Source organism: Tympanuchus pallidicinctus, unplaced genomic scaffold (assembly GCF_026119805.1).
Source record: "Tympanuchus pallidicinctus isolate F22 unplaced genomic scaffold, pur_lepc_1.0 scaffold2, whole genome shotgun sequence".
NCBI classification, from domain to species: Eukaryota; Metazoa; Chordata; class Aves; order Galliformes; family Phasianidae; genus Tympanuchus; species Tympanuchus pallidicinctus.
Window position 1 is genome coordinate 51,324,624 of NW_026294721.1, and position 232,712 is coordinate 51,557,335.

Below are 232,712 nucleotides of genomic sequence, written 5' to 3' on the forward strand. Positions count from 1 at the left end.
ACTGCAGAACTGACTGCAGAAGCAGCAGCATATCAGAGCAAGGACAGAAAATCAAGTCCTTACAACGTACAAAAGTCATGCAGAACATACATGACTGCTATCCTATTAAAAAGCAGGAAAGAGAAATCAGACACTGGAGCACACTGCCAAATTTCCTCCTACAGCTCAGACTTCAAGTTTCTAGAAAAAAAAAAACCACAAACAATGTTATTTACTACCAGCTTCAGAGTCTCATCTCCTAGTGATCCTATAGGGGCAGACTGGATTCAAACAGTCTTTTCTTACAAATTTTTAATTACCATGAATACTAGTAAAAGCCACAAGGAATGAGATATAACCTGAAAAATCCCAAAGGCAGTAAGGGAAACAGCAGAATATGAAAGCTGGATAAAAAGAAAACCCTAGGCCTGATAAAATCACAAAATGCTGCCATTTGCAATACACATAGTAAATAGTAATATCTAATGGTTGCAAAAATGGAGACAAAGAATCTGAAAGGAAGAATCTGCTACATTACAACAAATAAATTGCTTATTTCTCAGAAGATGCACATGTGGAGTGTGCTACAGTACCATTGTCACATAAAACAACTGTCCAGACAGGCATAAGTATGTATGTGATAGTCTTTTCTTTTGTAGGAAATGTACTACATGGCATACTTTGAATGGTTTCTGAGAATTTAGGCTGTTGGCTCACTGAAGGAAAAGTGTACCTCACTCACGCATGGCTGTGCCCAAGATTTCACAAAGAGGCCAGATCTACCAGTAGGTCACCGCAAAGCAAACATCAGCTTCAGTAAAGGCAGTAAACACATGAATACCTCTTAAACAAATAATTACACTACGCCAATACTGGGAGAATGGATGCATTCCAGACTTACATTCAGTTGAGAGTTTCTGGTAACAAATTTGTTCAGCAACACTTGAAGTCAATCCCTTTGTTCTTGGTACATCATAAGCTGCTTCTCCAACCCTACTGATATCTCAAGAAGCCCACAGGGAGCACCGGATCTTTTGGAGTACACTACAGTAAACTACTCTTCTTAATTAAGCATAATTTTGTATAATGAATCTGCAAAGAAAGCATTAATTTACCTTGCTATCTCAGATTTCCCCTGAGAAAAGACTTACTGTTCAGATCATGCCCAAGTCTATCAGTATGAATTATCATACCATAATAATGCAGCCTGCAAGTACAGTTTCCCAAACACTCACTCTAATCAAAACAGAAATGCTGCGATACACAACATACACATGAATCCCAATCTTAAGCAAAAGCAAACCCTGACAGAAGACAGGTTGGCTCCAGAGAATATCATCATCACTGAGACTCTTTAGACATCTCCAGAAAGACGTCTTCCTCCAAAAACAGATATTAACTTTGGTCTCTGCTGCAATGCCTCTTTGTTCTTGAGTCTTGACTTAGCAGACATGAGTTCTGGATAACTGTATACCATTCTCCAACAAAGAAATTTGGCTTATTTTTATAAAGCACAGTGGCATAATGAGCCAACTCAGTAATTAACTGTGATTCCAAAAAGCACAGGAATTTACCGCTGATCTGGCCAGCATTCAGTCTTAATAGCTGCCATTTATACAGGTGAGAGCATCTTCTGACAGGACTGTCGGTGTAAGGCTAGTTGCTTTTAGAATAGACTGTCACCTACAACCATCCTACTTCAAAGCAGGGGTTGCTGCGCTTGGAAATGTACAGAAATAGAGAATCTTACAAACTACTGTCTGGTTTGGCAAGGACACCAGTATATCAGAGAAGAGCAGGTTCACACTCTTCAGTTTGTTCAAGACACGGATTTCCAGTTTTGAGGAGATAATCCTGAAGAAATGCGGGAAATATGAAGTTCAGATTCTCCTTCCTTCCTTCTCCTGCATGAGAGTTTTAAATTTGGTTTCAGACAGTCTGCCATTTATGGTTAATTGTTATGTCATTATGTTTGGAAGTACATACGTGTCAGAAAAATAAATCAGTTCCCGCTTGGAGTAACAGATAACATGATGTATTGCACACACTTTCTAACAGTATCATTTCTGCTTTCAGGACCACACACGCACCTGGGAAGACAGGCATAGGAGGCCCGTAAAGAGAGATCTGTAATACATGAAAACTGGGTTCTTAGAGGACAGGCCTGAGAAGGAGCCACAGCTGAGAGCTCTGAATCATAATTCCTTTCTAAATCTCACAATTTTGACTCACCCACTGACAAATCTGGATATAACATCTGTTCTACTTTATTATCTCTCTTCTGCATGCTCATTTGTTTTCAGCGCTATCAGCTTTCCAAGCTTTTAATCATCTTGGTGAAAATAAAATAACTTCAACTCCCTTAATACTTCTCCTTTTTAAAGGTAAAACGAAAAATAGCTTTTGCTCCAAGTACATTTTTCTTTTAAATATTTCAAAGTGTGCTTGGATAGCTGTTACTAACAGATTACAAGCACACCACTACATTGGATGTACCTACCTAGGTAGCCAGGTAGGTACCTGTACTTTACCTAGGTATAAGAAATCCCTCCATCTATCAAGTTCCATGGTTATAGCATTGAAAAGAAAAACACAAACCAAACCAAAACGCACACAGAAGGAAAGAAAGGCCATTAAAAAAAGTTGCCAAAAAAAAAAAAAAAAAAAAAAAGAGAGAGGAGAAATGAGATGCATTAAGTATGTATGCACTCATACACAGAATTTCACTACAGAATGATCCCTCAGCTACTTAATTTATATTTTTGGAAAGCTATATATGACCAAAGGTTACGAACCTCTCCTGCAGTGAGACTTTACAGTCTCTTCGATAGAGCTTGTGCTAAACTAGACTGGCGATGAGGGAGGATGATAACTTACTGTTTTGCACTCTAACTGGGGATTGACAGGCAGGTTTTCAACATCAGCCAAAAAGCAATCAGCAATTACAAATGGCATAGTATGACAAAGACCATGCTGTGCACATATGGACTGCTCTGGCTGCACACCATTTCCTCGCCAAGAGCTAATGAGATAATTTTTTTCCTTGGAGGCTATGCAACTGCTAAAGCCAAGAGCAAAGACAGCCTCTGCTCAAGCAGTACCTCCCACAGAGCAGGCCCCTGAAACAAAACATTATCTAGCTGTAGACTGCAGCTCAGCAACTACAGCCAAGACAGGCTCCTCCTCTCTCTGACAGTAACTGCTCACAAGTGGGACGTGTTATGTGAATGAGAGCAGTTCCAGGGCTTGTGTTAATACTACTGAGGCTGTTTACATCCCTTCAACACATCACTGGTGGGTGGCCTTTCTCTATTTCCTTTTTGATTGTTTCTGCTCCCTCATCTTTCTGTTGAAGTACCACTATCATTATTATCTGGTATTTCTTAACCTGATTAAGACTTCCCAGCAACAGGATGTATTTTTAATTTTGATTTAATAAAATAAAATACCAACACGACAGAGAGCCTTCAGGTCTTTGACTGGATTCAGGCAAAGCCTGATGTTTTGATCATACCTGATAATTTTTTCAAGCCAGATCTGAATAAAGTATTTAAGGTATTTAAGGCATATGCCTAGCTTAAGCTAGGAGTCATGACATTATCTTCAACCCGATGGAGCCTCTGATCATCTGCATAAGTACCTTGCTGAATCAGTAAAAGAGTGCAGAGAAAGCTTCATGCCTGCTAATATATGAACTTGTTAAGATTTCCCTTGAAAATGAAATCTGAAACAGGCAGCAGAGACTTTAAAAGGATTTTGTAGCCTGCCTAAGATTTCAGAATGAAAACAGATGCGAGAGACAACTTTTTTTTCTCACCCTTTCAGCTAAGAAGAATCAGTAATGATAATCTGGGCAATGAATGACCCGTTCCATTTAAGTTTGTTCTATTGCACCAGCAGAATGAGTGGCTTGCAAAACAGGTTAACAATTAACACTAAAGAGATGGCTCTGCCAGCATTTCCCACTGAAACCATTTACAAACAAGCTCTATGTAAATCCTGATCTTTATGAGGATGAATTTTCCAAGCTCCAGTCCAATTTTTTAGGTATTTAGAATTGAGTGTGAAGACTGTATTTTCAAGAATCTGGGTCTCATGTAACATCAGGTTCAGGTTTTCACAAGACTTATATATAAATAACTGAAGATTTCTAAAAATCGGCGATGTTACAACAAGCAGCTGATGTTGCACAAAGAAAACTTTACTTAACCTTGCTCACAGAAAGCTAGCAAGGTTTTGCACAAAATAGCAATAAATCATCACTATAACAATATATAAGGATATTACACATCCAACAAGTGAGGCTTTTCAACATGACAAAAAGAACATTACAGCAACTGAACAGATGTATAATGGCCCTGGCTTCTCACAACAGGCAAAGGGATGTGGCCTGTTTGCCTGGACTATCAATTCTCCTTCTGCTTTTAGATATATACCTTTTTCCTCCTTGGATGCACGCACATAATATACAAGAATGCAAAACATACTATTAATGCACATTTATGCACATATTTATGTTTGCACCCAGACCCAAAGGCAAAGGAGTTTGAGGACTCAGCAGCGGGAAAATTATCATTTGCCAAAACAGTAAAGTTCCTTTCTGTAAGGCTGCATCATGGTGAACAGCCAGTCCTCACCAGAACCCAATATTTATTCAGCTGTAAGTACTCTGAACTCAGCAAGTTCGATGAGCACATGAAGTCTGTTCTACTGCAAGCTTAACAGAATTCATTCATATGGAAGGGTATCACATAGATGAAACAGAATAGGAAGAAGCATCAATTAAGTGAGAAAATATGGAAGAAGGTTTGTTGTTTTTTCTTCTTTTTTTGGCACTTACCATATAACCACCAGAAACGATGGAAATCTTCAAGTTCAGTACATTAGGTTACTAACATCCATATGCTTAGATTACTAGCTCCTGTGACTGCTCATCGTGCAGCTTTTATGTGTAGCACATACAGCAGGGCAGCCTGACTTCTTTCACTGTGCTCATTTTTTCCCTTACTTCACAAAAAAAACCCAACCCAGCCATCTTGTCATTGCTACAATGGAAGGTGACAGTTAAAGCCACTGTCTTAGGGTGTGATATCTCAAGAGTAGCTCCAGCCCATGAGGGATGCTGGTGCTTCTGTAATGAGCAGAGTGCAAGAAGCAGCAGTTTGATGTACAGCCCTATGTGTCTGTTATTCTATCTTGTCAGGAAAGAATAATTAGAGAATAACTCCCTGTTGCCTTCAACTCTTTCCTGCCACCCCCACTGGTCCTAATCCATCATCATGAAGACTTCTCTTGGTGATTCATTATGAGAAGGCTGCCTTTCCAGGGGAGGCACTGAGAGGAATTTTCCATTTCTCTCTCCTTTCCCTTTGCATGGCAGCAATCTCCCTTCATTACAAGGGATGCTAATGTCAGTGACTTTGGGCATCTGCTAATCAGGAGCAAGCAATTTCCAGGAGTAGGTCACACAATGAGAGCATTAAAAACTCTTTGAGAAAGAAAATCTCTGACATGAATCCAACAGGGAAGGTGAGCAAAAACTAAGAGCAAAAAAAGAGCATGCTGGCCTCAGTGCTATATTTCCTCACTGAGAAGCTGTGAGAAAATAAAAGCAAAAAGAAACTGGTGTTTCAGTACTGCTGATGCAATAGTTTTTATTCCTTAATAACGATAGAAGGACATGAAAGAGTTATGCAAACTGATCTGCTTTCCCTCTTCTACACGTAACTTCCCTGCACAAAACAAACTTGCTTGAATTGCTAAAAGAGAACTGAAGTTAGTAATAGAAATATTCTTATTATGCTTCTGATTCTGCTTTATAAAGGAAGCTATGATTTTACTGTTGATACTCTAGGGCTGTAAATCTTGTCGTGAGGTAGTTTTACAAAAGGCTCCAATTTAGAGTAACACTGAAGAAAAATATCAGTCATTGACAATTGATCAGATTGTATTATTCCCTAATTGCACAAGAATATTTTGTATACACTAGCTGGATGTAACTAATCAAGTACAGTAAGCTTTGCAATACAAAGGCTCCTTCATAAATACTGCTACCTACCAATAATATTAATGACTACGTGAATAGTTACTACAGTGTTGACACATATTCATTAGTAACACTTACTAGGAAAAGGATAGTTTACAAAATTAATCATGAAGAATTCATTTTTATCATCTATCTTTGTTCTTCCCATGAAACAGCTTAGTTCCCAGGAAAGTTACTCTTAAGTTTCTGCATTGTCCTGGTCCCTAGCATTCTAATTGGTCATGGTACTCACTGTATTTCTTTGTCCCAACCAAGTAACATTAGAAAGTGTTATTAGTCCGTTTTAGTAAGGGGAATGAGTTCCTCAGATTACCTAAGACATCAACAGTTTGTATCAAGGCACACATTAATAGCCCAACAACTCAAACTACTGCCGTGTTCACCCAATCTCTCTCTAAAACAGAAAATAAATTGTTCAGTATACTTGTTCTGTACTCACAGGTTTATTTCCTTGGCTAGCTCAGCTGGAAGAGCTGATATCACCAGATGCAACGACTCTTTAAAGTGATATGATGTCAAAGATAAGCTCAGATTAAGAAAGAAGAGAAAAATTTAATACTGCTTTAGTTAGGAAATACTGAACAATACAGTTGTATACAACATTTCTCTTGGTTATTCCCATTAAACACAATGACTAACGCCTTGATCTCTGGGATGCTCAACTGTGTCTGTTATTTCACACAGATTACTGAGTCTGGAAACTCAGTATCTATACACTATGGGATACAGCTCCTGGAGCACCAGGACTAATGCTTTTGTCCTAGAGGACAAAAAACATATATTCTAACAGTGCACACATTTGTGTCACTCTATCAACAGACGCAAGACTATTACCAGAGCTTAACTTGAATATCCACTTACATCACAATTAAATGCATTAGAGTATTAGAGAAAGCTTTACAAGAGCTAATTACAAGTTGATCTAATGGCAATAATACTCAATTTTTTTTTCTTCCCAACCAGTTTCTCTTTAAACACTGTGTAACACTGGTCCATTTAACCTTGGTAAAAAAAAGTCAGCCCTAGTGCAATACTGAGATATGTTCAACATGATGATGGTAGTACGAGATGTTTTTTTGAACCTAACTTCACAGAATACAGATGCTGTTGTCTCAGAATGCAGACTGCTGTCCAACAGGTATTCAGTGGGACTGCTTAAAAAGCACTACCATTAGCAATCTTTAGATCACATGGTGGATGAAAGGAGGATGAAACACTATTTCCAAAACAGAACATGTTTTCTGGCATGACATCCTTACCAAGACTGCAAATTTAAAAGAATGACAATACTAACACTGTAGCTTGAGATTCAAACAAAAAGGAAAGTCTACAGTTTAACTAGTTGAATACACAAATCTGGTGCTTGCTTAAGTTAAGTATTACAAAGTAATAAACAAAAATTAAATCTCCAAAATGGATATTCTGGACATCAATGCCCCGCAAACAGGAACAGCAAGTATGTCTCAGGCCACAAAACTACCACACTATCTTTGTGAAACATTATTTGAGCTGTGTGTCATGCATTCCATCTAAGAGATACTCCAATATTCATCTTCCTTAGCTGAATCGAGCAGCAAGAGTAGCCTCACTGACTGTAACATACAACTATTTCATAAGAACCCAATCACAGGCACTCTTACAGCAGGTTCTTAGGAAGACAACAAAGGTGGGAGAAGACAAGCCTTCCTATGGAAGGTAATACTCATAAAGAAGAGATGGCAGATCTAAAAATTTGGTAAGTATTCAACTATATCTAGAAGGTCACAGAAAAAACATTGCACCACTGTATTATGCCTGCACAATGCAATGATAGCTTAAAGCCTTGAAAAAGACACAAGGAAAGGACGTTGATCACAATTAAACCTTTGTCCATTCCAACAAATCAGTCAGTCCATCACACTTGTATAAAAAAAATTAGGAGATCAGAAAAAGAAATCACTTAAGTACAAGAATACAAACCTGCATGTGCCTAGATGCTGTGGTTATAATTTTTATGTCAGAAATATTAGAAAGACTGTCTACTAAATACTCTATATTGGCAACAGGGAGAATAGAAATCTAAAATAGGAAACATGCTAAAATTTAAAAATAACAGTTACCTGCTTTAGAAAGAATGAAAACCAAATGGTGCAGAAACAAAGTCTAATAACATTCTCAAAAGACACCCTAGTTAAACAGCAATTATTTAATTGTTTGCAATGATCAACAGATGCAAGACTGAGAAAGGAGGGTTTAATCTCCTTTGCCCTGTTGTCCCTAGACGCGCACCTGAACACTCCATGGGTTCCTGACTGCCCAGGCAGGAAGCTATGGGCTAAAGGGCTGGAGCAATTTCAGAATGTTTTTAAAACTGTAGGAGAGAAAAAAAGAGTTTGAGAAAGGCTGCATTTTCCAGTCCAAAAGGTGGGAAATATTTAGCTGGGATATTTTTCTTCTAGCAGTAGAAAACATCAGCTCAGAAGACTGGTAGTTGCTTGCCCCTACTAGATCTCCCTGGTATATAGCTGTAGTCTAAAGCAAAGAATGAGCACAGCGTTGCTGGCCAAGCAATGGTAACAAATATACATGATAAAATAACCTGGCCTCCAGAAATCTCTCAAGAGCTCTATGAAACCTGACAACTGCTTGTTCCACCAGAAAACTGCCAAAATTGGCAGAATAACTGAGTAAAAGTGTTTTGACACTCATTTCTTAAACTGCATAACCACCACAAAACCAAGATAAATGATCTAATGAGAAATTACCACAAAACACAAGCATTTTCTAGGGATAAGGAGTTTAAAATTAATTTTGTGACTGTGCATCTGTCTAATCTAACTGAATCCAGACATAGTGTGCCTATTTACAGGCACAGTTTCAAAAACACTGACTAAAGTGGTAAGTACAGGTATACCAGCAACTGGCAGATCTGTAACTGTTAGCTACAGAACTTTCCAGGTAGTTCTATTAATGTGGGAAAAGTCAGCATTGTTCAGCAGTTCTTGACATACCCTGCTTTTTCACACATTCTCTCACAACTTCTCATGAAAAATACATATAAACATCACTTTGTAACATAAGCTCTTACTTAATGGCAGCTTTGAAGTTCTATGTCAAAAATATATCCACACAAAAATGGAATATATAAGACTCAAACCTTACTTAGCTAAATTCAAAGCCAGAACTGAGCATGTGGATGAAATCTATAATGTCAAATATTTAAATAATAAAAACATATGCATTAGTCAAAAAGGAAGTGCTGAATCTGTTTCACTCAAAAGATAATTTGTCTTCTCGCTCTAAATACTAGCTGCAGGTGATACTGAACACCTCCTACCTTTCCTACTAAAGGAACGAGGAACTGGGGACACAAAATATCCTGTTTTCTTAAAGACATTCTATTCTTGGGGCTTACAGTCCTTTTCTGAATACCTGTAACAAAGGAGATGGAAAAGACAAGGTGGGCTTAAATATGTATTTTTTATAATTATACATATATTATACCATAATATATAACATAAAACATTGTTTTATATCTTCATAATGCAATCTATTTAATAAATATAACATCACCTGAACTGCTGTATTAGGTATATCCCAAAATTTCTTAAAGGCAGATATGTGAAAAAGGAATTCAAGAAACAGTGTGAAATCTTATTCTGGTATATTCTTTCAGTCTCGATTAATCAACAGATCAAAAATTCCTTGAGTTGAAGACTATTTATAAAACATTGTGTTTAACAGGCCAAGACTCAGCTCTCCCACAAATCTCTGATCCTTCTTTATGAGTATTTTTACACTTCTGGTCTCTTCTGGCAACAAATTCCACAATTTAAGGATGTACTTTTGGGAGAATATTCTGTATAGGTTGCCTCTTTTTAGGAGACAATGATCTTATGAAGATGATTGTTTTGTATTGTGCAGGTTCTTTTATTGTTGGTTTTTTTTTTGTTGTTGGTTCTGTTTTGTTTTGTTTTTAAATTATAACGCCACTGCGTTTATTTAAAACATACCATGAAGTTTATTTCTGTGATGGAGTAACTTGTTCTGTTCATTCCCTTCACTACAGTCACTGACACTCTGGGTGAGCTTTCCAGTTGCTGTTAAGCATCTGAGATGATATCTATCAACGAATTCACCACAGACTAGGGCTAGAACTGGTTCTTCAGGGCACTGCAAAGTTTTTTTTCTTTCTCCAAGTAGCCAAACAAAAGTTTGATCAATACGATGGGTTTGTCCTATTAGCAAGCATGTTGTCTGCCCAGTTCTCCCACTTTTGCATCATTTTTAAAGTTAACCAAGCTCAAAAGACCTTGCCAGACATTCTTGCAGAAAGCTTTTGCTGATGTAGAAATGTGATCAACTGCCTCCTACTTTTGTCTTCTGATCTCCTTACCCAGTCACTCTACCAAAGATCTTAGGGTTTTAAAGAGTAAAAACTTCTTGAAAGCTTCAGGATATGATGCTGACCCTAGTCCATATACACATTAGCATACTGTAATGCTGTACTGTTGGGGTTTTCTTGTTTGTTCGTTTTTAAGACAAATCACAGCTAAGATAAGGAGAGGTGTATTATGTTTTTTTTTTTCCCCCCACTCTGTATTCTTTTCACTCATCATACTTTTCCTCTATGGTTTGCAAAGTAACAGCTGCAGTAAGAATGAACCTCCCTGGAAACAGTACCAACTCCAGAGAGACTAGCTTCTGAAGGTTCAGATGAAAATCTTCTGGTCACCCACAGAAGAAAACAAGTCTTCTTTCAACGCCTTCCACAATGCCTGGTATTCCATGGTATCAGTTACACAAAATAACAGAAAATGTTACAAGTAATCATCTTGCCCCTGATCTACAGAGAATGTTCATGAGCTGAGTTCACAACCTTCTCCCTGACCTCTTCTCCCCTTTCACAACTGTTTTGTCTTGGAAATCTCTTGTGACAAACTAAAAGGAAATGAAGTTAGTTAACGCAATGTTCTTATTTGCCAATCTATAAACCAATCACGATAGAAAATCCCCAACTAAGGTGTGTGATAAGTAGCAATATCTCTCGAGGCAGATCCTTGTTATCCTAACAGTGAAGTTGTATGAAGTCAAGTATTGTCTCACAGCTTTTGTTTTAACAAAGAGCATGGTGTTAAGCTCACAATGGAAACTAATGTGCAACTGTAACCAGGCTTTTTACAAATCATATTTTCTACTCCAAGTTTCAGTGCTTATTAAGCTTTATACTAGTATTTTCTAAACTTGAAAAATGTAGAAACAAATGGAAGAGCTTCTTCTTAGTGCCTATCTAAAGCAAGTGAGAATTGGGAAAAAATTAAGTTCAAAGACATACTGTCTATCATTTTAACATACATTTTTACAACCTTGTTTTCCTGTATTAAAGATTTCTCTAAGCTGTTTCCATATGAAAATTAAAAGTGTATTGTTTCTTGTTAAGGTGTGAGCTTCTAACACAGATAAACTCTATTATTTGTGGAGTACCCAATCTATTGTCACAGATAAAGCATTGTCAATAATCTGTTGTTGTTGCAATAATTGTCTAAGAAATAGTCGTATTTGCCATGTTTCAGGAAACTGAATGTCAAATTCTCCACTTAACAGCAACTCTTCTCCACTTCTGCAGTACATGATACAGCTTGGATTGACTTAGCAGCAGCTCTTACAGCAATCTCCAATCTAGGACATATCTTTATTTCCAATCCAGATGAAAAATGCTTTCAAAAAAAAAAAAAAAAAAAGAAAAAAATAGGTCACAAGATACAGCAATTATTCTTTAAAATGAGAGGACACATCTTTTCCTTCTTTGATACACATGACAATTTCAGCTCATTACTTTCAATATTCACAGTAAAATACTTTTGAAAAACAATCTATTTCAGTACAGCGTAGGGCTATCCAGTATATGCCATTCTGCAGAAAAACTTCTAAGATACCCAACACTAACTGAGCTCAGGTGAGCTCTGCTAGTTTTGCACTACATCACCCCTGAAAGAAGTTACTCAGAAAACAGGAAGATTCACATTTTTCATCTGTGGCAGATGAAGCTCTATATCAAAGAACAATCATAAAACTTTGCTCTTGATGTGCAAGGTGAGATACTGATCACCCAAAGACTGTATAACAAGAGTCACTGAATATTGATGCTGTACTGCAAGACTTGCCTATTCAGACAAATCATCCTGAACATTTACAGTCATTTATATTTGTGGAGAAGGAACAGTGAGGAGACCAGTTGGTTTGATCTTGTTGATTCCTCCATCTAGGATGCAGACCCGTGGGTACTTGCTCTTCACCAGATGAGCTGCAAACTGAAGTAGGCATATCATTAGCATGACATATATGACTTATGACATATATATATATGACTTAATTCAAAATGACACTATACTAAGACAAGTTAAACAAAAGGAGAGTTCATCAGATTCTTTAAGTTCTTTCATTTAAACCAAGGAGTCCTACATAGGAACTCTAGGCTTGTCTGTTGCAGCACCTGAAGTGAATTTAGAGGTCAGGAAAGTATCACATCTGAACATTACTTATCTTTGCTTAGGTAGGATTTTTCTCATTTTATCAGTTTTTTTTTTCCCCCCCTCCAAAATAATCACTAGAACTTTTCTGAAATTGTAAATTAACATGTATTTTCTTCTGGAATAATCTTACTCCCAGGTGTTCTCTACAGGTTCCCAAACATACAAGCATCAAAGTTTGATGGACAGCCGTTTGCTTACCTGTCAAACTAGTCTAACATTACTTCATTTCAGAGACATCAGTAATTTGGAGCCCAGTATTTGTATTCTCTTTCCCTCCTTTCCTTCCCTCCTCCCCTAGTCTACCCATGGACAGGCTACAGAGAGCAAGCACAGACACAAACTATTCCTTGAAAACCTCCATTAATCTATTCTGTAAACCAAATACTGGAGTTGTTGTCTGTTTCCATGTAGCAACAATGAAAAATTGCTACACTTCTGAAGCCTAGAAAGGAACCAATTTCTGCGTAATATGTCAAACTTGCCTTTTGAATAGCGATTACAGTACATTAAAAAGCAATTAATCATTAAAAATTGATTAATTGGAAGAAAACAACAACAATTTTACTTTATTTCCAATAGCTGAAAGAAAGACTGGCCATGCTGTTCTAGTCTTCCAAATTGTTGCTTTATATCTGGTTGACAAATTAGTACTATCCAGAAAACGGCAAGTGTTTCTAAACGGGCTAACATAACATACTCAGATTTACCATTTTGACTGTTTAAAAATGATTTCTGACATTATTCCACAACAAAGAGCAAGCCTGATGTCCAAATAACTGCAGAAACAAATGAATTACCAACTATAGAACAGCACCAGGTGCCATGGCCAACATACGTTGGTACATTGGATCATCTTACATTTCTACTCTCACACTAATTAGAATGAACATAACAGATACTAAGGCAAAACAAGATGTACTGTGTGATTTCCTGATGAAGTGCAAGAACTGAAATAACTTTATTAAATAAAGATTTCACAGTGATTTTAAACCTCTTCCACAGCCGGAAATTTTGCTTCACACTGAAGGTATTTTATATATGCAGAGAATCCATTTTGTACATCTACATGTCAAACAGCTACTGCATTCCTTTCTCTCGTTTCAGGATGAATTGAATCAGGCAGTAAGTAGCCAGTATGTGATCTGCAATCACTGAGGACTTGTGAGGCAGACTAAGAAGCCCTACTGGATCCACTGGAGAAATTCTGGCTTTCATGTCTGTTTGAGGTACTTGCCTAAGATAAAAAGTAAATTTGATAATCTCTTCATGTTAGTTTGGGAGGATTTAAAGCATCAAATGGAAAAAAAAAAAACAAACCACAACAAAACCCCAAAAAACCAAACCAATAACCAAACACCACAATAAAGCAATAAAAAAAACTAATAGAAAAGTTAAATCATATGCAGATGCCAGTTGGCATGAGGAAAGTAAATGCCATGCTGTTATAAAGGCTTTCTGGTGCAGAAGTAGTGTACTGTGCACAGTCAAAACACTAAGAGTCCAACTACCTCTCACTTCACTGTGGAGAATCGGTAGAGCTCTATCTTGGACTCCATTCAACACCACACATTTTCTGATGACAGAAATAAAAACTGACAACCAGCATTTGGACTGACAGAAAGCAGTCATGCTGTTGACTCAGCACAACATCCCATGTGTCAGCAGAGAGATTCCGTTTCTGAGAGTAAGCCATAAACTCTCCAAGATGTACGTAGACATATGTAATTATGCTGTAGGCATAATGTAATTACCATTCTACCTAACCTAAATAAATAAATAAATAAATAAAAATCAAACAGCTGCTTTGTATTTCAGATTTGAGCACTATGGTTTATGTCCCACCATATTTTAGAACAGTTTTAGTAACCAAGGTATGGACAGAAATAACTTATTTACTGCATATGACAATATTTCTTTACAACTTTATAGTGTGGAATATGTCAGTGCCTCACACAGACTCTGAGAAATCAGCACTGCGGATTCTGTGGCTGTTGGTGAATGGTAGGTAGAAAGCACAAGAGCACAAAACAGTTACTTCTCCCCTACATTCCCTTAAGGAACTGTCTGTAGTTGTCTACTACGCAAATACAGCTCAAAATATTGTGTCTGAACATTCAGACAGGGAACGTCCAGCAAGCACAGGTTGCACTACAATTGGTACCTCACTACTGTAGGAATTAGCTGCAAGTCAGAGGTCCAGAAGACTATACACCACCAAAAGCTGAGAGCTGCTATCAAACTCCAAATATCAGCATCCAAGAACTTTGCAAATACACCTGCCACTGCAAAAAAGAAAGGAGTCAAGGTTTTACTCATAAGTTGATTCAAACCAACCTATTAAAGACATTCTCTCTTTATCTTCCACATTCCTATACTGAGCCACTCAAAAATAGAAACAGTAATTTTTGGCAAAGTTCAGACCTATAAATCATCTAAATAACATCATAGTCTTCACTCTAAAGTTTTGACTTTCTACAGTTTTGTTCAAGTACATTTTTGGGTCTTCTCTCCCAGTTCACTGGCCACAGATGAGAACAGGAACTTGTTCTCCATGTTCCTGAAACATTCCAGCACCACCTGGCATTCCCTGCCTGCCAAAATACCCTGTTGAAGTCTGAAAATACCAAAGCTAATACTTTCAGAAAATACAAAAGTGTTATTTTTGGCTTGTATGCTGACATAGAGGCATGAGAGGAAGGACTATCTAAAACAGCTTCAACAACATTCTCTTCCAACATAACCCACGTTTATGTAGAAACTTGGAGCTAAGAAATTAAGAGAGATGAGGGAAAAAAGCTCATTGTGCCCTTTAGAGTTAATATCATAGCTGATTCTGAAGCAGAAGTGTCATCTTGGACTTCACACATGAACTTGTTTCCCTCAAAAATGGTATCTTGAAGTGTCAAACTAGAAACTTAACAGCCACTCAAATATGCAGATTTATTTCAGTAAATAACCTGATTTACAGAGGTACTCTTAAGACAGAAGATAACACAACGAGGAGACAAGCACGTTACAGTATTCTGGTAACCTGTAAGCTATCTGCATTTCAAGTAGAGATTTACTTAAACATACAGAAGTAGTTCACAATTTGATTTTCATTATACTGATTGATTAAAAGAGAAAAAAGAACCTCAGTCATTTAGATGGTGATTACACTTGCTCAACTTTATCAAATTCTTCTACTGACACACTGACTTCTGAAACATATCTGTTTCTCCATACCACCAGTAGATCACAGACCCCTATAATGCTTCTGTTTTCATTAAGATTACAATGCTATGAGGTGTTGTTGCCTTTACTTGGGGAAATGGTGTTACTGCTTATCTGAGGGAGAGGATAAAAAACATGCCAGAAGACTAAGCTTTCTGAAATGTGCCTCAGGTGGCCTTTCCTCAAAATATAGTTCCCAAGAAAGTTAGGTTACTGTGTTTTTACTGGCTACATCTAGAGATTAAATTGGACTTCCTTTCCCTGGTTACATAGAAAATATGAAATAGGGAAAGATGAATATGTAGGTGACATGTTTAACAACTCAAATGGCATGGCTTTGGTAACATCATTCCTCAATTAATGTGTCAGTCATAGACATCATTCCTAGTGAATGAAAATGAGCAGTAAAAATGTAATTTGCCTCCAAAAGCAGTAAGCTAAGACTTCTTCACTCACAATGTCAAGCTTTCAAAAAACACAGACATCAAAGCAAATTTATATTAAAATTCGGGCATATTTAAAACATTTTACCCTGCATGGATATTGCTCTTGAAACAGCTGGTCAGGGCTGCTCCTTTTAGTACCATTAAGTATCAGGAACCTCAATAATTTAAGGTGGTAAATTGATATTCACCAATGGAGCATTTATCAAAGTATTTCTACTACCGTGTTCCAAAGCAGCAAAATCACAGCTTTCAAATTTGCTGAATGTATTACACTAGGCACATCACACTTTCAGACTGAGTATAGAATAGAGCCTAATAACACCACACAGCTTGAGCAGCACCATTCCCAGCTCCCTTCAGGCCAGCCATAATGGTTGCTAAGTATACGTTATTCACTTTTGCAGACATTCCTGTGACAGCTAGTAATTAAAGGGCAAGTTGGGAGGGAAAGAGTAACTTACTGTGCTAGAATACCAAAAAGGACTGCTGTGATCAATGTCATCAGGGTACAAAAGTAACGTTTGCCAAAAGAGACAAAAGAGGTACAGTAGAAGCTGAAAAGGGAGCCTTTATCAACACTCACCCATAGCCACAAGATTATCATCATTTTTCCATTTGTAAGCACATACTGCACCAACCTCTCAGGAACCACAATCTATTTTGCCATATGATTTCAGGCAAGAGCTCACCATTCTGAAAGCAAGGTATTCAATTCAGGGCTTTTCCATATGTCACAAAGCAGATCCAAAACACGATTATTCTTAGTCAGGTACTCCTTCAATTAAAATGTTCCAGATAAATGAAATGGCACTTTAACATCAAGGTGGTAGACTGAAAAGTTTCCCAAAGCAACAAAAACGTGCCTAATTAGTTATGGTAAAAAGCTATGGTATTCACATAAACTGAAGTGCAAAACACAAGGTGCACAACTTGGTGCAAGCATATATTACATATATTATATTAAAAAAAAAAAAAGCAGCAGCAGCTACTTACTTTTCTAACAAGATCAAAGAAAAACAAGGAAAAATTCTTCCTGCTGACATGGCCAAAAAGCAACACTTTCCATCCCATTATACAAAAGCACAGCAGAAACTTTAAGCACTTAACATGCAAAGATTTGAAAGTAAGCCTAGATAAACAGATATTTAATAGCATGAAAGTAAGAGTGAACACTCATATTTCTTTGAGTAGTAACTTTTTAGCACCTGCCTTTTAAATTTTTCCACTTCGAAATGTAATATTGCACTCACACACATACCACGCAGCAGAAAGTGAGAACTTGAAAATGAAAAAATTGCAGAAATTTGGCTGTTAGCACAGTTTATACTAACCAAAATACATGAAATGCATCCCGTACAGCTGAATAGACTGTAAAATCATAATGCAGAAAGCAAATCTATTCTATTTTTGATTCAACAGAAAATAAAAGAAGCTGTTAATGAACAGAAATATGCATTTTTTAAGAGATGCATAGAACAGTCGGTCTGAATACAGAAAAGAGTATGAATCTCTCTGAAAGATTCTCTTTCACTCCTAAGTGTCAAAAGCAACTGCTCACTTCAACTTCTTTTTTAGGATGGCTTTGGCTCTTTTATAAAATCTTCTCAAATCTGTCCTAGATGCTGCAAAACATTCAAATAAGTCCTTGGTAATACAAAATCTTTTCTTATGCTTTGCATTACTTTCTACTAATGCTGCTCAAATTCAAATCTCTTTCAAATGAAAATTAGGCCAATGAAGCAGACTATAACAAATCCATACACGAACTACCAACACTTAAATGATTCTGAGGGCATGCCTACACTGCCAGTTTCGGCCTTAAACTGGCCTTCACACCAAGACACAAATCCTTGGACCTTCCTCCTGTAGCAAGCGGTCAGTTCTCTTCAAAAACTGACTAAAAGTTTCAGGAAGAGTAAAACAACATCTGCCCCAGAGAGGTCATATAGATACTGGAAGTGTCAAATTCACCCATACTGTTCTAGCTGGCAGCATCCTTATTTGTGTCCCTATAACACACACCTACTAGTACATTTTCATCTATATTTCAGTTACCGCCATTTCACATTATTTCAGATTGTCTGAACCCAAATACCAAGCAGTTTCTGAAGCTGTTCTGTAGTTCTAATAATTCACTTTTGTTATGCAATAGCCCTGAATACTATGGATATGACCTAATTCACGCAAGCTCATGCAAGGACAAGGGTGCTCTTTCAGAGATGCAGCCTACAAAGACAGTAGAATTATGGCCAAGACTGACACACCTGAAGATAGTACTGAAGTCTAACAGCACTACTCCAGGATTCAGGTTCACCATCTCCAGCCTTTCCAATCCATACAGATCTCCCAGATGGTTGAGAAAAGTTGAGATCTTGTTTATCAGCATCTCCAAGAGGTCAGACATTTTTTTGATAGGAAAAGCTATTCCACAATTGCTCATCTCAGAAACATTCACACAGATGGACTAAACTTCTGAACTTCTGCACCAACAAAACAATTTCCCATAACTGTAACTGTCAGTCTCAACGTGGATTAAAGAACAGAATCTATGTGGAGTTTTAGAAATAGGCTGCTTTCCTTGGCACCTACTTCAGAAATGGAAGGGAACGTTACAGTTCTGCTCCCGAGTCTCCTTTCATTTTCCCCTCTTCCTCTTGTGAGAAAGGAGAATACTAAGGTTATCTCTGCAATACTTTAGGCATGCAAACTAACCACACACACAGATGGGGGCAGAATTACAACAGCAGCACAACTGCTGGCTCAGAGCCCAGGCTTCTTTCTTGGGCTGTACAAAAAACAATGTCCTGGCAGCAGCTGGGCTATCTTTCTGCCAACTGGAGAAAATCTGCACGCACAATAACTAAAACAAACTGAACAAAATAATACAGACTTCACAGAATAATTTAAAGACGACACTACAGCTTGTCTCAGGCAGAGACGCAACCAGGATCGCTGCTGATTAATGCAACTATCTCTTCAAAACACAAACTTAATCTCCTCTTTAAAGGTGGAAAAGAGACACCTGATGATGCCAGTAGGCTCCGAGTTTAAATTCAGAGTGTAGGGTGGTGCCTTAATAAATCAACAGGACAGAGGGGAACCATTCCAAGAACCAAAGGAACCCACCTTTCTCTACAATCACTTTTCTGCAAAGTAACGTTTACAAGGAAATGAAGAATACAGAAGACATATGGTGAAAACATCTCAAAAAGTTAATTGACTGATTTCTACTTCCTTTCACTCTGGAAGTTTCATTAGGTACTCTGTCCTTTTAAGCACCTATGTGTCTCCACTTGACTATTCTACGCAATACCTAATCTTCAGGCCAACCAATGAAATTTTGTGGCTTTTTTTTTTTAAAAAAAACAAGACAGGTTTGCAACAAGAAATCAGCTTGAGCATGCAAGAACTTGCTTTTCACATAAAAAAACCTAAACACGAATGTGTGAAGACTTCTTAGTTTTACATTCTCTAGACTTTTTTTTTTTTCTTAAAACATCATATCCAGTTTACAACCACTGTTAAATTTTACATAAAAGAAAAAAGCAACAAATTCATTTTCTGCCTCAGTCTCCCCATACCACAAAACAAACGCTTTCTATTATAATCTCAGATATATAAGCAAGAGAAAAGATTTTATGTTCATAGATCAACACCCACATTTAGAGAAATTCCAACACAGAAAAAAACAGTTGGTGTTTTTCAGGCTAGGACTGTGTCATACAAAAGAATCTTCAACTTGACCCTCTCTATTGCCTTGAAAAGGGTCAGAAAGATCTCACAGAAAACCAAAACTGCTTATCTTTGCTTCAGAGTTAATTTATATATTTTAACTATTAGCTACTCTGTGACACAGTGAGAACTACAATTCTGCTTCAGTTACTTGCAGAAATTGTCTAGACAATCTTTTTATAGCAACATAACTAAGCCAGATTAAAAAAAATAACAGGAATGAAAACATCCCAATTTAGGGTTTTTTTTTTTTTTTTTTTTTTTTTTTTTTAAGTTTTGACTCACAGGTTCTCTGTGTTTTCTGACGGCACAAAATAAGTGAGTTTCTACTTATTCAAAATATTGGAGTCCTATGTCTTTTACTGTTACAGCATTTGAATCAAAAAACAAATGTATACTAATCATAATTAATATATATGTTAATATTAATGACAGCATTAATATTAATCATAGCACACATGATACAGCTAGTCAATGTTAAAACTGAGCTGCTGGAACGTGACCTAATGCTAGATAAATTGTTTCCCCTATTCCAGTTTCAGTCAACTTGCAATAGCATGGACAAAGAGTTGGAAATGGAAGCAGGTAAAATAACACCTCAAAGTTTCTATAAGGATGGGAAATGAAGAACTAATGTCACCTTTTCCAAAAAAACCAAACTAATTCCTACATATCTTTTCACATGTTATCATAGATTTCAAAAATTACAAAAATCAGGAGACATGGATTAATGAGCACCAAAATACTATTTACAACGCATGGGAAAAACAAAAAAACCCAACAACAACCAAAAAACAAACCTGCTCTTGGGCACTTAGATCATTTTACTCCCAGTTGTGACGATCCTTTGCCTGAACTGGAAATTTCAAGGTAATTATATTTCTGTGGATGTGTGAATGGAGAATTTAATGCACTTTAGAGATGCTGCCACTTCATATATGTAAGTTAAAAATCAAAACAGAATCAGGCTGGTTAATTCCAGCATAACACCTGTATGGCTCAGTAAGGCACCCGTATGGCTCAGTAAGTAATCAACCAATCCATTAACTTAGCTTTTAGACCTTTGAATGGCTGAACAAGGGAGGATTTACTCTGTTTTTAATTTTTCAAGGAAGTGTTCAACTAAAGCCAGAGCTAGATGATGTCTGTAGCGCTGCGAGCTTCAGTGTCTCCTCCTGGAACTGAGCCATTATGGAGTTTTTGTTTTTCCCCTATTGCCTATTGAGTTCTAGAAAGCCTTTTCTTTCAAATTTAAGTGTTTTATCATCTGGCACCAAATCAAACACACAAGGCAGAAATAGAAAAAAAAAGGTGTAAAAAGGGCAAAAATGAATTTTCTGTATGCCCATTCAAGACAGTCAATTTTTATTTGATTACTGAAATGATGCCAGGTTACCAACGCAAACGCAATTGAAAGATTTTATCTCCTAATTACAAATAGCCTCATAAATTATCAACATTTATTTCCTACATTCACCCCTACAGAACTTAGTGCTGCATGAATCTGAGTAACACAACTAACAGAGCCAGTTTCTCTATTTTTAATGGTTTAAATCTCAGTCAACGCTTCATACAAAAAAAAAAAAAAAAACCCACAACAAACTCCTTTATGGTGGAGGACATGATCTGTGGCAAATTCCAGTTTGAGATACATAACTGTTTAGAAAATAAATGTTTGAGGTCAAACATCTCACAACATTTCTTTGGAAACATTGTTTCTGTTTCCACACATTCACTTCTGCAATTTTTCATACTGTTAGATTACTTAATACGATTTCAAAAAATTTATTACTTCCCTTATAAAAAGCTGTAATATTCATAGCTGCATGTAAACATACGTACTTCTTCTACTGTCCCAAGTCTAGCAAGTTGCATTTAAGAATAATGCAACATCCTTTTACATGGCTGAAGTGCTTGGACTCACTAAAGCACACTAGGTTTTCTACAGCAGCATAAGCAAAGGAAACGTTTAACTTTCCATCTACTGAAACATTTAAAAGCTGCAAAAAATACAAGTTGGCATGAAAAGTGTACGTTATAAGAGAAATTTAGCTCTTCTGAGGCATGGTGCAACCCACAACCATACTGTAAAGCCTCTGTCTTTCCTTTCCTACAGCTACTCATTTCAGGTTATTTCTTCCTTCTGTTTTAGACAGGTCAGTCCTGGAAAACAACTCTGTGCAAATGACTTGCTAGTAAATGGGCTATCTCCCATAAAGACACTCATTACTGAATACCAAAGCAGTTTGTCTTTCCTGTTCCTACTCCTCAGGAGGTTAGAGAATGCTAAGACTGTTACTGAGATAAATTAATATGTTCAGTAACTTAAAATGTAATTACTGAAAGCTACTGCGTAACCCACCATCAAATGCGTCAAGCATCCATTAAATCATCTCCATTTGGCACATGGCATTTTACACATTTTGTATTTATTCCTCTAAGGGGGAATATGTGCATTCAACATTTTGTAGAGCAATAGTAATTATTCAAATTGATCGATTGCATGTGAAATATGTATCATGGATTCACCCAGATCCAGTGAACAAACCTAGACTCACTGGCTGAAGCAATTCAGTGTGCTTTGTGGTCTGTTTTCCACTACCTCTACCGCTACAGTGTAAGATATGACAAACACCAGTCAATTTTTTTAACTCATGAAACATAGGTTAATGAAAAGAGACTCAGCTGAACTAAATGTATACCATACCTAAAGCGTACCTTTGAATTAAAAAAATATATTCTTTTCCTGTGATGAAGATTAGCAGTAGTAATTCTACTAACTATTCTGCTGGTTCACAACACCATTAAACATTTATAGAAATGAGTAAGCATGTCTGATTATTCTCCCCATCTACCCAAACTATCATATAGAAGTTACATGTACGAATCATTCTTCCCCTTAACTGAGCAGATTTACTTTATAATAAAATACACATAACCAACACATTGTTTCTTTCTTACTTGGAGTAATATGAACTATGTCCTATTTCCCTTGGACTTCATATCACACATGTTGTTCCCTACTTACCTTGTATATCCTTAACACGATGGCAAAAAACAACTGTTAAACTCAAATGATTTTTGAAAATCTTACTGACAAACTTCAGGAGTTCTGATGTTGCTTTCATAACCCATCAACAGAAAGATTTTAAAGGTGAAAAAAATGTTAAATGATTCATCTCAAAATGTTGGCTTCCTCTGATGCTGACTACTTCAAATGTTTTTGCCTAGAAACAGAAATGAACAAAAAATTCCCCCAGATCCTATAGTGATACCCACCCCCAAGTTATTAATATATAAATTACTCAGAATGTAGCATTTATTACCACTGTATGCATTCATTTTGTGATATCTTTCTACATATAAACATACACATATCCACTGTATCTACAGACTTACAGCAGCTGTGTTCTTCACTGCATTTCCTACAATCACCACAACTCTTCCTTTAAAGCTCTGGAGTGTGGCAGTTGCTGGGCACTGGATGAGATCTCCTTCTGCAGTAAATGCTGATGCAAATGGGATGTTGATGCTGCCAGAGATGTGGCCACGGTTAAAGCTTAGGAAAAACAGTTAAGGACATGTGCAAGGCAAAGAAATCGCTCTATGCACACAGCTGTAGAATGAACATGCCCTTCATCCTGGCAGATGAGATACACCAATGCTGGTTTTTTGTGTTAGAATATGTTGATAAACTTCAGTTACCACATACATGGAGAAAAAATCATGTCTGAAACTACACAGAAAAATGGACAGAATTAAGAATTTGTTCCATAGGCACTGCAAAAAAAGAGTTTATGAATGAAACCATGCTCCAGACCTAACATCCAGAATATGCACATTTCAGGGAATTTTACTTCAAACCAGTTCTATTCTGACCACAGGAATCAAATACCAGTGAGCAGCTGGGGCATCTCTTATTAAGGAATGTTATGCAATAGTACTTACAATGAAAACCAAAGCTAAATAGGGATTATCAGGAAATTTTCTTAAAATCTCCTGACAACTTCTCCCAAGTCCCCTAAGTTCTGACCCTGAAATTCTAATAAATAGGCACTCAGATCCCCAAACAAAGATCACTGTTTACATTTACCTGCAGTCCCACTGTTATCAAGCTATTAGGAAAGCTACAGAAACACTTAAGCAAGTGCCTTGCCTTTGATCTTGGTTGTAATACAAATAAATCCATCTCTGTACACAGATGATAGTACAATTATTATAGTCTAGGCATTCTGTGTTACTTGCTCCCTACCTGCTTTGTCTTTGATAATTTCTAGTAAGTGGCTTACTTAAAAACACAATGATGCATGCAGTAATAAAAACATTATTTAAACCATAGCATCAAAGCTTTTTCATACAGTGGTAATGAATTTGTAGATCATTTAATTCCAGGACCTTCTCCTTTTAACTGGAATTTAATAATTATCATCTCTTGATGGAGAAATCATCTTTTAGAACAGAGCCTCAAAAAAAGCAGATCACATTTTCAGTCTAATTCCAGGAGATAAGTAAAACAGGACTCTAGAAAACAAATTCAACCTAGTCAGGTAAATGAATCTCTAGTTAATTGGAAATCTTTAGTGAGGTAGGAAATAAAGGGATGCAAGGAAAAAAAAAACATTGTTTTGTATTTCTTTGACCAATTGGTGTAGAAGAACACGAAACAAGTTTAAGTATGGCAAACAATAAAATTACAAAAACTTATTTTCAGGTAGTTATTTAATTAATGTATACTATTACTGTACTATGTATGTAATGAATTTATTTCTATTTATATATTAAAAATATTTGTTTCTCTACTTCACCATACTTTGTCACAAATATTGCTAAAATATTTGAGAAATTACATTTCTGGATATAAAATTGTACTTCAACAACCTCCTCAGTGCTGAAAAATCAAGTATAATGGAGTTATTTACATATTTACTATCCATTTTACCTCAAATGTTTGGCATCAATCCACCTTTAAAGGGAAATAAAGCAATCAAGTGAAGTGCCTTAACACTAATCATGCTTCTTAAGAACTATGGAAGCAAATAACTCTTGGTTATATATTACCTTGATTAGAATTCACTCTTTTCTCATAAATGTGAGGTAATTAGAATTAGACCAGATAGAGAAACATTTTTTTCAATGTTACTGAGAGCCTGTTGAATCTCTGTAATTGGAGATCTTTTAGAACAAGCCAGACATAAATAACAGGAATGGTCCAGCTTTTTTTGGAAGCAGAAGATGGACTCAATTCCTGATTTTTTTTTTTTAATTGAATATTTCTTGCTCGTTACAAACTGTCACATAGAAAGCTGGGCTGCAAAAGTAAATGACACTCCGCAGGCAAAGACTATGTATTAAAAAAAAGAGTAACGTATAGACAGAGTAGCAACTCTGATACAAACAGAGCTTCTAGATACCTTTAAGTCTTTTCTGATTATAAGCAGATAAGCAAGATACCTTATTATTTGGGCTGCACTACCTGCAGTATGAGAAGGCACTCATAGGAATTGATTTTTCCACTGAGGGACTGGCAAAGCATGCGAGCCGTTGACAGTTCTCCATTTCCCTTCCACTTACCTGGGAAGTCTCCCACATTTTCAAAATACTGGTCTGCTAAAACATTCCAAAATATTGGGGAAGGTGTACTAACAATATCTATCATGAAAAAGCAAGCTGCATTAAAGTACTTGTGCTGTTACTACAATGTGGTTTCATTACAATCACAGCTTCAAGTGTGAAAGCAAGAATACACGAACACATTTGTGATTTCCTTTACAAACCATGACTACCTATGATTAAAAAAAAACAACAACAAAGAACACCTTCAGTTCTTTCACTATACTGGACACAATTTTTTTTTTTTTTTTTTTTAAAAAAAACAAACTGTTCTGTTACCATTTTCCTGCAGACAAAAAGAAGGTAATTGATACAAGCATGATTTGTCAAGCTTAGCACTTGGATTTGAAGGATACTCTTCACTGTTACGGATGTCCACCACCAGCAACTTTGGCTTGCTAGACTTTGTTTTTTTTATAGGTGTTTTGGAATGACTTGGTCCTGTCAGTTCACAAAGATCAATCAGATCTTCTGCTGAAATCCTTGGTGACACCTCTGCCTTCAGGTCATCCAACTTGATAGAATCTCTAGACTTCAAAAAAAAAAAAAAAAAAAGGTAATAATAAAGATGATTAAAGAGTTAAAGACACAACATTCTTTGCAACATCTATTTATTTGACAACCTCAAAGTATGACAATTTGGTTAAATGGAAATCAAACTTGTCCTTCCTGAGTCATTACAACTAACTGCCAATTAATTAACTGCTCAAAGTGCCTATTTTTGAAAGCTTTCATACACTGTGTAATTAAATATACATCAGCATGCACAATGGTGTTAAATAGTTAATAAACACCGATTTATAACTTTCCGCAGCAACATCTTATTTTCTGTTAGCACTGTTGTCTCAATATGAAAAATCGCAGGTAAATTTTAGAGCATTTTAGAAATTATGCTTTAATTCAGCAGAGTTAGCAGGTTGGTTATACATACAAAAAACCATTATGGAACTTCACATACGCAAGTTATATGCATCGAAGATACACTTACAAAGCTTAGTCATCTTACAACAAGACTGGTTTGTCTTGTGCAACCATTAAAAGCTCCTATTGTACAGGAGGTCAAACAGAGGCAAAAGTTGTTTATGACTAAGTCTTCAGCTGTTTCTAGTGAACTCTGTCTTAAGAGGAACAAACAGAATAGCTAGGAATAGTTACAGGGATCCTCTTCTGAAAGACCTTCAGACTATGTTAACATCTTATTCTTGTGGAAGACAATGTTAATAAAAAGGACAGCCGTTTCATCATGAATCATAGAATGAATGGCTTGGATTGAAAAAGACCACAGTGAACATCTAGTTTCAACCCTCCCTGCCATGGGAAGGGTCACCAGCCATCAGACCAGGCTGCCCAGAGCCACATCCAGCCTGGCCTCGAATGCCTCCAGGAATGGGGCATCCACAACCTCCTTGGGCAGCCTGTTCCAGTGTGTCACCCTCTGTGTGAAAAAATTGCACCTAATATCTAACCTAAAACTCCCATCTCAGTTTAAAACCATTCTCCCTTGTCCTATCACTATCCACCCCTGTAAACAGCCATTCCCTGTTATACTAGTTCACTGCTCTGAATGGCTACAGAATTCACATAAGCATCATGAACCACACCTATCAGTGAACTACAATGGGGATACTCACAAAATCTGAGTTAAAGGAATAGAAAGAGCTGGAAATGCCAGGGCAACACAGATGTGACTTTCCTTGAGGTACTTGATAACAAATATATTTCACGAGATATTTTCTCACAGGATTTCTCTGATGGCTTATCAGTTGGCTCAAGCTAAACAAGGCTAACACCCATACATCAATCCTTCTACCAGATCCTCCTCACGCTTCATTTTCCTACCACCATCCTGGTAAACAGACCAGCAATTTTGCACTGGACTTGAGTTCAGACTTCAGGCTATCGCAGCCACTAACAACCCAAATCTCACGAATTATTCTATACCTCTAACACCTACCCTGTTCTTCACCTGTTTGAGCTGCTGTTTTCCACACCTCAGCAATTACTCTCTTCACTTTAGGCCAGCCAATCATTTAAGAGGAGCTGACACACAGAAACACATTTATTTTAGCATTTACTAACTTCAGTGGTGAAAATTAATTTAGACTAATCAGATATAAGAAGCTGTTCATCAGAGAAGACTGCTCAATCACTACCATCCCATAGCAAAAAAAAACCAAAAAACTTATACTGAAGCTTAAGGTCTAGTTACCTCCCAGAAGTTCCCCTGACAATATCTTAAGAACTTTAAGACTGAAGAAATTATTCTGCTCACCCCATTTTTAAATACGTCTGGGAACTGCTAAGCCATATCCATTTACTGCTCTTAATAACAAGAAACAGTCATTAACAATTTTGACTTTTTTTTTTCTGATTAATATTAGAATCAAAGCCGCTTAAGCATCCTCAAGTTAGAAGTCAAGCTTCAGAAAGATTAAAGCATTTCAGAACACGTGGCTAGTGCAATCATAACTCTGATCTACTTTTCCATTAGCAGTAATCTCTTACAGGCATTTCATCCATGCTATTAAATGAAGATATACACTACTGAGAAAATAAGCAAGTATCTATAGTTCTGCTAAACCTGAACTTAACAGTCCCATCTGATAAACACAGGAGCTATAAAGTAACTTTTTATCCGCATAAATGACAGTTTTATCTAAGTAGGAGCAGGGCTCCCCAGCTTTTGTCTTTGAAGTTGGCATAGTTCACTGCAACAAATTTAATAGAGAAGGAACTTCAGCCTGAAAGTCAATATAATTAAAAGCTACGGTTCAAGTAAAATACTCATTTCTTAGAGTCCTACATGAAAAAGCATTCTTCATAGACAATGTCATTCCCTTCCTTTGGAATATGTTTTGTTTCTGAAATCAATGCATTAATGTACATCCACAAATAAGACAGAAATAACATTTTAAAACTAGACTAGAAGAAAAGAGTTTTGGAAGATATCTGAAGAATTGATCAAACAAAACCAGAAGAAAGCAGATTCACACAGCAACCACAAAAAGATGCAACTCTGAATCAAGGGTCACATTGTTTCTAGCAAATACATTGCTTTTTGTGCTTAGTTTTAGTTGAAGCTCCAGTAATGGAAGAAAGCTTATGTACAGCTATTCCATCTAAATACAGTATTCAAGGTCATGTTCCTGAAGAAGCTTTGGGGTAAATATATTCATACAGAGTAGCACTGTTTTATACAAACTAAAACATAGCAGTCAGATGAAAAAAGGTAGAAAGAAGAGGAAGAAAAAGCAAGAAATGACATTTCATGCAGATTTGTAGCTGCCTTACCAAGTAGGTGAAGTCATCATTACCATGTTTTAAATCAGAAGTAATTTTCCTGACAGACAATGCCAATTTTCAGGAACTATCTGAAAAGACGATCAAGATCAAGCAAGAACACTCTGGATTTTAGTCATCTAACCATCATCTAAAACAATTCCATGACTGAAAACACTCATATCCACCGTTTCCACTTATATTTCCCATGCAATTGTTTTTCTTTTTATCCTTGATAAATGAGTAGATGAAGGCAATACTTAATCCCTAAAATCACTGTCCTTTTACATATATTTTTGCTAGATTTTTTTTGGTTTGCTTTTAAACAAACAGAATGACAGCTCTGAAAAGTATTTTACTCCTGTACCCCCACAGAAAGAATAATGCATAAATCCACTGCTACTGACACAAAGCCACCTACAGAGGCAAAAGAGTAGTCTAATATTAGGAAATAAACAAGGTACATGTATGCTGTCTCAAGCTCTCACTGCCACAACTTTATGACCACTATTAACACAGACTCAAAGAACAAGGCCTCAATGTCATTCTTTTACATTTTTCTATGCAACCTCACTAACAGACTTACTGTTATGCCTCAGACTCTGTCCTCCCTTGCCATCATACTCAGATCTGCAGATTTCCAAGTGAAGACACTGGTATCCCACCTTCTCTATGTTCCCCGTCTCCCCACACTCTCTATTTGCTGTGTCTGCCCTGTTCCTATACTCGTCCTCTCCCTCTCACAGAGCTCCCAGCTCCAGATCCTTCGCCTTTTTATCAGGGACTAAAAAAAAACAAAAAACAAAACCAAAACAAAAAAAAAAAAACCAAACCAAACACTCAGTCTCATGCTTTCAGCACTGTTGCTCAGCAGCCGATCCAGTCTGTAGAATTCTGCACCACAAGAACATTTTATAGGCAGACCCAGCCCACCTTGCAGCCTGGCCATCTCCTATCCCCCTCTGTATGAGCTGATGCTGCAGAGAGAGATGAGAACAGTGGCTAGGAAGGATTAGGGAGGGAACAAACAGCAATGCTTGGCTTGTCATCATTCACAAACATCTTCCAAATCTTATTACACAATTGTAAGCAATCTATGAAATCATAAGTGGGCTCTGCTTGCCTAAGTAGCTTATTACCAATGAAGCCTCACTCTATATCCCTGGAATAATATAATTGAGTGAATCAACTGAGTCAGCAGAGCAGAAAGACAAAGTTATTCCCTGCACGCAGCCAGGCAGACATGCTGCAAGGTTTCTTTTGTTATTGTCTGTGATGTGATAAAACACGTAAATACTTCTCACCACTGCAGGGAACCACTTTAAATTATAGCTGTAATCCAGTTGTGCCTGAGAACACCCACAAGGAACTTTAACGTGACATAAAACTAGAAAGCAACAAGAACAGTCTTGCATGCCTTCCTCAATTTCTATCAGTGCGTGCAATTTTCTCTTGATAGATACTGTCTCTTTGACAAGAAATTGTAATATTTTATGGAAAACCAAGTTACTGACTCTAAAAGTACACCAGCTGCCAGAGATACCCCTGTCCTCTTTAAAAACAAAAACAACAGGAACTTAGTATCACATCTCAGTGCAAACTGCAACCAGAAGAGGAGTTTATTTTCCCTCACAGTGTGATCACGTCTGTCACTTCAGGGTCTGGAAATTTGTATTAAAAAAAATAATAATAATTAAAAAAAAAAAACAATAATTTTGGTTGCTATTATTTTCTAAAAGAGTATTATCAAAGGCAGCAAGCGCTAGGATAGTTGGAGAAGAAAAAGATAAGGTATGACAGAATCCCAGTATTTGGACTAAGAACAAATCAAAACCCAAAGCTTAGGCTTTTGATCAACAGAAATACTTTTGTCTCCCACATTCTACACCCCATCCCCATACCCTGAAAACTCCTTTTTATTACACTTTTTTGGTATCACTGTTTACACAGCAGCACGCTCTAAGACAAAACCTTCATAGCAGTAATATAAGGTATATACAGAATTTAGTGTAAGAAGAAATTAGTGCTGCAGGGGCTGGCAGAATGCAGCTGTGCCTTGCATTTCATAACATTTGTGTGCAAAAAAAACCCCAGCATCCTTGAATTTACTTTTCTTTCAAAACCCAGCTTCAAATATTTCTGCCCAACTCCGTTGCCTCCAAATGCTACAAGCACACAAACAGAAAAAAGCCATAGTAAGTGAATATTTCTCTCTGCAATATCTAATTATACCAATTGGAAGCAGAGTGAAGTATAAAGCTTTGAAGAACCAAGCTGGTACTAAAGTATGGACTTAGTACATTTGGTGGGTTCATTCTGAGAGTTGCTTCTCTCCTAAAATAAATTCACAAGCACGTTACACTGCAAAAATCATATACAGCTCTTAAAAAACACGGATTATTTTCAAGAAACATGAAATAAAACTGTTACACAGGAAATGCCCCAACTATTTATGCTGGCTGCCAGAAAGACACTTCCAGTGTATTCGTGCAGTCTTCCCACTCAGAGAAAACAAGGACTGGGGCTAAAATGTGTAACAAAAAAAAAAAAAAAAAAAAAAAAAGGATAACTGCATCTTCAGACAGCTTGGAATTCAGGACATCTGTGGTCTGAAATTTCTCTTTCCTTAAGAGCTCACAAACTGACTCTTTACTTATTTCTCAGAGGAAAATCTAAATGATGTCTTACATCACGTAGTTAAGAGAACTGATAAATAATTACCAGTACAATTATTAAAACACTGAGGTAACTGCTTCCAGTTATTCTCCATGCATGGAATTTAAAAAAAAAAAAAAAAGAGCAAAAGTTTGGAAAATACTATTATTGAATTTCAGTAAGACAAAGCAAGCAATTCATTCTTGTTAAAACTTAGTCCTAGGACCAGGATTTGCTCTTGCACTACTTGTGGAAAGAAACATTCATGCAAGACCAAACTCAAGAATGGAGCCATATCAGACCTCACAGCTCACGGATCACTCATCAGTAATCAATACAGAAAATTGGCATCTGTCAGTGCTGGACAAAGAAGCACAGATAAAAACTACAGTGACACTATAGGAACTGTCAGCAGCAGCTGAGTGGTGAGCACAGATGGGAAGGCCTAACACCAAAGAAACTTTGCAAACTCTGCTTTTCCTGTGCATTGCTTTTCAATATCCTATTAACTTACTCCAGTAATGACTGAGTAGAGGCTACTTTATCAGTGTATCACATGCATCTCCAACAATGTGTTTTCACAAGAAACACTCCTCTTACAATCAAGTTACAATCAAGCACAGGAGTGTTTAAAAAAGTAAAAATGACACTCCCAATACTTAATTAAAATGATTATCAAACCTCAAATCTGATTTTAAAACAATTTTCAAACCAGAAATGATTTTAAAAACATCGTATGAGAATGATGTTAAATATGAAGAACTTGCCTGAAGATTCAAACAAAGGATTGCCTACTTGATTTATTTCATACTTAAAAAAAAAAAACAAAAAAAAACAAAAAAAGCCGCATATTTGTTAATCAGTCACAGAATCCCAATTGTGAGAGGTCGAAAAGGTCAAAGACAATCAGCTTTCAACATCAAAGTGTGTATAATCACAAAGATTTGTGAGGAGGAATGGGATGGGAAATCAGTGAATCCAGAACCTGAGGCTAAGGCTTGCAGAGAGCTCTCTAGCTGCTCCAAATGTCCCATCTGTATTCACAGCTGATAAACACGTCCCAAGGAGACTCCTAAAATGAAAACTCCTGTACAAAATATTTACAATATCTGAAAATGATCTAAATGAGCATTCAACAAACTATTATAATCTCATCTAAATAATATTTACACTCTAACATATTCATTTAATTCCATCTCAGCTACAAAAATAGAGCACATTTGTTACAATCAGCTTACATTCAATTAAAATAATTACTATTTATATTAGAACTCAAACAACCACAACATTCATTAGAGACTCCAAAATTAACATTTATCATCAGTTATTTCCTAAGTCAATTTATTTCTTGCTTTATCTACTCCCGTAATTGAAGCAATGTCTTATTTTCTATTGAAAAAAGTCCTAAAATGTAATAAAATACATTGATATTTTTCAAATCAAGCTGAGTGAAAGAAGTGCTACAAGACTTCCTGCAGTAAATTTTATCTGCAAAAGCAGCATGCTGGAAGCAGAGGTTTCCTTACACTTATGCTCCTTGCACTGGCTGATGGCTGTCTGGCTTATAAATTTTCTTGTCACAAACAAGAAACCACTCCTTTGAAAAGCTACAAAATATACAGGAAGTTTTGAAGCTTTTAAAAATTCCTAAGACTACTTTCCAGAATGTGATGAGTTAATTAGCACGTGTCTAGTTAAAAATTTCTTGCAGAAGATATTTTAACCAAGCCATTTTGAAAATCAAAAGTAAACCCAAATCTTTACATCAGCTATTAGCAGGAAATCAAAACAGAAGCAGAGGCATATTCAAATTTGTATTTTATATACATATAACAAGAAACTCATTTGTATCTTGATCAGCTAACGCTTTACATAACCTGTATTAACAACAAATTCAAAGTGCAATCTTCTGCTGAGTTGGAGAGCAACAAAAGAAGCCCAAATATAAACATGGAACTGGTTGTGGCAGACAGAAGACCCTTGAGCCTGAATGCATTTAATAGCAAACAGCACAGACCTTGCACTTGGATATTTGCTGGTCTGCATACAGAAACTGAAGTGCTGGTATACACACTACTTACCGTGCTTCTCTGATGGAGATGGACTGCACACAACGATTATTACACACAAAGGACTTATAATATAAACATAGCCAACAGATTCTATAGGACAACTATATCCTATGTGAATACTGGAGGAAATGATAGGCAATGGAGCTTTAGCAAAATACAGCAAATGGCAATAGCACATAAGCTTAAAATGTCATCTGTGAGAAGTCAGGCATACAACCTATCCAGTTACCTTAAGAAAGTGTGCTTATACTATTTTGGATACAAACCATAGCTTTCCTGTTTGTACTATTTCAGCAAAACATTAAGTTGCCTTTCCACAAAGTTTTTTCTCCTTCTGCTTCATCAAAAAGGAAAAACTGAACTGATGACACCTGAAGATCAATAATCATGCAGTAGCTTTTTCCCAGCTGACTGCTTTCATTCCTCAATATTTTACCAAGAACTCACATCCCTGAAAAAAGGATGGGCAGTAGAAAGAAGACAAAGGCACAGTGGTAACAGCCAGGAGACTTCTGGGAATTCATGTGTCACACTTCAGCACAGAAATAGAGAGATAAAGGAACTGTATCCTGCGCAAGTATGCAGGTAGCTGGAGAGTGTGTGAACATCTACCATGTCAATAAGAAGAGAAATGGAGGCACAGCAGAAAATTTTTACACGACAAATGGTATTTGTCTCTGATTCCTTGATGTTTAAGAACAACATGTTGGGGTTTCCTAAGGCATGAAGGCAAGTTTCATGCAACAGGGTAAGAAAGAAAAAAGTCATGTACTGGTCAAGAAGTTAAAGACAAATTTAAGTAGCCTGTTATTAAAATTCAGGAATAAATTTAAAAGATTTTAATTCTTATTTTTGACATCCTATCTTTCTCAAAATACACATGCTAACCCACTTAAGATGTACATTCATTCTCTCTGAAACTATTTCCTCCTTGAGATTTTATCTCAGTAAAAATACACTTACTGGCTGAAAGAGCAAAAGATTAAGCAACACAAAGTTGGGGAGGGAGGAGAACACCCGAGCCTATTTACAAAGCTGCAAATAAATGTCACTAAAATGAAAACTAAGTAGGGCTACTAATAATAAAAAAAAAAGTCAAAACAGTTTGCTTTACTGGCTGCTGATTCAGGGAGAAGAGTGCTCAGCCAGGGGCAAATTCTTCTCATGTTATTATTAACCAAATAACTGTAACATGCAGATATACACAAATATTTGAGTAGCCAATAAAAAGCATTTAAGAAAAAAACTGAAGCAGCTTAAAAAGAAAATACAAGTACATGAGTAGGAGAAAGATCGCATTTAGAATTAACTAAACACTGTTTTCAGAGGAATTATTTCTTGCTCTTCCCATCCTTAAATTCAGAGGTGGCCCAAGAATATAAAACTGGGGATGTAAGTGTAGCACAAACTGCTTGTTCCACACGAAGCTAAACAGATGAGAAAACAACACAGTACTTTTTTAAGAGTGAGAGTGACCAGCAAGGACACAGCGAGGAGTTTTAGAGAACTCCTTTAGGCTATGTGTACTGAAGATTAAAATCAGATTCCACCACTTTCAAGTAGAAAAAAGTTTTCCCAAGGCAACAAACACTAGTAGAGGACATGACTGTAATAAACACACAGTTCCAGGATTAACAGACACACAAAAACACAACCAAAATACCCACAACCTTTGGGCATAAACAGTATTTCAGTAACAAGAACATTAATATAAACATGCATGTCTCCAAATCTGACATACAAATAAAAGAAATGAGAGCAAAAGTTCTTAGCCCAGAACATCATATAGAACCTGCTTCCTTCCTGTCCGTGAGATTAGTTCCTCTCGTCTACAGAAAAAAAGCTAAAATGTTCACACATTAATGTATAAATAATAGAGCACTCCTCCTAGCAATGAGCTTAAAAAAATCCAACAATTCCAAACTACAGTAGATCTCTAAACTTCAAGAGGTTAAACCATTGGTTATGCTGCAGTGAATCACAAATGTTCCTCTGCTAAGCAAAAAGCAGAACCAAATTTGAAGGCAATAAAAGTTGCTGTACTTATTTTTCTTCTGCATGACACAGTGAAAACATCAGCTTGATTTCTTGGAAATCATGGGATGGAAGAGCCTAGTTACCAGCCTTATAAACAAAAATCACTTCTGGTATGAAAATAAAATTACTATCGGGAAAAAGAAAAAAAGACCCCAACACATCTTTCAGGAAACAGAAGCAGCTTTGCTTGACCCAAACCAATGGATGTTTTTCTTTGCTACAAATACAAATCTTGCTCTATTTACCAATTCAGAACATCATTGCTGCTTTCTCCCTTTCACCTCCGTGCTGCTTCCAAGTCTCTTCACTTTTGCCTAGACACAGAAAGGAACAAGCACATACCAGACTGTGGAAACTAGTCTATTTACTATCTTGTCATACATTAAGAAAAGCTAGCACATAGATGAAAACACCTTCATATTTAAGACTGTCAGGGATTGGATCAGGCTATAAAAAAAGACTGCATAATCGCTTTCCTTGGAAGTTTTTGTGATATGACAGCACAAAGCCCTTGGCAAGTGCATCTAAATTCAGTGTTTTGTCTGCTTTCTGCTGGAATTTGTACCAGATGATTCCTACCTGAATTATTCTATGAATTTCAAGCCCTTAGCTCCTTCTGAAATCCCCTTCATGCATCACCAGAACAACATAGCAGCAGTTGTGCTGACTGAAGTTTCTGTATGACAATCACCTGTACTTGTGGCATTTCATTTTTCTTCTATCTCACCTACTAATTTTTTCTTAAATCTCCTAAGTTCTTTGGAGTTTCTTTTTACTCTGCATTTGCAGGTCTAGTTCTTGGAGTCCGGATTTGAGGCTAAGACTTCCAGAAAATACAGTAATAGAAATAAGAACAAAACTGCAGTATAGGAAAAAAGATGATAGAATATCATACTCAAGTTTAAGAACTATTTAAGTATTCAGATACAGGGAAGTGACAACACAAAGCTTATATTTGTAGAAGTTGGGAAAAACTGACAGAAAGACAAACCTAATGCAATTGGCAGAACAGACAGGGCAAGTTTATAGTATGGATATTGTCCTCCTACTTTTGTTGCATACCCATGAATGAATTTGGATTGGAGAACACAGAAGATAAAGAACACCCAAACATTTAATTCATTTAAAAGACCAACAAGATTTATAGTGTTGAGAGGAAGGAAAGAAATAATTTCAAATCAGCAGCACCCAACAGATAATGTATTTGACAAAAGAAAAGAACATCAGATCTCAGTAGAAAAAAAAGGAATAATATTTTTGTTGAAATTAATAGCTATACAGATATAATCTTATACACGAGTTTTTCCTTGCCAACACATAACTCACCTACTATCTTTCAAAACAACTTGAGCCATACCTTTAAACTGGCATGCCAAGATAGAAAAAACAGTCAGTGCAGCCTGCATCACTTTACAACTACCTAGTTCTCAGTGGGAAAATGTTCTTTTTATTATTTTTCTCCTGAGACAAAAGACTGTTTGTAGTTCTACAGGTAGACTGGGACAGTGGTCTGTTGTGGTAAGAACACCATGGAGCTGGAGGAGGAGCTGGGAGAGGCAGAGATCTGGCGCAAAAATAAATGATTTCATTGGCAGGTACATCAAAGAAGTTTAAGTTCAAAGCAGTGAAGTTTAACAAAACTAACAAAATACCTTGTGTGACCAAAAAACCTTTTTACTTCCTGTTCAGAAAAACAAAACAGAATAAAGAACTACATTTCAGAGCAGATGAATTCACTGCACTGGATTTTTCATCACAATTAATAACCAGGAACAGACTCTAAGCCCATCACTAGCTGATAAATAAATCAGAGTATGCGATGAAGGCATCCAATCCTTGTGCTTGGTAGTGGGAATCTAAATACCTGTGACTGAGGTTTAGTAGGTATTTCCTTACTGCTTTATTAAAAGAGTAGAAAATCAGTGAAGAAAGTCCTAGAAGAAAGTCCAGTGAAGAACTAAGCAATTAAAAAAAGAAGTCAGTCCATGGCTGCAAGAAACCCCTTCACAATGCAAGCAAAAAAGCCAGCTCTAGAGCAGTTGCAATGTCCAGATCAAAAACATATTAGTAGATGGCAAGGTCCTTTTACTATACAACTTGCAAAGCAAAGTTGTTCTATTATTAAAGAAAGGACAAAAAACAAAGGATGAAGTGTCACAAAAAAATTCATAAAAACACACACAGACATCAGTACTAACAAGACTCCTAAAACTTGTACTGAGTTGGACTACCTTAACGGAATGACAACAGCAGTTTTCCCCCCATAAATGTATGAACTACCAATTGCCATTCTTACATGAGTACTATAGATTGAGGAAAAAACGAACAGAAAAGGACTATAGGAAAGAAACAAGCATACCTAACATATGAAGTTTTGCACTAAAACAAGGTAAGGATAAACACTTATGCATTTGATAATGGGGGAGTGGAAAGTTGTTTTCTCATGTCAGGCTGCATCACTCTTCTTCCCCCTCTCCGTTTGTTAGGGCACTTACCAGGTCACCTCGAGGTGCTTCCTGATAATCTACAGAAAAGCAAGACATTGAACTTCTTGTGCTGCTGCTCTCACTGGCTTGCCGAGGAGGCTGTGCATATTGCCTGTACGTAGCACTCTTTGGGGTCCAGCGAAACAGGTTGATTGACTCACGAACACAACGCTCAATGTCAATCTCTGGTCATGAAAAAAAAGAAGTGATAAAAAAAATATTGGTAAAACCAAGTAACCCAGCTATGATATTGCTAGGGAAATACATAGGTATCCATCTATTGTGCTGTCTCTCTCCTTTAAAAATTTTCAAAAACACCTCACCATTCAAATACTCAGCAACTTTCATGAAAAACTAGCAAAGACATTTTAAGCTTTAGTTTTATGCCCAAGTTATGCATGATAACATTGCAAGCTGTTTAAGAGAAGTGTAACACAACTATTAACAATACAGTGGAAGAATATAATTGAAACACAGCCATTGTAATGCATCTTCACTAAATTCCTTTGCAAAGCAGGCTAATGATTCAAATATAAATGCATGCAGCACATCCAAGGTATATTTCATGCAGCATATTGAAATTAGGATTTTTGGATCAACATTGTGCCATTTATCAGATATACCTGTTACAAGGCTGACAACTTTGCTATGAAAGCATTCAGTGTTGCTGAACCTTGTGTAGCCTGCCATTTTGACAAAGTCATATGCTATCAGTTGGGTGGAAAAAAAGGAATCATAACATTACTTTGTACTTGATGTGTACAGTGCTGAACACAGTGTATTTCCTTAGAGCTGTGCAGTTGAAAACCCAACTGCAACTTAGAGTGGAATACTCTGAGCCAAAGGAGCAAAGTGTAATACATGACAAAATATTACTCAACTTGGGAGGAAAGCAGATAATCATTAAAGGTGAAGCATCCTAAAAATCAGCTGCAGTCAAAGAAAAATTAACGAAACATATTGAAAAAAAAAAAGAAAAAAAAAGGAGAATCTACAATAAACACAACCTTTGCAGCAACAAACAAAACAAAGATCCTTCATAAATCTTCTAACAAAGAGTAAAGAAAACCATTTACTTTTCTATCACTTTAAGAAGACCAGTTAGCTCATCCATATTCAGGCAGGATACTGACCTTTAGTGTATGCTTTACTCCTAGTGAAGGCAATACATTTGTGTTAAAAAAAAAAAAAAAAAAAATAAGTACAACAAAATTTTTCTTAAAAATATCAGGTTTCCTACCTACTTGGATAATGCCAGAGAGAATAGCGTGCATCTCCAGAGTAATGAACAACTTTTTCATTTTGTGGTGAAATCCTACTACATTTTTCATTTTCAACACACTGTAATAGAACTTTGATATTTAGTGTTTTTCCCCAAAGAAAATCCTGACAACTGGAAAACTACCAAGTGATTTCGACATTCAGTAAGAACAGCAGGGACCTTTCACTGGTTATTTCTTCCAGAGTTCAGAATACTAATTACAGTCACACTTTCTCTACGTTACTCCGAAAATGACTTGTAAAAACATGATCATTTTAAGACTGTTCTTGCTTATCTGTTTTACTCTGGAGCGAGTTACAGCAGTGTCTCTATTTTTGCAATAAGTGAGCTGAATGCAGAATTCAGATATTTAAAAAAAAAAGTATGAACAATAATTACTAGCATGAGCAGCTTTCAGCTGTGAAAAGACATAATGGCCCACAAATACCTGAAATTGAAAGCAAAGAACTGGAGGAATGGAATAGGAAATTCACATGCAGTAGAAAGTTACGAAAAAGATAAAAGCAGGAATTGAGATTGACGGAGTTCAGCACTGGCACAGACTACCACAATACTTTTCCTAGAAACAAGTTCTAGAATTCCAGAAGGAATCCATGATGATAAATGAAAAACTCAGCAACAGATTCTCATTATTTAAAAAAATAAATAAATAGAAAATATCTGCCCAACTTCAAGGTGTGAATCAAAAAATTCCTGAGTCTGCTGTTCCATGATTCCTGGCTGCTTGACTTCTAATTTCTTCCAAGCAGCAATTCAGGTGGTCAGTGGCTACGCCTAAAAATAAAACCCCATGGAACAACAAGGAATTTTAAATGGTTTGTGAGGTGATCCAAAACCTAACAGCAATTTGAAGTCTGCCAGCAAATTAATAGCTTTCCAAGTAACAACAACAAGAAAAACCAACCAGCAAACAAACAAAAAAAACAAGGAGACTGCAGTTTCCACAGAGAACAAAATATTTGTGTACGCATACAGATATAAGTGTGCATGCAAATATAGGAAGATCAACATCTAGCACTCAACAAGGCAAAAAAGACCATCAGTAGCAAAAGCATTTACTCATTTTTCTTTTTTAAAAACTGATTACTTTCAGGACAATGGAACTTAGGAAAATTTTAAAGTGGTGTAAATAATTTACAGAATATTTAATTAGTCCCAGCACATGAACTAACTTCACACTTGAATAACCTCCAAGACTTCAACCTTTCTTTGAAATTTTGGTTTAAGAAAGATCACTTCCCATCAAGATAGAAAATAAAGTGCAGTCTCCTACAGCCTTACTGAATAAGGTCTTTTCCCTTATCTTTTGCTAATAAAGGTCTACAGCATTACTTCAATTTTGATTTCTTCCCATGCCCTTACAAACATTTGGAAAATGATTCAGTCCATTAAATGTCCTTTCTTATTATTTCTATTTTCACACCAAGGATTTGCATCTGCATAGCATTAATCTTTCTTGCACTTTTCCTGTTCTCAAGCATTACTCTGTTACCAGCGAGAAGCTTACAAATTATTAAACACGCTGCCGGTAAGTCAGATGTGTAAATATATGAAGTCAATACATAGACTCTTGATCAGGACTGTGAACAAATGAACAGAGAGTACTTCACCAGGATGCCAGACTACTTGTCATACGCAAACAATTTAGAAGAACATCCTTTTGAGAGAAGGCTCTGAATAAATCTCAAAGTGGCAGAACAAAGTGAGCAAAAATATCTAGAAAGAATGGGGAGGGCCTCCTCACTTACAAAGTTAAACACACAGCAGCTCTGTGCTCTCTTAAGGTCCAAGCAGTGGTTTGTTTTGTAGCTTAAGCAGCATGTGCCTTCCATTTCTACTCTGCAAGTTACTCTGCTGGCAAATCTATAATCAAAATGTGCTGACATAACATTAAGCCATTAACCGTGAAATACGCACTGAAAAAAAATTTAAGTACAAGCTTAAAAACATAATCTAAATACTATAAAAATAAGTTCTCATCTCAACTTTATGTACATCTCAAAGCAGCCTGTTTTACACAAAGTACAAAGCACCTGCACTTCAAAAAGTCAAAACTGATACCCAAGTATTTAGAAACTAAAACCGGTAAGTTTCATTTCAAAACACCAGTCCTGGATGTCCTAGATCAACTGAGCAGTCAAGCAGCAATCAATCTTAGAGGAAACAATTCCGTGGTACCAGCCAGCTACTCTACTGCTTGGCATCAAAAGCCTTTTCCTTCCTTATTTTTTAAATGTGCAAAGCCCATGGGAATTGGAAGAGGTGTGTGGGTAGGGGGAAATAATCTAACATTAATATCCTAGGTTTGTTACTCTTAAGCGATTGAAATGCCTTAGTTTGCTGAGCTAAACTTTATTGCTGCCTTAAGATATTACCCATTTTAGTCTGTTCATTCTAAAATACTGCACTATATAAGAAGTCTGTCTTCCTCAACAACCTCAACTGAAATGGCTGGCTCACCTCATTTAGTTCTATTTAGTATTTGTTATTATAGATTGAGCAGAGAAGTAGACAGCTCTTGAAATACATATTTTAAAGCATCAGTTAAAAAGCACCTGTGATAGCAGCACACACAGAACTTTATTTTTACAGCAGAACGGTGTGCAAATTTTCAACCCACCAAGTGAAAGTAATGAATGGGAAAAAATGATATATGAAAGGCTTGCTCTTAAGAAAAATGTATACAGACCAAATTTTTGTGTGTAATTAATGAATTCCAGAGGCCTTTCCTTGGGTAACAAGACATGAGTTTAGAAGTTTGGCCAAATTAAACTGCTCCTGGATGCAGCCCAGAAGTATGGGCTTGGTCTGACCTCCCATCACAGATACTTTATTACTACTCTGCCAAGCAACATCAGCTTTCCACACATAGCCACATAAATAAATAGGAAAGTAGACTCTATGCAGTATAAGCAGGGAAGCCGAACAGGGCAGTCAGTTTCATCTCATGATTCCTGTGCTCAGAAGAAAGGGGTGGAAAGGCCATAAACCTGTTGTTTTCCCCCCCCCCCCCCCCCCCAAACACATAAAAAGATACACTAAGCCTAGATAATTAAAAGGAAACATCTAGTAAAAGAATTGACATTTCCATCCAATATCTATCCATTACTGCTAAAAGGTCAATAAATTGAAAGGTCAAAGCAGAATTATTCTTTTCATAAAATCTATTTCATACACCACAGGATAATTGTGCTGTTTCACTGTTTTGTGGCCTGTCATTTACTCTTACATCAGCATGCTTTTCAATGCATCCTGAGAAAGGAATTTCAAAGGCAACATAAACATCACTCATTTATTTTAAAAAATTGTCAGCTAATGAATTAGAATGCTCTGCTTTTCTTTATACACGTATGCAAGGTGTCCATATTTCAGAGAAGTGCTGTCAATCAAGGGACCACCACATTTCTTTACGTAGCAGAGCAGGTTTACAGAGGTTGCACTCAGCTAGAGAAATGGTTGGATGCAGAAGCTAAGGCAAAAACCATAGCACTTTTTCTTCAGATTATATTTTGCAGGGCTGTAATTAGGCTCAATCATTTCAATGCTGCATTGACAGGCTACCTTGCCTGGGAATACATTACTCTGTAATTTCTTTCTGTACCTTGAAATAAAAAAAAAAAAAAAAAGATCTCAAAATGCTACATCCTACTCCATACTGGAAAGGAAGAATGAAACAGAATACATAAAGTCTGTAATACAGCTTGGACTGGTTTGATTCATTGTTATGCTCCAACAGAAAATTGTTTTAAAGAATTATATGAAGCGTGCCAGAGCACGTGGCAAAAGTTTCTACAATCCAACAAGATGTACAAAACATCTGAACCAGCCATAACATAACTTTAGGATACTGGCTAGTGACAGAAATGGCTAAAATCAACACTGTAAAATGGAAATAGTCAGATGCATGCTGCTGTGCAAAAAGTAAGATACACTGTAAGAGTAAGGATGAATATAGCCAAATAGTAAGGAAGAACATCACTGCTCAGAAAATGTACAAAAGGACATGCTTGCAAGATATCAAGGATCAGCTTAGAGGAAGAACTTGTTAGAAACACATGGAGATGAAGAACTTCTGCATTCTCATGCAGATGTGAGCTCAAATATGCATGTGGACATAGTGAAGATTAACAAAGATTTAGTCAACGTGTTTTCGTTCACAGAAGACATATGCTACAGCTTCATGTTAATTACATTTTAGTTCAGTTAAAGTAAGAAAACCAAAGCTATAGCTTTTCCATGATGTTAGCAATTATTCCTTCAGATTTTACCAAAAACACTTGCCTAGCTCAGAAGTCAAATCGAATGTGACTAGCCTATGCCCTACAGATACTCGTCTAGACTTCTCAAAAGCTTCACATGATGCACCCTGTGTACTTAGCCCATTTATCACAATTTAGAAAGTAAGACAGCATTCTTCACTTACAATGTGAGCTTTTCACAGTTGGGATATTCGTTCTTCCTGAACAACCTGCTAGCAATCTAATCCTGAAATGTGTTCTGAGCTTGCAATACCAACAAAGTGTTAGCTTTATGTACGAATCTTGTATTAGTTGTCCATGATTAGCTTTGTTCCTTCTGTTGATTCTACTAGAATATAGCTCTTACTAGAGGAAAGAAATAAAAGAAAAAAGAAATTTAGATAGAAACAAAAGTCAGATGCAAATTAAAAAGAGTTTAAATTCTTTGAACTCTGGAAAATAAAGGAACCCATCAGGTATTCACAACAACAAGAGAGCTGAGGACTCCCTTAAAGTCACCTTATTCCTCACTCTTACAAAAAGATTTTGCTGGTTCTCAGACTACGCCATCATTCCAATCTTGTATTTAAGTAGTTGTGTGTGTAACTATTAACAAAGCTGGATTTAAAAACACCGTAAAAGTATCTATGAAAACATAGATATGTGCTGCTAATGCACATTTTAATTTTAACTCTGCAGTACTTTCCAGAGCTCACCTCTCAGCTCTGCCTAAGCACAGCAACAGCTCAACAAACCCACCCCAGTGAATTCTACTCTGCTTCCACACTGAAAAACGGTACTGAGTTTTGCTACTCCCAACATCCTGGAAAGTCACCTTGACAAGATTGGTTAATTCTATTTGTGCAGCTCAATATAAAATACTCCTTAATTAAGAAGAAGTAAAGATCATAGGGAATAACTGTACAGGCAAACATTCAGGTCAGCAAAAATATTAGCAAATACCCTATCAGCACCTTGCTCTGCCAGCAGCATTTCCCACAATTGAGGAAAGAAAAAAAATAATCTACAGCATTCTTGCTTTCTAAGCACTGATCCTGAGGCAGTTGGCATACAATCCTAATGAAATTAAATAAGAGGGAAAGATTTTCCCAAAGCACGTCCATTTTATATATATATATATTATATTTATATATATATATATATATTTTTTTTTCCCCCCCCCACTACCTCTAGGAGAAAATCTCCAAGAAAAGTGGCTTAAATTTAGTCTCTCTGTGCCCACAAATCTTTGATAGTCTAACTATATGTGCTTGCATTTTATTCCAGAGTAAAAAGTGCATGAAATCCCGTATGACTAACAAGTGTATTATTCAAGTCCCCTTTTGCTACGATGAATACATACAGCTTTTATCAAGAAAATGGCATAAGCTGTGCATCACACTGATTAAGACATCAGGATAAAGTTCTACTGATGAACTCATTTTTTCCTCTTCTTTGATAAAATGCAGCATTAGACAGTTCTTTGCTGAAGGATACATATTCTGTTTTCTTCTATTACTGCCAACTAGAGTAGCAAGAACACTAATATGAACAAAATAAAGAATTTTTTCTTTAGTATTTCACCCATCCCAGCATTTCACAACACAGTGGAATCTATAAATAGAACCACATGCTTTTCATGTAGCTACAAGTGGTATGAAATGAATAATCAAAGGTGAAATGATATCAATAGTACAGTTTGACACAACTGAACAGCCTTGGTGAGCAGGTGTGCCCTACCAAATTACTCTGCTTCTGTACCAAAGCCAGCTCCCAACCCATCCTTGGCTGTCAGCCATTAGAAAAACAAAAACAGCAAAAAAAAAAAACACAAAAAAAAACCCAACAACCCAACCACCCACACTTACTAGCAGCTATGCAGCTAGTTTTCTACGTTTCTGCTTCATCTATTCATCTGTGTCATTATTTAGTGCCAATATGCATCTTTGCAGACTGCAGTGTAAAATCTGACAGCCACATCTTAAAAAGCCATCTTACACGACAAGGATGAATACACTGAAAAGATATTTCCTTAAATATTAATCTGATCTGCACCTTTAAAGCAAACAAAAAAAAAAACAAACTGAAAAGCAATTTTTTAAACTTTTTTTTTTTTTAAATTTTGATAGTTTTTGATGTTTTTAATTTTTTTTTTTTTTTTTTGGTTATTGTTACAGCACCACTATAATGCATCTCATGTGACAGAAACCAAATGGTTTCTCTTCAGATACAAACTAATTTGAAAAAGCAGATCAGCTTCACTAATGCCATGATAAATCAACTTCCAACATCCCCTTCCATAAGGGACAACAGTTTTGAAGTTAGGCTAGCTAAAACAAAGCCACACATCAATATTTTGACATTTAGTTGGATTTATGAAAAATGATCTCTTTTCCCCAGAGCCTTAATCTGAGCCATACAATGTTGTCAAAACTGCACGACAAAAAGCCAAAACTTATTCAAAGCAGTTTACTGCCTTGGTTTTTCTATTTCTCAAAGATGGAAGACATTTTTGTGCATCTCTTCCCATCTATTCAGAGTTAGTTTTTAACCTCAAAGTTCACATTGTTAGTCAACAAGTGGTGAAACAAGTGAAAATAGGCACCATGCAACCACAAGCTGAATGTGGGCTAGGTGGACAAATGAAGTTTCTTTTGTCTGCCAACTCTTAAGTAAACAAACACTGAACCACCAGAAATTTTGGCAAGATAAAGGTGTATGAATTGCAGGTGTGGGTAGAAAATGTATTTTCGTAACAAAAACAATGAAAAGTAAAACAGTAGCTACCCAGTGGTCAGATATGTATCTAAAGACATCACTCAAAAACGATATAAAATACAATGCCAGTGTAGAATTCCCACTGTTCTTCCGTGTTCAGTCCATATCTGAACTGGATATAATCATTCTAAGCATTTATACAATTTTCACCTTCACAGAGTTACCATTTTGGCACATTGCTACAATGGAAAGATATAACTGAAACTCTTCCTTGGAGAATCATTTATTTTTGTGGTGTTCCCATAGTTATATATTTGATCATATGCAGCAGCTTAAACCCGCATGCCTGTAACTCACAGAGACAATTCTCTACATTTCCAATTCAGCAGTTTTACTGTAGCTTCTAGTTGTACCAGATTTCTTTCCTACAGTTAGCTCTCCTGGGCTCTAAGGCTGAGTTCTTCCCCTAAAAGCACTGCTAGCCTGAAGACAGCAAAAAGACACTGTCCTGAGGTGTGTAGAAATAACACAAATAATCCTCATTCCTTAAAGATGAACTAACCTGCAATATCTACTTGTATGACAGCATGTTTAGACTCATGCCTGGGCTTTGCGTTTACTTACTCTCTGTAGCATATGTCACCATCATCTACATCGGTGCATCCTTTCTCAAATCTGAAGCAAATCTCCATGTTTCAGTTAACTCTATATTCCATGGACATTTGGAAGAGTGTCTGCTTGCTTGCCAGACCCTACACTGCACCACATCAGTGAATTTGTCTACACGATCCTCCAACCATTTGCAAATGCCAGTATATATCTGAATGCTTCATACTTTGGTCTGTTTTCTCCGAAGATGCTAGTGACTTTGTCACTTATGCTAGCTGCTAGTGACTGGTAAAGTGGGTGAGAAACTCAGTAATCAAACAAAGCTAGAATAATCATAATGTACATCATGCAATTCAATAGCACAGACTAACATTGAGATTTTAACAATTATATATAAGAAAAATTGCACATTTTGGAGTAAAGTTACTCATGCAGCCAGTCCTCAATGCATGGCATGGCCATCTAGGATGTAGAATTTATACAGCAGATGCAGCCACAACCAAACAGTAGAAGTCAGCACTGGTCTGAAAGCAGAGTCCTGCTTCTCACGTTGGCACCATATCAGCATTGCCATTCCTATTTCCCCTGCCATATTCTCCTGCACGTCAAATAGGTAACAATGTTCTAAAGAATTTTAAGTGTTTGCAGTTGCTTTGTACACCCTCAACAGGGTTTAAGACATTTTTAACAGGTTTTAAGACATTATTACAATAGAGGGATTTTATCATGATCCTAATTAGCCAATTATTTTGACAAATATTAGGAAATCTATATGAACAACACTACAATATTGTTAGAAATAAATACTACTAAAGCACATCAAAATTATGAATGATGCTATTGCTCCTAAAATCTGGAACCATGATTGACTTAGGAAGAAAATTAAGTTTCTCCTCTTTGCACAGTGATACATGTAGTTTCTGTCCCCCTTACAAGTGTGGGTATAGACAATGGCTTACAGCACAAACCCTAGAAGAGTGCCTGTTTATCTTAAAGAAATGAAATTACAGCAAAATTCAAAGTTTATGTTCTAGGAGACTAAGGCTAATTCCCAATTTTACACTTGAATGGGCCAGGAGTAAGAGTCAGACTTGACGGTTAACTGCAATTTTTTTTTTTTTTTAATAGCAGATGGAACACTTGTTTGTACTTGTATTTAATAAGTCAGCAACAGTGCTCATGTAGCCTTCCATCTGGCTTTTTAGGGTTATTTTGAGAGCCATACATTTCAAACGCAAACTGATTTAAAGCACCAACATCACCTACACTGATTTTCATAATATATTAATTTTATATTAACTGTTCTCATAGCAGAATTTTGTTTTTTAAAGGAAAACATGCTTGTATCAGCATCAAAGTGGTAAGGTACAGTTAAGAACTCCAATACTTTTTTTCACTAAGTGATCCTGCTATCTGCATTTTGTCTCGATGTAGTACGTCTACAAACAGTAGCTCGTGAATTATTTAAGATCGCTCTAAATTTCACAAGGAACTGTTGCAACTTTCCCCAGGCAATGACAGGGATCTTACCCAATTCTTGGTGATGACAGCAAGAGGACTTCTGCTAACTTGGTCAAGTTGCAGGTAGGCACTACACACAGGGAGAGGGAGTTCACCTAAATCTAACAGTATTTCAACACATGAAAGATTTGTAGTACACATTCAGATGAAAGCACAAAGAGAAAAGAAAAATAGTTTCTTCTATACCTGGTAAGTCTGAGAAAAGGAGAATGCATTCGTTGAATCCATTTGCGAGAAGACGATCCCTCAGTTGTTGAAGTATAGCCACCCCTATGCAGAATGGGAAGGAGGAATTTCCAAGCAATAATGTATCCCACAAGTGAAAAATTTTATGCAAAGGAAAGACATCTGCATAACAAACAGACACATACATACACAAAAAAAGCAAAATTAATATAAACGCTCTTAGGCAGTCATACACATTTTCCGCTCCTATCTAAGGTAATTTCTTTTTTATTTGAGAGCAGGTAAGAAAAACTTTTTAAGTACAGGTTTATTTTCATACATAGACAGACTATTCCAGAAACAATCAGTATTTTCTTTCTTTATTAAATGCTTTGAAGTATATAGGTTTTCACATTTCAAACACACATGAAATTAGGCAATTTCTTTTCCTTCTGGTATAGTATAACTATGCATGAAGAAGTACGTATCAGTTACTTCCAGCAGCATGAAGACATTAATGAGCGAACCAATAAGCTCAGGTACTTAAAACTAAATGAGGAAGTGGGCAGAATAGAGCAAAAACTGACAGAATGAGACAGACAGACAGGCATCAAGGCCTAACAAAAACAGCACCACTTGAAATATAACGTCAAAAGGTAGCTCTCCTGAAACACACTACCCTTCAACTACAAAGTTCTAACATTTTGTTTTAATTCATTGCCAAGATAACCACCTCCTCAGTTTTTCAGAGGTAGCAATTCTCATTACAGGTTTTTCAAAGAATGGGCAACTGCATCAGCCAGTGCTTCACAGTCAAGAACTCTGTCAAATGCAATTGAGAACCTCACATCACATCCTCTGATATTTCAGAGAAGTAATCTGCTAATGTTGACATGAAAAGAAGAAACATTAGGTATTTGAGGAAAGAAAATCACAAATTGCTTTACTAACTCCCATGTCTTTTGTTGACAGCTCACCAAATCAGAAAGCTCTTTTTGCTCCGAATATTCATGAACAAATACCACAGCGTGGTAAAGAGCAACAACATAAAGCATGTTCTGCTGGCCTTAAAAAATAAAGAAATTCCACATTCCACATTTCTGAACTTAGCAGAGTGAGGGAAGGTGTATCTTAATATTATTGTAATTTTACCCAGTAGATAAATTCTTACATTTCACCTTTCTTAAGTACCACATGCATAACATAATCCAGTTCAAATTTAATATAGTTCTTTTTCAGAAATAAGAAAGCTGAAATTATCTGCTCAAGGAAGAGCAGAAAGTACAACGTGACATGGACTGTTGAGTCTCAAGTCGTAAGTTCACCCTGCAAATTACAAAGGACCTTTTAAATGACACATATCACATCAATTAAGAAGGGTTCATCCGACAAAGTGAGAAAAATTATCCTTAAGAAATTTAACATTTAATTGGAAAAAAAAGTATACTCACGTGTAAACATTGTAAGAAACCACGGAATAGCATAGAGCTGCAAAAGGTGGGGCATGGCAGGAGGGGAGAGAAAAAAAAAAAACATGTTTTTTTTTTTTAAGATCTAAGTTTTTTGCTTAGGTCAATTGTTAATTGCAATAAAAATTGCAATGCTTTACATTAACACATTTAAAACAAGAAATAACTGGAGTGGCAAAACTACTACAATAGAATCATAGAATCACTCAGTTTGGAAAAGTCCAACCACGACCTAACCAAACTACTCTAACAACCCTCTGCTAAATCACGTCCCTGAGCATCAAAAGAAGTGTTTTTCACACCAAGTCACCATTCTCATCCCTTCCACATTATTGTTTTGTGATCCTCTAGTGAAAACAAAGACCATTAGCATCATGGCCAGCTGCTCCTTTAAACTGCCACAGTTCTCCCCTTACTCTATGCTGCTAAATAAAAATTAGTGAAGAGTGCCTGAATAAAGCATAAAACAACTTGATTCAAGGTACCTTTTTGACTCAGGAAAAAATATTTTTTATTATGAATAAATAAAAGTGCAAATCACAACTTCCAAAAGAAAAAGGAATGGTATCTACATCTTTTGCATATGCTGGCATGTATTCAACTGTATACTTCTTATTGAAAGGAAGTAACAAGTTAAATTCTCCAAAGTCACTCAAGCATACAATGCCTGTTACCAACAAATTAAAACCACGTAAGTGCATAACATGACCTTTAAGGATATGTGCCATCTGAAGAATTTGAGGTGCCACTTATATTACTCTGAGACTGTCTAACTTCTGCTGCTGTAATGGCTACAGAAAATAAAGTTTCTGCAAGCTTTCCGTCAGAATACCTACTACACCACATACAAAACATTCAGAATGTGTTAGAACAGATAGTCATTTGTGACTCCTTTAGAGTTTCTTAATCTTTAATGAAGCATTTAGTGGGTTGAAAGCAATAAAATCTATTTTCAAACATCACCCTACAGAAAGTCCCAACACATTACGAATGCAAGAATAAGTCTATCTCTGTTAAATTTTATTCAGCTGCACAGCTCATGTGCTTTGTTTTCCATTTCTGAAGATTTATAGTTAGACATAAAGCTTAATATATTACATTTTAGCTCATAAAAAGTGCAAATTAGTACTCCTATTAAGCTTGCCCTGAAAGTAAGCAAATGAGCAGCAGAAAATATAATCGATACTATGTTAATAAATGACTTCTTATTCCATCAACTCCTAACTGGACTCCGGCACTGATGAAATGATGCACACACACATGCAGAAAGGTTCCCCAGCACAGCTCTCTAACTTTGAGTTCCACACTTTCATTTGAGTATCTAATAGCATCTAAACTGTACTACACATAAAACTACAAGCTATGATGAACAGACTTTGCATAGCCTACAATCTTCCAAATCATTTTAAAGGTTCAAAAAAAAAAAATCACTATATGCCATTATTTCAGGTTCATTATACACTCCTGTTACCCTGGGTACATCTCCGCAACACTTTCAGTATATGTCTATCTGTGGAATAACATTTGTGATCAACAAATTCCCATTTACCTGCTTACCCGTATGCATTATACAGCTTGCCATATAGCAGAAAATAAGCCTAATGTTCCTCTTCTCATACATCTGACTACAACGTTTTACCCTAAGCAGCTCCATGCTTGCTCCTAATTTCACATACAGACATCTGTATCTTGAATGCATATAGAATAGATACAAGAGCCACCAAAACTGAAATAGTGAAGATATTATTAAAAGGTAACTACAAGGCAAAGCACTTCTTCGCTCTAAATCATCCTTACTAAACCTATCAATAGTAATATGAAAAGTCAAACTATTTAAGTTAGAAGGTATCAGGTAAACATTTTTTGAGATTTTCTTGTCTTATTTTCAAAAATGTAATATTCTATGATAAGAAGGTCTAGGCAAACCCAAAGAGGTTATGATTAACATTACTGAGAAAGCAAAGCAGAGACAACATTAGTATTATTTCACCATGCAAGTCAAACTGAAAAACAAAGATGAGAAAAACAACTGCAAAGACATGAAGTCCTCAAATAAACAGGATACAAAATATTTTTAGAGAAATGACTGCATTTTTAATATAGTATTAGTACATACTGCCCTCTAGCGATCATTAGCTAGAACAGCATTTTGCCATACTTCTGTAGTTAAAAAAAAAAAAAAAAAAAAAGGTTTCCAACCTTTACTACAGAACCCTGACACATAATAAGGTTGTGGCTTTCATTCACACTTAACATCACATATTTCCTGACCACACTGAGTTTTTTAAAGCAGCATTTGAACTACTAGAACAGACTGGGAAAAAGTCAGATTAAACTGAAAGCCTTTAAAGTCAATACTTCATTTTTTTTAGAGCGACCTTAAGATCAGCAGTGCTGTAATCACCATTTTGCTTTGCTAGTAACATATGAGTTCTTTGGTACTTTCAATTAAGTACCAGGACATCTCTTACATACGAAGAACAATTTGAATAAAAGCCATCACAATGTTTTTAGTTAAAAGTGAAATCTCTTCTCCTCCCACTTTGTTTCATTCTCAGTTTTTTCCATTAACCCTAGCTGAAGCTCCAGTAGCGTGCTGCTATGACAAACTGCTTAAAATCAGAGCTTGAAGACTCAGTTCAGAGCTTTTCAACAGAGTGAAGTTAGATCATAACTGTAGGTAAACAATCTATTTCTGAACTAGAAACTCAAACCTCCTCAAATCCCAATGAAAGCCTTTTCCATGATAAATTACTGTTATTTCTCTCTGCATTATTTCATTCTTTGACTCCTCCTCTGGAAGATGAGCTTTACATGTCTTTATCTATAGAAGATGAGATTTTTGCTGTAAAGGCAATAGTTTCAAAGACTTCAGGTTGAGAGGCTTTTGTTTCTAAAGACAATTCAGAAGAGCAAGCAAGGCAAAAACGCACACTAGTATTTGTTGGAGGAGATCCTAGAGAGTGTTCAGAAATAACCACAAGTCTCTTACTGTTTTGAAAGTCTGTAACAATAACGTGGCCTACTTGTAGGCCACAATCCAGGAGATGTTATGAACATGGTAAGAAAGCTATTGTGAAACTATGCATGTAGTTCCAAGACCAAGAAAAGAAATTTAATACTGAAGATCTGAATTTCCAAAGCTGAAGATGCCAACATACTTCATGTTTACTATGTGAGTACATAACATTTATTTTACTATATGCTTATAAGGAATAAAACGCTCTTCATTTCATTGAAGGGTTCTGCCTTCACAATGCATGCAACATACCTCAAGCCTATTAGATAATTCTATGTTCAACTGCTACAGAAAGGCACATAAATGTTTTGACGTATAGGGATGCCAAAGTAATGCAATTTGAGACCAATTTCTAAATTTAGATTCTGCCTACCTACACACACCTATGCAGAATTTGAAGAACGATCACTTTCCTTGTAAGATCAAAATACAAGCAAAAAAATCTCTCCCCTACATTCACCACTAGCTAACAGTAACAGAAGAGACAAATGGAGATGAAGTACTTCAAGCACGGGATTTTCAGTTCCGCTACGTGAAGCCATACTAACAGCAGCTCCTGCACATCACCAAAGGAAAACTAAGCCTGAGACAGCAGCTTATTAAGCAACTGCAACCAGATTTTGTCATCTCCTTCACTGGCCTGCTAACAACTGCACCTAGCAGCCATAATTGGCAGGTGAAAGCTATTTACAATAATTTATGCCTACAGCTACCCTTTTAGTAAAGTAGCATTTTTTTCTTGCTTAAAATAGTCTGCTTTGTATGTCAGAATTATTCAGTAGAATATAGAACAGAGGCTATAAAATATTATACAGAGCGGTGGAGATTATCAGCTGCAGGAGAGCGAGCAAAGAACTAAAAGATTCACCATACCTCGCTCTCTATTTACACATAAATCACACAAGCCACTGCAATGTACTTAATCCAGGCACCACATCAGCTAACAATATTCACAATTATTGGAGTTTCAGTACTGTTCAATATTCTGAGAGCTACATGACCCAAAGCAAATGGGAAGGGTGCCAGGAAACACAATCTTTCCTGCAGCAGGAGCCTGCATTTTGATGATGAAAGATTAATCAGAGTTTACTTTGATAGGATTAGTACTCAAGCACAAAACTCAGGTTCAGATCTCATTACCAAAGTGCATATCCTTCACCTTGACAGATCCTGTGCAGTAAGAGGTACAAAAACCCTCTCCCAATAATCTGGAAGGCAAAACAACTTTTCTTTTTCAATGACAGGATTTAGAAAGGACAACTTCTCTTCAGAGGTTAGTGTTAATTTTAGAATTAGCATTGGTATTCAAATGTAGAATTCTTCATTTTAATTTTTAATCATACTCCTGTTTTGCAATTATTTGTTGCATTACCCACTCATACCCTCTTCTAAGCTATAACACTTAGGATACAAGGCTCACATTTGACTACATGCTGTCTAACAGCCACCCTGATACAAAATACAAAATATACCCAAAAAGGTGATTTTTAACTACTCCATCTGACTTGCATTTTGAAAATTTATTACAGCAAATAAACATCAGGTGCATTTACATTTGCAGGTGATGCTGCAAACTTGATTCTCCCCCAGTAACTTACCCACCACGTCCTTTATTCTGCCCTCAAATTCACATGCTTTCAAGATGTGAATATCCTCCCAACTCCCCACCATTCTCTCATCTTCAGCCTTTTCCTCCTCAGATGTGGATTATTAGCAGTACATGCAGCTTCTAAACACCTCAGATTATATCGCAATACATTGGGTTTTGCTTTTGCTTCTTTAAATGCCACAGTAACTTTTACATTCATATTATAAACATTATTACATCACAAAGGCCTTTAGAATTGAAAGGTATATACGTTTTCTTCCCATTACAATCTTTGCAAACAGTACTAATGAGCATCAGCCCATTCTGAAGCAAGTTTACCCAGAAATTGCATGCAAGAAATTATTTTCATAGGCTTGGCCTTCCCTCCTGAGAGCATTATGCTGGCTTTCTAGACTATACATGGCTCTAAATGAAGGATAAAAAAGTTTCCCTGTTTACTGCAATAGATAAAAGCGGGGCCCTATAAAGAAGGCCTTGTTTTATTTTTTTCATTATAGCCCTCTCTACTACATTTTGGATATGGCCACAGTTTCCATTTTTCTCCACCTTAAATGAAGGGATAAAACTTGCATACAAGCTATAATCTTTCCAATGTTTTTGACAGATTCCAACAAGTGATTGCTAAGCATTTTCCAGAATCTAACATACCTACAGATTAACCATCACTTGCACATGCTTTTCGTACTATTGGCAAATCAATGTGTCTGTTGAGTTAAACAACTGCATTTAATTAGATGGTAGAAAAATTTCTATTAGCCATTCTCAGCCACGTTCTTCTTTGTATACTAGTCCAAATTTTTTAAAACAAATTACATATATATTTTGAGGTCAATCTAAGTTAAAACTACTTATTAGTGATATTTGTGTTGTACCATGTTAACAAAAGGGCAAGGACTGAGGTACCTAAAACAATAATCAATACTTAACCATTTTAACAGCATATCCAGAAAATCTCATTAATAAGCAAATCTCCAGGTAAACTGCTGCCAAGACAGTTTTGCAAAGCATCTCATCCTAACTGTGCTAATTTTTCCTTCTTTTACTTTGAGCAATATTTATAAGAATGCTCAGCACTTACATCAGGAATGAAACCAATTTCATTAAGGTGGTTGCTCAGCTCTGGATCATGGAATGCAATCATCTGAGAAAACACCGTTAGATACTCTGAAATAACAAACAAATTCAAGATCACTGTCAAAAACACAAGCCAGAACGTCCTGTTGTTCTGTATAGTAGCTGTAGGAAAGAAAGGGCACATTCTTAAAAAAAAAAATTTAGACTTTTTGTGTGAATACAAGCCACAAGATATTGATGGAAGTTAGAACAAGAATATTTCAAGAATTTTAAGACCCAAACTGAGTGAAATACTCCTTAATTGCAACAATTGTATTTATTTTCAATAGTTAAATTTTGTCATCCAGAAGTCAATGAGGTTTTAAGGTAGCACCTGCATCATCAGTAACCTCTTAATTTGTCTTCTCTGGAATAAAGGGGAAAATACTTACTGTAAAGATAAAATGTAATAAGATTGTCAGCACAGCACATCATGCTGAAGGGTACAATTTAATTAAGTTGTCTAATTAACGCTTGCTTTTAATTGGAACAGAAACAGACAACAGAACAGAGACACCGACAGACTTCTCTATTTATTCTAACCTCTCAGTTTTGCTCCTATTGTGATGTGCCTTGTTAGAAGGAAGATGAAGAGTCAGTAACACTGCAATTTCAAAACAAATGGCAATTGCTTTTTCTCTATGCTCTCAAGCACAGAGTAATTAGGGCTCAGACATCAAGCTGAGTGAAGGAGGACAGACAGGGAATGTTACTCTGCTTCCAGTTTTGAGCATACAAAGTTAAGAACAATAATTCTGTAGAATAATTATATTAGGTTTAGAAATGTTAAAAGCTGTGATGCTATCTCAAGAGAACTGAGAAACAATATTCGCATTGTAAGAACACAAAGGGAACAAGTCACAGACCTACTGCAAATAATACTTGAAGGAAAAAGATGCCCAAGTCCTCAAGGTAAGTTGCAATAAACATTAGGAACCTCCAGAGTTTAACATCCACTTAATTTGCTTTAAGTTGGAAAGATAAAGCCACAGCTTTTCAAACAGATTCTTTCTGTTCTTAACAATTGTTTACAAGACTAATTATCTAATCAACAAAGACAGTAGCAAGGTGAGTTAACAGTTCCAGAAAACTCCTTCACTGTATCTTCTCGATATTTACAATTAATTTTTAGGTAGAACAGACATTTATCTCCCAGGAATTGTTTGGACTTCTCTGAGATGCCTGCAGAGCTGTTGAAGACCCAATTATGCAACATTTTTCCTCATGGATACCAAATCCTGTCCTGTATTCTCTTCAATAAGAAATTCCTCTCTAGTCTCCAAGTAACTGAACACCAATTTCTGGGGATTTTTAAACTTGTACTGTTCCTGCTCTTTACTGTCCCTCACTGTAAAGACAGCTCCTGTAACATTCATATGATTAAAATCATGCTGTTCAGTTTTTAATCATATAGCATTGCAAGGACCTTCTCCTCACCTTATAACTTCGCAAAAATCAATTGATGCTCAACTTGGAAACAAATGGAGCTTTTTTTTTTTTTCAACCTCCCTGCGCAAACAACATTGTTCTAAGCCTGTTTATCTGTTTACCTGTTTATCTTGTTCCTACTTCCCTTGCACAGTTGGTGGTGTTTTTTGCTTTTTGTTTTTCTTTTTAATCTCACATAAGCCTTCTGAAATGCATAGATGAATATTTCGACAGCACGTTCCTCATTTATAACCACTTGAAAAAGTGTATTTATAAATGCAGATTTAATTCAAGCCCCCTTAGAACAAATAAAAAAATTAAAGGCACTTACCTTGGATAACATGAGAATTATCCTTCAGAAAGAAGTTATACAAATACTTGGGTATAAAAGCAGACATGCAAGCATAGGCCAGAGCTGAAAAAAATTAGAAAAAACAAATGCAGAGATAGAAATACAAGTGCTTATTATTAAGCAGATAAAAGACATATATTAAAATCAAACCATAAAGAAAATTGATTGTAAAGGAACATAGGAAGTGCACAACGCTCTCTAATGAATTTTAAAAGCTTCTATTATCACTTAAGTAAACAAGACAAATCTGGTTGGACGCTCTTTGTTCCCAATTTCTTTCCATAATTCTTAGTGACTGTATAATCAAAGAATATTAGGATGTTATAATCACAAAATAAACAAGACAGTTAGGCAAAGCAGACTATGATAACAAGAAAGAATAAACAGAAGGCTTACCCCTATCCTGGGCTCACTCACAAAACTCCAGCAGAGCAGATCGCCAGGAGAGATCCTCCCCCACTGGCAGCCAGCTCTTAAATGGGTCTAGGAGGGGTGCAGCCAGGCTCCACCCCTTCCTGCAGCACAGGTGAATCGCCTTCACTGTGCTCCTCTGGCTGACTCATGGCTCACCTCAGGTGATCCATCAGAGGTTCAGGCTGTGGCTCAGCACTTCCCATACAGTGACAAAGCCATAGTGATGTTTGTATTGAAAAGGGAAGCTCCCTGATGGAACAAAGCTTTCGAAGATACAGTTTCAGACAACTGCATTGTTGCATTCTTCTGTTTTCTCCCATAGAATTTAGGCCCAGTCTACATCCCCACGAGACTCTTATCTGGTCCCCTTCTTCAGCTCAGAGTCTGAAGACAGAATTCACAGGAAACCAACAGTGGAATACTATTAAAACATTTCTCAGCAGCTCTTCACAAACATACCATGTAGAGATTAGAGGATAAGAACATAATGTTTAGCCCTTCATTAATTTCTAAGAATTTGGCTGAGAGATAGTCTACCTATTTTAATACAACTCTTAGCCATGTTGTTAAACCACTGATTTGATAAGTCGTCTTAGTAAGAGATAGAATGGAAACTGTAATAAATTGTTCATCATTTTGGAAATGATAAGCAAAGCATCATATTTATAGCATTCTTTAGAAATGAATTCAAGTTCGCAAATTTTCTGGCATTGAAACCACCATTTAATTATCTGTATTCAATTAAATTCATAAACCAGGTCACAAGGAATTGCAGTTTTCACTACCATACTTTGCTTCAATTAAAAAAAAAAAACAAAAACGGTGACAGAATCAAACCATATGGATGTGTTCGGGACCTGTTGATAGAAATATGTAAAGGTGCACAGTAGGCCCACTGTAAGAGTTACTGTCCTGAAAAACTATCTTTCACCCAAACATGTTATGAAAAAGTTGTGTACAAGAACATAGAAAGTTGGACTAGGCCTGTTCTGAAGAAATCACAGTCCAAAGCTGATCTCTGATTACCTTTTCGACACTTAAGACCAACACCAAGTTTCTGAATACTGCTCATCTGTACGGTTAATGGTTATGATAGGTTAACAAAAAATACATTCACATTACCAAAGGCTAATCCAGAGCTGCACTGAGAAGCAGAAGTAGTAAATATGCATATCTTTTACATATGCATGTTTTTATATAGCTATTTGTGATCACTTCTTTTGAGTCATAGCAAAAATAGCTTCAAAATTCCCTTTCAGTTACAGAATTCTTTCATAAATATGTGGTGCACAAATATCCGCAGACAACTAAGATGAACAGGTTGTGCTTCCCCTCACTCCCAGCAGAAAAAAGTGCTCACCTTCATTGTTAAAGTTCAAGTATAGGAATGGTGCACAAAGAGAATCGAGGCCTAAAGAGGGAAGAGCCATGAAGAAATGTCATAAAGATCTCATTTAATGAATTTGTCTTATTCAACACAATAACTTAACCGTGACATTTTGCATACTTTTGTAACACCTGCAATGCCAGGCTGCACACAATGCAGAGAACAAGTATGCAATCAACACATGCAAACGGTTTTCAAGAAATCCAATTCACAGTCCTATGAAATTGCCCAATAACTTCTGCAGCACTATCTTTGAACTGATCAGCAGAAAGAAACAGACTCCTCTTTTTCTTTTTTTTTTTTGAAATGATCAAAATTTCTGAAGAGCATATAGAAGAGGCAGTCAATTTGGCATTACAAATTAAATCACTAGGAACTAAATTTTCAGTAATTCACCTATTCATTCTTCAAAAGAGAGGAAAAGGAAGTCCTCCAAGTAAGATTTTTGTTCGGTTGTTCTTTTAGACATAGCTTTCCCATTAATGTCTTGCTAATTACTCAAACCCACCTTGCCAGTACACCAAATCAGGATGGGAAACAACCCAGGCCTTCAATACACGTCTAAACTTTGCATGACCCTCAGGTGATGACAGCAATTCGTCATACTGATGGCAACGAGGAATATCAACTTCAATCTGTATCACAGTCAAATACACAATGTAGAGAGAAACCAGGGTAAATGAAATAGTACTACAGCAGTTGTGTAATAATACAGATGGCAGTGGTGGAAGTTAGCCAGACAACTGAAGTCAGATCATCATCATCAAAATCAGTCTGTTTCACCCACTGCTCTCAGATCAGTAACTGAATGGGGACAGGGCTCTAACAGCTGCTTTTAAAAGAAGGCTTTTAAATAAATAAAAGCAGACTCAACTTCTGTGCTAGTTTCAGGTGCTGGCACCCCTTTTTTTCTACAGGATAATATAATCAGAGACCTCAGAAAACTTGATGGAATCTATTTAATTCAGCCATCTGATGGAACAGCTGTTCCTTGTGAAGATTATTTACATTTGGTAGTACTTCTTGGAGAATTTAATGGCTCAAGAACCCATTTCTGTACAGTTCATCTTACTGTTCAGAATGTCAGCGTACTTGATGCTATCTGGCATCAGGTCCAAGGGGCCCAAAAAAAGAATTGATAAAGACAGAACATGTAACAACACACCAGTAATACTGCTTATTATACTGCTTGCTGTTGCAACAGAAACATGATTCTGAAATAAGATTTTTGCTCATCAGAGGTTATAACCTAATTTGAGTTAAACTAATGGTCCCAAACTGTTTTGCAAGATTCTTGCAACAGCATGAGAAAGCTTAGAGGGCAGGGGAAACCTTCTACTATTATCAACCACATCTGCTGTAATAGACAAAATGACACCCACAGGTTGAAAAGATCTTTGATTTACTTCAGGCAACAGTATTCAGTAAAAACTGGAGGTCTTACTTGTCTGTCTGTAGGAATCGGTGTGTCTTTATCAATGGCATCATATTTTGCTTGAATGGCACCCTAAATGTGGAAGAATATTTCAAAACAGAAAGCCCTTACTAATGTAACAGCATATTGTAATGTACATACCTATATACAAAAGCTGTTTTTATCAAATGTTCCAGCTATTAACTTTTTTTCTGAATACATATTTTAGTGCATTTTCCAAACAGAGAATTTCTCAATGCTGAATTTTCACAAAATCTTCTTCATTCGAGTGTAACTCAGGATACACAGAACTTTCAATGGTATTCCCACTATCTTCAGTCACTTTCTCTGGCTTATAAAGCAAGGAATATATTTCATCCAGTTTTCCATTTTTAAGTTAACTGAAACTACCAATTTAAATTCAAAGTATATCTCTGCTGCTGTCAAGTTTCAGCATCATCTGTGAAAAGGCTGCCTATTAATTAAATACTGATACTACCAACATACACTACTCTTAAACAGCCAGTTCTTGTCTAAATACCAAGGGAAGTACTCTAACAAGTGCATCTTAATGTTATGGGACTGCCCTCAATGTACAGATACTAAGTTGATGAAGTAAGTGAACTCACTCACTTCCCAAGACACACTCAACCACCAGTTACTCTTTTCCTTACGGGTTTTTTTGTCATATGAAGATACTCAGAAGTTCACATCCTAAGCTACATCCTAAAACTCAGAACATGTAACCTGTAAAAACCTCTTTGCTGCATGACTGAGGATTACAACAGATGCAAAAGTTGGGTTGTCATCACGTAATTCATATCAAGTAAGAGGGGTCCCCATTTCAAGGACAATTTCTAGGACAGTCCTTTCTAGCCCTTTGTCCAGAAGGATTTCATGTCATTTATTTTTTCTCCAATCTTTGGAAGACATGTACTGGATAATAGTGAAATAAAATACATTTGCTACATTTTACACTGTTACCCAGCTTTTGCTTGTTGAGGCAGAAGACTGTAACTGCATTTATCAAAAATAACTTTAAAAATCAAAAAAAAGTTAAGCAGCAGTTGCATTTACACACCATAGCAAAATTTTAGTGGATGTGCACTATTTTTTTATTCCCTAATCAAATTAAATATAAAGTCAATCAAAGCCAATGTTCTCTGACACCAAATATCAGAATCAGGAATGAGTCTGAATACTGTTTTAGTTCATACGATTTCATGCAACCCTTTGTTTCAATCTGCACTAATTCTAATGCCAAACTTCACTTTCTTTCCAGCTTCCCTGCCCATTCTATTCCTATCCAATTCCTTCCTCAGTCAATAATGGAATTTCTGCAAATGGCCTCCAATCACCCTTACCTCAACACCCAACAGAGCAGCCCAGGTCATGCCTCTCAGAAGAGGAGGGATGTCAACTCTGGCTTCTTTCCAGATTTGGTTTTTCTTATAAGGGTAGGCCTTCAAAAAGAAGAGATTAATAGCAAAAACATTACCTTTTAACTGAAACAACTCTAATCCCAACTCTGGAAAGGTGGTTTCTCCAGAGGAAAAAAAACTATCAGTTAGACAGTGATTGCAAGTTTTGTTTCAAGCAAGTTTCATTCATTCCTAACTGGAAAACCTAGATGGGAGACGACTGTTAGATACTGAAATACCCACTGCTCCACACGAATGCATTCATATACTTTGGTATATATTGAACATATAAATGTAGCAATCCAAATCATTAAAAATGGTGTGGGTTTTTTCACTATATGTTTCTTATCATAATAATTATCCAACTTTCTTTAGTTTGACATTTATAGCTTATGCTTCCTTAAGTACTGCACCTATTAACACATCAGCCCTCTTTCATTCCTCACCAAGAATTCATCTTTTTCCATACGTGTAAATTAGGGTTTGGTATTTTATCTCCCTTAAAGTAAAACCCACATTTCTATCATGGTATCATTACAGTAAATAGCCATACTGTTTTCAAGAATCTTACTGCTTGGAAGTGCAAAGATGATGCTGGTATATTTAAACCTATAATAGATTAGTAATGAGTAAAGGATACAGAATTAGTTTCTTGAGTAGACAGTTCTTAGCAGCAGCTCTCATATTTTTAATCTCTTAGACTTTTGTAAGAGTTTTCTCTCCCCTCTCCACTGCTGTTGCTTTCATCTCTGCTTCTTTTTCAACTACTCTGTCCTTCAAATACCCTCTAATTAGCAAACCAAATCCAATTAACCAACAGAGAGATTTCATACCTTCAACAGTCTGTCAAACAGAACAATTCTGTTTAGCTGATACTCTGTGTCCCTCTCCCGGATGATCAGAGGTAGATTGGCAGCTGCAGACAGCTCACTGCTACTATTTGAATGAGGTAAAGTTGACTGGCTGGGAAAAGAATTAGGATTGTAGTAGTAAAAGAGCAAAATATACAATTCAAAGTGCAAAATAAATATTCAGCAATGCATTTTTGAGTTAGAAGTATAAATGGATCATTTTAAATATTCAGCACAAACAGCTGACTCACAGCATGTCGAAAGAGGTTAGAAATGTATGTTTGGATTCAGGGCCCTAAGTTCACCAGTACAGAGCACCTATCAGCTCTCACTGATTTTAAGGGCCAAACAAGGACATGTAAGGTTTGCTCTTGGAAGACAGCTGTCTTGCTGTGCACTGTGCTACTCAAAACTACATTTGGTCACTTAGATGGGAACAAATTTATACACACTTACTCATCTTCAAGTAACGGATAAAATGCTTCCCCACCAACATCCTTCAGTCTCTGAAATGGACAATAAAGACAATTCATTATCAGAATGCTGTTCAAAAACCATGTGAAAAATTTAGTGGAATATGAGAACAATTAATTTGCAATTCACTTCTAAGTTCAATGGTTCACCCTGATACCTAAGCATTAGCTCAGTTCTCAATCAATAAGGAAACATACAACCTTTAAGACTAGGAAAAGTTCCTAGTACAGACTATCTTATTTTCTTCAGACATCATGAAATGTGTTCTATCTTAAGAGAACTCTCTTGTCTCCTGCACAAAGCCTGTTTTCTGCACACACAGAAAAAGCTTTTATGGGCCATGAATTAATTGATCAACAGTATTACCATTGCTTCCTTCTTTTCCTCGTTTTTCCATATGGACTTCCTATCTAAGTAGCTGCAAAGCAACTACAGAACTTGGTTTTCACTTTTTTTAATCAGCTCAAGAGTTATTCAAATTTGAGTTTCTTCTTGTATCAGCATCTGAAAGCTGCGCAGAATTACAGACGCTCTCTGAGAAGGTGACAGACAAGAATACCTGGACTCTCGTCTGAAATTTTCAGATATCTTTGCTGCATTGTGATTAATGTTTAATATTATCCTCTCTGCAGTATTCTGCTTTGCAGTTCTGTTTCTAACTTAAAGGCATACAGCACACAGGCTGCTCCTCCTGGGAGTGACAGAACAGTTCATTCTCTGTTCATTCAGACCTGATCCTCTTTTGATTTCAAGCATCATGCTCTGCTCCATGAAAGCTGTTTGAAGAAGTGCTTAACTTCAAAAATTTATTTCATCTAACATCGCAAGATTCTCACTTGTATCCTCCCCAAAATAAAAACTCAGTACACATTTATTTGCTGCTGCATTTATACACGAAGGCACCAGTATAAAAAACTACAGATTAAAAAGTCTAAAAGAAAGCTGTAAAAGCTTCCCTTCTATAGGAACAGAATTAGAAGCTGTGGTGTATGCTACCTTTAAAATAGGCATTGCATAATGTAAAACACAAATATATAGCTATATATTCCAAAGCTTAGCAGTAAACTACTGAAAGTTTGGCATTCAGCTCCAAGGATACAGATATTAAGGAGCTGCAACTGAATTGAGCTGTTCTTTCTTCTGAATACCGCGAGCCACCTACAGGAATAAAAGAACTCACTGTGCCAGGCAGTTCAGCAATCATGCAGGTACTGCCAAAGTATTGCAGCTTCACCAGAAAAAAGCAGGTAGTAAAAATATGGGGATGGAGGATGGGAACATTAATCAAATTTAGTAAGCTTTTATGGGAAATGCAATTTGATAGCGTAAATCAGAATTGAGCTCAAACACCAGGGAGTTTTCTGAGAATCAGTAACACTGTCCCTTTGTAGGAGCAGAAGTAGGAGCTGCTGTTCCATATTCCCTTTAAACAAATGTTTCCACAGCAAGGACATATGCACCTGCACACAGAGTTTCACTTACATTTCGGAGCTGGCACAGAGACAAAGTCACAGTTGTGTCATCTAGAAGGGAACTTCTATCTCGTCCTTGCCCAAAGCTTTCACCGTCTTCCAACACAAAGCTTCAAAACGAAAGGAAAAACAATAAAATTCAGGTCATTTTATAAGATTTGAGTTAGGAAAAATAAATAAATATCTAACATCAATCAGTTTCTTCTTTAAAACAGAACACTAGCTCTTAGAAGTATAACACATTGATTCTGCAAGGCATGAAACCTGCTCTCAATGGAATACACAATCACCTTAAATTATTTAAACAGCTTCTGTCTAAAACTGCACATTTCAGGTTTTCCACAACTCTAGCTTGCACACAAAGGAAGACTAATGAGATACGGGATTAATACTCCTTTTATTTCTTGAACTGGCAGAGACTATGACTGCCAATTAATGTGAGACCCAAAAAAATAAAATAGCACTGTCATTTAAAAGCCACTTCCCAGAAATTAAAAAAAAAAAAATCCCAGATCTTAAGGGAACTAACAAATGCAACCAAGAAAGAGTATATACAGGTTGCCTGTTTGGTGTTATTTTAAAGCAGATAGCAAATTCATCTCTTCAAGTTATGCTAACATGCTGAGGATGACTTAAAAGATAGAGTAAGATTACATTTTTAAATGGACATTTCATCTTCTTAATACTTACATAATTAAAACTGTTATCCCCACAGAACTCAGAAACCCAAGCTTTCACCTAAGTGGACAGAACAGGCAGTACCTCAAAATGTCAAACTACATTTGCTATCATGTGATCACTGAAGATCAAGCTCTTAATTTTTTCTACCCCCAGATACTGCACTCTGGCTATTTTTATGTGATTTTAAATCCCAGACCCAGCAAATTTATCTTTATGAACACATAACTCTGTTTGTTAAAAATCAGACTGGAGGATTAAGGTATCAAAATATTTAAAAGTATTGCATCAAATTGCAACATGTGCAGCAGGAAGATAAAAGTAGTAATTTTGTAACAGCACTACAATTTTTAAAACTGTGCATTTAAAAGAAAAACACAAACATAAACCAGCTGATCTGCTGAAGAAATGAATGACCATTCAGCACTGATGCTCTGTGAAATGGAACTCCAAGGGTGAGAATTTGCTACAGAATGAATTACTATGAGTACATAGTGCGACTTTTTTATTTTAAATCAAAGTTCAACGATGATGGCAAAGATGCTAAATTTTGGATCTTCCTGTTCATTGTTCAGAACTTAACCTTTTTTTTTTTTTGATTTCAGAAAGCAATGTGAAAAGCACATAAGTAACAAACACGAAGTGTTCAAACAATGCCTTAAATTGATTAAGAAGAGATGTAAAGTGATTTCCTGCTGTTTAAGAATGTTGTTTTAAATGTTTTTAAAAATGTACACAGGTGTCGAAACCAAAAACTAAATCAAAACATTCTTTCACATTCACTTCTCCATACATCCTCCTTCCCTTAAATGCTTCTCTTTTCTTACTTGGGAAGTGTGCAGATAGGTGGCTTTGATCGAATGATTTCCTTGTTGACAAGTTCTTTCTCTAAGTCTCCTCCAGCCAGACACCAGAGATAATAAACCTCTTCAATTGATCTTTCTGCTAAGTAATCATTATCTTCATCTACAAGGAAAAAAAAAACCAAAATATAAATTACAGCTTTTTAGGCAGCTTGTATTTCTTCTTATCGCTCTGAACAAATCTTGCTGAAGAGAAGTTACTACACTGGAGAGGTTCTAGACCATAATGCAAAGTTAGAGGGAAAGGTGATCCTCTCTTTGCAGGGAGTTTTACAGAATGCATCAGAAAAAAAAAAAAAAAAAAAAAAGGAACAGTTTGCAGTTTCCTTTATGCCCAAAAATAGAAATAATCAGATAAATAAGTTGAAGGATGGACTTCTGCTTTCCGCATGTTTGAGTTTTTCTCCCCCTCAAACAGAAAGCCCACATTATTTTGTTCACAACAGTGCTAAGAGCGCAAGGAAACCGATGACTCGCACAGAGTAGTTACAATGTCTTTCCTTCATGGACCAAGTACTTTCTAAGATACAAAGTTTCAGTCCCCGAAAACTTTACAACAAGATTTGCTAAATATGTATCTATCTCAGAGTTCAAAATGAGGAGTTAAAACTTTCAGCATACTCCAGTTTTAAACTCAAAAAATTCTAAATACGTTCTATACTAGAATACAACCTCTCTTCCATAAGAATTTAGTTTGCCAGTACTTTCAAAAATAATCTCTTCCTATTACTTAACAGAATTCAGCTTCTAATTGACAATACATCACGGAGGGGGGGAAAAATCAGTACCTTGTACACATCCAAATTACAAAGGCAGATGATGATACAGGTATCTCAACATAAACTCAAATACTAACAATAACTTTTCATTCCTTGAGACAAAAGCATAAAAATCCAGATAGCATCCTTGATCTGAACACACCCCTTCTAAACATGTTTGCCTCTATCTTCGCCCATTAAACAATCTACTACTAGAATGGAATATTAAACTATATAATAGCTTATAATGCATTCAAAAAAAAGCAAGGATGTTGTATATTCCTTCCCCATCCAATGACATTTATCCCACTATCTGCTTTTACCTTTGCATAACTGACTTATGTCTTCAGGCAGCGTTAAGTCAGCACACCTTGGAGAGGACGAGAACAGTCCAGCAGATTTGTGAAATGGAGGGTATGCCAAAGATACTTCACTGAACAAACAGTCACGCATCAATTCCTCTGGAGTTGGCCTTTAGAGAAGATAATACAACATTAAGAGTAAAGCACTTACAAGAAGAGCTTGCTGTCAGTAACAAACAGTTGTAAATACTAGTAAGTTATGTCAAACTTCAGAATTTGTTTTTTTAAGCAAAGAAACCTGGTAATTTTGTTCCACTTGTAACTTGTAACGTGCTGCAGTCTGTTTACGCCCTAACTTGATATTTCATGTAAAATGAATATTATTTTCTTTATTTCTCTAAGCAAATATGGAAAAAAGTGCAAAGCTTCGATTGAAGAACGGAAGCCTACTACAGATTTCAGATGAAAACCGCGGTGGATTGCCATAACAAAAAAGTACTTTGGAAGAAGAGATTTGAAGGAAGTCGCAGGTCTCATGAACATCCAGAAATGGAAGCATTAAAGCTGAGAAATCTAAAACTGAATGTGACTGAAGAGCTTTCCCACAAAAGTACTCTGCAACAATCTCAAAGATTTGTGCATTTGATGTTTTTTTCCAAAACCACTTCTTTCAAATACTGCGAAGTACTAAAACCAACTAGCTAGCTATTACGGACAATAGAAGCCATTGGTATTTCTAATAACATTCAGCAACTGGTCTTCTTACTCTACTAGAGTTCATTAAGCATTCGGATTCAATATTTACCTCATAGAAGGTTGGAATGTAAGGCATTTTTTCAGCAGAGTTAAGACATTTTCAGAAAGATCCTGGAACATAAGAAAAAATATGGAGGAGGTCCATTCATTTCTGCCCTAATTCAGCAAGCCACTTAACTCATACTTAGCTTTCAATATACAGGCTTGTCTTAGAAAGCAATAAAACTTCATGCCCACACATGGTTAGCTGTGCAAGACCAAAATGGTGTGGGGAACCAATTCCGCCCCCTATATTGGCTAGAGGGGAAAAAGCCTGGAGAATTAGCAATGTATCCAGACACTTATTTTTATTTTTTAATCCAGACATCCTGTACTCGGCTTGAAATAAGGCAATTCTTGGAAACTCCCTTCTAGTAACAGTCAATCCTTTTTGCACAGTGTTTTAAAACATTCAAAACAGACACCAGAATTCAGTGATTAAATTTATGGATGGGGAGGACCTGAGCTGTATAGAAAGAAAATTAACCTGCAGCATTTTAAAGAAAATTAACAACTTTGTGAATAATCAGCAAGTATTAAAACTTCGACTGATGATAAGTTTAGGAGAAAATGAGCATTACTGGCACTGGGTGCTTGAAAGGATCTTACATATGCATTGCAGTCCATTGCAACTGCATTCAAGTGATTAACCCAGTTTGGTTTAGTAAAATACATGCGTCTGTATGTATATAATTACAATACTGCAATTATTTTTTTACTTTACTATTTATACTTCACTCTTCTTACTGATAACAATATTTTAATATACTTGTACAAATTACTATAAAAACAGATTATTTATTTCTTGTTGGAAATAAAAGCTTATTTAGGTATGAGCAAGTGTAAACAAAAATTTCTTACACAGTATATTTTTTGCATACGTGAAATAGAGAGAGATATATGTACATATTATATGTTTCATATCACACGAAATCCAACAATAATAATGAGTTTTGGATAAGATAGCACAGAAGAGTAAACCAGTTTCACAAACCTTAATAATATCAAGGCAACCGTGTTCTTCAGCTAATACAGTCACAATATCATCTACATAGCCTTTGAAAAATAAACACAGCAGTAAAAAAAAGTTAAAGAACGTGAAAAATCAGAGAGTCTTAGGATATTATAATCACAAAATAAACAAGACAGTTAGGCAAAGCAGACTATGATAACAAAAGAGAATAAATAGAAAGCTTACCCCTATCCTGGGCTCACTCACAAAACACCAGCAGAGCAGATCTCCAGAAGAGATCCATCCCCACTGGCAGCCAGCTCTTAAATGGGTCTAGGAGGGGTGCAGCCAGGCTCCACCCCTTCCTGCAGCACAGGTGAATTGCCTTCACTGTGCTCCATGACTGACTCATGGCTCACCTCAGGTGATCCATCAGAGGTTCAGGCCATGATTCAGCAGTTCCCGTACAACAATTAAGCAGGATTATCAGATAAAACCCCACCTTAAAACAGAACATTTTAGTTTTTTGTTGTTGTTGGCTTTTTTTTTTTTTTTTTTTTTTTTTTTTAAATCGACACTGCTACATCAACTGAAGGTGAACTCTCGAAATCAGAAATGAAAATCACATTCTCCCTTGTGCAGAAATAAAACAGAAGTTTAAGAAAGCTAGGTAGTGAATCTGATTTAACAGCAAAAGTCTTCTTGGCAGGCTTATTAATTCAGAGTGCCAAATAAGTTCAGTCCTTGTACTTACTAAAAAAAAAAAAAAAATAAAAAATTAAGAATACCTGCACAGAGAAACTCAAAGTACTTATTTTTATTTGCTATTTCTAGTATTTTTTATTTGCAACTAGAAGCAGTATTTTACAACTTATTTTCAACATATTACTGAGATAATAATACTCCGGTCAGGATATAAACATTTTTCAGTGATGAAGGTTCATAATGACTTGCTTTCAACTCGAAGGAAATTCAACCCCTTCAGAAAGCCTTGCTAATAAATTGCACAGCAAAACAGTGAGAATTTCAACACCGAAGTACTCACTGCTCAAAGAAAAAGACATTTGTACTGGCAGTAACTAACTTTAATGGTATTGCTCTTTGTTCTGAATAAATTCAATAACTCACGCATAAAGCTTCAAATATTGAACATTCCTTCCACATGGCTTATACATAACATCCACATCCGAATCCAATTTAAAATGCCACAGAATAGTCCCAATTCTAGATTCATTAACATCACTACAGACTTTAAATTTTGACTTAATGCTTTTCCAGTGTAGATGAAGTAAAAAAACTAAACTCTATATCTTAGTAATATGCTTCTCAGCTCTTTTTTAGTTTCCTATCTTCCTGCTTGAGTCCTGATTTTCCCTGCTTGCTACTGCAGCGACAGTTTTCTTTAGTGCTACACAATTCCTAAGTCATTTCAGAGATGCCTACAACATAGAACAACAATTAACTGACAAAATTACCTGAGCACGCTTTTCCTTATCTTACCCATACTCAAAGATACACACGGCTCTTCTCCAGTTATTACAACTGGCACCCATCTCTGTCCCTTCCCTAGGCAAGTCACTATTCTTCAAATGTATTCTCAACTCCAGAGATGAAAGCAGACAAGAGGTAAAGTGCCTTAGGTCTGAGCACCACAAGCTGATTAGTTTGCATAGCTCCAGTTACAGCACTGCCCAAAAACTAAAAAATAAAAAAATTGGTTTGTCTACTTACCTAGTGCAATTACAAATTTTAACCTTTCTGCTATCTCCAGAGTCTGGAACAATTTTCTCCCCTAAATGAATAATATGACCCAATCAAATAAATATATCAATACTACTACATCAAAATATTTAGATAGCATACACAGACAGCGTCCACCTCTCTACAAAGACAGTGAAATAAGCTTGCAAAATTAATTTTGGAAGAATTGGAGAAACTATTTATAAGAACACAAAACATCAAATATACCAGACACTGTTTCACGCCACCACAAAGAAAAACACAAAATTTATAATGTCTCTTACCTGGAACAGAGGGAAACCAAACAAGAAACGTGCAAGACAAAGTCAAAGTCCCAAGTTGCCTTAGAAAACCTACAAATGTACTATGAATTCTGCAACTCAATTCAAAAACTATTTTTTCCAACATGATCATAATCAAAGGTGATATTCATGATCATTCCACGTTTAAGAGTCACAGCCTGTATTGCATTGTACTTAAGAAGAATAATCTATACTTTGTTTTAAAATGTTTCCAAAATGTCCTGATCAGATTTTAAGAAAACGTACGTTTTAAAGGAGTAACAACAAATGATCTATGAACTTTCTGAGAATTTACAGAAGCACAGAATATGCACGAGTCCAATTCCCACATCCTGATGTACTCACTACATACAACGTGCTCTTGATTATGCAATTGTCAGATGATTTAGTTGTGTAATGAGACTAGACATCAGTACTAATGGATTTGCTAGATCTTGTTCCTGTGTAGAATGTTGTCTTTGAAAGAAAAAACTGTAATTTCACATTTAGAAGTAGTAAAGATGACGTGGGCTTAATTTATCCCATCTTCTAAAGCCAAATAACCATTTTCAAAATAAGCCTTTTATTCCTTACTGAAGCTCTTTAGACTCTGGTAATAGGGTAGATGTACTGCTCTCATAGTAAAGAAACTTGATTGGCTTTTCATTGCATTTCATCATCATGGCTTAACAGGCAGCTGCCCTGCACAGTAACACCTGTACTCATAACAAGCCAACATGCATGCAGTAACTTCAACCACCACCACCAATGCTGATCAGGTAGAAAGGTTAATGTAGTGTGATTTTTGGAGTCCGACGACAGGCAAAGTGCAATCATGCTAACGTAACCATTCCCCAAGAGTCACAATGAAGAAAAATACCCTCTTACATACCACACAAAGCTCAAATAGTATTGTGCCAAGAGACCAGAGATCCGATTTAGGGCCAGAAGGCAGAGGCTTCTCACACTGAGTATGATCACGTGGTTTGACTATTCCCTGCGCAATTACCTCAGGTGCCAGATAAGATGGGTATCTAGAAAAATGCAGTAACATTAAGCAATGATCTGTTTGCCCAAAAAGCTACCATTCAGATACGCTAATCAAAATCGTTTTGCATTATGAGAAATCAGAATTTATACCAAAATGCAAATTGTTCTATTTAGCCAAAACAAGCATTGAAGCACTTTCACTTCTAAGTGCACAAGCATCTACCATGTGAAAGATCACATTTTAATTACTAGGTCTTTTAAGAGGAAGTACCATCAATTCTCAATGTAGTATATATATCTACATATCTCAAAGTAAGCCTATTTTGAATTTTAGCACTAGTACATTAAATAAATGTAAATAGTACAATAAATGTACTAGTACAATAAATAAATATCCTAGATCCATTGTTCCCTTCCATTATCATCATTCCCATCAAATATTATTGACTTAGCCAAAAAAAACCCAACAAACAAACAACCCAAGAACTAAGCGTTACACATTCTGCCTACTGCTAAATCAATCTAAAATATCATTATCATTTATCCCTTCAACTATTCATGAGAATACATTAAAAAATAAAATCTGAAAACAAGATTCAAAGGGAAGCATCACTACTATTTTTGTGTACCTAAATGAATACATCCCTAATATGTTTATGCCAAGCAGCTACATTCTTACCCTATAGGAAAATCAACATCAACACCTTGAGCAGTCATATGGTAAAGTCCAAATTTAGCCAACTTAACGTGTCCCTGGAAAGGAGAATAATAATTCAAGACAAAAAACAACAAAAATCAAGAGCATCAGTATCAGACATAATAAAAACATGTATTTAAGTTTTATTAAAGAATCACTTTCATGCAAACTGCATTAGCTGTTGAGACAGACACTCATAAGAAGTCAGCTCTTTCTGTTTTTGTTTCCTATCCTAAGCAGATCTCCACTGCAAGTTAGTAAGGTGCTTATTTCCAATGCTTTTACTTTCTATGAGCCTGAAGTAATGACTCGGAGCACATAAGCAAGTCAGAACTTTGAAAGTTACAATATATTCAGAGTAAATTTAAAAAGCTTAAATATTCTAATGAACATAATTCCTGTTTCAAATCTCTTTGCAATCCCATTTGAATCTCAGAACTCCTTAAGCAGCCCCACTGTTCTCTCACTTCTTCTATTTAGCTAGTCTGGCTCCTTCACCAGTCTTGACCATCAACTCGTTACCTTGCTCTCTTTAATACTCCATACCTATCTCAACCAAACATGCTTTGCAGGTGTTGGGATTTTATTCTGTGAAGGCAGAAATGCAACACCAAAATCAAAATATTAAAAATGGCACAGAATTTAATGTTTCTGCTGTATTTTGAACTGTGTTCAGCCAGCCTGCAGATGGTGCAACAGTAAAGGCTACACCAGCAAGCAATCTGGCAGGGAAAAAGCTTAGAATTCTATGGCCTCATGACCCATTTTGTTCTTCAACTGATTTTAGGACTACCTTCAAACTGTAAGTATTTTGCTTGTTAGTGCATTATTATGATTTTCACTTGTTTACAAGTAATTTATACAAGACCATATCAGTAAGTGTTCCTCACCTCCTTTCTCTTCTTTTCTTTCTGCCTTCCAAGGAAAGAACTAGCTATTGTGTTTAAAGCAAGTAAGAAGGGGAAGGAGAGAGGGGCTGTTCATATAGGCTAAGCATTTTAGCCATCAGTTCAGATAGGGTGATGGCCCTGAATAAAACAGTAGCTACTGGTTTTCTTATCTTTTATGAGGGGAACCTTTATTCCACACTGCCAACCCAGCAGTCTGTGACAGAATAGAATTGACAGATTGCAATTTTAATAATTTAACATGACAAAGAAATATGTTGATATTTGAAAGTCACATTTCAGATCAACATGACACATAGGGAACTAACAGAACTGCAAACTAGCTTGGAAAAAAATACATACCTATTAAAAAATTAGTAAGACCCTGTAACTATAATGCTGACAATCAAGGAGACTTCCATCTCTACTTTAAGAAGGATAAAAAACATAGTTTGTGATTAAAAAAAAGGTGGGAACAGAAACAAATCTGAACTACGCTTGAGATCTACAAAAAAGGGGAAAACTAGTAACAACCCCTACACTTTCCCCACATATACAATTGCCCCACTCACCCTAATCAGAAGGGCTGCCACAGTCGAGTCTCCAAATACAACACAGCATGCTACTCGTCAGGAGGAAGAAAAAACAAAACACAGACTCATTCATGTAGCTGTACCTTTCGATCCAAAAGAATATTGCGAGGGGAGAGCGCTCGGTGGACCATTCCATGTTTGTTCATATATTGCAAACCTTGCAAAACTTCATACGCAATACATAAAATCCTCGAGGAACTGAAAACAAAAGAGAAGAACATAAGAAACATGCACAGCAGCAAAACGAAGGGGTACATTACAGAGTGGAGGGAGTGGGAACCTAACTCAGTTTACCTAAGATCAAAATGAATGTAAGTTCCATTATCAGCTATTCACTGCTATCAAAAAGCCAGAATTTTGTCATTAGAGCAAATATCTGCATTTTGACAAAAGCTTCAAGTTCAAGAAATGCTCACAGGCTAATGCAACAGAAAAAGACTGAGAAGACCTACGTTAAAAATAGACTATTAAGATCCCTCAGTTAGCTTGCATGGAGTTATTCTCTGGTCTTTACTCTTTCCTAGAAGGAACTCTGTACTGCATCTCACTAGCTGTGAACACAGACTTTTCAATTAAATTTTAATCACAAGAGAAATCTATCCTAACATATATCCACACTATTGTTACTCAGATCGTAGCATTTGGAAGTGATTCTCAAAGCCTTAGCAGTTCAAAGCCATGCTGCTAATGATCACAAAAACAAAACAAAACCCCACAATCACCTCACGCCTTCCTCACTGGCACTTTTTCTTCCCCCTCCCTCCTATCCTCAATTTACACCACACATAACAGCACTAGAAGCTGTTAGCTATGTAGCGTGGATCACAGTAATTTTTAGGCAAACATATAACCATGGTAAAAATCTACATTGCAGGCCTTCAGTTTTTCTGTCATTTTGTTTGTACCACTTATATTACCAATAACGATTGCAAATCAAATCCTCTTTCATACTTTCGCACAACTTTGCAAATTCTTTGCAGATACACAAAAAAAAATGCAGCTGTGCGCCCGAAAGCTGCAGTACCCGCTGTTGGCACTAGGCGGCCTCAGCTACCTATTCATTCTCTGCATTCCCTCGCATTTCATAAAACAGAAACTGTGCAATGCAAGGACATGAAAATACTGCTTTTGGATTCTTCATTATTTACGATACATCCTCTATGGCAATGCACTGACAACCAACACATGAATGATAAGCATTTGTTGTTATGTAGGTTTCTCAGTCTTACACTCTTAATGTTATCCTCATAGGGAGAAATGCTCAGTCCAGTATATCACGTCAAGTTGAAGCAAGTGCACCTCCCCAGAAGAAAAAGAATTCTGTATAACAAGCCATTTTATAATGCTGTTTCCCATTAACTAGTTCTAGTTATATTTATTAAGCAGAACACGTTGTTTGTGCCCGTTACCTAGGACATTTGCATTTAATTGCAAAGGGCCTGAAACTGAAAAACCAAATCGCAATTTCTGAGCACAAGATCCATCTCTCTGCTGCAAACTCTCCTCTTGAGAACAACTAAGCTCAAGTGAGCTCCCATGCCTCACAGGAGGCTAGACTACCATCTAGTAGTCTAGTTTCACAGTTTCTAAGGCCACCATGAGCACTGAAGCAAGTTTCTAGAAGTGCAGAAGGTACAGTCTTGAAGTTGCCTTTAGGCATCAGGTACATCCATCTTTTAAGGAAAGAATAAAAACCAACAGAACCAAAAATAAAACGAAAAAATAAAAAATGTAATCCTAAACAAGGAGGACATTCAGATCACCAAATGCGGGGAGTGAAGTCTGCGCTGATTCTTAAGTTTTTACTCATTACCCAGAAGCCTATTATTCAATAGACCAAGCAGTATCTCATCCTTTAACAGGAGGCAGGAAGAGAAGAAAGAAGAAATAATATGATTTGTAAAATAGCAAACAAAAAAAAAACCCACAAAAAACAGGCATATTAGGTTTGATACCAACAGCTGCTACACCACTGACCTAACAAGGGCCTGCATCCAAGTTATGTGGTACGAAAAACCTTGTTCATCTCATCAAGGTCATGATGGCAACTTTAAACTGTGGTGAAGCAAATTATTCCATTGTTCAAGGCAGGTAAGGTAGGAAGGATTCAGTAAAAGCAAAAAGTCTAACATTCTCTTCAAAAACTGACCTGAAGATCTGAAGGGATATCAATCATCTTCAGCTTCTACTTTTCCTAAAAATGTTTTAAGCTTCTTCTCTCCACTAACAGGAAAAACAGAGAGAAGCAGCAGGAATTTACCTGCAAAAGAAACACTACACAGACAAGGGGAAAAAAAAAAATAAAGGATATATCTTTATCTATGAGTACTTTTCCAAGGAATAGGCTTCATTTTTAATTCTCCTTTTTTTCTTAGCTTGCACACCAACAAACCTACTCAGTTACAATCTACTCACTTTTAAGAAAGGATTATCTTCATGTGAGAGGACTGCATACTAATATAAAAATCAAATCATTGCCTTTTTACTCCTGTTTCAAAGAAAATAAGTAGTCACGAAAGGGGGGTAACCTGTATTCCTCCACTTTAGAAATGAAGAATTGAAAGATTCTATAAGGATTAATCCAATATTGGGTTTAGATTTGGAACTTGAAGGTATAGAAGCACAGGAAAGGAAGAAACAATGATAACTCAATTCCTTCCTCAGATATCCCTTTGGTAAACAGAGAAAAAAATACTCTAGAAATCGATACAAGCCAATTTAGCCAATAGTACAAAACCAGCATGGTTAAGAGAGGCATGTGCATGGCATTTGTGGGGGAAGACAGAAGAGAAGACTTAAAAACCCACAAAAATGAGGATTGTTTTATTACCTCCAGGAATTTGTCAGACCAAAAGCTATACCAGACAAATGACTAATTTCCACTCACTAATAGTACACAGGTGGCTTTACAAAAAGAAATAAACTTTTCCATTTAGCAGGCAGCCTGATCTCCAGTCTGTTAAATTCTTACTGCTAGAGAGATGTAGCTGTTTTCTCAAAGTTTGCTTCAATCAACCTCATGTGTCACAGGAAACAGATGTTCTAGCAAAGCTTCAAATTCTTGTGGTGCTGCAGACTCACTGATGTGATTATCTGATTTCTTAGGACACTTTTGTCACTTTCTGGATTCAGACAGAGGAAAGCAAACAAACGAAAAAAAAAAAAAGGATCCTTTTTTGCAAATTTTCTTGCACCCACTGCAATCTTCCTTATGACTGAGAAAAGCACCTGGGCCAAGATGAAAGTGAAAATATGTACTAGTAGAAAGTGGCACACTTACACCCTTGTCTTTCTTCAAAGGATAAGTTATCAACGATCAGAGTGGGGAAGAGAGATCTATCAGTGACTAAATAAAGACAACACGCTCCTAAAATAACCGAGAGCTGAGTGAGCACACTCCTTCAGCAGTGAATGAGCACTACTGTGAACAAATTATATGGAGAGCTGCCCAAGCCATAAGACAACAGCCTAAGTACAGGAGTGAACTAAAAAAGATGTAAACATTTACATCATAAGGGAAATCAGAAACTTTAAGACAGAAGGATTCTGAATTCTTGAAAAAACAAACAAAAACCCACCAAACTGCAAGAAACATGTAAGAAACTGAGCCAGAATCTCCAAGATATGATGGTCTGGTAAAAACTTACTGCAATGGATTATTACCATTTTAGGCCAAAAATCAATGGTCTTTCAAACTTTAAAGGGTCAGAACCCGAACTTATTTGAGTCCAGTATCCTTTTTCCTAAAAAGATAGGCAGATGCCTAGGAAAGGATTGAGGGGAGGGTACAGAACAAGTGTATATGAAGTGTTCCCTGATACTTCCTGGCTGCCAAACAGAACACAAAAAGCAAACAAAGAACACAACCAACCAACCAACCACTGAGAAAAAGCACACAAAAAAAACAACAAATAAGTTTCCTCAAGTATGGTATCCGATAATGTCTGACTATAAAGTAATCCCTGCAAGCCTCAACAGATTTCGTAACAGAGTATCTAATATTCCAAGTCCTTCATCCACATTCACAGGAAAGGACCTGTCAGTTGCTGTGAAAATCCACAGCCACCAAGTATTCTGTAAGAATTCCTTGCTATGTTATCAAAGGGCTCTCTACAGAGTGCCCTATTACTCTAAATTCCAGATGAGTAATTTGAAATTTCAGCTTGAAGCAAATAAAATGATTGCCAAACTGCAGAGTAGGGAAGGAGGTTTTGGAAAAATCCATCTGACAGCCAGCAGCAGTAGTCCCTCTGCATACCACAGACTGCTGAGGGGAAAATAAAATAAAAACCACTTTACTGCCTTGAATACTTAAAAAAAAGGACTGTAGATCATACAGCTGGAAATCAGAGGTGGGTAAAGTTGGGAGACTTGACCTATTAAACTGTGGAATAAGAGAATTCCAAAGAGAGAAAAAGGAAGAATGAAAAGAAGAGGTAAAAGGTCAGCATTCGTTTCAATATCATGGAATTTAGATTCACTCAGGTTTCCTTTCCTTCAGTTGAATGGCAAATCAATGCCCATCTGCGCAAGAACTCACTGTATTCATCTTTAGCAAAAGTGCATTCAGATCATTAATTGGAAAGATGCCTTCTCCATACTTCTTTACTGCTACACCAAAACAATTTAAAATGAAAGAGTAACCAAGTAGCACACAAGATCTTTTTGCCTGCTTACTGATTACAGTTACACTTTCTGCTGAAGAAAGCAATCTCTTTTTTGGCGACTTCAACACAGGCAACTGTAGCTATTTCAGGGTGGTTAACCAGAACACGCAGTTACACCTGAACATCAATTGAGGGAACAAAGATATCCGGGGCTCAATGCAAAAATGGAGGCAGCAGCGTAACTCTGGAGCAGGAGAAATCCTTCTGGTTGTCATGAATGCATTTGTGGTATTTTTAATTGGTGACGGCAGCTTTTGGGTTTTTAAATCTACCAAAAAGCTTTGTGCGCTATTCTGAAAAAGTGTTTCATACTGTGAAATTAATGGAGGTCCACCTAGAATTTGACAAAAGACTGGCATCACAAAAAAGCCTTCCTATCTAGATAACAGTAGAGAGCCCTGTAATTTTTGTACCTACTGGACATCAATATGTCAGTTAGTGTTAGAAGTAATGCTTCTTCATTGTAGTGGCAATTCAAGGCAAGAGGGAATTTATAATAGCTGGAACTAGAATTATTTGACTGTCCTCCAGAAGGAACAACAAAACCAAGAGGAGCAAGGTATGTTGATTATACCACGTTCAAGCATATCTGTTTCTTCAGACTTCAAACATATGGGGACATACATAGAGATGCATGCTTAAGAAGCCCTTTATCCAATCTGTGCGTCTTTCTCTAACGCTAAATTTTTGCTGAAAAAGTAAAAACTGAAGGAAGAACATCTCAGCAATCAGGAGTGTTACGAGACTTATGACACTGGTATACAGGAGCAAAAAGACAGATTCCTTTTCCATACAGGAAGGTCAGACAGGGTCTGCCCTGAGGAAGTACACCAGTGTGACATGAACCAGCAAAGCCATCAATCACTACTCCAGACCTTGTGAGACAAACAAGAACTTGGAATTCAGGAAGGAGACTCATCCCAACAAAGCGTGTCTGTTCAAAGTGGAACAGAATCAGGTTGTGAACAGATGTAATGTTTCCGAACTCATAAAAATTACAATACTTTAACACAATCAAAACTACAAACCAAAGAAAATAACATTTGGAGTTCACTACTGTGAATGATGCAGACACATTGGTTAGAAGCGGTGCAGCCAAGCGGTTACAGCAAAGAATGAAGTTTGGGTATAATCCCAGCTGAGACAACCACTACACTGACCTCAAGAAAGCCATCTGACCTCCTCATGCCTCAAAAGACCAGCTGGAAAACTGGATAAAAAACAGGACTGGTTGAAAAACAGATGTGCAGATGAATTGGGTCTTCCTGGGTAAATAAATTACAAAATACCTTATATAGAACATAAAAGTTTGATGCAGGTGGGAATGGTTTATTTAGCACTTTATTACATGTTTGATTAAAAAATGGCACTAGGGATTGAGACTGTAAACACTGCCAATGTACTTGGAAATGCACTCACATTATCAGAACGAAATGAACTGGAAGGGAATGCAACAAGCTGAGAGTACAAGACAGAAAAAATTAATTTTATGACAAAGACCTCAGGAAATCTCTAACTCACACACAGAGGTATTTCACACAGGATATCTTCAACAAGTTTGCATTGCTCATCTGAGGAAACTCAGAAAGCCCTTTCATTCCTCTTCTAGAGTTTTAAGCTGGAAGCATGATTTTAAAAGCAACACAAATGATGTTACATTTTTATGAAGGTCTCAACTTGTAATGTCCAATAAAAAAATCCATAAAGCAGTGGATGAAAGCATAGATAAAAAGGAAGAACTTCGTATATACAGCATATTGCACACAAAAATGTTTAGACATCATTTTTCAGATTGTTACCACTTTGAATGATTTCAATGCATCTCCTCCTCTTAAAGCACAAATTTTAAGCCACAGCACTTGAATTCCTTTAAGATATTCAGCACTCATCCTATATGCCAGGGGAGCAAATGAACAAAAGACCTTCTAAAACAATAAGCACACCTGATAAAGCACTGTCCTAATGAAACCAGTAGCACCGTCTGCTTTAATGTACAGAAAGAGAAAGATGCATTCAAACTCCCAGATTTTGATCTTGCCACTGATTAGCTTGTGAGAAATAATTTTTTGTCACTCAGGCCTCAAGTTGGCTCAGGTGTAAAAGATAGAACAACACTTCTACTTTGACCAAAAAGCACTATGAGAAAGTTTTGGTCACCACCTGGTAAGATAAGGCCAAACAGTCCTCATCTGAAACCTGATCATAGACTACACATTAGTAGATAAACAGCACAGTAGAACTAGATGCACAATGACAATAAAAAAAAAACAAAACCAAGCAAAAGCAAGTGGAATGAGCTCACTTTCCTATTCTGCACAAAACCAAACAACAACGAAAGTTAACAGAACAACAACAACCACCAACTTCTGTGTAATTCAGAATTTAGCTGAGATTATACACATGTTGCCAACATTTCATTTAATGTAGTGACACCTCACGCTTTCTTCTCCAAAAAGCTGACAAACTGTAAGAGTAGAATTAAGATCAACTTCAGTCAGATAATAAAAATCTTCTTTGCATCCTCTGAACAAATACACACGCCCCTGAAAGGTCACAAACTTTGTGATCAATAATCCTGGCAAAATCTATCACAATCACAGGTATAGAAAACGAGTCTGACAACATACAGGCAATAAAAGAATTAACTGCAGTCAGGATATTTTCCTTTAATAAATTAAAAGATATTAAAATTAAATAAATTAAATTAAATTCGACCTTCAGCTGCTCAAAAACCCATTTCCATGACAGTTGCAAATTTGAAATCAAACTCTATATTCTAGGCAAGGATAATCACTCATTTGTACCTGAGGGCACCAGTATCTAAACTTCTAGGCACAGAGTATGTTAAATTTCAACTCTTCAAAGTACACAGAACTTGACATTTGTCTATTAAATGTCTACTGTGCAGTAAAAGGTAGAATTAGCAGCACCACCAGACCCTTAAGGCACACAGTCATTAAAGGAAAAATAACTCCCAAAGGATGCAGAATGAATAGTCACACTGCTGGCACCTGTTATTTCCCCACCTTAGTCTATGCTAAAGTGAAGGACATATCTGAAAATCAATTGCTAATTGCACCCTGAACTGTCAAATGTTAGCAGATCAGAGTTGAGTTCATACCTCTACACTTGTGAAGACAGCTGTAACAGCTGCAGATCAAACTTTACCTGATTCACAAATCTGTCACGATCACCCCATCGCATCACAATACTAACAATCTTTTGAGACTTAAATACATAAAATTGTATGTTTCAATAGAGAACAGATGACTGCAAAAGTAAAAGAGCTAGCAAAGGCGACACAAATGCTTTCAGCTTTGAGAGCTGAAGGTGAAACAATCATGGTTTGCAATCCCTTCTGAAATCAACAATCAAAAGAGCAAGTTCTCTTACGTCTGTGAAGATACTCTTGTCGATAGCTGAAGCTAGCATGTTAGCCTATCAAATCCAGGCATCAATCAATGTGCTCCCCAAGCAAAAACCTTATTTTGAGCTGCTGATTTCAACCCACATTAGTAGTGCATTCACCTAAAAGACAAAAATTTGGTCTACTACCATTTTCTACTACCAGAGAAGTTTCAAGACTCTTCTAATAGAAAATGATGTATTCACGAAGATGAAATTTCAAGAAAAAACGTTCTTCCAATTTTCTCTGTCTCCCAAATATATTCATGATTTAAGAAAGTCAACAGTTTATGTGACTACATAATGACAACTACAACAATGCTGGGTTGTACATTTAAAATGCTCCTATGAAAGGAAGAACATTAAATTATTTTTATAGTCACCACACTCACACTCTGTAAGCATTTTAAGAATATAAGAAATTCCACTATGCCTACATTTCCAGTCAAATGATAGCCTTAACGATTGCTTAATCAGTGCTAAGAAACAAAAATAAAGACTAACCAATTTCCAGGAATCAATTTCTAGCTGAATCACCAGAGCTGTCGGAAACCAGAGTAATCAACAAGAACTGCCCATCCTGTGCTGTTAGTCCACTCAATTAACATCCAAAAAGTTACTCAAAGGTTCCAGTGTTGTTCTTAGAATGTAAACTACTATGTTACTTGTTCAACTGCAATTCTGTAAAGTCACTAAGTGTCCATAACATTTACATCAGTCACTTAAAATCAGTGCTTTTCAAAGGCTTGCTGACAGGATACAGCAGATTAATTCAATCCCTGCTTCTTCCTTTCCTCCAATAACAGAAAACATTGCACAGAATTAGCTAACATTGTCTTTGCCAGGAAGAAAGGGAAGCAGGGTGGATGGCAGAATATAACCAGATCTGTCATTCCACTCTACAGTTAACTGAGTGCAGCTTCCTTCTGTAGACCAAAGACAGAAGGAAAACATCCTCTTAATGAAAAGACACAGCCACATATATGTGAAAGAACTGTATCAGCAGGTGACTTTAGATGCTATGCTTGAAGCCCTGTTTTAATAAAACAAGAGATTATGTCTTAAAGGTAAGCTACTTTCAGACACCAAAGCAGCCTTTTTTCACCCTGCTCCTCTATAGCTCAAAAACATGACAGAAGAGTCTTCTGTCACCCCTGCCTCTATCCAGGCAGAAGCCAACTCTCATAAACCAGAATCCATAAGCCTATATCAATCTTATAAGGATAACTGTGATTTTATTAGGGCTGTGAAGATTATCTCTCATAAAGATTAATGTCACAGTGGGATTTCCGCAGAAGTTTTTATTCCAAAAAGGAGTGGGTCATCATCTCCATTTGCCAGTAGGAAAAACTCTGCAATCACGTTATTAAAAGACTGTAGGTCTTGTCAGACTTTCAGCTGTGAGCAGAGGGATTATTTTGAGATATAATCACTAAGAGGGAGCTTTCTTCACAAAAATAATTTAAAACTATGGTACTTTTGGTTGAGTCTTTGACCAGGGGCTTTCATTTCTATGTTACATATACAGTCTCTGGGTTATAGCAAATGCATGGGCTGAATTAAGTGCGGAAGAGACACACAATTTCAAGTCTACCTGAAGCATTTCATATTTTAAAAGTAAAGCAAAACAAACCAACCAACCAAAAAAAAAAACCACCAAAAAACAAAAAACAGCAACACAAAAGCCTTTCCCTTCAGCAAACTTACTTGCAAGTCAGCTTCTCTGCTCATAAGAGCATACGTATGCACAACATACACTGTGGACTGTAACACTTATTTTCCAGTGCTAAATGTTCTTTTCAATTTTAGTAAGGCAGCTGAGGAATATTTAAGGAAGCTTTTAGGTGTTTGAAGAAATAAACCTGGTAATTTCTGCCAGTTCACAAATAATTTGTTGAATAAAACAGAAGTTTAGAGCCAAAAAATAAGAAATTTTGTTGACTGAATTGTGTTTAATGCAAGATTGTAATGCTTTTTCTCCATAAAGAAAAGCAAAACCAAGTATTTTACTACTTTAAACATGTCCTAAGTAAAACAGTAGAAGCTGACTCGTATGTATTATCATGTTTGATCAAATTTTAAGGGTAGAAAAACTCACTAGAAAATAAAATGATTGTCTGCTCAGGATTTGCTGGAAATTTTGCACCAGCAGGAAGCAAATAGCTAACCATACCCTAAATAAAGATATATGTCTCCAGTGCTTATCTTATTTTTTCACTGTCATCATACGTAGGTCTCTGAAGATTTCCTTTCACACAGTTTAAATCTGAATGATTTCTTTTGCAGACTGCAAATATTTCTGATAGTAGTCAGGAAAGAATTCACGTCCGCCTTTATATTTTCATCATAAAATTGCACAAGTTTCAGTCACTCCTGGCAGCCACAGATGAATTAATCACAGAACAAGCAGGTACTGCATAATCCAGCATTTTCCTTATCTTTGAACCTTTCCCAGCTCGGACAGATGCTGCATTCTTCACTGCTGGAAGAGAGCAGAACAGATGAGCTCCTGGAAATAGAGCTTTTGCTCCCAGGCATCCAAAGCAGGGCACCATTAAAATATTACTTGAATTCAGAGATCATATATAATAAAGTAAAGTGGCTTTGACCGTACTAAACAGTAAGAGAAAATGTTAGTAACATTGGGATTCCCAATACAATCTTCTTTGTTCCTAAAAAAAATCCATCTATGTTCTCCTTTGTTTTGAGATTAAACTCGTCCCATATCACTGCACAGTGCATGACAAGCCAAAAGAGCAATCTCAAAATGCTCAAGACACAAAAAAGCAAGCATTCCTCCTCTTCAAAAACATAACAATTAAAGAACTGACTTCTCTTAAAGAATTCAGCTTCTATGAACAAAATAGTCCTCTTGAACATAACCTCATTCAAGAAGCTCTAGTAATTTCAAATGACACTTTGTATACAACCACTTATTCCAGTAAGTATCAACACTATACAACAATAACCAAACATGCTTTCTTTGTAAGAGTTACTGGATAGCAGGAAAAGCACACAAATCCTTATAAAACTGCATCAAAGCAATCTCTTAACAAATCTCTCTGCCTGCACTTTAGCTTTCTTTGCATGATGACATCAAGCATCAGCAACAAGCCACATTCCTAATTTAAATAAACAAGAATACAGAGATAAACATAACGGTGCAATAGAATTTTCAAACCTATGAACCAAAATGGCAGCAGTGCATAGGTTTCCTCTTTAAGCCAGACATTTCCTGAAAACCAGTAGATCTTGCAAGTGCTTTTCTAACAGTTCAGTTTTCTTGTTTTTGTTTTTTTAATCTAAATAACTTAAGGTTAGAAGTCAGATACATTTTAGTAGTTAGCTCAAAAGAGTCTGGATCCTTACATCAACGGTACAGATGCTATACAAAAGTGAAACAGAACAGAAAGTTCCAAGTGAAGAACAGTCTCCAAATGCAGGTGATCAAAGGGACTTCACAACTAGGCCAATAAGCAACAGTGCTGTTAGAAATTTCGTAGCTAGCAACTAATATTCCTCAAGGCATTAGAAGTGCATCACTTTGATCTATAGTCCAGTCTGCATCACTGCAACAGGCAGGAAACACCTATCGAGAGGTAACACTAAACTCGCACGTAGCCAAACCAGATGCCTGTGACTAAAGGCTATAAATGTACTAATTAGCATACAACTTGTATCAAACTGCCTTTTAACTAACATTAAAAACGTCATCAAAAGGACAGATAGAGATTGATGCAGCTGAATGTAGAAGACATTCATTTAACAGAAGCAGTCAGACAGAAGGACTGGGCTGTCTGTAGTCATGCTGAAAGAGTAGTTTCTCAGCTACAAAATACTATTTTACAACATAGGCACCACAGTTAGCTGTGCATTTTTGCACATGTGACAAAAAGAGCGTGCATGTTGCATTCACAAAACATGCATGGCCATCCAGAAGGTGGCTTACCTTTCACATTGCTGTTGCCACAACTGATATTAACCACCCATGCCATTGCTGGGCTCACATCCACTGTTTCATCTCCGTAAGTGTTCAGCAAGTATCGATGAATGTCAGTGGGTGCAATTTTTTCCATATACAGGAATTCAGTCTCACACCTTTGCTCCATACACACTTCCACATCAGCTGCCATTCTGTAAGACTGCCCCCTTTGCTGCCATCTATCGCACAGCAACAAGAAGTAATGGATCATTGGTGGGAAGGCTCAATCTCTACTGCTGTCATCCACCTTTAATGTCGTAGGGCATCATAAACTGGAAGGCATTACTTTCAGAGCAACCCTCATACTTACAGAAATCAAAATGTTGTTATGTTGAGAAAAGCAGCATTGAATAACACACAAACGAGTCAGGACTAACATCTAATCTTTCAGTATAGTTTTGGAAAGAACCCATTGCAAGAAACGAAAGACAAACAACAGCCACTAAACACCCCAAATCAGATTCTCACACATGCTTTGGAAAAAAACTAATTTTAAGAAGTTTCTTTATTAATGCCACTCCATTTTACTGCTTGACCGTTTATCCTTTCTAAATGCAACCTCATTACGACATATGGATTTCTCATGTGAAATTCCAGCACAGACTTGATTCAAAGCAGAATGCACTCTGCCCTTGAAGTTCTGCTCATACGCAGCTCTTCAAGTCAAATCATGTAAAACCATCAGCCTTTTGATGATTTGCACCTGACTTACAAAATTTTTGAGGAATCCCTGGCTACTCAAGAACTGCTTTCCTCATGCTCTGCATTTACCACTACCTTCTATTACACAGCTTCACTTCAAGTTTGCCAAAAGTACATTAATGGCAAAGACAGCATAACAAAATTTAATCAATGTGCAGACAATACAGTCAAATAAAATGTAATCATCTGCATCACTCAGCTCATGTTTTCTCCCAACTAGTAAACAGCTGTGGACACAGCCTGCATCCAATCAAAAGCTGCATGCATAACACACCATACCTTGCATCTCTGATGGTTCACTAGTAATTTCTGAAAATCCTAACTTGCAAAACATAAGACTATATTTTACTGAAGAAAGGAATAAGCATAGGCTGCCCAAGCCACAAATTGAAAACCAATTCAGAAACTCAGCTGTAGGTGCCAAGTCTGCCGAATGTCACTATTTGCTGGCATTTTTATTATTATGAGTACAAGTGCAGACCAGCTTCCTGAAAGAATGAACACACTTCAAGTGTGACTGAAAAGGCAAAACTCCCAAGTCTTCTAACAGCACAGAAGCAGAGAAAATAATTCCTTTAACACTGTCTGGCAAAGGTATCCCATGGGAATAGTTTTAAATGTGTTTAAAAGACAGAGAATCTTAAAAATAAATTCACATGCTACATTCTGGTTTGTGGTATCACCAGGGCTAAAAGAACTAGTAACTGAGCAAATCTAGTAAAGTTTTGGCTTCCACAAACTTGAAAACTACCCTTAGTGAAACTTCTGAAGTACAACAGTTTAATTCTTCATGATTTTTTGTGACTTATGTTCAATTCATTTACAATAAATCCTTGCATGCACAAGGAGACACAGAGGAAGTCAGCCAGACTTTAAGACACATTTTCAAATCTCCAAACAGCACTAAACTACTACATGTTTAAATTAGATATTTACTATTGTGCTTTGCTATGTACATGAGTTCCTAGCTCCTTAAGAAAATAAGACTCCTCAACATATTTCTGAGAGCTAGTTTTTGAATAATGACTGTTACTAGCTAAAATTAAGTACTTACTTTCTCTGATTCACAATAAAAACAAACAGAATATTAAATTAGGAATAAACAAGAAGGGAACAATGTCCATGTGGCCACCCTCAGAAAAACAAAGAAACATGGAAGACACTGAAGAACTGCTAAATTCCTCTTCTGCATCTGGTTACATACAAGAACAATCACAAGAACTCTACTCATTTCATCCACTGGAGAGTTATTGAAATTTGGATGATGGATGCAACCACAGCACGTGCTACTTTTAGGATCCCATCACTCAGAAAAGAAAGTTATCCAGCTATCAGTTATCAAACACTTACTAGCACTACATTTTGCAAGTGAAGTCGAGCACATTAATTTTAAGGACAATTGCAAATCATTACTGCAACTTCTGGAGTGTGCTGCCACAGGATTAAGACTGAATTCCTGAGTATATCACAAATCCATATTCCAGAAACTTTTGGTGGTATGCTCAGCAATAAAACTTACTGCCCAGCAACAGAGCAAGTTATGTTGATGGTGATGTTAGAGTATACTGATTTCCAGTATTTGGCCCCTATGTGCACATGACTCACTAGAACTGGAAAAGCTGATAAAACTCTGAGGTTAATTACTCAGCTGTTTTTTTTTTTAAAACTATAATTCATATATTAGGGAATGTGTGCTACACTTGATGCATGACTTCAGACAAGATTAGCTGCAAATAACTACCAGACAGCTGTATGGCCTGTTTTCCAAGATGGACAGTCCATAACATCACATCTTAAATTTCTGCAATAGCATAATAGAAGATTTCCTGCTGATTTTACATCAGCTTGTGGTACAGGTGCAAAGGACTTAAGTTACTGGCAAGCATAAGGAGAATTAATCTGGAGAGCAGAAGAGCAGCTTTTCACATTCCATAAACAACTTATAAAATTAATTGCAATAGCATACCTATCAAGTCCGGATGTGTAACCAGCTTGGCCATCACTGACAAATGCAATCAAAACACATAGAAGAAGTCAAATACTTCCCTCCAAAGGTAATTAATACTGACAGTTCAGATAACCAGTAACTGGGAATTAGTCTATCCAAGTTGTTTCCAGAAATTTATAGGTCTCACAAAAGAAACAAAAAAGGTCTGTTTTAATTTAAGGAAAAAAAAGAAAAAAGATAGAGGGAAAACCACAGAATCACAGAACAGTTTAGGTTGGAATGGACCCTTAAGTTCCAACCCCCCTGCTGCAGGCAAGGACACTTCCCACTGGACCAGGTTGCTCAAAGCCCCCTCCAGCCTGGCCTTGAGTGCTTTCAGGAAGGGGGCAAATGTCAGCCTTGCAAGAAACTTCATTTTTTAGTGAACATAATTTATCTCTTATGTACTATCACAAAGGCTATTATCTACAGTAGATAAATCACTGATGTCTGAAAGTTAGGAACATACATAAAGGCTATATGTTAACCCAATGCCTCAAGTGTCACAACTTCCTGAAAAAATCCTAGCTGACTCATAGAAACAAAGATCAGAGAGTCTATACTGATGTATAGACTATATCTTCTACTATATCAAGTCTAAAGGAAAAGGTAATGCCAGGCTTTATGCATCTTCTCAACAGAACAACAGCCAAAATAGCTAAGATAACTATAACAGACTAAATACGTTATCTTGGCATGCCAAAACAACAACCTGCGTACCTCAACAACCCACCTACTCTCAAAGACCTTTCAGGATGCCACAAAACACAGCTGATACAGAGGGGCATGACAGATACGCATACAGAACACAACCACTGTGTGATGAAGATTCATTTATAGAATTTTGAGAGAGAACTTTTCCCTTCCATAGCAACAAAACATACGTATGAATTGTATCAAGCAATTCAAAGAAAACTGAAATAGCTACAAAAACAGTCAAGAGACAGCAGACAGACTGGGCTGCTTCTCACACGACACCAAGACACACATGTTCAAAAGCCAGTGTGAGAACTGGGAAGAAAAGAGCTTCTGATGCTTTCACTATTTCTGGAACTTTGCACAATAAGAACCTGATGCAAAACCATGTGAAGGGCTGCAATTTATATCACACATGAAAAGCCCTTTACACATCATCTTTAAATACCTCTCTATCTGAAAAAAGAAAATAGAAGCCATATTTGCCTAACATTCCTCTGCAACATAGAATGCCATTCAAGCTGTTGTTCACCAAAAGCTAACATACTGGCAACAGAGCATTTTGTATTCAGATTTACCTCTGCCTAAAAACATTGTTAGCATTCTGTTTAGCAGCCTACTCCTTATTTCAAATTTATCTTGGGATTAATCACGGGAATTGTACCTGGATGCTATTTCATCAAGCATAGCTCAATTCAGATGCCTAATGCTAACTGCAGTTAATTGGGAAGACACTCACACACACACACACACACACACACACACACACACACACACACACACAGAATCAGACATTTTTTCTAAGCAAGCATATTCACTAAACTTACGTGAATGCCAAGAGTGTGAGATGTAATGTGTGGTATAAACCTTTGAGAAACTGAACAGACTGGATTTCTCCAAACATGTTAAGTTCATATTTCTTGCGTTCTAGAAATAACCAGCCAACACACTTGGGATAGCAAGACATCATGTTTCTTTTCCTCTACTCTTCATGATCCCTGTGTTACTCTTACTTACTCTTCAGGAGCAGGGTTGTCTTTCCTCCAAAGGCAATATGGATAGGCTCTTTACATTTAAAATCCCAGTTAAAACTCCCAGCAACAAGCCAAAAACAAATTATGTTTGCTTCTTTAAAGATAAAGCTCAACTATTCTACACACTCTAGCATGAAAGCTAGTGCTCTTAACTTTGGACCAAAGTCTTGGTGGAGTGGCTATATCAGCCCAAATTAAAACTGCTTATTAACAGCCTGGCATAGGTATCTTACATCCTGTCCAGTCTCTAGTTAATAAGTTAACAGATGTCTGCATGCATCAAATTCTCTCCCTTCTAGTGAAAGCAGAATTTCATCATCAGGGACACAAAAAAAATTCAAAATCGTTATTAGGAAGATACTGACCCCAAAGAGGTCTGACTGTGTTCTAAAAAAGAAAATCCAAAACTACTATTACAAGTAGATTGAGTTACAAAGTATTTCCATTGCAATACAACCCCCCATAACTCCTCTAGCTTCTTGAACTGTACAGAAATGTGCACTCCAGGCATGCGTTTATCTGATAAACAATGTTTATATGCTGAGCTCTACGAGAATACAATTTATGCAAACCAGCAAAAGTTTAAATTAAAAAAAAAAAAAAAAAAAAAAGGCCAGGAATTTGCCATACATATGTCAAACTTTGAGAAGTTTAACTTGACACCTTACCTGACTGGCTTTCCCTCTCGTAGCAAATCTTCCAGACTATTTTCACAGTGTTCAGCAGCCACAACCAGTCTCTCTAATAGGAAAAAAGAAAAAGTATGTAAGAATCCGAGTTCAGACCTCTCAGTACCCACCTGGCAGATGTTACACTATTTTGACATACACTGTGCATAAAATTACACATATTGAGCTGCTATGTACTAGTTGTGTACATCACAACCATTTTCATTTATGAAATACAGCAGACAACCTCACCAAAACACTTTTTTTTTTTTTTTTTTTTTTTTTTTTTTTTTTTTTACGCAAAAGTATAGAATTTTATAAAACCTTTCAGCCAGTGACAGTCAGATTTGGCTAACAGAGGTTTCAAAGATTAGCATCCACATGTTTGCAGAAATCTCCAGTCAGGGTGACAAGAGAGAGATTTAAAGTAACATCAACTTTGAGGAAAAGGATTCAGAAGGAGCACAGGAATCTCATCTAATCGAATACAGAGCAAAAGAAAGCTATTGTTACACTGAAGCTAGCAAATATAAAAGGAAGATGATGGTACAGGACAGTGCACAGGGGAGGAAGGTTTTGCTTTTGCTACTCACAGAACAGCTAGAAGTGAACTTTCAAATTCAAAACCAAACCAAAGTAACTATCCCAAACATAAGTAGTCTTACCAGACTTACAGTAACAAAGACAGAAAGTACTTCATGGCATGCAAGTCATAACTGACATTTTGAAGAAAAATAACATCAAATCACTACACATAGGATAACAAGAATTCTGTCAGTATCAGAAGAATAAGATTTCCCATCAATGTTAGTATGTTTGCAAGAAAAGCTGTATCTTTGATAAATTACTTGTTATTCTAATCACTACAGCAGCTTCACTGTTAAACATTTTACTTGCTTTTCTGCAAACTACTTTATCGAGTTATCGAGTATTTTCCTTTATATTTCCATGCACTCAAACCTTCATGTGTCTTCACTGTCAAACCAGTCAAGTTTGCCTATATATCTCTTGTATCTAATGCTTATGGTGGCTAATGTTTCTTAATCTCTCACCTTGAACACTACAATAAGTAAATCCCATTTTCTGCTTTGAGAGGTACTAGCAAAATTAAGATAAAATAAACAATCTTGCTAGATTTCCTGGCTACAGAAATCTAAAAATTTGTGAGTTTGAGAGCAAATGAAAACATACTCAAAGAACTTCTGCATGCTCCCCTCCTCACAGCCCCTTGGAACACTTCACAACACGTTTACTTGGCATTATCACAATTCTCTAAAAATCTGAAACATCCTATCATTTTGCACTCTAAATGAAAATACATTACCTGTTCTACTTTGTTTGATCAGTTAAACTGTCTCATAAGTTCACACAGTGCACTTTTATATTGGACCACTGTTGGTTTAACAGCTGAGGCTGGCAACTATAGAAATTCGGTCACAAGTGTTGCAGACTTTTTGTGGAAATTAAGTGCTGTTGTCCCACTGAGCTTGCAACAGAATGAGATCATGTGGAACAGGAAAAACAACCGAAGCCTTATTTCAGCTAAAAATACATATGACAAGTTTTTAAAAAGAAATCCTCCATATTAGAATAAAGTAATTTTTAGTAGGAGAGATCTTAAGACAGCTAGAAATCAAAAGAAAAAAAAAAAGAAAGGAAACTGAGACACTAAGGAAAAGGAAGCTGAGACTGAGACTGTAGAACAGCTGCAAACGTACAAGAGATCGAACCATCATATGAAACTGATCACACAAACACAGCACAGGAGCTTGGCATAAAAAAAAAAAAAGATGTATTTCAAAGTCATGGTGCAACAACCGAGTACCAGAATTTTTAGCTTTTATCAGTTACCATGATGCATAACAAAAGAAAACACGATGAGCCTCTGCCTTGACTCTGCAAGAAGAAACAAAGGCACCAAGATCACCAGTTACAGAACAGTGTGCAGTTATTTTGAATCTGCAAACCAGCAACCTTCTTAACAGGTGCTATAAAGGCAATATTCTGCTCGGTCATCTTCAGATATTTTTTCACAAGATTATAACAATAAGCAAACATTAGATATCCTTATTAAACAGATGCTCACCATGTTTACCTCTGGTAATATCAACGTACTGGCAAAGCCTAGGATGGGTGATTGTTTTAAGGATTTGAAACCTCCCTAAAATTTTGATGGAGTTGGGTGTCAGAGGAAGGCCATTACTTCCACAAACATCATGCGGAAGAGCTGAGGCAAAGAAGGTGGAAGCACCCATCTCAGTATCTCTTAAAGGAAACATTTCTCTGCACAATCTTTAGCTCTTCCAAGCAGGCCGTGTTCCTTAAAAAGAAAGCATAGATAAAAAGTTTACACACAAACAATACACATTCTTGTAATCATGAGTTGCTTATTAAATAATTCACTTCCATTTTTTTCTTCCTCAGTAAGGGGAAACTGGATATTTTTGCATAATTACCATCATATTAATAACACAGTGCTGGTGCATCATAAACATTACACTTAAACATGAAAACAGAATGACAGTTTTAAAGACTTAACAGTCAAAACTGGGTTTAGCAGCAGACAAACGCTTTAACACAGACAATCTTCAGAGCAATACTGCAATATAAAGGTTCTGTACTTAAAAACCAGTAACCACACTGAAGAGAAAACATTCCTCTAAAGTACCACCTTGTACCAGCAGGCCACAAATCGAGATTGCCATTGCTTGTGTGAAAATCCAGCATCTACATACTATAGCATTTCTAATAGTCTAAGCTGCAAAGTAACAGTCTTCTGTCCTACCAATACCTCTTTCCTACCCACAGGTACTACTCGCTCCCACACTGACTAACAAATTAAGGAAGCAATTTACAGAATGTCGGAGTGCAACATACTTGTGTATAAGAGCACACCCACAATCAGAGATGAAAAAGCCAAGCTCACTTTTCAGTGAGCTCTGGTCTGCAAGCTGTGACAGAGAAGCATGCCCACATAACACGAGACCACAGAACAGAAAAAGCTTATGCAGAAGGCTACCATTCAGCTAGCTTCAACTCCAGAGGCCTCTGTGCATGTAATCAACAGCAAGAGCCCACCATCTAATGCAGAAAGCACATCCAACTCGCTCATCAGTTAGAAAAAGGTCTTTATAAGCTCCTAAACAGAGAAACACGTAAAGAGTTGCACCAGGAAAATTGGAGAAGAGGAGGAACCTGCAGGATTCAAAGCCCATAAAAAAAAAAAAATAGCAGGGAAAAGTTGTAGCATAAAAGCAACATAATTATTTCAAACCAGACATGATAAATCTTTTACCAGCACAGGAGCTTCAAGAAATAATAAGAAAAGATTGAAAAATTAGACTGATCAGTAATGAAGCTAAATACTGCTGTTATATCAGCCTTTTGATCAACATCACAACCTTGTTCCCTGCACAAAACTCCCAGTAAAACTCACTTTCTTTTAAGAATCTTAGCTGAGATTCTGTTCCCATAATGGGTTGCACAGAGATCTTTATACAACAGACGTATTTACTGAGTCTATACAACTGGAAATTACAAAGTGTACCTTCTGTTTTTAATTATACAGTTTGATTTAAGATACAAAACAAATACAAGACAGCTTTCATCTGTGTGCATGTGGCATTTCTCCTTTAGAAACAAAGATGTGAGAAACAGTCCTTTAGCTTCTAACAGATACTGACATAAATAATATGAATGAATGCATGAAGGCATCAGACTTCAAAACAAACAACGACAAAAAAAAAATACAAAAATGGCACAGATTTTGTATAGTAGTATTTTTGTGATCAAAAATCTTTGTAAAGATATAATGTCTTCATATCTTATGAATGTTTAGTGTTTTAGGGAAGTGATTTATTTTATGATTCTCAAAAAGCAACTAACAGGTAGAATACACCACTGGAAAGACATAGACTGGACTGAATGGAAGCACAAAGATTTATGGGTGTGCAGCAAGTTCCAGTGGAGAAGCTTTCACTGCGTCTTTACAATAACCCAAGGTTCAGATTCCTGCAAAAACATTGTGTTTGCCAGAAAGAACTACCTGGCTTCAGAAAGAAAATACTTATTAACCAAGAAGAAAAAAATTGGATTTGGAAAGTGAATTATAACCTTCTTTGGCACGAGTCCTCCAATAACTGTTTTAAAATAAAGAAACATTAACATAACTACAGTCTGGGCAGAGGGGTGCATGGAAGGAGTAAACTTGTGCCAAACATTGTGATGGATTATATGTGTAAATATTTAATATGTTTACTCAGATGAGAGATGTTTTCATTTTCACTGTGGAGAAAGTAATACATTACACCTGCTTCCAGCTGACATTTGGAAAGAAATTTTAACGAAAAAAATTGCTAAATATCAAAAACCCAATAACCTTTTAAAGAGATTAAGCTTTTCTTGTGTTCTAGATGCACTGTGCGTACAAAGATGAATTAGATCATACACAATGTTTTCAACTAGACAGCTGCACACCTACTGCTCACTTTGTTCGGGTGGGAACCAACGAACAGACCAGAAGAAATGAGAAAAACAGACAGTGTCCCTGACAGCTACTAAAAGGAATCATCAATTTTAGAGGTATGCATTAAAACAAGTCCTCCTGTTACAGAGTTAATTCTGTTGACTCCCCTAAATGTATGAAAGAAATTATCTCTGATGCTGGAAAAGAGCTAGTTCTGTCAACATATAACTTTATTACAGTTAAGGTCAGATCTCTGTCCTTAACTCTCCATTTCCATAGACTCCAAGGACTGAGTAACTAAATCAAGTAACTCCAAAACTAAAGCTCAGTCCTTCCACCAACTTTAAGAATGGCCACCAGTTACAGCTCAAGTTAAAAGCTCTTTTCAACTAAAGTATTCTAATGCCTTCACAGACATTTCTAAACTCAAACATAAATGTTAAGCACATCTTAAAAATTCACCTGAGTTTTTAAAAAAATTTTCACTAAAAAAATCTGGTAGAAAAATACAGAGCACTACACATTCCCCTTGTGTTCAGGGTATAACAGTTCACAGAAGTTCATCTCTCCTCCACAGAAAAGACATGCATTGCATTAATTTTATACATTATAAGAATGAATTATATTCTGCAGAGCCTTCTTATTACTGCAAAGTAACAAGAGAAAAGGAAAAAAATGTTTATTATTTTAAATTGACAATAGGCACAGTTAAGGCAAACTCAATTCTAGGACTGAATTCTGGAAATTCAATTCTGATAATCCAAAACAGTGAGGATGGAGGAGGAAGTGATGACTTGTCTTATTAGCGTCATGTAGAATTACCGAGTCCTTTCCAAAGCACCATTTACTGAGTGTATGAGAGACAGTGTGCCGCATCTGCGAAAGAGGTCTGGCATAAAGATTAGAAGTACAGAAGCGGCCTGTTTTGCATCATACTTCTGAATAACCCTCCTCAGCTCACTCCTCACATCCAAATCTCCCTCAGAAAGCTTTAAGATGGACAGAAACACTAACGTTCCCAGCAAAACCCACCGCAAGTAAATCTCTGCAAGTATGTAGTCCACATTCAGATTAGAACTATTTCACTAATCATTTATTTAACCATCTTCCCATACCAAACATTAAGAAATAAAATATGAAAGGTAGCCGTTCATCCAACAAGCTCCTTTGTTGTCTCTCTAAGCACAAACTGCTCTAAGAAAACATTTCTATTCAGAGTTTAACACTAGCCATCATTTTTCCACTCAAACAGAAGGCAATCGAGTCAGCCACACACAGCCATTTGATGCTCAGAAGGAGGCACTGCATGTACAGTCACACCAACCTGAACGAATTCATCCTGTGAATCGTATTTATGATGCAGCAGTAACTCAGGTTAATAACTCTTTGCAATTTGGAATGTCAAGTTATCTAAATGCCTCCCCAGAACATGGGTATTCACAATCCTTGCCTTATTAACGTAGTTTTTCGGAATTAAAATGTAATTAAAATCAGTACTGTTACTGAAATATTTTTAAAACAATCAAGATAATTTCAAGAAAGCAGGTGAACGTGCTACACTTATACTGCTTTTTCACTAAACACCAGTATTTGCAATGAAATAGGCCATTTTATAAAAAGAAAATACCTTTTGTGGTAACTCTTAATACCTAAGCAAGAGTTTGTTAGGATAACAACAACAACCAGAGACCCAGTTTGCTTCATAGCACACAAAGTCTTAAATAAACAAAAATATTCACTTATCGGCTTTATTTTTAAATTTTAAATTTAGTTCACCACAAATTTTTTTTTTCATTTGCATAACAAACATTCACTGCAAACAGCATGGTTGTACAGAAAGACATTCTGAAAGACTGCCTATGATTCTAAATGTAAGCAACACTGCGTGTTATTGGACATATTCTCCAGTGGTATAACAACGTGCTTTTGTTTACAAAATTTCCTAACTACTGTGACACTTTTTAAAGAGGTATTCCACCTACAAATAAGAAATAACAGAGTCAAGGGCAAAAAGCTACTCAGCAGTTAGCATGCTTAGATCTTTCTTGTCCCCTAAAATAGATATTTTGGGCTGACTAATGAAGTCTGTACATAAAAGGTAGTTACAGAATCACAGAATCATTAAGGTTGGAAAAGATTACTAAGATCACCTGTTGCAACCATCAACTCATCACCACCATGCCCACTAAACCATGCCATTTCCAGGATCACCACCCTAAGCGTGGGCACAACTAGCCTCAAAACTTTGATTCAGATTCCATCTACAGCAATTCAGTGGACCTATTTATATAATTATAAATAGTATAAATACTCAGAATTTTCATTATTATACTGTTACTCAATTTGAGACCAACAGCTAACGCGCAAAAAAAAAAAAAAATCTGGCAAGGCTTCAACCTTACCTGCAGCAAATACGCAAATTTTGAGGGGAAAAAAGTAAGTGGCCTGGTGATTCTGACGCAAGTGACTGATAAACATTTGGAAAGTTGTTTCACAACAATTTTAAGTAGTAAAACCCAATCAGTGATATTCAAGCATCAGAGACAAGAGAAACAGAGACATCAGTAAACATTAAAAAGATGTTCTATATGAGCAACATTTGAGAAATCTGTTTCTTCTAATCCTGACCTGTTCATCTGTTTACCAGCATAATTCGCTTTACCATCCTCTCTTCACAAAGATGGGGCTTGCTACAATTTCGATTACACACTATCATTAAGGTCAGAAAAGGCCTCTAAGATGTCCAGCCACTCAGCTAATACCAATACTGCCCACAAAACCATGTCCCTAAGTACCAACACCTCTAAGGCCAGTGACTCCACCGCTCCCGTGGGCAGCCTGCTCAAATGCCTGACCACTCTATCTGAGAAGCTTTTCCTAATATTCAATGTGAATCTCTCCCGGCACAGCTTGAGGCCCTTTCCTCTCTTCCTATCACTGGTTACATGGGAGAAGAAGCAGACACCCACCTTACCACAGCCTCCCCTCAGGAAGATGTGGAGAGCTGTAAGGCCTCCCCTGAGCCTCCCCTTTTCCAGACTAAACAATCTCAGCTCCCTCAGCCACTCCCTGTAAGACTCACACTCCACACCCCTCGCAACTTTTTTTTGGACACGCTCCAGGTCCTCGATGTCTTTTTTGCGCTGAGCAGCACTATTGAGAAGTATACACGGGCGTTTAGGAATTAACCCGAATAAAAGCGATATTGATTTCAATAAGCTTGCTACAGGAGGGCTAGAAACACCGGTAACGCCAGGCATGCTTCAGGCATCACTGGGCCCCATAGACGAGAGCGCTGCCAGCAGTGCAGCCCCGAGGCGATGCACGCGGACGGCCCCAGCACCCCCTGATCGGGCCGCTGCTCACACACCTGGCGGGCACCTGACGGCCCTCTCTCAGCTCCGCCCGTCACTAGCGGCCACCGAAGAACGTCCCCCAGCCCCACACCCTGAGCCGTTCCCTCAAGAGAGCCCGGCATGCAGCTGCCTGCTCGGGCAGAACCGTGTGGGCAGGGTCGGGGCTCGCGCAGGGCGGGTACCTCAGCACGCAGCACGGGTACCTCAGCGGGCGGCGCCCTCCCTGACGTAATTCCCGCCCGCCGGCCCCGCCGGCCCCCGCCCAGAGGCTCCCTGAGAGGTGCCTGAGTTTTCCTCTTATTTAGGCCTGAAAAAAAAAAAAACCGAACAACACAAAGAACCAATTTTTCTTTTTTCCTTCACCGTGTTGAGTTATGGGGAGGGCTTCCAAAGCAATGCTCGGTTGGGGTGGGGCGCGAGGCTTCTGCCGGGCGGCTTCAGGCTCTCGCTGAGGCAGTCCCAGCGGGCTTCCTCCCTGCGCGAGGCGAGGAGCGCGGCGGCGGCGGCGGCCCGGTTGATGTGAGTGGCTGCTTGGCGGGGCTGGGAGAGGCCATCTCGGGCGGTGTGCTGCGGAGAGGGACGAGGGTTCGAGGCAGGGAGATGGTGTCGGGGCTTCACGTGCGCGGGAGCGTGGCCTTGCGGGTCCGGATGCCGTGGTCCGTAGGGAGGGAGCACGCAGGTGAAGCGGTTCGTCCGCAGCGTGAGGTGTCCCCCCGTCAGCCCGCCCACTGGAGTGGCAGCGTGGCGGGAGGCTGCTGAAGGAAGGGCTGTGAGGGCCTGGAGGCCAGAAAGCGCCTGCTAAGCTTTGCAGAGGAGCTGGTAGCCAAATGAGGTTCACGGTGTTTGTGTAGAGATTTCAGCGAATGAAAAGTAGTATAGCAGCAAACTGTCCTCAGTAAAGATAGTTGCAGGATTTAACCGGCGGCTCCTGACTCTGCATGAGGTAGCATAGAGCGGGTAAGAAGGATAAGCTTATGATTTATTGCTTGTTACGTTACAAACAGCAGCACACCACTAGTGTTACATGGCAGAATTACTGAAATACCATACACCTTGAGCTAGCTCGCCAGTAACCATGTTTCTGCTAAATTTGTTGATTTGCAGTGGTATTTTCTTCATTTTGCAAAATAGCTGCAGAGTTGTCCTTGCATATCCTGCTCTTTCTATTCCTTTAACTCAGATTTTTTTAATGCTCCTGTTGTGGTTCACTAATATGTGTGATTCAGGGTACTTTATGTGAACTCTGTAGTAGTTCGAAGCAGTGATCAAATACAGCATCTCAGCAGGGTAACAGCTGTTTACAAGGGCACATAGTGATAGGACAAGGGGGAGTGGTTTTAAACTGAGACAGGGGAGATTTAGGTTAGATATTAGGAGAAAATTCTTCACATAAAGGGTAGTGACACACTGGAACAGGTTGCCCAAGGAGGTTGTGGATGCCCCATCCCTGCAGGCATTCAAGGCCAGGCTGGACAACCTGGTCTGGTGGTTGATGACCCTGCACATAGCAGGGGGTTGAAACTTGATGATCACTGTGGTCTTTTTCAATCCATTCCATGATTTTTTCATGTCTTCTTCATTCATTTGTTCTGGTTACATTCAAGTGATATACCTTATTTCAAAGATCTGTTGGAAAATAAACCACAAATCTGTATAAACAAAGCCAAAATCCTAAAACTGCTTTTTAATGTCAAATATTATTGAAAGGGATATGGTGTTATAATAATCTGTGGGTCTTAGTAACAAATTCCCCTTAGATCTTATCAATTGGTAGAGTGTTTTCTTACATATTCAGCCTAAAGGATCTTTGTCATATTATGTTCCTCTCTCATCCCATCCCAAATTAACACTATGTTCTTGTTATGGTAATCATGACTTGAAATGATTCTGAGAAGTACGTTGTTGAATTGCTTCGATGTTTTGTCAGCATTGAATCCTAAAGGTGCAAGATGTTGAAGACAGAGTGAATTAAGTCAAAATTATTCTTACAACTAACTTGAGCAAGTTTAGTTTGTGGAGTTTTTTGGTTTTGTTTCTTTTGTCATATTAATGCAGTCCTTTCTGGGGAAAAAAAAGCCCTTATAAAGTCATAAAATTATCTTGTATATTCTGGAGGACGAGAACTCAGTAATGGTATCAGAGTGAGGAATAGATCTTAAATTTTTAAGAAAACAGCATAATACATTGCAAAATAGGAGATGAGTTTTATCCTAGATGTACACGGACAAAATGTCTCCTAGGTAAAAAGTAATTGTCGTAAGGATACTAGCCCTAAGCATGGGTCTTCCAACAGATTTCCTTTGAGTTTCTTGGCCATTAGCAGTTCTTACTTCATCATGCATTTGAACTTCACACAAGGAAGAACTTTATTTTCATTCTGGCTTTTGTTTCATCCTGTTTTAGAGCTCACTAGTTTTTTGGGGGGGGGGTCAACCACTATGTTGTGTTGCTAGTGGAAGATGTTATATTCTCAGTACACTGTAGAAATTGTATTGACTTTGGAGAGTTAAATACTCGATGACACTGAGCAGTTGATGTATAGTAAATTCTCTATTAATTGGAGGACTTAGTCTAACTTCAGAGAATGGAAAGAGCATTATCAATGCCTAAAAGCACAGTGAAAAATATATAGTAGAAGCGAGCGTAAAGCTCACTCAGAAGAAGGAATTATCAAGTGTGGAGCAACAAGAATCTGATGCATCGTGTTTTGAGCTTTTCTAATCAGGAGTTTTTGGTTTCATATAACTACTATCATATACAGATTTCATTCACATTTGTCTCTTCTGTAGAAGTGTTTTCTGAAACCTAAAGAATTTCAAATGCTAGGCAACACAGATAAAATGAATGGCCAGCATAGGAGACAGCTGCTATGAACATCAGACATGAGCAAAGTAAATAGCATCTCTAGTTTCTTCAGCTGATATGAGTTCTGTGACTGCAGTCCTGCAGAGAAACCCTGGTAACCTGTTTAGTTTTCCTTCAAAACAGTTACCTGTATGGTTCTTATTACCACCACAAAGATACATTTTCCTTGTTAGATTTCCTGTCATACTCGCCCTTTGGGCTTGGGGAAATGAATGTTTAGATTCCATCTCCACGGTTACCTTAGTATTAAATAGTAGCAGAATGTTCCTTTGATAGCACTTTTTTTTTTTTTAAGCTTTTCTTTTTCTCCCTCCAGTGCAGTAAAAGCCATCTTTACTCATTACTGAATACAGTCTCAGAAGGGTTTGGATGTTTCTCAAAGCAGCTTTCTGAACTTTTTTTTTTTTAATGGATGTAAAGCTGCTTTTCTTTTAAGGAAAAAAAAATTAAACACAAGAATTACTGGGTAGGCTTGGTGGCTATAGATCAGTAATTCATCAGTTGTCCCACTTTTCTTTTGAAAAACAAATTGGCTGCTGCATTAGGACTTGAGATGTGCATTGACAATTATGCATTTACTTAGAATCAGTATGAGCACTGTAACTTACCTGCTGCTATTTTAGACTTACAAAACTCATACAAAAGAACCCAAATTAGGAGCTTGATGTGTCATCCATCAACAGCATATATTTTGCTAATACAAAGTAAATACTATGTAGTCTCATTAGTATTGTAAGGCAAAAAGGTAGCAAGGAAGATTACAGTGATGTGTGACATTTTACTTATACCCTTCCCTTTGAATGCTGCCCTTTTAAAGAAATCCTGTTAAAATTCTGGGAAGAAAGCAAAGATGGTAGAACTGTACCTAAAAGCTGTGCTCTGTGATAGAAGTGGTAACAGAACTGGCTACACACACTAGCTCCTGCTCATGTATTGGGAAAATGTGATAGAAGAAAGAAAAGATCACATTAAGCTGTAAAGCTGACACAGCTCTAATATGAACTTCCTAACAAGTTTCTCTTTTTTAAGAAGAATTAAGAAGCTTAATTATAAGAAAAGGACTTTCTGGAATGAAATACCTGTCGAATAAGCATGTCTCTTTGGTGCTTTAAGGAGTTTAGTCTATTTTAAGCTGCATCCATCATTAGACTTCTGTGTGTGGTGCTGACCTTGCACTGGAACATGTGCCTTCTCATTGTGCATGTCAGGCAAATAACAGAAGCCCTATAAGGAGTGTTTAGGCTAGTCTTCTTTTTGCTCTCAGTGGCTGCAGGATACTTCAGGCTCAGCCCTGGGTGTATGGGATGGTGGCCTCCCACAGCAGGGCCTGTCCTGTCCTACTTGAAAGGATGTTGTAGTCTGCTCACCAACATCATGCATTTGCAAATTAATTTATATACCAATTTCTTCAGAATATGAAAGTAATATGTTGATGTTGTATTTCACAGGTGATTTTTTTTCCCCTGTTTTTCACAGTTAGAAAACCTTTGCTGTGTTTTAACCTTCTAAGTTACTATACCTGAATACAGGAAGATACCACAATTACAAAGGTAGATTTTGCTGCATATTTTTAGAAGTTAAAACACTGGGATATAAAATGAGGAAAATATTTTTTTTCTAATGCTAGATGTAATGAAAAGACCTTAGCAGAAGAGGAGCAGAAGATGCCAAACTCATTCTCATCTACAAGTTATACTTACATGCCTAACCTGTTTTTAGAACTCTCTGATGATGGAAATTCCACAACTTACATAGGCAATCTGTTCAGTCCCTTGCTCTTACTTGAAAGTTTTCCAAATGTCTAACTTAAGTCTCCTTTGCTTTTTCCTGTCTGCAGTAGACCTGGTGAGCAGTTTAGTCCTGTTCTCATACCAACTTCCTTTGTGTTTGAAGAATGAGAGCAAGCCTCCCATCTATCTTCTGTAGACTAAACAACTTCACTTCTTCCAAGCTTTTTGATCTCCTTTGAAGTATCTTTAAGAAGTTAAAGTAAAGGAGAATCTGAGCAAAAGCACATCTGTGGCAATTGTGGGGAGTCTCAGGTATGCATGAGTACAATGTGCATGTCACTTGGGAAGCCTCTTAGCAGCTGGGACATTTTGACTGTGATAAGACACAGCTAGAAAGCTTTTCTGCTTGTCTTGCCTTTACTTCCTCCCATCTCCTACCTTCTTTTTTTTAGAGAACTTACAAGCTTGAGCAGATTTTTGTTTTTTAAACTGATGGAAAGGAGCACATTAAGGGAATAAATTTCCAGAGAAGAGCTTGTACTCCTCTAATATGTTTGTGGTGTGGTATTATATTAACTAACCAGCTGGTGACTGAGCCTTAAATACGTTTAATGGTGGAGTATGTAAGAGGTACAAAGCATTTTTCAAGCACATATTTCCCCCTTAAAAAATGTTTCCTTTCCAATTCCAGTCAATGAACTACATCTGATAAACAGAATGAGAGAAAGCCCTTCATCATTATAATTCGTGTGATAGTTTGCATGAATAGCTTGATAGCTCCCAGTATTTGAGATTGTTTCTGTGTTCTTTTGAATATAAGTATACACATTTAAACTTATATCAGAAAAATCCAGGCACACTCTGCTTCTGACAAATACTTATAAAACAACAGGGTTAGAAGTTTATGATCAGTTATCAGTGTAGTTTTAGGTATGTCAATTGCTGGCAGTCCTGATAGCAGAATTCAGAATCTTAAAAGTAGCATACTTATCAAGGCCAACACACAATGGCTATTCCAGATTTTAGCATCCTCTTAGTTTTGTATCACTAGTTTGTACACACAATTTCAGTTCCTCAATATGTTTAAATGAACAGGCTAGATCAAGTGATTCAAATGAAAAGCTAAAAAGAGCAATTCAATTTGCTTCTTTATAACTAATTATAACTTTCTGTGGTAGCCAATAGGCTAATATTAAGATTATTAGTGGTGATACCGTACCATTAAAGAATTTGTTGCTGGATTATGCGTATTTCTCTTGAATATCCTTGACTCTATTCTTCTTCTGTAACTCAACAAATCCCACCCACTGTAAGGATAGATGGTAGGAAATGTAGTTGGTTTAAACCTAATAAAGATAGCAACTAATATTTAGCAATAAAGAAGGAGCTACTTACCCCCTTTCTAAGAACCAGGGCTCACCAAACACTCTAAAGAAGGCAATCTCCAAGTTAAAAAAAAAAAGCTTCCCCTGTGGCTGCCAGCCCTTAAATGAGGTTAGGTGGGGTGAGCCAGGGTCTGCCCCTTCCGGTAGCACAGGTGAATTGTTTACACCTGTGCTCCCAGGGCTGGTTATATATGGCCCTTCACCAGCTGCTTAATCATGTTTTTTTTTCATTTGATTTTTTTTTAGGTCGTGACCTAATGATTTCTGTGTGCTCCTTAATATGGGATGAGGACAGGTGTAGGGAGATGAAGTTAGTTGGGATGATAGGTCACTTTCTTGATTAAGTAATTCTTTGAAATGTGGAACAGGAGTACTTTCCCATGTTTTACTTTATTGCTTGGGGGTTGCTTTTTCTTTGTTTTATTTTTTTTTATTGATGTGTTGTTAGTTGTATCCTCTGAAAAGTAGTTTTTGTGTTTTTTTTTTTAATTTTGTCTAGTGAAACTGAGAAAATCTTTAATGTCTGTACTTAACTTGAACATTATTGATTGAGGTAATGAAAAAGTGAATTAACAAGGGCGTTGTCTCTGCCTATGGAGTTGAAGGATAAGATTTCTTTTAAAAAATGTTTGTGATTTGAGCCTTCCGATAGTCTGAAGCTTTTTCTGTTTTAATGTTTCAACTCGTTGGTGAAGGTTTGTAACAGCAGCTGTAATTGCTTGTTGGTGTTTGCGATTTTTGAAGAGAATAATTGTTGGTGCTCTAATGAAATTTCATGCTAATTTTAGGGAACTTCTATCTGAAAAAGATACTGAGCAAAGAAAAATTCTAGGAAAGAACAACTTTCTGTTAACTTAGTTCTTGCATTTTGTTACACTCCACATCTTTGTATAAAATTCTCAAGTTCTTATGCCATCTCCATATGGCTAGACAGACTAGAAACTGGCCTTTGGCTCTAAAAAAGCAGCAGGGAAGCTTGAACTAGGATTGATGCTGAAAGCCATCCATATTGTATTTACTGATTGTTAGTAAAATGCACTTCACGTATAAAAACCTATTTTTCTTCCCACAGAATGCTGGGGAATAAAGCCTACTAGAGATTCTGTGTTGGATTAGAGGGAAATTGAATTCCTCTCATAACTGCTTCCCTGGTGTGTTGTCTCATATCCTAATTATCTGAAGGCAGACAGATTCTGAGATGCTTTTTACATTTGAAAGCAGTTGGCAATGCATAAAACATCTCTAGAAACTGCCTTGTGTTCACAAATCTCTTCTTGAGATCATTTGGTGCGATTTTTTGGCATAAGATTTTCCATTACAGAAGACTTTTATTTCCATTTCCTTCTCATCAGGAGCTTTCCCAACGTAGAATTGACCGTGTATGGATTGATAGTTTAAAGATTAGGCTCTTACTTCGGGACCCTCTCGGAAACCATCCATGGCTATTGGATCTAGTTTGTGTCCCAGAGTGTTTCTCAATTACGCTTTAATATACAGCTTTGTAGTGGCATCGTATTTCAGACTCAGAAGATAAGTGAGCAAATAATCTCAGCAGCTCAGTGGGCTGGGGCAGCTAGGGACTGTTGTTCCCTCAGGAGTGTGCATGTTTGCTCATGGCATGTGAAAGGGGCTACGTTTGGCTGAGTAGCAGCTGCTCTGGAGTTAAGGCTGTAAGTTTGTGTTCTTGCTCGTTCTCCTGTAAGCTTTGAAACCTTCTGTGTGAAGTGGTCTGGTAATTGGTAACAGTCACATATTGAGGAAGTCACCACTGCCAACTAGGATATGACACTGAATTGTGCATCAGGGAAATTAATCTGTTCTTAGGGGTTGAATTACCCTGCTACATCACAGTGGGTAAGTAATTTCACATCCATACGACCATCTATAAAATAACACTAATGATAAGAACTTAGGAAGAGTTTTTTTCCTTTGCACGAATAACCTTTACTTTCTCCAGAATGGTATTTTACTGAGAACTTTCTTGCCAATTTACATCTTTTGAAATTCTTATAACAGAATTTGATTTTAAAATAATTATTTGAAATGTTGTTTTTTCAGTAGATTAATTTGGGTTACAACGAAAGCATAATTAGTTCAATAGTAAACTATGGAAATAAGAAGTGTCAACTCCATAGGCGAAAAGCTGCCAGTCCCCAATAGCTACTTCAAGGATTTTACTCTTGTATGCTTCCAGTCTTAGTAGCTGGTGTAGTTGCTTTTTGTGTCCAAGATGAATACAAAATGTTTTTTTTTGTTCTTGCTCTGCACAGGTCTATGTTTACTGCAGAAAAAATAACTTGCATTCCCTAAGTTTTAAGAGCTCTGATCCTCTTAGAAGGCAGTCTTTTCAAGCCAGCTTACTTGGTACTGTGAAAAGATGCAATTTTTGCTGTGCTTTTTCTTAAATGGTGCTTAAATATTTATAGATAACATGATTTGGAAGTCGACCTTGATTGCCATACTATGGACTGAGTAGTGACTGTGTTGGTCTGAACTGTGCCTGGAGGAATATAGTTGCTTGAGCATGGTTCAAGATGGCCCTCTTGGTGACATAGGAAGGCCAGCTAGAACGACTAGCAAGTCAAATAGAATCACAGAATTGCTCAGGTTGGAAAAGACCTTCAAGATAATCAAGTCCAACCAGAACCTAACCGTACTACCCTAAATCTAACAACCACTGCTAAATCATGTCCCTGAGCACCGCATCCAAATGCTTTACATTATTTTTACATATAAAAATACCTTTTGTTTTCATGGTGTTTACATTTAATTTATCAGTTTTGGCAGCTGATGTGGTTTAGAAAATAAGCATATAAGATTTGAACAGTGGCTCTCTGTTGATAGCAATTAAATGATTCTCATTTTAAAAATAAAAAACTTAAATGTAAGTATTTGATGAACAAGAGAAAGTGTTGGTTACTTTTTTGGATACAGGCATCTTTCTGTAACATCTTATTTGAAAGCAGTAGTAGATGTAATGTAGCTGTGTAGTAAGACAATGCTGTCCCACTGTTTTTTGTACCTCAGTGGCAGCAAAGCTGCATTTCTGATTTCAAGTATCTTTTCTATTGTTATTTCATGGCCTTCATTTGCAAATTATTGATAGTTGTTGTACATCTTTACTTCAAAAGTTTGGTTTTTTTTGTGTTAAGAGTAGAAAAGGCTTCATTTGCACAGATGGAAATCTTCTGAAAACCTTTTTCTTTCAGCTTCTTTTTTTATTCCTGTAGGGGAAAAAGTTCTATAGATTTCTACCACCCCAAAGTTAAAACTGTTGATCCAAAAGGGAGCATAGTTACGTAGCTACGAGACCTGGTAGTTTGTTGGAGGTAATTGCTAGCAATTGTAACTCACTCTGTATGTGATTAAAGGGAGAGACCTGTGTTTTGGCTCTGATGTCATGAATATGAGGTTGTATATACTATTGCAACATGCTTTTCAAGTGACATGTAACTGCTTCTGGCTGTTGAGGATTAGTGGCTGTCAACCCACTTTAGATTTGAAAGTTAATTTAGGCTTTTCACTCCACAGCTGAATAATTATTTTTTCTCTGCACTGGTTAAGTTAGTATCTTTATGAAAGATTTTCATTAAAATACTGTTCTGCTGTAGTAAGTGATGAAATTCAACTCTGGAAAGTGCAGTTATTTGTGTGATGAATGAAATGGGGAAGTCACATGCGTGGGAAGTTTTAGCTTAGGTAAATACGATTCTGTGACTAAGTTCAAAGATCTGTGAGGACTGACTGCTTTTCTCTTTCAAGGCAGCTTTGTTGCTCCCTGTTAAATGATGCTTGCCATCATTCTTGCATTGATTACACAGACATACACACACATGCACACTTTCAAGTTTAATTTCCTTCAGCTTTTATTTGGCTCAGATAAAAGAATAGCTGGAGTTTCTGCTTCAGTAAATACAAGCAATTGTTGATGCAGTTGTAGTTTGAGAGTTCTGATCCTCTTGCTGTACATCTGTGTGTGTGCTGAATGCTTTTGTGAGTGAATAAAGATTATTTTTAACCTCCGTGCTTCCATTTGTGGAATGGTTAAATCCTGCTTTGTCTTAGCACTGCTATGAGATACTAATTCTACACAGTGAAAAGCTAATACTGAAGTAGAAGTAAAGACTTTAAAGGTTCCCTGTCATTGCAGTTGAACTTTGTAAGGTAACTAGCAGGCGGCTTTCTGACATTCGGAGACTTGAGAATTGACATTTCATGACTCTGAATTGAAAAGAGTCAGTCATCCTGTTTATTATTCAATCAATACAATGGCTTTGCACCCCTTGCAAACAGTGAATACATTGCTGCTTTTTCCAAACCCTCCAGACTTGGTAGGAAAGGCTGTCTTTAAATTGACTTTTTGGCGGCCAAGGTTTTTGCCATGTATTGCCCAGGCAGATCCAAAAGAAAGAGTGGATTTTGAGAGGTGTTTCAAAAATGTATGTTTTCAAACAAACGTGGGAGAGGGGTAAATATTTCTTTGTTACCTTATTATGATTGCTGTGCATGTTCTTAGGCGAGCAGTGTGAACAATCACTTTTTTAGTATAAAGTTACTGAAAACAATAAAAATATCCAAGATCAACAGGTGGCAAAAGATCCAGAAATACAGTGCAGTCTGTCTGATTTATGGGTAGTTTACTCTCTAGTTATGACAGTAATCTAAAGCTTTCACTCCCCCATAAAACCCCTGAGGATGAGCAACAGTACAGATTCTTGGAGTTCTTCTGTGGCATATGCTGACCCTGCAGACTTGCTCAGATGCAGCTGAGTCCACTTATATTTCTGAATGTATAAGCATATGTGAGTGTAATTATGAAGTCCATCACCCGTCAAGGAAGTTTTATGGGGATATTTTGAGACATATGTAGCAGCTACTTTTTATTTAGTACAGTGGTATCCATTGGATACACAGTGCTTTGGAAAACTAAGCTTTTATAAATAAATAAAAGTAAAAGAAATGTGAAAGAGCTGGATGGAAGCTTTTTGTTCCAAGGAGTTGGATGCATTTGGGGTTTGGAGTTCAGTGCTTATAGCCCAAGAAACAAGGTATCAAGTTGTATGTGTTGTATCTTTTCCATTGCAGGAGTTATGTAAGAATTCCTTCTGCACGTGGTGATCGTTTACTGTATGATTCTTATAGTGCTATTAAAGCATTAATGCAGCAAGATCCAAAAGAGAGACTGCTGAAAAAATACATGAGGTTGTCCAGCTGTTCTGGCATAGAAGCTGCTCCTTAAATTTCAGACTGTGCTGTAAAGCACAGCCAGATGAATCTCTGGTGAACTTCCAGGGGGCCTGGCAGATGTAGTGGACGCGTAATTTGTTGGAGCTTAATTCAAGCAGTGCAGATAAGTTGCTTTTCTTGAGCAACCCAAGAATTACTGGCCATTCTGCTTAGGAAATTAATCTGCATTTAACTTTGTATGCAGTCTTTATTGTTACTGAAAAGTTTTTGGTAACTGTGAAGAATTTTGTTGCAAATGATGTCCATATCTCATGACTTTTGTCCTAACTTGGACAGTCAAACCTGCTCCTGGTAATTATGTCTCTGCTTTGTTTAATCCTTGGGGTGCCTGCTCAAACATATGAGTGCTCACAAAGATCACTTGGAGCTGGAACATGACAGTAGTGTTTTGCGCAGGATATAAATGAAATTGCAGCTACTCTTCACTTTCCTTAAGCCTTTGAGTGCTCCAGCTGTGGAGTATTAAGATGTGATGCAGTTAATTAATATGTTGTAGCATCTACTTTATGTCGAAATGAGAACTTGAGTGAAATACTGGAATGTCTTTTATTTCTAACGATCTGTACTATACAGATCTGAAAGACTCACTTGAATTCAAATTAAGCTTGGTGTCATGCACTTGAAGGAAGGATTTCATCCTTCTGCTTTTGTCTGTAATAACAAATAATTGACAGATTGTTATGCATTCCTTCTGATAGTTTAGGTTCTGTTTGTCTCACTGATGCTGTGACTCACCCACGTCTTTGGTACATTCTTCTCTTTCAAGAGTAACTTGTCTTTGTATTTAAAAATAATCTTGAATAACTTGCCTCAAAATTGATACCAGTGGTTGAGCTTCGTGTACTATGTTCCATCCCATTAAATACATATATATTTTTCATACTGTGTTTTTCAGTATGCAAAGGTTTGGATCTGTGTGTTTTTACTCTTTCCAGCCCTTTAAAAAAGGGAGGAGTAAGCTCTTAGGACTGCTCGAGGACCTGTCTGCAGCTGAGATTGAGCCTGATTTATCTGGCAGCCATCAGAGTTGATCTGTGTTCTCCAGAGCTGGCAAATATTTTGGTAGGGCTGGCACTGCTTCGTGGATGGATGGTGTTAGACATGTTAGTTGTTTGGAAATCTGCAAAGTAATTATTCTGAGTCTCAGTGCAAAAATGTGAGTTGAAATAACATATGGCAGAAATCTACGACTATGTCTTACAATTTGCTGCTTGGCAATTTGCTTTCAGTATGGGCTACACATTTGTTTATAGTTTATGAATACTGTAAAAAGTGTACTTAAGTGCTCCAAAAATAACAACAGCAATAATAACAATGGTTGGACTATTCAAGTGTTTAAAGCTCCAGTTGAACCAATTGCTTGTCGGCTGGAACAAAGAAAATAGAATTCTTAAGTCTGTTTGCACTAAGTCTGCAGGACTTTTTATTTCCTTGCTTTACAGCATTTTTTTTTTATGACTAAGGCTGTAATTCCATGTTTATCATATCAAAAGCAGCATTTTTCTTTTAGCAAAATGTAAGACAATAATTAAAGTTTCATTTGATGTTTTATGCTTCTTTCTAGTACCTGGTGGGTGATCGCTGATCTATTACAGTGAGCCAAAAATGAGCTTCTGTTGTGATTTAGTAATCGTGCCCTGATTTTTGAAGTGTTATGCTGAAATGATGAATAATGCTCAAAATGTTGGCATCGTAAACAGTCCAGCTTTATTTTAAATGTAGTCGTTGTTAGTTGTTGCTATTCAAGAGCTTGCCATCATTCTTCCAGAAATACTTTCTGTATGTTTCCTTTGCTGTATATGAAGAAAAGCATGGGTGCAGATGTACTTTTTGGTCGTTTGCATGTTTAGTTTGGGATTTCAAAGCATGTTTTTAGTCTTGCAAAATTTGACAATGTGAGACTCAGAAAGCCTGTGTTCTTTCCTTGCAGAGCTAACAGTTCGGAAAGATGGGTGGATTAAACCTTAATATGAACTTGTCTTTTCAATGTAGGTGAAATTATGTTCAAGTGTAATAGGGTGTGTTATTAGAACTGTTGTAACTGTTGTAAAAAACAACTGTTCTATTGTATTAGAACTAAGAAATGAGTTTTGATCATTTTGATCATTCAGTAATTGCAAGCAATACAAAAATTGTATTTAATTTGCATAGAGACTTGAAAAGCAGATTTTTTTAAACCTTTTGGTTTGAAAGCTCTGTGAATGGCTTTTTGTTCCGCTTTAGTTTGCGACTGAGGAATTGTATTTTTCTATGGATGAAAGTGTGTGTGATCATAGTGGTTTCAGATAATTAATTCTGATTCCTCTCTGCCTCTCGACACCTAAAAATCTTTCTCCTTTACAGCTGCCTTTCCTGAGAAGGAATGCTTGGGTGTGAAAGGCATTGCTGCATTTCTCAGTGTGTAACAAAAATAAGAATCTCATTCAAGATCCAACTTCTTGAGAAGAGAATTGAATGGTAGCAATAGTCATATGCTTGAAACTTACTGAATATAGTTTCCAAAATGTCCAAGCAATAGAAGTGTATCGCTACATATGTGCAACTAAATGCAACAGCATATTGCCTCCTCAGTGACAAGTTGGACTGCTGCACATACTCTGTACTTCTGTGACTGAGGTATGGAGGTGTTCAAGTGAAAATGAAGACTTGATGTCAGAAGTAATCAGCCATAGCCTACTTGTGTTGTTGAAGAACTTAAATTTGTCCTGAAAATGAAACTCTTGTTTTCCTCTCAGGAACATCTTTATTGCGGTGATCTTTCAATTGAGCAGAAGATAGCATACCTTCACTCTCCTGTTTTGATCTGATCACTACTGTTCCTCGGTTTGCAGAATGAAAAGGTGTGATGTGAGGCTCTTAAATCTGCTTAGCTGTGTGTCCTGACAGTTCATGGAAGTGCAAAGCACAGGAAAGCAGAATCTGGCAAACAGCTGGCATGTTCTGTTACATTTATGGGTTTTTGTAAGATTGTCTGCCAGAAATGACCATTTCAGAAAAAGATGCTCGGAGACAAGTCTTTGAACCCACTTTTTGTAGAAACAAAAAGGTTGTTGATACTTGTCTTTTACAGAAAGTAGAATATGTTGCAATATGAGCTGGAACCCTTGGTGCATCTTGAGACATCTCATGAAAGAAACAAAGCAATTTCATTTGAGAACTACTTGAAACTCAAGATCAAAAGCTGAAGAAGAAAAATTGCCCTAAGCATATTTTGCTTTGGAGAAATTTTGTTACCTTTGTGTTGTTGGTAACTCTTAGAATAACGTTGATCCTACAGGTTCTGCTTTGCAATGACAAACTGTAATATGAATAGAGCATTTCAACCAAAAAGCAACTTGTTTCCATCAACAGTTGTTTTTTGTTTGTCACGGTTTCACACCAATGACCAGCTGAACTTCTCTCCCAGCTGCTGTTACACAGCAGTTTCTCATTTCTTGCGTCCCTCTTACCCAGTGGCACAACAGCATTGCTCAAGGCTCAGCTCTGGCAGGAATGCTTTAGAGCCCGGCTCAGTGAGCTCTGCAAGTTCAGCCTCTGATTGCCTGCGGGTGAGTGTAGGTATGGGAGAGGAAGAGATGAGAAGCAGGCAGTTAGGATGATTTTGTTTTCACGTTATTTGTGGCAGAATTTGACATTTGTCTCAAACATATCCCAAGTGTCAATGGAATGCGTTTGGTTGTGTTGCACCAAGGCCTGTAGGAAAGAGTGAGAAATAAAATGCCTGTTAAGATATATGAAGCTTACTGACTTCAAAATGGTAAAATAAAAGCTATTTTGCCATTACAGATATGCTTGGTGCATGCACAGGGAGCAGCAGCCTGTAGTTCAGATCTCATATAGTTAGTAATCTTTGTGTGCTGACATTAAAAACCATTGCAAGATAAGCTGAGAGCTTTAAAATACTGGCTTTAAAAAAAAAAAAAAAAACACAACTTGCAGCTGGAAAATGGAATGCTTGGAGCTAATTATTGTAGGTTTTGGGAGTCCGTTGGCTTCCAATTCCTGTTTTTTGGTTAAATGATTGCTTTTCCAATAGCAAAAAGTAATTGGTTCCATGTTTGGACCATGGATAGATTCCAAAAACAATTTTTAGTTTGTTCTAAATCTTGTCATTAATTTTATGGGGGGTTTGGCTTTTTGTTTCTTTAGGAAACAGATAATACTGAAGAGTAAGAAAGTTTAGATTTTTAGTCCCCTATTGGTCTCTTCATCTTTTAATCTGAATGTAGTCTGATGTCTAAACCAATTCTGATAAACTAGCATAAAACATTGACATTTGGGAGTAGTTTGTGCTGTATGGGTAATATTGATTTATGGTAGACAGCCTTCCACTTTTGGGAACCTTCTGCATTGGGTGTTTTTGGAAAACAGATACCTGTTTTATTATACTAGGGGACTGCAAATACTTCGGAGACCACAAAGAGCAGTGCTTTATGTTGAAGTAGAAAGATAGACAGCGCTTTAAAGTCAGGAAATAGAATGATGAGAAATTGAACAGTCATTTCATACTGATACAATCCTTACACTTGTGAAGTTACATATTTCATTTGATCGATGAGTTCCATTACTGGGAAACTGTTGGTTTGGAGGCAGCACTGAATATCTTGCTGGTAAAAAAAAAAAAAAAAGTAGGAATCAGAGCTTTGAGGTTAAGCAGTTTCTCTTAGCTCAGTAAACGCAGGTAATTCTAGGCAGCTACACTTGTCAGAAGGTTTGTCCCACTGCTATAGCTACTCAGGACTTGTTTTTCTCAACTATTTTACCCTAGCTCAGGGTAAGGAAAGTAGCTCGTAAGAAGTGACTTTACTTTCAGTTGGCTCTGGAATGTTTCTGTAACACAAACATCAAATAATCAAATGAAAATCTATCTGTAAGAAGTTAAGATTCTTTTCTTTGTGCTGTATTGTTCAATTTTCTTATAGTTTGTACATCACCAATCATTTTTCTTCTGGGACAGACAGAGTAACAGAGGGCGAAGGAAATAAGGGATGGGGAAAGAACAGACTGCAGAGTGTAAACTTGGATTGTTCCAATAGTAACAATTTTCATGTGCTTTGTTTTATAGCAAGGGTGGATCTTAAAGAAACCGAACTGTGCCCTTTTTGGATACAGTTTTATCACACTGCTTTATGGGTTCACGTGCCTGCACAGCACTTCATTTCGGCCCGTTGGCTCTTTATGTTAGTATCGGAAATACCTATTGCTTGTGTTATTGCAATATAGATCTACAGAAATTTATTTGACAAGTGGGAAAATGTCTACCCATTGTAATCAGGTAACTTTATTTCCAGATCTTCAGTTCATTAGCCAACTTGGCTAAAGCCTGTAAAATGTACCAATTCCATTCACTTTGAAGTTTTAGTAGCATCTCTGTTGTTGTTGGCTGAGTTTCCCCTGTTAGTATTGTGTTCCCTTGAGAGAGCGTGTAGCTTGCGAGAGAGCTTATTGGTATGCTGACAGTAATACCCCAGGCTTTGTACTGTGCTGTGTTGTGCTATAATATTTTTATGTTTATTTCCAGTTGACATCTAAATCAGTAACTTATTGGAGTCACTTTTAAGTGCCTGGTTTTCTGTTAGACCTCAGAAATAATGGATCCTGTATGTTGCATATGGAAAAAATATTTTCTCAATGCCGAGATGAGTTTGAATATTAAAATTACTTCAGTTGTCCTGAGGAGATGGTCCTTACCACTTCTTTCTCCATAAGTTTTTCTTGCTTTTAAAAAAGAAATCTCTTGTGGACTGGCAGAGAGTGGAATGACAATAATACTTCTGTCTTATGAGATAGGTTTGTGTAAAACAAGCTTGCATTGCATAAGATTACAAAGAAGGAAATTCATTCATCACTTGCAGGAAGACTAAAACCCATGTACCATCTGCTTAGACTGCAGTCTCTTTGTCTTTGTGAATTTTACATTGAGAAACTTTAATTTCACTACTGGCTACCAATTCAGTGTCACCTTTGGTAGTTTGCTCAAAAAAAAAAAAAGGGGGAAGAGTGCTGTATAGCTGCTATATAGCTCTGGGTTGTTATGTAGTTGTAGATAGGGCATGAAATGTTAAGCTGCCAGTGAGAATACAGCTAAAGTGCTGCATTAATGTTAGGAAAGTGTTTGTGCCTGTTTACCTTTGAGTTATTTTTAAGTTGTTCTGTCAGCCCTGTGGCTTCTGTTGCAAATCCCAGCAGGGAGTATTCATATGTTAAAAACAGTCTTAAGTCGCAGTGTCAGAGCAATCTCACAATAAAATGGGATCCTTTCTTGCCAATTTGATATGACAAAAAGCTTTTAGGGGCTTTGGTAAAGGTTTGGGAGCCAATGCAGTGATATGGGTCACTGTTTTCTTACTAGGTCTTCCCTCTTTGCATTTGATGGGCAAATTCACAGGAATTATATTACTGTTACTTGTCAAAATCGACAAGGCATCTTTTTCTTCCACTTAGAGTGTTTTCTTGGTTGATTTGTAGATAATTGTTGTCAATACAGAATATTTTATCCTGCAGGTACTGGACAGGGGGTAAAAGCACAATCTGCTGCAGATATGAGCGTCTGTGTTTCATCATGCTGTTTATCATATTTGAGCCTTTATATTTAGATGCAAATGGCACAAGGAAAGAAGTGGACCATACTTGGTAGAGTTCAACAAATTAGGATTTCACACAAGGCATTGCTTGTTTCTGGAGCAGTAGTGAAAGCCAATAAAAAAAGTTGTGTGTCCTAAAGGAAAATTAGGCAGCATTTATTTGTTTTTACACTTAACTGTTTTGTATTTCCTGTTCCTTGAATTTGTTACCTGGGTGCCTGGCCTTCCTTTTCAGTGGAAACAAAATGAGGCTAACAAAATCAGTGCTAAAATAAAAACTGAAGCTAGAAACCTGCAGTAGAAGTTGCATTAATCAGAGATGAGTATAAATGCTGATGAATTCTGCTTAAAAATAAGTAATTCCTTAATGTATGTGTATCCACAGTGTATAAAGAATTCAGTACATTCTGAATCAGTTTATTGGAGAGTTTTGTAATTTTTATGAGAATTTTACCTGCTTTATGAGGCAAGAAAATGTTTTCTGCAGTAGGAAGAAAAGTTGCTTTTCTTCTGTAATACTTAACAGCAGCTGTCAAACATTAATTTTGCTTTTTGTTTGAGCTTTGCTTCAGGTGATAGAAGCCTGTTTTGTATAAATTGCAGATTTCTTTACTTAGCAACGGATTTTAGAAGTGCTTCTTGTGGTAAGAGATGGGACATTAATTATCAATTAAGAAGTAATTAATTTTAAACTCTTATTTGTCTAGGTTTTTAGCCTGTTTCTTGATGAAGATGGCAGCTAACAATACAGTGCTGAACAGACTGGAGCAGAAGGGTGCAGAGGCTGATCAAGTTATTGAATATCTCAAACAGCAAATTGCCCTGCTCAAGGAGAAAGCTAGTAAGGAATTCTGTCTTAATAAGCTTGTTAATTAGATGGTTAAAATGAAATGCTCATAGGAAAAAATTACAGAACATGAACAACTTCATTAATGCCGTCAGCCCTTTAAGTTCTCAGAGATAAAGCTTATAATCATAGCACCTCTTCTCACTGCCTTGTGGTTTGTGAGTTTTTTGAAGCTGCTTATTCTGAAATACAAAAGCATGGATGAAAGAGGAATGACACAAACAGATTATGGTAATTTGATAGGACACTTTTCATTTTTGGGGGGTGAGAGGCATTTGGGAATGATGTGAGACTCATACACTGGCGTGCTTCTATTGCTGCTTTTCACCGCTATGGGATTCTCTTGAGTGTGTCATAGTGCCAAATTTGATAGTTCATACAAATCAGCATCAGTGAGTGAAGATGTTCCATATTACAAACATGTTCAAACTTCTTTTAGTAGATTTCTTGCAATTTCCTCTTAGGAATCAATTTAGGGGACTGAAAATGTTGAAAGGCAACTCAAGTATGTAAGTGTTGTGGATTTTTTTTTTTTTTTAAACCAATGAAAAAGCAGATTCCTAAATACAGCCAGTAAATACAGCCAGTAATATATTCTTTTAAGGTTTTTTGATGCTTGGCACATCAAGTTTCTTTTTTTTTTTTTTTTTTTTTTTTTTTTTTTTTTTTTAACAAAACCTCTGTTTGTCAAGTGGTAAATGCTAATTATTCAAACTTACTGTTTTTAACATTGTGTGAACTTCTAGTCTTGCAGGCATCTCTCCGAGAAGAGAAAAAGCTCCGTGTGGAAAATGCAAAACTGAAGAAAGAAATTGAAGGGCTGAAACAGGAGCTGATTCAGGCTGAAATTCGAAATGGAGGTGGGGACAGAAGTCCTGTCTTTGGGGAACAAAGTTCTAGTTAATTCTTAGATTTGTAGTTAGTTCCTGAAGGGGATAAACTCTTTAGGGTGTGTTGTGATAGGATGAGGGGAAATGGTTTCCTATTAAAAGGTAAGATTTTTTTTTTTGGATGTAAGAAAAGCTTTTCTTATGTTAAGGGTGATGAAACGCTGGAGCAGGTTGTCCAGAGAGATAATGGTGGGTGCCCTGTTCTCGGAGACAGCCCAGGTCAGGCTGGAGAGGCTCTGAGCAACCTGATGGAGCTGTAGGTGTCACTGTTCATTGCAGGGGAGTCGGCCAAATGGGCTTGATAGGTTCCTTTCAATTCAGATGATTCCATGTCTTGTGCTGTCTTTTTCTTTTGGTATGTGTGTCTATGGCATCTCTTACAGACTCTGAATTTTCCAAGGTTCAGTGTCTATTGTGAGGTACCCACTTGCACAGCTTTAGTAAGCTGCAAGCATAATAGGTGCGTGTGCCAAATCTCTATCAGATGTGGAACTGCCTCCTTGCATGGTCTTTTCTAACATCACCTTTTATGAGTCCCAATCTTGAATGATGTCAGTAAGTACTTATAATACTTTGAAAACTGATGAATGCTTAACTCTTCTTTATAGTCTCATATTTGATCTAGCCTGTCTGAAATCCCTATAGAAAATTATGTAATTGTTCAACAAACAGGTGGACAGTGACTTACTAGAAATCTGTGACAATATAAAATTAGAAACTGTCTTGAATTTTTATCTAATGCTCTGGTAAAACCAGCCTTTCATAGCACTGTTTTTCTTTCTTTGCATTCTTCTGTTCAACTCAATTCGGCTCACACCATAATTCTGTATTAAAAAAGGAAGAAGTGAAAATGAAGCATTACATATGTGACATATTTGATTCAAAATTATTGTGAAATAGAGCCTCTCTATTAAACCTTAAACAAGTATTGGTATTTTTACCCAAACTGTCAGTGGGTAAGGTGGGCCAGTGTGGATAGATGCTAGCATTCAACCAGAGTCTTTTTCTGCAAAACAATGCATTGAGTTTTGAGCATTGAGTTTTCAAGAAGTCTTGAGTTTTATAAATTCATGGTATTCTTTTTCTCCTTTTGAAAATAAAGCCTTCACGTGTACTAAACCAAATAATTAGTTCATTTTTCTGTGATCTGTCATTCTGCATGTTACTCCATAAGTGGGTATGGTTTATTTGGCAAAATTTGTTTTACTCTGCAGAGTGAAGTCCTGAGATGCATAGTTCTTGTTTTTCAAGATGGTGTTACACTAAAGTAAAAAATAAGGAAATATTTTGCTTCACATACATCTTTTTTTAAGTCTAGTTTTCCTAAAAGCTAGTAGGAATAAATTCAGATACTCTATTTTGAATTAAATTTGTATGTTTTAGCTGTGCAAGTCTGAAGCATTTGAACAGAAAAAAAAAAAAAAAAACAACAAACAAAACTAGACAAATATAGAATGTTTAAAAAAAATTCCCTTAATACTTTTAATTTATCAGATTTTTGAGATACTGTCTTTCCACAAGAAGTAATTGGATGGCAAGTAGCTGTGCAACAAAATCTCAAATTCAGATATTTTTTAAAAAATAATTGGTGCAAATTGTTTGTGTTGAAGAGGGCACAATTCTTCAGAAAAGTTCTGAAATATTTAAGAAGTGTGTATGCAGGATGCAGAACTACAGTGACACAGCATCTTTGTCAGTCAGTCATTAATATGAGTGCACAGTGCAATCGTATGTTAAATGAGATCTTTGAAGAGTGTGAGGTAGAAGAAATGGGCTTCTAATGTTTTATCTGATGAGATAAATAGGAAGGTGGGTAGCATTTTTCCCAATCTAAAAAAATATGTAATCAGAGGCTTCATTCTTGTCATCAGAATCATGTGTACAGTGAGTTCTGTTGTTGGATTTGTAATGCACTTGACTGCTCAGTAGTTTTGAATTTTTAGGTGCTTAAAGCAAAATTTTCACTTCTCTACTTCATTTACACTGGAAACTTCATGTCGTGTTGCTCCAAATTTTAGCAGCCCTTCTAATTTATATATTCTTGATTCTTAGTAAAACAGGTTGCAGTTCCTTCTGGTACAACTGTGTCTACAGCTTCATTTTCAGAAGATGTTCCACAACCCACAGCAGTTGCATCATCTGGTTCCAAAGATCACATTAAAGGTGAAGATGAAGAAAAGAAAAAGAAGGAAAAAGTAGAAAAAAAAGGTATTCTGCTTTTTCTTAATTGCGATGGACATGAAAATTGTTGATTTGTGCTTTTACATCGTTCTGGGTAGTGGCAAAAATAATATACAGCTCATGGTCACATGAAGAAGAGTCATGTGCTAACTCTTAAAGTACCAGAAGAACTTATAGCTAACAAAGGCTGTTAAGGTGCAAGTTCTTACTGAAGTGAGATACACCAAATTTCTTTTAATATAACTGAACTCCCTTATTTAAGAACTTACAACTATATTCACATAAACAGAGAAACAAGCCCCGCTCCCCAAAACCAAACATAATTTGTCTTTAATTACATATACCTGTAGTAACACATAATTATATTTTGCTGTAAATACTAGCCCTTTTGATCATACAAATTGAAATAGTTTTGAAGAGGTATTACTTAATTAAAAGTAAAACAAAAAAAAATGAAGAAAAATTTTTTTTTTCCCCCAAATCTTTGAGCACGTGATACAATTTCATCCTTGTACTGGATTCATGATAATGTAATTTACTTCTCTGGCCCCACTCATAGGAAGGAGAGTTTAGTTCACATCAGAGAAGGGAATTTAGCTTATGATGATAGCTAAGTTTTCTTGAATGTAAGAATAACAGGCTTATTTCAACTTTTTTAAGTGTTTTTTTTTTTTTATACCGTATGTTTCATTGTTCTTTGTAATCATGAATGTCATTCAAACAAGACAGTCTACGTAAACTGGATATAACTTCCTTGTCACAAAAAAAATTCTAAGAAGTTGTGTGTAATGCTGCTTCACTTCTGTTTTATGGTATACAGTGTATGTATAGGTGATAACAAACATCTGTGTTGTGACTGAATAAATGCTGTTATCAGTGAAAGCTTTACAGTTGAAACAATGTATTTGTATTGTGAAACAAATAATGTCAGTTAAGGTCATCTGGAAGGGTTGATTTGCAACTGTAATACTGCAGTTGCAGTGACTTAGAGCCAGCCCACCCTCAGGAGCAGTTGTTAAGTGCTCGTAACCTTATTACTTGTGTTTGTCTAGCTTTGAGTTTTTTGTGAAACACCAAGGCAAAACTTAATGGTAATTACAAATTATTAAAACTACCCTTGGTCTTATCACTGTGGCCTTTGGCAGAGGATACTTTACACACTAGACATGTTTTAAGTCAGAACGACTTCATTAAGGAAACAACTCTGCCTTAGGGTGGAACTCGTAGTAACAATCTAAATGGGAAGGTGTAAGATGATTCTTTTCTGGAAACTAGTAACAGAGGTGCTAAATTTTACTGCTTATTTGCATTTTGCACTGAATTTATGCTTGATTCTGAGATGGTAGCTCACTTTTCCCTTGTAATTAGTAACAGACATGACTTTATGCTATTTTCTTTAATGTTTCTTGAACTAAATTTCAATAGGTGATAAGAAGGAGAAGAAACAGCAGCCAGCTGCTGGAAGTAGTGATTCAAAACCTGTAGATGTGTCTCGTCTGGATCTTCGTGTCGGCTGCATTATTAGTGCTGAAAAGCACCCAGATGCAGACACGTTGTATGTTGAAAAGGTGGATGTTGGAGAAGCCAGCCCAAGGACCGTTGTCAGTGGTTTAGTGAAATATGTTCCCCTGGATCAGGTACTAACAATATTTGTCTGTAAGCCATCCTTTCCTGAAGTATCTGTGACTGTTTATTGTTGTTTGTTAATAAGGGTGTGTTTTTATTCTGCTAAAAGATTTGTACAGTTAAAAACAAGAAGAGGTGAGACTAGTCTTTAACATAAGCAAAAAAAAAAAAAAAAAAGTAGAATCATAGAATCACCAAGGTTGAAAAAGACCTAAAAGATCACCCAGTCCAACTGTTCACCTATTCCCAATAGCTCCCACTAAACCATGTCCCTCAACACAACATCCAGCCTTTCCTTGAACACCCCCAGGGTCGGTGACTCCACCACCTCCCTGGGCAGTCCATTCCAGTGCCTGACCACCCTTTCTGAAAAGTAATACTTCCTAATGTCCAGCCTGAATCTCCCCTGCTGGAGCTTGAAACCATTCCTCACAAACTAACCCTTGAGCAGTTTAGATGTTCTTTCTGGTGTGCAGGCATTAAAATTGTGCATTTGTTGTTTTGTACTTGTGTAAGTTGAAGTATTTTCATTGTAATTCTTCTTGTTAGAATGAAATTAGTCATTTCCTCCCTCTCCCCACCATCCCAAAATGCCACAGCATGTGGCATTTAAATATTCACATCCTTCTGTTTTCCTTCCCCAAGATGCAGAATCGGATGGCAGTACTGCTCTGTAACTTGAAGCCTGCGAAGATGAGAGGAGTAGTATCTCAAGCAATGGTGATGTGTGCCAGCTCCCCAGAAAAAGTGGAAATTCTGGCTCCCCCACCCGGAGCGGTAGCTGGAGACAGAATCACTTTTGAAGGTTTTCCAGGTAAGCAGTGGGTACTTGGGAAAGAAGGAAATTAAAGGAAATAGGAGGCAGTTCACCTTTGCAAAGGTGACATCGCTTCTAAAGTAGAGAGAACAGTATTTTAAAGCTGGTTGCATTTTGGTTGAAACTATCAGAACGTGTCATATTAAAACTCTTTATTAGCATGCTAGAATTGTGTAAATAAAGGACTGAAAATATTCAACCAGAAGTTTGAGAATTCAGGGAAATACTCTTAAAAGTGACGCTGTGCTGTAGTATTAAAATTATTCAGTTTATTAAAAGTTAGTCTTAACAAGTGTTTCTGTTTTGCATGTGTTTGAGCAAACACATTTGCTTGTTGCAATTAGCAAATGTAAAGCATAGAGATATAAAGTAACTTACCCAGTGTCTCAAGTTTCTGACTCCAGGCCCTACCTCTAGAAAAAGTGTCATAACTTTGTTGCTCAAAAATATACTTTTTCTTTTACATGTGAAGGATTGAACATTTCTGTTTTCAACATAGAAACATATCCTCATTACTAAAACTGATGCTTGTTTAAAAATAAGTATTTTGGTTGACATATGATGATGAGGAAAGCAATATTCTATCCAACTTCTTAGGAAGTGGGAGGGAAGCTCAGTTTTCTTTGATTTAATGCTATGTCTGAAAATAGCTGAAGTATGCTTTGTTTACTAAGAGTAGCAATCTTGAAAATGAAAAATGCTGCCTGTTTAAGAAAGACATGGAACTTGCTAGTTCAGATGCAGAACTGGTTAAACTGGGTTCATGTAATGCGCACTAAATTTTGAGGGGCTACAGTAGTTGCTAAATAGTAGGAACTCCCATTCAAAGCTGTAGAGTAAACCCTGCTACTGGATAAACCCTACTATGTCAGATGTCATTTAATATCACTGCTCAATTGCAATTGTTTATATTCTGATACAGATTGTAACTCTGCTGAAATTGCAATAATTTATGTTCTGATGTAATTTTTAAGAGTGGTTTTGAAGTGTAAACACTGAGTCATTGAAATGAAAATAGTAAGGATATCTGATTCTGGTTTGAAGTGTGAAAGCTTATGAAGCAACTGGAGCAGCAGCAACGGTAATGCAGCTAAAACACGGCTGTCTATCAAGCACATTGCAATCAATGTGTTTTTTAAACCTTCACCATACAAAGTATTAATGAGAAGCTAATTTTCCTGTTGATTTTTTTGTTAAAGGAAGTGTCTTGTTCCTTTAAAGAAACTAACAATTAGTTTGAAGCTTGAGAATTTTCTTAAAATCATTTTCTGTGTTTCAGGGGAGGAAAGATGTATAAAATTATAAAATGATGCTGTGGTCTGGAGAAGTACTCTTGGCTTACTTAATGTCATTGTCCTCAAGGGAACTTTAACACCATTTTGTACTCTAATACATGAATCTTCAAGATCTGTTGGGTCTTTCTTGTATTAAGAACTTTACCAAATTTATACCAAACAGGAGTGGAAAAGATCTGACTCACATTAGCCTGAGAAAAAATATTCATTCACTTGTCTGTAAACTATGCACTCCCACACAGGAATTGCTGTGTGAAAGCAGTTACAGGAGCTTTCAAAGCTAATGAAGGAATCTTGCTGGTACCAGTATACCAGTATAATTGATGCTTTGGCAAAATTCTTAAATGCAAAAATGCCACAGGAACCTCAAGTTATTATGTAAGTTATTTGATGTTAGTTCTGATCTAAGAATCTAACATTTTGATCAATATCTAGCTCTTAGAAATAAAAAGTAAGGTGCTAAAGCTGGAATGCAGTGCATAGTCAGTAGGTTTATTTAACTATGCTGTCTCTATATGGATACAGTTGTGTGATTATATTCCATAGCAGGGTGAGCAGTATTAATATTTCATAAGGCCATTTCATAGGTGAGGTGTTACAGTGTGAAGAGGTTTCTTGCTTATTATGGTAATTTCTTCTGTAGTATTTGAACTGCTAGACCAAATGACACATTCAGCAAGAACTGAGCTCTTTTATTTGGTTCTTTTTATTTTATAGTGTGAAGCTCATTAAGCCATTGCAAAATGAAATTTAAGTTTTAGAAACCATTCTAATGAATATTTTTGGAAGGGAAGAAAATGCAGTGAGAAAAAAGCTTAGGAAAATGCACATCTTAAAACTCGAGTAGTATTGACAATTGGTGCCTATACTGATCTAATGTGAGCTCATCACACATTCCAAGAGTTGATATGAAATTACAAATGAACTTATTAACATTCAAAATGTTTTTTATAGTAAAGGTCAGATTTTGTTCTTAATGGAAAAAAAAACTTTCTATACTTGACAAAGGAAGGAAATGCCCAGTGGGTTGTTTAATATTAAACTTAATGATTGTTATTAGTTTGTATGCATTCACTGTGGTCTAAGTCCTTTTTTGTGAACTTAAATATTGAACAGAATTTTAATTTTTGTGGAAATGCGCATTTAGCTCCAAGCACTTAAGTTATTTATTCTGTTTTTCTCTCTAATGTTATATGCACTGCAGTTGAGACGTAACTGGAATACAATTAGCAAACTCTACTTAGGCAACAATAGTCTGCTCAATACAGAAGTCAGTTTGATGTGCTTTTCTTGCACAGTTGCAGTTTATAGAAGCTACAGAAGTTAGAGCTGTCTACATGCTGAGGTAACTTAGTATTACAGGACTTGAGCACAGGAGTAGATTGTATCAGAAGAAAATAAGAGAAGTTGGAATTAATGTGATTTGTTTACTTGTGTTGATCAGAAGCCACTGAAGAATACTAGAAACTAACCACATACACCTTGTACTAGGCAATGGCATTTTTCTCTTCCAGGGGACACTGATTAGTGGAAGAAGGAAGTATTTGACATTATGCTTACACAGAGAGCTTGTCATTGGCCATAGGAACTTCTGGCTCCCCTGAGATAATCTCAGAGAGGATATATTATCTAGGACTGGTTGTTTGATTCTTGTTTTTTTTTTAAAATGTATTTCTCATCTATGAGGGCACCTACCAAATTCCTTTGATATAAGGTCTAAAAATAATTATTTCCTAAAATTAAGGTATAGATAAAGCTGTGTCTTATTAAGCAATATATTGTTCTACATGCTCTTATGGTCTGCATCTGCTTAATTCTTAGAAATCCTTTTGCTTTTAGGTAAATTTTATAAATCAACAGCCAGCAACAGTTTGATTTCTTTAGACAGGAGTTAAGGTCTGCTACTTACAGTACATTTTCTTCTGAAAAACCATCATTTTGAGAGATGATCTGGAGACAGATTCTAAGCGGTCCCTAATTAAAATTAAAGCTTTTGTTTTGAGACTCACAGGTAATATTTCTTTCCCTTAAAAATTTTACAGAGATTCTATGTGAGCTCTCACTAATGTGTGCTCACATAGAGCTCCTTGCTGTTTCTTATGTGTTGTGTGCTATTAGGTTATTCTTTGTTTTGAAACAGGAGATCCTGAGAAAGAACTTAATCCCAAGAAGAAGATTTGGGAGCAAATCCAACCCGATCTTCATACCAATGACCAGTGTGTGGCTACATACAAAGGAGTTCCATTTGAAGTGAAAGGAAAAGGAGTCTGCAGGGCAGCGACCATGGCAAACAGCGGAATTAAATAAATGGTTGTTAGCTGCTTATTCAGATGTTGAAATGGAAAGTAATGCGAGCACAATAAAAAACATGAATATATAACCCTCTGAAATGCATGTCTAATACTTTTTTTTTTTTTTTTGTTCGATTCCTTTCCCAGAGATGCGTAATGTTATACTTGAAACACTAACAATTCACTCATCTCCATATTGACTCTCTTTGAGGTTGTGTTCTGTGCAGTCATTAACCACTCAGTGGTTAATTACCGAGGCTCATTCATGGAAGGACTAAAGGCTGATGATTGTGTTTTCTAGATAACTGAAAAGTTAAGAAGATCCATGAAGCAAGAGCATCTCAATAAGGAAAACTTTCTGCCCTATTCCTTGTGTGCTACACTCAGTGCTAACAGTTGGTTGGAAGCCTGCAGCTGTTTTCATTCTTATCTTTCAACAGTTTCAGTCCTCTTAAGCATTTTTCAGATATATTATGAACTTCTGCAACTTTGTTTTGGCCGTGTTTTCTGAGTAGTCTGCATTGTGTATTAAAAAATGCAGACTTAAATGCCAGTAGTCTTCTGTATGCATTACTGATAGACCATCCCTAATATGTGGAGGATTATTGTGAGATCTCCTTATTGCTAAAAGCATAGTCTCGTGGTAGTTTCTTCTTGGAATGGCATAGTGAAGCACAACCACTATTGTTCATAATCCCAGCGCTCAGGCAACTGTCCTTCCCCATTTGTTTCTGGCTGATGAAATCATAGCATGACAGCCTTTTTAAAAGATAGTACCTTAAACAAGTTATAATTAAGAAACAAGGAAGTGTTTTCTTACTGTTTTGGTTTTAATGTGTTTTATTTAATTTCAGTGGGGATTTTTAAAGCTCCATTAAAGGAGAAGGGTACAGGGGCATCTCCTAGGCTTTTAACAGCCATGTGGCATTGATCCAAAACAATCTCAAGATGATTTTTCATTGGCTTAAAGTAAAAATTCTAGATGAAAGTGGTGATTCCTCTTAAATAATATGAAGTTAAGAGAAATGGAAAAGTAGAAATGTATAAGGAAGGGTAACAATGAGAAAAAATATATACAGATTCCACTGAAAGCAAAGATGTTCATTTTCAGTGTCACCTCCTCCCATAAATCTTACCTAATTCCAAAAATTCTCTTCCACGTAGATTCAAAATATTTGCTTCAAGTGAGTATTGCTAGAAGATTTCCTTTGCCAGAATAAATCTGTTAACTTCCTAATTTTTTTTTTTCCCCTTGAATAGATAACAGCATTAGTTATAGTGATTTTCTGTATGATTTTTGGACCTATTATTCTCTGCTTTGGCTGTGCTCTGTCCTATGCAGACCACAGGAGAGTGAAGCAACCAAATTTTTACTTCAAATAGCACGTCTCTCCAACAACCTAGAAGTGTCATAGTAAACCTTTGACTAATTTCTGTGAGAGAAGCTTGCTTTGCTAGGTGAATTTGATTCCAGAAGTCTCTAGTGTTGAATCCAACGACAGCATAGCAGTTCTTGCTTTTCTTTTCTCGGTTCAACATGGTATGTGTGATGATGGTGTACAGTGTTAGATCTATGAATGTAATTATGTATTTCAGCTGGTGGACTGGAGGGTGTTCCAGTTTTTAGCTGCACTTCTCTAATTCATATCTGCAGTCAGTGCCTCCATAGTTACTTTGAACCAGAGACAAAAGGAGTTGCCATTACAGTAGAAACTTCTATTTATTTCTTACCTGGATGAACTGAATTGTTTGATCATTTTCATCTGGACACAGAGGCAAGTCAGCCCTCAGGACTAGAAGAGCAAGATGCAGACCTTCCTCCCTGAAGTGGTGAGCCAGGCCGGATCTTACTGTGTGTTTCACCTGCTCTTTGCTCAGGCTGCTGTGAGGGTAGCTTGGAGTGTCAAGTACCCGAACGCGGAGAGCCAGCTCACAGCCATTTCTTCGTGTAATCCCCGAAATACGGCAGCTGTGCCCAAGACTGCAACAGGTGGTCACTGAGCTTGGGGAGAGATGACTTTCGAAGTCCAAGCTGCCTAGCAGGCTGTTCCCAGCAGCACTTTTGCCAGTTTGAGTTCTTCCAAGGACGACAAGGTTGATTGTCATCTCATTGCTGTCTGCCATTGTCTTTGGTTTTTATCTGCAAGCCTGCCATTAAATGAAGATGGAATAACATGTGCTGTTTTAGACTTAAACAATCCACCAACAATGTAAGAATTCAGTCTCTTGAGTGCCTGTCCTTCCCTGAAATCTTTAAGGACTGTATGCTCTAGACATTCAATGCACCTCATGCATATCTCTGATTCAAGATCTTTGCTGTCCTCCAGTCTCCCACTCAGAAGAGGCAAAACCCCCTGGCAGTTCTCACAACACGGAAAGCAGCCTGATAGGCTGTGCTTCTACACTGATGGAAGCTGAAGAGCTGGGAAAGAGCTGTCAGATTTCAGAAGAGATTTAGGAACGTTGTGAGGCAGATAAAGCTAAGGATGGGCAAAAAGAACAGAGCAGAAAGGAGCTGAAAAACAGCTGTGGAAAATGCAGAAGAATGTGATAAAGGAGAAAAACTAGGGGAGGATGAAGTTAGAATAGTGATAACTGCTTGCTGTTGTTACTACATGACTTCATATCTTTACCTGTTTTTTTGAGGGGCCAGGCTGAGATGTGAAGTAGCTTTTAGAGGAGTGCTTCTGCAGCAGAGAACAGTTTAGAAGCTGTTAGCTTTTGTCAACTTCCATTAAAACTGCAATAGATAATGATAATGATCCAAAAGGGCATTCTGATACAGGCAAATATAGGAAGTATGTCTTAGTTAAAAAAGAAACAGCAACAATGGTGAAGCTAGTTAATGCTGCAGATTCAGTCTCCTAATTTAGACTCTAGGCATTGGAAATATACGCTATCATATAGACTTCTGTAGCACAGTGGGGAAGAAGAGCATAGGCTAGTGGTTGGAGAAGGGAAATGACTTCACAAATAAGCATCTTATTTTCTTCTTTTCTGTATATATCTAGTGGATTTCGGTGCACAGTAATTGTCTCAGAGGAATATTGATTGATGAAATACATTCTGGTGTTTCAGATGAAAAAGCGATTGGTGAATAAGCAGCTTTCTTACATGATCTTGGAGCATTTGGCATTTTTTATGAAACTTTCCATTATCACTTCCCTCTTAATTTTAAGAATACCTGCTTATTCTCTTTAAAAAAGACTTTATGAAGTTACTGTTATCAGTTTATTCATTCATCTAAATGTAAATTGTATTCATCTTCTGTAACATAATGATATTAGATGGAGGACATGAATTAGTGCGTTCCTTCCTTCTACCTCTTTCTTCCCACTGTCATAACCAAGGATTTTTCTTTTTTTTCCCTATATGCAGTCTACTCTTAAATGCTTAGGTTAATTTCATAGTTTGTCGCTTACCTTATATTTTCTGAAAGTCTTTTTTTTAATTTAAGCTTCATTCATAGACCGTGTGTGCTGAGCAAGAAGTTCGTACATGAACTTTGAAACTTACAGCAGCAGCGTACCACACTGAGACTGTTACGTACACATTAATCTGGTTAATCTGTTACTGATAGATCCTCATTCAGTTTGCTGTTGGGTTAGTACTTAGCACTGTCTGATGCAAATACGGTTTTGTATATACAGTGGGTATTTCTGAAAGTTGCTTAATTTCTACCAGCAGTTTAATGTGAGAGAGATAATAGAGGTATTAGGTTATTTTGTGTTTCATGTTCTTGAATGTGTACATAGATGTGTCTGAAGAGTGTGTGCACTTTCTTTTATTCTTATAATGCATTAATAGTTGCAGTATTTTCAAAATACAGTACCAACCTACAGTTCCTACTGAGAAAAGCCCAGTGTGAAGGTTAACAATGCAGATGCATACAACTCATATATAGAGAACCTGTGTAGGACTTGAAGTGTATAGTGAGGTTCCTTTCTCTGCTGCTGAAAGCAGGATTGAAGAAGAGTGCTTATAGGGTGACACTTGAAAACCAAGAGTAGGTCGGTCTCATAGCACTATGGATACTCCAAATAAAAATCTGGATGCTTCACTTGATTTGACTAGAAGTCTCGAATTTGGTTACATTGTCACGATCTAGTTCAGCACATTTGTTAGGCTGTTCTTGTGCGTAGTAATGCCTCTCATTAGAGCTAAGACAGTGTACGTCATCCAAGCAGCCGTAGTAGCCTGCCAGGGAGACAGTTTAAGCTGTGCATGAACAAGGAAGGATTGATTCAAAATATCAGGAAAGCTAGAATTGCAGGAGAAATGGAGTCTTGTATGTGAAATACAGTTTGTTCAGCTTTAGGTAGATTAGGGCTCTTACACTGGCAAAACTGCGATAAAATTAAGAACACGGTAAGCAAGGCAGTGTTTAAATGTTAGCTAAAAGTTACCTGACTGTTCTTCCCCACCAAAAAATGCAGTTGCTTTCCATTAATATTTTTAGTGTAGTATAACTCAAGACATTCCAGATGCATCCTGTCATACGTCAGCATGGACAATGGATTTTAAGAAGTCATCTTCCAAGCAAGGCATGATGGAAAAAATCAAATTGTTTTATATGACGTTTGCTTAGTCTCCTTGAAGTACATGAAAAGAATCCTCCCCAAGGTGGCAGTAGCAGCTTACTCCACAGGTACTGTAAAACTCAGCTGGGGGTCCCCTTGCTCTAGAATCCAATGCTGAAATAAAATACTAGGCCAGAAATAAGCTGAAGTGTTAGAAGTACAGAGCAATTACAGGAGTCTTGAAACATCTGCTGAAATAACAAAGACGTGGAAGATATTTTTCATTGTCATAAGGGATTGTTTATTTATATTTATATATTTTACATAAAATATTTATAAAATATGTATGTATATATTTTATTTATATATGAAACATGTTTTCTTTCTCTGATATGTAGCACAGCATCTCAATGAGTTTGAACAGCAGTAATTCAAAGGTAACACTGAAGAAACTGGAAGTTTTATTTGTTCTTCTTTACATGGTTCTTCTAAAAGAGGTCTTTTTTTCTCTAGCTTTTGATTGAGTTGCTGACATTTACTGTGGGGCCTTGGTCTGAGATCTTAAGGTCTACTGGCATTGAATTTGCAAAGAGCAAGTACAGAATGTAACAAAATTCTATTTGATGCTTTTTAGCACTACTCACTGTCTGTGGGTAAGCTATTGTTTGGTTTTCTTTGTGTTTGTTTAACTTTATTTCCAAAATGACAAAGAGAAAACTGAAACTGAGGTCTATTATGGATTGGCAGGCAAGAAAGCTTCCGGGAACTTAAAAATGAGTCTTTTACTGCTCCTGTGGAAATACCATGCAAGTCTCATAAGGAATTGTTAAGAATCTAAGGAAGTGAGGCTCCTAATCAAATTGAAAATAACTGGTGCTTGGGCATGCTGCTTCTTCAGAGTTTGAAACAGTGCTAAAAGCATTTCCAACTTTCTGCTGGATTTGTATGTATGCACAGCATTAAGTAAAGTTGCAGCGCATTTTTGTAACATTACCCTGTCAGCTGTTGTTCTGTTGTATTCCTGTGATCACCCAGTTGGTCTGAAAGCACCCTGAGCAAGCTCTCCACCCTCCTTGTTAGAGTGTGCTCCAAACAGGCTACTCTTATAAACTGAAATGACATAGGTTCTTTTGAGACACTACTTCTTTTACCATGTGTCTCCTTTCAGTTCCCACGCCTTCCCATCCCTTGCAGCTTCTTTCCCTATGTGGGCTCTCATTTGAGCCAAAGATGATGCTGTGGTAAGTAATTTAAGATGTGCTTTGATGAAGTTCTCGTACTTAGAGAAAACTCAGTGAGGCCATTTGGTGGATTGCCACACACAGAGGCAGGCTTTAAGCCTTCCCATTCAACATGAGAAGTCCAGAAAGGTATGCAGGCCATGTAGTTGGTGTGGATTCAGTTCTGTTAGGCATGTAATTTCAAAGAAAAGCCAGACATGTCACTGCAAAGAGAAGGACGGTCTGCCGATGCTTTATTGCTTTTAGTCTGCATTCACAGTGAAATCTCTCTTGATCCTAAAGGAACGCACTCATAATATTCCCTAATGTTTTCTTAAAACAGACTTTTTTGCTTGCTTATTCTTATCTTTACTGCTCTTGGTATTTTTGAAATAATCAATTAGCTATCTTCAAGATGCTTCTTTATGCAGTATGGATGGCTGTGTGAGTAGATTGATTTTGCCAAGAAGAGAGAAAGAGAAGCATAGCTACAAAATAATGCAATTGCACCTGCTTTGGGACACTGTACGACTGCAGAACTAGCTCCTTAGGTTCCCACTGTACTTCGTACAGCAGAATATTGGTTCAGGGCAAATGCTCTTGGTAAAACAAGAACCTCGTGTTTTAAAGGAGATAGAGCAGAACTGTCAGCACGATTATAGCATCTGCCAGAAGTTGTTTCTGTATTCTCCCACTGAATCACCAGAATTCACAAGATATCCTTTTCCTTTTTCCTCTGCAAAAACTTGAAATTAGAAACCATTATCTTTGACTCTCTGCTGTGGAAGTACTGTCTTTGCTTAGTTGGCAGGAGGATGCTCTTCCAAAGCCTTTGCTTTTCAGTGCTTCTCTGTGAGAAGCTACTTACTTTTTTCCTGTTAGTATGGTTTGGTGTGACGTGGCTCTGCAAAATGCTCAGGGATGCATTGTTCAATGGCACGTATCGCACTCACTGTCACAAGCTGCCAATTTCTAATTTTCTTACTAATCCCCACCTTCTTTGGTTTTACTAGCGCTTTCCTCTGTTGCACCATATATTTTTTAATATAGAAGGAATATTTTTGATATATTTTACTGTACTATGCTGTCTTTTGAGGAGATTCCCTGGAGATACTTAAACTTGTTTGGGTCTTGTTTCCATCCACGGTGCCAGGATTCATTTTCTCTAGTATAAAGATTGGACATATGTTGCTAGTGCCCAGGATTGGCTGTAGGGCTATACAGTAAGGCGGATATTTGTCTCTGTGTTAACTGATTCAAGTGAAATAGGCAAAAAGACAAAGCCAAAAAAACTCAAAAAACTCAAAAAATCAGTTAAGACTATACATATATAAATAGTAGTAAAGAAAACTAATGAAATTGTAAGCTTTTGACTTCAAAGGCACATGCTTGGGTAATACGCAATATCCGGAGAGCATGAAAATACAGACTTAAAGTGACCTATTTCCCTTACACATTCTTATCTGGATAAACTTTGTGACCGGCCACGTATATCTGTATTGACAACATGAGTCAGACTACCATGGTTGTTCACTTTCTTCTGATTAATCTTGAGTTCAGCCTCATAAATAAAAGCATTTTGTCTCCGGGGCATATGTCCTATGAATTGAGAGCATAACTAGAAGCTCAGGAAGCCTGGATCTGGCTACCGTTCTTGTAAGTCTCATTCCACTATTTAAAGAAGCTGCACAATTTCTCTGATTCCTCATCTAAATAGCGGAGGGAGTCTTCACCTCTTTTGGCAACATGGAGTAGGGGTTATTTAGCTGAAGGCCACAGATTTTTGCCAGGCAATAGCAATATTATTACTTTTTAATGTTATCATTATTGCAAAGTGCTCAATAGGAACCCAGATAACTTGAGGCTTACTTTCCAAAAGTTTCCCGTGATGCCTGGAAAGGTTATAGTCACAGAAGTTGCACTTCTACACAGGGATGTTTGTTTGCAGTGCTACTCATATGTACTCTAATCCTTAAGTAGTTTTTCATAGAATGTGGGGAATACAAACCATAAAGCTTCTACTTAAGAATGTAAAGATGATATCTTTCTACTCAATAGTTATCCATAGGTTTTCAAGACAGCTTTAGTTGTTTCATTTCTTATTTTCCAGGTTATTTAGGGAGAAAGAATACAACACATGTTGAGGAATTCTCTTAAAATACCCAATAACTAACAGTTTGCTATATTTGTATTCTGATTGTAGCTCTTTCTTTACTTCTCTCTGCATACGTACATTTCAGAGGCAATCTGCTCGGTTGCTATCAACTTTTGTAAAAAGTACAAGTTTAAGAAACTGGAATACTAACTAGAAATACACCCACTCTTTCTTGTTTCTGATAATCATGATAGCTTGTGAATGTCAAGCCTTGAACAGATCCTTTTTTTGTATTTTATTTTAAAACATTCCAAGCAAATTGAATTTGAGGATATCTTCCAGGATGTTTCACTATGTCAAGCCACTGAATATGCAGTGTCATTATTATGGTGTAAAAGTCATTTTACAAGCCAGTGTGGCTTGCTCTGGCAATATTTAGAAAAGTGGAATTGCTGTGTCTGGTATATTAAAACTTTGAATAGTGTGTGGGAGGGTGCAAAGTATATGGTTATAAAGTTGGTGTGTGAATTAGGACCATGAGCCCCAGACTCTGCAATTAATCCACTTTCATGACTTGAAGTGTGATAGGCTGTCTTCTTATTTGGTAGCTGGAAATCTGCCTGTTAATGTAAAATACAGAGCTGCATCACCACTTGTTTCCCTGAAGGTAATGTTTTCTAGCTATAGACAAGAAAAATGAAAGTACGGAAACATTACTGAAACATTACCTAGTTTTGATGAGTGCTGGCATAACCGTGAGCAGAGGAAGTATGCTTGAGCTTTAGGTACAGCAGAAAAGGAACAGCAGAGGGGTGAGAAATTGCAGGCTATTTGTTGTTTTTTGTGTTGCTGATTGTTTTTTTCTGGATTCCCCCACTGCTCTTCTATCGCTGCTCTTGGCAAACTTCATTTGCACACAGCTGAAGCCTTTTGCAAAGCATCTTTGGATGCAGAAGGTTGATACTCGCACACAGAAAACTGTTTCCTTCAACCATGACTGTCTTTACACACAGGAGGAACTGGTTGCATCTTCTGTCTGTTTAGTTCTTTAGTTGACAGCAGCCTCTATGCCTTGGAGAATGTTTTTTTCCCCTCCTGTGTGAGATATCTGTGTTTTTTTGCCAGTACTTTCTGAATCTGATGCAATCCTGAGCTCTCTCTATTGAGGATAACTGGGGGCAAGAGAAGGCTTATTATGAATACTGTGTCAGGTTCTGTGCTCTGATAATATAAGTTGGAATAAAAGTATTGTCTCTTGGTTTTTATCCAAATGCAAAGTCCCCAATGTATTTTACAGTACAGAACAGTAAGACATGGGAGGAGTTTAAAGTGTGGTGTCATGCTGTGACCAACTTCTGTGGGAGAGATGAGAGTGTTCCATTTTTAGTACAGTGAAAATGAAGCATGGCTGGTGAAAGCTGAGCAAAAATGTATCGTCATGTGATTTTGAATAGGCCTTTTATCACCAAAATGAAGATGTATAGAACATAGCAGCTCATAGAGAGCAGCCATATAGCAGAGACTAAATGAAGGTAGCAGAGGTTTCTGCCTAGCAGTTAAGTGAGCAGTGGAAAGAAATTGGGGCTTCCAAGTGCAGCTAAGTTCACTTTTTTTCCAATTAAAAACGAATGTAGTGAGTTGATGTTGTCACATTGGCTTCCTTGTAGCTAGAACCATGCTTGCCCAATATCATCGGCTAGTATTTTACAAAATCTTTTTTGGCCAGCACAAAATAATTAATGGCTATGAAGAACAAAACTTCTTTCAGTCTACACCCACAATTCTTTTTTTAGAAAACATATTTGTCTCAAGTGAGAGAACAGATTCATTTTTCAGAAACAGAACTGTAAAGCGGGAAGAAAATTCACAGCTGTCAGCATTTCCATAACCTCACAAGACCCAATTTGTTGTCTTAATTTATGGGGAAAACATTGTTTTTCTGCTTCAGATTTGCGTAACTGGATGATTATATATGCTCAGCATTTGTGCAGAAGATGTGCTGCTTTTAACATCTGTCAGAGAACTACTCCTTCCTGTTACTGTCTTTTGAATGCTTGGGACTTTAAACTGTTTTTGAGGGTTCTTACTCTAGCAAAAAGATAAACTCATCCTGATTTTAGAAAGTACTTCTTTAGGGCGCATAAAATTAGGCTAAATTATCGGTTTCTTTAGAAAAGCTACTGACAGACCTAAGCAGTTCAATCTGCTGCTTCTGAGGGCAAATCTTCACTGTAAGTATGAGAACTCTCAACTCTCAGTGATTTCATATATCCTTGATATCACTTAAACTGCCCAGATATGAAATACGTTGTCTTCTGGTAGTGTGTGACAGTGTTCACCAAATGCTGGAGGAGTTTTGTAAAGGCTTCAGTCATGCAGTAAGGGCTTTAAGCATAGCGATATTCCAGTATTTTCTCTATCCTTCAAAAACATAACTTCACTGTAGGAATTAAAAAAAAAAAAAAAAAAAAAAAAAAAAAAAAAAAAAAAAAAAAGGAAGGAAATAGCTTTGTAAAGCTGCAGTTCTTAATTTGCCATGAACAGAGTACCACTGACACAACATGGAGCTGCCAGACTTCGTGTATGAATCTGTTGGAAAAAGCAGACATGAAGCACTGCATGTCAAGAAAGCAGGAGAAAAAAATATAGAAGATATTGGTTTTTTGGTGGTTTTGTTTACTAATTTTTTTAAAAGTCTGTTCAGAAGATGTGAATTGCAATGGCTGCATGAAATGTGAACTATATGTCAGTGCTGTCTTATTTTTATTTAGTCCACAAACTCTGGCATGCTATCTTATTCTGCATGATAATCACTGTTATGGGAGGCTCAGCTTGTGGACCCTGGCAGCTGAAAAGAGGAGTTGCACAGATGACTTCACACTGTTTAGAGTTTTTGCATTTGGGGAGTATTATGAAATTGCTAACAAATTAGTTCTTTTTAATTGTAGTGGCATGTATGCATTTCCTGTCCCAACAGTCCATGCTTATTCATAGCACACCAAAAGAATTACATGATTTTTTTCCTTTTGAATGCAAACAGCAGGAAGAAAAATTGTTTTCTAGACATCAAAGAGACTGAAGTCAAAATGACCAGTTCAGATAGCAGGCAACAGAAATCTGAATATTGACCTGTTTTATACCTTTAACAATAATGAGATCAGCTATTAAAGCAGAGGAAAAAGGGCAGAGGGAACTTGCCCACAGTTTGTCTTGATAAAAGAAAACAAGTGGGCTGAAAAATTGTAGTTGGGGTGACAAGGTAATGAAATCAGCCTTTTTAATCCTCAGTATAAGGATGATGAGTACATTTAGATTGTAATTTGGGTAAGACATTGGATACTTCAGTCTGTCCGTGCTCAGAGTGACTTATGTAGTGTTTCACCTTTCAGATCTCTGTATTTAACCATACTGAAAGACAGACTTGGAGTCATTTCTAACCTGCAGCCATGTCTACAGTGAAACATGGCAAACACAGTTTAGAGCAGGAAGCTAAATATTTCAGAAGAAGCAGTGAGGGATTGTAAAGATGGAGTAATGTCTGCATGGGATGTTGCCAGGGAGCACCAGCTATCTGTTGGCAAAAATGTCACGGGAGCTTTCTTTTGCTAATCCCTCTTGCCCATATGAGGTTTAAACCTAATGTTAGTTATTATTATTATTTAAATCAGATTTAAAAATAAAAAAAAAAAAGGCTACAAGCCCTTGTGCAGGCCTAGGAGAAAGGAAGAAAACGTTGTGGCTTCTGTTCTAGACTAACATAAAGTAAGGCAGAAGCTGCAAACTAAGTTGTTGGCTGAGTGATGAAGGAGAGTGACTGGTTTGTACACCGGTTGGTTTACTGTTTGGAGGGGTCTAGCCTGAGTCTGAAGAACTTAGAAGAGTGATGAAAGAGATGTAGTGAAACAAATGGACAGCTTTGCTCAGGTTATCTGCAAGTTAAAATTAACAGACTTCTTTTGTTTTCTGTTTTGTTTTTTTTTTTTTGGTTTTTTTGGAAGCCTTAGAAAACCCATGTGTCTATGTGCATCTGATACCAAGCATTGGTATCTAAATTCAAACTATCTTCAAGATTAGGAAGAGGTGGTGTCTCCAAAAGTGGACGTTGGTGCGGCTGCTGATAGGGCTCTCTGAAAGTGAACATTGGTCCTGGAGCACAAAGCAGCAGGAACTTCTGTGCCTTAGGACAAGATGAGGCTTAGGTCAAGAGCATCACAGTGGAATTGTTCAAGTAGGCTGTGTCTTCCTTGTCTTGACCTCTAGATGACAGTTCTAACTTCTAGAAGTGTTTGATGTCCAAGAGTGTTTACTGGCATAGGTGGGAATTTCAGCAGTTAATATTTTGGCTTCTCCAAGTCATGCAGTTTTCATTCTTTACTTGTTCATTCAGTTTTTCTTTTCTTTGACAAGGTCTGGGAAATAAGCAGCATCCTATGGCTGCCAAACTGTTCTTTTTGACCTTTTTTCTGCATCTGTCTGTCTCTTTTCTGTTCACCTTGAACCTGGTAGACTGTAGTCTGCAGCATTTTAGATTCACTGATGGCAAAGAGTGTAGAAAGAGTTTAAAGCATGAAACTGTCGTTGTGAAAGTAGCTTAAGAATACAGATCAGGATTTGTGAAGGTGCTGTTAAACTTAACCTAAAAAAAAAAAAAGAAAGAAAAAAGACAGAAAAAGGAAGTATGTTGCTCTCGCATTGAGCCTCTAGAATGTGACAATGGTAAAATGTCATTAAAGTGAGATTTACGTGAATCACAGTAAGTCGTGATTCCTGCAAATGCAGCAAATCAAATTCCTTTCTGCTGTACCCAGAACAACTCAGTTGGGTTCATTCATTCTAACTACAACAGTGCTCTTTTAGTTGGGTGTACTTATAAATCATTTGAGTTATGCTGGTTAAAACTGAAATAACATTGATGTAAGCGAGACCTTTCACTTCAAATTGAGATGGCAAAATATGTTCAGCCTCTTGAGAGGAAATGACAATGAGAGCTATGGCATACTATGGAAAAGCTGAGCATTATAATCTTGGGGTCACATTGAGAAGCTCTTTGTAAGGCCACAGCCTCTCACTTCATATTTTCCAGTGTCCAAACTGACTTTAATTCTGTTTAAAAGAAGGACACTCAGACTTTTATTTTTCCTGAAAGTTTGCATTCTCATTTCACTCACTTTCACAAAGAATGTTACCTCAGAAACAGTAAATGGAAAACATGTGCTTCTGGGCTAATGGTATTGCTGCTTTGTATGGTCAGCTCCAAATTCTCAACATAAAGGCTTTGTTAATCTAAAGTGAAATAAAAGCAGCTGTCATAAAGCATGTGATATATAAACTCTCATATAAAGTTGTATTATATTTCTCTTATTATTTTTAATAGTCTGAATTGAGAGAGAGAAAAATGTTTATTGAAATGATAAAAAGCAGCACTTCTCTAAACATTCCCTCTCAAGAAAGGAAAGACAAGCATTTTGTCACTGATAGAAAGTTGCAGTGTTAAATGTCTCTTTTCTCCTGGTACTGATTACTCTTGGGTGTTGTGCATTTTGCGTACAAAAGAACAAGGAATAAGTGAGCACTGCAGATAAGATAATTCCACAGCTTTCTAAAGGAGGAGCATTTTTCTACTCTCATTAAGTTCTTGTTCTGTCACTCTCAGCCATGGATTTAATTGGGTTGGTAGTGCCAAGGAAAGGAGTTCTCCCATGTCCCTACTTTGATGGCGTTTGAGTGCAAATGTAAGTTGTCTTCTGCAGAGTCCTTTTTTGCCTACCTTGCAACTCACTAATGCAATCGATGAGGTTGAATCCCTCTGCTAAAAATGATCAGTCTCTGGTAGAACAATATTAGATGTTATACACTGAGGCTCAAAGGATGTGGTTCACATAACACAGGTTTCATGTTGGATAGGCAATGGGGGAAAGTCACTGGCCTTACTGAATTGTTTGACAGACAGCTGCAGTTATGAAATCCAGAGATTCTTACCTGCTAGGATGTAGGTGCTACATCTGAGCAGTAATCCCAATGCTTTCATTTTGGGATTGTACAGCTTTTAAGATACACAATGTTTCCGTTATGCTTAGGTATGATGGGAAAACTTGCTTCTTCTTTAGGATTATGGATCACTGCGTATGTGTCTGATTTTTCTCTCTGAAAAATCTTTTTGGAAAGGTGTGTATTAAAAACAGGACCCTCAGGTGTAACTTGAAGGCTAAGCTATTTCAACAGGAAACTAAAGCTTCTTGACAAAGGTAAACTGTGAAGCTGAAAACCAGAATTGCATGAAAGTGTTTCGTAAATGTTTTTTCTGAGATGCTGATGATCATTTGACCATATTAAATGTTTATGGAACAGTGTGCAAGAGTGTTTTTAAGATCTTTATTTGGAAATGTGCCTTTCAGTGTGTCTCAAACTATGGTTTCTTCACTTCCTTACTGGTCCTCATCAAGGCCATTACCTTAGAAGTTTGAAAATAATGTTGATAAAATATGTATCATGCATATTTATTCATTACATCTTAGCTGTTTTCTTCTTAAGACACAATGGGTGAGTTAATTGTCATAAAGTGATATGGCCTTTGGGTAAGTTAGTCATCAATTTAAAACTAATGATTTTGGCACTCTGCAGAGAAAATAAGAACGAAAAGGATATTATTGGAAAATGAAACTAACAATTCTGTGACCTGTAAGCAACACGGTGCTTTTCCCTCCAGTTTCAGCTGTCTTTCCTTTTCCCTAACTTGAAAATTAATTCCTGACTTGATTCTATTTAATGTATTTTGTATTTTCCTTTGGCACCCCTAGAAAAAAAAACTTTCAGCATTCACAGCAGATTCCTTTAGCCAGCCAAGTGTAATTTTAGGACAGTATTTTTAAAAAACCTCTCATTTTCAGTATTTAGTTATGGCTGCTCTTTGTAGAGCCTGTGTCCATTTCATAACATGTATCTTACAATACTTGTTTTAGAGGACTTTAACTGGGATATCCTCCAATATATTGATCCTCCTCTCCACTTCTCCTCATCTCCTCCTCTTGAAAATCACAGCTTCTCTTTTTACAGTTGTTCAAGAAATCAGAAACGTTATTAAAAACTGTAAAAATGGAAAAAATGTTTTTTGTGAAGCCAGAATATCTGTCTTAGTAGTTTTTATGGTCCATTTTTCCTTTTGCACAAGATCAAAGCATCAAGGGACAAGAAAATAGGGTGAGAAAAGTCAATTCAAGCTTGCAGAAATGATGCTCAGGCCAAATATTTATCCTGTGATTCATCAAAAATGTTGCAAAATACAGTGCTGTTTTTTTTTTTATGATCTAAGGTTTCACTGCCAGTTCTTGTAGGACATCCTGTTCTGGTGCAATTCTTAAAGAAAAAGAAAAAAAAAGAAAAAAAAGAAAAATGAAAGAAGTAAAGAAAAAAGAAGAAAATGCATTAGGTTGCAAGGTTGAACCTTGGGGAGATCTGAAAGCCACTTACAGATGGGCATTTTTCATCATGAAGTGGTGTTTTAAAGAACGTAAATATGTTGCTGATGGTTTGGACACAATTTTAAAATTGATAGAAGAAAAATTTCTTGTAATCAGACAAGTTACTGTTTCTGCTCTGAAAGTAAAGGGAAATCTACAAGAGTGAGTCCTGAAAGTGATAAAAGATGACAAGAGTAGCATCTTACCCATCTTACCACTTGAATTCTGCTGATTTCAGAACTTAAAATGTCAAGCAAACAATTCCTCATTAAAGGACACTGATTCAGTCCTTTAGCACTTGCTAAAGGAGCCTTAATGTGTGGGATAAAAGGTGTCCAGGAGAAGCAAACAGATACAGAACTTTGTTAGGCACTGGTTGAGTGAGATGATGTGATTAAAAAACCAAAAAATCAAAAAAACTAGAAAGCTAAGGCTGAAGTGAGTAAGTCAATATATCAAAGAATTTGAGCAGACTTGTTTCCTTTAATATAAGGAACATCACTGAAAGAAGAGCTCAATCTGGAGAATAAAAAGGGATCTGAAAGGCTTTAGCTCTTTAGGCGCTTTCCTGAGGTGCAGTCTTCTGAATAAAAATGCTGGAGCCTGCCTATACTCCACTGTTTATCAGCCTCACACAAGTACAGTACTTCCATCATCTTTCCTACTATAAAAACTTAATTTAAAAAAGAAAAAAAGGAAGTAGTGCGTATGTAAACCATATCACCTACATAGAAGTGAGATAAACATATATTCCTGATGGATATGGTCAGTGGGTGTCAGTGAGATGCATCTCAATGTCCTGAGGGAATTGACTGATGCAGTCGCCAAGCCATTCTCAACGTTTGAAGAGTTACAGTGGTCAGGGGAAGGAGGATGGAGCACAGCTTTGCTGAAAAGGACCTGGGGGTATTGATGGATGGCAAGCTGGATGCGAGCCGTCACTGTGCCCTTGCAGCCCTGGAAGTCAACTGTATCTTGGGCTGCATCAAAAGAAGCATAGTTAAGGAAGGTGATTCTTCCTTTCAGCTCTACACTTTGAGTCCTCACATGGAGTACTTGCCCAAATGGGGAGTCCTCAGTACAAGAGAGATGCAGTCTTGTTGGAATGCATCCAAATGAGGGCCACAAAAATGACCCAAGAGGTGGAGCATCTCTATGAGGACAGGCTGAGAAAGCTGGGGCTGTGCAGCCTGGAGAAGAGAAGAGTATGGGGAGACCTGAGAGTGGTCTTTCAGTATCTACGGGTCTGGAGGGGTTGAAGAAGGGAAGGGAACAGTCTCTTTAACAAGATCTGTTGTGACAGAACAAGGGGAAACAGTGTCAAACTAAAATATGGTAAATTTAAAGTGGATATAAGGAAGAAGTTTTTTACAGTAATAGTGGTGAGGCACTGGAAAGGGTTGCCCAGAGAGGTCGTGGGTGTCCTGTCCTTGGTGACACTCAAGGTCAGGCTGGAGGGGCTCTGGGCACTTAATGGAGCTGCAGGTGTCTCTGCTCATTTGTTCATTAAGGGAGTTGGACCAGATGGTGTTTCAGGGGCCCTTCCAACTCAAAGGATTCTGTGATTTTATGATAGTGAGAGAAGAGAATGCTAAGAGCTAAATTCAGGAAATCATTCGTGACTTTGAAGTAACACAACTTCTAGTGAAGATAAATTTTGCTAAGAAAGCATAGGGTGCCTCTTATTTTAATTTTGTATCATGTTTCTGTATCCACAGCTCACTGTACAATTAATTTAAAAATATCCATGAACTTTTTTCCTTGGGCTAGTGTTAAATGTGAGAATACACAGTTGGCTGTAATGGGCTGCATGGTAGAGTGACATCTAACCACAAAGGTTATGTACTAATGAAGGTATAAAATACAGAACAAACTTGGAATGAAATGCATGGGAACAGTTTGGCTCTCACAGTACACAGAAAAGGGCAAGCATACTTGTCTCTTGTGAAACATGAAGGAAATTATGTAACTGAAATTTTAAACATAAAAGTTTTTTGGCTTCTTCTCCTTCCAGGATTACTGAGGTAATGAAGATGGGATTCTACTCATGCTTTTCAAAATGCTATTAATGTCATTCCTGATCTCCAATTGAAATAAATCTACTGACTCCTGATAGACTGTATTCATTCCTTTTGGAGCTGTAAAACACTGACTGTTTGCAATCATCTTAAAGATTTCCCTTCTAACCCACTCCAGACAATTTTCAGCAAAAAGCTCATCAAGCTCAACACAGTGTATGTACTTACGACAGCTAAGCAAGGAGAAATTCTAACCTCTGAAATGAGACTAGCACTGCAGGGAAAAAAAGGGGGAAATTCTGCTTTATGGCGTTCATCCTCTTCAGTGTTGCTTTTGCACTATTTTTTTATTTACCATAATGCTCAATTCAAAGCATGAATGCCAACAAAACGTGTGCTCTAAGAAAATCTGAACTTAGTTTACCAGTTTTCCACATCAGAAATCACAGAAACATGTAAGTTAAGTGGCTAGACTGAGTAAGCTGGAAAAGGATTTTCCAGCTTCTGAGCAGGGAGGAGATGAATGGTTAGCTCATTTCTTGGGATAAACATGAAGACCAAACAGAGGGAAGATGAATGATTTAAAAAAAAAAAAAGCATTTGAAAGAGAAGGGTACCTGATTTTCACATGGAAAACTATAATCTTTGGATCATTCATCCAAAGGTTACACTTAAAGATTTGAGAATTTTAGGGCTCTGAGGAGAAAAGCCCTTTCTCTTTGCTTTTTAAAGAAGCTGCTTTTTTAATGCTCCTGCAAATAAAAAGTAGAAATGAAATGTTTTGAGATATAAAGAGACTTAACAACTGTACAGGGCTGTTGATATAATGCTGTTATCATTTTAAACCAGCAAAAACCTGTTGGTGAGTGGTGATTTAGGCTTTGATTTGTAGCACCTGTGCTACACAGGTGATGCATTCAAACAGGGGGAACACCTGTGAGTTGCATGCCATGTGGAGGCTTTGTTCCCTTATATGAGGATTTGTAGCACTACGTGTATGTGTGCTCAGAGTGAGTTTTCTTCTTTTCTTCAAAGAAGTGTAACAGTTGTTGATTTATAGATAGTTATTTTAATTTTTTCTACGCTGCACAACTAAAAGAGAAGCTGACCTCTGATGAGCAGCTACCAATGGCTTCCTCTGCTACATAATGGAGATTTGCAACTGGCCGTTGAAGGGAAGCAAGAGGTGAGGTGCATGATTTAATTATTTAAGGAATGATAAGAAGGTGATTCTTAAATGTTAAATGAGGAAAAATGAGGGGGTGGACAGAGGAAGTGGAGAAGTGCTTAGGTTGGTCTGTAGGTAGATGAAATTCTGTTTTTTGGTGCACAGTTGCATTAGAAGTATTTGGGCAGCTCAGCGTCGCTGTGTGGCAGTTTCATTGTTTCTAGATTCCTGTTGTTTGTGGAAGATGTATTTGTACCTGTTTATGATAATATGCTTGTGTTCTTTTGCTTTTTGGTTGGATGTGTTAGGATTGAGAGGGTTTACTGCCTTTATCAGAAGGGTCTGAATCTCAGTCTAGTTCTCTTTCAGGTTTGGGAGCATTTCAGTGAAGTATTTATGGAAAGTTACTTTTGTTTGTTTGTTTTGTTTTGTTTTGTTTTATTTTTGCATGCTTAAGAAATTCAGCTATTGCTTGATTGCTGCCAAATAGCTTTGGTCTTTAGAGGTTTGCCCTAACCTGAGATACAGTACTTGTGAGTTTCTCTGGGGAAACAATTCAGTTTTCAGTTAAGTTGCTGTGGAAAGGTACAAGCTACTCTTTGTAGAAAGGCGCGAGAGTGTTTTTGATGCTTTCTGAAAAAGTTTGTTGCTGTCTGAGAGCCTGATTCACATAAACTTGAACATTTTTAAGTGCTTTTTTTTCTCAACTCTTATATTCTGTTTACTTTGAATTTATCCAAATGTATCAACTGCACAAGAGGCTTTAAGTTTTGCTCCTTTTCAAGGGGAAGAAAAAACTCAAAAAAACAAAAACAAAAACAAAAAACCAAAAAACACCAACTTTTAGGTTGAAGTAAATCAGTTTAATGGTCAAAAGTGGTCTTTATTCAGGATATAATTGCACCCACTTGAAGACCAGTGGGTGCATACTGGTGTAAGGCAAGTTTGCTGGTGATTTGGGCAGGAAAGTGAATACTGGCTTGTTGCATCAGAGGAGCCCAGGAGGCAGAGATCCAGCTGGACTCAGTTAGGTGCTGGGCTGTGTGCCTCCAGCTGGCTTGCTGCCTGGCACACGCCTGTGCTGTAACCAGAGCCAGGCAGGACTTATGAGTACATTAGGAGACAATTTGACACAGAACCATGCAGGCAGTGCAGAAGATGAAACAGGGAGTTTTAGAGGTAGGCGTAGAGTAAATTACCAAGGCATATCTCTTTTCCATGTGTTTAATTTGAAGTCTGAGTTCATAATAAGTGATACCATGTGGTGCTTCCTTAAAGCAATGCTTACCTATTGTAATCCTTTAAATACACAGAGATGCCCAAAGCATGAAGTCATTTTAATCTGTTACCTGGAATGTACTAATAACACTCAACAAATTTTTGAGCTGCTATTAAACATTTGAGTGTTGTTCTCTCTCCCCATTCAAGCCAGCACAGGGGGTGGAGATGATGCTGTTTCTGCATAAATATACTTGCATCATTTATGAGCAAGGTGAATGGTGGGTCATTGTTTTAGGCATGTGTATGTTTGGGTAATATAAATCAATAACCTTCATAGCTGATGCACGGAATGGCTTTCTCCTCAGTTCAGGTAGTTTTCAAAGAAGGCATTTCTATGGGGGGGGGGGGGGGGGGGGGGAAGGAGGAAGGAGAGAGTAGCAATTTTTTTCTTCCATAACATATAGATAAATAAAGTGACTTTTGCTTTTTTGCCAGGCAACTTGTTTGGCCTTAGCTTGACTCAGTAAATGTCTTAAAGATCTCACTGAGGTGTCTGCACTTATATTGGTAATGTGAAGCAAAAGAAATAATCTCACATGCAACTTAGTCTCTTTGCAAGAAATAACACTGAGAATCTACGGAATGTGAGAGTTTACCAGTAAGAGCATTACAGTAATTGAATTAAATGTGTGAATCATACATATCATCTTTTAAATATGCTAGCATGGATTTTGTTAAGACCAACTGACTTGGCTAGTGGGCTAGACATGTTAGAATGGTGCCTCATGATAATACAGAAATCTTGTCTGATCTCAAAGCTAGGTAAGGCTGAGTGAAGCTAGATCTTAAATGTGTAAACCTCCTGGGACACAACAGTTTGTAGAAGCAGATGCTTTTTATTTTGGGAGATGCTGCAGTGGTAGAAGTGGTCTCTGTAGAAATGTTTTCACCATGATCCTGACAGCCTGGTGACAGCTGGGGTTGGAAGGGACCTTCAGGAGGTTGTCCAACGTGAAATTCAGAACCAGTCTAAAATTTTTCAATTAAGGGAGCATAATTGCTTCCCTAGAAAGCTATTGATGCTCCAGGTGGTACAGCCTCATGTGCTGTTAGACTTAATTGCTGCTGGGTTGTGTGGTTCACTCATATTTAGGCTCCTGTCCACCAGGATCACAGGGTTTTGCAGTGGAGATGCTAGCTGCTCCCTCAGTTTCCAGCCTTATTACAGATCCTGTAGCTCTCTTTCCTTGTAATAACAGGAGTAGGTTGTTTGAGGAACAAAATTTCTGTGCTTGTTCCTTTAGAGACTGCAAACTCTGTGATTTGTATTAATAGTCTATCATCTTTTCATACTTTAATTGGCTGTATAGGCTTGATGCTGCATAGTGTTAAAAAGTTGCCATGTTTCATCATGAGAAGGATTACTTTTTATGTCAGAAGCAATGGTTATGCAGTCTAGAGGAAATGGTACGAAAATTGAAATACTCTTAGGGAATGCTTTGAGGCTTTCTAAATGAAAGCTACTTGAGAAGTGTAGCATAGGAATGGAAGAGCCAATTTGTAATTATCCAGTGCTACTTTCAGCAGTGATAAGAGTTTTCTTCAAAGTTTTGCTTGTACAACTCTTGATCACAAGTAACCCCGCTTAAATAATATCACAATGCAAGATGTTTGGGCTCTTTATCGTTCGATTTTATGCCTCTGTTTTATTGTAATTTTCCAAAGACTCATCATTATGGGATTCTTCGTATTTTAACTGAGTTCCAGTTTTCAACTGAATGGAGTGTGACTCACCAAGATTGGTCAAAAACAGAGATATGTTTGTTCTAGTGGTAAATAATTAAGAGACTGATTAATCTGAACATAGATTAATAGTGAAATACTCATTGTAAGGAACTTTGTACTGCTACAGTCTATAGTACCTGAACCCCACGTGGCGAAGCTGAAATGTCCTTAAACCAAATAAGTTCTTCATTTGCTGTGTGCCTCTGGTGATGTTGTAATGGAGGGAACGGAGTTGTTTTTGTTTCTCTTTCTTCTGCATAATCTTTGAATTGCATAAAAGCTCTACTATTTTCTGTTCCTGTCTCTTTCAGGGATATTTTTCCTACAAACTGTATACACTACTTGATGAGCTCTTGATGCTGAGGAGACAGGCTTAAGCTAATTGATTAGTGCAAGTAATTTAATGATATATGGGAATTAATTTTTGAAAACACAACAGGAAAAGATCTTTAATTTCGTCTTCATCTATTTTGTTCAAGCAACAAATGAAAAGCAATAATAAACAAGCCAGTGCTGATCTAGGGAAAAAATGTGAAGAATGAGAAAATACAGACCTCACCAATCAAAAAGTCATTTTATGTTTGAATTCTGCAGATCAGAATCAAAACAAACTTTCTGTATTTCAATATACTTTAATATATATTTCTATTCCTAGCCTAGCGTTATTTATCTGTTAAGATCCCTATCAATAGTAATGTATGTGTGGCAGGAAATACGCCCTCAAGAACTAGAAGACTTCTTGGCTTTTACTTTTTTTGAGTGTCTGAAGAGAGAAATCTATAGAACGCTTCCAGTTACTTCTTGAAGCTATACTGCAAATGAACAAGCATGTTTGTTGGGCTCAACCTTCTTGGGTGCTTTTCCTTCTGGACATCTTGTTCATCCGCATGGAAACTCTTTTGGAAGTGTTTGAAGGATTATTATTTTTTAAATTTTTTAAGTAGGAGTTATACTTCAGTGTCTTTCTGTTGCTTTGTCTAATTATTATGGTAGGTATTAATGCAACTGTTGGATCTCTGCCCTTTATCCCTTTGTCTACTAGATACCATCTAAATTCAGACCTGAAGAGTTTGCTGCGTCCCACATGTGCTGGAGATGCAAGTGGTTTCAATTCCTTCTTCTCCATCAGCGTGCCTTGCAGGTAGCAGCCTTTCTTGTGTATTGCGCCCCCCGGTGCTTTATGCAGCTGTTAGGAACCTCTGGTCAGAACCTGTGCATGGAGACTGCAGTTTCTCTCTGCATATGGATCTGGTACCAAATTCTGAAAGTTCCTTCTCCATTTTGCACTACAGGCTTTTAACTTAGCAAGGTAGATGTGGAAGAGGGGACAGTTTAGCTCAATAATTAAATGCAGATCAGTAAAACAGCATGTGGTAGTTTTACTTTTCTTGGAGTCTCCTTCATAATAGAACCAAAACTGTGTTCTGATTCTTTATGGAGGAGACATACACCAATACTGGATGACTGGGACACAAGCCAAAGCATACTGTTACCAGCATAGAACATACTCCTGAATCTCTGTGAAGAAAATGCTGCTAGTTTATAGCTTTGGCTGCTTTTGTCTCTTACAAAGTAAAGGTTTGCACACACTGCAGCACATCAAACTTCAGCAGTTTTGTTTATTCTCATTATTTATAAATAGAAAGTAAGGATGACTTAAGGACTTCTGAAATCATTGAGAATGTGTTTCTTTGTGTACCTCTTGAGTGTTAAGTGCTCAGTGTGTCAGGGGGTTGCTGGAAATGGCTGCTGCTCTTACTAGCTTGGGTATGCAGTGAAAGAGGAGCTCATAAAATGGCAGCTGCCTGTGAGCTGCCTACTAACACTTGGTTCATGCAATTGCTTACTTGTACTTGGTTGATTTGTGTGGTGCTCTGCTCCATGGATACGTGAGAGAACTTCAGTGGCTCTGTTAATTGTTTTAGAATCATAGAATCCTTAGAGTTGGAAGGGATTTTTTTTTTCAGTTTTAAAGAATTCTAGTAAAATATGTCAAAATATGATGTTGGCTTAGTTGGTTATGTACTCTTTAATATTGCTGTATATTTTATAGCTATGCAACATCTTATAAACAGACTGAAAAGAAATAACAGGAAAAATTAGCATGGCTTCCGTATTTTAATATAAATATAAATATACATAGAGTTTAAACGTTTGTCCCGATTGTGCAAAGACTCTTCTGGTATTCCAGTAGATTATACAACAGCGCTTTCCTTAAGTTCCTCTGCCCTTTAAAGTAACAAATTTTATTAGATTTTTTTTTCATTTCTAAATGCATGCAAAAGAATGCGTAAGGAATCTGCTTGGCTATCTTAGTTTAAAAAAAGGAGGATAGTTAAACCTAAAAACAAAACCAAACCGTGGGATTCTCATTCTGAAATGCCCTTGCCTTTGTTTGTTTTTCATAATTAAAAGAAGGTGTTGGATTTTTGAAGAAAATTAGGAAAGCAGTCGGCACACAATGGAATACATTGCTTTAGGACATGTTGAGAAATGCCCTAAATACGGGTAAGGTACAATGTTGCTCTTGGAAAGCAGATTGAATGTCTGCTCTTGTTACCACAGAGAAACAGTGCAGTCATTGCAGAACAATAGAGGCTTTAGATCCTCCTGTTGGTTCCATAGATTGCCAAAGACCAGGGCCCTGCGAAGCTGTAGGTGGGCTAGGGCTTCCATAGCCTCCTGTGCTGAGATGGGTGCAGTGAACTGGCTGCAGAGCACTGAGTTTTTCATATGTGTTATCCTGATATTTTTGAAGAGGATCTTGTGTAGTCATGTTGACAATCCTGATGGATGGTGGTGAGGATCCTTAGATTAAGTGGGTTTGTGGAGGCAAACTTGGGGGAGAACTTGGTGTTGGCAGTATTACAAGCAGGTATATTGTGTGCAGAGCTTCAGAAACTCTTCAGACCATCTGGTTCCTTACAGAACCAAAAATGCACTGGATGCTGTGGTCAGAGAAAGGATAATCTTGAGGAAAAAATGAAATACGAACTGAACTTGGACTTTGCCACAGAGATTTCTTGGAAAGTCCTGCCAGACAAAAATGCATCAGTAGAGCGGGTGTAGCATGTCTGAATGGGAGTGTGAGTAATGGTTCTACCAACTTATTCTGCCTATTAAGACCACAAATTGCATTTGTTTAATAATAATTTAGAAAAGAATAATTCCTAAACCCATAAACACTTCATTCTTTTTGACTTGAGGGATTTTATTTGTGGAATCTTGAAACCAACCAAACCCCACCTCTAATAATTTAAATTTACCCAGCTCCTGAAAGCTGTGTTTTTGAAAAACTGAATCCAATTGCAAGAAAAAGAGCCTTGTCATTCTTAAATTTGACAAGTAATTAGCTCAGCAGAAGTCTAACCATTCTTGGAGTTTCTTTTAGGTCACTGAATATTGAATACAAAGTGAGCGTATAAGCTATGTCAGATACTGTATAAAATCCTTATCAATATGGCAGCTGAAAACTGCATGCATGTTTTTGGGTCCTTTTTTTTTTTTTTTTTGAGCTGTTTGAGATAATTATAAGAGGATGTTCTCAGCACTGACACATTGATTCCCTCCCAGTGCCTTCTGGGAGAAGCCGCTCTGTAAGCTTTTGCTGGTAGCTCGTGCTCTATGTCAGCTTCCTAATGAACACAATAGGATTTTTATTTAAAAAAAAAAAATGCTCTTCAGTTTTATTTAAATTATTCTGTTGCACTGTTAAGCAAATGAGGTAGCTTTACCTTGTGTTTGTTGGTTCAGTGTTGAGTGAAAGCAGCATCAACTGAAGAACCAATCAAACTGATCAGAGGAGAAGTTGTAGGTAATAGAAAGAAGCATTGTGCACAGCTACTGAGTGTTTAGTATACTTTTACAGTTAGTCTGAAAAAGCATCTGCTCATTAGCCTACAGTGTAAACACAGGTATGCCTTGGTGTTTTGATGTCTTATTCGTAAAGAAACCTTGAAAGAGCACTCCCAGTGTGTTTGAGATGCGGTTGAATATTGAGTTACTGCTGGATCTATCTAAAAGCCTGAGGAGAGCTGTGTTGTTATATGACGGAAGTCATTCCTAAACTTTCTCTAAATCTGTGGTTGTTGCTACTAGCTAACTCTTCATGTCTTCATGTCATTGCAGCATGTGAGCTAGACCAAACTCCTGATAATGAGATTAAAGTCAGAACTTCTGCATACTATGTCCTAAGGTGCTCTCTTGGTGTTGTTTTTAGTCAGGTTCTGCCATTGATGTACACAGCAACAACAGTGCTTACGTTGAGAAGTGTACTTATGCATGGAAATTGACATGCTGAACTAAAGGGAGAGGTTGGGGGGAAAATTTTGCAGTATCCAAGCTGCTACTGAGCAGAAGAAAGGATAGCAGCCTGTGCAGGAGAGGGTGTTTTGAGTTGCTGTAGAAGTACAGACCATGAACAGTGCTATTTCAGCAACTTAAATTCAAATTCCTCTGATGCTAAGAGAAGCTGATGTGTTAGGAAAATAAATTCAACACAATTTTTAATGAATTTGAAAACTATTTGACATAGATCTGAATGTTGACTACTAAAAAGAAAGTGACTGAGATTGGGAACAATGTTTTTTTCCTTTATGTTGATAACAAGACAGTTCTAAAAGTTGATACGAATCTTCGAAGTGGTGGACAGGGTTAACGACAACTCTTGTGTGGGTTGTTCAGTAGTATGACCTAAAGATCTTAGTTTAGCAGCATATGATCTGCAAGTGGGAAAAGGTTGGTGTAGCAACCTAAAAGCTGAGTTGTTAAAAATTTTGAGAATTACTCTTAACCATGTTGGCATTGAGTTTCACAGGCAGAGCAGATGTAGCTACTTGAAGCTATATCTGAGTTTAAAACAAAAAGGAAACAGCTCTAAAACTAAGTTTTGATTTCCAAAAGCATGAAATGTTTCATATTACGTGGGAGAAGAAAAGGCAAGATAGCATCTGATTCCTAAAAGACTGTCACACAAAGACTTGAGGGTTAGCAAATATACGGAGTGTTTTCAGCAATGCCTTTGAGGTTCACCCACTAAGAATACTTCTGAAAAATCTTTAAAGTCTGTATCTTATTCTTTTGATGGATTACCAGAATCTCAGGCTCATGCCTGAATTTAGTGCAGCATGAGCTGTAGCTAAGGCAGAAAGGGAGGAAATGAGATGAGAATGCCTGAAGAAACTTTGAATGTCCTTGCTTTGATGTATTTCGCAATCTTAGCATGACTTCATAACTGGCAGTGTACAGTATATACAAGATTCAGAGAGTCAACACAGCGTGACGACTAGAAACAGAAGTGTGTATAATATATCACGAGAAAAGTGAACTAAAGATGACAGAAATAACAGTGAAGTCGAAGCAAAATTGTTAAGGAAGTGCTGATTATGGCTCCATAGTTATAAACTGACTTGTATTTTATTTCCGAGGAGTGTGTTAAGTCCTCACCGTATCTAGAAAGAATCAGGGCACTTTCACCCCCAGATAATCAGAAAGAACAAACTAAAGTTATGTTGCTCTTCTCTGTGATGTGTGTACCTGCCTGGGTAGTCTTGTGTTTTCTGAAATAATTTATTTCATTTAGTCAGACTTCAGTGATATTTCATTTAGTCAGACTTCAGTGATGTATTATTCTTACGAGTGAACTCCAGTATATGATTAGATGCAAAACTTATTAGAAATCTCATGAGGAAAACATGCCATGCGATGATTTTTGGACACCCTACATATCACAGAGAAGAGTAACCCAGCTGTAATGTGTCTTGCTCTACAGAAGAGTGAAGATTTCAAGGACCTGATTGCTCAACAAGTGCTTTAATGCTATGAGCTTCATTGAGACTCACATTGTTGTGATGGGTACCTCAAGGTTAGCACTGGTAGTCTGATTAATCAACTTTGAGTTTACTACAGAGCCATCTGACCTAGAATGACGACATGGTGCATAGGAGCTGATTTGCTGTCACTGGTAAATATGAGGTAGCTTTGAAGGAGCTGTGAAGATTTCTTCACTCTGTGCCTGAAGGGGGAAGCAGAGACAAAGGCGTCGCTGTTTCCGCCCTGCTGGAGTTTAGTAGATCCTGGAGAGTATCCCGAGATTCTAAAATTCAAGTATTTTAATATTGAGTCAGGTACATCACAGAGGTCTTGCTGTTAATATCTAACTGCTTCATTGACAAAAAAGGATGGTGTCTTTTACTGTTTTAAAATTATTGCAGATATAAGACTAGAATCTGCTTCTTGCTCCATTAGGAAACTCTATCAGTGATGATTGCTACAAAATCTGCTCACTTCGCTTTTGTGCAACAGGGTAGACTTTTCCAACAGGAATAGAGAGGGATAGAATTGTAAGAAGGTGGTAATTTCACTAGTAGAATTCATATTTGGTGTATAAGTTACGCTGTCTGGCTTTTTTCTGATTTCCAATTGAGTTATTGGGTAGAAAACAAAACTTAATCTGGAACATAACAAATCTGATTTGAGATTTCTCTGACTTAATCTCTTTCCCTAAGTGTATGTGCTCAAATGGATGTGTGCAATCAAGCCACAGACTATCATGACCTTTCCATGATGAAGAAAGAGTACGATCTGCTATGATGACTTGCAGGTACACATCTATTATCCTGAAAGAGAAATGTCCAAGTTCTCTGCTGATTTTACTTTGCAGACTGTAGTTCATTTTCATCTTATACAACTAGGCTTCAGGAAGGAATGCACTGTTTTACAGTGTAAACCAGTAACCAGCACAAAAGATGAGACATGCTCTCAGAGGCTGATCCACTATTGTACTGTAAAGCTGGAGTCTTTTGTTGAAAGATTAAGATACCGTCTGTTACCTCTTACAGCAGTACTTATAGTTTGATTTCTAGCTTCCTAGCCAAGTATCTGTTGTCAAAGCATTCATCACTAAGAAAGGTGAAAGAATGAAAGATGTTGCCAAACAGTTTTTTTTTTAGGTTTTTTTTTTTTTTTTTTTTTTAAAGAGGGGTGTGTGTGGAAATATCTGTATTCGTTGTTCCTTCAGATTAAGATTATGTAAAAGATGTTAGGGTAGTGTAGTTAAATGTAGCTTTAATATCTCCCAGTTTAGTTTAGTTTTGTATGTCTCAAGTGAATTTGTGTTCATAGTTGTACTTGTTTAATTAGCAGATCATGCTATGCTTATTGTTTAAGAAATAGTGCATTTGGCAGGTATGTGTAATACAATATGTATATTTAAAATGTATGTTATCATCCTTATTTCAAGATACTCTAATTCATGAGTATCCAAAATACTACACTGATATTTGGAGAGGCATTGAGACATGCTTACCAAGTAGGTCGTGTTATCTCTTTTAAGCATGCTTCTAAACCTTTAGCAGAGATTGGATAGGAAAGTGTTAGGGTAAATAGTCAACACTATCACAGCTGAAGTCCAGTGTACACGCATAAAGTAGAGGCTTGCTCTCTCTCACTTTTCACAGTGAGAAAGCTTTTTTTTCAAAGACTCAGATATTCTGCTTACATGAAAATCATAAGGAATACGTTAATTCTGTAGTTTAATAAGTGAATGGCATCTCACTTGAAAAAACAGCTTTATGTACAGTGATAAATGCAAGAACTGAGTGCTGCTTTAGTAGAGATCAGTAGCTGTGTTAAGTTATTGCAATAAAGCATCAGAGCAGTTTTCTTTTACTTCCAAAATGCATCATAACTAATTCTTTTGCTGTTCAAAGTTTTCAAGGTCTGTTAGGTTTACTGGATTTTGTATGATGGGCAACCAGTATTAAGGGTTTTTTTCTACAAAGGGGAGGGGAAATTATGTGGCATTGTAAGTTCTTACGTCTTTTTTTCAGGTGACTTTGTCAAGCAGGCAAGTTTGAAATCTGTGGGCAATGCAGAATTCCATTGCTGGGACAAATTCACAACTTTGGTGGAAAAAAAGTATTTGAGTGATAAAACATTGTGGTTAGAAGTAATATTAACCTTGTCTCTCTGTTCCAGTAAAGGCTGTTTTGAATGACATGTTGTTCACCTACCTGCTTTTTCCCAAGTGCATACCTCCTGGGACTTAAAAATGCTATTATTTTTATAGTAGAGACTGGTGGATAGCTAATGTCTGAGAACAAACTAAAAGCATCAGTGGGTTTTATGTGGATTTAGAAACACCTGAAACTGGGCCCACTAACCTAATTTACAATAGAGAATGTCTGGATTAATTTCTTCTCTTGATAATGTTCATTCTTACAAATTTTCTCAATAATTACAGTAGCTTGAATCCTCAAACACTAAGGTAAATTAAAATAAAACTAAATGGGAGGCTAACTTGTTCTTTGTGTAACATTTTGCATGTGAAATACTATGGCATTTCAAAACTGACTCAAAACCCTTTGATAGACTAAATGAGAAGCAAATGAAAGCAACTACCTTTCCATTTGAAGATCTTGTTAACTCATTGTCAGTGATGTGAAATAATTCACTGACCCATTCAATAAGAGCAAATGGAACGTGCTTGAATTCTGGAGGAGAGTCCACAAGTAACTCATAAGAAAGTGTTGAATTATCTGACACACAGATATGCGATGACTGTAAAATAACGTCAGAAGGAGAGATTAATGAAGCAGATGGTTGTGTTATGAATTAATTGAATGTCAGGATACAGTCTGGAGTGGTGGGCAAGATGTACTCAGAGAGCTGTGCCAAATGCAGTTTACAAATGTCTCAATCAGGCGGTCTCCGTGGAGAGCAAAGGGCCGAGCTGATCAGGCTTAAGAGCGCCTGATGGCTGCTTTGTAAATTGTGCATGTCAGATCCAGAGTCTGGAGGGTGGACGGTGTCGGTGTGAGATGCTGTGCTGCATTCAAAGCAGGAGTAGCTGTTGGTGGCACACTGACAGAGAGGATGTGCGTTGACATCCATCAGAAGGGGCAATAATGTGGAAAAGTCAGTTTGGGAAGAATGGGTATTTGAACCCCTCAAGAGTTTGCTGTAATAGTCTGACAGAGTCAAAGCGAATCTGAGTTTCTGTGCTACTGCTAGATTGTCATTACGTCATTTTGTGTACCCAATGTGTTTTATGTTACTGTTCAGTATTGGTTCATGCCATAGTACTGATGGAATGACCTTGAGTTGTGTGTGACTTTTCTCAGTTCCTCCCCAGCATCCCACATCAAAAAAGCGTGGGGTGTTTGTATGCCTTAATCCTTTGCTTTTTATTTATTAAAATGTAAAACCTGGAGGCAGCAAACACTGAAAATTTGAAAGAGGCATTGCTTTACCCCACGTAGAGTATTTGGCAGCCTCAAAGTGTCTGATCCCAGCTGCTTTCAAATCTGCTTGCCATCAAATGATCTCCCTTAGGCTCTGAAAACCAATATTAAGAATAGAGCAGGAGCAGTAAACTTCTGTCTTCCATGGTACTAGTCATCCCAAATCCTACTCAAATGCATGCTCGAATTGTTCCCCAAATCATTCCTCTTCATTTGGAGTTGTAGTGGTGGGGAAAAAAAATCTTGATATTGCTGGTGAATTGCTGTTGAGGAAACCTACAGTGAGTAGTGGTTTACTTTGTTTAGCATCGTTCTTCAAAATTCTTGTGCTTGGGAAAACCGATTAGGGCTAAGACTCTTTTTTTTCAGTGCAGTGTTTTAAAGAACTTTCTGGGAGACCACAGATTTCTGGCATAGATGCTGGGCCCCCTATTCTCCATGTACTTGCAAAATTTTTAGTTTTTTATCGCTGTCACTCTCTGGTAATTTCACCTCAAAGAAGTGTCATGATCAGGCACATGGAAAAGTGAGACTCTTGAAACATATTGAAAATATAAGCAAAACATTCTTTCCCTCTGAAGAACTTGTAAATTTCAGTCTCGGTCTTGAGAAAAGCCACACAAAAGCTTTATTTTTTTCTTTTCAATTTTAATGAGGTTAGTTTTAAAGTTGTTTTCTTTATTTAAAGAAAGAAAACTAATAAAAAGAAATCTTCCTTTACAAGTGGTTTAATCCCACTGCTAGAGAGGATATAATCCAGATGACTCTCTCAGGGGGTACAAGGACTTTTGCCAGTGTTCCTGTATTGCTGAAAGATTCATCAAGCAACCTTACTAGCTGGGAGAAAGCACATTACTGTAGCACTGTTACTTTTACTTCCTTCTCTCAACCCCCATTCAGATTTTCTAAATCTTTTTAGGAATGAAGAGGCAAGCTGTCAAGTAAATGTCTGTAAAGGAATTCCTGATTAGCTGTAAAATGTAGCAGTGCAAGCTTTTGATAAAGCTGTTAAATTAAATTTGACATTATGCAGCTTTTTTTTTTTTTTTTTTATGTAGAAATGTAATGATACGGTGATACATTGCTGTTAAAGATATGTTGTAGTAAAATTACTAGGATTCCAAAAATTTTAATTTGGAGAAATCAAAGTCAACTGAAAGCAACATAATAAAGATTTTGAATAACTAATTTAATCTCTTCACGTGTTACTACTTTTTTTTATAATTACTTTCCACAGCATTTGTATTTTTTAGCTTGATTAGTTCTACACATTGTTTTAGTGGTTGAGGGATGTGGCTTGTGGATTCTAAAAATTATATCAGATGTCTGAACTTTTGAAAGTTCAGATTTTCTGAATCTTTTTTGTGGTTGCATGGGTTACTTAAAATATGGTGATAAAATATAGCATCATATCTACTGAACGTAAATCACAGTTTGCTCACAAAACATTTCTTTGTTTATGTTTTATTTTTTTGGTTTTTTCATCATTGCCAAATTTTAGTGGCACTGTTGAAAATGTACCCTGTTGAAGCTTACAGAAACTTCTGTGGTATAGCCACTGGCTTAGCTCTTTGAGTAACTAAATGAGAATTAATAAACAACTAATTCTGGCTGAGTGCTTTGCTTCAGAAGATCCTTGTAGTATCAAGTATATGCAACAAAACCAAACCTCCTTTGTCATTCAGCTAGAAGGATATAACTTTGTTTTGCTTCCTATGGGGACACACAATTGAAATGATACTTATATGCTAGCTACCTGCTGATATAAAAACTGACATGCATACCATTGCAACTTCAGAGTCTGATCCAGTCTGAATAGTTGTTTTTTTTTTTTTTTTTCCCAAGAACAGATCTTTCTGTATATTTTCTATACCACTTTTCAAACTGTGCTTTAAGTCATTAGATCTTACTTCATTCATCTTCATTGTAGTGCATGTTTACTTTCTCAGGTTTTGACACTTTCCTGGAAGCTAATCTGTTGGCTGGTAATTCATAAAGACAGTATTCAAATGAATGTGTGCTCATAACTTTGTCCTTTGAGAATTCAGAGGTAAGATTAGCACAGATGCATAGCCCACCTCTGTACAGCTAGGCATTATATGACACACAGCAAACAAAGTGCTGTTGGGATTCCTCTCAACAGAAATCTCATAGAATAAATGGAAGGATACAGATAGATATCTGATTTCATCCTGGTATTAACTTGCGACAGCTCATGGGCTATTTTATAAACCTTTTTCTGTACTTTTGCAGCTGAGTTTCAAATAGTTCTGCAAAGCCATGAATGCAGCTAGGAGGCAGAAAAATTCCCCAAAATTTGAAGGGAATTAGACAACTCTGAGTAGCATTATAACAATAAAATTCATTAGATAACAGAATAATCTGTGATAAAGGATCTTTAAAATATCAATGCCAGAGTTGTTCCCTTCTGGACATCTATCTGCGCGCACAGCATAAGTGTAGGCAATGCTTCATGAAAAAGAAGGGAATGGGAAAGTCCACTCTTTCTCACAACTGTAGTACAAAGCTCTGATGCCTTTGTGCTTGTACATTCTTTTTCACTTAGGAGCAAACTTGTGAGGATCAGAAAACTGTTTAAATAACCACTTCCTGCCATGTCCTTGAGCTGCTGATAGCTCAAAGGAGAATTTTTTTTTTTTTAAGTGAGAGTAGTCTGTTCTCGATCATGGCTTGTGTGGGACTGTTTGTGGCTAATTAGTATGTATAAACTGTAAGTAAAAATCATAATGATTTGTGTATGTACAAAACTATGACCAAATGCTTTTTTTCTGCTGTGGAAAACTGTCACACAGAAGCATTTAGAAATAGCCACTGGTCTTAAAGGTCATAGATTGCTCTAGTCTGTTATTCTGTCTTAATTTATGATTAGTACCAGACTAAGAGGAAAATGCACGAAAATCTACTGTACATTAAATTAATAGGATATGAATGCCATCATCTTGCCACTGTCTTCATCTCCATAGTGCTCAGAAGCTGGGTACTACTAACTAATTTTGTCATCTTTATAGTTCGATTGTTAATTTGAAATTTTTTTTGTCTTTTCTCTTTTTAACATAAACTTTCAACCTTTCCTCAGTCTCTGTTTAAGCAGAATTTTCTCCATCCCTGTAATAGCTGTAAGCCCTTTTCTCAAAATCTATTCTAAATACATTATTTTGAGATTTTCACACTAGGACATGTCTCTATTTTATAAAGAATAATTAAACTTGTCTCAAGGCACAGAACTACACAGATTAAAACCAGTGGGGATGGAACATTAAAGGGAAACTGCTGGCAGCACTTTAACTGTAGTGTTAAAGTACTGAGTCAATCATTTCATCAGCTCATACCTCTGTTTTTTGACATCTCTGGATGAACTGGGAGAAAGTACTATGCCTTCAGCATTTGCAGGCACACCTGAGCATGACTGGCTGTGGTTGCACTGGCTTACCCTTGAATAAATTATGCTGTAGTACTCAAGCTATATCCAAACTGCAAGCAGATCATTGGAGTACCTTCAAATTACCGTGCAGTATTTTGTGGCTGTCTGGTTTTATTCAGATAGGATAGACATGGTGCCTATGCTCCTCAACTTCTTTCCATCCAAAGCAGTCCAAGCTGTTGCACCAGCCCTTAGGCCTAAGTCAACAAAACCACAAATCAATATCCTTTCCTTGCACGTGGTGTTTGTGTCAACAATGATAAAGTGGGGGGGGGGAAAAAAAAAAAAAGCAAGTTGCATTCAACCTTTAGTGATTCATTAAATTATTGCCAATGCTTAACTGACATTTTTGTTGCTAGCTTCTCAGAGTCCCTGACTGTTGTGGCACATTAACTTTCAGGTCTTCAAAACAGTGAAATTGATTCTTAGCATGGTTAGCAGATAGCAGGGGAAGACTGCAGAGTCATTGCCTGTAAAGAAAGAACATCTGGCTGCCAATTTTCCTGTAGAGGCTTCAACAGTCCATCTGACAGTGAAACAGGAGGAGACTGCAGTAAAATCACAGAGTCCTAGGATAAGAGAGAATGACAAAAATTAAAAACTAAAATCTTTTTTTATTATATTTCTTCAACTTTTTGTTTATTCATTCTTTTTCTTAAATTTTGAAACTGGAATAGGGTAGTGGTAGAGATTTATGTTTTCTGGGAACTGCACATGGAGCCACACAAGATTTGAAGGGCAGATAAAGCAAACTGATCAACTCAGGGACTTGTTTGTTCTCATCGTGCAGTATTTTGTGTAGCTGTACCCACAGAGGAAGAAAAGATGGAGAATCAGAACTATGTTCAGAATGAGGGTGAGGTGGGAAGAAAGCTGCAGGTCTACAGGTGAAACTGCATGTAATTTATTTTTATTTTTATTTTTATTTTTTTTAGTGTATTGGCCAGGATCCCTGATGCAAATTCTTCACACTGTAGAAATGTTTCTCAGGGGAATGTGTCTTATTACTTTTTTCTGTTTTGATGGGGGAGGGGAAATGATATGAAGTGGAAAATGTCAAGTAAAATTAATTTAAATATTGGCCCTGTGTAATGCAATAGAAAACATATTTTGCTGTGTGGTGGTGTTATTCACTAAAGACCTTAAGTACAAGTGTGCCAAACAGTGAGAACATTTTTCTGTAATGGATAGATTTTCCTTTGCTAGGAAACACTGCAGTCCCTACATTACTGTAAAACAGTTGATCAAGAAACTCTCTAAGACTCAAGTTGGAGTCTTAGAAAGAAGACATTCTTTCATATCAGCACTGGATGCATGCTGGATACTCTCTTCCTATCATGCATGCCTTGCACAAAAAGGACTTCAGTTTATATACATTCAGAAGTCTTCTTGAGGGTACATTTGTGTTCCATACAAAGACTGGTGGAACCCTCCCTATCTATTCAGTAGAAAGGCTCAGACCCTTCCCATTATCTAAACAAACTGCAAGATTATCCATTAAGGGTCTTATCAAGCTGTGACTTGTATCAATCCTTCCCCCCCTCTTTTTTTTTTTTTTTTTTTTTTTGAGAATTTGTGGCTAACATGCTATAACCCTCGTCATATCGATTTATTGTATCACAAACAACAGTCATAATAATAATTGCAACACTTCATCATTACATGCACAATTATACATACAACGATAACAAAAGCTATTATCAAAAACATTTTCTTCAACCAAAACCAATCAGGCAACCATGTGGTCAGCTTATCCCAGGCCTCCTAGAAACCCTACAAGGTGTCATATATCTTCTATTCTGCCTGATTAATCTACATGACAATGTGAAGTATTAATAATTGCACATATGCCACCCTGGTTAGCCAGTAACAAATCCAGGGCTGTTCCAATTTCTCTTTGCAGTCTTACTATGCTCTCTTGGTGGCATTAGAGAGTGTCTCTAAGGATACAGGTGTTAACTATTTTTCCAGTTCACTGATTCCCAGCAGAGGGAAGAACAGGGGAACAAAAGAATGGATTCTTAACTAACAGATTCCTGTTCCTTTTCAGACTTTCTAGTACATTCTGTCTAGGTAAATATAGTCCAGTCATAGCGCTGTTGTCCTGAATTTTGCATTGCTAGGAATATCTCCCTTAGTGCACAGGATAACTCACCCTGTTCAAAGGGCGTTAATCTACAAGTAAGCATACATTCATATCCTTCATGTAACCAAAATTTCCCTTTGTGTACCCAAAAACCATCTATCAGTTTGTTCAGCAAATTTTCTGTTCCTCAATGAACAGCATTTTGCTCTTCCCTCAGTAGGCTACTCATGAGAGAGTATGGTACTACCACTAGGCTAGAAAGAGTAATTGCCCATCCTTCTCCCTACCTTTTTGCTTTTAGCACTGTTATCAAATTTAGAGATAGGTTTCCTTTGTAAAGGAATCCTTCTCTCTGATATTCTGGCTAGCTCTCCAGTTTCTACGCCTTTTTTTTCTGCAGCCCTTTTTGCAGCCAGATTGCCCAGTTTGTTCCCCTACTTTTGAATGGTTTGTCCTTATTGATGAGCTTCCACAGTTTATCAGTGTCAGAGGTTGGGTGTCCAGGGCAGCAGGTTGGCAGCATTCACATGACCAGCAGCACTTGCCTTCAGGCCTTCAGAAGATATCCTATCAAACGGCCACCCTCTTAGAGGGCTCTCTTAAAATTTCCTGACTGTTTTATGTGCTTGTTTGTTATCATACTCTGCTTGTTAGAGATCTCTCATTGCAAGACATCCTGTAGTCCTTTTTATCTTTCGTTGGTTGACCATAGCCATGGCAAATGCCTTCTATTTTGGGAAATTGCTCAGTAGGGCGAAGACTGTTGAACAAAATACAGTATGTTTTTCACAGTGACTCTATGACATTGAAAAAGGTTAGACACATCATGTTGACCACTTTCAGAGGAGGTTAGTTAGGTCCCTTTGAGCTTCTGTTAGCAATGCAGTTGCTGAGTCTGCTCTCATACAACCAGGCCATCACTGACACACTGTGTCCAGTTGCTTGGAGAAGTGGGCTACTGCCCGCCTATTTCCTCCCAAGCATTGTGTGAGGACCCCTTAGGCCGCGGCCTGTCTCTCATCGTCCCAAGGCCAGCGCTCTCATTAGTGTTCTTTTAAGCTTTATGTAAGGACTTTGATTTTCCTTGGTCCTTTGCAAAGGTCTTTTTGGCACTTTCTTTAATTTATATTCCATCAATGACATCATGCTATCATTCCTAAAACTGTTCTCAGCTTATGGATATTTCAGGGTTCCAGAAGCTCACAGATGGCTTCTTTTCTGTTTGTATGCATCAGTCCTCAGAGGATCTCAAAATGTAGATGTTACAGCTTCTTATGCAATTTGAGCCTTTTTCTTCGGCACCCAGTAACAACTTGATCTGAGAAAATGCAATGAAATATTCTTGTTGAGACTTTCTAGCTAGTAGTATATATACCATTGCAACACAATTCTTTCTTTATCTTCCTGCCTCTGTAATTCCAGCTCCTTGGATATCCTTTTTTTCTTTTTTTTTTCTTCTTTTTTTCTTTTTTCTTTTTCCCCATCCCTGGATTCTTCTGCTCAAATGCAATAGCTCTCAACTTTCAAATTCAATGGGTTTAGCACTGACAACCACCTCTGTTCTATAGTAAGAACAGTTAGCAATGTAAATTGCTCTTATATTGCAATCTTTTTAAAGGCAATATTTGAGGTGTTGTATTTAGAATAAGCCATATTTTAAGGATTTTTGTTTGAGAGGTGCCAACTCCATCTTAGCTTCTAATTTTACAGCGTATTGTTTCAACCCTACTGATACCGACTCTAGCGTTAGATCTATCCTTACTGGTTCAGCTCTCTTTGATCTTCCAGGCACCTCCTGCTGCAGCTTCCACCTGGGTGAAATTCCTTTCTTTACTGACTTGGCTTCCAGTAACAGTAATACTGTAGCTTGGACAAATTTAGATTTTTGATATCAATACTTCTACCTCCCCATCTTTAAATTTTATTTCCATCTCTAATTTTTCCAGCAACTCTCAATGAATTAAAGGCTTTGATGTGCCTGTTAAATACAAGAACTGATGTGTCACCCATTGTTTTTTCAATTTTAAACTTCAAAGGCCTAAAGAACACTCTGGCTTCTGACTTGTCTGTTGCACCAATAACTTTTATAGTATCATAATTTAATTCACGTTTCTTTGTATTTAAAACTAAGTAGCTCCTGTGTCAACCAAACATTCTATTTCAGTTTCATCTTCCCCCAGCTTAATTTTAACCAGAGGTTCCGCTAAGGAAAATACTTCCGGTCCCCTTCAATCCCTAGCTTCCATGACTGACGGGGAATGTAAAGTTTCCTCGATCCCTACAGCTAGGGACATTCTCACTTCCAGTGTCCCTCGTCGCTACAGTTAGCAAGCTGTTTTCTCCCCTCGAAGGGATTTCAGCTCCTTGCTTGCCCCAAGCACCTCTTCTGTGGGCTGTGCAGGGTGGGGACAGCTCGGGGGGGGGTATCCAGGTGGGGGGAGTCCTGTGCTAGCTCGTGTCTCATCTGGAGCATAGTAGTCGGCTCAGAACTGGTGCGAACTAAGGGAATCCTCCTCCCCGAGCTTGAATGCGCTCTGTGATTTAGGCTCCTTTAGTCCTTGCTAGCATTACATCCCAAGCAAAACTCTTTGCAATGCCCCTGCTGTCACCTGAGCCCTCAATTATAGCACTGTGGTCTTGTGAATCATTTATCTTTCTGTACTATCAAACAACACCTGCATAATAACTTCAAAATCTTTCCAATCTGGTTCTTGAGTTTTAATCATCATTTCAAAAGCATTAGCTACCCATACATGTTGATAGCTGCCAGCAGCTGCATTTCTCTTGAAAAAGGGTATGTTAACTACAACTTGACTGTCATTTCCAATTACCTGCATCAGCAGGGCCTACAGCACAACTTTATTTCAGCTGCAAGCCCTCTCTGCCACCAGCATATTTCCTGTAGTCACTCTTTCAGACTCACTATCTGACTCTTCTACTGCAGTAGTCCGTGATTTTGAGTCCCTGCCTCCCTCTTGGGGCTACTAGCATCTCAGTCCAATACTACATGCTGAACAACACATCTTTAACTCCCTTTCTCTCTCCTTCTCTGACACCACCTACAGTTTGTCACCTTCTCAATCCTAGCATTGTATGCTCCAATTCTTTTCTGCCACTGCCTCTGGGTCCTAACCCCCATCATGTGGGTTACGATGTGTTTAAATCACTTTTCCATTCAACCCTGCCACTGGATGCAAATGATTTTTTTTCTAATGTCTTAAAACACAGCCTAAAAATGACTTTTTCAAAATTCTCTCACCCCTAGATGATGCAATGCCCTCTTTAGCGACAGGTGAGTTCTTTGTACAATGACAACACAAATAATCAGACAATAACAGTACAAACAAACAACAACCAAACAGGCACATCCAGTGATTGTTACTATGGTTATATTTAACTCCTTAGACCTACTCTGTGCAACTTCTGTTATGTCTGACATGGAGGCAGATAAAAAAAAAAAAAAAAGCCTTAATAGTCAGTGATATTTTCTATGAGGTTGAGGTTCTGTGATCCCAGGAACTGTTGAGGTGCATGAGCTTTGTTCCATCTGGGGTGCCAAATTGTTACTTTAAAGCAGTTGATCGAGGAACTCTTTAAGAGTTGTAGTCAAGGAACTCTCAAGTTGGAGTGTTAGAGTGTAGTCATTCTTCAGTATCAGTGCTGAATGCACAGGTGATACTCTTCTCCTATCACATGTGCCTTGCATTAAAAGATCTTCAGCTTATATATATTCAGAGATCTTGGAGGTACATACATATTCCATACAAAGACTTATGGAACCCTTCCTTATCTATTCAACACGAAGATGCAGACCCTTGTTATCTAAACAAACTGCAAGGTTAACCGTTAAGGGTCTTATCAAGCTTCAAACTGTATCACCTAAGGCTTGATCGCCCCTTAGGCTATGACCAAGAGAAGCTTTTATACAGCTGCTGTGAAAGATCTTTTTGTACCTATGCAGAGTCCAAAATTGAAGGTATTTTCTGTCTCAGCAGCATGACCTTCTTATCATAGGATCCATTAAGCATTTCATAGAACCATTTCGGCTTTATTTAAGACAGCAGCATAAAGGTGAGGGATGGGAACAGTAGAACTGGTGTGATGACTGCAGATCAAGCATACATATTGCTTGCTTTCATAGCATATCTGTAGCACATCTGTTCTGTACAAATCCTATCTCCAGTGTAAGAGACTGAAACACTGTGTGGAGTGGGTAATGGAGACTGGCAGGAGTCTGCTGCCCAGCATCCTAGGCTTCATCCTCAAAGTGTCTCTGGGCTTCCTCACTGAAGCCTGCAACAAGAGAGTTGTTCAGTGCTAGAAAGGCTGAGATTCTGTTTTACTCAGAGTTTCTCATTTTGTTAATTGAAAAGATAGAAAATACGGATACTGGTAGACGTGGATGTTTTCAAGTTAAGCAGCTGTTCTTTGAAAATTCAATGCTTGATTTGTTACAAATATTGATTTTTAGATTTTTGGAATCTCTTTGGTAATGCAATCTAAGATATACTGGAAACGCGCATCTTAGGTTAACTTGTGTTTTTTTGTTTGTTTGTTCGCATTAATAGTGAGGAAGTTCCAGACTATTAGTTGGTTTTACACATCTGAATGCTCTTTGTACTACAAACAGCTCATTTCTGAGTAGAATTTTTATATTAAACCAATTATGATTGATGTTTCCAGCCCTACTACTTAGCTACTGCTTTTGTATATATGCTATTTTGAAGGGCTGTATTGTTTCAGGTCACCTTAAACTCCTACTTAAGAATCTTCTGGGCTTTGCCTTTGATGGGTACAGATTTTCCTTCTTAGATTTCAAATCTAATCAAATCTATATAAACGCACTAACTGGGGGTATTTTTGAAGACTGGGAATTCAAAATGGCACAGTTGACGCAAGGTTTGCTTCTTTCAGGGTGAGAAGAATGCTTAGGGTTTGTCAGCAACTTTCTCTCAGATATCTTTATTTTGAGATCAGTGCATTTGTTCACAACTCTCTATGCGTATTTACTTATGTCTTCAGACATTGATGGTTTCCCGCAGGAAAAAGACAGCCAGCTGGTTTACCTTCAATACACAGAAAGCAGTCAATCTAAATACAGTTCAGATTGGCTTCTGTTTCTCTTAGCTAATGAGTAGCAAGTAATTTGTTGGTCCTAATTGTAGTGTTAATGTGTTTCCAATAGGCACAGAGAGAATAATTGCCACTAAGTTGTACAATGGTTTAAAGCTGTTTGGTTTTTGTGTTTAAACAAAGCCTCTCAGTTATATGCAGGCAGTGGAGGCAGATGAGGCTTATTATGTATGACAAAAAGCAGGCAAACTAAAGTCAGATTAGAACTGTCTTGCAGAAACCCAGAGAGCTAGTTCATTTATCAACTTTTTAAAAATTATTTATTTATGCAAACTTCAGAAACGCTTTGGTCAGCTCTTTGGCATGTGCTGTTCAAGGTAGTGCAGTCAACTCAGGGCTATACAGAATCAAAAACAGAGGCTCTTTGCATACTTTGGAGTTGAACGTAAGTGGGCAAAGATAAATGTGTGTCATCTTTTGTAGTTGAGTTGTTTGTGGGCTTTCTGTTTGTTTGTTGGAGTTTTGTCTTATAATGCACTGATGTAAAATTACACCGACTGCCAACACCATCACCTGCAACTTGGTTATGTGACATTTGAAAAATAGCCTGTGTAAATGTAGCAAATCCTTTCAGAGGGTACAGCTGGCTTGAAATGAGCTGTTATAGAGGATTGTTGTATGGGCTGTTGCATACTAAAATCTCTTCTTCTCTTTTTATCTCTTTTTATTGAAAACGTATTATAAGTGCTGATTTTGAGCTTTCCTTGAAAGCTTTAAAAAACCTCATGTTCATACAGAGCAACTTATGTTTTCCTTATGTAGCTCCTGGTGCCAGTGGAATTTATAAAGTACTTTCAGTGACTTAAAAGCCTGCAAGTGTAGGGTAATCCTTCCTTCTCTTTAACTTCCTCCAGTATCCCTTAATCAGCTGTCTTAGAAGGATGGCTCCCTATTGTAATAATATGTTTTCTTTACAGTGGATGCATTCAGACTTTGTAGATAGGTTGGGGCTCATTCTGACAAATATATCTTTAGTCATTTCTCTTCCTTCTAGAAAGCTGAAATCATAAGGATTTGTAGGATCCTTCTGAGTAGTAATTCTTACCTGATATTATCAGTGTGATAAATTTTAGTGTAACTTGTACATGAATTGCCCTCAAATCTGTTCTATTCTACCAGTTTACAAATTTTATATATATATTTTTTAAAACAGGATCTGTATATGTGTAATGTATGCTGCATAGAATTACCAACTGTCCTCTACTACTTTGAGCCAAGATACAGACTACCCCTCTTGCATCTTCTACCAGATGACTTTTGCTGCTGGCTCAAATGTCATTTTGGTTTACCGTTTGACTCTCTGTCCTGCTCTTAACAGTTCAGGTGTCCCTAAAAAGCTTCATAAATGTACTTCTCAGTGCTATAGGATGAATGGCCAGAAATAAGTTAGTAGTCAAGTACAACCACTCTTCAGTCTGTATCAGCTTAAAAAGAAACTAAGTCTGGATTTTTTGAGAAGGTATTTACAAACCTCACTTCAGACAGCTATGAAGTATTTTGGGAAATTCTATTCCTGTCATGCAGGAGTTTCTTCTGGTCTCTTTTTATCTGTTTCTGTCCAAATTTCTTAGACTGAAAAAAAAGCACGTAAGTTAAAATCCAGGACCAGCAAGTCACATGATGTTAAGAAGGGCTTCACTGATCTGCAGTGTGAACCTATTAACTTCACTGAAAGTTTGGTACTTCACCACTTTTGGGGGACCAAGATGAGGCTGATCTGTCTGAAGATGGTGGTTTTTAGACAATGAGGATCAGAAGCTGGGACATTCTGCTCTTCTTCATCTACCACCAGAAAATGATAGCATCTTTCCCCTCACTTAAACTGAATGGTAGTTGGTGTCTTTTTCACTCCGTATGGAAAAGCCATTTCATGCTTTGTCTTACCTCAAATTCCAGACAATAGCTGGGGAAAGGCTGCAGAGTGGAAAATACAGGAAAACTGGGCTCTGATACTGATCTGAACTGAAACAGTCAGGAAATACCAAATTCTAAGCTTAGTGGGTGCCGACATATATATATATATATTTTTAAGAGACCCTTAGTCCTTAATATGACCCATATTAAAAAAATATCCTGTTAAATTCATCAGCTGTTCTCCACATGGTCTTAAAGCAGTTTCCAAAAAGGTATCTATTCAGAAACTTTTTGTTTGTTTGTTTGACATTATTTAGTGTTTTCTTACTTTAACATGTCTCGAAGTTGGATGTTTATCTGGAGAGAAGAAGTCTTTAATAGCAGGTAATGTTCCTGGTTTCAAATAACATTTCTTGGTTAGAAACTTAATTGAAATGCTTGTAAAATGTAAGGATATTTTCTGGCATCAAATTTAGTGAATAGAAAGCTTTCCTTTATTTAAACTTTCAAGTTTTAAACATAAAACATACATTTCAGACAAATGAAATTCTGTGATTGTTTGGGAGTAGAGTGCTGTCATTTTGTCACATTTAACATAGAGGAAAAATCAAAAGTAAAATCAATTTTTATTATTATCAGGGATTGTATTTCTCTTACTGCCACAGAAAGTCTTCAGGCAATGTTATCTTTTTCGTTGGAGTGACCTTCTGTTTATGAAGAAAGTACTGACTCGTGGCTGAAAAGCTGTCACTTAACCTGTTCATACAGTTGTCATAGGCTCAAAACAGCATAAAGCACAAATTGCCTGACACTTGTGTGTCACTAACCACAGCTGCCATGTCATACAAAGTGTCTTCTTTAGGATCTTTTCCTTACACTGAACAGTGACATTAACTTTTACCTGATTTTGTGTTTGGGTGGTCCTTTTCCATATGGCAGAGATATAAACAATGTTCAAGTTAAGCTGGTTCAAGGAACTGTATTGTATTACAATGCTTGGTTAGTTTAACTTTGGCACATGATTGAATACAAAGGATAATTATATTCTGGAGTTATTCTATATTTGAACAGCTTGGAGAGAGCAGTCTTCTGGGAGATGGAGGGCTTGGCTTGATTATAAAAGTTCCTTATTTATGCATTATTTGCTGGCTTCTCTCTTTTTGACTTGAGGTACAAAAGGATTAAAATACTGCCATAAAGATTTGAGTTAGAGTAGCCAAACGTCAGTAAGAGCGTTTTACTGAGAAAAAGATTTCAAGTGTTGTGTTTAGCCAAGTACAGAGCGAAGGCATGGTCTTACCATTCCATACTACGCAGTTTTCTTGTATATGTTTATAAAAGAAGTGGTAGACCGGGATTCAGATTTACACTGGAGAATGAAATATACCATCATTCTGGATGTACTGTCCACCTTCTTAAATTAGCTTACTATTTTTGTCCCACTGTCTGCTTATGGCAATAAGTTGCTGTACGTCTTAGCTTTTTGTATGGCCTATGAGCTGTCAGTAGGAATTTCTGGATAACATTTGAGATGCCAAGCACATTTGAAAATTCGTGGGTATCTAAATCATTCAGGCAGCTCTTAAACGAGATACCTGATCTAGCTGTGTATGTCCCTGTTCACTGCAAGGGAGTTGGACTAGATGACCTTTAAAGGTTCCTTCCAAATCTAAGGATTCTATGATTCTATAAAATGTAACGAAAAATGCCTGAGGGCCTAAAATAATTATAATTATTTGTGTTGCATTTTGCCTACAGGAAGTGTGCTACTCTCTTTCTGAATATTTCTGTATTTGATATGTGGTAATAATCACTCCACTTCCCTAAGGTAACACTATAAAACAATACTTTTATACAATCACAGAGGTCTTTTCCAGCCTTAATATTTGTAAGATCATCTAGTTGGTCTACCTACCACTGACATTACCCACTAAATCATGTCCCTAAGTACTGTGCGTACCCTTTCCTTAAATACCTCCCAGGACAGTGAATCCACTGCTTCCCCGGGCAGCCTGTTCAAATACTTGTTCACCCTTTCTGAGAGGAAATTTTTCCTATGATCCAATCTGAACCTCCCATGGTTCAACTTGAGGCCATTCCTTCTTGTCCTATCCTGTCTTCTCCTATAAGAAGTCAAGGCAGATGACTGACGGGCATTGGAAGCCCCAACGATGGTCAACAAATGGAACTGTGTCCAACAATGAACAGCTCTTTGAAGGTTCCCAGAATGCTGGGAATCATTGAGTTTTTAAACGTATTTCACTTTATCAGTAGCAGACTTTATCAGACTGGCTCTACATGACATTTTCCTTTCTCTTAAAAATCTAACAGTGTTTATTCATAAGTTCTGAAGTATTTACCTTATTTTCCTGTCTAGCTTCCAGCCGTATATTAATTTGAAAGCATAACTGCATAACATATAGCTTTGGTTTTCCTGTTTTTTTCCCGGTTTTGTGCAGTGTGTGTGTTTTGTAGATGTGTTTGAAACCTGGGAATACAGACTGAAAAAAACATGAGGTTTTTCAGCACCTTATTGAAATCATTTGAAGCTTAACTGGCAGGCAGAGAGAAGGCATTTAAGATCGTTGGTACTCTCACCATCTGGGCATGTAGGCAACGGCTTTTCTCTTCCTATTCTGAGGACTATGGTGGAGGAAAATGGTTTAGTTCAACATTGACTGTAACTTGGCTGTACAATAAGTTAACCTGTATCTGCTCCAGTTTGTAACTTTTCTGCAGATTTCTGAATTTTCTGAGAAGGAATTAGCTTTTAAAAATAGAATCCGTGTTTCTGCGGTTGTGAACTCCAAATTTTCTTTAACACTAATGCACATATATTAATGGCCTTAGTCTGCACAAAATAGAAATGTGTAAGGCCAACTGATCTGGTCCATTGTGTTTTCCAATAGCAGAGGATTAGCCACATGGGACAAAGCAGTAGATGTACTAAACTCAAGGTCCTGTCCTGTCACAGGCACAGTGAGGACAGCATTCCTCCCAGGTGATTATGTTCTTTGCATAATGGATCCTAGCATAAATACTAAGCTTTCAAAATCAGCTTAAAGCCCTTTAGCCCTAGATGTCACATATGCTTTACAGAAATTACAACAGGAAAACAACATGATTTTTAAAAAAAATCAAAACAAATATTGTGAAAACTTGGTGGAAAAACATCTGCAGTTTTCAGACCATTTTGTCAGTCTGTCAGGAGCATCATGGAAAATTCTTGCCTTTTTGTCCTTGAATTTATTATTGTTGTCTTTTATTTATAAATAGTGTAATTTCCCACCTAGAAAGATGTAATTTATGCTGGTATCAGTAACATGTGGCAAGGATGCAAAGAGTTTTTGGAATATAGGGAAGAATGTGATAATTAGAACAGCATAATAAATATGAAAGACATCATTTACAAGGGCTTATTCCTATAGTTTGTCTTAGAAGATGGAGTTGTCTGGGGAAAAATATTGTACTTATTGTTAAACTGAGTCAAGGTAAGAAATCTGATTTGTGAATTAGAAAGGCTTCCAGCTCTACAAAATGCATGAACTCATTTCCATTCAACTGTGGTTAAGACCCAAAGTAGCTGTTCACTGTATGCTGAAGCAAGTGGCCTCTGCCAATTGTGAAAGCAGTCCCATTGGCTAGGAATAGGCTGTGGAACTGATTGTAAAAAATTACCATTACTGTTAATGGCAGCTTCCAGGGGATTTTACTTGAGATGCCAAACAGCTTTCATCCAGGGAAAAATTGCCCACTGAGAATTTGGGCTGGAGCAGGTGTTTGGTTTCCCAGCAGTGATCTCCAGAGCAAGGTGCAGCTACACCTCTAGCACCACTTACATATGAGGCAAAAAGTGTTGAGAGGTAATGATGTGGGTGCATGTGTATATGTGAGTGAATTGCATATCATCTGATCATGAGTATTCCATGTATGAGGGCAAACAGAGAACTGTCTTATTCAGAGTCATACAGGATGGTTGACACCCCAGTTTTATTCTTGCTGGACTAAAGAGAATGTCATTTAGAGCAACTTGAAAGGAGGAAGAGGAACCAAGAGGAAATAAGATTGGAGACGTGCTCAAAAGCACGTATTCATATTGTATGTGTGTCTTAAGCTGTTGAAAATGTTATTGCTTTTACTTAGTTGAACCAGCGACACTTTCTTGAAGAAATAATATAAAGAAAGGCCAGGACCACCAGATTGGTCTAGTAGTAAAGACATTTCAACACATACGAAAGTCTTATTGCGTTGTTTATTGAGACGTTAATAACCGTACCCTTGCTAAAATAAGGACAATATTGTGACTGGATGGATGAAACTTAACAGCAGCCACAGATGGAATGAAGTATCAATTCTGTGGTCGATGAGATGTGGTTGAGCTAATTTACAGTGGAGTCTTCCAGTTTAAAGACTTTCACCCTCATACCATAAATGCACTATTAATTCTTCCCAGTTCTACCTCCTTACTCTTTTTCTAAATTATTCATATAGGATTTACATTGTGTAGAAACTGTTCATTTGCCTCTAAATTCTCTTTCTCTATTTATCCTCTTTGTCTCTCTTTCTTTCTCTGTTCCAGACTGATAGGGCAATCCATAGTCAGCAGAAGCTTGTGATGTATTCAGCTTGCACTTCTAAACCACAGAACAGGAAAACATGTTCTAGAAAAAACATAGGCAAGTAAGAACCTGGAAGAAGTACTTAAATAGAATGTATACTTGTGGGAGTAGCAGGCATAGCTAGCTATAATGCAGGTGACTTTTTGCATGTAGCTGTCCATCTGAAGTTGTAGAGTGGAACTGCAGGTCTGTTTGGAGAGTGCCAAATATGCCCTTGGAGAGAGAAAAATCATAGGAACACTCCACAAGTCAAAACTGGTGGGGTTTCCAACCTGCTGTCTGTGAGTTATTTCAAATGGAATGCAAACTCATAAGATTGCAGTTCAGATTTTTTCACACACAGTTATTCCAGGTCCTTCATACTACAGGTGAAGCTGAGCCATCTGAGAATATCTGCTCAAAGTGAAGAGATGTATGAATTTGACAAAAATATTAAGAACTAATACATCTGCTCAGCGTTTCCACAATTTTACTTCTCATACATACTTATAACTGAAATTAACAACAAAAAAAAGCAAACAACCTAATACCTAATTTATAGAATGGGGGGGAATAGACCAGGAAAAGCATTGGGAAGTTGGCTTTACTCAAAAACTGCCTGGGATTTCATGTTAAATTTTAGGCAAATTAGTTTCCTGTACTGTAGGTGTAGGGAAATGCTAATATCTCAAGGTGTTTCTGTGAGAAGTATGAATCTTTAATGACATTTGCTGTTCTAGATTTAACAATTGGATCTAGCCTGCAGGAGATGCTCAGAGAGTGTTAGTAGGTCCTGCTGAACTATTGAGTTCCTTTTAAGATAGAGGTTATTGAAACCATAAATAACATGCTAGCAGTAAAGTCTACCGTTAGGGAGTTGTGATTGTCTGGTTGACTTTCAGTGCACAATCAGGTCAGCAGAAACAAGCTCAAATCCTTCCTTGCTTTGTGAGTCGTCTTTTTCTCCGGCTGTAGTTTCCACATGTGCACTTCTGCAACATGTTCTGCCAAGTCCTGTGCACTCTGCTTTGCACTGACCTCAGCTGGATGGCTCCTGTGAGTGAGATGAACACATTTTGGCCCACTGCCAGCACAAAAGCCAATAGCTAGTCACTATATCTGGACTTCAGTTTTGTTGGTGTTCAGAGTACCTTTTTCCAGCTGCCAAACTCAGAATGTCTGAAATCTATCTATCTTGTAACTTGAAGGCCAAAAAGTAGGCAGTCCTGAAGACTGCCACGATAGTTATCCCAGAAAATGTTCCATATTACGCAAAGGCCAATGATTCCATGACTTCTGTTGTGGGCGCTCTTTCAAAATATGTTTTCCATTTCATAAAGATTGTTTCCTAAGAAAGCTTTTAGTGACATGTTTATTCATGTTGGTCAAATGAAAGTCATGTGGCACACCTCCCTTTCTGGTGTGGCGAGCCGCACAGTGTTTGATATAATCCTACTATCTTGTGTGAAAAAAACAGCTGAGTATCAGATGTGTCTGGCTTGCATGTCAGTGAAACAGAAGGCATGTTGCACAAGTCACCGCATGCCGCAAAGTCTATTTTTATTTTGGAAGAACCTCCCTTTAACTTTTTTCATTCACTTCTCTTAGGCATTGGGTGAATCCAGCTTTCCTTGAGGTGAACAGAGGCACCAGGAAAGATGCTTAAATAGATGCTTAGATGTATGCAGGCTCTGACTTGTCACGCGGCTTCCCTTGTTCCTGGGATTAGCCATACTGACTGATTAGCTGGTTTTATACTCTGCCTAGATGTATGAATGTGATTACTGTAAAGGAATATTCAACTGTTAAAGTTCTCTTGTATGTGGAAGTCAAAGATCAAGTAAAATAAAGAAATGCCATGTATTCAAATAAGTACTTGCAAAACCCAGCATATCTGTTTGCCTTTGAAAATAAGTGTAAGACTTAATGAAACTATCCGCTGTTTGTTTTGAAGAGTTTTGTATTATACAGATAATGGTTTTCTAGCTTCCAGTTTTGTTTCCTTACCTCCTTCCTGGCATAGATGTCTAGTAGGTGCCTCTTATAAGCTAGTAAAGAAAACCTTGCTCTGTTGCTGCCTCTTAATTTTTTTCATGTGCAAATTTTATGGAAAATTAGCTATGTTCATGGTGTCCTGTTCATGGTGAGGACACAGTAGGTGAAGAGAAGTTCTGAGAAGCAGCCAAGCAGTACCAACATGAAAATAAGTAGAATAATAATGACTTAGTAAAACTAACCAGTGTATGTGAAATAAGCATGCTCCGAAACAACTGGCAATCCACATGACTGAAAGGTGGAGTGCAAGAGCTGCTCATGAAAAGAGGAGACATTGACACCAGGAGTGTGAAGCATAAGGTGAGAGGAGAATTCCAGTTGAGCAGAGAGTGTTTGGCCCCTGACATCAGGGTGGCTTCACCTACAACTGTGTAGGAGGAATGGCAATAGAGAGTGCAAGACATATTGTGGCCTTAATGGCCAAAGTGTACATCATTGGCACAGGGGCTGGTCAGGCAAGAATGACACTTGTCATTTAGAGCACTTAGAGCTGTTTTGTTCACACTGGAAATCTGCATCTTTCTCTTAATTATTTTAAAACAAATTATATTTTTCAAGATTTTCAAGATTTGCGCAAATGCGGGTGAGCCAGTTTAGTCCTGGGACATTACAGAGCATGTATTTTGGTGCAGAATTTTTCTTCAAAGTTTCTTTCCAGAATGGCCACTTTAGAATTGACTTTTAAGATATTCCTGCCTTGGTTGCAATTGGTGTCTGATTCTGGATCCAGCAGCAAAAAGTACTTGGCAACTCTGAGTACAGAGGAAAACTGCATATTTTTTCACCTCATGCAAAGATGACTCTGTTAGCAAAAAAGAGAAAGCTGTACTCTATCTTGCTGCTGAAAAATCAAATGCAGACTGATGAATGGGATAAGGATGAAGGAGTCGAATCACTGAGATTCTGGTTCTGAATCAAGTTGATGCATTTCCATGTTCATACCACGTCTGAAACTCACAAGTTTTCATGGAGAGAAAAAAAAAAAAAAAAAAAAAAAGTGAACTTAAATAGGTAGTTATCCCTCTAGGTACCACTGAATACATGTCTCCCTGATAGAGGAATAGATATAACGGCTTTGCCACGTGACTACTGCTATTTAAACGTGTTTTGTCACATTATGTATGTTTAAGGTGTTTATCTAAAGCAATTTGAGATAACTTTTCTTTATGACAATACTGCTTTGCTGTCTTACGATTATTGGTTAGTACTGCTATGGTACAGTTTTCTTCCTCTGCTATCTTTATGAAGACTTCATTGTTAGTTCGTAACTGAGTAGCCGAAGGCTTGTGTTTTTATGACTGTTTCAATTCTTGTTCCCCTCCCCAACCTTCTCTGCTTCTTTGGCATTGGAGGGAGAGAACACACTGCTGTTCTTAGCAGCCTACAGCTTAGTTTTGAGCTTGTTTCTCTGTTGAACTCAGTAGAACTGAGCTGAGATAAACTAGCTGTAGTAGCTGAAGTATAGTATTAAGAAGAAAGTTGATTTTAAATGTAAATTGGTTGCTTCTCATTAATTTGTCAGAAAATCAGGTCATTTCCTAGCAGTCTTGTGATCCTACTGCAGCACTTATGCAGTTTCTAAAATGTGTAAAGAAGTTGACCTTGTAAGAAAAGTTACCTGAGTAAGAGAAGCTTTACTATTCTTTAAACTGGAATTTTGTACTAGTGCAAAAATCAGACTGGGAAGTTGTTTCGTTGTTAGAACCATATCCAGAGCTGGCTGACCCAGCAACTCTAGGAAGGCAGAGCTGCTGGTCAGGTCTGGTTAATTCTGGAATTTCTTTTCTCCCATGCCCCCTCCCCGCACACTTCATCAATTTCTAATATGAAAACCAACCCGTGTCCTTATTTTCATCATTTAATTTGGTGCTGGATGGGACTTTTCTCTGTGTCCTCAGAATGATGAGGGTAGAAAGCTCATTTATCAAAGCTCTGCAATGAACAAAGACGGAGCAGAGCAGCATAGGCATAATTAACAAGGAAAAGATGGAATTTGTGGCTTGGTGTTGATGGATACAGAATGTGCCACAAAGGAAACAAAGCTTTGAGAATGCTTTGAACACAAAACCAGTCTCACGGGATCAACAGTCTTGTGCCAGCAAGTAAACTTGGGATAAAATATATAATATCCACCTTTCATGATGACCTCCAGCTACTCTGCAAAACAATGGAGGATTGAGGTAGCTCTTGGACATGTTTTGAGGTTGTGTGTGGGGAGTTTGGGAAGGAAGAAAGCTGTTTATCTATTTTCCCTTGCAACGCTTCTATTAGCTTGGGTGCTATTGTTGCTGCTAGTTTTACAATGACAGAAGGATGTACTGCAACAGGATTTATCCGTAGGCATGAATTTGTCTGAACTGTCATCTGCTTGTCTTCATGGAAGATGCCAAAGACACGACACGTTGGTGGACAAGTTCTGTTTGCATATGTAATCACAAGTCCACAGTACCTTAGAATGTAACTGAGCTCCGTGTTATAGGCTGTGCATCCTCTCTTCTCATCCCATCAGTCTTTAGGAAAAGGAAAAATAGAAGCAGTCAAAAGCAATTTGATTGTATTGTAAACCTTTCTTTTGTAAAGGTTCCAGGGAAACAAGCTCTTAATACTGCTTACAGTTTACCAAGAAAGCGTTTCTTTTGCCACATTTGCATTTTTGTTCTCTGACTTAGATGTCTCTCAAACTCAGCTCCTGTGAAGGCACACTTGAATATTTCTAACTCAACAGTCATGTGTTAGACAAGCCAGTAACAGTCTTAGCTCATAAAGTAGAAATTATATTGGGTGAGAATATGCAAAACTTCTTTTCTGAATATTAGGACTGATAGACAAACGTGCAGAAAAGAGCTAGAAAGTGTATTGCTATCTCTGTTTGGTGGTGGCCTAGCAGGATCAGTGAGGGCCTCTGAAACTGCTATGTTTTTAAAAGATTGGTGATAAGATTTAAAAGAACAAAAAAGAAAGGTGGTGAATCTAAGTACTGTGTCTATATGAAATGAATCTTAATGCATTAAAGATTGTTTCTTAAATATTGTGGAAGATAAGGAATTCAGCTACCTAAGACTACCTTATTATGGGTGTCTGATTTTATACAGATGACTTGCCTTATTCAGTCAAATCAGCAAAATGAAGATGGAATTTAATGAACTTGTTCTCCTCTTCACCTCTGCTACGTTTGTTTGTTTATGTGTATACTAACAACTGCACATGTAGGACTCACCCATGCTAACACCAGTCTTGAATTCTGATCAAATCACTAAAAGGGGCCTTTGCAAGTCTTGCTAATTCTTTAAAGTATAGAAATGTTCATGGTGGCTTTAATGATGTAATGGTGCTGTTTCGTGCTTTCTTTTTTTTTCTTAAATAAATGCCCTTAGGCTTTTCATCTACTGTAAATAATTGTGAAACATGAGCTTGTTTTTAGAAGTATCTATTCTCAGCTTGTTTATAATTGCAAGTCTGGCAATCTGCTTTCCTTTGTCATGTCTCTTCTCTTCCAATTCCCACCAACAATTTCTTAAAAAATTTCATAATGATTTTCCTAGTGTTTATTTATGGGTTTTGGGAATCAATGCAAACCATATGTTTCACTAAGGTTATGTGACAGTATTCTCTTCTTTTATACAAAACCACAAAATTTTCAATTTCAGCACATTTCTACAAATAACACTTTGCTTAAATCTGCATTTTTTTTCCTCTTTGTATTCTAATAGTTCTATTATGAAGAATATTGGGAAAACATAAGTCAGGGAAGAAAAATATTGTCCGTTCTGTTGCAGCTATGGTGCAAGCAATGGAATGTGAACTCTTTCATGTATTCTTTCTTTGCATACCTCTGTCCTGGGAAGATGACCACCTCTGGGAGATAATTTAATTTCCATTTGTGTCAACTTTCATATCTATGTGAAGAAGCTGCAGATATGTTTCAGATTCTGTGGAACTGGGTGTTATGCTTTGGTGATGCAGTATCACTCTGCCATGGGACTCTGTGCTCAGCTGGTAAAATCCTTTACTTGTAAATAATGTTCTAATGTAGCACTTTGACTTCTGCAGAAAGATTTCACCCTGTGTTTCACCATGTCAGCTTAAACTTGTGGTTACTTTGGCTTTTGGACAGGACTTGCAGATTGTTCTAGCTCTGAAATGTGAAAATAAGTTGTGTATCTAGAAATATTGCTCCTCATCAGGCAAGCCACATTTATTTAACTGCTCTGTGCTTCCATACAATTCACTGCAACCAAACCATTCTGAATACATCCTGCTTGTTGGTCCATAAATGAGATCGTTTGTCTTTGTGCTAAAGCTCCAAATGAATTCCTTTCTCCCTTGTTGGAGTTTGTCAGGGAGGGGAGGAGGAATCCATAACAAGCATCACTTCTGTATTGCTTCCCTGTCTCCCCAATAGGCCTTGTATCCACATATGAGTTACGCTTTGTTTAGGTGAGAAGCACCAGCTGTGGGCCTGCAGTCAGTGCTGGCCTATTGCCTTGCAGGTGGGCTTCTGGTGGTGGAGACAAGTTTGACGTGTGTAAAGTTCAGACATGGCCATGTGTTTAGCATGTTGTAAGTGAGCTCAAGGTGGAGAGAGGAGTGAAGATGTGCTCATGATCTTCCAGAAGCGTTCAGAAAAGTCTGCTTTGTTTTCTTCCAACTTAAAACCTCCTTTTGACTTGCGTGAAGTACAGGCAGTTTTTGACACCAAAGGAAATTGCTATGGACTGATGAGCACTTGAATATGAACACTGACAGATGTGACAGCTGTTTCTGACGTAGCTTTTTGTCTTAACCGTTAGGTGGACCGCCACTTCTTTAGAAATGAGTTTCATATCTCTTGCGAAGATCCTCCTTTAAAGTTATTTGAATAAACAACTAAGCTAATGAGCCTTTAATACACCACTCCCTTGCAATTATTAAAATTTTTCCTTTCCAAAGGCACGTTTGGTACTTGAGCCAGTGAAATGTCAGCGCTGAGAGCCTGTTAATGCATGGGAACAATTCTCCTTATCCTGTGAGGGTCCCCTGAATGCAATCTATACGTTTTTGTGCCAATGGGATTCTAATGCTCAGGAGGAGTAGAACACTAGAGAGCATACTGATGTCATACTTTTTATCTGACCCCAGAAAATAGTGAACTAGGCCATCTGGAACAATAGCCAAGCTCTGGCTGTGGGTGTAAATGTGGCTGCTTTGCTGTTTCAGTTTTCTATAGCTTCTAACTAAGGAGGCTTGTATTCTTACAGAAAACTCTGTAAGCTCACATAATCATATGAGCACACATCTTTATCATAGGTGCGGGTCTCAGCCTCCTTGAGTACATTCTAATCCAATGCAATCTAAATCCTATTGGCAGTAGGAGACTCAGTGGTTCATCTGGGAGATTTGGGGAGCTGGGGAAGTGTTTTTGTTTCCATTCCCTCTGTAATTTCCTGGGAGGGTCTTTTCTGGTAAATTTCTTAATAGAATTTCGGGAAAAAAAATAATATTGCTGAAATGCTGCTAGAGACCTATAACTGCCCCCAGGGACAATGCAAAGATGCAGATGTATTAGCAATCATCCAGGAAGCAATAACTTGCTATGTTTGGAATGCACAAATATGCTGAGATCAGGTGTTCAAAGCATTGGCCATTGTGTATCACTCCAGTTTCTGGCTGTACCTGAACAGTCCTGCTCTGTGGGATCGTATTTTTGAAGCCTTACTGGTAACTGCAAGATTGGGTTGTCTTGTCCGTATTCACACTGGATCTTGTGCTGTAAATCATCGTGGCTGTAGTAGCAGTGTTCAGTTATTCAGGACAGGCGGTTTTATCAGAAAACTTTTTTTTTTTTTTTTTTTTAATACAAGGGAGAAACATCTCTCAAAGTCCTTGTAACTTATTCCAGCTTTTTTTGGCTTTTGATTTAATGACTTTTGCTCTAGCAATGGTAAGCCATTATCACTCAGCATTTCCCCTCTACAGGCAGAGAAATCATAAAAGGTGACTTAAGTTTTCTTTGTGTAACACACAGCCAGGTCATAAAGTTCTCTGAAGTTTTACTTTTAGAGTTGCCACGTAGCATGGTAATAGGATGTTTCCTTAGCCTGTCCACTCCCCAGAAAGGAAATAGGTGATACATACATTAATTAGGGCTGTCAATATTGGGATTGGTGATATTTCTAACAATGATGTAAACAAAAATCAGATATTTTAGTAGCTCAGATAAATGTAGGAAGAGGATATATGAGTGGCATTTTGCTTTTGTTAGGTGTTTACTGAAGTTAGTTTGATAGAAGTCAAACAGTTTTGAAGTCTATTTTGTATTGATACACAAGAACTGGACTTGGTTTAAAATGTTGCTTATAGTAGACAGGTATTAGACCAGTAATTATTTGGACAGTAATCTGTTCAGGTGAAAGAAGGTGATTCTAGGTACTGCATTAGATCTAATAGTGTGCTGAGTGCTTCCAGTTTGATTGATATTTCACGTAGTTTTTCCTAGAAACAAGATGAGTTCTTTCTAATTCTAATAAAAACGTGATAACTGTTTTTTATTGGGTATGTTTGTGAATTATTATATAACGAAAAATAAAGAATTATTTCTTTGAGATGATAGAGCCTGGCAAAAAATAAAATAAAATAAAATAAATTAGACATTGGTCATTTTTGTTGACTGTTCCATTACCTTGCTTTAAATTATTGTAGTCCTGGACCCACTGCAACAAGTTGGGAATTTCCTCTATTCCCTCTCCCTGGCAACTGCCAGAAAAGGACATCTTGCTGGAATACCACTCGCAGCAGGAGGTCAGAAGTACTGTGTGTGTGTAAATCCTTCATATTCATCTATGTATTGGGAAATGTAAGACTGAAGCATAAATTTTTTTAGTTCTGGCAAAACACGCACAACACCATTGAAGATTACATATTCAGGCGTGGAATCTGCAATAAAGGGGAAAAAACACAGAAGTGGAACCTCATGAGACCAGACTGTCTGTAGTCCAAGGCTGGCAGAAACGTAATTGCATCAACCAGAGAAGGTGCCTTGTAAGTAGGGGGCTGCCATCCAGTTAAAGACAGAACCCTGCTCTACATCATTTGCCATGTCATACTATTACAGGGTAGAAAATTCTAAGACAGTTCCCAAGTTAATGACTGAAATGTGTCATAGCTGAGAAATGACATGACTAATGACAATAGTAACAATAAAAAAATCTTAAAAGTACTATGAGTTCTGTTCAAGTGCACATCATTCCTTTTGCTCAGAAGGTAGGGAGGTGTTTTGGTCTTGTTAAGACACTTAAATGCCTTTCTTGCAAGTACGGTCACAGGCTCATTGGTTGGGTAGACTTCAAACAAATAGCTTGGACGGCTCTTCTTGCTGGTTCAATTAGATGGAGGAAATTGTATGTGCTCCGGAGGAGTTGTTAAGGGATGATGCAAGTTCCCTGTTAGAGTGGAACAAAAGGAATGCAGGACTGCAAACAGAATTCATGCTCATCCTGCTGACTCTGTTGCTTGCTTAGTGGTACCCCCAGGAAGCTTTGGCTCTGCCAGGGTACTTGTATACTTGTTCTTCTATCTTTAACTATTTTAAACTCTTGGAAAAATATTTGGTTAGTAACTTTATCTTATTCAAATACTCAATTTGCTTTAAACAAGTATTTTTTCATCTCTGTTACCTTTAAAAGAAAACCATTCTGCTGCAACTTGTTGGCATAGCTGCAACATGATAGTGAATTCACTTTGTAGATGGGTGAGTGTATGCCTACAACATTAATGCTGCAGTAATAAAGCAAACTGAAACAGACATGAGTTTTCTCATGCTGTATAAATAATTATATAAATTTCAGTGATCTGCTTTTATTTAAGAGAGGAACTTACGGAACAGTGTGAAGAAAGGTCTCACTATGGCCATAAAGTCATGTCTTTTATCAAAAATCTTTCCAAGAGCATTTCCTCTTGTGAATAGCTGTCCAGACCTAGCAGTGTTTCTTGCTGACTGCGTCTCTCATTCCTTCTTCATGATGATGATTGAAGAACTGCATCTTAACTTCTCAAAGAGAGGCTTAACTCCCCTGAGCCTAGTAAATTGCATATTTTATGCATCTTCTCCCTTCAGGCAGTTTTAGATGGCTTATATTTTGTTGAAGCCACGTGTATTTTGAAGAAGCACAAAAATAAATTTCAGAGAAACTGCAAGCAAATGTGTTTTGAATTGATGTGATATTCTCATTATATTATTAAAGGTTTATAGTCCTCAGTAAAATGAGCAAACAGTGAAATGATAGTGGTGAAGAATCGATAATGTTCAGTTTACCTCTGTAATTGCCAATACTGGAGATGGGTGATAGGGTGAGGAGAAGAGTAGTATTGCCAGTACACTTTTCTTAATTAAGAGATCAGGAATTTAACTACATTACTTTGGTAACTGTTGTCTTTAATGCTGGTACCACATTGTCTTCACCTGTGACATAATCACTCGACGTAAATAGCAAAATGGCACTAGCTCCCAAGTCAAACTGTGGGCACAGACTTTCAGAGCATAGTCCTGTGCACATCTAGACCGTATATCCTCTTGAAATAGGAGGGCAGCAAAGGAAATGGCTATACAATGGATCCTGGACTGAGTGGGCTACCACCGCAAATGAGGTTGTTCTTTTTAGTGGGAAACACTGCTTATGCTGTTACTATAAACTCAAGAGTCTGCTGAATGGTTTTGTTTATACCTGTTCAAAGTTACAGGATCAGTTTTGTGGGTTTTTTGCTCTGCTTTTTGTTCTTCTTGAGGATTCAATGTAAGCTTTTTTCTTTTTTTTTTTTTTTTTCCTTTTCCCCTAGAGGAATCTTTTTGGGAAAATAATTGGACCTTTCCAATCTATCCCACTGAAGAAGGCAGGTGTGATTCTTGTGTGTCTTTTGTCCAGTAGGATGTAAGCCTCCTCAGAGACTGGCTGCTGTAAAGCAGAGGTTTTATGTATGGAGATCATCAGCTATGTACATTCATACATACTGGTGTGTCAGCTGTTATATTCTCTCTATGGTTTCTGTAAGCAGGGATTTAGTAGTAACCTGCAGCCTTCTTTCATTCTCCTAGAACGCTACTTTCTGTTTTCCTCCCTGCTTGCAAAACAGGCTTTCTACATTATACTTCTGTGGTCAACCTTGTCAACTGCAAAGCACAAATAAATACTGATATTCAGAGCCTATAACTTGTGTGCAGCTCTTAAAGGGTGTGTTGGCCACTTTTTCAAGTAGGAAAACAATAGCTGTGAAGTTAAATAAGTCATTTGTAGGATACACTCAAATATATAGACTGCAATAATGCATAATGACCTGTAGCACAGTATGTGTCTAACTGCTCAGAGAAATAAGTTGCACATTACATGAGTAATAAGTCATGTATTGCCACAACTCAGACCTCTCTCATAGGACATTATTCTCAAATGCATAGGGCTTGTGCCTTTTGTGTCTCTATTTAGCCGTCAAGATAACAAGAAATTTTTGGGTTGGGCCATCCATTTGTGGTGGAAGTGTGTGAGAGCATAGGCTTGCTGTCTTTATTGGGAAAGAAAAATGAAGTAAAGCAGTATCAAAAACAGTGTTATATGTGTTAAAGAGACATTTCTGTGGGTAAAAAGTAGCAAAAAAAAGCCCCTGTTTTCTGAAGAATTTAGTGAAACTAAAGAAAAGAAAAATTTAGAAAGAAAAAAATTTTAACAGGAGAATGCTACAAATGTCACAAGCAGAATTTCTTCATTACTGTGAAGTGATATGAAGAATGCATTGAAGGGGCACTTGATTTTCCCCTGTTCTTCCTACAGCTGTGTAGATAGAATTAAAATTAAAAAGCCTGGGACTTTGTGTTAACTTGAACTCCAAAGAGAGATATGCTATTGTCTAAGAAGATTGATGGTATCGTAGGGCCAGCAGGTCAACAGAGATTGTTGCCCTCTACTCTGTCCTGGTGAGGCCACGTCTGTGTCCAGTTCTGGGCACCCCGGTTCAAGAAAGATAGGAAACTGCTGGAGAGAGCCCTGTAGCGGGCCACAATGATGACTGGGGCCTGGAGCATCTCCCTTATGAGAAAAGACTGATAGACCCAGGGATGTTCAGCCTGGACCGAGAGGGGATTTTATAAATGCTTATATTCAAAGGATGGGAGTCAAGTGGTTGGGGCCAGGCTGCTTTCAGTAGTGCCCAATGACAGGACAAGTGGCAATGGGCACAAACAGACACATAGAAAGTTCCATATGAACATGACTTCACTTTGAGGGTGGCAGAGCACCGGAACAAACTTCCCAAACAGGTTGTGGAATCTATTTCTCTGGAGATATTTAAAACCCACAAGGACACTTTCCCATATAACCTGCTCTAGGAAATCTGCTGTAGTGAGGTGTTGAACTATATAATCTGCAAAGGTCCCTTCCAGTTCCTATGATTTTGTGAATATATTGTTTGGCAACTCCTATAGAACCCCGCAGCCCTCAGAGCTAGGAGTGGGGTAGCTGTTTTCCAGTGACTGTTTTATTTTAATTCCCAAGCTAAGCCTGGGAACCAAAAAAGCTAGTTGAAACTGTTTTTTATGTGTAACACCTGATATGTATGTCATGCTTTTTCCTCCAGGGTAACGACTGCTTCTTATTTACTGCTTAAGAGTGGATAATTAATTAACAGGGGTGAGAATGTGCACGCTTGACTAGACACTTAGAAATCACATAGGTGATTCTTGGGATTGAATAACAATTTTTTTTAGTGTCATAAAACAGCCTTGAACTGGGAAAGTTCAATTGTCAAGAGTTTGTGCTAAAAGTTTTATGTGTATGCAATAATTTATTTTTATTATGCATACTGTTTCTCTTATTCTTTTAAGGAGGATATTGAATCTCTACCAATAAAAGAGAACAAGATCTATATTGGTGGCACTTTTTTTTTTTTTCGTGATACTGATGCTTTTTTTCACAAGCTATCTCAGTAACTAGTTTAGAAGCACAAAGGTAAGAAAGTGAATAGCTTATGATTGCTTTTTATTTAACTGACTCTTTTAAGTATCTTTGCCAAGTGAACAGGGCCATTGGTTTGAAAAGTAATGTTCTGTTGCTGTTCATACCAACAGGAGGATAAAGATGATTATATTTAAAATGCATAGAGTTGAGCAATTTTAGTTTACCAGAAGAGTTGTCTTCTTAGTTTCTCAGTGGAATATGACTGAACAGTTTCTTACTCTATTTTTTCAGAATATTTTGGTTGTGTTTAATTTGGAACCTAGAGGAAACGTACAGGAAATCAATGGAGGGTCGTCTTGTGGGCAGGTTCCTTATCCCAAGCACATTAATTTGTTACTGATAATTACTAATTCTTATCTGAGACTTAGGAAGTTGCAAGTCTGTGGCTGAAGGTTGGAGTTCTTCTAGAGCACTGTGAGTGTTGGTTTCAGTCAATTAAGTGTGGTTGAATATTGGTTTTAAACCTCATTGTTCCTGCATGATTGTGTTTTGTTGGTGCTCTTACCAGACCTTCTCCAGAGAGTTGTATAGTGAGAGCTCATCTGTGACACTTCTCTGACTGCGTATCCAAATAGGCAGCTTGAACATGCATGAAGAAGCCAGGTCAGTAGATTGAGCACCATTGGTCATGGGCTTTCAATGTGAGAGCGCTCTCTGTGTTTGGTGGTTCATGTGTCAGGTTCCAAAAGGATCTGTTGCAGATGTTGCTATGGTGTTTAAGACATAATATATCCTCCCAACATGGTCAGATCACTGAAAGTGGCCATCAGTTAGTGTATATGGGGGGAAAGCTTGCATGTGTGATTTCATGAGGGAGGCAAGTCAACCATCACATGCTGGAGAAACTTGGCCAAGTAATATATGTAAAACTGGGCTACGTTTTAGTGCTTTCCCAGGAGGACCTGCCTGCAGATGTTGGTGGGGCATTTGCAAAAATGAAATCCCATCGAAGAGAAGTAAATCAAAGCTGGACTGCTGAGACTTGAAGCTCAAGTTCTTTGTGGCATGGTTTTCTCAAGCAGTTTTTATAAATACTTCCTAAACCTTTTATGAGCTATGAAAACAGTTGGGGAAACTGTGGAGCCACAGAAAGGTCACATGCTAAGTACGTTGCTGGAAAATATTCAGTAAAGTTTAGAACCAGCAATTCACTGACAACATTATGAACTTTTGATAAACATCTCTGCACTGCCTTCTGAGTAGCTATTTTATGAAGACTTACCTATGGGCATTTATTTCTTTGAAGAAAATACTTAGTGCACAAGTTATCTTCATTTTGTGTCATTTTAATATGATGCTATAAATTGTACTTTCTGAATGAGAAGGTGAAAATTAATGCTTCTGCCCATGCCATGTGTATGGTCTAGATTATGGAAGCTCGTTTAAAAATAAATAAAACGTGTTATTTTCTGTATTTGATTTACGTTTGTAATTTCCGTAAATGCCAACAGCTTATATTGTGGTTTCCCACTCTTTAAGTAACTGGAGTTTCTATTGACTTCCTTCTGAGTTCCCTGTGAATATTCTTTGATGTGACTGTACAGAACTTGTCCAGTGTGCCAAAAGGTTCTCTATTTTCAGGTTTTGTTTTCTGTGCTGAGCAGGTGTCTCCTGGTGGACAGTCTGCCTGTATCAGATAGGTCGTTTTTGTTCAACTATGAACAAAGTTGTATAATACAGCTGAGAGGACTGCTATATTTTGGAGGCTTTCAGCTTACTTTCTTCCAGCAGTACTGCTGGTACAGGGAGCCCTGGCAATCCAATCCATATTGCCCAAAGTGTAAACTGAATTCAGTGTTACTTTAGTTTATAAAATAAATATTCATATTCAATAAATAAAATTTAGTTTATTTTAGATGACACATTTTAATAGAGAATAAGCCAAAAGTATCTAGAGCCAAGTACTGAACTGAGACAACAGACAGGATGTTCGTCTGCCCTGTTTTCTTGAAGATAAGACTTTGAAATGGTGAGAAAACTAAATGATAAATCATCAGATGTTGACAGTTTTGGAGCAGCGGATGTTAACTGCACTGAGCGCTTCACGTTCGTGAGCAAATGTTATACCATGGAGCTTGTGCGGTTAGCCATCAATTTCTTCCTCTAGTTCTTGGCCTTACTATAGAGGCAGCAATGTGAGCTGTGGCCCTTATTCACCTATAAAAGAAGGGGAAATTTGGGGGAGGCAAATAACTGTCTTTTGGACTGATGTCAGGGGAGTCTTAATCATGTTCAGATTCCCCCATAGCTTGGTGATTGCTCTGTTAGCCTGTTAGTAATTAAGACAGACCCCACTTGTCGTGTAAGATGGCTTTGGAGTGCCAGCTCCCCATCCCTGAGGAAAGCCAGTGTGGGGTCTGACTGATGCGCAGCTACTCTCCTGGATTTTTCTCTGAAGTTCAGATCACAAAAAAAGAAATATTTTGGGGGTGGGGGAAAAGCCCACCCCTGTAACTTCTCTGTGAAGCAAAAATGCTTTCAAAGAGCACTGTGTAACTTACTCAGGAAGTCATATATTTTAGACAACTTAATCAGAATGTTAGGCTCAAATACTAAAGTTTTCAATAAGAAACTTCTCAGAACCGAAAGATTACTAGACAGCAAGAGTGGAAAGACTCCATTCAGTTTATGCACAAAATCTTTTACTTTCTTTATTCTCAAAAATGCATGTGTGCTAGGGGAGAAAAAGGGGAAATTTGGTCAGTGTAGTCATAGCTGCCTTTTTCCCTGTGTACTTCATGTGTTCTTTTTTCAGTTACTGTAGTCCTTTAGACTTATATTTACTCAACAAGCAGGAAATGCCACCTTCTGGAACAAACACAAGCATATTTAAGATGTCTTTTTTGACCTCAAAGATATTCTGGCTTTGCCTCATCTCTCACTTATTGGAGAGACTCTTAAGTCAAAGGAGATTGGATGATCACTGGAACCCTGCTAAGTGGTTGGAAATCTCTGGACAGTAACAGTAACCCAAAGGAACGGTGTGGAGCTGCACTGGGGAAAGATCAGATGGAGATTAGGAAAAGTTTCTGCAACAGAGGGTAGCAGGCATGAAACAGGGCTCCACAGAGCAGTGGTTGTAGCCCAAAGCTGCTGAAATTCAAAAAGTGATTAGACAATGCTCTCAGGCAAAGGGTTTGAATTTTGGGTGGTCCTGTATACAGCCAGGTATTGGATTCAGTTCTTTTGGGTTCCTTCCAATTCGGTACAGTGGGACTGTACGTGGGACTGATGTATTTGGGAAACAAAGTTTTGAAGCTGTGACTGTTGAACTGAAATTAAACATTGAAAGCAGACAGTTGCCACTTAACTCTGACCTCGGCGGTCAGCATCTTAGTAGCATCAGTCTGTTCTAGGTCTTCAGGGGAAATGGTTTCAAGCTAGAAGAGGGGAGATTTAGATTTTAGATTGGACATAAGGAATAAGTATTTTACAGTAAGGATAGTGAGGCATTGGAACAGGTTGCCCATGGATGTGGTGGAGACCCCATCCCTGTGGACATTTAAGGTCAGGCTAGACCGCCTCTGAGTAATCTAATCTAGCAGTAGATGTCCTTGTTCATTGCTGGTGGGTTGGACTAGATGATCTTTAAAGGACCCTTCCAACTCAAAAGATTCTATGATCCTTTTGGTCCACAATCAATTACTGGGCAAATTATGAGGCTCCACCAGTACAGAATTTTAAGAGCCAAGCTATGCTTCAGCAAAAGTTAATGGGAGTAAAGATTCTCAATCTATGTTTTCAGTGCAGTTAATAGGTATTGGTGTAAATATGATTAGCAGGATTTACAGAGATCTGTAATTGTGCCAAAGGAGGTTATGTACTTAAGTCTTGAAATCAACAGGAAATTATCTATTTACTAGTTTTCATATTTTTGAGGATCTAATGAAATCCTTTCCTGTATCTGCAGGTGTTTTAGTGTCTTTGAAAGTCTCTGACTCAAATTCTTAGAGCTGTAAGCAGTGCTTGTAGGAGCTCTTGCAGGTGTTTATGGACTGTATCTCCTGCCACACCCAGAGGAGGCTTACGCTTTGAATGTGTTACCACTGCTTTTCCAAATATGAAGAAAGTGAATGACTCCTGTAGCATCAGAAACCATCCCTAGTAAGCCTTAGTTTTCTCCTCTGGAGCTGAAGAAAATTAAAATCATGCACACGTCTGTGTGAATCTATAAACAGCTTGGCTGCATGGATCCCACCACGCTGGGAGAGGCAGGAAGCTGACAAACACAGGAATGATTTAGGGTAGATGGAGTTGTTCACTTTTGCAGAGGGTAAAGGGGAAGATACAAACTACTGCTTGAGTTCTTCACCTCAAGTTTAACCTTACTTGAGGTTTGAATCTGCTCCCATTGACGTCAGCAGGGGTTTTATCGTTGGCTTCCCTGGGAGCAGGAACGCATTGACTCTTTCAGTGAAGAGGGCTTTTCTCTTTCTTCTTTTTTTCCTCACTACTGCTTATAAATCTGGTGCTTTTTGTGTTGGTAGTTTGTTGTTGTTGTTTGTTTGTTTGTTTGTTTGTTTTTAAATGACGGTCTTTATCATAGCAGTCTGAGCACCTCCATCAATACGACTGGAGGGATTGCTGTGCTGTGCCTGTGACTCAGATGTGGTAGTCTGCCACTTCAGACAATGTGAGGCAAGATACAGAAGGTTTTCAATGCTGTCTCCAGTAGATTGCACAGAAGGAGTCTGGCTGACTCTCCTTGCCTTTGTGCAGATTGAAATTGGCAGGCTACTACACTTAGGCTCAGGAGAATTTAAATATGAAAGCTGAACTTGGAGGTGAGAAGCTCTGAGTATTTTCAGCAGTAAACTCTGGACTCTTCGCTTCATTGCTTTACTGTTGACTTCATTGCTTAAAGAACTCAAAGCTCCTACTCAGTCCAGCAGAACTAAGATTTCTCACCTGGGGTTTCATTCAAAACCCATTGAAAGAGATTTCTGGTCTGCTTAGTAATGTTCAGGTCCAAAAAACCAGTTAATTCATCAACTGGTTATGCTGTTTGTACTAAGGTTGACATTCTACTTCAACTCTTTTGTAATGTATATCAAATTGAGAAGCAGTCCATAGTTTGACCTTTTTGTGAGGCATCTAAGATAATTGAGACTTTGTGGCTCAGATAAGGGAATGCTGATCAGAAAGCCTGGGCTTTATTTTTCGGTTTTGCTGCTTGTTGTAGACCTCTAGAGAAGTTATTTTCAGTTTTTCCTCTCTCATGTAATAAACACAGTAGTGTGACTGCTAACCATTTAATACCAAATATTGTTTTGAAGGCATTTTCTTTCTCCCTGATCACTTGCTTTCATTATGATCTCCTCAGAAAGAGAGTGTTCACTCTTCTCAAGTTCAAATCCTTAATTACATAAAGTGTAATTAAGTGTAAAATAAGTGTATTAGGCCTGAAAGGCCTAATCTCAGCTCCCAGAAGGTGCATTATTGCTAGTGGCTGTTGAAGTGTGCATTAGAAGGAAGATTCAAAGCATGGAGGGCAGCAATAGTTTTGTATACTTTGTAGAGTTCCTTGGTGTGGAGATCTTAAGAGACTGAGCCATTGTGTGGATATTTTAGCATTTCCTGGTTTCAACAATAGTCAACAATATCACAAGAAAGATTGCCCCATGTGGTTTATCTGTACTTCAGCTTCTGGGGAGGGAAAATTAATTCAAAAACACTTGAAAACAGCTGGAAAAGATAAACAAGATCCTTTGATATTTTAGTGGGGTGGGAAAATGAAGAGCAAGTATCTTGTATTTTGCTTGTTTGCTATATGAGCCTTTGCTTTACTTGCTTGTTTTGACTGAGAAATTTTGAAGTTACAGTTATTTATTTGTTTACTGAAGCACCTCATAAAGCACTGTGACAAGATTTAGTACTCATTCAGTGTACGCTCGAATGAAGTACATCCATGGCAATGCTTTAGAGCTTCTTTGTATGCATCTTAGTGAGAAAGTTTTATGACTTTTATATTCAGGTCATTGTTATTTAGCATTCCAGACTTGGAATTCAATTTATCTAAGACTGAATCACAAGGCATTGCTCCCCGTTTTTTCTTGACTAGTGTTTCTTTCTTGGGAGATTTCATTGCCAAATGGACTTTCAAGCCACCAGGGCTTGGCAGAGAAAGCTCCATGGGTCTGTTGAAAGACTCATCTGTAATCTTGCTTTTTTTTCTTTTTTTCTTTTGTGTGTGCATTTTTTATCATCTGCTTTGCCTGGAAAGTGAAAATACTCAGAATTGATGCAGCTTATATTTTTAACTATAGTGTGTTTTTTTTTGTATTGTTTTTGTTTTTGCTTCTGTTGCACTTTTAATAAGAAAAGGGTGGAGGCCTTATATTCATTGGCCTTTTATATGGGTTTTGAATGCTTTACAGTACACAGGGGATAGTAAGAAGTGTTAAGATGGCAGGATAGTAAAATGTACTGAGATAGCATACCCAGTTGCTATCCAGCCCTTCCACGAAGGAAAAGTTGTGGCTTTCCATTGGAATACGGGATTTTTAGCTACTGTAGACTATTGAGAATGTCAACACTTCTGTGTTCAGGGGACAGGGAGGCAAATCAGCGTAAGTGTGATTTACAGATGACTTTGATGTGCCATTACAGTTACAATTTTTTATGAGGGAATTCTTCAGCTGACTTTTTTCTTTGTTTTTAACCAGAAAGCAGCCTCGCCTATCCTAATCTTGACTATTTTTGACCAATTAATATCTTAATCAAAAAAAGACATTACATAGAATTCATCTGTTTTTTGACTTTATATGCACATAATTTATAACATATGCTGAATTCATAACAGTTGTGAGTGAGCACTTTCAACTCTTAAAAGCATTTGACACTTAAACTAACAGTGTCTGTTAGTTTTCTATTATCCTGCCTTACTAAGTGTATTAGACTTTCGCTTAAAAAAAAAAAAACAACAAAAAACTGTTTTAAACAGAGCCACCATCTTTAGTCTAATCCAAGTGGAATGAACTTAAGATAGGAGATTATTTCATTAATAAGGGCTTTAATTTTACACACACACAAGAAAAGATGTTTGTCTGTATTCTTGAGGAAAATGAGTTTTCTTAGTGTTCTGAATAATCTCTTATTTATTTAGTGAATGATGAAACAGTTCACTAAAATAGAGTAGAAGTGTAAAATTGTTGCAAAATTCAGAAAGGATCTTAACTGTCGTAGTTAGGATGTTTCAACCTAAACCAGAAGATGCTTTTTAGAAATAATTTATTAATGTCATGTGGTACAAGGTAGGGCTGAAATGCCTTCTTAAATATCAGCTTATGTGAAATAATTTTTCTTTTTTTTTTAACGTTACTCCCAACACAAACAACAAATTATATTGAAATGCAACTTCAATAATTTCAAGCTTTATAAAGCTGTGAACACTTGCTATCAAAATTCCAGTTGAACTGAAATACTGCCATTGCCATATGCTGCTCATGTCCTCACAAGGAACACAGAATTTCTCCAGTGGAGGGTGGCTGCTTACTGAAAGTCGTTTAGAAAGATGAGTAGTTAGGCAAAATGATGAAAACGTGCAGAGTCATTGAGTACAGATGTTCATGATGCAGATTATATATTGTTTGTACTTCTTGTTGTCTACCTTTGAGACTGTTAGTGATAGCTGGTCTCTCAAAAGCTATATCTATCACTACAAACACTCAAGGGTAAATCTTCCTATAACTAGGAAGGAAATTCAGCAGATGAATGTTTTGGCTGGATGCCTTATGAAGAAGGCATTAGCTGAAATATTAGTCTATACAACTTCCTTTCTTCAGCTGCACTCAACCTGTTGAAGTTCCTGTTAAGAAAATATCCAATGCGCAGTTTTCTGAAATCAGTTCTGGAAACCAGGTAGTTCTATCTCACTTAAAGTGTGGAAAAATTTTAAGTGAAGGTCACGTTGACTTACTTAAGAAAAGTCACTTCCATAGTGAAGAACAATGTTGTATTATTCAAAGGCAGCCACAAACATTAACAGGAGACATTTTAAGAATACAGTGTGAAAAGAACAAATAAAGACTGACTCACTCATAAGACAGCATTTAGGAGTGTCTGTCTGATTTATTGCTAACTTTGCTGCATTTGACTTTGTTGATAGCTAATGCAAGACCCTCAGAAACGAAAACGTTACAAAATTTCTAGGACAATGTATTTATATTGTAAGATACATTTACGCCTCCAGGAGATCATTTTACTAACTAGCGTGTGCTTAGAATGGTAGTAGCCCTGGAGTTACTCCGGTTAATCTGATGGTATGCATCAGCACTCTTCTGATACAGCTTGGTTTCTGAAAGGTCAGACAAAGAAATCAGAGTGATTCCTATTTAGGTTAAAAGTTTAATTTGCAGGATCATGCTATTTCCTTTACTTTAAGAGAAATTATTAATACGGAATGCTTTTCAAATTAGTCCCCACCATCTTCTTACTGTCTTTGCGTCTGCAATGTTACATGCCTATTTGGTGCCTTCCTACTGGCATTTAATCCAAGTTTCCTTGCATTATCTGTTAATAGCTTGGCTTTAAATCCAGTCAACAGCAGGATCGTCTTTTTACTGCACCCATGACCCAAACAACTGAAAGGATAAAGGGCAAAAGGGATAGCAGAAAAGACAGCGGGGGGAAAAAAAATCATACCAGAACTGGTTATAGGAATGTTCACAATGGTCTTAATAACTACACTGACATAAAGCATTCTCTCTGCACTCACTGCAGGTGCAGCATTCCTGTTCCCTGGAGAAGCCTGTCTTGAAGTCTTTTCTCCTTGAGTCTTTCCACTCAAGTGAGAGTGGGAGGCACAGACTGAAAGTGTTTTCCTCTAGGATTCTTCCCCAACGGTACCAGAAACGTTATGTCTTCAGGTTTGTCAGATGTTTTCCTTAGGCTCTTCCTTAGCAAGTTTATTGTAAGGTAGAACACCTGTTATTACGTACAATAGCAATATATCAGAAGGTATGCAAAATGCAATGGAAAGAGGAAGGAAATGAAGGAAGATTTGATCTGTCATCCTGGATAACTGATGGAGAAGTCAGTTGATATTCCTCTCTAGAAGAACTGCTTTCAATAGGAGAGGGACCATTTGTGCCTATAAACTCTAACCTTCTAAACTTCCTGTACTAGATGAACTTCACCAGATCTTGGCACTCTCCTTGTGTGGAACTCCTCCCTTTTTTTTCTTCCCCTACTTTATTTTTTCTTTTTGTTTTTCCCTTTAGCACCAGAAAGTAGCAGAATTATTCTTACTCTGTGAAAGGAGATGGACTTGAAAGAACTTAAATATCATAGAATTCTTTGACCTTTAGAAGTCATCTTGTACCCAGTAATGAATGGAGACACCTACAGCCCCATCAGGTGCTCAGAGCCACTCCAGCCTGACTTTGGCTGTCTCCAGGGATGGGGCATCCAATGCTTCTCTACTGGCCTGTGCCAGTACCTCACCACCCTTAGTGTAAAACACTTCTTCCTTATACCCAATCCAAATCTCCCATTTTGTTCTTATGAGGACTTACTAATAATACTTCTTTTGATTACTTCTTCCATACTACAACAGTACTCCATTTTTTTTTTTAATGTTTTTTTTAACATACGGTGGATCTTCATGCTTTATTCATGCTTTATTATTAAGATAATACTGCAGAACTGCGGACGAATTTTATATTGTTTTCTTAAAATTTTCTGATCTGTTTGCAGAGCCTTACCTTAAACAGCATAAGAAATAACACAAATTAGGACAGAAGGCTTCCTGTAGTCTTTGGTCTCTGTAGGTTTGAAAAGAGAGAAAGAGGCTTACTGATTAACCTGGTAAATCACCAATTTCACATTGGAAATTGTCCATCATTAAAAAGTTCTGATGTTTAGGGATGAGATTAGATTACTGGGAAGTCTGTTGTGAGCAATTTATCCCTAATTCCTGTAAGCCAGCCATTAACCGTTGCCTTCAAGCAACAGACTTCATATCTTTCTTCTGTTTCCAATTTTTCTGTAGAATTTAAATGATCTTGCTGTCCATTTGCATGCTTAATCCCTCCTTCAATTTTACCAAACTTTCAACACATTTTTAAACTGCTATTGGCTAACTGATATTGTAAGATGAGAATAGCCTGTTTTTTCTGTGCACTGTATCATGAATAGCCTTTCTATGAATGTCATCCCCAATACTACATTAATTATAATCCTGAACACCAGCTTAATCTGTCCACGAACATGAACGTAGCAAACTCTGGCAGAGAAGGATTTGGAAAAACCTCATTAAGAAAGTAGGAGACTTAATGGGCAATGTGTTGGAATATGCTTTTTTCATTTCATGGGCAGCTTTGTGTAGTATATGTAGGTTTAAGAAAAAACTGTTGGGTGTTATGCACTGGTTTCATGGATGCTATGTATCTCTGTCTCATGTAGAATATGAATATGCAGTTATTGGCAGGAGGGCAGGAGGATTGCTGTGCTGTAGGAAACATTGCAGTGATATGAATCTGTACATTGGCTTTTTCATTCCTTAGGAAACACTGAACAGAAAATAAGAGAGTCATTTTCTTCACCTCCTTGTTCTGACTGGTGCTGACTGGTGCTCGTACTTTCTTGCCATGGGCAGCTATGACAAGCTGGGTCTCTGTATTAAGTTACAGCAAAGGATGTTGCATTGAAGTACATCCTCAAGCTGTTGGAGCAGCCTTTGTTATCATTTGGCATGTTACTTTGTGTCTTGAGGGCTAGAGGGTTTTGCTGTTCTGTTTTGTGGTGTCTAGATTTCTAAACCCTTTAAAGCTTCAGCTTAGTACCTTAAGGTCTCCAAGGTATTTGTGTACAATTTTTAAAGATCAGTAGAAGATAGGGGCTATTAAAAGAACAATTAAAAATACTTGACACAATTGGTAAGGACTCTGAATAGACAACAATTGCGTTAAATTGCAGTTGGGATGGGTTTCTCAAGAGTATGGAAATATCAGATGAGGATAATCTTTCACTGAACCGTTTAATCACTTGCTTTCCTGTATTGTAGGCTGCAACACCTCATTTGTTTCAACTCACTTAAACTTTAACTTACTGCATCCTCCTAGCCAGGATGCAAGCATACTGTGCATCTGCCACCTACTCTGATTAGATAGCAGGACATCTTTTGAAGGTGACAACAGGACAGGTGAAAAGCTGAATGGTTAACAAGCACTGATGTCCCTGCTGGCCAGGACAGGGAGTTCAGTTCACCGTGTCTAATCTAGGAAGAGCCATGCATGACCTTCTGAGCTACTCACATTCTTGGGGGGTGCTGAGGAGTTTCCCTGGCCGTACACACAGTACAGAGAGGTCAGGCTGCTGTAGAGTTGAGTCCTGCTGCTTGCTCTGGCTCTGCTGGCTTTCACTCTGACAGCTACAGGCTGGTAGCAGTGAGTGGTATTGATATACTGCTAGCCTAGGAATCTGTTTTTCTTCTTCCTTGCTTTCAATCTTTTTTTTTTTTTCCTTCCCCTCCCTGATATAGCAATAGCTCCACACAACAGAATCTTTAACAAGTACATCACGGGGATTTTCCAGTGGGTCTCCTCCAGGGCTCCTATATCTCTGCAGCAGCCTGAAGACATAACAGATGAGAGTTCAGGATGCTGTGAAAGAGTCTCCCATTGGAACACTTGTGCAGCACCGCTAGTCTCTCAGGCATTAGGTATTGAAGTCCATCCTGTAGTCAGTGTTGTTGCTAGCAAGGTTAAATTATCACAGCAGCAAATTCTATAAATGTTCTTCTGCCTGTCTTATATGGATTGGAAAATATTATTCAAGAGGCAAAGCATGCTGTCAATGGTTACAACATTCCCACCAGTGCAATTCCGTTTCCAAAATTGAGATCCTCCTTCAAAGAGTTGTAATAGTCTCTGCATATCCATAAAATATCTGTAAAAGTTTGAAGCAAAAAAACCACAAACAACAACAAAAAGAAGTCCAAAAGGATTATCTTCTCATACTGAAGTAGACATTTGGAATGAATTGATGCCAGAATAACCTAGCTATTTCCAAAAGTTCAAGGAAACACGTGCAATTAAAAAAAAAAAAAAAGTTTTTGTGAAGTGGAATAAAATTCATATTTCCTTTGTACCTAGATATTCTTTTCTTTTTAAAGCAGGGTGAGGAGGAAGCCGTATTAAAAAGGAAGTTCTTCCTCTGAAAATGGCATGTGATTTTATTACCAACATATTCCAATGTTTTATGGGCTTTTTTTTTTTTTTTTTTGCATGACTGACAACCTTCTATAAACTATACATACCCTGAGTTAATCAGACTCTTCATTCTTAAAATAAATGTTAATAATTCATATTTATACCTAGTTATGTCAGTGATAAAACTTGTATAACGTTTCATATGTTTGGAAACATGTTCTGCTTCAATCTCTGCCTTCAAAGTGACACTGCTTACACTAAAACAGAACAAAAATTGGTAGTGAGGTCGCGCGTGATACTCTTAGGCACTGTGCTGGAGTATCTTCTAGCTGAAGAAGAATTCAGAGTAAGGCAAGCTAGACCTTTAAAAATAAAATGAAAAATAAAAGCCAGAAGGTCCATATTAGACTTTCTCTTTTCCTCAGGGAATTCTCAGTATTGTAACTGTAATTACAGGTTATAACACAGTGTAATTACAGTTACAACTGTAATTTTATTAGCTGCTGAAACCTATCTACCACTCCTCCCATGTTTGCACCCTGTCTTCCCTGCTGTATGTGCCTACCAGCAGCAGCTCAGCCCAACTTCTAGCAGGAAGCATGTACTTTTGTTTTTTTGGTTTCCATGGCACAACTGTTAATCTGGGCACATTGTGCTCTGACCACCGTTATTTCAGCCTCTTTGTTGCTGTAAATACAACGAAAAAGGGAAGGCAGCTAATATCCCTGTTCCTGAGTAAGGCACCAGCATAAGTTTCTGGGTGATTTCTTTGCTCTCCTGTGACCAGTTGGGGATCTGCAAGGCTGTATCCTTGTGTTTACTACGTACCTCTATTGGAATGATGTAGATCTGGGATATTTCATGTTTGTATGGAGAAGTGTTTGACCACAAACACTTGAGTCTCCAGAAAGGCTGTCCAAAGTGCAGTGCTTTTAGACTCAGACTTTCAAGACTTACACCAGTATACATCTGCAACTTCATATCTGTTACTGATGTATAAACTTTATCAAGAGATAGGGAACAGTATCCTGAAGAATTGCCTATGTTCATTACTCTACGTCTCCAAACAGTTACAGAAGACCCCTTTTAACAGGGTCTGAAATAAGGCACTTGCCTAGTCAGGCAAATTTAATGTGGCAACATACTGTTCATTTTTACTGTTGACATGTGGAAGTTTCATTCCAAAGCTTAAAGGACATCATTCTGAAGTCACATAGGTATCATTTCCAAAAATATCTCTTACTGACATTAATACTTCTACCCCCATATTTTGGAGTCTCGAGATACTGCCATTATTTATTAATTAATGCTGTACTGGGATATGATGCTTCTTGTGTATCCCACTGGCTTTCTTTCCTCCTTGAGCTTGTGTAAATCTTGTTGTTTTATAACTGGGAGAATTAAATCTGCTATTGAAATGGGCTTCTATCCATCCCTAGGAGTGCCATAAAAATTTAATGTCTTTGTTATTTAGTGTGCTGAGTAAGTCAGGAACAATTTTCTGTTTTTCATAGCACTGGACAATTTCTTTAGCTCTGTAGGATCCCTATTCCCTACAGTGTTCCCATCTCCCCTAAATAAACTGATGCTGTCTTGTGGCTACAAAGCTATTATTTTGGAGATGGACAGTTTCACAAAATACGCAGTGTGTGTGGTTAATATTCACGGCACATACTTCATTCATAATTTATCATTAACTTACTCATTTTAATTTTTTCCCTTTGGGGTCTGGAATGCACCAGTGTTATCCAGTTTCTCTCTTCTACAGCTCTGGCCATCTGGAACAGTCTTGCAATGTGTCTTCACCTCAGCTACACTTTCCCATTTCTCAAAATTTGTCAAGAAAAATTACCAGAGCCAGTGTCCTAAAACAAGAAAAGCAGTAAATGTGGCTTAGTTTTCAGAGTGAAGGCAATTCTGAGGTTATCAAATAAATTCCTGAACCTACCACGATGACCTCTAATTGGTAATGAAGAAAGCTGTGTATCTTGTGGCCTGGAGGTTTTGAGCCCTGAGGAAGGTTTGGTCTGATTCTCTTTCTGTTTAACATTTGCATTAGTGTGTTAATGTGCTTTGAAATGCATCAGCTGCTCCTCTGTACTTACCATGCATTGTTGGACATTGTGGAGGAGTCTGGCAGCATATGAGCAGGCTTTCATTCGGCTGCAAGTAAACCAGAAGTACACTCCAACTGGAGTGGAATTGTGCTGTGGCTGCTCTGAACTGAAAGTCCTTGAAGGACCAACAGTGAGGATATCTTTTCTTCAGCGCTGGTCACTTCACCCTACAGCTCCATTTCTGTTTTCTACTAGTTTCTATCTATTCAAGATATTTCAGTGGTGCTTTGGACGGGGGAGCAAACTTGAAGACAGATTTGTCTTCCCCATTGCTTGTCTGTCTGAAATAATTTGTGTTGATACCAACAGCATTTAGCTTTAAATCGTTCGGATCTTTGCCTTTAAGAGTATGTTTGTTCTGTACAACTTACCTGAGTAGTCAGCAATACTAATTTGAAGCCACTTGGTATTTTTCTCAGCTGATGAGATGACCTGTCTGATGACAGTGTGCTAAGGCCTTAAAACTGTTTTCCTGTAGAATTGTTAGTCTTTACTTCTGACTGTCGACATAGTAGAAAAGAGATGCATCAGGAACGTTTTAAGAAGGATAAGTCTGATTTTGGCTTTAGCTTAGCAAAGTGTGTGACAATGTGCTGCAGTTCACCACCATCTGTAAAGTGTATCTGTTTGTGTAATTATGTGTTTTGCTGGACATGTCTTCCTCTACACCATTTGATAATTAAATTTGGTTCCTCGTGATTTGCTGAGCTACACATGCATAAATCCTGCTAGGGATTCATACTACTACACCTGTGCTAGTTCAAAACACGCCAAAGATTACTTTCTTTTCCTGCACAGCTCACTCTGCTTGGACATTCTCCCGGCTTCATGTTCCATAGATGCACCCCGTGTCTTTTCCCCTTGGTTTGCAGAACAAAAGTTTTTCACAGGCCTCATGTTGTTGGAAGTCCTATAGTGGGACCTGAGGAGCCACAGTCATAGTGCTTTCTCAGCATGAAATAAAATTTTTGAGGGGCACGATTTGGATGTGTTTGGGAGTGCTAGTGTAAAATAACCAGGAGATTTAGTTCTTGAACTTCTAAAATATACCCTGGACTCTCCTTCAGTGGCTAGTAACAATACTCATAAGTTGTATGTTATTACCTTTTGTTTCCTCTTGCTGGCTATAATTTTGTCAGTATAGAATCTCTATTTAAAGGCTCTTTTTTGCACATGTTGAACTTCATTGGATGATAACACTTTCGGGGCATGCTTTGTGATATTTCTGGTTTTTGTTTATTTGTTTTGTAGAAATAGAGGCAAAAGTAGGGGAATCTCTAAGTCAGGAAAGGAGACTTTTGCACTTCTGCGTAGTTGGAAGTAGGAAAAGGAGATCATCTTAGCATGGCAATTATTTGAAATACTATGAATACATGTAGTAATATACTTGGGGCTAAAAACATGATGTTGTGAAGGTTCATAAGAAAACACAAAGGCAATTTCAGCCAGTATCGGCATGGCAAAGCTTCAAGGATGACTAATAATTGTGACCTTTGGAGGAAGTGGTATTTTACAAGCACTTGCAATGCAAGTCTCATTTCAAATTACTGTCAGTCTAATTCAGCTCATGGCAGGGGTGCTGGGAGTGCCCTGGCACCGCTGCTTGAAGACACCCAAATTAACTCATTTACTCAAGACAGTTGAGCACAAGAGCACTTTGGGTAGAAGTGGATGAGAGCATAATTACGGAAACCTGGGTAGAACACAGCGTTAGGAAGAGGAACGAGCAAATGGTGTTGATGGTACACGTGTAGGGAAGAAAATGGATGGCCTACAAATGCCAAGTTATAGTCAGAGGAGGTCCTCAGAGACTAGTAAGAGCTTTTGGGACAACGTAAGGTCGGAGCTGTGCTGAAGTTTCTCATCTCAGATTTCAGCCTGCTAGCAATTGGCTGTGTGCTGGGTTAATCTGCAGAGGGAAGCATGACCTCCTGAAAGTGGGGTTGGGGCTGTTTTTAAGACTGAGAGTTGGAGATGCAGCTGGAAGAGGAAGTGCGACTGTTGCTGGCTTCTCATCACATCCTTCCTCCCAAAGGTTTTTATCCCTCACAGCTAGCAGCTGACTTGGTTGTGTGGTTGACCGTACACCTGGTTAAGCAAAAAAGGATCTGAGCTAGGTTAAGTAGCTTAAATCATATGTTTTTGGTAGCTCATGTCATTTTGATTGAAAGTAGCTGGAGAATGTTCTACCAGGCTGACCAGTGGAAGTTCTAGCAGCAGCAAGATGGGGTAGATGGCAGCTGCTTCAGGTGCAGAGCTACTTTAAAAAAAAAAAATCCTAAATGGATCAACAGCTGCATGGATGCTTATAAGCAAAGCAAAGGAGATGCATAAGGGTAGGCAGAAGAGAGAAATAAATTTATGGGATAGGGCAAGAAAAGATTAATTAGAGGAGGAGAGCATAGGCTAGAAATGAGGAGAATAACTTGTGCTCAATCGGTTTAAGATTTTGATGTATTCTTTGAGTGCTCCTGAGCCTGAGAGAGTTACGAGGCTTTGTGTAGACTTGCATATGTGTTTTCTTTTGAAAATTTGTTAACATTGCCTATATTAGTGTACCAGTTGAAACCAATTAGAGACTGATTTGGAAACAAAAAATTTAGCATCTGTACTCAGAAAATGCGAACTTCATATCAACTTCTAAATGTTGAAATGCACTTAGCAGTTACGTTAGTTTCTACTGGCTCCCTTTGCTATTTGTGGGATACTGTTTCTCACTCCTAGCCTGACCTATAAAGCCATCCCCTGTTCCAGCAGGGCATGTAATGGTATCCATTGCCTATATAATCATGGCTGTTCAAGAGTTAATTACCTTTTGAGTATAACAAGCCAAGAGGAAGGAGAACCAGCACTGCTTTACTCCCTGTGTACACCTTGGTGTGCTTGAATCATTACAGTGTATCACAGGGGAGTTTAGTAGAGAACAGAATGAACATTTTATTTTCTCTAAAGCTTAGAAATCTTTTGTCAAAATTTTAATCAATTTCTACTTTGTGATTTCCCCTCCAAATACCTTATGTGCTAAAGGGACCTATTGTATTTATTCAAATTGGACATTTTTACAAGAACAGCTATTAAGAGGAAGGTCTCAAACTCGGCCCAATTTACCATGTATCCGGAGGCTTAGCCAAAACTATTATTGCATGAAAGAATGAAGGAAATTAAGAACGGGGCCTTTGGAATACCAAATGCCAGTACAATTTTATTTTCTTAATTTTCTTTCTGTCTAATTAATTCTGTCAGGAGTTTGAAAGCAATTAGGCACCAAAAAGGAAAAAAGAGTAAAATAGCCATACCTAATTCTTCTGTGCGTGTTAAATACTGTGTTGCAGTCATCTTTTGGACTAATGATCACTTTAGTAGTGCTTTTTGTCCTCAGTTACTGAAAAGTGTAATGAAAGCCTCCTATATAATAAAACGAAAGGCTGTGAAAGTCAAGGAGTTATGGGGTATAGATCACAGAATCGTAGAATCACAGAATGACCTGGGTTGAAAAGGACCTCAAAGATCATTTAGTTTCAACTTTCCTGTTGTATGCGGGGTCGCCAACCACTAGATCAGGCTGCCCAGAGACTCATCCAGCCTGGCCTTGAATGCCTCTAGGGATGGGGCATACTGTTCAGAAGAAGATAACCTTAAAAAAAAGGAATTCTAATTGTGTTATTCAGGCAAAAAAAAAATTGTGAGAAATGTTCACGGAAACCCACAGTATTTTTTTTTACATAGAGTTCATCAAAAGTAAATAAAATCTGATAGAAATGAGAGTGGCTTGAGAGAAGGTGTTTTGTTAGGCTTGGTTACTGATGATCTGCTTTACCTGATAATGCTATTGTGATTCCCTCCCCCCCCTTCCTCTCAACCTATTTTTTGCACTCCGTGCCTCATGCAATCTCAACATCTGCATGTATTTTGATCAGAGTATAAAGATCATGGGCTTAATCTAATTTGATTGTAATTGTAGGGAACTTCTGCATGGGTAATGATGAGAGCTGGTAGAAGAGAGGACTGTATGTTATCCAAGACTCAAAAACGTGCAGTCTGTTTGACTTCCTCTGCTTTTAAGCTTGAATAAAGTACATGTAAAATCTCACTTCCAGTAAGATTTTAATTACCTCATGAAAATCCACCTATTTGTATGGAAAGTTGTGCCTGGGTACTGAAAAGCAGAAGAGGTCATAAACTCCCATCACAGTCAAGACTGTGAGGTTAGGAGACTGAGTTTAAATTCACATGCAATTCTTTATTGCAAGAGAAACTGAGTGTTTTTATCAAGAAATGCATGTCTCTCTTCCATATAAGCCTCAGTGACTTCTGATGTAATAGAATGTTTCCTCCAGCAAGACTTTTTTTCTGCTGTTTTCTGGAATGCCTGCATGAGGTTATGGTATGTGGCCTATGTGGCAAAAGTATTCAGAAGTATTAATGGTCTTTTGTGTACACTTGACACAAATATGACTGTATCTTTCTTGCTGGGTAGAAACTTTGGTTTCCTTGCCTTTGGCTGTTAATTTGAAGCATTATTAATTTTCTATTTTGGCAGGGTTCAGCTTGCTGTTGCATGTTTGCTGTGAAGTATTCTAGGAAAAATAGAAAAGTACAAATTGCCTCAGCTGTAGCAAGTGGAAGCCCCAGGCACCCGTACAGGCTGGGAGGAGTGGTCCTTGAGAGCAGCTCGGCAGAGAAGGACCTCGGGGTCCTGATGGACGAGAGACTTAACATGAGCCAGCAGTGCGCTCTGGCAGCTCGAAAGGCAAATGGGATCCTGGGCTCCATCAGGAGAGGGGTGGTCAGCAGGGACAGGGAGGTGATTGTCCCTCTCTACTCAGCTCTTGTGAGGCCCCACCTGGAGTACTGTGTCCAGGTGTGGAGCCCTCAGTACAAGAAAGACATAGAGATCTTGGAAAGGGTCCAGAGGAGGGCGACTAAGATGATGAGGGGGCTGGAGCACCTCCCCTATGAGGACAGGCTGAGGGAATTGGGCTTGTTCAGCCTGGAGAAGAGAAGGCTGTGGGGTGACCTCATTGCAGCCTATCAATACCTGAAGGGAACCTACACCCAGGAGGGGAGTAAACTCTTCAGAAGGGCTGACAACAGCAGGACTAGGGGAAATGGATCCAAGTTGAAGGAGGAAAGATTTAGGTTGGATGTTAGGGGGAAGTTCTTCACAAGGAGAGTAGTTAGGCCCTGGAACAGGCTGCCCAGGGAGGTTGTGGATGCCCCGTCCTTGGACATGTTCAAGGCCAGGTTGGACGGGGTCCTGGGCAACCTGATCTGAATGTGTACGTTTGGTGGCCCTGCTAGGCAGGGGGGTTGGAACTACATGATCCTTGAGGTCCCTTCCAACCCAGGTGATTCTGTGATTCTGTGAAGCATTGCGTGACTGTAACCTTACTGCAGTGTCACTGTGTGTTGGGGGCTGTTGCTTTTGTCTCAACTAATGACTTCTTTCACTTGTATGCTTTCTTGTTTCAGGAAAGACTGTAAAACTTCCTCATGAATGGGAATAAGCTTTTCAGGCTCATCTCTACGCAGTGTAAAGGCTCTATTTTTAACTTGCAGACCGGTAATGTGGTCTGCGTAGATGATACGCTGCAAAACAAAAGCAAGACTGAATTACTGCAAGGGTCCGCCATGTAGCTCTTTGCTCAGGTTGTCTGTAAAAGTACTTTCCTTCTATCCGATAACAAATGTTTTTATTTTGATTCTTAATGAGTGTAGTGGCACCGTGGTGGTTGATGTGCTTTGTGGCATGCCTAATCCATGAATTTTGCTGAGCATTTCATAAAATTAGGAGGAAAATATTCATTCCGTTCTCTGAGGAATTTTACAGCCAAAGTGAGAGGACAAGCAGGCAAAGGGAGAGATGGGATATACAGGTCAAAAGAGATTGATTGAAGGTTATATGGATAAGGGGTACTCCATAACTTCTTTTTTAATTGTTTAAGGTTTGCATATTTTGTGTTAGAATGAAGGTGGGAAAAAAAGCCAGGAAATTGAGAAAGGCAAAGTTGTTGAGTTCTGACCCTTCATTCTTTAGCTGACACCTTCTAAGAAAGTTTCTCTGGCATTAAACAGCTGATAAGATGTGTTAATCCTGTTCCTCCACTTTAAAAATCAGCCGCTTGCGCATGTTATGTCTGTAAGTTGATTTCAGACTTGTGATTGCAGCAAGACTGAAGATGTTCATAATTACAGGCCATCACTACTTAAACTTGTTAAAATAATGTGATCTTTAAGAGTACTGGTGTTCTTTCCAACTTGGTAGCATCCTTGTTTTGGCTTAGCAAGTAAATATTAAACACATTTCACCATCTCATTTTTGTCTAACAGAGAACAAATACATTATTGACATATAAAAGTTCTGTTTGTTGAACAGAATAAATGTAATCCTGCTTTAAAATTGCTACATAGATATCAACAATGCTCATGTAAATGTGAATAATTGAAGCAAGATGAGAATATTCTGTCCATCTTCCCTTAACGTTCAGTAATATTTTTATTACTATTTCAGTTACCAGTTTCTCATTCTTCACTGATGCAACCTAGCAAATGAAGTGCAGTTCTCATTCATTCCTGGCTTTTTGCTGACTCAAAAGTAGACATCCCTAATGGATTTTTCCTCTTTTGGTATGTTGCTTGATAGTTGCCCTTTTAATTTTTAACTGTGTGTATTAGTTTTGTAAAAACAGGTTGATCTGATTGTTTAAAATAAGGTGAATTGATAGAGGTGAATAAGCAAATAAGCCAAAGAAGAAAAAGGAAGCCTGTTGTGGGACTATTGCTTCTCAGTTGTAGAATACAGTGATGACTATCCTTTGACTTTGCAATCTCTGTTATGAAAAGAAAAAAGCTTGCCATCTTGAACCATTTGTACCTCTGCATAATATGTGAACAATCAAACTATATTGCTGACTTTACAATACACCTCCAACTCTTACAAAACTGTCACAAAAATTTTTGCCCTTACAACTAGCATCCAAAGAAAAAGAGCAAGGGTTTTTTTTATCTCCACATGATCATTATTTTTCATGGTCTACAATACTCCATTCAAAACACTTAAGATTCTTGGGAAAAGATTCTAATTGTTACAGCTTCTGCAAAAAAGATATTTATTGCATGAATTCCTGCATTTGACTCTTGAAAGCCTTTAGAAACCTGCCAAGTCACCTCAGGAAAAAAAAAAAGAAAAAAAAAAAGGAAAACAAGAAAGTTTTCTAGCTGTCTAGCTATGTCAGTGACAACTGACAGCTATGGGTCAAAGAATAGAGGGACACCCGGGATCAATTATTGATGCTTGAATTTGATTTTAATCATCTTTGTATGTGAGAGTGAACTAATTTCTTTGTCCTCTGTACAGATGTTTTCATTGGCTGCTAAACAACACTGTTTTGATTTATGAGAGGTCATAACAAATTGTTGCAAAGAGGTTGCAAGATATTTCTGCAGCTAATCAAGTACAAAATTCTTTTCGTTTATCAACATATGTGTGAGGAAAGTGTGCCACAATGTTTTGTTTTTAAAAATATGTAGTAGTGTTCTAGTAGTGTGCACTGTGAAAATCTTCCAAAGTCGTACTTAGCATACATAATTCATATGGTTTACAAAGGTATATGATGTTATGTAGACTGATGCATAAGCTCACAAAGGGATAAGTGAAACAACAGCTTGAAATCCTCTTGAATAGGTATGTGTAAAGCCAGGTTCAGCAGACTTCAATTTGTTCAGATTCATCATCTGTATTGTTTAGAAATAGATCAAGGACAAATGGTAGGTATATGCCAGCGAGGATTAATTTGTGGTGTTTTCCTCTACTTTCATTCTTCTATTTCTCAGGGATGGTGTGTGTTCTAGCCTGTATGAAGAAAAATGTATTTTCTGGAAAATTCTCGTGGATATTAAAATTTTCTTTTCCCCTAGTTCTGCATGGTGCGTTACTCCTGCATATTTTGTTGCTTCCTTTCACTATAGACTTTCCATTGCCATCAATATATATAAAAGCAAACCAGGAGGACCCAAGAGAGTGAACAGCATGATTAATATTTGGCATTTTTTTTCAGAGCTGAAATGGATAACTACACTATCTCAGTGTTTCACTCTGTCTCTACAAGTGCAAAAAGACAGAGTCTGGTAACTTTTTTTTCTGTGAGCTCCTCGCTTATCCTTACGGTTTCCTGCCACCTTTGACTGATTTCTTACTCTTAGAAATGCACCCATCTTGAGCTTGGAAGAAGTCATGCTTGAATGTCAACTGGGTCTTGTAGGCCCCCTTATCTTCCCATGCTCTAACCTGCAGGGTACATCCCTGTGTGTCCTTGAAGTTGGCTCTCAGTTTGCTTTATAGTTGTACAGAAACAAAAATCCCTTCTTCTGGGAGGGTTGGTACGGTCTCTTAACATCCCTCAAGTAGCTCTATTACAAAGGATCTTACCCTTTCTTGTCAAAATTTGTTTTAACTTAGTCCAACAATAAAACACAGAATAAAAGCAAATGAGTTATTTTTAAAGAATTCAATTCTGCTATTAATAAAGTCTTATTCAAAGAAAGCAAGAGGGTTTAGGGCTTCTGCTCTGGAATCAGAAAAACTTATGTTAGATATCAATTTAGCTTCCACTAAACTTAGCTTTTATTATTTCTGAGGAGTACAGAACCATATTTTCCTTTTTTTAAACAAACTTCCTTATTTATAGATTCAGCTTTTTAATGCTTTCTGCTAACCCTATTAACTGCAAGAATGTAACTGTTTTCAGACTTTCTAATTAGCAGCATCTTATATGTGGTATAAAATCCAGCTAAAATGGCAAATGTCCTTTGTTTTGCTGACCACACTGTCATCTTAGGGGTGTTATGTCTGGCTAGATTCTATTGTTGTCACAATCTCTCAGGTGCTGTACAGGATGATAGTCTCTCTTGTCTGGAGAAGACTGGGGAGTGGAAAAGCTAGTAACGATATTCAGCCTACAACAGAGCAAAGATTTAAAAACAAACAAACAAAAAACTGTGTATAGAGGTTGAGGCTAATGCCTCTTTTTGAGCGTGTGACACTTGTTTAGAGACACAACCTTGAGAAATTCATGGAGCCCTTACTTCTGGAGCTTGGATGTGTTGGAAATAGCATTTCTTTACTGTTGCTTGCAACTGCAGCTGGCTCTAGTACTGATGGTTTTTCTTAGGTGTGGATCTTGTTACTGTGATCTATGTGTATGATACCTTGAGACAAGGTAACTCCATGTAGAACATACCATAAACCTCTCCAACTATGAGCTGGTAGTGGAATAGTTTATGAGCAACATATGTTAATGGTGCTCTGTGATACGTGTCATCTGCCTGGGATTTGAGCATTGTCTGAAAGGGTGCTTTGTATTGATTTCAAATTCTTCTTTTTTGAAATATTGTGATTTCTGAGGCTGGGAAGCAGCAAAAAGTTGGTGTCAACAGTTTTACTTCTCTATGTATCCTGTTCTTAGCAATGTTCCCTGCTGTGAATACTCTTGACTCTTCAAAGGTAATTTGGACAGTTTTCGAAAGAGGAATTACTTTTTATTTGATGAGCCATTGAACATGTTACTGTCACTAAATTGTTGCAGCTCAGTTACAGAATTCCTTGATTCTCACCAGTTTGTTGCACTAAAGATCTTGTTAGGAACACCAGGAACACCACCTAGTACACAAAGCCAAGAATACACCATAAGAATAATTAAAGAATAATTAGCAATATAAGAATATTAGCAATTAAGAATATTAAGAGCAATTAAGAATAATTGAAGTCTTAACTGTCTAATCAACGTTTATTATTTTTCTAGTAACTGTAATACTGACACATATACTTCAAACTAAATCCAGTTAAAATATTTGACCAGTCATAGCTTCAACAGAGTTATGACTAAACCTGGTGTCTAGTGGGGGGCTATGGGGTTCAAAAATTCTCAGAAATCCATGACCTGGAATTCATTGCCACTAAATTATGTAGCCCTTTTGAGAAATACTTTGAAAAACATGGGAACTGGTTAGGCTATTCTTTAATGAAGAAAATCAAAGATGATGAGTTCTATAGGCAGTATTAAGCTAGTTATCAGTAATTAGCTTCAGATGAGATTGGTGTCTTTAATGCTTCCTAACTTTTCTTGGATGAGTTGGAACATATGATGAAAGTGTATTATATTTTGAGTGAATGTCTCAGTGCTCCCTGGGAGCAGTCTAACAGGTTGTTTACACAAGAGGTTTGTAGAGAAACCAGTTGCCTATGCAAATAAAGGATGAAAAAGAAAAAGGACTGTTCATGCAGCAAAAGGCCTTCTCGCATACATTTTATGATGTGGTATTTTAGATGCATCTAAGGGAAAGTCTGTCTAATGAAAGAACAAATGTTTTTTGTCTTTTATGTGGATTATGTAATTTGTATGCATATTTTCTTTTTTTCAGTTCAAAGGTTTTACTAATTACTAAAACATTAAATGGAAGATGAATGGTTTAAAGAATATAGGATGTGAAAGTGGTGTCTGATAGTATGTATGTTGGCTTTGTGCTAGTGTAAATACTGCTGGGATTATAGCAGTGCATTCACAATACACACCAGGACTTCCATGTTTAAAAAACAGTTATGCGTAATTTTGATCTGAATGTTTTAGTGAAGCTGTAAGCAGTTTTTAAAAAGATCTTGAATTTAAAGGCACTTAAAATGTTCAGATTTTTCTCATATTCACATTTAATAAGTCTTCTAATAGAATGTAAGTTGGGAAGTATAGACTAGGCTTGGTAAGTTGTAAAAGGGGAAAAAAGTGTATTGGAAACTGGGAAAGGTAAGGGCAGATACAAAATGAAAGCAAGCAGCAGGAAGTATTGTCTTAGATCCTCTTACAGATGCTCTATGGAAGAAGAGAAGCGATCAGTGTCTCCCACGTGTGTGAAGTACCTTAGAGCAGAATCATAACATCTAGAAGGTTGATGCTTCTGTTGAAGTGCTGAGCTCGCAACTGTCTCCTTTTTGTGAAGGGCGGCTTGGTCTCTTAGTGGTCAGTAGATGGAGACCTGGAGAAAACCCTCAGCCTTAGTTACAGTTCATACTGGTAGTGGGAAGTATGTTAGCCTCCAGTGGGTTCACGTCTGAAGCAGAGTTCTGGAGAGTATGCTTTGTGGAATGACTGTGGAGGATCACAGAGCAAAGGTCGCCTGCTGCATGTTGTTTTGGGGATTTTGTGGGCGCACTAATCTCTAATTAACAGGATTTTTTTGGTAGCACACTGAAAAATGACATGCCTGAGCTATTCGGAACAGCAGATGCTTTCCCATAGCAACTAGCATGTCTGCCTTACAATTTATCTAGAAAGCACAGCACTGCACACTCCTTGCTTTGTGTTTGAATTTGTCAGAACCAAGATCTAGGGTCAAAACCATTTTCATTCTAAAAGATTTGATATTTTACAGATATGTTTGGTAAGAGAATATACTTCGGTTGGATCTGTGGTAATGCTTACTATTCTAGTCATCCTTTTGAGGCTTTCTTGTGCATTTAAAAAAAAACTACAAATGCTACTCATGTTGTACGGCATCTTTCTTGCAGTAATTGCCAGGAGGTAGAAGCAAAACAGACAAAGGAGGTTTTGCCTGGAAAATCAGGAAGGAAACCATTGGAGTGACTAGTAAATCACTAACTCTCTTTTCTCTTAGCTCGGTGTGTCATTTTGTCTTTGCTGCATGTCTTTCATTTTTTATTTTTTTTTAACCTCTTTTACTGGAAAATGATAAATAAAGCTCCCTCTGGTATATATTTCTATTTGAGTGTATTTGGCATAACAGGAATCTTAGAAATGAGTGAACACCTCTCGCATCTGGAAGATGTCTAAATTATCACCAATAATGTCCCCACTATAAATGACTGAACAAGCAAGAAATTGAATTTCGTGTGGGCTTAAGCTCTGTACTTCAGAAAGTCTTTCAGTGTTAGCACACAAATGACCTGTTATGCAACTGTGGCTTTAGTCTAATTAATTATCTGTGGTTTTGAAGTGTCCTTGGTTATTTACAGCGACCAATTTTACTTAAGAAATATTAAAGCTAAAACTCAATTTGTTACTCTTGGGGAAAAGTCCATGGCCTTATCCTTGTCTTTTTCCACGTCTCCACTCTCCCCATTCTGTTTGAAACTTACTTGAAAATCATACCAGATTTTAAACTGGTAGTCTGAGTAGCGCTGACATAGAAGTATTGAGGTGAATAAAGGGAAAAATTAGGGAGAACTATCTACAAGTCATCTGTATTTTTAGAAGACACCTCACTTACAAAGGAAGAAATCTGTAAAGCTCTAAAACATCTGAGATGTTGTTTACAAGCACTGCACTTCAGTCAGCCTGAGAGGTGCAATGGAAAGTGAAAGGAATAGTTGTATCCTTTTTCTGAGTTTTTCAGCTGATGAAAGCAGACACCTTTCTTGCTGCCATTTTGCTGAACATACTTATTGAGCTTTTTGAATAAGTGCTTAATAATTTTCATTTTGTTCATAGCGTTACTCCTCCAGTACACAGTAACAGGATGAAATTAAGCTATGCATTTGTGCACGCCCGAGGCCTCAGAGTTCAAACTGGTAAAGCAATATAAATACAAAACCTTAACAGAATGCTTGTAGTAAATACAATAATTAAGTTCACAGAGGGGAAAAAAAAAAAAAAGTGGTAAAGTGGATGCAATTGCCAACTTTAAATTTCACCTGCACTGGGGCTATGGAGTGACAAGTAAATCACAAACTTTCTTTTTTCTTAGCCATGTATGTCATTTTGTCTTTGCTGAATGTCTTTCACTTTTTTTCTTTTTTTCTTTTTTAATCTCTTTTACTAGAAAATGATAAATAAAGCTCCCTCTGGTATAAATTTCTATTTGAGTGTATTTGGCACAACACAGGAATCTTAGAAATGAGTGAACATCTCTCGCATCTGGAAGATGTCTAAATTATCACCAATAATGTCCCCACTACAAATGACTGAACAAGACAGTAAGGCACTGTGTCAAATATAGCCCAGTTCTTTCTGCTGTTAAAAGATGATCAACCAAAAAACCAATTACAGTTCCTTAAGTTCTATGTAAAATAACAGCAATCAAATTTGGAATACTAGCTGTTTTTTAGCCACAAGTTGGCTTGATTTTAAATTGGTTTCAAGAGAGCTTTATCCCCTGTGCATAAACCCATACGTAATAGATTACGTATTCTGTAATAACTGTGGTGTTTATACCCTGGTGATGTTCCACTAAAATGTGCCTGAGATCTTACGGCTGCACTTAGTTGGAGTCATTCAGTTCATGGACTTGCTTGGCGTCTGGGAATTATTCTCTTTTCAAGATGAGCAGAGCCATGCCTAATGATTCTCCTACCCTGCGTGCAGGTGGCCAGCACATTTGGTGCAAAATGTCCAGCCATGCTGCTGTCTTCAATTAGGATCCATTCAAATCTGACTCATTTGTTACTGTGAGGCTCTCGTCAACCTGGCTGCTTTCAACCCATAAGTGTTAATGTGGATTTACCACAGTGTGGTTGTCAATCACTCACACCAACACCCTCCTGGCGAGAGCTGCTCCCTAGGCTGAGCTGTGGGGATGGGACTGCTTCATCCAACCTGCAAAATGAGGGACTGCAGTTCTGTTTCTTTGCATCTGTTCCTTTTGTTTTCCGTGGACCGTGTAACAATTTACCACCCAAAGAGATGAAGGGGTGTATCCCATGCCTGTTGCGTTTGGATACCAGTATAAAGACAAGATGGTCTGTGGTAAAGTCTTGTGGTTTTGGAAATTGTATTGCTTATTTTATTTTTCCAGCAGGGTAAATCAAAGAAATAAATAGAAAATAAGTGACTTTAAAAAAATAATAATTCATTTTCCATTACCAATCTTGTACTTAGAGTAATTTATGAGCATGCCTTTATAACCGTGCCCTCCACCCCCTATGTGGTTTGCTGCTGTTCCATTTCCAAGGGGCAGAGAAATGGATGCTGGTTTGTTTTGTGGACGTTAAGCCATTCTCAGGAAGTCTTTCTACTACTGCTCGCACCACCACGTTCTTGTGTAAGATTCATCACAGTTGTTTGTGGCACAGCATCAGCCTCTGCTGCTCAGACCCTGCAGTTGAAAGCATGCCCTTCTGCAGCCGGAAGGCAAATTAGCCCATCAACTTAATTCTTACGGGATTGTGGCTCTTAATTACTGGGTTCCTGCCGCAGAGGTGATTTAATACCTTTTGAGTCTTTGTGGACCAGGGTTGATAGAAGGTCATATCCCAGCTCAGTGAGAAATGTACAAGATTTTACATTGTTTTTTTTTTTTTTTTTTTTTCCCAGTTTAGGCTCTGGTGACACTGATGCAATCCTCACCTTTTTTTTTCTTTTTTTTTTTTTTTTTCCCCCCTTTCCTGTTCCCCACTTCTGGCTCTTGTAGCTTTGTCTAGACTACAGATATGGATGATGTGGGAATAATGGGCAAGTGTGCATGTGTGTACATGTACACGTGCATGCACATGCATTTTATGTCTTATAAACTTCATATTACCTATGTGGAGTACTTCTGCTTCAATGAATGAATTGTGTTAAATCAAAACAGGCTGTGAGGGGGAAACAACAGGAAATGAAAGAACAGCTAAGATAAGGTATTCAGCTGGTTTAATAAAAATGTGGCTGGTACCTCTCTCCATAGGTGCTTTGCCTTACTTATATCCTCAGCTTATCACAGTTAGAACAATGTGGTGATCGGAGAGCTCAGTAGGAGCTGGATTTGTCGAGAGAGGTTACATGGTGACAGACCTGTTACCCAACCTGCTAAACAATTCAGAAACGCTGCGTGCCAGTGTTTCTGCAGGCTTTGAGGACCTGTCTATAGCCCTTGTTTTGTTTCTATGGCATCTTTCCCTTAATAGCTTAATGAGAAATGGAATTGATGTATTTTTTTTTGTCTTGTTAGATCACATAAGCACTTGCGCATACAGAAAATATTGTCATCTTATTGTTTTACTTGGTCACTATTTCCATGGTTTTATAGAAAGTGAGATAATTTACTTACTCCCAATTAAACAGTGAAATCACTTTCATAGCCAGAATTTTTAATTATCTGTATTCATGATAAGTCATGAGCTTTAAATATGCAGGGGCATTAAACTTTCATAAGCTTTTCCATTTTGTGTTGCAAATGCAACGTTCAGCCATCTCTGTCCTCTACAATGTGTGCAAGGGTGGGAAAATCCAAATTCCACTAATGCAAAACACAGCCTGCACACTTGTTTATTCCCCTGGCAGCAAGATGAGAGGGAATGAACTGCACGTGACTAGTATTAGTCACACTATGTCCTATTGGAAGGTATGTTGCTCTGAAGAGGCCATTACAGGGAATTACAGCTGCATGGAGCTGGGCTACCCATCCAAAATCATTAAGCACTTTTTCTGCCCTAATAGAATAGAACCAAACTAGTATGATAAAAGTACTGAAAGTATTTAGAATGACTGGGAAAATTCAAAGATGTGGAAGTGTCACTAAGTGGTAATTCTGAACTTCTCTTGCTAGTCTTCTCCACCTCTTCCATTATCATTTCAATAGGCCATCATTTCTCTTTCTACAGTCTCTTCCTTTGCTTTTTTGATTTTTTTTTTTTTTTTTTTTTTTCCCCTTTAAACTGCCTCTTTCTTTGGTCTGCTTCATCCCAATGTAAATTATCTTGTTGAACTGCCCTCTCTGGCATTCTGCAGAGTGTTGTTTTCTGTCCAGAGCTGTTTTCCCTCTGCTAATGGGATACCTTGCATGGTGGGGTCCTCGCAAATGGCAGGGCTCTAAGACTCAGTTGTAATGAAAATAAAAAGGGTATGATACTTCATTATCATTTGCTTTCATCTTGTTGTCGGTAATTAGGTGGGTGTAATGGGTGAGAATGTAGACCAATTGCCATGTTTTGATACTTTGAGCCTGGTTTGTAACAGTTATCTGTCAAAAGAGCTCCATTAATGCAGGTTAAGGTTATGCAGAAACCGTGAGGCTGACAATATATAATCAAACACAAAGAAACCAACTTAATGGTATACCCACATGCTCCACGTGATCACTGGCTGATCATGGCTGAACAATCATTTCTTCCATTTTAACTTGCCTGTGACCAAATGTATTTCTCAATGACCTTCCTTACTGTGCAGCTCTGTGAAAATTCCTGGAGCTACAAAAATTTATTCCTATGGTGTTCCTTGGAGGAACACTTGGTGATTCTATGATTCTATGATGCGCAAGTGTGGCATAGTCATTGTACAGGAGAGCTGTCATGCTGGATTCTTTGCTGTACTGTATTTAATTTTCCACTGCTGTGTTGCAAAACCAGATCATTATGGTAGCCACATGAGATAAGAGAGGTTTATGGCTGCTGTGTGTGTTCCCAAAGCACTCTAAATTATGCAGAGTGAATTCATATAGCAGTGAATCTAGCCCAAAAGTTTAAAATGACAAAAAAAGCCATTTTCTTATTCTGTTTGTTTATTTATTTATTTATTTTACTTTGTGTGTAAACATATATATATACCCATATTGATATTTGTTCTCATATAACAGGCTTTGGCATAATTAGCACCTATTGAAATGTAAGCTCAGTATTGTTAGGCAGTTACATAAAAAAACTGAACAAAACAGTTCAGTAGTGAGTAGGTGGAACAAAAATTGATTTAAATTTTGGAGTGCACTGATTTACATTGTTGGGCTTAGCAGTTTGATATGTCTGCCACCACTCCATCTTGTCTTCTTTATGGTCTTCTGGGATGTATTTACATTTTAAAGTAATTTATCTGGAATAGTTATTTAGCTGGAGACTAAATTTAGTTCACATTTACTTCTAGTGTATTAAAAATCTCTTCATCTCCATGACACTACTGTCTCGAGGGGCTCCTCTTTAAAACTTGTTACATTTCACCTCAGTTAAACTGAACTTTGCTTAAGATAACTATGAGCATTAGTTTTCTGAATTATGATGAGCTTTAGTCAACCAGGTCTTTTCACCATTTTGTACTGGCATCATCTAGTGACTTCACTGAGAAACTGTTATGTTGGGGTCTCCTTTTATTCGCTCAATGTTTTTATGAGTGCTTAAACTGGCAGTGTTTATACTGAAGATGTTTACTTATTCATTTGGGTAGAGGCTCAAAAATATTTTTTGTTGCTGTTCTGCACTGAAAACAAAATCTGACCCTGTTTGGTCAGATGCCATATAGAAAACCAGTGTATATTGTAGAACTGTTCTTGTACTTTCTGGGCATCTGAATCTGCTGCTAACTGAGCAAGTTTTTAATAATAATTAAAACAAACAAACAAACAAAAAAACCTGCAAGATCAAACACAATTGATACACGTAGTAAGAATAAACCAATGAACAAAAAAAAGAAATGGAAGCAGTATGTGTGATGACTGGGCCCAAAATCTCTGATAACTTTATGAAGACCTGCATTTGGCACTGATTTTTGCCCATTCCACAAGTGTCCTTGAATGGCTTTTTTTTCCCTGCTAGTATTAATCACTCCTCTTGAGGGGAAAAAAAAAAAAGTTCTTTTCAGGCTTTCTCTTCTTCCACTTTCAAATAGGCTGAACAAGCCACCCAGTTTTAGTGTCCTAACTCTCTGTTCTCTTATTTGTTCTGGTAGCTCTGTTCTGGTTTAAATAAATGTTTTATGAGCTTGGCTGGCGGTCTTCCAGGAGAGACCTCTCTAGTGTCTTTTACCTGGACACTAATGTTTGTCCCTGTTAGATATTTCTTAACATATATCCAGAGTTGGGTGACATGAATTGCTGAGGTTCGCATTCTCTTTGGACTTTTCTGGCCTCTGTCCTTTCCATCTGAAGAGCTCTCACAGTAGAAGTCTACGTTAATCCCATTCCTGATTTTCTGCTCTTATACACACACACTTTTTTTTTTTTTTTTTTCTATCATGTCAATCCTTAGCATTGTTGATTTATTTATTTCCCCCCCCCCCCCCCCCCCCCTTTTTCCACCCCTCTGCTGCACTTAGGCTGCTGGCAAATTCACTAGCAAATTCTTCCAAAATGCCACAAAATTAAAATTATTTGGCTCCAAGACTGAACTCTCCAGGAGTTGTACTAACAAACTCCTGGCAGGTCTCATCTTATCAGTACTTTCACACAATAAGTAGTTATGTCCCCTGTCTGATTTTCAGTCCCGGTGCTAATCTCCATTTTTACCAATTGAAATAATAACTTCTGTTATGGCACCATATCAAGGGTTTCAGTGAAGTCCAGTAGACTAGATTTTCATTGTTTCTTTTGTCTAGAAAATGAATTACCTTATCTGATAAGATAAAGTGTGCTAGCTGTCTGAAAAATGTTTATGGGCTTGGCTGAGGAGCAAAAGGGATGATGCTACCATCTGTGGGATTAAGACTTGCTGTCGTTGGAGAGTTCTTACTGATTTTTTGATAAGATCTGTGCTAATAAGTGTCTCAGAATGTTTTGCATTTTTTGTTGTTGTTGTTGCTATTGCCTAAATGTTACTGGTAGTTTGCTTTTATTATCTCATTAAATTTTTATCCTTACAAATGTTACTGGCCACTTCAAGTTCATTTTCATGGATTTTCATCTACTCCCTATTAAGTTTGGTTATCCTCTGGCAATATGATAGTATCTATGATGGGAGTGGAAGAAAATTATGCTAAATGCGTAAAAGAAATTCCTTCAGTTTACTGTAGAGCAGGAAATGGTCCCTATTACCATTACTTGGACTATAAATTAACAACTGAAAACCGCTTGGCTCTATTCTCTTGGTTTAATTTCTCTTATACTCTTTATAGAGAATAAGGCTGTGCATAGCTTCTGCCTCATCTCGTCTAGTCATTATACCCTATAATTTACTACTGAAATGTTTATTGAGGAGCAGAGTAGTTTCTCGTCCTGAGGCAGCACAGTTGCTACTCAGTCTTTTAACGAGGAATGTCAGTCCATTTAGTCTCAGTAAAAGGGAGCAAACTTACATTGAAAATTTAAGAGAAAAATTCCATTACAAATTTGGGATTCTTTAGTATCTTGTTGCAGTTACCAGTTTGGTGTTAATCAAATACCATTGAACCTCAGAATGGTTTGGGTTGGGACGAAGGACATCTTCCACTAAAAGGAAGATCATACTGCATTCTTGCAAAAACAATTGCTTGATCTCGTAGGTCTGAACAGAGTTGCATTAGTGTAATGCATGCAAATGAAGACAGTTACTTAAATATAGTATTAATCCTTTCTAGGGATTTATAAAACCAAAGAACAGAAAAAATCCTGTCACTCTTCAAGGGAACAAAATGAGAATTCTGGTGAGTAATTGTGTACCGGGTAAATGATGTCTTGCAGCAATAAGTTAAAAGTGGCATTATGTTCTGAGCCAAATATTATTCTCTCACTTGTTAATGCTGTTGCGATAATACTGATGTTCAAAACTCAGTGACAGCTTTTCTGAAGAGTGGTGCCAGTTGTTACACTGGTGAAAATTAGTCTGATAAATTAAATGACAGTGATCCTCTCTCATTTTTTCAACCATGATGAAGTGCTACAGTATTGGATCCCTTTTCGAGAAACTGTCAGATTTTCCAACAACTTTTCAAATTTTTTAATAACTTTCTCAATTTCATAGGAGAGCCCTAATGGTTTGTGCAGGGAGCTAAAACTGGATGCAATAGAATTATTCTTGCAAAAAGAGTACTTAACACCCCATGTGTACGAGATTCAACAATGGGAGTACTGAAAGCTCCTTGTGCAAGTGTTAAGTGTGAAAATGTACTAGGCTTCTGCAGGAGTATCCCCCTATGCCTATCTCTTGAGATTCAGAAGCTGACATCTGTTCTGGTTCCTTGACCTGGAGTTTGGTCAAGATGCAATTGGTAAGGACTATTGTTTCCTAGTGGTAGGCTGTTGAATATAAAGGCACATGCTCATGTCCATGTGACAAAATGTTAAAATATCAAACCGTGGAGAGCCGTTAAATTTGAGAAGATGCAGTACTTAGAGGTAGACCCACATATTAGAGGCTGGAAGGTGTCTTTCTGTGGGTATTTGGGTACTTGTTTGTTACAGAGGGGGAAATTGTACTTCTCTGGACAGGTTCCTTACCAGATGTTTCTTACTCCATCAGATGATTGCAGAACCATAGTACATCTGGCTATTAAAATATCTTTGTATGGTCATATGATTTATTTGCAAAGCATGGTTGAAACTAGTAAGTTTACAACAATGTGAATAGCTCTTAGCAGTATCTGGATAAAGAGGTAGTAAGCTTTGGAACTTAAATTAGGCGACAGTGCTGTGAGATGCTGTGCATACTTAGCAGGCATGCTTGTTTATTTTTAAAATTATTGCATTCAGGCAGCCGTCTATTTACTTTATGCTATTTTGGTATTTTTTCCTGAGAGTGCAGGGGCTTAAACAAACCTGGAGTCTCTCTGGATTATAGTTATGTACTGTTTTATACGTACTGGAAAGCCATAAGCCTTCAGGCTGAGATAACTGCATAATAAACATATATTTTATGAATAATTTCTTTAACACATGTTGCTTGAGAAAAAGTCCAAGATACTGTTCACCTCTGTCTGCCACAACAGACTTCTATCAAATATAAATTTAGAAGACCTCCACTTGCTCTCCCAGTTTAGGAAAGAAATTATTTTACCTGAGGTTTCCTTAAGGTAGCAAGGAGATTTTCTGAATGTGTTCTCTCTCAGCTGAAGTGTCTGACAAGCTGTCACTTAGAGAGGAAGGAGGAGGTGTTGCTGGGAGCATGGGAAGGATGCTTTGCATGTTTGCCTGACAACTATTGCCTCAGATGAAGCATTAGATATTACTGTGTATGGCATTTGCAAGGATGTAATGTACTTCCGTGTTATGGTACATTTATTGGACAGGTATTTGATTGACAGTAAATGCTCACTAACAAAGCAGCCAAAAAGATACTGCAGTGTTCCTGAGAAGCTGAAATTCCTACTACTTCACATGCCAGCTCTGGACTTGCACATGCTTAACTTCCTCAGCTTTGCTGAGTCCATTAGAAAGTTAAGTGCCCTGTCCTTGTCACATCTTCTAAGGAATTTCTGGATAATGTTCCCTTTCCAATATCTGGATACTATCAACAAAATATGCTGCAGTGATACACTACCTATATATGTCTTATAACAGCTTTCTTGGCCTTGCAGGTAATGGCATTGCTACAGCTGCAAGGGTGTTATTTTGCCTAGCTCCAGTGAAGGATTAAGTCAAAATGTTTACTTTTTATGTTTTTTGGTCCTTACCTAAAATTAATTGAAATAAGTAACTGATGTTTGTAGTTTAGAGCTTAGTTTCTCCTATAGATTCAGGTAAACTTCAGTGCAGCTGTTCAAATAAAAATTTTCACTCAAGTACTTTACAAACAGAATGGCTCAAAACGTGTTCTTTTATAGATGGTGGTTTAATTATTGAAGGCAAAAAAACCCCCCTCTTTCTGACCTTATTATCTTTTCATATTATATTTAGCCTTTGGCATTAATATTCACTTGCATTTCTTTCCTTTCCTCTTCCTTTACCTTAGCGTGTTCTTAAGAAATTCTAAGGTTTGAAGCTGATTTCCTGTCCCACAAATTAAATTGTAATTAGTAGCTTAGAAGATAATCTTTTCCTTAAAGAATAGTGAAGTTTTACTATCTTGAATTAAAATTTCCTTCAGCTCACATATTATATCCCCCACTGCGGTCAACCTAGAACTATAAAAAGTAACTTAAACCATCAAAAAATGAGTTTTGCCACTTACTGCCAAAAAAGAAAACTAAGTAGCAAACTTGAGAGTATTTAATGTTTTGACTAACATTTTTTTTTTTTTTTCTGAAAATAGTGCCCAACTCACAAATGGAAAATGTATTTTAACTGTCTCATGTTCTCCCTCTCCTCTATGGATTGGGTTTCTTGGTCATACAAATCATTCACAATAAATCATGGGCTCTCTTTCTGGTGAGAACAGATGCATAGTGAGAGGTGCAGCCCAGTCTATAGACGAGAGCATGTGGTTGGTGACTTCTACAAGGCACAACAGCATACAAATGAATGAAAGCTAATACTTTAGTAATGTAGTTTCTCTTCTAGATTTTCATTTGTTATGCTGATAGTTCTAGTGACCTATCAGTAATTTCCCATGGAAAGTTGATAGGTTTTCCAGAAATATAGCCATTAACTGGGAAAACAAACTTCTGTCAGAGTTTTAAGGCTGAATAAATGTTGCTCCATTGGAAATTTTGGTCTTGTTGGGAGTAACTTACTGAAGTAGAAAGATACTAGCTATGTTTTATGCTGGCTAGGGCTTCTGTATAGAGGTAATCCCAAATGGAAACATAAGGGTAACGAGTATACAGAGAGCTCCATCTTGATCTATAGCTCATGCTGCTCTCTCCAACAAACAGAACATTACATCTGGAACATTATATGACTTTCTTAGTTGGAATGAACGGTAAACTGATATTTTTTTTTCATGGTCTTTTTATTTTTTTATTTATTTGTATATGGAGTTTTTTATCTGTTACTTTGGGTTTGTAATCAAGATGCATGTTTTAACAAACATGGAGTTTGAGATATATACAAAATCTGGTGCCAGCTGGCTTGAACAATCCAGAGTTGTACACATGGTGGTTACTTTTTGGCAAGATGATATCAGAGGGAATACCCCCTAGGCTCAAATCCAGGCTTTACAATGCACAGGCTGAAATACACAGCCTGTTAATTCCCACTTGTTTCTTTATACTCTTTGTTCTCTTTAAATTCATTTTGTTGTTCTCCAAATTTGTATAGCTCTGTATATTCTAGATTCCGGTGTTTTGTTTTTCTTGTTTGCTTTTATTTTTCTGTTGCCTACAATCTTATCAAGTTATTTCTGCTATGCTGATGAACGGCAACTCCACTGCCAGTGTTATTAACTGCTGGTATAATATATCCCTAAGCTTGTTAACTTTGCTGGGGAAACAACTTATGTAGATCAGCTTCCAGACATGTAAAGATTTCATAGCTGTGTTTCAGAGACAGGAAAATACCCACAATCTTAAATATTAAGATGCATTCAAACGTCTTTAAAAAAAAAAAAAAAAAAAAAAAAAGCAAGCTAGGTCTTGTTATAAAAATGTTGAAAATATTTAGGAAAGTGCAATGCTGTGAAGCTGGTTTAGTTTCTCTTGTATTATTTATAGGCACTCTGGATGGCTGCTTACTCAAATACTTATGTTTTGGCCAGGCTGAAAAAGTGACGTGTTGGCACAGGTTGGCAGTAGCCACAGGTGGAATGGTTTTACAGAGGAGCCCTGTGCTTGATGACATTGCCTTGATGCCTGGATGAGGCTGACTGAGCCGTCTTCTCCACTGGTACTCTATTAGATGAGGCCCTGGTTTCAGTATTCAACAGCCATCTTTGCAAGTTTACCGTTGTCTACCCCACTCTAAGTTTTAGTCTTTCAGGAATGGGGAAACATCACTGAGTGCAGGCATGGGCTCAATTTAAACAGATCGCTCATTTCACATTGTAATAACCTGCTCGTGCCCTTGACATTTCCAGCGAATAGAGAATTGGGACATTATCAGTGACTAGTGAGGATGAAAGGAAATACTTTACCTCAGCTGTGGAAGCACCAGCATCTGTTATATTTTAGCTGTTATCTTTGGCCCAGGACCTATAACTGATCTCACAGCTGAGACAGGAACCATATGCATAAGGAAACTCTTTTTAACCCTCTCCTCACCCGTCACTCATGGGCGCTCCCTGCATGTGCTAATGTGAGAGCCATTAACGCTCCCTCATCAGGAAATGCCACCTAATAGGCAAAAGGTTAATGACAAATAGAATATTTCTGATGATGGTGCAGGAAGAGGCGCTTCATTTCTGTGGTTGCAAAGCAGCGATATGCCCAAAATGCCTTATCCAGTTACTCAAGTATCTTATATGTACTGTCTGTAGCTATACCAGCTTCTCCCTAGCTCTGGGGTTTCACTCAGGGTTTCATCTTCTCCAAAGAGATTTATATGCAATGGAAATATAGTATTATTAGACTTATCTAAATGAAATATGGGTGAAAAGTGATTTGTTAGCATTAAAGCTGCATTGGTAGTTTAGCAGGTGGTTTTTGCATTTAAAATTGATAAATGGGTGATGAAAGTGTTATTTTAAAATGAGAAAATCACACAGAGAAGCCATGAAATGCCATGTTGATGTTCCTAATAATTTCTGAATGCTGCTGTGACTATTAAACAGGCTGTGGAATATAAAAATTGAAAACAAAACAAAAATTCTTCAATTAGAGAGAGAAAATGTTTTATGGGTTTGTGTTTGTGTGGTTTTGTATTTCTATTCTGTTAATTGTTCCCCATACCATAGTCCTAAGCATACAAACTAACCCTACTCACCCTAAAATTGCCCTGCTAATGTCAGTCAAGAAAGTTTTTTTGCTTTAAGTTCTTAACACATAACTGGTGCTATCAAGCAGCTGTACTGCAAGAGTTCCCAAGAACTGATCTGGGGGAAGTGAAATTGGAGGGGGGGGAGGGGGGGGAAGAAAAAAAAAATGAAGGCTCTGTACGAGACAAAACCTTTGATGGGGTTTCCTTTTTCTGTTGTAGTTTCAGACCAGCATTGCATGCTGTCTTGAGGTGACTCTGTAGAAGTCTGTCTTTAAATGGAAAAAAATAAAAGCAAAAGCCTAAGGCAAGCCAAAGTAAATATTAATTTTGAAACTATGAACTGATATCCACAATGAAGTAACTTCTTTGGCAGACACCTGCAGTTTGGGGTATATTGTTCATTCTTATATTGAATAAGGAAAGATTTTTGATAATTGGGATAAGAAAGAGTGATATGAAACACACTATAAAGATGTTTCATGTGAAGTGAATTAAAAACTAAATTTGTTATATTTCCATTGTAGTGATTGATACACTCTTTGACGTGACTGTGTAATGTCCATTTGTACAAATGCCAGATTAGATGTCTCATTTTTGGATGCTTGTAGCACTTTCCTAGTGTTCACGGCTTAAGAAATACTCACAGTGCTATTGGATAGTGTTGTCTCATTTGGAAGGTAATACTGAATGTTCCCAATGTGTTGTTTCTTCACATGCTCTATAAAATTTAATTTAAATTCTACTTGTTGTACATCCTATGAAACTAGAGTTAGAGCCATTAACTCACGTATTACATTTTTTTTTTTTTTTTTTTTAAGCTGAAACTTAGGGCAAGATGTGCTTTCCAGGTGTTCCCGTAGTAAAGCAATAGGACATGCTACTTGACACACTAAATTGCTTTTTGATGATCAAAATTTATCATTGGTTTCTTGTACTACAGAAACAAACTAGGCAGTTTCAAACTGTACAAAAAAAATTTGTTTCTGCCATTTCCTCATGTAATGTTAACTGTAGAAGGGAGATGTGCCTGCTATTCAAGGAGGCTGTTCATAGCCAGGTTCTGCACACAATAACCACATGAGAAAATTATTTTTAGCCGTATATTTTAGTGTCAGCCATATATGAAATGTAATGCATAAAGAAACCTTTATTCTGCAGATATTGAGCTTTTGCGGGAAGCAGAAACCGAAAAACAGAGCAAAGCAAAACAAACAGAAAAAAAACCACAACCAAAATTGCATATAGACTATACAGACAACTTCCCATTCATCTACTTGAATGATCTGTTTAGTGTCATGTAGCCTAACACTTCCTATAAGAACGTGCTTTTAGTAGAGATTCTTCATTAAACTTGAGGTTTCTGTGTTGAAGTTCACCTTTTCCTCATTTCTTGCCTTCTGCACTCCTTGCTCAAGAGAAAAATCTCAGGAAAAAAAATTAGTTGTAAGTAAATTTCATTCAAGAATTTCAGGTCTATCCATACAAGAATTAATTCATGTAAAATGTATTGTGTGCTTTTGCTAAAATGATGGATTCAGCTGCTGACAAAGCTGCTGAGAAGAGTGATCTTTCAAGAAACCATTGAACACAGGAAATGGAAGTTGAACTATCAATGTTTTTCTCTGCTGACACCCAGGAAGTCTGGCAGAGAAGGTGGAAACTGCTGTACCAGTGCCTAATTGAACTAGGGGGCAGACAGAGACAGACTTTCTGGACGATAAGAGTATTCTCTCTGTTCCTGCTAATGATTCTTTTTAAATGGAAGGAAATTTTAATGAGTGCTTTTTATTCATCAAGGGAAAGAGGCTGTAGCGCAGAATGTTAATGCAAAGCTTTACTACCCTTGCAATTATTAATTACTTTTATAAATAGATGCAATATAATTTAAAAAGTTTTTCCCAGGTATTAGACAAGAAGTTGGGGGTTGAATGTAAAGGGAGCCCAATACCTCTTGAAATCTATGGGAGTTAGGTAATTTCAATTTTTTGCCATAATTGTGTCCCACCATGATTAGTCCTAATATGATGTCCAGAGAACAGACAAGAATTTAACTTCAGCTTACATAGATAACTATTATTCTTAGGCATATTTGTTCCCTTTGTTCACAGTGCCAATATACAGGTCACCAAACCCAAAGTCAATTGTTGAAGTCTTTGTCCTAGGGGAAAATCATAAATCAGACAGGATATTAGAAGTGGTGGTCTGCTAAAGCTGCTCAAGGATCAGGGCACATGCTCCTAGGTGGCAAGGGCATCTTGGCAAAATGCATATGCTGTGGTCAAAAGTACACAGGGAATATACGGTTCACTGCCTGGCTCTACCACCCGACAAATGCTGTCATTGTTTGTGAGTTTACTTGTGTACAGAGAAACAAGCAGGCTCTGGAGCAAGGTCTAGGGGTGTTGGTTTGGTTTTTGTTTTTTTTTGTTTTGTTTTTTAGAGTACTAACTTCAAATGATCTCTAGCTGCAGTTCAGCCTATTGACTTTGAAAGAGTTCTCCAGGGGTAAGCTCATCAAAAGGCTGACATATTTTTAAACAGTTTTAATGGGAACTTTTTGTTCTTCTTGATGATTCTCACTTTGAAGCTAGTGACTGTCAATGTTTGAAATGTTAATTTGTTGTGGAGGAAAAGAATGAAAGAGAAAACTTTACTTGGAACTCGTTAGGCCACTTCTAGAGTACTTTGTCCTGCTTTGGGGATCATGGACAAGAAAGATGTTAACAGACTTGAGCAAGCTCAGCAAAGGGCCATCAGGATGGTCAGGACGTTGGGGCAGGGTCCCACAAAAGCCTAGAAAGGAGCTACTGAGATGCCACCAGCCTCCTTCTCTCCATGGCAGGAGGAAGAAACACATAAATTTAATTGGGGCACATTCCCATTGGACGCAGAAAAATATTTTTAAATGAAGGCAGTCAAGTCTTGGAACTTTACCAGGGAGGCCGTGCAGTCCCTGTCCTTGGAGGAGGAGGAGGAATGCTGGAAGAAAGCCTTCAGTGACAGTGTGTGGGAAGACTACTTCCCAAATTCATAGTACTGCCCATGTTGGAAGGGACTCACAAGGATCATCAAATTAAACTCCTGGCTTTACAAAGGACCACCTGAAATCCAAATTCTATATCTAAGAGCAGTGTCCAAGCGCTCCTTGAACTCTGGCATCTTGGGGCTGTGACATTGGGGCTGACCTTAGGGAGCCTGTTCCATGCCTACCACCCTCTGTGAAGAGCCTTTTCCTAAATCCCAGCCTGACTCTTCCCTGATATGGTTCTATGCCATTCTCCACTTCTTGATTGCTTTTCTTGCCATTGAAAGTGAAAGGTGGAACCTCTGCTCAGCTGATGCCTGAAACAAGCTGGCTGGTACTGCATGGAAGAAGGCAGAATGAGCTTTGAGTAGCTTTGGAGCTACTCAAAGAAACCAATGCAAGTTAGCCTACAAAAGGCCAATAGCAGATTATGTTATGATTTCCTGATTTTGGACTTCTACTGCAAGAACAGCTCACATGTGACTTGGAAAACTATAGGTGAACGTTTTTCTTTTTTTCTTGCTTTAGTATACTCTTGCCATTATTCAGACAAGGTTTCTATCTATACTTTCTGTATAACACAGGAATCTACCTCAGATATGAGTAGTTGAAGGATTTACAGTCTCATAATTTGTTTAGATTATTTAATTCTTCAAATTACTGTTACATCTTTAAGTTTGTTTAACCAGTTTGGGAAATGTCTGGATTTGAAACCAGCATATCCATTTCTATAAAAAAAAAACAAACTATATATATAGGGATAAAAACCCTAAGCAACTTATGGAATATCCTCTACTTAGCTGTAAAATGCCCTTTGGTGCTTTTAAACATTTGCTTGATAAACATAGCTTTTCAAAACTCTTCTTGCCTGACTTTCTGGTTAGACTTAAAGAAAGAGACAAAGAAAGAGCTGGTTCTGATTCATCTTCTGTTGGAGCAATGGCTGCATCATCACAGTTTTCTTCTCTGCTGGCAAGCTCGGCCCCATTGTCATCTACCAAGGTTAAAAGAGGCATAACCCCGCAGGTACACCCACCTTCTTAGATACGGAACCACACAGAAAGTTATGTGAGTTCACCTGAGAGAATATCTTCTTTTTGTTTGGTTGTTTTTTCTTTTTAACAAGTTTGATGTTTTGGGGAGAGGTAACATTAGCTGAGCTAATAAAGATGAAAAAGAAAAAAAAAAAAAAACAGGTCAGAGTGCACAGTTCACAAAGGCCATGGTAAATAAAAGATGTCAAGGTTAAAGAAGTAAAAAGTGACTGAGTGGAGAATGGAGTTTTTAAAATCCTGGTTTATAACGTAGCAATGCTAGTCTTGGCATTTGCTTAAGGCAAAGACGTGCTGCAATTTGCCTCTTCTTTTCCTGAAGCAGGAAAAAATGCATCCCTTGTTTAGCTTAGCTCTTATGAATAGAATTGCTAACAAGATTTCAGAGTCTGAGTGATTCTGAAGTTGTTCAAATTACCTTGTACTCAAGTTTCAGTTTTGTTAGCCATTAAATTAATATAATCTCGAGACTTGGCCTGGAAATGACTTAAAAATCAATGATTAACAAAGAATATATTGGCTTTATTTTTTTATGAATAAAACTGACTTTAAATCTGCAGTTTTGTAGAGACAGGGTGAACTTAGCTCCCTTTCCTGCTGCTCCTACTTACTAACGTACAAGAACTCTAACAGATAACAGATCTAACAGATAACAGATAAGTCATAGACTGTTGCAATTTCCATGTTAACAAAATAGTGACCACTGTATGAGCAGCATGGCAATTCAGTGAGAGGCATTCATTTCAGTCTCTGCCTCCTCAAAGCAAGCCCTTCTCAGCCAAATGACCAGTACGTCTTCCTGTCTCATTTTCTGTTTTGCTACCTGACTATCCTGATTTTAGGAGAATGGATCCTTTGAAGCCTGGTGACTACAATATGGGCTTTGATCTCAAAATGCCTCTTCTTGCTAATTTCAAGCAGATTGTTTCTTCTGAGGCTGGATCAGCCCAATGTAGGCAGCACATAGAGCTGAAATTCACTGTTCCACGCCTCAAGTTAACATCCTAACCACTAGCCTACATATGTATTAAAAACCCATGCTGGAGTGGAAAACCTCAAATGAGCAATGTCCAATTTGGCTGTGACTAAATGAAATTTAATTAGAAATGTTCCAACTAACACTATTCACTGACCGGTAATGCTGAGTTACCAACTCATGAAATGATTAAACTCAGACTGTGTCCCTAAACTGGCAGTGGAGAAGTGATTAAAATCTGTTAATTTCTCTTTGAATTCCCCAGCCAACTTCTATTCCCTGAAATCTGCTGAATGATTTGTGCAGGGTAGGTTTAACGATCTCCATATTAGAAGGTAGCAGGGATGCTTGTTTGTTGTTTGGGTCATTTTTGCTGTCCTCCTTGAGTAGGGAAAGAAATCGATCGTGTACCTTCAATTCTTCATTTATTCTATATACATCTTGTGGGCTGCCTCAGTTTACTTTTTTTTCTGCACTGGAGGAGGTAATCCACTGAAATCAACGTAACAGCCCTCAAGTCTTGCGACATCTGCTTCAGCCAGGCTGGTGGTTTCTGTGGGTGGGCTGGCTGGAGCCTGAGCTAGTGCAACAGGAGCAGAAGTCTTTGGGGCTACCCCAGCTGAGAGCCATAGCTGTGTTCCCATCTCATCTTTTCCCTCCTCTTGCTTGCATGACTGTTAGGGCCCTGGAGAAAACCCCGTGTTCTCAGGGCAGGATCATGGTGCGGCACTCTCGTGGGGAACGTTACCATCTGGTGTCAGCAATTCTTGTTGTCCCAACTCTTGGAGCAATTCGTTTTTCCGGAGACATGGGTGGCGGGATTTTCTGCGGCTGATTTCTTTTGTCTCCTTAAA

At 37.5% G+C, this 232,712-nt stretch overlaps 3 protein-coding genes and 1 long non-coding RNA gene across 14 annotated transcripts; 2 read left to right on the top strand and 2 right to left on the bottom strand.

The window, feature by feature from the left end:
* Nucleotides 1-2,955: 2,955 nt before the first annotated feature.
* LOC128079876 (uncharacterized) lies at nucleotides 2,956-25,919 on the top strand. 3 transcript variants are annotated; one of them, XR_008206353.1, is made up of 3 exons: nucleotides 2,956-3,273; nucleotides 13,642-13,763; nucleotides 25,831-25,919. It is a non-coding gene; the product is annotated as an uncharacterized LOC128079876 (long non-coding RNA). The 3 variants fall into 3 exon arrangements; XR_008206351.1 differs by lacking the exon at nucleotides 25,831-25,919 and adding an exon at nucleotides 20,465-20,872; XR_008206352.1 differs by lacking the exon at nucleotides 25,831-25,919 and adding an exon at nucleotides 20,623-20,872.
* Nucleotides 4,787-99,961, bottom strand: TBCK (TBC1 domain containing kinase). 5 transcript variants are annotated; one of them, XM_052681505.1, is made up of 27 exons: nucleotides 99,536-99,740; nucleotides 93,787-94,020; nucleotides 91,701-91,773; nucleotides 74,643-74,757; nucleotides 73,062-73,135; nucleotides 72,285-72,426; nucleotides 71,103-71,163; nucleotides 69,414-69,475; nucleotides 68,430-68,491; nucleotides 67,646-67,794; nucleotides 66,529-66,667; nucleotides 65,034-65,133; nucleotides 63,534-63,583; nucleotides 63,060-63,189; nucleotides 62,170-62,268; nucleotides 60,836-60,898; nucleotides 59,900-60,026; nucleotides 59,365-59,415; nucleotides 57,570-57,653; nucleotides 55,776-55,861; nucleotides 50,052-50,088; nucleotides 48,622-48,783; nucleotides 38,077-38,252; nucleotides 25,895-26,070; nucleotides 23,328-23,487; nucleotides 12,169-12,315; nucleotides 4,787-11,721 (listed from the first exon to the last, which is right to left on the bottom strand). In XM_052681505.1, the coding sequence occupies exons 2-26, from the start codon at nucleotides 93,977-93,979 to the stop codon at nucleotides 12,205-12,207; spliced, it is 2,682 nt and encodes an 893-aa protein (XP_052537465.1). In that variant the 5' UTR covers nucleotides 93,980-94,020; nucleotides 99,536-99,740; the 3' UTR covers nucleotides 4,787-11,721; nucleotides 12,169-12,204. The 5 variants fall into 5 exon arrangements, with proteins under 5 accessions (XP_052537465.1, XP_052537464.1, XP_052537462.1 ...); XM_052681504.1 differs by lacking the exon at nucleotides 99,536-99,740 and adding an exon at nucleotides 99,885-99,961 and having other exon boundaries at nucleotides 4,787-12,315; XM_052681502.1 differs by having other exon boundaries at nucleotides 4,787-12,315; nucleotides 99,704-99,773.
* A 16-nt stretch (nucleotides 99,962-99,977) lies between these two features.
* Nucleotides 99,978-127,378, top strand: AIMP1 (aminoacyl tRNA synthetase complex interacting multifunctional protein 1). 3 transcript variants are annotated; one of them, XM_052681507.1, is made up of 7 exons: nucleotides 99,978-100,040; nucleotides 118,040-118,173; nucleotides 118,926-119,039; nucleotides 121,122-121,277; nucleotides 122,676-122,887; nucleotides 123,522-123,690; nucleotides 127,129-127,378. In XM_052681507.1, coding segments are annotated over exons 1-7 (954 nt in total). In that variant the 5' UTR covers nucleotides 99,978-100,038; the 3' UTR covers nucleotides 127,296-127,378. The 3 variants fall into 3 exon arrangements, with proteins under 3 accessions (XP_052537467.1, XP_052537469.1, XP_052537468.1); XM_052681509.1 differs by lacking the exon at nucleotides 99,978-100,040 and adding an exon at nucleotides 100,259-100,478; XM_052681508.1 differs by lacking the exon at nucleotides 99,978-100,040 and adding an exon at nucleotides 107,182-107,355.
* Nucleotides 127,379-128,513: 1,135 nt separating this feature from the next.
* Nucleotides 128,514-130,789, bottom strand: GIMD1 (GIMAP family P-loop NTPase domain containing 1). Of its 3 annotated transcripts, none has more exons than XM_052681510.1 (3): nucleotides 130,702-130,789; nucleotides 129,913-130,019; nucleotides 128,514-129,427 (listed from the first exon to the last, which is right to left on the bottom strand). In XM_052681510.1, the coding sequence occupies exon 3, from the start codon at nucleotides 129,401-129,403 to the stop codon at nucleotides 128,996-128,998; it is 408 nt and encodes a 135-aa protein (XP_052537470.1). In that variant the 5' UTR covers nucleotides 129,404-129,427; nucleotides 129,913-130,019; nucleotides 130,702-130,789; the 3' UTR covers nucleotides 128,514-128,995. The 3 variants fall into 3 exon arrangements, with proteins under 3 accessions (XP_052537470.1, XP_052537471.1, XP_052537472.1); XM_052681511.1 differs by having other exon boundaries at nucleotides 129,913-129,966; nucleotides 130,702-130,782; XM_052681512.1 differs by lacking the exon at nucleotides 129,913-130,019 and having other exon boundaries at nucleotides 130,702-130,788.
* Nucleotides 130,790-232,712: the final 101,923 nt, after the last annotated feature.

Bases quoted from the DNA above. Each gene is read 5' to 3' on its own strand.
- TBCK (XM_052681504.1), bottom strand. From the start codon at position 93,979: ATGTTTCCTTTAAGAGATACTGAGATGGGTGCTTCCACCTTCTTTGCC. The intron at 71,164-72,284 runs GTATGTAAGAGG...TTATTCATTTAG, and splicing joins TACTATTTGAGCTTTGTGTG to GGGAGAAAATTGTTCCAGAC. The intron at 59,416-59,899 runs GTGGGTTTGAGT...TTCCCTCTTTAG, and splicing joins TGATTTGGTGTACTGGCAAG to GCCTCGATTCTCTTTGTGCA.
- AIMP1 (XM_052681507.1), top strand. The intron at 119,040-121,121 runs GTGGGGACAGAA...CTTGATTCTTAG, and splicing joins GGCTGAAATTCGAAATGGAG to TAAAACAGGTTGCAGTTCCT. The intron at 122,888-123,521 runs GTACTAACAATA...TCCTTCCCCAAG, and splicing joins AATATGTTCCCCTGGATCAG to ATGCAGAATCGGATGGCAGT.
- GIMD1 (XM_052681510.1), bottom strand. From the start codon at position 129,403: ATGGCAGACAGCAATGAGATGACAATCAACCTTGTCGTCCTTGGAAGA.